Source organism: Spermophilus citellus (assembly GCF_964194105.1).
Source record: "Spermophilus citellus genome assembly, chromosome: 13".
Classification (NCBI taxonomy): domain Eukaryota; kingdom Metazoa; phylum Chordata; class Mammalia; order Rodentia; family Sciuridae; genus Spermophilus; species Spermophilus citellus.
Window position 1 is genome coordinate 77,887,384 of NC_138193.1, and position 287,035 is coordinate 78,174,418.

Consider the following 287,035-nt stretch of genomic DNA (forward strand, 5'->3'; position numbering starts at 1 on the left):
CTGCTATAGTCGGTCAAAATTTCCTTTTCTCTACTTATGTCATCTCCATCTTCCAGATCTAGCTAGCCAGTTCTAAAAGCTTGTTCCAAGGTTGCTTGGGTTGCACCTCAGAGTGAAATGTTTCACAATTTGAAGCCAGGCATCGTAAAGCAATTCTGCACTTCTGTGTTTATCCATTTCTGCCTGACTGGGGGCCAGATTGGATCTGCTTTGGATTCAGGGATCCACTGATGGCTATGGTCATGGGCTTCAGTCAGGAGCATGGGTAGATCTGAACCTGAACGCACATTGCTTTGGGCCTTTAGGGACATCTCTTGCCCTAAGAGATAATGTGAGCTTCATCTCAACGTGGGTCTGAATGCATAAGGTAAAAACAAGGACTGCTATTTTACCAGGGCATCAGCCCCACTCAGGATGAGTCACTGTCTGTCATCTGCCTTGGCCCTCTAGATTTATAACACCATCTGATTTCCAGGGATTGGGAGGGGGTGGGGATGACAGAAGAATAGATACTTTCAGTCCAACAAGCATTGCTGAGTCCCGGGCTGCTTGGGGCCATATGGTGCCTGTGACAGTCCTCATTCCCTCCCTGCTGCTTGTCAGTCACTCCCTTCCTTGTTTCTAGAACTAGAGCACCAGTCCCAGCCCAGGGTAACAGTTCAAACTCACCCTTGTTCATCAACAAAGGGCCTAAAATCATTCTCTTTCTTTCCTTTTTTTAAAGAACATCTTAATTCTTAGAGTTGTTTAATTTTTTTTTTTTTTTAAATTCTCTCCCTTCCTGAAGAAAACAATGTTTGCATTTGAAATATAATTTGAGCCAGTGGTGCATGCCTGTAATCTCAGCAGCTTGGGAGGCTGAGGCAGGAAGATTGTGAGTTCAAAGTCAGCAAATAGCGAGGTACTAATTAGTACCAAGTACTAAGTATTAGCAGTGAGACGCTGTCTCTAAATAAAATACAAAATAAGGCTGGGAAGTGGCTCAGTGGTAAAGTACCCCTGAGTTCAAGCCCCAGTACCCTAGTCCCCCCCGCAAAAAAATATAATTTGAAACATAAGAGCATTTGTCCACCTTAACTTTGCTTCAGGGATCCAGGGCAGCTGATTCCTGAGGCAAAGATTGCTTTTCTAGATCGGGGCAGGCAAGGGTCACTTCTCTTAGGTATTCTAAATGTCATATTCTTGATAATAAAGACTAAACCTATGGAGCACTAACTATTTGGCAGACATTAGGTCTTAATTATGGTGCCAGATACTTTCCATAATTATTTTCAGTTGCTCCTTGCCCATTTTACACATGAGGACATTGAAGGTCAGGGCACTTAAAGCTCACACAGCTCGTAAATGGAGGTGCCAGAATGCAAGCCTATCCTGACTGCTGCAAACTGTGATTTTCACCTCTATAATTTCTAAAAATGATGTCCTTTTGTGAAAGTACTGTCTTTAAATCCCAATAACAGGGCCTTCTCTGATTCTGAAAACCAAGGCCTCTATGATTATTGGGGCTATAAATATGAGGGATAGTTTTATGCACTTAATAGTCACTTGAAAACTCATTGTCTCTAGGCTGATAGACAACAGCATTTTGTTCACTGGGATTCTGGATAGCGTTCTGGATGTAAAGAGATGAGGTCAGTATAGCCTCCTGAGGGCTTCTTACAGGTGCCCTCCTCAGCCACACCTGGGCCCTGGCATCACTTACTCCAAGCCTACTCTAAAAAGCTTCCTTATTTCAGAGACCTAATATAAAAGTAATGGAGTAATGTCTCACTAAGCTGAGGACAGCCAAGGCTTTGGAAGGAAAAGATAGCAATTTCAGAAAATGAATCCAGTGGTTTAGAATAAAGTCAGCTGAACTTATGATCTGAGCTCATTTTGTTCTGTTCTATTAAAAAAAAAAGAAAGGAAGGAAGAGAAAAAAAGATGTTACGGACACACACACACACACACACACACACACACACACACCAATCTCCTTAGGCTTGGACAATTAGAGTCTATTTATGGAGCCTGCAACTTTCAGAGATCCCTAAACTTTTAGAACCCAACAGGGCCATTTAAAGGTAGCTTTTTCATTCTAAATTTTATGGAAGGAAAACTGAGGCTCTGAGAGAGCCAGGGATCACAAGACTAGTTAGTGGAACCTGACTCCCAGGCTGCCTACTGCTCCTTTCTATGCCCCCGGCCCTTATTGTTTTGCTTTTGCTTTGTGAATGGCAGGGCATCCACAGGCCACTGGAGGAAAAAAAAAATAAGGTAATTTCTGCTTCTTCAAGAAAGAACAGCGAGAGCTCCAGAATGTCTAGAAAGAGGAGAGTCAAATTATTTAATCTGATTTCATTAGCTGAGGGACTAAATGAGGAGGCAAAGGCCCCACAAAGAAAAATTTATTGCTGCTCTCCATGAAAGACGATGGAAAATGAATATTGGCTTAATGGGGATTTGGGCTTATAATTTAATTCTTTATCTCATTTTAGAGAAGCAACCCACAGACAAAAAGGTCAATGGATCCTAGCAGTGATCTTCTGAGATAGTGAGGAAAACTCACCTGCCATTTTCTCCAAGGACTCCTAGGATTCAAAGTCACCGCTGGTATGGAACTCTAGAAAGGACCCTGTCCCCTGGAATCTCATTAGTGTGGAAAGTGGGTTGAAAAAAATGTTGTTGCTTCACCAGACCAGGTAAACAAATTTAGAGGAAAATCCCCAGCAAAGATGTGGCCAGAGATACTAATATTAATTCTTGGGGGAAGAATTAGCAGTGAAAATGGAGAAAAGGGAGGAAGACTGGAGCCATACCAATTTAATAAGCATTTATTGACTACTAACTACATAGTAAACACCAAGAGATACATAAAAACTGCCCCATCCCTGAAAATGCCTGCTGATGAGTAGGGACTAGCAACCAGAGGAACTTGTTTCCAGGATTCAGACAGCAGTGTGCAAAACCTCCCAGCATCCCCAGAAGCTCATTTCCATTCCTAGACTCTTGTTCTGCTACATTGATTGGGCAGCACAGATCACTCCTATGGGCCACAAAACTCCCCAACTAATTAGCAGCTCACAGATGTTAACTGAGCAGCTGGGTGTTGGTTGAGGCATACACATCCAGCCAAAGTCTGGTGAGGTTTAAAAGAAGAAAGAGAAATTCAGAGACAAGTGAAGGATCCAGGCTTCTTGCCTAGATGCCATCAGTGCAAACAGGCAGCAGGCCCTGTTCTGGCCACACTAGGAAATCCAGCTCTGGAAGCCTGCTACACTCTATCAAACCTTACCCAGGAAAGGAACTGTTTGCTGGTGTTAAAACAAAAACAAATAGCATTATCCATCATGGGATCTGATCCAGGCCAGTGCCCGTCGGATCAATCAACCTTTTAAAAATCTTTTTAAGATAAATATTCAGCTACAGTCATGAATTAAAGATGCGAGGAAGGGAAAAATAGTACATAGCTTCCAGTGGTTAACACTGGGTTTAAAACCAAAATGTGACACTGCATTAATCTTCCTGTTGAGGCCTAATAGAAATTGAATAAAATTTGTTTTAACTGTTTCTGTTCTGACAAATGTTAAATGGTCTTGAGTTTTGTGGAAGATAAAAAAAGAAATGATATCAGTGGGGAGAGGGGAGGCAAGTCATGGCTAAATCAAACTTTTAAAAAAACAGAAAACCAAAGTCCAGAATTTTTCACCTAAGTTGTTTATGGGATTGCTAAATGTTCAAAAAGTGCCTTGCTGGCCCATTTTACTCGTTTCCTTAGAAGACATATTTGCAAGTCATGGGTTTTATGTACATACCAAACAGCAGATAAGGTAAGGGGTAGTATCCATAGCTATTAGGGTAACTCTGTAATTCCATAAATGAAATGCTCATTGTTTCCCTGTATTTTTACACATTAGTTATGACAGAGATTTCAGGGTTGGCAGCAGGGCTGGTCTCATGGGCCTGCGACCCTGTAGCCACCCAGGGTTCTATACTCATCAGGTCCTCACAGAGGGCAACAGATGAACACAGACCTCACACCTCCAATGTGACACCTGGGGTTTAGGGCTCTAAGGTTGCCGTCTTGAAACTCTCATTAATTTCATCTTTGCATTTGTGTTCTGTGAATGAAGTCTAAGGGGACAATGGAACAAGAGCCTGCGGTTTATGGCCTGGACTCTCCTGCATCCTTGACTTCTTATGCCTTCTCGCCTCTCCAGTGTGAATTCCCGACTGTCTGTTCCCTGTCCCCTGGCCTCCTGTACTCCACCAAGCGTCCTCTTCCCTACTCCCATCTGTGATTGCTATCACCCTATCACCTGGGAAGGCCACCCGGTTGAATCAGCAAGGGGATGCCTGTGTTCATTATGTTGCTTTGTGTTCCTGACAGGGTCAGAGTACAGGCATGAGGAGGGTTGGGTTGGATGTACACCTCATGGCATCTCAGGTTAGGGCAAAGTGGAGGCAGTGCCTCTGCACATTTGGCTGGTGATTTGATAACAGTTTCTTGCCCATCCCTTATCCAGGTGCAGAGTTGCATTTCCTTGGGGAATTACGTATTGACCCATGGGTAGAGGCATTGGGCCAACCAATGGGAATGGGGAGGTTGAGTTCTGGCTTAGGCTCTACATTTTCTTTCTTTTCTTTTCTTTTTCTTTTTGTTTTTGCATGTTCATTCTTGTCAAGTGGCCAACTTCAAAGACTGGGGATAAGGAGGGGTGGGGAGAAACCTACTTTGTGCTTGTGTATGTGTGTGGTAGTTGAGATTGAACCCAGGGATGCTCTACTATTGATCTACGTCTGCAGCCTTTTTAATTTTATTTTAAGACAATGTCTTGCTAAGTTATCCAGGCTGGTCTTAAACTTGGGATCCTCCTGTTGAAGGCTCCTGATTTGTTGGGATTACAGGAATGCACCATGATGTCTGCTATCTATTTATTAATTAAATTTGTCAATTTTAAAATGTCATCTACAAGCTACTAAATACATTAGAAGAAGAAAAAATAAATTTGTGCCCTTAAAGAGCTTATAATCTACTTGGAAATAGATGAAATTGAAATAGACAAAATAATGAGAAGCTTTCTCAAAAGAGGTGACATTGGAAAGGGAACCTGAATATAGGATTTAGATATGGAGGGTAGAGGGAGGAAGAAACCTGGAAAATGTGCTCCAAAATGTAGGGCTGGGTGTGCAGGTGGCCTCATCACACAGCGAAGTAGAGGCTAGTGCCACTGCACAACGTAGGCTGACTTGATGATCCTGGTATATTTTTGGCTCCAGGTCACTCAGAGCACCTGGGGTGAAGGGCTATTCTGGTGAGGGGGGAAGATGTGAGAACACACACAGCTGACATGGACCATGAGGGGAGCAGCTGGCAGAATAACTGGGGTGGGCTTAAGGTTGCAATAAGCTGCTTGGAATTGCCTGAATTTCTGAGGACAGAGAAGAGAACATGGGTTCAGAGCCTCTTGGATGTGCATACCGAGGCACAGCAGGCTGCTTCTCTGGGCTACTCAAAGTTCTTCCTAGACTGGAAATGAAGGAACCCAGGGAACTGACCTTGCACTTAAGCAAAGGATGGAACCAAGTCAAGTTTCACAGTGAGCTCAATGATGAGGGGGGAAAGCAAATATTCTCTGGTGAAGGTTGACTTAATTAGCCATTTTAATAATTCATGAGTCTTTAAAATGTTTGCCAGAAGATTCAGAGCTCAGATTCTGCTTCTGGGGTTTAACTCTGGGGTTTCTCTATCACAAATGGTAGTGCTTCATAGAACAACCAGCAGGAGCAAGCCTGGGGATGTGAGGCCTGGCTTTGGCCAAAACTTGTACAGTTTTTAACCCTTTACAGCTTAAAATCTCTTTGAGAATCTGATGAAAATTTTGGATCCTTGCCTTAGGAAAATGCAGGAATATACAAATTTGGGGCACTATAGGCTCCGGAGAGGACCCTTGATTTAGATTATCTCTCTGGTTCTTAATTAACTTACAAGCCAGCCTGGTAATGTCACCTGAAAATGCTGTGACTCTGGGCATGCAGGCAAGCAGCCTCACATGGATTTTGCAAAGTGAGAAATGCATAATGCAGTATTTTTTTTTTTTTTCATTAGGCTGGGGCAATGTTAAGGCAGAAAAGAGAACTGAATGAATCAAAAGCCATGAGTCAGCTCCCTCCCGCCACCTGCTAGGGAGGCAGTGCTGAAACTGAGGGGGTGGGCCCAAGGCCCTCCAATCGCAGCCAAAGTACTTTCTGGCTGTGATTTGGGGGAGAGATTTAACCTCTCTTAGTCTTGGTTTCCTCATTTGTAAAAGAGGACTAATTAATAAGATCTAGCCTATAGCCCCAATTCTGAGAATAGGTTGAGTTCATCTCTGTAAATCATCACACCTAGTGCCAAGGGTAGTGTTTAGCAAAGGTTGTTAATTCCCCTAATCTCACCCAGAGGGAGGAGAAGTGCTATGAATTTGGGAACACGGTGTTGATTCAATTCTGGGGGAGGGACAGACCGAGGAGTAACTGGAACTGTCTGTCAGAACTCCTGGCAACACAGCCTCATCCTTCTTCTCCCCCTTATCTTCATCCCCTAAGAGAATATGGGCTGGGCCTGGCTGGCTCCGGGGGCTGCAGAAACACTCCTTGTAACAACAGCCTTGGCCTTCTCCCTCCGCTCTGGAGTGTGGGGAGGCAGGAAACAATGGCAGGAGAGTCTGGGTTTTTTTCTGGCTGCAGGCCTGATGGCTGCAGAGAAAGCAACAGAAAGAGAAAGAGGGAGAAGACAGAGAGAGCAGGATTCTCCATTTCCCAAGCAAGCAGCTTACTATTGCAAGAACACATGGGAAGCTGCTGCTATAGGTCCTGGGGGCGATGCAGGGCTGGGCAAACTGCAGCTCCTGTACTTCAGGCCTCACATGGGGAAATAGGACCAGCTGGAGAAAGGAGTAAGAAAGGCTGCAGTGCTGAATGGATGCAGAGCCTCCTATCTGGTGCAGGATCTCACACACTGAGGTCAAGATGGAGAGAAGAGGGTTGACTCAGTGCCAGGCCCAGAGCTACACATGCCACATGCACTAACTCCTCAGTTACATTCCAAGACAGACGCTCTCATCCCGTGCTGTGCAAATGAGGAGACTAAAGCACAGAGAGGCTGACTCACTCAAAGAGCTATTAAGTGCTGCTAAGGATTCCAACCAGGTCAGCCTGCCTTCCCCCTTCCCCACACTCTGGGTGTTAACAGGAAGTCTCTACAATCTTAACAGGTCTGAGAAGCCATCACCCAGCTGCCTACAACACGGTGTGGAGTCCCAGCTTAGCAAATATTTGCACCATGACTGTTAAGGAGGGAAAGCTCCTTTCTTTGTTCTGGACAGCTCTTGGCAGTTCCCATGCCATGTTTACCTTTCCTTCCTAGTCTTCCCCCCCCCCCCCAGCCTCCCATCAGGAATCACCATCCCTCCCTTCCTGTAACTGAAAACAAAGGCATAAAAGAATGAAGTACCTGATGAATACAAAGCCAATCTCAAATCTGCCCTGTGTGACACTCCTTGCAAATGGCAACTTCTGTCAGAGAATTCTAGTGAAGGAAAATACCTCAAGTCATTCAATAAGGCAGGCTTATGAGAAAAGGATGCCTTAAGGCCCTCCCTGTCCCACCACTGAGGATGAGAGTGGAAGGAGAACATTATGCATTTCCTGGGAAGGCTGGCAGCCCAGAGACTGACAGATCAGCCAGAAGAAGGTCTGTAGCAGGCTGCGGCAGGGATGCTGCCACCCAGCTTGGGCCTCTGCCGAGGAGGAACTCTGTTGTCCTAGGAAATTTGCTGAGCAGAGTCTCTAGCCTTATTCGTGACTGGTGCCAAGCAGAGAGTGAGAGAAAACCCCCTTTTCCATTCATTTATGGCCTTTGCCTTGATGATGTTGATAAACTGGGATTGTTAAATGGAAAGGGTTTGTCACCATGATTTTTTCCATGAAATTCTAGCCCTAGGCATCCTTTTTAACAGGTTGGGTAAGACAGGTTCCCCAGGGTCAGCTTTTTATTTTGTTGTCATTTTAAGAGTATCGGAGTTTGTGGTTAGAGTTTACATCTAAATAATAGATTTCTGAGTAGTGAAAGTCTATATTATTACTTACATTTAGTAAAATCCCTTTGGATAGTAAGAACCAGTGTAATATTAATTTTTCTTGCTGTCACTTGACAATATGAATTGGTTTTGTATAAGATTCAAAAGCTCATTGGATTGAATTTAGGAAATGGGTAAAACAAATTTGACTTCAGTGGGTTTGAATGATTACAGTGTAATAAACATTAGCCGGGAAGCTAATTTATCATTGCTTTTCGGTTTTATTTATGTGAGACTCCTTCATCATTGGTATAAACAGGCTTTATTAAAGATTATGAATCCAATTTCCAAATGAGCTGTAAATGGCTTTCTATAGTGAGATTACTTGATTTGTTGTTTTCCTGAATAAAACATGGTTTTGCCCAGTGGGGTTTTGCCCAGTGGGGTTATATAGTCCATATATTAATATTGGAAGATTATTCTGTTGTGCTTGGCATCTGTGATGTGCAACGTCTGATTTGTTCTCTGATCTGTTTGTCTTCACTCTCTTTAATAAACACTGAGAATGTATAACCTCTTAAGACCTGCACTTCAATGAATCATAAAAGAATGTCTGTCTGTGTGGCAGTTTATCATTTGAATGATAATTCGGGTTCCCTTTAGAAATGCTAAAGTGTCTGCTCTTCAAAACAGGATGCAGTGAAAGGCATGAGAGATGCCCTGGGTCACTGCTGGGGTATCATAATCGACCTCAGCTTTTGTCGCATGGTAACAGACTGTCAGGGTATTAGATCATCACATACCACGGAACTACCAATATACTGCCCTGAAAGTCAGGGTTGGGGGGAGGATTTTGCATTTTCAATTTAGAAAATTACATAGAGCAGACCTTGGAGAGAGAGAAGCCTGTCGGCAGAGCTGGAGCCTCTGGGAGGAGAGCCCTCCAGAAGCCTGCCATATTGTAAAAACCTGTTCACTTTTAATCCTTTTGCCAAAGGATTGTAATTTTCATAGCCCAGTGCTTACTGGATGGATGCACTGCAGAAATGCAAACACTGCCAAAGGAATTAGTGTCTAGGTGAAGTAGCTCAGAATGCTGGGGATGGGAAGGTCTCCGGAAGGCCGTTTATTTTAATTCCCTCCCCACCAGTTGGCATATTTTAATTTATTAAAACCATTGTCTAAAGAGCTAGAAAAGTAAATTGTCTCAAGAGGTGAGATTCTACCTCTCCCCAGGAAACCCTATTTGAAGCTGTTATTGTTACTTTACTGCATCATAAAACTCCTGAACAAAGGATGCAAAGTTCTAGTGCAGGGGAAGTCAGTACCAATGACAGTTTTGGGAGAAATGAGTCCATACTGTAAATGATAGCAATGTGTGTTCACTCTATAGTTCAACCAGTTTCCAGTGAAGGGACTTGGGCATCTCAGATCAAAGGAAATTGTACCACAGGTCAAACTTGTTTTAAATTTATTGTCTTTAAGATTTTAAATTGACTCAATTATTCTGAAATTTAGCAAAGAAATACAAATAGCTAAACTATGTACTCGGAAGTGTGTACCAACCTCAGGAATGAGACAGTCTAGACTAATTCAGGGACGTGAGCCCAACTGCCATTTAAGGGAGCCTGTCTCTGAGGTAGAGGGTGACAGGAAGGTTGGGGGTACTGCTTGGCCTACTTTTAAGTTCCCACTTCAAAACTCACAGTTCCTCTTCTCTTCTTAAATGCTCCAAATATCCAAGTTTGTCATTTTCTTCTTTCCATCAGAAGGTAATTCTCTTTTTATTCCAAGATACTTCCAATAACCCTGTAGCTCAACCTCTTTTTTTTTTTAAGTACCAGGGATTGAACTCAGGGACACTTAACCACTGAGCCACATTCCCAGCTCTTTTTTGTATTTTATTTAGAGACAGGGTCTTACTGAGTTGCTTGGGGCCTCACTAAGTTGCTGAAGCTGGCTTTGGACTCATAATCCTCCTGCCTCCGTTTCTCAAGCTGCTGGGATTAGAGACGGGCACCACTGCGCCTGGCTCAGTCACCCTTATCACATCAACAATAAGGTATTTCATATACCCCAATCTGTCTTCACCTCTGACTGACTGACTGTCTTGTTATCCTCCTTTTCTCCTTATCATCTAGCTGTATGTCGTAATCTAGTATAGATACCCAAATTTTCTTATTGTTAAAACTCTGTTAATACAATTTTAGTGGGATCTGAAAATCTGTATGGATTTATTCAGTTTGACTCTCAGCAGTAAATCTCCTTTTACAAACACAACTATTTTCTGTCTGATGAGATTATTTCTGGCTATTGTCTGACTGGAGCCTCTCATTATTCTGGAAACCATGAATTTAAACCTTCCCTTCAGACATTTTTTTGTTTTGTTTTTAAAAATTTTGCAGTTGTAGATGGACAGCATGCCTTTATTTTTATATGTTTATTTTTATGTGGTGCTAAGGTTTGAACCCAGTGCCTCATTCATGCTAAACAAGCACTCTGCCACTGAGCTATAGCCCCAGCCCCCAGAAAGTTTTTAGCTAAATAAATTTTGACTTAGTAAGAACTACTATGCTTGGAATTTTCACATGGCACATGTTGCCTTAAATTGTATTTGTGTTGTTTCATGTTTATAAATTTTTACATCTTGAGTTAAAATAGGAACTTCTCTTTCCATTTTCTGTTTTTCTCTCCCCCCTTAGTGCCAGTGTTGGGCACTTGTGGGTACAATGAATGGGTGAATGACTGAACACAAGTACTCACAAGCAGAAAAGTGCAGTGGTTAAGTCTGGAAGTCAGACAGAAATGAGTCAGAAATCTGAAGCCTACTAGCTGTGTAACTTTGGGCAAATTATGTAAATCCTTTAAGCCCTAGCTACTCCATCTGTAAACTTGGATGGTTTAGAAGTGACCCTATAAGTTTGTCATGAGGATTAAATGTAATACTAAATGTAAAATACTTAGAACAGTACTTAGACACAGTGGATCATATAACGTTTGAAAATGTTAGTATAAAAAGAAGTGATAAAGCACATGCGAAGAGGAGATGGGGCTGCTGGAGTTAGTAGTCTGGGTTAAGAGATTAGCAGAATTTTAAGCAGGTGGAGATGGGAGTCAGCCATGCACAGTACAAAGGGACTAGATTGGAGCCAGAATTTCTAGACCTGACTTTTTCTCCAACTAAATGCAGCACCTTTGATAAATCACCTCACCTTTGGGTTCTTAATTAGAAGGCTACATTAAACAACCTCTGAAATCTCTTCCCATGCAAATAATCTATAATTTGTGAGAAGAAAAAACATAAAATCTCTTTGTCTTCCTCAAAGGGACTGTAAAATCATGAGGTTATGTGATAGATTTGCGATGGAAGCCCAGAGAAGCTACAAGATTTACCCCAGAAGACAGAACTAATTAGTGATGACAAATGCAAATCCCTACCCCCTGGGTCCCTGTACAGTGGTGGGTTCTGTATGTACTATCAAATGATTTGGAAACAGAATAGAATGGAGCCTGTTAGGTCCTTTGGGGGGGGGGGGTGAGGGGATACATAATGCAGGGCTTACTGGGAGAAAACACGCTGAACACAGAAGGACACAGCCGAAGGAGACCCTTAGTCTCCAAAAATCTTAATTTGATAAAGATAATTAGGGTTTTCTGGTAAATAAATTTATTCCTATTTTATTGATTACTAAAAAATATAGTAAATCCAGACAGAATATATTCAAAGACAGAAACTTCAACATGAATACAAGAAGAAAATTAACAGATATTTCCTACATAGTCAAAATAACAGTTTATTAGCTCATATGAATTTAGTAATGATCTTTGAGGACCTAGGGCAGTATCTACTGCCCCTTTTCACTCCTAATCTTGGGGTTTTGCTTTCTCAAGCATAAACTCTTAAAAATAAAGCAAAGATCCTGTTCTTCCCCAGTCATGTCTGTCTTCCAGGAAGGTTGCACAGAGCAGCTGCAGTTGGAGTGTGACCATGAGAGTGGGGGCTGTAGGATGGTGGGGCCTCTCTGCTGGGGGTATTCTGACTGTGTCCTGCCAGCAAATGTCCGAAAATGTCTGGGCCTTTCTCTTCTCCAGGCTCTGCCCATCTGGGACTTCCATCTGCAGCTTCCCAGTTGGCTTTGTGAGGTGATTCATCTTCCAGTTTGGCCCAGTGCTTGCTTTTTATATCCCCAAATGGGACACTCTGGGGAAAGGGCTGAAAGAGATCCGAAGATCTACCCAGAGATGGCACAAGAACAGAATGCTGAGAGCAAGTCCCAGGATAATGGCTGCATTGAGAAGGAAAATTTCTGAGAACCAAGTCAGTGAAGCATTTATGGATAGACTGAGTACAATAAATGCAGAATGATGACTTTCAATAAGTTCAAAATGAAAGAGAGGAGGGGGAGAGATAGAGATAGAGTGAGAGAGAGAGAGAGAGATGCATTTAAAATCTCTGAGGATTCTGAACAAAATGGGTGATTCTAGGTCTTGGCAGAGAAAGAACAAGTTGAGTCTGGAATATTTTGTGCCAGCGTGGAAGAAAGTACCCCAAAACCGATGGAGACATGTCAAAAGGACAGAGGAGCTGGCCTGAACATCTCACACTGGCCAAATCTGAGACAACTTGAGCACCAAAAACTAAGATAAATGTAATTGACTGTAATATATTGAATTGAAAAAAAAATTTCACTAGTCAATAGTAAGGGAAAGGAAAGTACTTTTTTTTACAAAAAGAATGCTAGCTAATACATATAGAATGGATTATAGAACAGAAAAAAATTATAATTTCATAACCCAGAAGATAATTATTGAGTTAGACAAGGGTCATCAATAGATGATAAAAATCACTAGATGAGGAGTTATTGAGAAACAGGATGTTTGTTTACACAGTGACATACTATTGCTCCACAGATTACTTATTAAAGTGGTAAATGTACCTATACAATGGTAAGGTCTAGTAGGTAGCATCTGATGTAAGTAACCGAATATTCATCTCTAATATTCAGTGTGAAAAATACAAATATTATCTGTGAAATACTTTGCCAAAAGTTTTTGACTTGAATCTTGCAAAACCTTGAGACATGAATTTTAGTTTATAGGCATTGTGGGATATGCAGGGAAAAGTTAAATAACACTATTAGGAAACAATCAGAAAATCTAGACTGCAGACATTTTAAAAGAAATCTGGATTCTTAAAAATTATCAATGTCAGGAATAAATAAAGAAAGAAAGGTGGGAAAACTGATCTAGAGTAAAAGAATTAGAAGGATCTAAAGACACATAACCTTGAAAAAAATATGACCCTCATTGGATCCTAGTTAGAAACTAAAATAACACAAAAATTATTTTGGGAACAATTGGAGAAATGTAAATATAGATTGGATCTAAGATGATATGGAATTTTTAAAAAGTATAATAATAGAATTGTGTTTTTTGTAGGAGAATATCTATTCTTAGGAGACATATGCTAGAATTTAAAGCTGACATGTATCTGCAAACTCTCAAATTATTCAGACAAAAAATACACATCTGTATTAAATATGTGTTGTGTGTGTATGTAGAAACAAGGAAAGCGAATGTGGTAAACATGGGCCATTAATGAAGCTAAGTGGATAGTGTATTGGTGGTGTTATCATTTGTATCTTATGTATCTCTCAAAAGCCCATATGCTAAAGGCTTGGTTGCCAGCCTGTGACATTACTAGGAGGTGGTGTAAGATTTGGGAGGTGGAGGGCCTAGTGGAAGGAAGTTAGGTTATTGGAGGCACAACCTTCCTTGGCTCTTTCCTTTCTCTTTCTTGGCTTTCTTACAGCCATGAGGCAAACAGATCTCTCTGCCACATGTGCCTCACCACAGGCTCAAAAGCAACCAGGGACTTTAGTCTCTGAAACCATGAACCAAAATACATTTTTCCTTCTTATAACATGATTGTCTCATGTTACAGCAACAAAACTGACTTATAAGTTGTTTATTGTACTATTCTTTCAACTTTTCTGAAATTTTTAAAATTACTCGGAGATCTAAATTGTTAAGGAAACATTTGGCCATTACAAAGCATCTACCTGAGAAAATAGAAGCTCTTTCACTCCTAGTGACTCCTGTTACTGTAATGTTTGTACATCTATGTCTTCCCACCTGAGTGACAAGGATTGTGATGTCTCTTAGAGGTTATTTCACCATAGGCCCATTATAGGTGAGAAGGTGGCTGTAAGATATGGATATCTTCCCTGAGTGACTCTCATTTCCTCATATAGAGGAGAAATTGGGATCTTACCTTCCAGGATTCCCCAGAAATTGTACTTTCTTGTATTGACATGATTTCAGAACGTTAAAAACAAAAATCAGGGCTGGATGTGGTGGCGCATGCCTGTAATCCCAGTGACTTGGGAGGCTGAGGCAGGAGGATCTCAAGTTCAAAGCCAGCCTTAGCAACAGGGAGACACTATGCAACTAAGTGAGACCCTGTCTCTAAATAAAATACAAAATAGGGCTGGGGATGTGGCTCAGTAGTCCAGTGCACCTAATTTCAATCCCTGGTACCTCCAAAAAAATTAAAAATTAAAATTAAATAAATAAATAAAAATCCAGCTGGGCGTGGTGGCACACACCTGTAGTCTCAGGGACTCAGGAGAGTAAGGCAGGAGGATTGCAAGTTCAAAGCCAGCTTTAGCAACTTAGAAAGACCTTGTCTAAAAATGAAAAAATAAAAAGGGATCAGGACATAGTTCACTGGATTCATAGTGCCCCTAGATTCAATCAATCCATGGTTCCAAAACAAACAAACAAACACACAAACCATGGAATAACATGGAGGATTTCACAAATGTAGACATTCATCCCTACCATTCCACTCCAGCCCTAACAGGATATATCTAATCTCGTGGGCTCATCAAACCAAGAGCTGCCTTCTCTGACTACCTACTGACTGGTCCCTGGCTTCTGGCTTTCCTTCAAAAGAGAGGTTAGTGCATCTCAACCAGAGAGAAAAATAGCAGGTGAGCATCCAAAATGACATTGTGACCAAGACTTCTCTAGAGAGTATAGTAGACAATGTGATCCTGAGCACAGTATAAAGAAAATTGAAATATGGAAAATGGAGGAGAAAAGGAAAGTGAATAGGTAGCTGAGTTAGACAATGATCCAAAGCAGACAATGATCTGCTCCAACTTCCATAAGCAAAAGTAGTAATATTGGCCAGATAGTTAGATGGAAATGGAAAACAATAAGAGGGAGGAAAGAGAGCTCCCCAACAATGCCAACTTCCCAGATATTGGAATGGATATTCAAAGTTTTACCTGTCAAACCATCCATAAGATATTATAAAAAAACATTTGAAAGAAAGAAAATAAAGTTAAAATTTGAGGGACCCTTGCAAAAATTTATATCTTCATGTAGGTCTCTCATACTGCCAACAATGTACGAATATATCAATCACCTCTCTTTGGGGAGACCATTCAAAGAGTAAAGGCATGATTTTTATAGCTTAATTATCTGGTGGTTAGATGCTTTAATTCTTAATTTCATGAAGCTAATACAGTCTGAACTATAAATTCTCTAAATGAGAACAAAAGTACAACTCAAAAGTAGTATAAACAATTATTGCTCAATAGTATAAACAATTATTTTTCTCAACAGCATAAGAAAATCTAAGCTGTAAGCACATATTTAGCATGCTCAAACTGATTTAAATAATAACTTACTTAAGAAGATTAGAAAGGTCCTACTGGCCACTTTCTCTGATAAAACAGATTTTCATTATTTTTAAGACAACTTATACTGTGTAAAAGTCTTCTGAGTAGTTATTAAAAGCCACACAGAAAAGTCATGTACACAAATGACATCTTTATTCATTCATCCACATATCATTCAACAAAATTTATTGAGCATCAACTATATCTTAGCATCACACAGAGTGTTGAGAGATAAAGACATGAGGCCCCCAGAAGGAACTCAAGTTTAGTTGGAGCAAACAACCTATAAAGAAATAGTACCATAAGACATTTTGTTTTTAGGTACTATGTATTGAACCGAAGGCCTCACTCATTCTAGGCAAACACTGAACTATATCCCAATCCCGTTTTATATTATCTTGAGGTAAGGTTTAACTAAGTTGTCCAGGCTGGCCTCAAACTTGAGATCTTCCTACCTCAGCTTCCCTAGTAGCTAGAATTATAGGTGCACACCACCATGCCCGGCCCATACAGCATTTTAAGTTTTTTTTTAAATTTTACTTATTTATTTATTTTAGTTGTAGAAAGACACAAAACACTTATTTTATTTATTTATTTTTGTGGTGCTGGGAATTGAACCCAGTGCCTCATGCATGCTAGGCAAGCGCTCTACCACTGAGCCATACCCCCCCACACACCTCTTTAAGATAGTGATTATTATTCTTTAGGCCAGGGGAAAAGGGGCCAGTAGAGTTAGGAGACATCATAGCGGATATGATGCTTGGGCAAGGTATGAGCAGATGTCCAGCGGGCAATAGAAAAGGAAGAGGGAGAATCACAAAGACAGGGAAGCAGGAAAGAGCACAACACATTCAGATACCTGGGACCACTTCAGAGCAGCCTGGGTGACAGGGTAAGGAGGTGCTTTTCAGCAAAACCAGAACAAAGAGAGATCAGGGTGAAAGATGATGGGTTCAGTTTTGGATGTGATGTTTTAGGGCCCCCAGGAGGAGTTGCCAGTAGTATTTTTCAGGACTCTCGGCAGTCTTGTGCAAGAGAGGGCCTGCCATAGGCTTCCTTAAGAGGACATTGCTGGCACAGCAATGTTTATAGCCAACTTATGGAACCAGCCAGGTGCCTGTCAACAGATGAATGAATTAAGAAATGTGGTACATATACACAATGGAATTTTACTCAGCCGTAAAAAAGAATGAAATTATGGCATTTACTGGTAAATGGATGGAACTGGAAAACATCATGCTAAGTGAAATAAGCCAGACTCAGAAAGTCAAGGGTCAAATGTTTTCTCTCAGATGTGGAAACTAGAGCAAAGTAAAGACAAAAAAGGGGGGGATCCCACAAAAAATAGAAGGAAGACAGTGGAATAGAGGAAGGATATTGAGGGGGAGAGAGAGTGGCTGGGAAAAGGGAGGTAATACAAAATGAAATTGTCAAAATTACACTGTGTACATATGTGAGCATACCACTGTGGATTCCACCTTTGTGTGAAACTATAAATCACTAATTAATAATACATATATAAATAAATAAATAGATGGAAAACCAGTAGAGGAGAGGAAAGGGAATAGAAAGAGGGAGAGAGGGTGAGGGGGAAAGAGGAAGTACAGGAAATCTAAATGGAGCAAATTGTATGTTATGCATGTATGACTGTCAAAATGAATCCTACTAGTATGTATAACTATAAGGCACTAATTAAAAAAAACAGTTAAAAAGAAAAAAAAGGACACTAGTCTGGACTTCCTGTAGACATGCCCCTCCAAACAGGGCCAACGGCGTTTCCACACCCAGAGCACACATCCCTTTCTAGACTACTTCAGTTTCCTAGGGTCACGGAAGCTTTTGCTCAAATGGCTCAGAACCTCTGGGTGTGGTAGCATATACCTGTAATCCCAGCGGCTGGGGAGGTTGAGACAGGAGGATCACGAATTCAAAGCCAGCCTCAGCAACAGTGAGGCGCTAAGTGACTCAGTGAGACCCTGTCTCTAAATAAAATACAAAGTAGGGCTGAGAATGTGGCTCAAGGGTTGAGTGCCCCTGAGTTCGATCCCCTGTACCAAAAAAAAAAAAAAAAAAAAAAGGCCCAGAACCTGCTTCCAGGGCCTGTATATGCTTTTTCATCAGTCTACTCTCCAAGGGATGTGTACCCAGAAGTGCAGTCTCTCTCTCTCTCTGGAGTGGCCCTGCAGTTGATATTGATGATGGAGGTGGTAATGATTATATCTTTGTTCCTTGGTGCTTTTTCACTCTGCCTCAGATGTCTCTTTCCTCTTTTTTCACCTCAACCCAAACACCTATGTGTTCTGGTCTGTATGTGTCTACCAAAAGTTCAGGTGTAGAAATTTATCACCCAAATTCATATGTTACTTGTATTGGAACAGGGGCCTTTGGTGGTAATCAGAATTGGATCAGATCATGAAGGTGGAGCCCCATGATGGCATTAGTGGCATTATAAGAGAAAGAGACCTGAGCTAGCAGCTTACTGTGTCTCACCATGTGATGCCCTCTGCCATGTCATGATGCAGCAAGAATGCCCTCACCAGATGCCAAGCAGATGCCAGAGCTATGTTCTTGGACTTTCCAGACTCCAGAACCTTGAGCAAAAGAAGCTTCTATTCCTTATAAATTACTTAAGTCTTAGATATCTGTTATATGAACAGAAAATAGACTAAGACACAGGAAGCCTTCCCCTTGCCCATTGAGTTGCCCTCCATGTGCTTCCATGGTCTCCTGTTCTCACTTTACCACAGTGCATTTATAGCATACAGTAGACTACCCGTATTTCCTGGATGTGTGGTCATGGTTTCTAGTATCAACAAGCACCCTGATTTGTCTGGAACTGTCTGGCTTTAGCACTGAAAGTCTAGCATATCAGGAAGCTCTTCAATCTTAGGCAACCCAGGTCTTGGTCACTCTAAACTCACATCTCAGTTTTTTTGTTTATTTTTGTTTTTGATGAACAAATAAATGAATAGCAACATGTCAATATTAAAGTTGAAGGCACTCAACTTTTCTTAGGTATATGTGAGCACAAGCCCCTTCGAGAGGTCTGGAGGATTCCGTTTTTTTCCTACACTCTTCAACCTTCATCGATCCAACAAAACATTACGTGCCTGGATTCCTGCCCCAGCTCTGTTTCCCCTGCAATCCTGAAGGCCTGGAATCTGGTTTCTTCATCAGTGTTCCTTATCTGTACTACAGAACAAAATGATTTCAGTTCCATTTTCTCAATCCTCTCAAGGTTGGTACATAGCTAGTACCCCTTCTAGACACACAGGATAAAAGCTAATATCATTACAAATGACTGATGCCTTTTAGGGCTTCATTCTTTCACCTACTGAGAAATCCATAGGCTGTAAGATCAAGAATGTTAACTGGCTCAGTGTTAGTGTGCTCACCTAGAACCAGCAAGGTGCTGGGTTTGGTCCTCACACCACATTAAAAATAAATAAATAAATTTAAAAAAAAAAAGAGTGCTACTATGATTGTCCCTCTGCCCTTGTTCATTAGCATAGCTGACTGGAGGAGGGAAGCTCTGGGGAGGAAGTGTCAGAGGATAGCACTTGTGTTATCTCTATTCTGCAAATGAGGAAGAGGTCTAGAGAGGAAGTGCATTCTCATTTACCAAGATGGGCAAAGGTAGAGAATTGTAAGATCTCATCATTTGTGTGTGCATATGGGGTGAAGAGAAAGATACTTCCAGGCCTTCATGTGGCGGTCAACACCAACTTTACTTCTTAGCTGGCAATTGCCAAAGTCAGGCAGCATTGTATGTCATGCTGTGGAAGACAAATGCTCTATAAATAAATTGATTTGGAATACTCTCAAATACGCATAAACCACAATGGCTTTAATGTAACTCTTGACTTTTCTCTCATTTTCTTTCTCTTCTTGAGAGGTCAGCAAGAAAGATTTTCTAAGAGTCTTATCAAAATTCAATCTAAGAAACCTACAAGAATTTTTTCTGTATCCCTCTTTAAAAAAACTACATTTTATTTCAAAATATTTGCTGAAAGCTCCTGGATACAAAATATACCTCTTTGAGCACCTACCTGTATATTAAACTTAAACTCACACTTGTTATATGTTATGCATTAATTCTTTAAAAAATTCATTTTCTAGAGATGATTATTCATTTTGTCATTCAATTTCCCATCATTACAATTTTCATATGTAAAATCTCTGCATGCTAATAGGGTACTGTGTAAAGAGATTATTTTTAGTGACTCAGCTGAAAAGATCATTGATGGATCTTCCAGCTGAGTATATGAAGAGGAAACAGGGACAAATGTCTGAGGCATACCTTGAAAAGACTTGGAAGCTACCAGAAGAGAGTTATAGAATGGTGACCTCAGATTTTGAAGCAGAGGAATCCACTTTTAAGGAAAATTCTGCCTTAATGACATTTATTTCATCTGTAGGACAAAGTTAATTAAATCTCCTTCCCACCCACTAGCATTACATCACTACATTATCAAGGGCAATAGAAACACAAGGTTCTGATTTTCATTGAACGGGTCATTCATCTGAAAGGGTCACAGGGTTGCCAATGCTAATTAGAAGAGCACTTAATGCCTGGTTTGCACAGTTAAAAGAAGACCCATCTCCAACTAGTGAAGAGATTAATATCCTCCTCCTCCTCCTCCCCTCCTCATATTTTTATTTTTTGATTCTGGGGCTACTTTGCCTTATTTTTAAAAAATTTTCAGACAGGGTTCTAAGTTGCCAAGGGTCTCACTAGTTGGGATCCTCCTGACAGCCTCCTGAGTCCCTGGGATTACAGTAGTGCCCAACCCCGACTGGCTAATAGTTTCTTTTTCTTTCTTTCTTTTTTTTTTTTTTTTAGTTGTTGATACCATTATTTGATTTATTCATTTTTTTTTTAATGTGGTGCTGGGAATCGAACCCAGTGCCTCACATGCTAGGCAAACACTCAGCCACTGAGCCACAACCCCAGCCCAAGAAAATACTTTTGATGGTGTGAGAAAACGCCCAGTTTGGCTAAAAGTGGTTAAATGCCACTGATGTTTTCCAAGTAGGTACAGATTTCTGTTAGTGAAAATCAAATGGTCTTGCTGGACAGGAAACATTCGTTTAAAGCCACCTTCTGGGTAGGTTAGATGTTTAACTCAGCTTACTGAAAATGCTGCTCACTAGGTTTCAAGGGTCCACATAACGGTGCTTTTTACGGGGAGGGCTTGATATGGCTAATATGATTTTTTTTTCCTGGGCTCAGATTCTACCATCAACCTTCTTAAATAACTGCATTTTGAACATTAATCCCCAGTTCCTCTTTAACTTCTCAGCATCCGCTCCACCGGCTGTCTACTTTGGGCTCCCAGAATCGAGAGGCCATTTGGAAAAACCAATCCCACAGCATCTTGGGATATGGGTTTTGAGTGACTTTTTTTCCCCCTCTGATAAATTACTGCTGGCAAAGGAAAGTGAAGGGGAAGTATAAACGGAAGACCTTTTCAGATTAGTCTGTCAGCTGAGCAGCTGCATTTGCCCTTATCCAGATTTCCATGGGTTTTGTAAGGAAGTGAAACGATAAATGGCCTCTATGAGGCCCAGAAAACTAGGCTGAAAAACTGAGAGTGGGGTATGTGTTTATTGGGGGTCTTTCGGCTTCACAATAGCTTAAGGAGTTTTCATCGACCCTTCAATAAAGGACAGGAAAGTGTTTGTGTGAATGTGGCAGGGAAAGAGAGATGGAGCTGGAAGGTTCTCCGGACAAGCGCAAAAAAAGCGACTCTCCTCCTGGCGCAGTTGCTAGGACAGCGCGACCCGTGCAGCAACAGGCAGAAGCCGCACCGCGTCTCGGCGGCGGCTGCGAGTCCCAGTGACGCATTGCAGGTACGAATCAGCCAATCAGAGGCCGTTTCAACGACTATCGTAGTGCGCGTCGCCCCTGAGATGCTCCTCCGCGCCGCAAAATAGCGCTCCACAGGCGCGACTCCACCGGCCTTTTAACGGCTCACTGTTGAACGAAACCCACTTACGTCATCCGTTCCCCATTTCCCTTTATCTCTTGCCTCGTCGATCAAGTAACTGTGGATAAAGGGGTCTCGAGGAGAGTTTGAGGGGAGGGGGCTGGCCGGGACTCGTTTGCGATGTTCCGTTATCTGGCGTACGGCGGAGGGATCTAGCGGAGGGAGGTGTTTATGAGGCACTGGGGGCGGAGGAGGAGAATTAGTCCGAGTGGAGCAAGTGAGCCGAGTGGTTGTGTGGTCGTGTCTCGGAAACCGGTAGCGCTTGCAGCATGGTGAGTGCGTCGCTGAGCTGCTGGCGCTTGACCTGTGGCGGGGAAAGGCTGAAACAGAAAAGCTAAAGAAAGGGATTTCGCCTCATTTCCACCCTCAAGGAGTAGCTTTCCCCAGAGGGATGGCGCAAAAGAGGCCGGGGGCGCCCGTGACGGTAGTGTCGCAGGTTCTCCCCCATCCCCCCTACTCCACAGGGGGGCTTCCTCTAGTCAGTTGGAGGGCCGGGCTCACAGCCCCTGAGGCTGGGAAGCTTCTGCGGGAGCTCGGCTAGGGAAGGATGGGTCTGGGGTGCGGGGCAGTCTGGCACATGGGGGAGAGGAGGAGAAAAGGGGGCGAGGGAGCGTAGAGTTCTTTCTGTCGGACGTCTTGAAAGGTCAACCCAGTGGCCAGATTCAAACACCCAACGGACGGTTAGAGCGGGCGCCAGGAAGCGCCTTTGTCCGCTGGCGGCCGCCATGCGCCTGGTGGGGGGAGGAGCGCGCGGGGCCCCGGGGCGAGCCCTGGCGCCGCCGTTAGCCCCCGCGTGCCGGGGTCCGGGGGGCGCGCGAGCGGGCGGCGCGCTGTGTGGGCCGAGCCCGCGCGGCGCAGGGAGCGGCCAGTGGGGGCGGGGCGGGCGGGTGCCGCGCGGGGCCGGGAGCCGCCGCCCGCTCTGCTTCGCTCGCGCTCCAGCTGCTGCGTTGGCACCTGCAGGACTGCGGAGGTTTCAGCGGCCCGCTGCTCTGCGGGGCCGGCTGGCGGAGGAGGGAGCCTCGGCACTTTCCCACCCAGCTGGCCACCCTGTTATTTCTATTCCATCCGAACTTTAGGGCCGTCTTCCAACAACCAGGCTGGATTAAGAAAAAAAACGTTTTAAGTGGCTTTACCTTTGAAGGAAATGGATTTTATGCCTTTAATCAACACCTCTCGAAAGACCTATCCTATTAGGAAGAGCGTTCGGCTCTGGCTGCGGTCTGAAAGGTGTTTTATATTCACTGAGCCGGGGTGATTGCCATTCTGTTGTGAAAGTCGGTCTTCATGTAATCGATCTTATCTTCATATAATAATTGCACGGGTCCCTTTGAAAGGGGCCACTGTCCTGTTGTTGAGTACTCGTGCACTCCTAATGGTAAAAAACCACGACCACACAACATGCCTTGAAAATGACTCTTATTTCCGTGTAGAAGTTGCCAGCTGATCTTAACGTACAATTCATTTATACAATAAGGGCTGTCAAACAAATACTGTACTGGTAGAAGAGTGTACGGGGAGGACAGGGGATTTTAGAAAGCATTTTTCTGTTACCCAGGACTCTTGGACCTCCCATTCCTTCCTGTTTAAAAAAAAAAAATTGCGGGTGATAATTTGCAATACTTATTTTGTGGTTCGTTCTGCCAAGTGGTTAATGGCGATGGGTGTGTCCAAGCGGCAAGGTGACGTCTTAAACAGGAGTTTGGAATCCTTGCCAAGTGAAACCTACAGCCTGTATGGGTGTGGGGAGAGTTCACCATGGTAAAAACTAGCGTTCATATAAGTTTGATGGATTCTTCCCATCTTGATATTTTACATTATTTTTAATTCAAATATGCTGGCCGAATTTATTCTTTAAGCAAAAGAGGATTACATTATAGGTATGTAATAATAATTTCAAAATATGCAGTATATATAAATTTTTAATTAAGGATAGGTATTTTCTAATCCAGTCTCATAATCTATTTAAATAGATTTTCTTGGGGAAGTATAGTTTGTGTCTAAATCACACTGTGGTCCTTTGCCAATGATAAGCTTTTGTAGTTAGTGTTTGCGTCATTGCTGTATTGGGTTTTTTTTGTTGTTGTTGTTAAATTGGCAGAGATTTTTTTCAAAATTAGGACTCCCATCAAGAATTAAAAAAATTATTCCATGTGTATTTTTTAAAAGTATAAGATCGCTTATAGATATTGTAGTCAGTACATGTTTATTGAGAGAGGATTGATTCAAGAAGAATTGAGCAGTGTGATAAGTTGAAAAAGTGAAAAGCCAGAAAATTTTGTCACTTCAGTTTAAATAATTGTTATTCAATCATACTGTAAGGTCTGTTTCTGTTAGACCAGAAAATCAAATAATTTGCTTTGGCTGTATTACAGAAAATTCTAGCTTTGGCTCGAAATTAGACCTTTTACTAAAAGATCCTAATTTTTATGAAGTGATTTTGTTCCAGTAGTTTCTGTTTTGGTTCAAGATGCTATATAATAATTGCTGATCTGTCAGAATTAAAGTATCTACTGAAATAATTTAGACTGATTTTGATAAGGGCAAAAAAATAGCCTGGCTTATTTATAGGAAAAAATGTTAGCTATTGAAGCCTTTATATCTAAGTAACAGTTGGGTGGAATGAACAGATAGAAATGGACAGAGGGTAGCAATTTGTATTTCCTTTTGAGCCTGTGAACTCAGATTAAGACTTACTTCAGATTTTCTAAACCACTTTTCCCCACAGAAACTTCACACATTATGGGTACCTACTTTTGAGTGCCATTTCATTTAATAGGTACATAATGTATTCGCTTCAGGGCAAGCAGTAGTGCAGGTTAGTGGTTCTTTAAAATGCACATTGGGTTCAGTAGGTTGGGGTGGAACCTGAGAGTATACTAATGTCTGAAAGTCTGCTTTGGATTGACAAAAGCAGTATGAAGAATTATGTCAGCAGTTGAAAAAAATAAGAGAGTAAGAACTAGTCATCTCTAGTGAATTAGTCTTCACTTTACTGAGATAAACACATGTTAATGAGCTTGTGTTTTCCCAGAAGTATAATTCTTATTCTTCAAAATAAGAAAATGGCACTCTCCATGGACAGAATGAAGAATAAAATTTATTTGGAAAAGTTAGAGTGTTAGGAAGTCTGATTGATAGTCTTGCTTTCAAGAGGCTACAACCTGAATGTTGCTGGCAAAGTTTATTTTAAAATTTTTAACTTAGGTAAATAGTATATACAAAAAAAAACTTATTGAAACCTTCTGAGCAAAATTGAAAGGTTTCATGTTATATAATTTAGTCTCTATTGTGCTTAGTTATTTCCATCAGTTCATTTTTTTTTTTTTTTGATCAGTTCTAAGGTTGCAGTTTGCATGGAGATCTAGAGCTAGAGAATGTTAAAATTTTGACATTGCAAGCAAATTTGGCGATTTCAAAATTTCTTTTTATAGCTAGCATCTTCAGGCCTTCTCATCTTTCATATTTGTGAGCCCGCCCCCAGCATGTGGTATGAGAGAACATACCCATGCCTCCCGGTATATAGCACTAATTCCTTTAGCTTTCACCTATAATGCAGTGCCTGCCAGACATTTAGCTTAACATTTTTAGTGTTCAGCTGATTTCATCTGCCACATCTGTTGAACCTTGTGATTTTTAGTTTTCTACTCTTAAACAAAATTGACACAGAAAATGGTACCTTTGCTGAAAAGGGCTTTATAATGCCATGCATATTTACCACCTTTGTGAAAATTGGGCTAGTCAGGTTTATATTTAACATTGTAGGTTAATTAATTTATGTAAATTAATAGTTACCATTAACTTGACCTTTAGACTATCTCCTTATAGTTTTGCTCTGTACAACAACCCTCACAAGGGTATTGTGTTGCAGATGGAGTTGACTCTGAGAGGTTGAGTAACCTGTGCAGGGTCACACAGCTAATTAAGTGGCAGATTTGGGAACCAGCTCCAATATGATTCCAAACACTGTACTTATTTCTATACTGTCCCTGTGGCTCTTCCTTCAAGAGACCTGCAAAATGCAATCTGGCTAGAAGTAAATTTTCTGTAGCTTCTGTTATAAATAAATAAACATTCTCAGTGGATTCCCTGGATTTTAAGTTTACTGCTAGGTAAAACTGCTTGACCTAATATTACACCAAATATTTGTTAGTGGAGGATTGGGACTTGTTGGAGAAAGAGTTTATCTTGGGAAACTTTTGCATTGGAACTTAATTGCTAATTTCTTTTGGGTTTTTTTCTTTCTTTTCTCTAATAGAAACATTCATTTCTTATCATGGTCAGATTAGAATTATTGAGCAGGGAAAGAAACTTCTTACTGGGTTCATTTTAAAATTTTCTCATATGTACCATTGAGAAATTTAGAGGCCAATTCCACATTAAGGTTAGCCTTCTTCAGGGTGTGTTCATTTGTAAAGAGTGAAACCAGGCAGTGTTTATTTTTCTTCTCCCAACAAGTAAGTGAATGGATTAATCAGGGTACACTTTCACACTGGTAGGCATTTTAGATAGTCTCTCTTGGCAGCACTCCTCAATACCATGCTGTTGTTTTATGGATGTATGTACTAATAAGCAGTGAAAGATGAAAAATGAATGCCACAAAAAAAGTGTATATTTTGCAAATGTTATTATGGTGCTCTGAAATTCAAGGTACAAGGTATGTGTGACACTTTTTGAGTCTTAATTGTGGCTCTGTTATTAATTTTGTTTTACCTTAACCCACCTAAATTAAACCTGACCCTGAAAGTAAAGAACAACAACACAAAGCCTCCAGGAACTCTTCTATATATGCTGTAAAAACATCACAAACCAGCTGGGTGCAGTGGCACATCTACTTGGGAGACTGAGGCAGAAGGATCCGAAGTTCATGACCAGCTTCAGGCAACTTAGTAGTGAGACCCTGTGTCAAAATAAAAAGGGCTGGGGGTATTGTGCAGTGGTAAAGTTCCCAGTCCTTCCCCATATCCTTCCTCTCCCCCATCCCCATGCCCATTACAAACTTTAGGCTGGCTTTGGGATTTCAAAAAGAAAAGAAAATAGATGGCAGGACTTAGATTTGGTAAATATTGTAGTTCAGATGGTCAGAACCCTGGATTTTTTGCATTTGCCTGCCAGATGAGAAGTACTAGAAACTGGCAGTGCTTCTTTTTATTTTTGGGAAATCACTTTTTCATGTCAGAATGGCGTTTCAAATCATTCATGGTAATAACTTTCAATTTGGGATTCTTAAATATTTGCTCTCAGTGGCAATTTCTAGTAGTAATGGCTTGTATCTGCCATGGGTCAGCTTAAATTTTGGTATTCTCACCTTGAAAAAGAAAACACCATTTTTATTGGGTTCTGTGCTTTAGAAGAACAATTCCTGATGAAATTGTATAACAGATTTTCAGTTGTGGATAATAAACTCTCAAAAGTATTCTGAAATATGTATATCCTAAACATTGAGTCAAGACTTTATATCTGAAGGTAAACCAGATCTGTGTTTTCCTGATACTAAGAAATGTTGAACTAATTGAAGTTCATGATATAAAATTTCTGCAACTGTTAATTTACATAACTTCTAAATCACTCATCTACCTTTTTGATTTCTTTGTAGGCTGACCAACTGACTGAAGAGCAGATTGCAGGTGAGAAATTGCTAGATTATGCCCATTGGATTTTTATTTTTATTTTTATTTTTTTTACAAATTAACTGAATAGACAACCTCAAAATGTACTTATATGAAATAATTGGCTTTGTTGTATGTCAGAGATGGTAACAACTGGATGGAATGTTAATATAGTAATTCAGCCTGCTTGGACAAGTGAGGAAGTAAACATTTCCTGTGAAAGATGCTTGGGGCTGTTGCTTAAAGCAATGTATTTTAGTCTGTGTGGATATGCTTAAGAGCTCAGTGGTGGTCTTTGTATTTTGAAGATTACCTTACCATAAAACATGAATTCTGGGCTAGTAAACATTGAAGCTCCAAATCAGTGTCCACAAGAAAACGAGCCAAGTAGTGACTTAAGATAATTTGAAATGTAGAATTAGGAAATGAATACTGAGTGGTGAGATGGTGTACCCCTGTAATCCCAGCAACTCAGAGGCTAAGGCAGGAGGATCAAAAGTAAAGGTCAGCCTTGGCGACCTAGTGGGGACCCTAAAAACTGGCTGGGGGCATAGCTAAGTGGTAGAGCACTGCTGGGTTAAGTCTCCAGTACTATGAGCTGGGCTCCAGAGGTTGAGGCAGGAGGATTGAATATTCAAAAGTTAGCACCAGCAACTTAGACCCTGTTTCAAAATAAAAAAAAATAAATAAGGGGTCTGGGGATTTGGCTAAGTGGTGTTAGGTGCCTCTGAGTTCAATCCCTGGTACAAAATAAAATTAAAAAATCCCCAGGACCATGAAAGAAAGAGGAGAAGGAAGGAAGAAATTAATTCTAAGGAAGAAACACTGAATTTACTCTGGCTTAAATTAGTATTTTAAATTTAGAATTGCATATATAGGTTGGACCTCCTTAATGTGAAAATCTGAAATGCCCCAAAATCAGAAACTTAATGAGGGCTGACATGACATCATCAGTGGAAAATTACATACCCAGCTTCATTTGATGGATTGAAGTCAAAACGCTCAGATACTAAAGATAAAATTACCTTGTGAGGTTGGGTATATTAAGGTGAATAGGAAACAAATGAATTTTGTGTTTAGACTTGGGATTCATTTACAGGGTAGGTTATAAATTCATAAATACTTTAAAATCTGAAACATTTCTGGTACCAAGCATTTTATATAAGGAATACTCAATCTGTGAATTCTCTATTGGTGAATAATTATTTTCTCTAGAAAAGAAGTTTATAAATGTCACTGAATTTTGACTTAAAAGTAGTGACAGCTATTGAAGTTTTTAAAATATGTGGTTTGCTACGGAAATATGTGAAATTATTACATAAAACCCAATATCCTGTTTTAATTTCAAACTTCTCAGTAAGTCAGGAAGGGTTCAATAAGTGCTTAGAAGCACCTGAACATAGAACCCACATGGAACTCAACTATGGATCTCTCAAAAGCTTAAAGCAAAGGCTGGGATTGTAGCTCAGTGGTAGTGTGCTTTTCTAGCATGTGTGAGGCACTGGGTTTGATCTTTAGCACCACATAATAAGTAAATAAAGGTATTGTGTCCATCTACAACAAAAAATAGTTTGTTTTTTTTAAACAAGTCTTCCACCCCATGAGTTTACAGAAAGAGTTAAGTCTCCTCAAACAATTAATAAAATATTATATGAAATCTACTTACATTTATATATTGGTACTGGGGATTTAACCCAGGGATACTTTACCACTGAGCTATATCCCCAGACCTTTTATATTTTAAGACAGGGTCTCCCTGTTGCTTAGGGCCTTGCCAAGATGCTGAGGCTATCTTCAAACTTGTAGTCCTCCTGCATCTGTCTCCTGAGACGGTAGGATTACAGGCATGCACTAGCATGCCTGGTGTGAAATTGTTTTTATATAATGTTTCGTTCAGGAGATAGACAATTTAATGTTTCCAAATCTCTTTTTCTTTGCAGAGATACACATGAGAGTTTATTTCTCAAAGCTGGTAAATAAAGACCATCTCTCTATAGGAGAGATGGCCTTTAGTATTTCCAGTCTTAAACTCTGACCTGTAAATATATTTGTTTTTCATTTAACATTTCCAGTCAGGTAATTGTGTCTCTTTGTATATCTAATATATAACATTCACTTCAGTATGGAAAATGTTACCCCAGGTGAAAGTCACCTGGTTGATATTCATTACTGTTCTCTTAACCACGAAACTCTTAAAGCTTATCTTTTGAATATAAGAGAATCCAATTTTCAATGACTGGATTTTTGAGCTTTAAGATAAATTTAGACTTTAAGGTTTCCAGTGAGAGTAAGAAAAAGTCTGTTTTTAGGTTTTCTCCCTATCCTGTTTTTTCTATACCACAGATTTCTTTAAAGCCATTCTTTAACTTCAGGTTATAGTAAACCTTTAAGGTAGAGGAACTAAAACTTTTATGCTATTAAAATAAAAATAAAAGCTGTGTGCAGTCAGGGATCTTGTACTTGTAGCCCCAGTACCAGCCACATAGTAAGCACTGAATAAGAACTTTATTTTTTCCTTTGGCAATACTGAGCATAGAATTCAGGCTTCTCCCATGCTAAGCAATGCTCTATCACTGAGCTATATCCCTACCCTGAATAAGTATTTCTTAAGTAGATTCTCAGAGATGTGTGTCACAAAAAAAGTCAGTATTGGGGCGGGGAGGGGGGGCTGGGGTTGTGGCTCAGTGGCAGAGCACTTGCCTAGCATGTGTGAGGCACTGGGTTCAATCCTCTGCATCACGTATAATAGATAAAAAATAAAAGTACATCAACAACTAAAAAATATTTTTTTAAAAAGTCAGTATACTATCATCCTATTGTATGCCCACGTCCTTTGTCCCAGATTTTTGTTTATTTCAATGTTTACCTTTGAGGTAAAGATGGGTTTTTTTTTTTTCATTTAACTGGTAAATTACTGGTGATCAATAACATCTTAAAAGAGTCTTGGGCTGGAGTTATGGCTCAGTAAGAGTGCTTGCCTAGCATGCTCAAGGCCCTGGGTTCGATCCCCAGCACCACATAAAAATATTGTCCAACTTAAAAAGTCTATCATCTACTTGTTCTCAGAACAGATGTTAGCAAGCCCGATAAGTACTGTAACATAGAGTATGCCAACATACTTTGAAACTATTTTTATTGACATGTAATGATCATTACTAAATCTTTGTTCAGAAATTCTAATAAGCCAGGGTTAGGGTTGTACTTCAGTGGTAGAATGCTTGCCTTGCATGCATGAGGCACTGGGTTCCATCCTTAGCACTACATAAATAAGTAAAGGTATTGTGTCAATCTACAACTAAAAAAATATTTAGAAAGAAAGAAATTCTAATAAGCCAGGTGTGGTAGTGCATATCTATAATCCCAGCACTGGGGAGGCTGGGGCAAGAGGATTATAAGTCAAAGCCAGCCTCAGCAACTGAGCAAGATCCTGACTCAAAAAAGGGCTGGGGATGTGACTTAGTGGTTTTGTAGCCCTGGGTTCAATCGCTGTTACCAAAGAAAGAAAAAAATTCCACTAACAGCAAATAACTTAATCTTATTGAGGTAAGGTTACTAAACTTGTTATATTACTAGGTCTTAAAGAACACTCCAGCCTGTTGTGGTATCATTAACAAGTTAATTTTGTTTGTGTCATGATATCTTCAGTTGTTGCATTTTAGACACTCAAAGGACAAGATACACAAGAAATTTCCTTCCCTCACTTCCATGAGACTTTATTAAATGTTGAAGGCCCACATTTGAAAAAACATTAACCTTATATAGTTTTTAGCAACAATTACATATGACAATGTAGTTTCCATACAATAGACCTTTAAAAGGGATATTACAACCTATTTTAACAGAATTATAGATATGTGTAATTAACTAATTAATTAGGAAAGGGCCCTGAGGTTGCTAATGAAGAAGTAGTAAAACTTGGTGACTTTTCTGAAAATTTCAACTTAGGCATAGCTCAAATGAATTTTGGGAAGTTCCTTAAAACTATCAGTTATGTAGAAGATAGCTGTTCTGACATTCAGGACCTGTTCTTTATTGTGTATTTAGGTTTTAACTCCTGGATATATTAGGTCATTTTAGGGATTTCCCTTGTGCAGAGTTAAATGCTTCTGTACATAAAGGTTATGCTAGTTCTGAAAAGACAAGTGAATTTAAATTGTACTTTGGAGTTTTATTATTTTATTCTCATTTCAAGCAGAACTTTGGAATAAAACTTGGTTTACTCCCCTTCCTTTGTTTGCTTTTGGTACTGGAGCTTGAACCCAGGGGTGCTTTGCCATCGTGCTACGCCCTCACCCTTTATTTATTTTTTAATTTTTTGAGATGGGGTCACACTAAGTTACTGAGGCTGGCCTCATACTTGTAATCATCCTGCCTTGGCCTCCTAAATTACTGGGATTATAGGTGTGATCTAGCTCTAAAAATCTGACTTTTTTTCAATGCTGAGGATTGAACCCAGGGCCTGTGCATACTAGGCAAATTAGGCAAATGCTCTATCACTGAGCTGTAACCCAGCCCTATCATCATTTTCTTGCATTCATAAAGTAAATAGTAGGTATAGCATTGTGTTTAATTCTCATTTATTTTAGCAACATTTAAAGGCTCATTGGATTTTTTAACTTCTTGAAATTTAAAGCACAAATATATAAACTTAAACCATTCCTCTTTCATAATTTAGTTAATAGTTAAATCATTTAATTATTGCTACTTTAACATTGGGAAAGTATGTGCTTAATGATGGCATTAAGTAATGCCCATAGTTAGATGTTCCATAGCAGAGAAAGCAATGTAAACAAATATGCATCTCTAAATACTTTTGTTTTTTGTAACCTAAGTTATTAGGTGATAGATTGTGAGTGTATGAATTATAATGGTTTATATGTTTCTAGGTAATGAGTATGGCTTTTTTTTTTTTAAGCCTTTAATAAAGTGGAATACCTTTATCAAATCTTTTTCTTTATAGGTAGGGAATTCCAAATCTATTTTTGTCATTAGATTGATGTAGTTTAGTGCTATAGTATTGTCATAAAAGCTGTTATTAGTGTGGCACTAAGCTTCTGATTTGAAATGAGTTCCTCTGGAAACAAGTGATATATAAATGAATGGAACTATTATAATACTACTGAATGTGGCAAGCTACTACAACTAGTCAATGATATCTAAATAAAGCTAAGCAGTTAAAATAATTTTAAGCAGAAAAAAGTAACATGGTGTTGTGATCCAAAGAGATAATAGATCCAGGCTGATGTGTGGGTGATTGTAAAGAATCCCATGGGTGGGGGGAGGTGTTATGTCACATACCTGTAATCCCAATGTCTTCTGGAGGCTGAGGCAGGAGGATTGCAATGGTAATAGTCCTAGCAAAAGACAATGACACTTAAAACCAAAATATTGGTTGTAGAGGTAGAAAAAGAATCAAGTAATATTAAAATGGTAGATTTCAACAAAACTTGTTAATTAAGAAGTTTTTGTTTTAAGTAGTATAGATAAAATGGCCAGAGAGAGAAAGTGATAAAATTGGTCACTCTACAGATTGAGATAAGAGCCAAGGACGTTTTGTTTGGTGCAGTGTAAAGTGGGAGGTAAACCAAGAGAATTTTGAGTTTTTCAGTGCAGTAGTTCTAAGTGTTTACATAAATTAAACTTGGGAAGGTAGGTACAGTTAGTCCTCCTACCCCCCCCCTTTTTTTTTTTACATAAAAAAGTCCCTTAAAACTATCAGTTATGTAGAAGATAGCTGTCCATTTACAACATATTTTTAGTTGTAAATGGACACAATACCTTTATTTTATGTGGTGCTGAAGATCAGACTTGGTTCCTCACACATGCAAGGCAAGTGCTCTACCACTGAGTTACAACCCCAGGCACCCCCCCCCCTTTTTTTTTAAAAAAGAAAAATGATAGTGAAGCAGATTGAGTTTCTTGCCCTTTTTACTTTGCTGGTAAGTAGCAAAGCTGAGATGTTCTACTCAGGAAGTCAGGTTCAACCCTCCTGTTAGCTTCTGTGCCATATGGCCTCTGCATATCAAAACATGTCCTGGCTAATCAGGCAGCTAAGGGCTTATTGATTAACTTATTTCACACACCCCCGCCCAAGGTTGGAGCTGAAAGTGGTTTTTAATAATGGATTGGTTGAAGTAGTGGTGCCTTCCAAAATTTGGGAAGGGATAAGTACAAGCACTTAAAAAGAAAACATAACATAACTTAGGTGTGACTTTAGTTTTAGGCTGAGAGACTTGAAGATGTTTATGTGTCAATGGGCGAAATCAGTAAAGTAGTAGTTGAGTTCAAAGAAGAGATGGAAGAACACAATTTCACAGGATCTTGAGAGATAATTTATTTTATTCCTTATAAGCTTGGAGTTTTATGTGTGAAAGAAAAGTCTAAATTGTCTTTGTTCTCAATGATTGAGCACTTGGTTAAAATTTGACATAATCTTTCAGCCCCTTTTTGCCATCATTATAAATTATTTGGTGATAGTTTTGTATACTTTCCTATAAAAGAAAACTAGCCTATTGTATATACTGAAGTTTAAAATTATTTGGTTTTGAATATGGTAGGCAATTGATTTAGACAGTTTTCACCTTTGAAGCAAATTCTTAATGCATTAATAAACAGTATAATTACTCTGGAAATATTTATTTGGTACCAGTAATTTTATTTTTGTATTGTCAGTGTAGGTTAGATCTGTAATGTTGAATTATGTTCCATGAAACAGTTTCAGTGGCAAATTCATTTGGTTGGGGCTTTGGTTCTTTTCCTCTTTTAGCCTGGAATACATGTATTTTTTTAATCTGGTCTAGATAACTAATTTCCCTGTGAGATTTTAAATGTAAAACTCCCCAGTAGCTCAGTGTGAAGCCTATACTGGGGTGTGATTGGCCAAAAAATATTTGAAATGTTATGTTTTCCCACCTATTGTTAGAAATCCATTTTAGATGCTATCTTTAAATATATCTTTGCTTTATTAAGAATGAGTGAGTACATTTTTAACATTTTTTGGTGAATTGGTTTTTGTTGTTGTTAACCTGTATATTTGGATTGTGGTCTTTCAAACAGAATTCAAAGAAGCTTTTTCACTATTTGACAAGGATGGTGATGGAACTATAACAACAAAGGAATTGGGAACTGTAATGAGGTCTCTTGGGCAGAATCCCACAGAAGCAGAGTTACAGGACATGATTAATGAAGTAGATGCTGATGGTAAGTCTTTTTAATTTGGAGGGAATAGGATCAAAGAAGAGGTATTTATATTCTATTTAATATTTTAACTAAACAAACTATTTTAGGTAATGGCACAATTGACTTCCCTGAATTTCTGACAATGATGGCAAGAAAAATGAAAGACACAGACAGCGAAGAAGAAATTAGAGAAGCATTCCGTGTGTTTGATAAGGTGGGTATTCAAGGACTGGATAAAGTCAAATTTTAATTTGAGGATGAAATGAAGATGCCAAGACCTAAGTTTTTGAAGACATGCTTCTGATGATTTACCAACATAATTTAAATGTCAATAAAAGCTTTTTAAATCCAATGTGCTGGTCCGTGCCTATAATCCCATCTAATAGGAGGCTAGGCAGGAGAAAAGCAAATTTGAGGTCAGCCTCAGCCTTGTAGTGAAAACCATGTCTCAAAATAGAAAATAAAAAGGACTGGGGATGTGGCTCAGTGGTTGCCAGTACAGAAGGAAAGTTGTTTTGTATAAACTTAGATTTCCTGATAACATGTATTTCATTGATCTTCTGGAACAGAAGATAATCACATGACTTTGGAATGTGGGAATCATGGTTCTATTGTTTTTTGTGGAGGGGAATGGGTGTTAGTAACCGGGGATTGAACTTGGGAGCACTCTACCACTGAGCCACATCCCCAGCCCTCTTTTGTATTTTATTTAGAGACAGGTTCTCACCAAGTTGCTTAAGGCCTCACTTTTGTTGAGGCTGGCTTTGAACTTCTCTTGCCTCAGCTTCCTGAACCACTGGGATTATAGGCATGTACCACTGCATCCAGTGGAATAGTGGCTTTAAACATAGGACATCCTGCTTAGTGACATTCCAAAGGTGATAGATCAGCTCAGTTATTTGTAGATTCTGTAGTTTGTATGGATTTCTAATTTTAATTTAACTAACTAAATTTCCATTATAATTCTAATTTACTCATACATTATGCTAAATTTTTCGCTAGGATGGCAATGGCTATATTAGTGCAGCAGAACTTCGCCATGTGATGACAAACCTTGGAGAGAAGTTAACAGATGAAGAGGTTGATGAAATGATCAGGGAAGCAGATATTGATGGTGATGGTCAAGTAAACTATGAAGGTAAATCATGGTCTCATGCTGTGCTTTTATTTTTTTAAATTAAAAGTAAGTTGGTTATCTCAGGTCAAAACTAGCAATACAGATTTTTTTCCCCTCAAAATATTAGGATGCTAAAATAGTAAATATTTACTAACCAAATGTTATCTTCAGTCTAGGCAATGTCACTGTCACTTAAGAACTTAGAATTTGCATTTATGGATGATTATGTGATTCATAGTACATTAAAGTTTGAGAAGCACTGTACAGTTTATTGTATTAAGGATTGTGTGAGACAATTCAGAAAGCTTTCAATTCCCTATGTGAAATTACGGAACTTTATTTCTTTTATTGCCTTTTCTTTATTCCCTCTAATTGACTTTAAATCTAAAGCTGTTTACATATGCTTGAATTTAAAATCAGATGCATCTTTAAGCTTCAGGATGGCCATTGTAGAAAGCAAGGCCTTCAGAAATTTAAAATTTTCCACAAACATTTGCCTTATATTTTCTCACTTGTATTTTGACGTAACTACTCAACCTAGAAAACAGCATAAAATTAATTCTAAAGATTAAATCTGGTTCATTGCTCTGAAGTGTTATTCACTCGTAACCCAGTCTAAATTAAAAAACCAAATTGCTGCCTTTTTTTTTTTTTTTAAAGTTGTAGTTGAATACCTTTGTTTTTTGTCAAACCCACGTCCTCACACATGCTAGGAGAGCGGTTCTACTGCTGAGCCACAACCCCCCCCCCCCAATGCTGCTTTTTTAAAAATATAGCTAATATAAAACATTAGTCTTATACATTAATAATCTTGAATAATTGCAGTTTATGAAGTTATAGCCTTGGCAGTAAACTAACTTTCATCTATACTTTGTGGTAATTTCAAGGAAAGAAGGGAAATAGAGACTACTACTTTATGACTGAGTGTATGTGACTGAACCTGTTATGTTTTTTCTTTTCAGAGTTTGTACAAATGATGACAGCAAAGTGAAGACATTGTACAGAATGTGTTAAATTTCTTGTACAAAATTGTTTATTTGCCTTTTCTTTGTTTGTAACTTATCTGTAAAAGGTTTCCCCCTACTGTCAAAAAAATATGCATGTATAGTAATTAGGACTTCATTCCTCCATGTTTTCTTCCCTTATCTTACTGTCATTGTCCTGATACCTTATTTTAGAAAATTGATCAAGTAACATGTTGCATGTGGCTTACTCTGGATATATCTAAGCCCTTCTGCACATCCAAACTTTAGATGGAGTTGGTCAAATGAGGGAACATCTGGGTTATGCCTTTTTTAAAAGTAGTTTTCTTTAGGACTTGTCAGCATGTTGTTGTTGAAGTGTGGAGTTGTAACTCTGCGTGGACTATGGACAGTCAACAATATGTACTTAAAAGTTGCACTATTGCAAAACGGGTGTATTATCCAGGTACTCGTACACTATTTTTTTGTACTGCTGGTCTTGTACCAGAAACATTTTCTTTTATTGTTACTTGCTTTTTAAACTTTGTTTAGCCACTTAAAGAAAATCTGCTTATGGCACAATTTGCCTCAAATCCATTCCAAGTTGTATATTTGTTTTCCAATAAAAAAATTACAATTTACCCAACTGTTGCTCTGAATCTGAGTCATTTAACTGGTGAAGTTTAATTTAAAGAATAAAATACAGAATTGGTTTATCCTTGTTATAATTCAGATGTTTTTGCTTTTCACTCAAGATTGTACCTCATAAATTAGGATAAAACATCTTAAAAAGGTTTAAATGAAACATTAACAAATCTTTCTAAAGCATATGTATCATGGGAATCAGCATAAAGTTGATGCTTGCTGTTTCATACCTTTTAATTGTACTTTTAAACTGCAATCCATTTGTCCATTTTGACTTGAACCATAAAATGAATTTTTAAATGTTTGCTTAGTTATCTTTTTTTAAACTACCTTTTAAATACTTTTTAAAAATTACAAATACAAGCCTAAAATATTAAATATATTGTAGCCCTCAATGTTTTGAATTGGCAGATTTGACAAGTCATGCCTATCTATTTAAAAAGGGAAGTTATAGGCCTTGATAATCCTAGTGGGAATGTTACTTTATTGCAGTTGACAGTTAAATAGGAAGAATTAAGATGGGATGTCTACTATACCAGTGTTTTCTGTATTAGATGTGACAGTTTTAGTTAAAAATCTTACAAGGTAGTGGAATAAAAGCTTGCTTTTCTGTTTCCCAATGAGGTAATTTTCTCTAGGGTATTTTGGACTTTTTAAATTTTATTGCAGTGCAGTGTTCAGATCATCACCGTGTAACACTGAAGAGGTCTATTCAAGTTTCAGTTATCTTACCTAAAACGGGTATAGTTTCCTAAACTGATTCCTAACAATGTAATTGTTTCTGAACCAAGAACTATGACTTTAAAAAGTAATTTTCGGGCTTGGGCTGGGGCTGAGTGATAGAGCACTGGCCTAACATGCGCGAGGCCCTGGGTTGGATCCTCAGCACCCCCCAAAAAAATAAATCAACAAAATAAAGATATTGTGTCCAACTACAACTAAGAAATAAAAAATAATGTATCACTTTCACATCTTAACCATGTTGTTGTGTGTTAGCATAGTTGGTAGTATTTCCCACAATACTCTCCATAGCATTTTGGCTCTCAGATGTTTCTTCCAGTAAACCTTTGCTATTGGAGTTGAAGTTAATCCTCAGGTATAATATGTTTTCCTTGGAGTTTCTAGGAAAGGGTAAAAAAAAAAATTAAGTCTGACAGCAGAAATAATGTGGGGCTCTAATATTGCAGTCTTGTTTTTTTTAAAGGAAATTCCTCCTTAACTCTTACCCTGAAAATAAGGCTTAGTGATAACTATACAAAGACATTGTTTTCTTAAAGAGAACATTTTGTTTATCCTACATGCTTAATCTGGTTTATGGATAAAGTCCTTGAAATCATTGACCCATCCTATCCTGTTTCTATTTTTGAGATACATAAAACTATTTTCTCATCAAGATGTTCCTTCTGTTCAATTTCACACCTTGTATGGGTTTCTGGACTTCTCTGTACCCTTCATATTCTTTTAGTCTCTAGGGTCCCAGTCCCTCGTCTGCTGAGCCAGTTTTATAGACTCAGCCAAAATAAGAAAATGAAATGAGGCAAAGGGATGAACCTGATTAATCTATTAAATTTATAAGTTCTGTTTACTTCCTTCTTGGCCCTAATTTGATTTTAAACCTAGTGCCTGGTTCTTTTTTAAAAGTGAATTTAGGATTCCAGTATTTTAAAGGAATTGAAGTCCCATTGTCTTCTCAAAAGCTCACAGAATTGTGTTAGAATTACTAGAAATATAAAATCTGGGCTGGTGATGTAGCTTAATGGTAGAGTGCTTGTCTAGTATGTATAAACACCTGGGCACTACAAAAAAGTACATATATATGAGGCCCTGTTCTGGGACTGGGCTCAGTCTTCATTTTAACACTATGGCCAGATGTTTTATGTGAACATCAGTGTTTCAAAGGCACAGCTGTAATCTATAGTTTTGTTTAGAGGGGAAAACTGGCACTTTATTCAACAAAATATTAACTTTCCTGTGTTCCAAAGGTTCAAAATAAAGAAACCATGTTATAAATTAGCAATTTACTGAGGCTGTGGTTTTTTTGTTTTGTTTTAATATTTTAGTTGTAGTTGGACCCAATACCTTTATTTTTATATGGTGCTGAGGATGGAACCCAAGACCTGGCATGTGCTAGGCAAGTGCATTACTGTTGAGCCACAACCCCAGCCCCTGAGGCTGGTTTTGAACTTGTGATTCTGTTTCAACCTCCCAAGCCACTGGGATTACAGGCATGCTATGTTACAAATTTTAAAGTTAGAAGACAAATGATTTTTCAATTATTCCTTCAATAAAGATAAACAGTCCTTTGGGACATGGCAGGTTACATCTAGGAATTGACTCTGAGTTTTCTAGGTGTCAAAGAAGGGAATAGTATTTCATACAGGAGGGTTAGCATATATTGAGACTATAGATGTGAAGATCCCACATTTGGGGTTTATAGAGAGCATGAAGTTGTAATGAGGGAGAAAAGAGGTGAGAGCTTGGATTGTAAACTTTGTTTTTGTCCACACTTTGTGAATAGTGTGTCACAGACATGGCTCCAAACAGTAGCCAATGTAGCAGGTATTACTTTATTATCCTCTATAGAGGATAGGAAAGAAGCACAGAAGCAAATGCAAGTCTGTTCAAATCCTGGTAGTCAAGGGAGGAGAGGGATTCAAGAATGAGGGAGTAATTGATGCATTAATGAAAAATTAAGGCTTCCTTAGATAAGAGCTGAAAATCCCCACTGGATTTATCAGATCACTGGCAAGTTTAGCAATTTCAATTTTAAGTTAAAAGGTGTGTGTGTATGTTACATTAAAATGGTTAGGAAAGTACCCAAAAAAGGAAAGGATCAGGTAGTAGGTCCACATTAGAGAAGCAGAAATTTCATGGTATGAAGGGCAGTGGAGTCAAATCTGTATTTGGATGGCTCTGCCACTTCTGTGATGCTGAGTCAAATGGTAAATTGTCCAAGGAAGCCTCAAATTAGGACTTAAGATTTTTCATAAAATCTTTCATAAAGCCGTTGCAGGGTGGTTTTGAGGATTAAATGAGATTAATGTATGTGAAGTTCCTGGAACATGGTAGGTACTCTGTAAAATGAAATTAAGGTTGAGGGATGGTTGGTTTGTAAAAAGAATTTTTCTAGATTGAGAAACCCAAAATGAATTTAGTTGAATTCTAGATTGAGGCCCAAAATGAAGAGTCTATAGGGAGAGGGAAGGGATTGATCTGTGGTTTCACAACTGGTGAAACCTGCTGTCTGGTGCTCCCTTCTCAAAGGAGAAGTGACGCCAGAATGTCGACTTGGATGAATACACACAGTGTATGCTCAAGCAAAGTATTCCTTTAGCGCTAAGTATGCCTCCCAAGAGATCTGGAAGGGGCTGGTGGAGACTGCGGAGTTACTTCCCGGTAACACTCCTTTGACGCAGATACTCACCCAGGACACTCTGGCGACTCCAGAGCCGGCTAGATTTTCTTATCACAAGCGCATGATGGTCTGGAGGGATTTCCTCTGCTTTGGCTTCGCTGGGCGCCTCGCTGTGAGCGCCCGCATCCCTTCCCCCACCACTGGAGACAAACCTGGTGGTGCTCTGCGCACGCTCCAGAGCCGCAGCCGCTCGGCGCCTCCTAGCAACCCGACGCCTAGGGAGAGGAATGGCCTCAATGGACCAAGCAGTTGTCACCGAAGCCTCCAGCGCAGCATTAGAAGATCTCGGGCGCGGAGAACCCATAGTGTTTGTCAAGCCCCCGGTACGGTGGTACTCCTCTGGCCGCCCCACCACCGTACCCCTCTCTGGACCCCTGTCCTTTTCCCAGTCTACTCGCAGGCTCTGGCGCCCCTAGGCGCTCCCTCTCCCTGTGATTCTCTTCCTGCCTTCACGCCTACACTGCAGTCCTTTCTTCCTGTCATTATTTGATCTTTACTTCGTATTTCCTTTTCCCTTACTGCCTCTCTTATTCTCCCCTTTATCCTTTGTTTTCCATATTTCCCTCATTGCCCCTTACTAATTGCTCTGGGAAAATACATCAGTAGAGTGATTCCTTCCCCTTTTCAGAGACTGGATTCCCTGCCCCGCCCGTCCCTGTAGTGGTGCTGGGGATTGAGAGAATGGAAAAATTTCCTTCCTTAGTCCATCACTTTTTCTCCTGTCTCTTACTTTAGTACCTACAAAAATGTTTGAAATTGCCTTTGTTTAGTTTTTAAATAAATTTGAGTGAGGGGAGTTTTATCTTTTCCCTTTGAACGTGAATTTAAAACAGTAGATGGGTGGAATTTAGATTACCTGCCTGGGGCCAAACAAAACATCAGCTTCTGTTAGCTTCCTTTGGATTTATCATGCTTACCTCTCTAATCTTTCTACTTCATTTCTCTGCTTTTGGGTGGAGATGGGAGACCTGCCTTGATCTTCCTGAGAAAGTTTTCCTTCTGTAACTATTAAATGTGCTACAGGAGATTCAACACACATATTTAACAAAGGAATGTTTAAAAAGTTCAGGCTTCATATTGTGTATGAAACTTTTGTTTGTTTTGCTTTTGTTTGTTTTTAGAGAAATGCACATATTTCATAGTAAAACTAAAGCTCTGTGATATTCATAAGTAGAGTGGATTTCAGTTATAAGACAAAAAGAATTAGGTTCTTTTTACTGATTACATTATTTTTTTAAAAAAAAAATCTTTATTTTAATGTGGTGCTGAGGATTGAGCCCAGTGCCTCACACATGCCAGGCGAGCACCGCTGCCACTTGAGCCACATCCCCAGCCCCTGATTAAATTATTTTTAATGCATTCTTGCTTGAGATAACCCATATTTCACAGTAATAACAAATATATTATAAAATGAAATGAGCTGGATGTGGTGGCACATGCCTATAATCCCAAGTACTCAGAGGCTAAGGCAGAAGGATCAAGAGTTTAAGACCTGCCTGGGCAACTTAGCAAGACCCCCTATCAAAATAAAAAATTATTTAAAAGTGCTGGGGATATAGTAGAGAGCCCTAGAGTTCAATCCCCAGTACTGGGGGGTGGGGAGTACAACTCAATATTTTAACTATTTTTACCTACTAGAAATAATACAAAAGAGTAAAACTAAACAATTGTGGGCAGTGAGGCTAAAACAAATGTGGAGTAATAATCAATAAGAGCACTTAACTATGGAAGACACTTTTTTTGAAAATTGAGGATACCAAAATAACCTGCTTCCTAGTTTGGCAGAGGAAGTGTTAAAACTGAAAGCTATCCAGGTGCAGTGGCACACACCTGTAATCCCAGCTTCTCAGGAGGCTGAGGCAGGAGGATCAAGTTCAAAGCCAGCCTCAGTAACAGCAAAGTGCTAAGCAACTCAGTGAGACCTGTCTCTAAATAAAACACAAAATAGGGCTGGGGATGTGGCTCAGTGGTTGAGTGCCCCGAGTTTAATCCCTAGTACCCACCCTCTGAAAATGAAAGCTATCATTTATTGAACACTGGTTGTAGGTGCAAGTCTTTATATGTACTATACCATATTCTCATGCCATGTCAGCAGTATCTCAGTTTTATACTCAAGTGAGAAAGTGAGAAAGCAGTGCACGCGAGGATTGAGTAACTTGCCCAGTGTACTTAGCTGTTACATGAGGGAGCCGCAGTTCAAGCCCCACCCTATTCCTCAAAAGAACATCAAATTTTGTTACATCTAATATCCTTCCAGCACCTCAGTGAGTTGAAAATATTTATTACTCTAATTTTATCAAAAGGAATTTAGATATTTAAAAGCATTTAAAATCATAAAAGAGCAATTTAAGGAAATGTCATGGGCAAAATTTATCATTCTCTAGCTTTTATTTTAATGACAGTTTGATGCAGGTATTAATTTCTTCAAGTAATGTTTTATAAATTTAATTTCAGGGGAATTACCTCTCAAATGAATAAGCATATTTTGTATTTGTTAATAGAAACCAAGCCAGAAGAGTTCCTGTTTTCAAAGAGAAAGCTGGTGGAGAATAGCATTAACAGTGTGTATATTTTTGGTCTTTCCTCTTCAAATTATTTTTGTTCCCATTAAAATTTTAATCATTCTTACCCTTTAAATCAGTAACACTTAATTGTAAAAAAAAAAAAAAAAAAAAAAACCAGTTATCATGTAGGTCTACATGGGCCTCATTTCATGCTTATAATTTTAATATTAGCATACAAATGAGAAATTCACTTTAAATTTTGAATGTAATGGAAACTTATGAAGTAAAACAACTCTAGGAATCCATGTGCTTTACAAAATATCTAAATAAAGTGAACTTTTGATCTTCTGATCTTGGTGACACTGGACAAGAAAGAAAAAGCATCTATTCCAGAAAGGCGACTTGGCTTCAGATTTTCTCATAGATGGTACAGAACCTATGATAACACTTAACATGATCAGTGTATACAAAATGTTTAAGAACAAGATGGTAATATATGAAAGAAAAATGACCAAAAGATCACTTGTAATGAAGATCATTTGTAATGAAGCTCCATGGGTCAAAGCCTTCTTGGAATTGATCTAATTTTAATGGCTCAGCTCATTGGAAAAAGTGGCTGCAGAACAGCAGTTCCAATCTGGCCATTGAGCCACACTGTGGTTGTGATTTGAAGGTACCAAACCTCTTTTGGAACTAAGTAGACCATATGCTCTGCCAGTTCATCCTCAGGCTCATGTTATTATGTGGTAGCTTCCCACCTGAGGCTAGTTGAAACATAAAAGTAGGATAAGCAAAAAAGAAAAAAAAAAAAAAAGAAAGAAAGTAGGATAGCTTTTAGTTGACCAAGAAGCTCTCTTGAGTAATCTCACTAGAGGCCTGAAATATATACTCAAAATTCAATTGGCAAATATAAGTATATGCCTGAAGTTACCTTTTTAAAAAATTAAATTTTAACTATTACCCATTTGTGTTAATTCAGGATTTGTTTCGGAAAAGAAATAATCACGATTCTCTTGAAATACTGTTCTGTCAAGGGTGTTATATGTACCGGCACAGTGGTGCACGCCTGTAATCCCAATGGCTTGGGAGACTGAGACAGAAGGATTGTGAGTTCAAAGGCAGCCTCAGCAATGGCAAGGCACTAAGCAACTCAGTGAGACCCTGTCTCTAAATAAAATACAAAATAGGCCTGAGGATGTGGCTCAGTGGTTGAGTGCCCCTGAGTTCAATCCCAATACCAAAAAAAAAAAAAAAAAAAAAAGAAAAGAAAAAAAAAGAGTATTATATGTGATAGAACTTCATTAAATTTAAAAATAAAGTAGAATGCTACTTAGGAATGATTCTTCTAGGAATGGTGCTTTGGGGAAAGTTAAAGGTTTACAGTGATCTTAAAACTGCTGTCAATTTTCCACAGAATACTCCTATACCTGGCACTTATCACTTGAAAACTTTTATTGAAGAATCCCTATTAAATCCAGTGGCAGCAACCTACAATTTTAAAAATGAAGGAAGGAAAAAGCCACCTCTTGTGCAAAGAAACAATCCAGTCTTAAATGATCTTCCACTGTACATGCCTCCTGACTTCCTGAACCTGTTAAAGAAGCAATCGGCCAGTTACTCCTTCAAAGACAAGCCCCGGCCCAGCCCCAGCACACTAGTTTACAAAGATAAGGTAAAGTTCTACTAGCAGATTGGGTTTTGTGGGAAAGCTACTAAAAGCTCCAGAGGAAGAGATTCTGTATTATGTACCCCGCTCCACACACAAGGGAAAAATGGCAAACCTCTAGGTTGTCTCACTTCTTATAGTGAGACAGCCAGAACTGCCTGGCTTGCAAATGAATCCAGAAAGATTTTTCCTCATGAGGTATTCTAAACCTAAGGATAGAACTTTGGGGGGAAATTTTCTCTTATCAGGGTTCCCCTCTGGGATCTTATCTATGTTTGAGCCATGTTCTAGCTTTTTCAAGCAGTTGATATGGTGAACCCTCTTCGTTCAAAGAGAAAACCCTGGATCTGGGTGAGTATTCCTATTAGAACATGCATAGAACTATCTACTGCAAGAAGATTTTAAAATATTTTCTTGGCTGAGGTATAGCTCAGTGGTAGAACATGCATGAGGTCCTGGGTTCAATCCCGGCACCAATAAATAAATAGATAGATAGATAGATAAATGTTTTTCATGTAGGAATGAGCCTGTGGTTACAGAAAGGTCAGATTCTACTCAGCTCCACCCGTTCATTCATAGCATTGATAATATAAGCACTGCTTTACTTACAGCCTTGTAATATGACCTTGGGGGGAACAAGTTCCTGAATTAGAAATATTTAAGTAACAATATAAGACAAAATATATCAAGTGCTGAGATGAATAGTGCTGCAGGAAATGCCAAGGGAAAGCTCAAGGTAGGCTGGACTGAAAGGCTGGAAAGCTCCCTGGATTAAGTAGGATTTAGCTGGACCTTGACCCTTCCATGCATATTCTCTTAGTTGCTTCTTCATCTTCTGAAGTAGCTTGAACAGATATCATCTCCTCTACTTGCAACAAAGCTGTGCAAATAGAGACTTAGTAACTTGTTCTAAGACACAGAATTTGATAAATAAGAGGTAAGGACCACTCACTGAGGGCTTTTTAACCCAGATTCAGTCTTCTTTCCAATCTACCACCTGTCCCCCACCTTGAATGAGGGGCAAGGTTTTGACAGGTGGAATCCCAAGGAGGCCCCTGCCCTCACCTTGTTGAAGGCATCCAAGTGGCAGCAGCAGGCCCTGTTCCAGGGACAGAGCTGTGACTTGGACTCTGGGCACTTGTCTCAGTTCTCTGTGCCCTAATGTCCATTGACTGGAAAGGAGACACTAATAGTATAAATCTTCACTTTATTAGAATATTATTATCATAATCTAAGAAGTCCACGGCAACAATGTCTGACTTAAAAACAAGGAAGTGCGATTGCCAAGTGGACTAGAATTTTCAGCAGGATGAGCACATGTGTCCAACATGTAGACCCTTCTTACCGCTGTATGAATTATAACCGTAAAACAGAACAGAATGATAAATGTTCATTGGGTAAATCTTATTCTATTTGCTTCAGTGGATAAATATAAACACTAAGTTATCTTTGGACTTTTATGACTTGTTATCAGGTAACCAAGCCACATGTGACCGTGCTCTGAGTACTCCAAACACAAAGGCATCCTATTGTTCTCTCTCCTGCCATTTCTCTCCTTTCTGTTCCATTTTTTCTTGCTCCTATGGGTCTTTAAGCATTGGCTCAAAGGCCCATCGTGGAAAGGAGAAAACAGAGAAGTTTATTATTAGGTAAAACTTATAAGACCAAATGAATTCAGCTTACCTAGAAGGATGAACAAACTTTCTGAAAACACTTCTTCTGTTTTTTTTTCTCTTGTCTTTCCTCCCCACCTCTCACAAAAGATTAAGCTCCAAGAACTAGAAATATTCAATGTTTTTCCTAATTTTCTATTTCAAAGGTATTTGAGAATATATTCACAAAGGGAGTGATATTTATATATAACTTTGTATACCCACCTATAAAAGTAAAAAGTCTGGTGTTTTAATAGCAGAATTCAGAATAATTTGGGTTTGGGGTAGATATTGTAGAAATTAGTGTTGTTACTAAGACAGGACAACATTCTTATGTTCTATCCTTTTTAATAGAAATATTCACTTTATACCTCATCAAGGCTACATTTTTATTCCTAAGAAAGTTTTTCCTGGCTCAGTGGTGCATGCCTATAATCCCAGTTCTCTGAGAGACTGGGGCAGGAAGATCACAAGTTCAGCCTGAGTCACTTAGCAAGACTTTGTTTTGTAAAAAGGGCTGGTAGAGTGCTTGCCTAGCATGCTCCAGGCCCTGAGTTCTTTCCTGCTTGCCCCAATACACATGAAAAGAAAGATGTGGGTTTTTTTTTTTTACTATTTTTGTACCTTTGTTCTGAAGTATGTATGTAACTCAACTGGACAATCTCTATCAAGTCTTTTTTTTTTAATATTTATTTTTTAGGTGTAGTTGGACACAATACCTTTATTTAATTTATTTACTTTTATTTATTTTTGTTAAATATTTTTTTAGTTGTAGTTGGACACAATATCTTTATTTATTTTTATGTGGTGCTGAGGATCGAACCCAGTGCCTCACACGTGCTAGGCAAGCGCTCTACCACTGAGCTGTAGCCCCAGCCCTCGAGGAGTCTTATTAAGTGTGAGTGTGTGAGGGTGTGTGTGTGTTTGCATATGCATGCATATGCTTATCTATATCTAGCTCTTTCCAAAGAGGAGTTGAAGTGGTCTCACAATGTTTACAATAGCTTTTTTTTTTTATGTCAGAGAAATAATATGTTTTCATTGTAGAGAATATACACAGTTTGTGGCTTCCTTTTTCTTGGTGTCACAATTATCCACTGGCCTCAGAGTTACCTAATCCCTTTGCTTTTTGATGATTTTTAGCTCCCTTACCTCATGGACACACCTTTCCCTACACCTGTCATGATTTCAATACACAAGTGGAGGATCTTCCAACAACCTGGTTTCTTGACCTCTCCTCCACCTCTGCTGCTTACTTCTTATATATATATATTTTTTCCTTTTTAGGTACTGGGGATTGAATTCAGGGGCACTCAACCATTGAGCCACATCTCCAGCCCTATTTTGTATTTTATTTAGAGACAGGGTCTCACTGAGTTGCGTAGTGCCTTGCTATTGCTGAGGCTGGCTTTGAATTAGTGGTCCTCCTGCCTAAGTCTCCCACACCACTGGGATTACAGTCTTGCACCACTGTGCCCAGCTACTTCTTAGATTTTAAAAAAAATATTTAATTAGTTGTTGATGGACCTTTATTTATTTATATGTGAGAATCATACCCAGTGCCTCCTACATGCTAAGCAAGCACTCTACCACTGAGCCACAATCCAAGCCCCTTAGATTTTTTGTAAGAGCTGTAATTTCACTCCTCCATAATCTCAGTTACATGAAGGCAGTTCTCTGGTGCTAACCTAGTATACCAACCCCAACAATTTCTTCATCCCCCTGTATAGCCCATTGATTTTCCTATCTTTTCACTTCCCCGAAAACCCTGATGTTCTCTCTTCCTCACAAAGCTTGAATTTCCTAATTAATCATCATAGTTGCTTCCCATGATATTTAATTGACAGTGCACTGTAGTTCCCTTGGCCCTGACTATTCCTCTCTCCCTCATTTGGCAAAGCCGCACCCTGGTTAAATTTCATTGCACACATTACACCTGAATTTCTGTGGCTAAATGCCTAGTATCATCTTAAACCCTTCACCTCCATTGGGCACTGAAAGGACTTCCTTAGTTTGTTAACTTTCCCACTTTCCTGGGTGGCCTGTGTCTTTTCAAACCTCTAACATCTCCTTGATCTTGACTTTTTGACCTTTGCTGTCTTTGTTATTTCCCCCCAAAAACTGTTGACCTGGGAGTGCCCCCAGGTTTTCAGACCTCTTCTCCATCTGCATTGTCCCCTGGGATGCTGATTTTGTCCAATCTTAAGGCTATGAACACCATCTATTTTGGTGATTACCAAATACTTATCTCCTGTCTAGACTTTTCCTTTGAAGTCCCTCTGCCTTTTCAATATCTCTACTTGCAAGTCTAATCCAGGGTTTTTCAGCCTCAGCACTATTGATATTTTGATAGGATAAATCTTCATGTGGGGGAGCTGTTCTGTGCTTTGTAGGATATGTAACAGTATTCCTGGCCTTTACTCACTAGATACCAGTCTCCCTTCCAATTGTAATACCCCAAAATATTACGAGACGTTGCCAAATGTCCACTGATGTGAAAATGCTCCTAGGTGACAACACTGAGTTAAGGCAGTATTGTGGTGGATGTGATCTCTAAGTGGTTTTTCTCAGGGTCAACAGGCCTATGGTGAATGGGATTTCTTTCTCAGCAAATTCATCTATTGGTGTATAAAAATGCTACTTTTTTGGGGGGGTATGTTGATTTTGTATCCTGCATCTTGACTGAATTTATTTTCCTATTCTAACAATTATTTAGTGGAGTCTTTAAATTTTTTCCATATATAAGTCAAGTCATGTTGTCTGCATGTGAGTATCTCTTACTGGGTGTCACTTATCGTTCTTGAAATTTTATTTTTCAAGAACATTCCCCAAGGCCTGGAACTTGTAATCTTCCTGCTTTAGCCTCCTGAGTCACTGGGATTTCAGGTGTGTGCCACCACACCCAGCAAGCGAATGATAAAATTAACAACAATATGATTGCTATAATGAGGCATGCTACTTTTTATTTTTTATTTTTTTTAAGAGAGAGTGAGAGAGGAGAGAGAGAGAGAGAGATTTTTTTTAATATTTATTTATTTTTTTAGTTCTTGGCAGACACAACATCTTTGTTGGTATGTGGTGCTGAGGATCCAACCCGGGCCGCACGCATGCCAGGCGAGCGCGCTACCGCTTGAGCCACATCCCCAGCCCGCATGCTACTTTTTAAAGAAGTCCTATGTGTCTGTTTCTCAGACCTTAAAACATCTGAGCAGTGAGTCACTGATGTTTCCACATGGATGAAGAAAGCCCAAGAGACTTCTCCAAGAAAAGAGAATGAAATTTCTACCACTAGCACCTGGAAATGCTGCACCTGCTGGCTCTTTGGCTCTGTTCACCTTATAATGATTCTGATGGTGGCTTCTCAAGTCTGAGTTCCCTAAACAGGGTCACAATGATTTCTGGTTTCTAGTCCTGTGTGTAAGTAGCTTAGAAGTTGCAGTCCCACCCTAACAGCAAGTTTAAAACTAAACAAACTGAAAAATCAACTCCTGTTAGATGAGTAAGAGAAGTGAGATCACAGGGCTAACTGCCACCCCCAGAGCTGGAGAGACGACAGGTCACAGAGAATCATAACTTGCCAGAGCAGAAGTCCACAGATTGCAACCTCCTCAGGTTCTGTGGCCAGGGCAGGAACCTCTGAACTGTAACTGATGAACTGCTGGAGGCTTGTTGTGGGCAAGCCTGAGAGTTAAAAGCACTGGGAGGACCCATCAGGCCATAGGTTTCCCATGCTTAACGCCAGGAGCTCAACCAAATTCTCACAGTACATGTAAAATTAAAAAAAAAATTATCCACATTCCTGCCTGGGTGATGGGAAAAGAAACTGTTTGAAACCCATCAAAAGACTCTGTTCTCAACAGGTGTGCCTTAGGAACTATCAACCTTGCCTGGATTGCTAGGTTGATAGCAACCTAGCAATGGGGAAGGGAAATGCCCAGCTCCAGCCAGCTCTGGTCTAAGAGGACAGTCGTTGAGAAGAGCTTGCAAAAGCCATCCAGAGAGAGGCACAGGTTCACTAAAAGACTGGACCTAACCCCCATCCCACCTCTGACCACCGCATTGCTGTCTATTTATAGCAGCTCTTTTCACCCAGTAGTCTTGCCTAGCTATCAAGAAAAAAAAATGACATGGCACACTGAGAGGCAAAAACAGTTTGAAGAGACAGAGCAAGCATCACAATCAGGCATGGCAAGGCTGTTGGAATCATCAGAGTAGTGATTTGAAGCAACTATACTGACTATGCTAGGGACTCTAGCAATAAAGTAGACAACAGGGAACAACAGATGGGAAGGAGCTGGGGGTGTAGCTTGCTCAGTGGAGTACCTGTCCAGCATGGACAAGGCCCTGGATTCCATTTCCAGTACTGCCAAAAAATAAAAAATTAAAAAAAAATAATAATAATAGAAGAAGAAGCAAAAAGAGAAGATGAGCAATGTAGGCAGAGATATGGAAATCCTAAGAAAGAATCAAAAAGAAATGCTAGAGATCAACAACACTGCAACAGAAATGAAGGATGTATTTGAGAGTCTTAAAGTACACTAGACATGACTGAGGAGAGAATCTCTGAGCCTGAGATAGTTCAGTATCAGCCTCCACAACAGAAAAATAAAGAGAACGAAGACTGAAAAAACCATAATATTCAATAACTGTGGGACAACTGCACAGTGTGTTTTATATATATATATCATATTTATATGCTATATATAAATATATATCATATATTATATATATGTATATAATATTTATATAAATACAAAAGCAGGGGAGAAAGGAAGAGAAATATTTGAAAAAATATTGACTGAGAATTTCCCAAATTAAATGTCAGATACCGAACCATAGATCTGGGAAGCTCAGTGAACACCAAGCAGGATAAAGGCCAGAACAAAACACAGCCATAATTAAATATATCACTTTCAAACCCCAGAAAATTAGAGACAGAAAAAAAAATTCTGAGTGGGTGAAGAGACACCTGTAGAGGGACGGAGATAAGCATTGCCTCCAACTTCTCTTCCAAAATCTCACAAACAGAAAGAGCCTGAAATGAAGTATTTAAAATATTGAAAGGAAAATCACACCAGCTTAGAAATCTGTACCCTGTGAAACTCTTTCAAAAGTGAAGCAGAAGCCAGGTGTGGTGTTGTACACCTGTAATCCCAGCGGCTGGGGAGGCTGAGGCAGGAGGATCGCTAGTTCAAAGCCAGCCTCAGCAAATGGTGCTAAGCAACTCAGTGAGACCCTGTTTCTAAAGAAAATACAAAATAGGACTGGGGATGTGGCTCAGTGGTTGAGTTCCCCTGAGTTCAATCCCCAGTACCCCGCCCCCTCCAAAAAAAAAGTGAAGCAGAAATAGAGACTTTCTTGGACAAACAAAAGTTGAGGAAATTTGTTACCAGTAGATCAGCTTTGCAAGAAATCTTCAAAGAACTTCATTAAAGAAAAAGAAGTTAATACAGGTCAGAAATGAAGAGCCTTTGAAGAAGGAATAAGTGAAGGTAAAAAATCGAACTTTCATTTTTTTTTTAATTTTATTTTGAAGTGCTGAGATTGGACCCAGAGGCACCCTAACACTGAGCTATACCCCAAAGCCCTTTTAATTTTTTCTTTTGAGACAGAGTCTAAGTTGCCCAAGCTGGTCTTAGACTTGTGATTCTTCTGCATAAGGCCTTGGGTTTGTCCCCACCACCACCACCAAACAGCCCCCCCCCAAAAAAAAGAAAGGAGGAAAAGAAAAAGAGAAAGAAAGCAGGACAAGCTATATTGATTTAAAAGAGCAAGGAAACGTATCAGAGATAGAGGGCATTATATAAATAAAGGGTTCAATACTCCAAGAAGATATAAAAATATGTTAGGCAATATGTGTGTGCCTAGCAACAGACCATTAAAACATGTGAGGCAAAGCAGATGGGATTACAAAGATAAACAGATGAATCCTTATTATAGTTGGAGACTTACACAACCCTTTATCAAAAGCACAGAAAATCAGCAAGGATATAGTTACTCAATAACACCATCAATCAACTGCAATAATTGATATCTATAGATTACTTCATCTAGGAACAGCAGAAAAAAATCTTCTCAGGTTCACATGGAATATTCACTATAAGATAGATCATATAGGGGCTAGGGTTATGGCTCAGTGGTAGAGCACTTGCCTAGCATGCATGAGGCACTGGGTTCAATCCCCAGCACCACATAAAAAACCTAAATAAACAAAATAAAGGTACTGTGTCCATCTACAACAAAAAATAATAATAATTTAAAAAAAGATAGACCATATTCTGGACCATTAAACACTCCTTAAGAAATTTAAGAAAAATCATAAAAAGTGGGCTCTCATGCCACAGTGTCATTAAATTAAAAATCAATAATAGAAAGATAATTGAAAATCCCCAAATATGCAGATACTAAGCAACATGCTTCTAAATAACACATGGATCAATTACATGATACTTTGAACTAAATAAAAATGAGAACACATTTCAACAAAATATGTGGGATATTGTGAAGTCAGAGCATAGAGGGAAACTGGTAATGTTGAATGCTTATATTAGAAAAGAAGATTGACAATCAAGCACCTAAGTTTCCTCCTTAGGAAAATAGAAAAAGAAAAATTAAGTAAATCCAAAGTAAGCAGAAGAAATAAAAATTAGAGCATAAATCAATGAAATTAAAAATGGCAGTAGAGAAAATCAATTAAATAAATGTTTTATTCAATAAATTGATAAAATTGACCTAGATTAACTAAGGAAAAAAAAGAGGATACAAATGACTAATATTAGAACAGAGGGGATATCACTAAATCTCATACACACTAAAAGGATGATAAAGGAATGTTATGAACAATACTATGACCACAAATTTAATAACCTAAATGAAATGGACCAACGAATTCCTTGAAAGACACAGTCTGCCAAAACTCATACAAGAAGAAATAGACATTCTGAATAGGTCTATAGCTATTAAATAAATTGAAATAATAGCAACCTTCCCAAACAGAAAATGTCAGGCCCACATGGGTTTATAGATGAATTCTACCAATCATTTAAGGAAGATATCATATTAATTCTTTATAATCCCTTCCAGAAGATAGAAATAGAGCACAACCTGTCTAACTCATTCTATGAGGCTTGCATCACCCTTATACCAAAAACAGATAAAAACATCATGAGAAAAGAAAATAACAAACCACTCCCATGTCTTTCATGAACATAATTACAAAAATCCTCAACAAAATACAAAAGTAACTACATATCACAACCAGGTGGAATTTATTCCAAGTATGAAAAGCTGGTTCAATATTCAAAAATAAAGAAATCTAATCTATCTGATCAATTACTAAAGAAGAAAAGTCACGAAAGCATATCAGTAGATGTGGAAAAAGCATTTGTCAAAATCGACAACACCCATTCATGATAAAAAATTCTTAGTAAACTAGGATTATAAGGGAACTTCCTCAACCTCATAAAGAATATCTATTTTTAAAAACCCTACAGCTAATATCATAGGTAACAATAAGGGTAGGAAACTAGAGGGTTTTCTACCTAGATGAGGGACAAGGCAAGGATGTCCCTCTAATGCAATACGTCAAGAAAAGGAATAAAAATATAAAATAAAATAAAAATATTGTCCCTATTCATAAATGACATGATTGACTATGTAAATAATCCAAAATAATACACCCCCCCCAAAAAAACTCCTACAAAAGTCAATTATTCACCTATATACCAGCAATGAACAAGTGGAATTTGAAGTTTAAAACAGAATACCATTAAAAAAAAAATCCCTCAGGAGCCAGGAGTGGTGGTAATTTTCTATAATACCAGCTATTTAGGAGGCTGAGGCAGGAGGATCACTCATTCAAGTTCATCCAGCGGAACTAGCGAGACCCTGTCTCAAAATATTCTGGAGGTGTAGCTCAGTGGTAGAGTGTTTGCCTAGCATGCACCAAGCCCTGGGGTCCCTGCATTCAATCCCCAGTATGTGTGTGGGGGGGGCAAGTGGAGTAAATACTGTCAGCCCTTTTCACCTTATTCTACTTTTGTGACATTGATGATGTTGGTGCAACATATCTGAATATATAGTCACACTAATATTATCCTGCCACATTTTATGATCTTCAACAATTAAAAGATCTTCAAGTGTCTAATCAGTATGAATTGAAACATAAATTAGCTAGAATCAGATATTTTGGGGGGCACATTGTCTAGATTCAATGAGCTTCACATTATACATTATAAAATGAAGAACTGAGAAGCATACGTGTGAATTAGAAAATCATGTGTGTGTGTGCACGTGTGTGTTCCATTAGACCCATGAACAATGGAACCACTCAAAGTGTGTAACGAATTGAGAAATGCAGAGAGTTAGTCTCTTAAATCAATCCTTTTAGTTCTGTTCAACTGCAAAGGGTAGACAAGGCCAAGTAGAGCAGGACAAATAAGAACCCTACAGGTGACCAATATTCTTTTCCAGACTGAGTCTTTCCATATGCACCTTGTTTTTTTTTTTTTTTTTTTTGGTACTGGGGATTGAACTCAAGAGTACTCAACCACTGAGCCATATCCACAGCCCTATTTTATATTTTATTTAGAGACAGGGATCTCATTGAGTTGCTTAGCACCTTGCCATTGTTGAGACTGGCTTTGAACTTGTGATCCTCCTGCCTCAGCCTTCCAAGTTGCTGGGATTACAAGTATGCAGCACCACGTCCTGCAAGCACCTTGCTTTTTTTTGTTCTTTTTAATTAATTTATTTATTCTAATTTGTTATACATGGCAGCCAAATGCATTATAATTCATGGTACACAAATGGAGCACAATTTTTTATTTCTCTGGTTGTATACAAAGTAGAGTCACACCATTCGTGTCTTCATACTTGTACCTAGGGTAATGATGTCCATCTGTCCATCTCATTCCACCATCTTTCCTACCCCATTCCGCCTCCCCTTTGCCCTATCCAAAGTTCCTCCATTCCTCCCATGCTCCCCCCGCCACCCAACCTCCATTAAGGATCAGCATCCACTTATCAGAGAAAACATTCAGCCTTTGGTTTTGGGGGATTGACTTACTTCACTTAGCATGATATTCTTCAAATACATCCATTTACCTGCAAATGCCATGATTTATTCTCTTTTAATGCTGAGTAATATTCCATTGTGTATATATACCAAAGAAAAAAGATAGCCTCTTCAACAAATGGTGCTAGGAAAATCCATATATAGCAAAATGAAATTAAACCCCTATCTCTCACTATGCATACGACTCAACTCAAAGTGGATCAAGGACCTAAGAATTAGACCAGAGACCCTGAGCCTAATAGAAGAAAAAGTAGGCCTAAATATTCATTACATTGGATTAGGCCCCTTCTTCCTTAACAAGACTCCTAAAGCACAAGAAATAAAATCAAGAATCAATAATGGGGGCTGGGGATGTGGCTCAAGCGGTAGCAGGCTCGCCTGGCATGCGTGTGGCCCGGGTTCGATCCTCAGCACCACATACAAACAACGATGTTGTGTCTGCCAAAAAATGAAAAATAAATATTAAAATTCTCTCTCTCTCTCTCTCTCTCAAAAAAAAAAAAAGAATCAATAATGGGATAGTTTCAAACTGAAAAGCTTCTTCTCAGCAAAAGAAATAATCAGTGAGGTGAATAGAGAGCCTACAGAATGGGAGCAAATTTTTACCACATGCACATTAGATAGAGCACTAATCTCCAGGATATATAAAGAAATAAAAAACTTAACACTAAAAAAACAAATAACCCAATTAATAAATGGGCCAAGGAACTGAACAGATACTTCTCAGAAGAAGATACACAATCAATCAACAAATATATGAAAAAATGTACAACATCTCTAGCAATTAGAGAAATGCAAATCAAAACTACTCTAAGATTTCATCTCACTCCAGTCAGAATGACAGTTATTAAGAATACAAGCAACAATAAGTGTTGACGAGGATGTGGGGAAAAAGGCACACTCTTAAATTGCTGCAAATTGGTGCAGCCAATCTGGAAAGCAGTATGGAGATTCTTTAGAAAACTTGGAATGGAACCACCATTTCACCCAGCTATCCCATTCCTCATTTTATACCCAAGGGACTTAAAAACAGCATACTACAGTGATGCAGCCACATCAATGTTTATAGGAGCTCAGTTCACAATAGCTAAATTGTGGAACCAACCTAGATGCCTTTCAATAGATGAATGGACCACCTTGCTTTTTAAGGGTCCTTCCCTTTCAATTCTCTTTCTTCTTTCTCCGTGTGTGTGTGTGTGTGTGTGTGTGTGTGTGTGGAGAGAGAGAGAGAGAGAGAGAGAGAGAGAGCGAGCACATGCGCATGTAAACACAGTTTAAGGTAAATAGAAAACATGCATGAACCACATCCAAAATCAAGAAATAGGACATTGTTGGCCCCCAAGAAAGCCTTTTGCTTAAAATTTGTTTCTCTGCTTCTGTAGTATGATGCAATCCCTTTGTTTCCTCTGTATTTATTATGTCAAGTGGGCAATTAGTAAAGCACGGGTGTGTCGGGACAGCATGTGTATTTCATCATAAATTCATATATACTGTTATCACTGTATCACAAAAAGCTGCCCCTGCAATCAAAATTGTGTGCTATCATGGGAAAAACAGCTGCAGGGTGAAATATAATAGCTGAACTTCCAGGTGACAGCTAGGCCAGGATGAGGATGCTTCATTTTCAACAAAGGCAACATCATTTTTCAAAATTCTATGTAAAAATACCAGGAGATGGAGGGAGATGGTTCTCCTCAGCCTCCCGAGGAGTTTCTGATCCAGCTCCTGCCTGGCGGCTCCTGCAACAGGGTCTGGAGCTCCAGCCCTTGTTCCCTCCTGTTCCTCATTCTCCTTCCTCTCTGCCTTCCTCTCTTCACACATCCTCTTCTCCCTCATGAACTCCCTTGCTCCTCATCCTCTGGGCATCCACAGATAAAGGGACAACGGAGCCACCTAGATAGTCTGCAGCTATTTTGACATAGGGCAGAAAGACAGTTTCACATGGAAGGCTCTTCTTGAAATCCCTCCTGGCTCCACTTGAGGAAGTCCTCCCTTTCTTAAATGCCCCCCTCAAATCTCCTCTTCTTTGCCGTCTTTAGATCACCCCATTGGGTTTACTCTCCGCCCCCATTCCTGCCCTGGTTGTCAATCTATTTCAGCATTGACTACAGTGTTAGAATCATTCCTGAAGGTGCCTCTCACCCCTGCTGTCAGGGGCCATGTCTCTCTCTCACCACTGTATTTCCCCCCACCAGCCCTGTAATAAATGGTCCAAGTGATTTTTTGACTCTAGCAATTCAAAATGTGATTAATGAGGCAGCATTTTCCCATGCAACACCTCAGGCAGATTGTCTATAGAATTCACCATGGAAAATGAATACATAATGAATGTTTGGGAGCTCAACCTTTGGAGAGGTACACCTTTCCTACTATTAAAGAGGAGAATAAATGATGAAATGTTGAGTGGTCATAAAATAAAGGATTATTGAATAAGAGATAATCAAGTGAGTTTATAACCTCTATTAATCTATTATTGTGTCCTTGTTCCTTCCATGTAGTCACTCCACCTTTACCCAGGGCAATACGAGATTCTTCCTACACCAGTTCCCAAGTACGCTTCCAGGTAATCAATGAAGTTACTTTTAATCATCTCATTCATGCCTATTTACATACCAATACTTATGATTTAAACTTCATTTATGTACCTCATATTCAGATTAGCATTTTTAAATATTAAATGATACATAGGGAGTAAGTTACAAAGACCTTCACTTTAGAAATAAATTTAGAAGCTGGTGAGTTGGAGCATACCTGTAATTCCCAGCAACTTGGGAGGCTGAAGCAGGAGAATCACAAGTTTGAGGCCAACCTCAGCAACTCAGTGAAACCCTGTCTCAAAACAAAAACAACAACAACAAAAAGATTGGGTGTGTGGCTTAGTGGTTGAGCACCCTGGGTCCAATACCCAGTACCAAAAAAAAAGAAAATAGATTTAGAAACCATTTTTTTTTTCTTTTTTCTTTTTTTAAATACAGGAGCTTTGTATTCCGTTCTACAGTTCAAAGATTCCCAACAATCTACTTTACTCCTGTAAGTATAATGCAGACAATTAATTCATGATGAATTTGACGTTTAAATTTACAGTGATTCCTCTTAATATATCAACATTTTGCTCATTGTCATAAGACATGAATGATTAATACAATTAATTTAAGCTATATTTTAAGTACATCTGAAGATACACTGGGAATTTCAATGTGAATAACCCATTCATGGCAAATTACAGAAGAAAATGTCCAGTCCCTTAACTTTCTGAAGTTTAAGATACATACTGTACAACATGGTGACTACTGTTACTAAAATATATTTACTGTTGAAAATCCTCCATAAAGTAGGCTTTAAGTTTTTTCATACAAAAAATGGTATGTGAGATAATGCATATGTTAATTAACTTTATTTAGCCACTCCAGAATATATACATGATACACAGATTATAATTTTTATTTCTCAATTTAAATAATTTGCTCCTTGTGTAGCATCAGTGCCTCAGTAACCATCAGACTGAAAAAAAACAAACAAAAAAGGATCAAACATGATTTCTTAATTTTTTAAATCTATTTTTGGGGTGGTAGGATTGAACCCAAGGCCTTGCACATGCTAGGTAAGTGTTCTACCACTGAGCTATATATCCCCAGACCCTTAAAACATTTTTTGCTATCACCAACACAATACCAGTACATGGTTAAATGTCAGTTGGTACTGTAGATATCACACATGGCAGTCCTCCGCTCTGCCTCCCACCACCCAGTCCACCTTTTGAGGGCAGCCACCTTCAACAATTAGCCATTACTCCTGGTATTTTCATCCATATTTTCAAATGACAGCCTTATACAACTACTACTTTATTCTCTTGAAATTGAGGCTTTATTTCTTAATTCTCTGCATGGAATATAAGCCAACTGCTCTCAAATCTTTCCCACAAAAGCCCTTCCTTACAATAATTATCACAATTTTTATATCTGATACATTTTAATTTTATTTCCTATGGACCCACATAGTATATTAAATTGAATTTCTTGAACTTTTTATTTTCTTGGAGTTCATGGCTTTATTTACTTGGTCTAGAGATGTAGCTCAGTGGTATAGTACTTGCCTAGCATGCAAGAGGCCCTGGATTCAATTCCAAGAACTGTGTACACACACACACACACACACACACACACACACACACACTTTACTTTGGTTTGCTTAGTTTGTTAAAGACCCAGGTTCTCAAGAGAACTATAAATTCTCAGGAATGATGATGTGCATCAGATAATTTATCAGTTGCTTTTCTTTTTTTTTCCTTTGGAGATATCCCTCCTGGAACATTCTGTCATCATCCTGCAATCTGAGCTGGTTGCTTTTAAAATATACTGGGGTTTGTACCAAGGGGTAATTACCAACTGAAATACATCCCCAGTCCTTTTTTATATTGTATTTTTAACAGGTGGTCTCACTGAATTGCTAAGGCTGGCCTTGAACTTGTGATGCTTCCTTTTCAGTCTCCCCAGCTGCTAGTTTACAGGCCTGCTCCACCATGCCCCAATGGAACCGAATACTTTCTAGTTTGATGCACAGTGCCCTTGGGACATGCCTTCACTATTCTCTTGAAAAGTTCTTGGTATAGGCCACCATTTTGGTAGGACATGTTCTCCAGTGGTCCCTCCTTCAGACTTGGTGTTGGCTCCTTCTTTGATGCAGGGGTTCCTTGGGGAGAAAATAAAAGCAGGAACCTAGGTCAGAGGCATAGAGCAGACCCTCCAGGGATCTACCCAAAAGGAGGTTTTGGGGACACGTGACCAGGCAACTAGCTTCAACTCCCCCAGGGTCTGCAGGATCATTATGAGGATCAGCAGTGTCTTTATAAAGAAGCAGCCCAGCCTCATGTCTGGCGTAGAATAGGAGCTCAGCCCCTGGTGGCTGCTGTTGCTAATGTTGTTTTTATATTAAAATTTCTATCAGAAGCTCAGAGGATGAGGGCAGCCATGGTCAAGAAGGCCCCCCAGAGATCAGCTCCTCTGCTTTCTTTAGGTCTTGACTCAAATCATCTTCACCGGGAGGTCTTCCCTAGTCACCTATTCAGGATTCCCACCACCCCTTCCTAGGTTTCTTGTTTCCCCAAAGCATTCTTCACTGTCTGACACACTGCCTTTTAAAATTAACCTATCCTGTTTGTATGTGTCTTCTGGACAAGGATAGCAAGCTTCACAAAGGCAGGGATTTCTATCTGCTCTTGTCCTGTATTCTTAGCTCCCAGAAAGTGACTGCCTCTATTTTTTGTTGACTTAAGTAATTAAAAAATCATCAGAGCTGTTCAGTTCATCATTGTATTAACAATAGAGAGGAAGAATATCTAGTCTCTTTTCTTTGAAAATATGAAATAACCTGTTTTAAAATATTTCCAAGCTGGGTGAGGTGGCGCACGCCTGTAATCCCAGCAGCTCGGGAAGCTGAGGCAGGAGGATGGCAAGTTCAAAGCCAGCCTCAGCAACTTAGTGAGGCTCTAAGCAACTCAGCAAAACCCTGTCTCTAATAATATATAAAAAAGGGGATAAGGATGTGGCTCAGTGATTAAGCGTCCCTGGTCCCTCCCCCCCAAAAAATTTCCAAATGCAAGTACATGAGTTATGAGATTTTTTAAGATAAGGAATTAATCAATAGGATATCAAAAATGAATAGTGATATAAGCAATCTGAAAGTGAAAAATAAAACATTATTTTAAGGTAGTTTGATGGACTATAGTTATATTACAAACTTGGGATCCAAAAAGACCAGAAAGTAAACATTTCACAAAGAAATTGAGGTAACTGAACAGAGCTCAGAAACAAACCCTAGAATATTCAAGATTTTTATGCTTGGTTGATATGACAAGTCAGCAGAAAAAGGGAAAAATGTTTTATGCTAAAAAGCTGATTAAGCTCAGTGGTAAAGCTCTTGCCTAGCACATGTGAAGCACTAGGTTTGATCATCAGCACCACATTAAAAAAATAAATAAATAAAATAAAGATAAGGTGTCCATCTACAACTAAAAAAATATTTTGAAAAACTGATTAAGTAGAAAAAAATAAGTTATACTCTTCATACCATATATTAAGATAAGCTTCATACTGATTAAAGAATCAGATACTTTTGAAAATCATAAACCAGGAGAAAATATGTGAATATATATCTAAGGGTAAGTCAGACTTTCTGAGATAGTAGCAATGAAAGAAATTTCAAAGGAAAGTAAATATCACATTTGACTTCAGAACATTTAAAATTTCTTCTATATCAGGAAACAAACTGTAAGCAAAGTAAATAGGCGGATGCAAATTAGGAAATGTATTTTCACTTGGCAGATAGCAGGTGGAGTGACTCAGTGGTACAGCGTAGGCCCAAGCATCACACACACACAAAAAAAAAACAAAACAGGAAAGAAAAAAAAAAAAGGTAGATAAAGGGTGAATGGCTTTATCTATAAAACTCCCTTAACAATCTGTAGGAAAAACATCAATGGAAGAGTATAACAGATAAAAAGGCCAGGAGTAGAGAATTCATATTAAGAAATTCAGATATCCAATAAAGGTGGGGAAAAAACCTTTTGATTTCAATATTTCAGAGTGAAAAACTAAAAAGCTTAGTGGAAATTGTATGCAGGTGGTGTGGTAGGCTAGGTAATGGCCCCCAAATATGTACCCATGGCCTAATTCCTAGGTCCTATGAGTGTTACCTCAGATGGCAAAGATTTTGCAGATGTCATTCAGTTAAAGATTCTGAGATGGAGAGATTATCCTGGATTATCTGGGTGGGGTCTAAATGCAATCACAAGGGTCTTTTTAAGAGAGATGGGGAGATGTCACACACTCGCGTGCACAGCAGGCAGTACAAATATAGAATCAGAGATTGCCATGGTGTAGCTACAAGCCAAGAAATGCTGGCAGCTACAGAAGCTGGAAGAGGCATGAGATAGAGTCTTCCAGAGTCTCCTGAGTGACCATGGCCCTGCTGATGTCTTGACTTTAGCCCAGTGAAACTGACTTCAGACATCATCCTCCAGAACTATGACAGGTTTTGAGGCTGTGGTTTTAAGCCATCAAGTGGATAGTCATTAGTTACAACAGCCATAAGAAATAAATACAGGTGGGGATTATCGGCAAGTGAGTTTCAGGGGAATGGATGGGATGACCATGTGGCTTTTCCTTTGGTGGTCCATGGACATCTGAACCTGTAGGTCTCTAGGACACTTCAGTTTCTTCAGAAGGACCCGTGGGTCTCCCCTGGGATGTAAACCAGTCACCAGTGATCTGGGAGCCTGGGAGCTCACCATTCATGTGCAGAAGTTTACTGTGTTGCAAGGCCCCTGTACTCACAGTGCCGGTGTCTCCGAGTCCAGCTCTCTGGTGAAGTCTTCTGAGCTTTTCCTGGATTCTGTGGAACACCAGCCTGCTGATGAAAAAACTGAGGAATCTGAGGCACTGGGCACCTGTAGGTGGTAGGGAGCTGGCGGCAGGAGGTCTGGCTGACCAGTTTCACTGCAGGTCCTAACCTCACCTTGGCCCCAGCTGCTAGGCAACTTCCCTTCCCACCTCCCTATGGGAGACAGAGGTTTGGTTTCTGGAGAAACCAGAGATCTGGATTTTGGAGACCCAGGTACTGGAAAACACAATTAAGAATAATTTTATTTATTTATCTACTTTGAGCTGGGCATGGTGGCACAGGCCTGTAGTCCCAGCTACCCAAAAAGTTAGGACAGGAGAATTGCTTGAGTCCAAGAATTCAAAACCAGCCTGGGAAGCATCATGAGACCCCTGTCTCAAAAGCAAAACAAAACAAAAAAAAACAATAATAATTTTCTTTTAGTTCAGGTTGGTGTCCTGTAGGGCGAGCATTCTGGCGTGTAAAACAGCACAAGGTGGTAGATTCTGATGTGTTTTGCTAGTGTTCTTGTACTTTTATAGAGAAGATTTGGCGGGTTTCTTACTCTATCATTTTCTCTGTTATCACCCCATCCATTCCATTTTATATATAAAAGTGATTCACTGATTTGGAATATCCTGACCTTCAAGAAAGAGGAAAAAAAAATGCTTTCATGGAAAATGTTTCAACACAAAGAACGAGCCCCGGGCTGTTCTTTGTGACTGTCCTACTCAGGCACAGGGAAACCAGAGCAGACTTGTGGTTTTGGTTTAGATCCATAAACTTGTAAACTGCAGAGAGCAAGCCCTCTTGATCCCAGCAGTGGGAGATGGTGGACTGCTGTGTTAACATGGTAAAGCTTACTAGAAGAAGGTCTTCAACCTTCTGGCCATAACATTCATTAATGCTCATTATACTGTGCCAAGCAGCTTTTATCTGAAAAAGTTATTTGGTTGATTTTATCATTCAGTTTAATTGTTCTAGAAATTAACATCACAGTCATGGAACTGTTAGGGACTCTTAGAACAGGAAGGAACTACATAAATCTGTTATTCTCTTGGGGTCAACTTTGATAATGATTTTGACTACCATTTATTGAGTGTCCTCTGGTGCTAGGCATAATGCTCAGTGAGTGACACAGACCGTCTTGTTTAATTGCCTGAGATCACATGGTTATTAAGAGGCAGAGTTAGGACTTATGCCCAGTCCATAGTGACCTTGAAACCTGGGCTCCATGCAGTCCTGCCTAGGGGGTGGGCATCAAAAACCACTTGCTTGGGCTGGGGATGTGGCTCAAGCGGTAGCGCGCTCGCCTGGCATGCGTGCGGCCCGGGTTCGATCCTCAGCACCACATACCAACAAAGATGTTGTGTCCGCTGAGAACTAAAAAATAAATATTAAAAATATTCTCTCTCTCTCTCTCTCTCTCTCTCTCTCTCTCTCTTTCTCTTAAAAAAAAAAAACCACTTGCTTAATGTCTGTGTCTGTAGGTGGTAAGAAGTTGATGTGGCGCCAAAGTAACTGCTTGAGGCTGCCCATTTGTCCCTTACGACTACAGCAATACTGGGGGCTTGGAGGGAAGGTAAAGTGAGGCATACAGCTCAAAACCAGGGATTTAATTAAAGCTGTATACAGAATGATAGGGTCTGGAGGCCCCCACCCCATTCTCCTCATGTGGAATGCTGGCCATCTAGTATTTGCCCCTTGGGCAAAAGATTGGTAGAGTTGGCCACAGTGGAAGGCTGAATCAGAAGGATTGCTTGAGCCCAGGTGTTTAAGGCCAACGTGGGCGACATAGTAAGACTCATCCCCCCAAAATGTATATGTTGGGAGCTGGGGATATAGCTCAGTGGTAGAGTGCTTACCTAGCATGTGAGATACCCTGGGCTCAATCTCTAGTGAAGTCTGCGCGGGCGCGGGCGCGCGCGCGCGCGCACACACACACACACACACACACACGAGTGGAGTTTATCCTCTGGAAGATCTCAGTGATTCAGAGAAAAGAGTACCACATCTTGACACTTAGAATACCCCAAGGGAATCAAACAAACAAACAAACTGGATTTCCATTCAGTTGCCTGATCTCAACATATACAGCTATAAAAACTTAACATGAACTAGAATTGGAGATAGACAGAATGGACACCTAGTTGAAAATAGAATTCAGTGAGAAGAAGGAGAAGTTATGGAAGGGGAAGTTGTTGGTGTTGTTTTAATACAGTTAGAATCCACAGAGAAATGAGAAAGGAAAAATAATTTTCAATTTAGGATTCTATGTTCAGCCAAACCATCATTAATTGTAAAAACAAAACAGAAACATTTTCAACATAGAATACATAAAAATTACCTGCTAAGTTTTTTTTTAAAGATGCTCCAAGTTATTTTTTAAAAATACAGCAAAACAAGGGAACAAATCCAGAAATAGGAAGGTATGGGATCCAGGAGAGAGTGGATCCATCTGAGCGAATAATGGAGAGCTCACCCAGTTGGAGCACTGGATAGCAGATTGAGACAAAACCAAATCCATATTGAGAAAGAAAGTAGAGAATTCCAGAAGGAATGATTCTAAGGAAAAGGGGCTCAAGAACCACTGGTATCATGGGGAGAAACTGAGAAAATAAGTAGAGCAAAATGTGCAAGTAATAGGCACTAACTCCAGGCAAGACAGAAGGCTAGAGACAAAAAACATTATAGATACATCATGGCTCGGCAAGAAGTGATATTTATTTAGTCAACAATTGATTAGTGACTGAAAGTTCTATTTTGAGTAAATGAGGTGAGAGGAGTGGTAGGTAGAGCAAGAGAGCCAGATTCTCATTTATTCCAGGAAGCAGTCAATAGATGATTTCTAAAATATAAATTAGGAAATAGCGATAGGAACATAGTAATAAGATAACCGCCAGAAGAACACCTAAGAGCTGAAAAGAGTTGTTTGGGATTCTCTAAAGAGACACATGCAAAAAAGTGTTTCAAAGAGTGCTGGTTGCATGAATGGAGCTGTCAAGTGTTATTTCAGTGAGATGCTGTGTTCACTGTTCTGTACAGCATGCTACAGGCTCTTAGGGAAAAAAGTATCGTCTTGGGGAATGAAATTGGGGAGGGGTGGGACCAGATTTCTAGGTTTTTTTCTTCCTTTCTTTTGGAATTGTGGGTTGAACCCAGGAGCGCTTCACCACTGAGCCACATCCCCAACCCTTTTTTTTTTTTTTGTATTTTATTAAAGACAGGGTCTCACTGAGTTGCTTAGGGCCTCACTAAATTGCTGAGGCTGATTTTGAACTTGTGATCCTCCTGCCTCAGCCTCCCAAGCCACTGGGATTATAGATATATAATCCCATGCCTGGTTTGTTGAACAATCATTTTAAAATGAGGGAGAGCCCGATGTGATGGTGCATGCCTGTAATCCCAGCTCCTCAGGACACTGAGGCAAGAGGATCATAAATTCAAGGCTAGTCTAGGCGATTTGGAGAGAACCTGTTTCAAAATAACAAAAATAGAAAGGGCTGGGGATGTAACTTAGTGGTAGAGTGTCCCTGGGTTCAATCCCTAGTACTGAATGAAAAAAAAAAAATGGAGGAAGAAAACTGACTGAAAGAGTCCAATCTGTCAGTGATGGTGGATGCCAGTGTTAAGCAGGGTAGATATTTGAATAGGGTGTGGCTTTCATATTGTGATTGTTCATTGAAGAACTCTTTCATGTTATGACAACTTTTTCTTATATGTACAACTTTGTTATGCAAGAACATTGTTACTGAATACTTAGATAAAAAGCCTAATGCTGTTGTTCAGAGACTCAATGCCCAGTCTTTTCTAAATTCATGAATCATTTTTTTATGGATTGTCACAAACAGGATTTACTAGATAGAGCCTATATATAAGTTCTTTTTTTTTATTGGTTGTTCAAAACATTACAAAGCTCATGACATATCATCTTCCATACATTTGATTCATGTGGGTTATGAACTCCCCTTTTTTACCCCAAATACAAGTTGCAGAATCACATCGGTTACACATCCACATTTTTACATAATACCATATTAATGACTGTTGTATTCTGCTACCTTTCCTATCCCTTAATATCCCCCCTCCCCTTCCCTCTCATTTTTATATATAAGTTCTTGATACAGATTGCATCAGCAAAGAAGAGAGTGTGATTTCTCTAAGCCTGTGTAAATCTTGTTTATTGTTATTTTTAAAAGTATTTCAAAAATATTAATTTGATAGTAAAAAAATATTTTGCTATTTTAATTTAATATGCCTGACTGATCTGAAGCTCCACATTCTAATTATTTCTTAACCACTTCCCTGTGAGTCTTCTCTAATACTCTGGTCACAGTCTTTGCTCAGTTGTTTATTGGGTCGAGTTTAGGTAATCTTTTGCTGTTGCTGTTGATTTGTATAAACTCTATAGTCAAAGAATATTGCCCAGTGCAGTGACACATACCTATGATCCCAGCAACTCGGGAGGCTGAGGCAGGAGAATCAAGAGTTCAAAGCCAGCCTCAGCAAAAGCTAGGCACTAAGCAACTCAACAAGACCCTGTCTCTAAATGAAATACAAAATAAAGTTGGGGATGTGGCTTCAGTGGTGGAGTGTCCCTGAGTTCAATCATAAAAAAAAAGAATATTAACATTTGTGTTTGCTGAAGTTTTACAGGATCTTTGACTTTTATACTTTTGGTTTTATTGATAAAGTTAAAAAGTAAAATATCTATGTCATCATATTAGGTCACCTTCTGGAATAAGTCCTCTGAAAGAAGTTAAGGCATATGACTTATTCATCAACAACCAGCACTTCACACAATGCCCCCAAAATGTGTTGAATGAATGAATGAAATTTATGAATCCTTTTATTTTTTATTTCCTCCACTGCTTAGAATATTTCCTCTAGCTTTTAATCTTGATTTTTAAAAAAACCTTAACTCTAATTCTTCTGAAGTGTGTTTTGTATTTGGTTGCATGGTGCGGTCACAGTGTCATCTGAGCCTGTTGACTCAGGACAGGTTGCTTCTTTGTTGGTATACATGAAACCTGCAATCATTGGAAACCTGACCTGCAGGTCTGATGCAATGGAGTCCAGACCCACAGACAGTTGCCAGGTCCCTCTTACCCCTTTTGAGAACAAGTCTAGTTATAAAAGATAAATACAGGTAACCATTTCTCCTCCTTTCTTTGTGTGACCTATGAGAAGAAGCTCATTGACATTTGTTAATCAGTAATGCACTACAATCTCTATTAAAAAATCATTAGTGACTGTATGAGGGCAGAGTAGATTACTGTGTGTTTTTTTTTTTTTTGTGTGTGTGTGTGTGTGTGTGTTTAGTTATAAAAAATACACAAAGGGGCTGAGGACTAGCTCAGCACTAGAGCACTTGCAAAGCATGGGAGTGCTTTGGGTTCCACCCTGCTCAATGCAAGAAAACCAAAACACACACACACACACACACACACACACACACACACAAAACAAAACAACAACAAAAAACCCCAACAACTTTGAAAATCCTCTCCATCTCACGTGCCCAAAGTCCTCTCAAGTGTGGAGGAACCACTCTTACTTGTTTTAAAACAAACAAAACTTTGCAGACTTCTGGTTCCCAGTGTCAGAGATTCAATCGGTGAGTTACATTTTATCCCCAAAGTGTTAGTGGCCCACAGGAGAAGTAAGGAGTTTGCCTGACTGGAAAATGATTTTTAACTTTCAAATGATCAACATAAAGTTCTATACTTATTGGCTCTTTTAGTCATTGTTGACTTAATGATTGATAGTGGATAGTTTTTGTCCAGTAAAGACAGTGACAGAGTATGTGTCATTTTTAGGTAGATGCCAGAGGACATGTTCTACCATAAGGTGCCTTTTTTCACCCACAGAAAAATATTGTATTGAAAACTTCTACCAGCCACTGAATGCTTTTAGCACTTAATAAGACCAGGCCTTACATATCCCAAGCCCAAAAGATGCAAGTCATTTGTACCAAGATGCTTTTAAAGAAGAATAAAAAATAAATAGACTGCAACAAATCCTAGTCATTTTCATCCAATGGACTTGAACAAGGCAAAATTTATCATTTGTAGTTTCTTCTCCTCTCATCCCTCCCAGTACTGTTTTTCTTGTTGTTATAAATGACTTAAATAAGTCTCTTGATGTTCAGAAATATTGCATGGTTTATTTCCTCCTGAATTGTGTTTCAAAATATGGGCATAAAGAATATCAGTTATGGCTGGGATTGTGGCTCAGTGGTAGAGCGCTTGCCTAGCATGCGTGAGGCACTGGGTTCGATTCTCAGCACCACATATAAATAAATGAATAAAACAAAGGTCCATCAACAACTTAAAAAAAAAAGAATATCAGTTATGGGGCTGGGGTTGTGGCTCAGTGGTAGAGCACTTGCCTCACACGTGTGAGGCACTGGGTTCGATCTTCAGCACCACATAAAGATAAGTAAACAAAATAAAGGTATTGTGTCCATCTACAACTAAAAAAATATATTTAAAAAAAGAATATCAGTTATTCCGCCCAGCTTTTGTGAACACATGGGGGCTATTGATGGCTTTATTTAGTCCTCCTGTTAAGGTGACATGAAGTCAGGAAGATTTTATTTTTCTGAATCTTCTCCCTGCCCCAATATCTGCTTGGCATGTGAACTAGAGACTCAGTGCTTTTCTTATTTATTGCTGGTGGGAGTACACATCAATCCAACCCCTTGAAAAGCAGTTTAACAATATATATTAAGCTATAAATTTTGCTTATACCTTTTAATTCACTAATTCTACTTTGAGAATCCTCCTCCAAAGTAATCATCTTAAGCACAGAAATATTCATCTATACAAAAGTGTCATCAAGAAATTGTTTGTAATTGCACGATAATAATTGTAACACTTTACTATCTGGTTGAGGGAAATAATCTTTAAAGAATCTTTAAAGAATATTACATATCCACCCAAAGAAATATTTTGCAGTCATTTAAACAATTATTATAAAAAGTATAAAATAGCATCCCAAACTTTTATAATCTAATATGTAGTGGAAAAAGCAGGAAAAAAATGATATGTCTGCAGGGTTGGGGCTGTGGCTCAGTGGCAGAGCGTTTGCCTGGCATTTATGAGGCACTGGGTCCCATTCTCAGCACCATGTAAACATAAAAATAAAGGTTTTAAAAAAAGAAATCTTAAAAACAAAACAAAACAAAACAAAAAAACCCAATGCATCTATAACCTGGAGGGGCATGTCCAACTAAGCTGCTTGTGACTGGGTGATTTTGTTTTTTGTTTATATTATTATTTTTCCTATAACGCACATATTAACTTTTAAAAAATGAGGGGGCAGAGGGGCTAAGGCAGGAGGATCAAGAGTTCAAAGCGAGCCTCAGCAAAATTGAGGGCGCTAAGCAACTCAGTGAGACCCTGTCTCTAAGTAAAATCAAAATAGGGCTGGGGATGTGGCTCATTGGAGTGCCCCTGATTTCAATCCCCAGTAACCTCCCCCCAGATTGATGCATATGTTATGATTAAAATAAGGTAAGAAAGATCATACATACAAAATAGGAAATGAACCAGAAATCTTGTACTGGCTATGCTGAGGTGCTGTGACTAAGAGTGGTTGTTTATTTCCTTTCTCTTCCTCTGCCTTCATTATTTTTCTAAATATAATTTTTGAAAGCAAAAAATAAACAGCGTTTGGGGAAAAGTGCCGTTAAAATTGTCAACGGGAAAATGTTCTGTTTCTTAAATAAAAATAGTCTCACTTACTACTACGTAATTAGGACCCAGTCATTCATCCTGATGTTTGTGAAGAAGATTCTTTACAATTACAATTTCTCATAGTTTATATAAAATAAAGGGCAAGATGCACTCATCTTTCCTGACAAATCTTACAATGTCAAATGAAAACTGGTTTCTTTTGTTTGATGTCAGAAATATTTCAAGGCGCTTCTGTGTTTCTTAAAACCTGACAGGTCTATGAAGAATAAGAAAGAGATTAGAAAAACAGGAGTCTGTACAGACACAAATGACGGTTATGTGATTTGTCTATTTTGGTTCACATTTAATAGAAGGAGTGCTCAAAGTGGGTATCAGACCTGTGGCATATACTGTGCATTACGACCAGCATTAGAAGAGATTGCAGGATCATTCCAGCTGTTTTTGCATTTAAGAAATTAGTTCAATTAAAAACTAAGCAGAGGGCTGGGGATATAGCTCAGTTGGTAGAGTGCTTGCCTGGCATTCATAAGGCCCTGGGTTCAATCCCCAGCATCACAAAAACAAACAACAACATCAAAAACTAAGCAGACAGTCTGAAATTCCACGGGGAGCAGAAAAATAACTAATAAACACGGTCACACTGAATAAAGCAGAAAATTGGTTTCTGCTTGAATGGAATCTGGAAGTCAAGATGATTACAACAGTTTCCAGTATCAATCTTCTTAAAGATGAATTTCACTTGTAGGTAGTATTTTTAGAAAAATATAGCATTTCAAATAAAGCTACAGATATGCTAGAGTTTTCAGGAAAAGATATCTATCCTGGAAAATTTTCTTCTTAAAAAAAATCTGTGCAACATTTGCAATGGCATTAACATCAGCAGAATGATGTTTTGCTGTCCAGATGTGAGTGAAACATCTCCTGAACTTCTTTCTTATAATAGTATCTTTTTTAAAAAAAGATATTTTAGTTGTAGATGGACACAATACCTTTATTTTATTTGTTTTATTTTTATGTGGGGCCAGGGGTCGAACCCAATGCCTCACACATGCTAGGCAAGTGCTGTATCACTGAGCCACAACCCCGGCCCTTATAATAGTATCTTGACTGGAATTTTTAAAAAATGAAATAGGACTTTTTCCCCCCTTCATGGCAAATGACATAAACCTATTCAAAATTAGCTTAAGCAAAAAATCAAAAACATAAAGGTGGGGGTGGTATCTTAGTCTGTTATCAGTTGCTGTAACTGAACACCTCAGACTTAGAAAGTTATACAGAAAAGAGGTCTATTCTGCTCATGGTGGTGAAGGCTGGGAAGTTTGAGGTTGGGTGGCACATATGATGGGATCCTTGCTGGCAATGGACTGTGTCGTACTCAGGTGGCACAGGCATCATATGGTAAAAGCCTCCTATCTCAGTAGTCTCTTCCTCTTCTTGAAAAGCCACAGTCCCATTGGATTTTGGACCCCACCTTTATGGCCTCTATTAACCTTAATTACCTCCCAGAGCTCCCACCTCTAAGTACCATAGTCAGATCAAGTTTCCACCGTCTTAATACCTCCCAATAGGGCAGAAATCTCAACATGAGTTTCATAGCATTTATTGGTGCTGTGGTGCAGCCCTTGGGTGTGTTTTATCTTCCACCATCCTTTGGACCTGACCTCTCCATGAGCTGGTAAGAGGGGATTCTGGCCTCCTTGCTCGGACACCTTTTTCCTTTCTGGGCAGGATGTTCCTGCTTATCACACACACCAAATTTGGGGGATATCATTTTTTTTTACCACCTCATAGAATAAATTCAGTTCTGCTGCTTCTTGTGCTTTAGACATATTATTTATGAATATTTTGGACCATAAATGTATTTCCAACCCTTTCTTTAGTGCAATCAGCCGAAAGCTATGCCCAGGATAAATGGGAATGGACTCTGTGGTCTTTCTAGGTTCCCGTTAACATTAGGATTTTAAAGAAACAAAACTTAGAATGAGGACTGTTACTTGCAGCACTGAGCAGGAAGGCCAGTGACTGGCTAAGGTGATAAGTCACTGGTTCTAATCTTGCTGAGCCTCCAAGGCCTCCCACACCAGGCTGTCATGAGGAAGAGATGAGAGCAGGTGACTGGGGGACTCTGCCAGCTAGAGATGGCTGCAGCCATGGACAGCCAGGAGCCTGTCTGCTGGAGCAGGCTGGAGAGGAGCCCGGAAGACAAGCACTTGCCTGCAGATGCCTCACTATGACAAGGACTTGCAAAGACTGGAAATGCATAGGGACATTGAAAAGTTTAACTCTGCAATGAAATTGTGGAAATCCTTTCTAAATTTACTACACATGTAAAAAGCAACTAAGTAACTGTTGAGAAAGTTGAATGTCAAGTCCCTCACTGCATTTTTTTCTGAGAGGAGCCTATGCAAACATCTGTTGACATATATCTGTGAATTGGTGCAAAGAGATTCTTCACCTGAGATATGGAATGCGTGTATTTTCTGGAGAAAGATGATGTTATAAAAATAGATTTAGCAGTTCAAGTTGGTTACTGTGAAGTAACATTTAGGTCATATATCTTAGGATAAAAGTTTTGCTGTGTGACTTTTTTCTCCATGTGTTTATATAAGCTCAAATGTTGCAGTATAATACAGTTATACCTCATTATCCATTAAGGATTGATTCCAGGAACCCTTTGAATACCAAAAGCCATGGATGCTCATGTCCCTTATATGTAACAGCAGAGTTTGCATATAACCTATGTTCCTTCACATGTATACTGCATATAATTTCTAGATTCTTTATAATATCTAATACAATATAAATGCTGTATAGATACTTATTATGCTATCTTGTTTAGGGAATCATAATAAGAAAAAAATCTAGAAAAAAACCACTTTAAAAAAAAACTGGGGATTTGAACCCAGGGGTGCTCTACCACTGAGCTACATCCCCAGCCTCTTTAGATTTCACCTTTTATTGGGGAGGGGGGGTACTAGAGATTGAACTCAGGAGCACTCAACCACTAAGCCACATCCCCAACCTATTTTGTATTTTTTAAATTTAGAAACAGGATCTCACTGAGTTGCTTAGAGCCTCACCTTTGAACTCACGGTCCTATTATCTCAACCTCCTGAGCCGCTGGGATTTCAGGTGTTCACTACCACGCCTGGCTAGATTTCACTTTGAGACAGGCAGTTTGTTAAATTGTTGAGGCTGTCCTTGAACTTGTAATCCTCCTGCCTCAGCTTCAGTAGCTTCAGTGTACCGTCTTGCATGTAGCTGAGATCACATGTCTGTGCTACCGTGCCTGGCTTCCAGATACATTAAACAACAACAACAACAACAACAAAAAGAAACATATTTTTGGTCCTTGGTTGGTTGAGTGCATGAATGAGGAACCTGTGGAAATAGGGCTAACTGGTGCCGCAGTCTTTGGGATGATTAGAAGTCCCTTCTATTTTTTGATACTAGGGATTGATCTCAGGGGCACTCGACCACTGAGCCACATCCCCCAGCCCTATTTTGTATTTTTTTTAGAGATAGGGTCTCACTGAGTTGCTTAGTGCCTCGCATTTCTGAGAGTTGGCCTTGAACTAGCGATCCTCCTGCCTCAGCCTCTCCAGCCCAGGGGATTACAGGTGTGCACCACCACACCAGGCAGAAGTCCCTTCTTGAGTAGCCAGGAATATGGCTTAGTGGCAGAGTGCTTGCCCAGCATGTGATCCTCAGCATTGAATAAAAGTTTCTTCTTGAATATTGACAAGGGTGTACCACATCCCATCCCGTGACACTGGTCTCTGCCTGACTGACCTGTGGCCTTGCCCTCAGCTATCCTACCCTCCCTGTCCATCAGCCTCATGCCTTTCTTCAAGGGGCAGCTCTCCAGCCCTTTCTACCAAGCCTTCTCCCTCTGTGGCCTCTTCTCACTGCAAACTCATCCTAAGTCCTAGCTCATACCTCTCATTTAACATTTAGTTCTGTTCCACCAGCATTTGTTTTATTGTTGTTCTTTAATTCTTGTTCCTTTTACTGAAAATTTTGTTCTTGTGTTCACAACTAGATTTCAGGCACCCCGAAGGCAATGATCTTAGACCAAATGTTTTTCACCTCTGCCAGAAACCCTGGCATACATACCTGGCACACAGCAGGTTTCAGTGAATGTTTGTGGGCTTGAGGATCAGGCTTTGTTGGACTGGGATTTGACATATTCAACCCAGCAGCAGTCCCTAACCCCCTGGGACACTCAGGGTTCAGAAGGTTGAATGGAGGAGAAGTCCCACTGTTAGCTTGCATACATATTAAGCTATCCCTGGACCACTAATCACTTGCTTTTTTTGGTCTTTCTGCTAATTAAATCAGAACAGGCCAGTGAGCACTTACTATTTGACTTTTGTAATGCAGCACATTTGTCCAGCAGGGTTCGAATGAATAATGTCCCTCTCTTTAGGCTTGTTCTCAAGACCTTGTCCATTTTGTCCCCTGCTAACTTCCCTACCGCGGCTTCCTACACCAACCCTTCCTCCAGTCTTCTTGCCCTACAAAGTCTTTCTCATTTTTCTTTTAGTCTCAGCTCAGATGCAGTTCTCGAGGGGATTCTTGAGGACCAGGGATCATATCAGTGTACCCTTTTGCATCCTACCATCCCTTTGTGTGACACTCCACATGCTTGTGATTATATATATATATATATATATATTTGTAACTATAAACCCATGAAAATAGGGAATGCATGCTCATCTTGTCCATTAGTTCTGCTGCTAGGAACAGAGGACCTTGGTAATAACATTATCCATAATGTAGGAATTTATTTATCTTCTGTAAACCCCCCTGTAGTGGGCTGGTGTGGCGAGGCCATAGCACCCTTCTCCTCCATGCTGCTGTGCTGAGCATAGCTTTTGTTCCTATGGTTGCAGAGAGTGGAGGACGCAGGGCCAGCTGGCAGGAAGGAGGGTGAGGAAGGGGCACCGTGCATCTCCTTAAGGATGCTCCTTGGAATTGCACACACCTCTTCCACCTCCCTCCTATTGGTCTGAAATGAGTTGTGTGGCCACACCTGGATGCCAGGGAGGCTGGGAGATTGAAACTATTCTGGGAAGACATGGGCCCAGTTAAAAATTGTTCTGACACTAAGAAAAGGGCAGACTGATATCAGGAGACAATCATATGCCCAGCTTCCAGCCTACTACCCGGAACATCGTATGTCAGTTGGATGAAGAAATGAGCTGAACACTCATGTATTTGTTTGGCTGCTGTAACAGAGTCCCACAAATTGGGTATTCACACAAGTACAACAGAAATTTGTTGTCTCACAGTTCTGAAGGTCAGAAGTCCTAGATCAGTCCCCGTTCGTTTCTTCTGGGTACAATGAGAGACAATTTGCTCCATGTGTCTCTCCTAGCTGGTGGTCCTTTGCTGGAACATTTGTCATTCCTCAGTTTGTAGAACTCTCCTTTTGCTTTCATATGGCTTTGTGTGTGTGTGTGTGTGTGTGTGTGTGTGTGTGTGTGTCTGTCTGTCTAAATTTTCTCTTTTAAAAAATGGGCACCAGTGGGGCTGCAGTTGTGGCTCAGTGGTAGAGCACTTGCCTTGCAAGTGTGAAGCACTGGGTTCAATCCTCAGCACCACATAAAAATAAAATAAAGGTATTAAAAAAAATGGGCACCAGCTGGGTACGGTGGTGCACTCCTGTAATCCCAGTGCCTCACAAAGCTGAGGCAGGAGGATGGCAAGTTCAAAGCCAGCCTCAGCAACTTAGCAAGACCCTGTCTCAAAATAAAATATAAAAAGGGCTGGGGATGTGGTTTACTGGTTAAGCACCTCTGGATTCAATCCCTGGCACAAAAAAAAGAAAAAGAGAAAGAAAGAAAGAAAAAGAAAGAAGAAAGAAAGAAAGAAAGAAAGAAAGAGAAAAAGAAAGAAGAAAGAAAGAAAGAAAGAAAGAAAGAAAGAAAGAAAGAAAGAAAGAAAGAAAGAAAGAAAGAAAGAAACTAGTAGTCAAATAGGACTTCCTCAAAGGGAAGACGATGACACTACCAGGTAGCAGTAGGGTTGAGCTGGAATTAGGCCCCCAAAGCAGAGGGAGGGTCCCATGAAAACCTTTCCTGAAGTTTCCCTTGGCATCAAGTCCTGGGACTTTAATTGGTGGCTATTCTGTTCTCTTCTGAGAGGTTTGGCTTTGGAAAACTCCGAGTTGCCACAGCAAAGTGCTGACAAAAGCAAGGTGTAGGGAACGGGCCATGGGATTGTGTGAGAGGTGCCGAGGGCTTAGCTGAACCCGGAGGCCTCCCTTCCCGTGCACAACACACGGTGTGGGACTAAAGCCCGGATCACGCTCAGTGATCCCTGGTACACCAGGGAGCAGAGTGCTCAACTTCCAAACAGACCTACTATAAATGTCCTCCTTGTTTTAAACACCCTCCCATTGAACTGGGTCCAGAAAAGATACGTCCCAAGCCTCTGCCCAGTTACAACGCCCTCAGGTGGGGTTGCAGGCAGGACTCTGCCAGAGCTGCTTCCTGGCTATTGCAGGACCCTCGAGTGACCAGTCTCAGAGCCATCAAGGTTCTGCTGCAGCATTCCTGTGGCTTTTGAAATATGTACTTGGGTCTGGACCCATTTCCCTAATGTTTCCCTCTTAAGGATTCCATCTGCCACAAGTGGCAGTAATTTCTTTCTGTTCCATGACCCAGTTCCTTTGAATCAGGTGACCCAGCCCATGCAGGGCAGCTGCTGGATGGCATGGGACCTCATCAGTGCTTCATTGCACTTGACACTCAGACTTCTAAGGGACCCGTGATCTGGAAGCTCAGAAAGAAAGCCACCTTAGGCTTGGGAGCAGGGGCAAGGCAGTCGTAGGTGTGGAACTGATGATGCACACAGAGGCATCTTTGGCCAGCTACCCATCCAGCTCAGAGCTGCGCTATTACAGTCAGAGGTTTCACAACTGGATTCCCGGGGCTTGTGCTTCCTCGTGTTTATGATTTCTTCAATGTTGGTGCAGAGTGCACACCAGAGACCCTCACCCCGATAGGGACCTTTGTCACATGTATGCATAGTTTGAAAACGTTACCCCTTTCATCTCTCTGTCATGAGGTATAAAACAAGGAGGTGCATCTGTCCCTTGATTTATTAGGCTTGTGCATGTCTGTTAATAACATATTCCATTCATGGTAAAATAATTGAGAGTGGCAGTCCTAATTACATTTCTGTACCACCAGCTAGAGCAAACAGGAAATCCTGGCTCTTAAATCTTGCAGGAGGTCTACAGTCCAGTGTTTGTTCTGCTACCCCCTGGCCCCCAGGGCTCATCTGTGACCAGCCTCAGTTACCAGAAGGATGGTACCCAATATATGGCTCTGTTCTAACCTTAATGTTGGCTTTATCTTTGTTTTTTATTTAATTCCTTATTTTTATTTACCCAATTTCCATAGTCCCTTTTTTTACCTTAAATATTTTTTTCATTTTTCAAGAACACTCATATTCATTGCAGAAAAATTTTTAAATGTAGCTAGATAAGAAAGCTGGGCGTGTTGATGCACGCATGTAATCCCAGCAGCTTGAGGCTGAGAAAGGAGGATCGTGAGTTCAAAGTCAGCCTCAGCAAAAGTGAGGCACTAAGTAACTCAGTGAGACCCTGTCTCTAAATAAAATACAAAATAGGGCTGGGGATGTGGCTCAGTGGTTGAGTGCCCCTGAGTTCAATCCCGGTATCTATCCCTCACCCCCTGCCCCAAAAGGCAGATAAGCAGAAAAAAATATATATTTTTTTCCTTTTTAACTTAACATGCCATCACCTGAAGAAAGCTACCATCCATGTATAAGTCATTTGAAAAATTTTAAAAATATTTTTTAGTTATACATGGACACAATATCTTTATTTTGTTTATTTATATTTATGTGGTACTAAGGATTGAACCCAGTGCCTCACATGTGTGAGGCAAGCACTCTGCCACTGAGCCACAACCCAAGCCATGGAATTTTTAAAAAATATTTATTTTTTAGGTGTAGTTGGACACAATGCCTTTATTTTATTTATTTATTTTTATATGGTGCTGAAGATCGAACCCAGGGCCTCGCACTTGCTAGGCAAGCGCTCTACCACTAAGCTACAACCCCAGCCCCTGAAATTTCTTTATAAACACATTTTAAGGTTACATTTTTCACTTAATGATATTTGGGAATCTTTTTATGCCTATAAAGTTTCATCAACACTGGACAGCTGGATGGAAGAATCAATCTGTTTAACCAGGCACCCATCACTGGTCATTTAGTTTATTTCTAAAGTTTTTTAACTTTTAAAGTAATGTTACACTGAATGTCTTGGTGGGTGCATATTTGTAAACATTTCTCAATTATTTCTTAGGATGAATGTCTAAAAGTGGAATAGCTGGGTCAAAATAATAAATATACATTGTTTTAAACTTTGTATTGTGAAAACTTTAAAAACACATACATAGCTGGGCAAGGTGGCGCAGGCCTGTAATCCCAGCAGCTTGGGAGGCTGAGGCAGGAGGATGGCAAGTTCAAAGCCAGCCTCAGCAACTTAGAAAGACCCTAAGCAACTTAGCAAGACCCTGTCTCAAAATTAAAAATAAAAATAGGCTGGAGATGTGGCTCAGTGGTTAGGTGCTCCTGTGTTCAATCCCTGCTACCATAAACAAACAAATAAATAAATATATAATAGTATAGAACACTATGTTACAGCTTCATGTGCCTGTTCCACAATGGTCAACCCCTGGCCATTTTTTACCCCATCCGTTCTCCCACCTGTTCCCCCCAATTCCTGCATTATTTAGAAACAGATCCAAGACATCATGCCAGAAGGGCTCATTTCTGGGTTTTGCGGGGTCCCACCCCTGAGACAGTGAACTCTGGCTACTTGAAAATGGGAGAGGAAAAAGTGAATTACTGGGGAAAAGGAAAAGGCTGTCACCACATCAGCATCATGCAGTGTGGTGTTTGGGGGGTCCCTCTCCTCTTCCCTCCCCTGTCCTCTCCCTGCCTTCTCCAGTCCCTACCCTCCTTTATCTAGGCTCAGGACTCATAATTTTTCTCCGGGACCCTGCAGCACCCTGGTGATCGCGCCTTCCTTCTTTGCCTCCCTCCCTCTGCATGGGCAAGTTCATTTTTAAACCATTTCACATCTTTCCAGATTGCACTACAGAAAAGGTTGATTGGATTTATACTCAGCCAGCATCTGTAGCCCAGCCTGAGCTTGTTGTTAAATCTTTGGGTTCCTTCCTCCCCTGCTTCCTTCTCTCTCCCTCCCTCCCCTGCGTCTCTTCCTTCCTTTATCTTTCTCTCCTTTCTTCCTTAGCCTTTGTTCATGTTCTAGATGCTGTCTTACAAAAAGAGAATGTCACTGTCCTAATTAGACCTTACTTGGTGATTAATGTGGTGGAAGCCCTCTTCCCCGCAGCGCGCTCATTGAACATCTGTGTTTTGTCTCTGTGAGTTGCCTTACGCTGATTTTTCTATTGGAGTGTTTGTCTTTTTAGTTGTGTTCATTCGTTTATGTTAATCTCACAGCTTATTTCAGTGAATTGCTGTGAATACTTTTTAGGACTCATAAAACAGATATTGCATTTATATGAAGGAATAAGTGTGCTTTATGAAGCAAACGGCTCAGAGCAGCAAGCGTGGCGGGAGGCGCGTGGATGGGAACAGGGGCCTGTGTGTGGGAAGGTGGTTCCCCTGACAGGGCCAAAGGGATAAGGTCACTTTGTCTTCTCCAGCCTCACATTATGCATGAGGCAGCTGAGGAGGGTCTCTCAGGTGTTATTCCCACTTCCCATTTTCCAGGTTATACCTCAGTGTGATCTCTTAAGCCCAAATCTGGGAATTTTTTTTAAAACCATATCATATGAACTCATGTATTTATTTGTAAAAGGCTTGAGATTTTATATAAGATATATAATATATATATATAACATAAGATATATATTATATATATTTTTATTTATTACATATATATATAAAATATATCAAGCATTAGTAATAGTGAAACTTTCTTATTTTTTATTTTTATTTTTTTATGTCCTCCAGCGTGAAGGCCCAGGACCAGGTCACTATAATGTAAAAATACCTTCACCAAGTTCCATTACTTCTTGTTTTCAATCCAGAGTACCCCGGTTCAAGCCCAGCTATTCAGTGAGTATTCTAAAAGACAGACACCCCAGAGGTGTGGCTGGGGGGGGTGTCTTAAGACTCCCTGGGTGTGGAAGATGGGGGACAGGGACTACAGTCACCTACAGTCCTCGAGTGTGGCCCGTCAAGCAGGAAGGAGCGTGGAGCTCCAGCATCTGCAAGCCTCAGCCAGCCTCAGACCCAGGGTGACTCTAGGCCTGAAGACTGTAGCTGAATTTTGGGTTGGTTGAAAATAGCCAGCATGGTCGTCAGCCACTGGTGCTGTGACCTGGATGCTTTGAGAGGGCACTGTTAATGGACTGCAGTGAGCAGTGTGCGTGGCCACCTCCAGCCATCCAGAACTAATGTTCTTTGTGGGTGGCTTCCTGGAGCTCAAGGAAGCAAAACGTTGAAGCAGAAACATTGCCAAACCAAAGGGGACCTTTAAGACATGAGCCATCACCCTGCTCCAAGGACTCACAGATGACAGAAAGGAAGAGGCTGGATTCTGTGGAGAAAGCAGGTTCTGGGGGTGTGCAGGGTCTCCAAGGCCCCGAGAAGACCAAGAATGATTACAAAAGCATTATCAACTGTGGCTTTTAAAAATATTTTTTGATGCCAAAAGACCATTTTAATTCCCATGGTCTTATTGCCGCCCAGCCTGAGCCCCAGTTTGAAAGTTTGTAGACTCATTTGAGATGACTGGGGGGACAGAAATATAAATTCTGCTTATAAGAGAAGGGCTTCTCTAAAGGTTCAAGGGGATGGGGAGAAGCTGGGACATTGGGCAGGATGGGCTAGACTGTAGCTGGCTGGACTGCAGTGTGACCTTTCTTTGGAGGTGTACTGGGGAGGCTCAACCAGTAAAATCACAGGCAGACCCACAACAGGGGTCTAGAGGATCACCTAGTGACATCACCATGATCCCCAAACAGATATTTGTCAGGACCTATAGGACTGAGCATTCTCAGGAAGACTTGAGTCATGCTAACCAGACTCCCAGGATACTGAGCAACACACCATCATGTGTAGCATTAATTTAGAAGCATCCACCCAGGGGGGCCTCCTGTGCTCTCTTACAGGAAATATTCTTGGAAGCCAAGGACCACAGAAGGTCACTTGGTAACAGTGAAATCAGGGCACGGGGCGGCGAGCTGGGTGTTTTCAGGGTGGATGAGCCACAACTGGCAGCCTCCTGCAGGGTGGCCCTGCTGGCACAGGGCTGCTGAACCTCCGGTTCTGTGGCCTGGCCGCCCAGGACTCCACGCACATGTTGCATCCTCATTAATCGCACTAATAAAGGCTTCCGCTTCCTTTGACGTGTGGCCAAGACTTGATTAGATTTCCAGGCTGCTGCTCTGCTCTTGGCAAGGAAACACGCTGTCATTGAGAGCGGCTTCTGTAGGCAGCTGATCTCATCCTCTGGGGCTGACCAGGCTGACCGCTCCATTCCCCTCTCAGGCAAACACTGTCTGTACCCTCACTGGTCTCCTGGAGAGACAGCCAACTGTGAGGAAGGATGGAAATGACCAGTAGGTGGTAATAGAGAATGGGGGGCGGTGAGTGTGGGAGGCTTGTTAGGGGCCCTGCCAAGTACGGACTGTTTTGAAGGGACTCCAGTGAGCCCTATCCCCTCCTATCGGCAAGCACTATGCCCTGATTGATGGCCCAGGGTCACACTGAGCCAGTGGAGGTGGGACTGGGACTCAAACCCAGGCCTGTTGGACTCTGAAACGCTTGTCCTCAGTCATTATGCCGTTTCTTCAAAATGGGAACCTGATGGTTACAAACAAGAGCTCGTGGATCCTTTGGGAACACTTTGGGCCCTGGGGCCACAGACCCCACTTGACAAACACCTAGCGTTTTCACACTGGGTTAGTGATAAAAACTCAGCCATATCTTGGAGGTAGTCTGGGCTCTGGAATTAGACCATCCAGATTCAGAATCAGGTCTCTCCAGCCACTTGTTTCTAGTGGAGCAGGGCAGGTGGCATTCCCTGGGACGGGAGCTGTGCAGGTGGAGGGCCTTGAGGTATGGTGGGGTGTGACCCTGTTTCCCTAGCAGGTTCCCGTGGGCCCTGGATGGGTCTGCCCTTGTCTCCGCCCCTCTCCAGCCACGCTGTGATGCTGACAGGAGCCGCCTCAGCTCCCAGGGCATCTACGCTCCAATTCAAAGACCCCGCAGGCTGGTATGGTCCTGTGTCCCTGCACAGGGGACTCCTCCACCATCCACATCCAACCCAGCAGCCACGTTTCGGTGTCACTGCCTCATCAGTCCTTATTTTCTTTTCTGGTTTCAGAAAACCCCAGGCCCAGGAGCCTATGTATCTTCCAGACAGTTCCCTAAGCAGAACCCAACCATAGCCAAGATGGGCCGAGAACACAGCCTTTTCTTCAATAACACAATTGGTTATTAAAATAAAGTGATATTGGTGCCAACCACTTTGAGTTTCGTTGTGTTTTGTTTTTTTTTAGCAAGTTCTTGGTGTTTAGGGAAGCGTGCTTTGCCTGTTAGGTAGAGGGCCTTGGCCTCAGGACAATCGCCATCTTTCCTGTTTGTCTTTGATAGTTGCAGCTTAATTATTAACTCACTTCTCAAAAGGGGCCTGGTGTGAAAAATCCATCCTGTGCTGCTCTACCTATTACCCAAGAGTGTGTCCTCAGAGACTGGGCACCAGGGTGCTCTTGCAGTCACACAAATGCCCCACATATCCAGGCTGTGTGGCCTTGGTCCTTCTACCTTAACAGCATTAATGTTGAAAGACCTCCAGGTCCCCTTGATGACTTCCCTGGATCATTGGCATTCAACCAAGGCCACAGGACCCCAAAAGGTGGCACTTTCTCTTTGTCAACTCCCTGAAAAGAACAATATTGATTCCACTTGATGAGTATAGTCAGGCGTCAACTAACAGTCTGGTTAATGATGGGCTCCACTTGTAACTGTGAACCCTGCAACATGGAGCAGAAAAATTCCTATTGCCTAATAACCTTGTAGTATAAAACGTCACTCATGTGTTCGTGGTGACACTGGTGTAAGCAAACCTAAGGCACATACAACTATGCACAGTATGTAACGCTTGATAACAAAAATAAACAACGTGTGATACTGGTTAATATATTTACTGTACATTTGTTTTCTCTCCCCTACCATTACCTGGGATATTTATTAGCTTTTTTTTTTTTTTTTTGGTTCTGGGAACCAAACCGAGGACCTTGGACATGCTAAACATACACTCTACCACTGAGCTATACCCCAGCCCATTTTTATTGTTATTTTAGAGTGCTTCTTCTCTGCTACAGTTATTTTGTGTTGTTTCCATATGAAGTTTCCTCTCCATTAAGTCAGAGCATGTCAGAAGTCACCGGGGACAGCTTGTCCTCCTCCTCCTCCCTTCCTCTGCTTTCCTTCCTTCCCCACTCCCACCTCCTCACTCTCTCTGGGCCTAGAGGTGACACCTTCCAGTCCTGGAGAGAGGCAGGCATAGGCTTTGAGGCTGAGGACCTCGGGTTGCTTAGGTGACCTGCCCCGCGTCTAGCATCACCTCTAATGTGCTTGATGTCCCCTAAGGCACGGAGCTGCCTGGTCTCCCGGCCTAGGACTACTTTGAAAACCCTATTATTTTGAAAGAAAAGAAAAAAAAAAGTTCCAAACCTACAAGTTCAGAATCAGTGGTTCCTTTTTCTTACTTTTTTATTGTGATAAAATACACATACTGTGAGTGTGCAGTTGTGGAAGTATACAGTCCAGTGGTGTTAGATGCAACGATCACAGCTCTTTTCCTCTTGCAAAACTGAAACTCTGCACCCATTAAACAACAGCTCCTCACCCCCTCCTCCATCTCTGGCAAGTATCATCCTGCTCCCCGTCTCCATGATTTGGACTCCTCTAAGTACCCGGTGTAAGTGGAAGCAGACAGTATTTGTCTTTTGGTGAGTGGTGTATTTCATTTAGCACTGTCCTCGAGATCTGCCCGTGTTGCAGCATGCATTCAAACTTCCTTCCTTTTTGAGGGTGAATAAATATCCCATTGCATGTTTCCGATGCATTTGGCTTCATCCAAGGATCTCACGATGGAGACGTTGGGTGGCTTCTGTGTTTTAGCTACTGTGAACAATACTGCTGTGGCTGTATGTGTCCAGATGTCTCTCTAGGACCCTGCTTTCAGTTCTTTTGGACATATAGCCCATAGAATTGCAGGAACATGGGGTGGCTCTGTTTTTCATTTTTAAAAAATTATTTGTTCTTTTTAGAAATACATGATAGTAGAGTCATTTTGACATATTGTACATACATGGAGTACAGCTTCCCATTCTTGTGGTTGTACACGATGTAGAATTACATTGGTGGTGTATTCATATATGAACCCAGGAAAGTTATGTCCAGTTCATTCTACTGTCTTTCCTATTCTCAACCCCTCTCCCTTCCCTTCATTCCCCTTTGTCTAATCCAATGAAATTCTGTTCTTGCCTCCCCTCTTCTTATTGTATGCTAGCATCCATCCGCATATCAGAGAGAACATTCGGCCTTTGAGTTTTGGGGATTGGTTTATTTCACTTAACATGATAGTCTCCAGTTCCATTCCTTTACTGGCAAATGCCATAATTTTATTCTTTTTTAATGCTGAGTAATATTCCACGGTGTATACATACCACATTTTCTTTATCCATTCATCTGTTGAAAGGCAACTAGGTTGGTTCCATAGCTTAGCTATTGTGAATTGAGCTGCTATAAACATTGATGTGGTCGCATCACTATAGTATCCTGATTTTAAGTCCTATGGGTATAAACCAAGGTTTGTGGGATAGCTGAGTAAAATGGTGGTTCCATTCCAAGTTTTCAGAGGAATCTGTAGACTGCTTTCCAGAGTGGTCTGGTTTTGATTTTTTTGAGAAACCACCACACTGTTTTCCACAGGTGCTGAGCCATTTTACATTCCCACCAATGGCACCCAGGGGCTCCAGTCTCTCCACTGCTTGCCAACACCACTTCTGTTTTCTGGGCAGTAGCTTTCCTAATGGGTATAAGGTGGTGCCTTATAGTTTGGATTGTTTGATGCTGAGAACCTTTTCATGCACTTTTTGGCCCAATGAAACAGACTGTGAGGGCGAAACAAACACTGTGAAGAGTTTTTTAATCCAGTGGTATTTATTGTTGTTGTTGATCTCTAGTTCTCAATATATTCTGGATATTAATTTCTCATCAGACATATGGTTTGTGTATTTTCTCCGATTCTGTGTGCTGCCTTTTTTAGAGAAAAAATTTTTTTTTAGTTGTCAATGGGCTTTTGTTTTATTTATTTATATGTGGTGCCGAGAATGGAACCCAGTGCCTCATACATGCTAGGTAAGCACCCACCACTGAACCTCAACCCCAGCCCCTGGGCTGGCTTCTTGTACTGTGGACAGCATCTTCTGCTGCATACAATTTTAAAATATTCATGAAGTCCAGTTTCTTTATTTTTCTTTTGTTGCTGGTGCCTTTGTTATCACACCCAAGAAATCACTGCCAACTCAAATGTCCTAAAGCTTCGGGCCTATGTTTCTTCTAAGGGTTTTATTATTTTAGGGCATACATTGAAGTATTTGACCCACATTGAGTTGATTTTGTTTATACTAGGAATTGAACCCACTTGCTAAGTTGCTGAGGCTGCCCTTGAACTTGCATCCTCCTGCCTCAGCCTTCTTAGTCATTGGGATTAAGTTAGGATTAAGTAGTTGAACCCCCAGCAGGCTGCTGGAGTTGGAGAGGTCATCAGGACAGAATGGAGCTCTAGAGCGCCTGTCACCTTACTGCCCTTGAAAGTGGGCAGTCGGTTCTCTGGATTTGGAAGCTCTGCCTTGCTGAGATTCACCTGTTCTTCACTCTCTCTTTCTATTATTTTTGTGGTACTGGGGAATGAACCTAGAGACTCACGTGTGCTAGGCTAGCCACTACCAGGCCCATGGTGGTACCAGGTTCCCCCTGCTACTCCCACCTTTTCTGAAATAGGGTCTTGCTATCTTGCTCAGGCTGATCTTAAACTTTTTTTTTATTGGTTGTTCACAACATTACAAAGCTCTTGACATATCATATTTCATACATTAGAATCAAGTGGGTTATGAACTCCCATTTTTACCCCAAATACAGATTGCAGAATCACATCGGTTACACATCACATTTTTACATACTGCCATATTAGTGCTTGTTGTATTCTGCTACTTTTCCTATCCTCTACTATCCCCCCTCCCCTCCCCTCCCATCTTCTCTCTCTACCCCATCTACTGTAATTCATTTCCCTCCTTGTTTATTTTCCCATTCCCCTCACAACCTCTTATATGTAATTTTGTATAACAATGAGGGTCTCCCTCCATTTCCATGCAATTTCCCTTCTTTTCTCCCTTTCCCTCCCACCTCATGTCTCTGTTTAAATGTTAATCTTTTTTTCCTGCTCTTCCTCCCTGTTCTGTTCTTAGTTGCTCTCATTATATCAAAGAAGACATTTGGTATTTGTTTTTTAGGGATTGGCTAGCTTCACTAAGCATAATCTGCTCTAGTGCCATCCATTTCCCTGCAAATTCCGTGATTTTGTCATTTTTTAGTGCTGCGTAATACTCCATGGTGTATAAATGCCACTTTTTTTATCCATTCATCTATTGAAGGGCATCTGGGTTGATTCCACAGTCTAGCAATTGTGAATTGTGCTGCTATGAACATCGATGTGGCAGTATCCCTGTAGTGTGCTCTTTTAAGGTGATCTTAAACTTTTAATCCTCCAGCCTCAGCCTCTGGAATAGCTGGGATTATAGGCATGTGCCAGACTGGCCATTTCTTTTTTTATTTTTGGTAGTGGGGATTGAGCACAGAAGTGCTTTATCACTGAGCCACATCCCCAGCCCTTTTTACTTTTTGAGACAGGGACTCATTAAGTTGCTTAGATCCCTGTTAAATTGCTAAGACTAGCCTTCCACTCAGGATAAGTGGAAGATCATCTGAGAGCATTGTGTCAAGGTTACAGTCCCCATCTGCTGACAGGGCTGTGGTTGGGAAAGAGAAGAACTTTAGTTCTTGGTGAAAACCTACTGAAGGCCAGGCGCGGCGGCACGCACCTACAATCCCAGCTCTCCGGGGGGCTGAGGCAGGAGGATCATAAGTTTGAGGCCAACCTTGGCAACTTAGCTAAAATAAAAAGGACTCGGATGGCAGCTCAGTGGTAGAATGTGTGAGATCCTGAATTAGATCCCCAGCACTCCAGAGAAAAAAAGGAAGAAATCCATAATGACTTACTTAACTTCTTGCCAAATTCCAAAGTCATAGTTAAGAGAGGAAGAGAGGGAGACGGAGACTGAGCTAGAACAATAGCAAACAAGGACAGTCCCCTCAACCCTTGTAAGGATGATGTCCCTGCATAGGGTACTGCACTGTCCCTAGGCTATAAGCCAGAGCATGGAGGACACAGCTGGTTCTGGGGGTCATCCTGGGCCAGTCAGCAGGTGGTCGAGGCCCTGGAGCACTGCAACCCAACTCAGCTCCATGCTTCCTGTCTGGGCTTCTGGCTGCTGAGCATCTCCTGAAAACCACTGCTATCTGGGGACTCTCAGGGTCTTGAGTGGCCTCTGCTTAAGGAACCTCCACTGCAGCTGCAGAAAGGCTGGGTGCCGGGCAGCACGGAGCGCCATCCCCTCCCCTTCACCCCAGCTGGTGGCCGAAGGCGCCTAAGCAAGAGGCCTCTGGCTCCGGGTGACCTCCCCCAGGAAGCTCTCCAGCTGGTGAAAGTTCATGGAGCCCAGTGGGGTCCCTAGGTTGTAATGATGAGAAGCATCTCAACTGTCCCCAGAGCTGGGGAGCTGGCACTGTGCAGTGTCCTCAGAGGGTGGCAGTAGATAGGTCCTGTAGGCAAGGCCCTGTGTTCCCAGGTCCTGCCATGTTCTTAGTAATGGTGAGTAAGTGGCCCTATTTCATGTTCTGAGGTCCCTGCCTTCTGGTCACAGCTGACCAGATGGGGCAGGGCACCACCCCAAGGAGAGGCAGTCTACAGGCTGCCCAAGGGCCCCTGCAAAAAATCAGAGAGACCAAGCAGATCCTTTTGTTCAACAATCAGTTGTTCAGAGGGGAGTGGCCACAGCTCTGTAGGTGGTAAGTCAAACGGAGGTGATGCTGAAGGGCCAGGGTAGTGTCAACCAGAGTCCCAGGACAGCAACACCTTTGAGTGAGCAAGGAAAACCAGAAGGGAGAGGAAAATGGGACAGGCAGAAAGAGAAAAGAATTGTGCACACATGTAGAGCATTTACCACAGGCCAGGCGCTGTTCTAGGCTCTCGACATCTTTTTTTTTTTTTTTTTCACATAACTATCATGGTCCATAAAGCAGACACTATTCTACTATTATTTTAAAAACGAGGAAACAGGAACAGAGAGGTTAAGCACCTTGCTTAAGGCCACACCTCCAGTCAATAATAAAGCTGTGTCTTCCAGCTTGGGTGGCAACTGCACTGTCACCCTGCTATCTCCATCAGGACAGGTCAATGGCTGTGTGGCTTCTTTGGCCCCAGGCCTGTGTGGTACAGTTCCTACCCTAGGGCTCCAAGGGACTCTCTTATTTCTTGTGTCACCTTTAGAGGGTTTCTGATAAAAATTCGAAGGGATCTCTGGCAGGGGACAGTGGGTACTTCCCAGGCTAGCCCTTTCCGGCCAATAGGGTCCTTGGCTCCCTGGCTCCCTGCCATGGGGTTGGTTCCACTGGCTGCTCACATGGGAGGCGCCCTGATTGGAGGCTGTCATCGTGAACTGGCAGCATGTCCTGGGAAAATGGGGAGGCTTGTTTAGCTGGAGGCTTCTCAAAGCTAAGGAATATTTGCACAGTGACGACATCTGAGCCTCCAGTTGGGGGGCCAGCGCAACATTGAGCACTGTGCTACCAGCAAGGAGTCCGGGTGGTGGTGGCTGAAATTCCCTTCATATTTGTGCCTGCAGATAAACCCTATTAATACCAGTGTGCACAAGGCTGGGGGGCTAGGTCCTGGACAGTGGTGGATGGGCTGGAGGTCCGTGGGGATGACCGGGCAGCCGCAGGTCTTGTCCCCAGGCTCAAACCCTTGTTCTGGCATGGTTGGTTTAAACATGGTTTCCTTGCTCTCTGACGAGGGTCCATGTGTGAACACAAGATCTGCCACTGGAATGGGTGTCGGGAGGTTCTTGGGCCCAGCGGGTATCCTCCACCCAGCTTTCCACCATCTGACCAGCTCAAGGGCAGCCTGGCAACACCCTCAACGTGAACAGAGAGGCTGGGCCTCCACAGTCATTCCATCCTCTTCCCTGGAGAATGAGCTTTCTTTCTCTCTCAGGCTGGCAGACACCATAACACTACCTGTGGCTTGAGGTGGCCTTTAACTCCCCCCAGGAGCCATGAGCTAAGGGCCAGAGCCAGCAGAGTTTGACACCAGTCATCAGTCACTAAAGTGTGTGTGACCTGAAAAAAGGATCATAGCGAAAGAGAAGCAGAGTGCGACTGGCTTCGAGTGAAGCCCTGCCCCTCTGTGCCAGCAATGGCCAGTACTAGATGACCATGGGGATGGAGGCCGCCCAGCCACAGGGAAACACAGGAAGCACAAGGCTCCATCTAGATGGACCCTGAGTTCCAGGGGGAGACTCAGGGTGGCTCTTTGTACAGTGGGGTGGCTATAGCTGGGGGTACAGCAGGTGACCCTTTGGGGTTCATGGCTGGGTGTGGTGGCTCACATACATAATCCCAGTGAATCAGGAAGCTGAGGCAGGAGGATCACAAGTTCAAGGCTGGCCTGAGCAACTTAGTGAGACCCCGTCTCAAAATTAAAAGGGCAGGGGATAAAGCTCAGTGACAGAGCTTGTGTCTAGCATGTGTGAGGCCCAATCCCTGCTATCCCCTCTACCCCAAGAGTAGAACTTCTGTGTAAGTTTATATCATTCTTTAAAATACGTGGTGCATGTCTTCTATTAGGCAATGCACTGGTATGGGCTTCTCAGCAGAGGTGGCTAATCGGAATGTGGCCTGGGTCAACCCCCATCCTGATGCTCCTCCTCCACAGCTGAAGGTGCTTCATCTGCAATGCTGGGGCCAGTGTCTCCTGCTCAATTGTAACTGTGCCCTGGAGGCAGCACAGGGTTCACTGAAAGGACAGGTCAGAGGCCAGAGCCCATCTGATGGACTCTTCTGCCTCTTACCTGCCTCAGCTCCGTCTGCGCATACTCCCCAAGCCTCTCCTCTCGCTCACTCCCACCTGGCAACATTCTCCAGATGATACCCCGACCTTCTCAGTGCCCTCCCCTCCATCTGCCTCCCTTCTCTCCAGGGCTCGGCTCATGGGGGAATGAACACACTAAATGAGCACAAGGCAATCCGGCTTCCCCTTCAAGAGTCTCTTTATTCAATTTCCAAAGTCACTGTCAGCAACTTGGCCCAGCTCTCTGTGGCTTCCAGAGGGGGCACGCTTGTCAGAATGCATTTGATGCCATTTCCTACTACCAAAAGGTGACTACCAATATCCTTGCACACCCCAAGGCACATCAGTGGCATTTGCTTATTTTTTTCTAATAGAATTCCAGAAAAAAATAGATCTCTATCATATATATATATATCTCAATATTTATATACATACATACACATACAGAGAGATCCTTCAACCAAGAGGCAAAGGATCACTTGTCCTTTGAGGTGCCCCTTGGTCTGGTGCAGGTGACCAGGAGGCCCCCACTCTCTGCAGTGCTGAGCTGTCCCCCTTGGGGAAAGTTGCAGCTATGATACGCCAGGGTGGCCCTCACCAACCTTCCCATGAATCTCAAAATGGGAGCTGTGCCCAGGGGACGTTTACTACTGGAACCTGTGGCAGATCAGGGAGGAACTCTGCCTGCCCCGGCCCTGGGAATGACTTCCTGGGGAAGGGTTCTGAGGGTGGAAGTAGCAGACCACGGAGCCAACAGGGAGGAGACATCTGCCCAGCAGCTCCCGACCCTGCAGACAGGATGTGTCCTGGACATGGAGGCCTGCTTCATCATGGAAAGGAGGGGCAGGCTTGGTCTCCTCCATCTCCTACCATAGCACCTGGAGTCCCAGGCAAGGGGACCCACATGGTCAGGGTGGGGTTTGGGTCACCCATGAAAGCCCGAGGGCTGTAGGAGATGAGACATACTGGGGACAGTCCTACAGGCTGTCTCCCTCTGTATTAGTAGCCCTGGAGGGACCTGCATCCCAGGGAAAGGCTTGCAGGAATGTGTTGACTCAGGGTATTAGAAACAGCTGGGTCCAGAGCCATATATTTGTCCCTAAGGTCCGCTCTAGGGGCCACTTAGGCTAGGGCACGTTTCCAGAGAGATGGGTAGAAATGGAAGGGTTAGTTAGGGCCGCTGTTCAGGGCCATACACCAGAGGCCCAAAGGCACTTGGTGGCAGAGAGGAAGAGCACAAAGGGCCCATTTGACCCCCCTGGACAAAGGAGGACAATGCCAGGCATCCTCTGCTAACGTCTGAGAGAGGAACCCAGAAGTGCTGTCATGCTCACCCAGCCCACAGTGTCAAGCTGGGACGACCAGGGCAAGACCTGCCCTGTCCTGAGACGGGGGAGCAAGATTCAGTGAGTGGGGACCCCAGACCCCAAGGCAGACGCATGGGTGGGGGTAAGGCACAGCTGTGAGGCTCCCCACTCTGAGTTGTCAGGTCACCACACTCTGCAAAGTCACTTAAAGTTCAAGCCAGTCTGTCTCCCAAGGCACTGAGAAAGGAATCCAGGACAGCCTGGTCCAGCCAGAGGCAGCTCCGGGGGCTCCTCTCTGGTGGTGCAGAGGCTTGAGACTAAAGTTTGTCCAAAGCCCCAAAATACAGCTGTCAGGAATTTCTAAGGATGGAGGCTTGACACCCTTCGGGCATCTTCAGATGATGCACAGGCACAGAGGGAGGGGCGACCTGTGGAGATGCCACCCAGCTCCCTGCTCATAACATGTCCCAGTCCCAGGGAGCAAGGGATTTGCTTCCAATGCAAATCCTGTCCACCCGGCTCCAGCCCCCGCTGGCCCCGGAAGGGAGCGGGGAGGCGTGGGCCAGAACTGGGGCTGCAGCCTACGGAAATGTTCACTAGCGATGTATTCCCTAAGCCCCACACTTGAATGCCACCGTCCCTCCCTGACCCCAGCTCCCTGCCTGTCCCTGCCTGACCCCGCCTCCCTGGGCCTGTGCTGGCAGCCCCCCACTACTGCAGTGCCGCTCAGAGTTCCCTGGGGATGACGGAGAAGGGCAACACGGGGCTGCTGGCCTCCAACTCCAGGGCGGTGAGGAAGCAGTCCACGGCAGCCTCGTTCTGGCCCTGGGCCTGCAGCACCTCGCCCAGGCCCTGCCACGCCTCGTGGCAGGTGCTCTGCCTCTCCACGGCGTCCCGCAGTACCTTCTGGGCCAGGCTCTTGTGGCCCAGCCGACTCAGCATCAGACCCTGGAGACCAAGCAGAGGGGACAGTGAGTGAGGGCACCTGGGGGAGGGGCATCTTGGCAACCGGGACAAAAGGCAGGAGCAGCTCACTTGTCGGTCACCAGTCAGAGAAGACTCTATGCCTGGGTTGGGCACCATCAGGTGACCCTGCCCTTGATGCCTGAAAACCTACCTGTCCCCACCCAAGTCCTCCCTGCTTCAACCTCAGGTCCTGGACCAGCAGGAGCTCTGTCCCTTTTAGTCCCCAGGGTCAGGCCTGCAAATCCAGACCCAGCTCGGAGTTGCCCCATCTGGGGGTCCTGGGTGAGTCCTCCAGCCCTGTTTCCTCCTCTGCAAACGGTAAATCACAGCAACCTCCCCTAGGGTTGCCCAGAAGGTGAAATGAGTCAGCAAATGTGACTCAGGCGAGGAGTTCCTGGCACAAGTGAGCCCCTGCTAAAGGGGACTCATTTTCTAGTCCTTGCTGCCTGCAGCATCAAGATGGAGGGGGGATGTCCATTGTCCATTACAGGAACTGCATCCGGAAAAACTCACGCTTGTAAGAGGGAGGAAGGGTCGGAGGGTGCCACTCCTTTGCCTGTGTCTAGCAGCTTGGTGCTCTGGGGTCCGCTGCTGACCCAGCCTGGCAAGTGAGGGTCATGGGAGACAGTCAGACGGCAGGGAAAGGACCAGGCAGGGGTGGTCCAGGGGAAAGGCTGGATGGGCTCAGGGAGGCAAGGCCCTGGGGTGTCTGCCAGGAGCAGGCAGGAAATGTCCCTGCAGTTTGGCTGAAACACTCTTGCCAGACAGCTAGAGGAAGTGACGGGAATTGTCCCAGAAAAAAGGGGCTGGGAAGTGAAATTGGCATGGTATACCCTCCACATCCTCTTCCACCCACACTTGGAAGGAAGCAGGGGGACAAGGTGGAAAGGAGGAGAGACCCAGGTCTCAGAAAGGCTGCTTCGCACCGTCCCACCATTGTGTGTTTCAGCCCTAGAAGATACCACGAGAAGGCGGTGGGTGTCAGGGGGTCTTTTTCTTGTTCTAAGATAGGAGGGAAAGCTCTAATATCAACTCCCTAGGTATTGCTGGGGTGTGTGTGTGTGTGTGTGTGTTTGCGCGCGCACACACTGCCGTCTGTGCCTGGAGCCCCCTCTCCACCCACTGACAGCCACGTACATTTTTAGCTGGATCATTTTCCTTCTCCATGAATTCCCCAGAGTTAGGCCTTCTGTTGCTATGGAGACACTGGGAAAGATGCATATGCCTGATTTCATAAAGTCCTCCAAGAGCCTGGAACACGACCAATTAGGCAAGAGAGATAGACGGGTGCTCAGGAAGCCCAGGAAAAGCCCCCCTCCCCGGAAGCACTTGCTTGAGGCCCCGTGGCAGGGGGTGGGGGAGAGGAACTGTACTCACAGTGCCCCAGATCGACCTAGGGCACAGCCACACTCAAGCAACCACACGTGGCTGAGGCTGTGGAGCTTGGGGCAGGGCAGGTTGCTGTGGGCAGGGTGGAGTCTCGGGCAGGGCCCCAGCTCTGGCCAGATGCAAGTTCTGCTGACTCAGGGCTGCCTGGGACTAGGGCAGTGTCCATCTGGCCAGTAGGGCTCCAGGCCAAGCTGTCCTGCCCACAGGGCTGGGACGCCAGTCCCCAAGCAGCTCACAGTGGAACCGGGCCCTCAGGGAGGAGGGAAGGAAGGCGAGCCGCCAGCCGCCAGACACCAAAATTAAGCACCAAAAATGGAAGGTTTGAGGGCCGTGAGCCTGCCCAAGGGAGCAACAGAGGACAGAGTGGCCGGCAGGGCCTCCCAGGGAGGGTGGCCCAGGGTGCCTCTTCTGCACTCTAAGTCTTCCTTATGGAGCTTCCTTCCACAGAGATTTTGTTGGAAAGAAGGGCTCCAAGTCTGCGAAGGGGTCTGAAAACCCCTGATCTCCTGGAGTGTGGGGGTGTCTGGGAAGGGGCCAGAGGTGCCTACAGGCCGAACAGTGTGTGTGTGAGTCCTGCTGTCAGTCTGGGCTCCTCCGCACGCCTGGATAGAGAAAAAAGGTCAGCCAGAAGCTCTGGTTGGGTTGGAATCCCAGCTCTGGCACTGACAAGGACCGTGACCACGGGCAAGTAGCGGACCTCCTCTGAGGTTTCCTTATCTGTAAACCAGGGGACGGGAGAGTCCATCCTTGTCAGGATTCTGAAAAAGTACATCCATGGCACTAGGTGGCAAATGCAGCATCCCCAAGATGAGCTGAGGGTCTTTCAGGGTAGGGACAGGTGGCATCACTGATTTTTCTAGAAGCTGGAGAGGGTTCAGTTCAATAGTTCTATGCCAGAGGAGGACTATGGGCTGTGGTGGGGTTGGCTCACATTCCCACACCCTGGGGCGCTGACCTTAGAGCCTGAAAGGAGACACCAAGGCCCGGGTCAGGCTGGGGCCCAGAAGCCCAGGGCCTGTAACAGAATCCGCTGCCACCTGCCCCTGACACCAGCCGCATTAGTGTTTGGTAGCAACTTGGAGTTGTTTGCTGCCTGACAACTGGGTGGGTCCCAGCCTGGACCCAGCCCCAGGGAGATGGGAGGTCTCATCTGCTCTGCCCCCAGCCCATCGCTAGCCCAGGGTTCACTGACACCCTCCTGGAATGCCACCTGCCCGGAGAAGAGGTCTTCAGGGAAAGGGTGGGAATACAGAACTGGAATCTTGGTTTCACCTAAATGTCCCCTCTGAACCCTCCCTGTTCCTCATCCACTCAGGAGACCAAATCTGCAGAGGCTCCCAGCTGCTGAGCCTCCCCTGGGAGATGCCAGAGCCAGGCTGCCCACCCTCAGGGATTAGATGGCCATGTGCAAGCTGTTTGTGGTGACTGAGCATTGTACCTCCAAAGGGACACATGGCCTGGCTATAGCCACCAACATGGTTTCAGGGTAGGACAAAACCTTGAGGTAGTCCCCAGACATTCCCACGTCCCTCCATGTCTTCTTCCCTCCCTTCCTGGATTTTAGGGAAGAGGGGTCTGGCCCATCTCATCTGCAGGGGCCTGGACTCCCAGGAAGCTTTCCCTGAGGACACAGTCCCTTGCCCACACAACCACCTCAAGGGTGCCCTTATTTACCAAGGGGCTCTTGTATGCCAACCCTGTCCTGCCTCCCAGGCTGAGAGGGTAAGGGCCTCTGTCTCCTGCCTTCTCGTCTGTACCCCACAGGGCAACAGATCAATGGGGCTGGGGTGCAAGAGTCCTGGACACAAAGCTAGGGACACCAGAGGTGTCCTAGCACCAAATCTGTGCTTCCTGACTTGGATTTGCTGGCAGGCATGCTGTCCCTGGCGGTTCAGCAAGCCCTGTGTCTCACAGCGACAAAGGCAGGCAGTTGGAGGGGCCCGGATCCTGTTGGGATTTGATCCCCAAGACTGTGTGGAGACTCTGAGTGGGAAACCTCCCTGTCAGGAGCCAGGCTCTCTGTGGAGGTGCAGGGTGGGATCAGGGACTACAAGCCAGGATGGGGGAGAAGAAAAAGGGTCTTGCCACTGAACACTACTATCCCAGTAATTTAGTGCCTGGTGAGGTTCCCCAGAGAGGGGGGACAGCAGGAAGGTCTGGGGGTATGTGTGCCTTTTCCCTCTTTTGGGGGGAGCAGCCCTAGAGCTAGGCCAGCTGCAGGCCAGGCTGAGCTCTCCTCCCCACCCGCCCTCAAGTATTTATAGAAGTTATTTTGGGAATTTTCTTTCTGAGCTCAAGGCACATTCCTGGGATTCTGTAACAGCCTTTCCAGCTGGGAAGCTGGGAATCAGCTGGAGACCTCTGCAGCCTTCTGGTCCCTCGAGCCCTGCCCTTCCCAACCTTTGGGGACTCTGGGGCTGGGAAGAGAAGCCCCTCTGCAGCAAGGTTGCCTCCCCCACACCCTGGAGCACTGCAGAGACCAGGCTCTCTCCATTCTCTGAGGTGTGTCAACCTGTCCAACCAGCCTGGGGACCTCCTTCCCCACCCCCATCACACATCCCTCCCAGCAGGTCACAGGCTGGTCCTACTTCCTGGTTGGGGGAAGGGGCACTAATCCATCTAGTCCTGACCAACATGAGTACCCCTAAGTTCACCAGGCTCCCAAAGAGGCCTCTGCTGAGAAGGCCCCAGACTCACTGGGAGCCCAGCCTGGGAGTCTCCTGGGACAGGGGGCTATGCTGTCTATGCTGCTGTGCCCATGCCTGTCCCTTTCTTATCCTGGGTCCTAGAGAGGTGAGATGGCCAAGGATACCAGCTGGCCTCTCTGCTGGGGCGTCTAAGGGCCAGGAGCTGGGCTGAGAGGCTGAAGTACCGGCTTGACCAGAGGACAGTCACATCCTCGGGATCTGCAGAGCCTGCGGACCCACCAGGAAGGGGGCTCCTTTGCCAGCCCACTTTCAGGCAGGGCTGGGCTTTTACCCCTTGGGCTTGGGTCTGGTTTGGGTGGAGCTGGCTTTGGACCCTTGAGGTTAGCTGGGCCTCAGGATTCTGGGTTCTAGAAGGGAACCTCCCGTGCTGGGGAGTGACGAGGTGGCCCTGGTCCTGAAGTTCCCCTCTCTGGGCAGGAGGCTGAGTCTAGAGGGTAGTGATGAAAGTTTGGGGGTTGGGTGGCCTACTCAACAAGGGGCTGAATGGCCACACTATACAGCACCTTCTGTATACCGTGAGCTGACCTCAGAAAGAGGTCAAACGGCCAAGACGCTCTACATACAGAGATCCCACTACTTTGGTGACAAAGTGGATTCTGGAGCTAAATTAAGCCACAGTGCTCAACTATCATTCTGATCTGAACCTATGACAGGCTTACAAACAGCACCCCCTCCACTTCCTCAGCAGAGCAGATGGACGTCACAAGCTCACACAGCAGGCTGAGGTTTCCCAGGAGACAGGAGCCAGGGCCAGGGCCAGGGCCAGGGCTCTGGGTGCACACTGGGGGTAGTGCCAGCCCAGCGGTAAGGTGAGTTAGGGAGGGGCCTTTGGACTCAGCCAGACCAATACTGGATACTGGGGGACAAGTCTCAGCCCCCACCTCCAGCCTATAGAACCCTCCACCTCCTCCTGTATCTCCAGGTGGCATTGGGACTGTGGCCTGAGGCAGGATTACCTTAGGCAGTGTTGGAAGAAAGCTGACCTCAGTACGAGGTCACGACACTACTATTGAACTAGCTGCCAAACAGAAGCAATATCCCAGGTCTGCTGGAGCAGGTGCTCAGGAACACCTCTCTCTCTCTCTCTCTCTCTGTCTCTCTCTCTCTCTCTCTCTCTCTCTCACACACACACACACACACACACACACACACAGACGGCAAGGCTTCTGGGTCCTCCTACTCCCTCAGGCTGCCTGGACCCCTCTAAGCAACCTGCTATAGCTCAGCAAATGAACAGAGTGGGAGCAGCCTAGAGGTGGAGCAGCCACTGGCCCCTGAGACATGGGGGAGGGTCATGTCACAGCCTTTGGGCCCAGGAACCAGAGACCTTTTGCTCAGTACTGAGCCCCATCCAGCATCGGGAAGCCTCAGAATGCCAGGCACTGAGTTTCACTTCTCAGATGCTCAGGATGCCTTTCCTCCTGACAGGCAGGAAGCAGACGGTGAAGCAGCTTGGCGTGACCACAGGCCAGCAGAACACGGCCCCTGAGCCTGCCACCACAACCTCCCTGGCTGCCCCGGATTAACCAACACAAGAGATGCAAGACAAGTCTCAGATCCCTCCTCCATCCACTCAGACCCCTGCTCCCCTCACCACCTGCCTAGCAGGCTGCCCTCCCCTCCCCCATGCTAAGGTCAGCCTGGCCCTGTGCAGTGTACACTCCAGACCCGTCCACCAGGCAGCTGGGGTGTGCATCCTGCACGTCTGGTCTGGCTGACTCGGGGAGGCCTGGGCGGCTTTGCCGCAGTGAGCCTCTGGGGCTTGGCTTCCACTTCCCTCTATAAACCAAGAGCCTCTGACTTGGCCTGGGAGCCACACTTCAAAGTGAAGAAGGCAAAATAACCTCTACTACTAGCCGATTATCTCACAAAATTATTTAACCTAATTCTAATAGTAGTCCTAGCCACCTGGCATAGCAATCCCCATTTTATAGACAGAACACTGAGCCTCTGAGAGCCTAGGGAACTTGGCCAAGGTTAAACAGGGAGTAAAGGCAACATGGGACTCAAGTGCCAGCTCTCATACCTGGGTCTTAAAAATCACCATGGACAGCACACCCTAAGGCAGCCCTCAGGTCCCTGTCCCTGCCCAGCATCTCCTCCCTGCCCCTCAGCACCTACTATTGAATGCACTGGCCACCCTGAAAGCACAAGGCAGGATGGGCTGAAGATCCTCACCTCAGAGTATGGCTCAAGGAAGCCCACCTGGTCAAAGGTAGAACTCGGGTTCAGGCCACTTGTCACCATGCTTTCTGCGTAAAAGGCAACAAAATTGCCCAACAGTGACTTTTCCTTTTATAGCTTTCAGCTCATCTAAGCCCTAAAACTTTTCTTTGAGGCCACAAGGGCCTAAATGATCCCACATGAAAGAAGAAAAAACAAGCCCAGTAAGAGATGTAATGCCCAAGAGCCCCTATAACTTGAGGGCAAGCAGGGCTGACAGAGGTTTGTCACCCTTTGTCCCTCCCTCTAGGACTGGTGAGGGCTGGGTGGGATGCAGGACAAGGCACTGCGGCTAGGCTCCACCTTGTTAGCCTTAGGGACCAGGGCTGTCCTGGTAGGTCCCCAGAGCACCTGACAGGCCCAGTCCAGGACCCTGTGGAGCAGCAGGGTACGGTGGCACAGGAGCTTCAGGGAACACGCTGGGAGGTTCTAGGGCCGTAGCCATACTCTGGTCCCCTAGACCCACTTCAAGAACAAGGCAGCCATTTCAGGCTGGGAAGGAGAAGGAGATGATGAAGGGGAATGGTTCATCACCACACTGTCATCAAGAGGAGAAAATAACTAAAGCTGACTCCCTGCCCTTCCAGGCATGTGGGAGGAGCACTAAGCTTCAGAAATGGCCTTCTCAGGAATTATATTACAAGAGGCAAAGCTCTCGCAGAGTAGTCCCCTGCTGCAGCCAGGGATGCCAGAGAAGAGGCTCTGAGAGAGTCTGCAGCTCTGTCTTCAAGAAGAAAGCACAAAACTGTCCCTCTGGAACCTGCTACTGGAAGGAGGGCAGGTGCCACCCGCAAACCCTCTCCTGCCCACTCCTGGTCTCATGGGGAGGGTTCCAGGCCATCTCCTGCAGTGCAGACCAGCCACCCCGACGCAGCCACGTGCTCTGGCCAAGCCGAGGGCAGCAGGGGTGGGCCTGTCTGCAGCCAGGACTCAGGCTTCCTTCTGTGGAGCTAAAGGGTAGCAGACACCGTCACCCCGAAACACACCACTGTGTTGAGGCAAAGGAAACTGAAATAAAGCAGGTACAAGAAAAGCTCTCTGCCTGCCCCAATCTGCCCCAAAGTAGGAAATAAATTCACAAAGGTGTCCTTCCTCTCTCCCCCACCAAGGAAGACAAAGGTGGCCCACAGAGGACAACATTCGACGCTTAGACCTTAGCAGCCCAGGGACAGCACCAGAGGAATCAATCTATACAGCTGGCCTCACCACCTGGCCTTTGTCCATGAGGCTGCCACACAGAAACACTTGATTTCCTCTTGTTTATCTACCTTTTGTTACAGGGGTCCTGGTCAAGGACACAGAAAAGTAGAGGGAGAAGTATTTTTTCTTTCCCTACACTAGGAAACTGAGTCAAGCCAGCGATCCCATGGGGTTCTCTCATCCCAGCCTGTGACACCCCTGTGACACCTGTGACACCCCTCCACCGTGTTCAGGTGACCTCATAGGAACACCCTACCTCTCAGCAACCTGTTCAGTGCGTAGTCCTTGTCGAGTTCCCTGACTGGCCACTTGGAGGTGGCTGGTATTAAAGGGGTCCTGGCCTCTGAGGCAGAAAGCCTCAGACAGAGGCGTGTGGGCTGCCTGGGGTCCCTTTTTGAACAAGCCCCCGGAGCCTTCTCTGAAGAGCAGTTATCAGGGAGACACCACTGCTCACCTTGGGAAGGACCCTGATTCCCCTTCTTAACTAGATTCTTCTGCTGGGGAGCTGAGACCCGGGTACCCCGGCTGAGGGGGACTTCCTGGTGCCTGGAGTGAGGGCCAGGCATGACTGGCAGAGACTGTCCGGACCTCCTCCTGTGATTGGCCTTCTCTGCAGAGACCACGCCTGCTTCTACTCCAGTCTCCAGAAGGTCCCCAGCCATTGAGCCTCAATGGACAACCTTCTCTGGACACTACTGTGGGCACAGTGGACAGTCTTCCCTGGCGGGGAACCGCCAAGGAGATGACTCCTCCTCGCCTGGTCTGGTGGAAAAGCCTAAGCTGCACCCAGGGAGGAGCCAGGAGCCAGAACTTGGAAAACATCTCTCCCATTGTATCCGGGGCCAGGGAGGGCAGTAGGGCAGAGAACCCGCTCCTGGGCCAAAGTTTATATTCTTAGAAATGTCTGAAGCTTGGCTCCTGAAAGCCAAGCTTCCACTCCCAGTGGGCTTTCCTCAGCATCTGGGTGTTTGCCACTCCACCCTATGGACTATAGGGTCAAACCTGGTATCCACGCAGCATGGCAGGAATCTCTCACCCTCTTCTTTCCAGATCCCAGGGAGCGGGACTCACCCATGAGCTCAGAGGGCTAGTGAGAGGGGAGCTCTTCCAGCCCAGGGTTTTGAGTGGCCAGGCTCCCAGGGGAGATGGGGTTCTCTTTCCCCTTAAACCTATCAGAGGTCAATGTCCTCAAAAAGCCTCAATGGTATGGGAAGGCCAAGATGTCCTACCTGAGACACTGCCTTGGCAAAGATTCCATGAGGGGGATACCCATTCTCCACTATGTGCCTCTCCCTGGATAAGTCTCCAAGGATGGACCAACCTTCAGTTTCACGAAGGACTGACAACAGATGTGTCTCTCTTCTTCTCTACTGACTATTTTACGATGACTGCCTTACGTAAATGTCAGGCTGACTTAGATTGACCGTTTATCATGTTGGAAAAGACTGCAAGGCCCCATGCTTAGTGGGGAAAAAGTACCGTCTTACTGGAAAAAAGTACTGTGATTGATTAGCCATGTCTGTCACTGGGGAGGGAAGGGAGGATAGTATATGCTGTGTGTCTTCCTTGAGACTTGCACTGGAGATTTTTATGGGCACACCTCATTGGATTAGAACAACACGGCATGGTCTAGGAACAATGAAGATTATTATCTACTTACATCAGGAGGATGAAAGTTAAGACTTTTCCCAAGTGGCCCAGGTGAATCAGAGCCACAGTCAGGATTGGATCCCAGATGTCCTGAGTGCCAATGACATCAGTCCCCCAATATGGGGAAGGCACTGAGACTGGGGAACACTTTGAGATCAACATGCCAAAGGGTTCCCATGTCTTTAGGCAAATATGCTTGGTAAATCTTCTCCAGGCTTGCAATTTGCTATTCTTTATGCATATGTGTGGGAAGCTGGCACGAACAGAGTGTGTGGAAAGGGGAATGGGCTGCCCACACAGAAGTCGACTGCCCCTCTGGTTGCTGGGAACTTTAAAAGGGGGCAGGTCTAGCTCTCTGACTTGCTCCAATTTCATCAAATCAGCGAGGCACCCCAGGAAGAGAAAAAGGACCATTTTCGTCACATCTGCAGGGAGCCACTCTGGACAGCTATTCGGTTTCCATGGAAACCGACCCTTGGAAACTGCTTCAATTTCGGGAAAATAGCTACAAACAATAATAAGCATAAATGAAAAATGGTACACCGTTACTTCAAAATTGTACTTGTTATTGGATTTTGTCGGGTCTTAGGGGCTGTGACTGCAGGCTCGGATCCACAAACGCAGTGGAAGGCAGATGTCTCTGCCTGGCTGCAGGCCTAATGCCTGCCCACATCCTCCCTCCTGACTCTCTAATCAGATTTCTGGATGTGACCTCCGGTGAGGCATTTATCAGAGACGCTAATGTCTGAATTTTGAAAGGAAGGAGGATGCGCTTTGCAAAAAAAAAAAAAAAAGTAAATAAATAAATAAAAATAAACAGAACAAACATTTGCTGATGACTGGAAGGTGACAGGAATCCATTTGAAAGAGCACAGTGAGGAGTGATTTGGTGGCACAGGGCTGAATACTCACACAGGCTAAGCTAGAAATCTTCGAGACGTCAGGCAGCAGGAATAGGAGCTGAGCTGGGAATATCTGTTCTATTCCATTTTTAAGGACTCTAGGGGTCGGAAAGGACCTTGTAAAGATGGCTCTGTCCAGCCACTGCTCCCCCAACCCCCAGTAAGGTTTCTGTTCTCTCAGCAACATCCTCATGAGATGATTCCGGAGTACGCACCCAGACTACTCTAAGTGATAACTTGCAATCCAATTCCTTGCAGCTTGGGCTCATGGGCCAGCCACACCCATTCTGGCAATGAGAACCCTTCAGCCATCTGGAGCCTTTCTCCTGATCCTTCTGTGATCTTCACGTGGCAGATGTCAGGGATATCCTAATGGCCATTCTCGGAGTGCTCTCACAGGGGGACATCCAAGGCGGAGCCCAGACCCCCACCGGGAAAGACTGTTGCTAACTGTGGTTCCTAAATGATCCTTCACAGACACCAGGGCATCTTCTGCAGGCTCATTCACTTTCAGAACGCTATATTTGTCCTGAAAACTGCTCTCTGGAAGGAGCTAAGGAAGGCAGGGGAAAAATGGCCACCTCCAGGACCTACTATACCATCTGTCAGAGCAGCTACTCAATAAATGTTTCCTGGATGAGAAGCCCCACTGGATGAATGAGTAAAATCGCTGTTCAGAGAAGGCAGTTCACTTGCCCATCGTCACCCAAGGAGGAGACCAAGAGCACCTGGGTTCTGTTTCCCAGTCTTCAAACCTTCCCACCAGGAGGCCCAGGTACCTGGGCACCTGAGTCCCAAGTCTGTGCCCTGGGAAGGGGGCTGCTGAACCCTCTTACTACCTCAGGCCATTCTAAATGTGTGTTCCCATCAGGCCCAACATAGCAGCCCACCCCAGGGAGCCCACTGTATCTCACCCAGGAGACATAGAGACATGGAGAAGGAAGCCCAATGACTGGGGAAGGTCTGGAGTCCCACAGAGGGAAGAGCATTCTGGGAACTGCCTAGAGTCTGGACTGGCCTCCAGGACAAGGATCCAGTCAACAACAACAAAAGCTCTTTGGGGTTAGATCACCTGATGGCAATAAGGAAGACACCAAAAAATACCAACCAGCCCTTCTAGCTTTTTTTCATGAATGCAGACCCTGACGGGAGCAGAGCCCCTACCTACAAGAAACACACTGCTGCTGCTCCCATCAGGGAGGAAGCCCCTCTCCCAGACGCCAGGGACCAGCAGCAGCAAGGCGCTGGCACACAGTGGGGGGGGGGCGGGTAGGAGGGACAGTGGGGAGAAGGTCTGGGGCCTCCGGAGGGAGGTGGCAGGAGGGGGCGCTGGCTCACCAGGCTGTGCATGATGTCCACGCCATCGGGGTTCACCGTGAGCGCCTCTTGGTACAGCTGCTTGGCCTCCTCCAGGTCGCCCTTCGCCTCGGCCAAGCGACCCCGCATGTAGAGCACCGAGTGCGAGGTGGGAAAGAGGCTGGCCGCCTCCTGGATGCAGAAACCTGCTTCCTTGAGGTGTCTCTGCTCCATGAACAGCTCGGCTGTGAAACCAGAGGGGCCGTGAGAGGTGTGAGTGGTGGGAAGACACACAAGATGCAGGTGGCACCCGCATCCCCAGAGCAGGGGAGCCGGACGCTGCCCACCAAGTCACAGCACGGGGAGAACTTACTGTGGGATGCAGGGGTAATGCTAGGTGCTCCACAGATCATCTCAGTCAATGCTCACAAAACCCCGGGGACCAGTGCTTCGTCACCCCACTTTAGAGATGAGGAACCTGGGCACAGAGAGGTTAAGGCATTGCCCAAGGCCATGGGACGAAGCCAGGCTTTTGGTTGGGTTGTGTGATTGCACAGCTGAATGCTTGCCCGGGTAGCTCTGCTTCCGTTTCAGGGTCCCTTCACTTCATGGATGCATTGTGCAGCTGGACAGACAGGACGGAAGCAGCTCCTGGAGGCCGCACCTGGGGGCTGGCTGAAGTTAACTCCCCCACTATGCTCAGGACTTGGTGGGCACGGGCTCAGAGCCCAAGGGGGAGCCAAGAGTTCCACTAAGGATGGGGGTGGGAGAAATAAGAAGTGGTGGTGACAACAGTGACAAAAGCCACCACCTGAACTTCTGGGAGCTGACTGTGGGCCAAGCTGCATCTTCACAAAACATTCTTTCTCCATAATTCTCACAGCCAGTCTTGGAGGGAGGTGGGTAGCATCAGGATCTCCACCATGATCCTGCCCCACTGTGTGAAAGGGCAGAGCTAGGGCCAGCCTCCCCAGTAGCCCCTGGGCCTCCCTCTAGAGCAGACTTTGGCAGCAGGCAGGACCAGATCTGCCCCAGAAGCAGATCAGTGGGAAAAGGGGCCACTGCTCCAATCCTGGGCCTGCCACAGAAATGCGCATTTCGGTCCCACACAGCAGAGGCCCAGGCCCACGCCCACCGCGGGCACTTTTAGAAACGCTGCCTGTCGGCGGGCCCCACAGCCCACTCTACCTTCCTTTCAAAGCAGCCCCCAGACTCCGCTGCCCCCTCCTAGGGCTGGTGCCCATGTGGAAGTCACAGAAGGATGGCAACACAGATGGGGAGCGCGGGAGGCCAGCAGAGTCTGGCTTGTGACTCTGCCAAGAGCTTTTCCTAGCAAGGGCTGGGAGCTGAGGTTACGCAGGTTTAGAGCATGTCTAGGGTGGGGGACTCCCAGAAAGAGGTTGATAAACTGGGATCAGGCTCCCCACCTGCCTGACCCCATAAGCAGCAGGAAGGAGACCTAACTAAGGCCTTAACTGCAACACACAGCACTGGGGTCCTCAGCATGAACATTGTGTAAAGCTCATTGTGCAATCCAAGCAGCTGCACATCTGAAATGTTACAGAGGGCTCTGGAGCAAGGGGACTCTTTCTGGATTAGAGAAGAGAGAACTGGGAGAATGAGAGAAGTGAACACAAAGAAGCCAGGTTCTCATGATAGAATAAAAGGGAGAGATGCAGGCTCCTGTCCCCAGAGACGTCTGAGATTCCCAAGGCATAGCATAGGAAGGTGAGGCCGGGAGACGGGGCTTTGAGCCCAGGGCCTTGCAGAGAGGGATGCCCAGTGGTTGGGGATTTGACTCTCAGTGTCAGCTTTCCTTCTCCACTCTGCTATTGAGCCACTGCCAGGGCCTTTGAACTGGTTACCTTTATAACTGAGTTTCTAATATACAACTATTGAGCACTGACTGTATACCCAGTCCTCCCATGAGAAGGAGAAAAAGCAGGGGTGGGGTGGGGAAACTGAGCCACTTAAGAACTTGAGAGACCCAGGGCAGTGAAGTGATAAGTGCCAATTCTGGGTATCACAGACACTCAGGATGGATCAAGTCAGCACTGTGGTCAGGGAGGTCTTTCTAGAGGAAGTAATATTTGAGTTGGGGCCTGAAGCTCAGTTTAGCTGGGGGCCCAGGGGTCTGGCCTTCCATGCCCAGACTGTTCCCCAGCAGTCCCACTCCAGGTTGGGCCCACTTGGCCCCAGCATAACTCATTAAGCTGTTTACAACTTGAGGTCCTGTCTCCCAAGCCCTCAGGAGGCTGTCCCCAGTACCCACTTGGGAACTCTTCCTAGTGCGTTCACATCAACAGATTTCACTTAGAGGGAGTGCTGGGGCCCTGGGGCTTTCTAGGCCTCAGGCCTGGTTGTGGGCCACACATCAGGGAACATGCCCTGAAAATGGGTCGGGCTGCTTCACTCCGATGGGCTTCATCACCACTTAGGCAGGAAAGCAGATGACACAAAACAGGGCCAGGGAGGCGAGGTCTCCCGAGGGCTTCAGGCCACACTGCAGACAGCCTCATAGGCCGGGCCTCCAGGACAGGGCTTCTGACTGGCAGGCGGGCCCACAGGTCTGGGGGCTGCAGTGCCCCCCTCTTCCTAGCCTCAGTGTCCCTAGGCAGATGCCCATGGCTCCTGCTCACAGTTTTACCAAACATGGTGCTCCCAGCCAGCCGGCCTGCCAGCCAGCCAGCCAGAAGAGGCTGCACCAGGAGACCCATGGCACTGTGCCCACCACAGCCTGGCTCCTCCCGCTCCCAGCCTGGCTGCCAGGCCTGCGGTGCCCACACCCATCCTGGCCTCCCCTGGATGGGGCTGGATGAGCACTCACTGTTACGGCTTTTCCTTGTTGATGTGTCACCCCAGTGGCAGGGCCTTGCTGCTCTCTGAGTGCCAAAGGGCGCCCTGGACCTCCTCAACGACTTGACTTTCTTCCTTCCTGTCCCTTCCGTCTCATCATCCTCCCTGTCTACCTCTTGACCTCCTCTCCTGCCCATCTGTCTCTGGTTGGTTTTTTTCCTCTTTGCTCCCTCTCTCCCCACCCCCTCTTCTTTGCTTTCTCTCCGCAGGCTACAAATGGAAAACATCTGTTCCCTGGAGCTTTGCAAGAGTCCCTTTTATTATTTTTTTTCAGAGGCATCCTGGTCTAACCCTGCACCTAGAGCTGGCTCCCATCTTCTTGCTGAAGCCCAGGCTCTCTGCCGCAGGCCCATTTCCACACCCTCGGGTTGACGCTGTGCTGAGAAGCGGGGTGCTGAGAGCCCTCACCTGGAGAGGTGAGCTGGGCTTCCTACAGAGAATCTGCCCCAAGACCTCAGAAAAGGGAGGGAGAAAAAAGAGAAAGAAAAGGAGGACACCATGTTGGCTTGGAGGTGGGAAAGAAACAGATTAGACCCTAAAAGGAACCCACCTTGGCTAGCCTAGCCCCCCGCCATGGGGACAGTTTGGTGACCCCAAAGGAAATAAGCATCATTCCCCATGAAGCAGAGTCCCTTGCATTTGGGCTAGACAAATCATGGAGTTTAGGCTAATGGGTCATGAGGAACGTGATGTGAACCAGTTCCAGGTGTGTCCTTATGGGGACGGGATGTCTTCTTTCTCTCTTCCGCATTTATCTTATGCCTTGGAATGTCAATTGTAGCAGAGAACCATCCTGGACCACATAGTTGAGAGCCACACCCTAGGGACAGCAAAGCTGCCATCCCAGTTGAAGCTGTCATCTCCAAATTGTTACATGAGAAAGAAAAAAGAAATAAACATCTAGCTTTTGTGAGAGCGATACGGCGCTCCATGTCTCAGAATAGGACAGGAGGATCTTTGCTCAGGAGGAAGCCTGGGTATTATTCCTCTGCATTCTTGAACATTCCTCTTCCTACTTAAGACCTAACAGCTGTGGAACACACCTCCCACATCCCTAGCATCCGAAGGACCCTGAGATGCTAACTAGGGCAATATTTGCATTATTAAAATGCTCCCATCTCTTAGCCTTTCTGTGAATCCTGGTCCAATTCTTTTTTCATAGTCAGAACCTATGATAGGGAGAGCGGAGGCGTGCTGCATGCTAATGCGTCCATATGTGGAAAACACGCCACAGGAAACCCTAGATTCTCAGCTAACAAGCACGTTCTAAGGATGACTTGCCAAAGCTGCATGTCCTGGTAACTGATCATCTACTTTTGGTTGATTTCTTTTCCATGTCTCCTTGGGGGCTGCAGCCCCATCCCTGTAGTGGGTCAGAGCAGAGAGGAGGGTAGGCAGAACAAGGGTGAGGAGGCATCCTGCACCCACAGTGTCCCTCGGGCAGTTTTGGACTGAGGCCATGCTGGGCCTGGGCAGGTTCAGGATTCCACTCGTCTCTCATCTTCCTCTATTCTTCTGCGCTGCCATTGTATTCTATTCAGACACTTGTCCTCTCTGGCCTCGATTCCCTGTCTCTTCACTCTAATCCACCTCTTGCACCACAGTCAGGTCAAGTTGTCAAACACTTTCCTTGGAGTCCCTCCTCAGCATTCCCAAGCACAAGGACACTCAGTCTGTGGCACCACGTGGCTTCTGGCTCCGTCACAACTGTAACTGGCACAACAGAAGCCAAACACCATTTGCTGAGCACCTACTATGTGCTGCAGTAACTTCTTCACACATAAGCTCATTTGAGATCAGGGCTGGCTAGTTTTGTGAGCTGGCATCAGAACCCAGGTCTGTGTGACTGAAGCTGGGCCTCCCTGAAGGCTGCCTCCCCAGCACTCACTGGTCTGCAGACTCTTCAGGGGCAGTGGTGCTGCCTGGTGACCCAGAGGGACTGCCAACTGGACAGCAGTTTCCACCTTACCAGCCCTCTGGCCTATCCATTTGTGTGGCCTCTCCTGACCTCAGAACCTCTCTCATTTGGATCTGCCATAGAGAACCTCTCCCAGGTAGGGAGGCGGGCACCCTTCCTATTGGGCAAAGAGGAAACCCATAGCCAGACAGATTAAGTGACTTGCTTGAGGCAAGCGAGGAGGAAACAGCTGGAACTAGACCAGGTTCCTGAACTCTGTAGCCCATTTGAGCCTCATCAAGAGCCTCCACCTCCCCGCTCCAGGACAGGGCAGGGCTCTGAACATCTGGGTGGCTTCAGCCAGGTATGGGAGTATCCCTGAGCCCCAGTTCCCAGGCTGGGATTGGGGATACTCACCAGCCTGGAGCCAGATCTGTTCCAGTGTGGTCCACAGCCGCATGGGACCCTGCTTCAGGACCGAGGTGGACATGGTCAGCTCTGACATGGCCTCCTCAAGCCTCGAGGCTGCAATGGATGATGCCCGCCGAGAGCCTGCAGAGAAGGAGGGCACAAGGCTGAGCAGCAGAGTCAGGGTGCCCCGTGCTGCAGGTCCCCGGGGCAGTCAGAGCCCAGCTCCAACGGGCAGATAGGGCGCCTGGGTCAGGGCAGGGTGGCACAGCCTGGCAGCCAGAAATCTGACAAGCTCTCAGATCCACTAGGGAGGGCCCACCACCTACTCTCAGCCACATATGGAAAGAGGAGGTTTTTAAGGGACAATCAGGCATAAATCCCATTGGGAATCTTTCCCTGAGGAGAACAATCATAAATGTTAGCAAAGATGCGCATTCGACTCCTGCCTGTTATATGAAAACAACAGAAACTACTCAAATGTTCAATAATAGGGATAATTAAAAACAAGTGAGGGTATAATCACCAAAGCCTGCAGTCATTAAATAATAATGTATACATGTGGATACGGATGCCAAAAGAGGTTCACATTAATTACACAGGTGCAAAAAAAGCAAGGAACAGAAGAAAATAATCATATTTTTTGAAAAATAAATATGGACATGCATGGAGAAAACTCTGAAGGGCCATTTACTTATTGAGGTCTGGGTGGTGAAATGAGAAATGACTTTTCTCTTTCTCCTTTGGCTATTTTTACAAGTGCACATTATCATTTCATATGTGTAAAGGTCCCATTCATGGCTGAGACCTGAGGGATAATTGGGGAGCAGCTTGAGTCAGACCTGTGCCCTCGGAGAACCTCTCCCGTGTCAGTTCTGGGTGGTGCGGGCCCTGCTCAGGATATATAAGCTGTTGACATTTATAATTCCCATGCAGGTGAAATGCGAGCACTTTCTCCCTCTCGGAGAGGCAATAAAGGCTCCAATAAACTCAGGAGACCTCAGGCACACCACAGATGATGTCAGTTTATGGGACAAGTGTACACGGAGTCCTAATAACTCTGAGCATGGTTCTTACCTCTTTAATTGCATGGGAGTTGCCCCACCCCCTTAACCAGTCCCTCCACAAGCAGCCAAGCACCCCTGGGATGGGCCCTAAATTCGGGTGCAACGTTAGGCTGCCGAAATCAACCCCCATCACTTGCACCTTGGCTCCAGTTCGCAGAAGTGAAAAAAAATGAGCAGTTCCACTAAATACAATTCCACTCACACTTTCATTCCCATGACTAACTCTTCTTGTGTTTTTGAGGAAGGTGTTTTGCTTTAATCAGGTCCTCAGCTTAAACATGGTAGGTTTGTAGTTCCCAATTCATTTGAATATCACAAGCCCTGGGTTTCAGGATGAGTTTTTCCAGGAAAAGAGTCAGCTTTGAGCGTAGAATTGAAGAGCTCTGCTCATTCCTTTCTATTTGACTCATCTACTGGGGCATGAGGCAGCCGCTGGCGGCTGGCATTGGCCTTAGGGGAAGTCGTCTCTGCTCCGGGCTGTCTTTCCAATCGAGTCTTCTCTCTCTTTAACTACCCCAGAGGTAGGGCCTGACCCCTGCCCACTCAGCTGCCCACCACCCACCCAGGGCCAGCAGTCAGTCCTACCCCAAGTCAAGATCAGCCTGAAAGGTGTCTGGGGGCCACCCCTGAGCATCCAGACCATTGGGAAGCAGCAGCAAGGAGCAGCGATGGGTTTGGCCAGGCTGCGCAGATGCCCCCCTCCCTTGGTCCTCTCAGGCTGGGACAGTGAGCTTTGGTTCCACGTGAAGAGCTGCCCAGAGGGCACATTCTTACCAGAATCTGCATCGTGGGCATCGGGCAGGGTCAGGTGCATGCCACTCTGCTTCTTTATCGTGTGGCCCTCACCTAAGCTGCCATCCTTTTCCAGGCCTCTGGAAAGCAAGGGAGGGCAGGACCTGGTGAGGCAGAGGCTGGTGTACCCCAGGGATAGCTGGGAGCACAGGGAGGGGGAGGGGCCTCACTTCAGACAGACTCTGGGACTGAGAACTCATGTCCCAGAAACAGAGCCCAAGTCCCTGAAAAGACAAGGAAGGACCAAGACAACCGGAGACGTAGCGGGTCAGGCATGGGTCCCACATCACACAGGCCGAGGACTGGAAACCTCCCACACTGCCTACGCCCTCCTCTGAGGCAGGGGGGCTAGAAGTCCCCTAGGTCACTTGAGGCCTTTTCTACCCTTCCTCTTTCAGTGCAGGGAACCCGGACTGGCTTCTTAGGAAAGCCTGCATGGTCTTCACAGGCACCAGAAGTGCCCTGGCCTGCCCTGGGGAAGGAGGGCCCAGTTGATCCTGTGAATCCTGCCATAGGATCCCTACCTCCAGCTGCCAGGGTGGTCCCAGGGGAGCCATGGGGGCCCCTGGGGGGGATATAAAGAAGCATGGTGACCCTTTCTTGCCCCCCACTCAATTCCCCAGGTCCCTACAGCTCCTGTACAGTTTTCTCAGTTGGGGAAGCCAGGAAGGAGCCGCCAGCTCAGAAAGGCATATGAGCCTGGTGGGCCCTTCCCACTGCTGAGGAAGCCCATGACCCTGGAACCTGTGGGCTGGGGAGACTTAGAGGAGGGCTGCATCAGAAAGGGTCGGAGAGAAGCAGCCCAGCCTGGGCCAGAAGGTATTTTCCCCTCTAAGGGATGCATAGACGATGGTCCTGCAAAATGCCAGGATCCAAGGCGTCTCTGCCATCCAAACTCAGGCTCATGCTGGCCCCAACCTGGGCCTGTGGATGCAATCATCTTATTGGGTATTAGAGGACCCCACCCCTCACAGCACAGTGAGCGGTTCAGGTCTGGTGGTCTTCTCCCACCCTCTTCCCGTTCCCTGGGGGCATCCAAGTGCACGCCAGAAACACTAGGTTAAAACCATTGGGGCCACCCCTTCTTGGCTGTGTGACCCTCATCGAAGTTACTTGACCTTTCTCATGAAATTTCTCTCTTGGAACCGAGCATAACGACATCCACTTCACGGGGCTTTTGTGAGGGGAAGTCAGACAGTCCCGGCAGGCGCCTTGCATATTTCTGGCTTCCTGTCCAGGTACCTGATCTGCAGGAACAGTTTCCTGTCTCCTGTTTCTTCCATCCCAAGGGGCCTCTCCTAGGGCTGCAGATCACTCCATATTTGGGAACTACTTGCCGTGTGTATCATGCTCCCTAACTTGAAGAACTCCACACCCAGATTGGGAGAGCCAAGCAGGTACTGGATTCAAGCCCCTGGTCCAGGCAAATGGCCTAGGTAAGCCATGCCCTATCCTTGGTGGGGGTCTGGGGGAGGTTCCCTAGGGGTTTCCTGTTGTGACAAGTTCCACTGTGGGTGGAAACTTGAAGTGACCTCAGGCAAACCCTACTACCCCTGGCCCCTGTGAGAGCACTTAGCAATCCTGTATGCCTTTAAGGAAGTACAGGCCTTAAATTCAAGGTTGAGCCTTAAATAAGACAAGGCTGCCAACCAGAAGTGCCCCAAGGAGACTGGCCACCTGAATGAGCAGGGAAGCAGTCATCTAGATAAGGACTCAGATAAGGCAAAGGAGCTCCTCTGCAGAAAAGGAGCCATGCTGTGCACCCGCCCCAGCTGCCACAGCGCCCAAGGGAGGAAGCCCTGAATGCCAGGTCCCCGGCACAGGAGACTGGCCCTTGTCCTTACATCACCCAGCTTCCAGGTGGCTTCCCAACCCTTTCCTTAAGTCCCTCACTCCACAGTCTCCTTCTGGCAGCTTCTATGCATTGGTCTTGCTCTGCTCTGGCATCTCCTAGGCTACAAGGCCTGTGGAGGGAAGACTGGCCCTGCCCGAGGTTTTACACTCCACCTGGTCACCTCCGTAAATGTCACCTGGGGAGTTTGGAGGCCTTGTGGGGCCCAGAATTCCTGTGAAAATGCAAATACCCTCCAGAGTAGGGTCCCTTGAGTCCTTAGGGGAATGACACAGGGAACCATTCCAGAGAAGGGGAAGGATGGGGTCCAGTGGAACAGGAAGAGGCAGTGCACCTGCCCTACAGGAAGTCCTTTGGGCTGCACAGGCTGGACAGAGGATTTGAGCAGACTTTCACAGATTCAACCAGGTCAAGAGAGCCTTATGTGGCCCTGGAAAACCTCAGAGCCTAGGCTGGGGCCTACTGCAGGAGACAGGGTACATGGAGACTGTTGGTGACTGGGGAGGTGTGAGTGGCTCTCCGGCCTTAGCTTCCTCCTCCTCCTCTTCTTCCAACTACCAAAAAGACCCAGGAAAGAAGTGACAGACTCCATGGGCTGGGACTCAGGAGGCTCAGGTTCAAGTTCCATCCCTACCACTAGCCAGGTGAGTGGCCCTTATTACACAGGGTCTCTGAGTCAGTTTCCTTGCTGGGCTGAAGATAAAATCAAATAATGTGGTAGGATAGAAGCAGCTGAGGTGTCAGATGAAGTGGCAAGCCCAGCACCTGGCTCAGGTGTTCAATACTCGTTTCTCTATTTTCTTACCACTCTCAGCTTTGATTTCAAAATCTGGGTCTTTATGCAGGTCACCGAGGACTACCAGGAGGTTGAAGCTGGACCATAGATGTACAAAGTCCCGTGAGTACTAAGTTCCATACTTTCATCCAGGCACTGCAGACACTCAGCTGAGGACCATTGTCCTGGCAACCACTGCCTGTCAACTGGGCCCTCCACCTTCTGACAACCCAAGGGATGACGACAGCCACTCACCCCAGCTGGGAGAAGCTGTATAGTGTCTGCCATAGCTGCAGCATTTGTCTGCAGGTCACGAGGGCTTCCTCTGGGCCTTTTAGTACCTGCTCCAGCTTCACCTTGGTGAACATCAGGCTGCAGGGAGAGAAAGAGCGGCAGTCAGAGGGCCCCCCCCGCAAGGCTTTCCCACAAGAGTGGGACCCCATGGGTTTCTGCCCCACCAGGGCAGCCCCCGTCTGCCCACCTCCCAGCCACAAGAGGCAGAGTGCCTGTGAGAGTGGCAGCCTCTACTGTACCCCTGGGCCTCTTTCTTTCTGTGACTGTTTCTTCCCATGTGTGTGGTCAAAGCATGAGACTCTTCTGCATCTGTCAGTGCCCATTGTGCTCTTTCTGCCTGTCCCCTGATCACAAGCCATCTTGCCCACGCTCTAAAGTGCTGTTAGGTATGAGTCCCAGCCTGGCAGTCTGCTCTGCCTCCCCAGATCCTCAGCTGAGCGGTTCCCAGCATGCCACTGACACATGTTTTAGACTTTTGTGCCCTACGGGGCCCCGGATAGGGCCTTAGATAAGGGAAAGCAGCTATGACTCAGTGAGGCTAAGCAAGAAACTAGTGGAACAAAGGTCACCTTAGGGCACAGTTCTGCCTTCTACCTTGCCAGCACACAATAGCTGCCCAATTAACATCTTCTAAGTGGAACTGGGAACTGATTCCCGATCCTGGATATGCTGGGAAGGTCCTGGGACTCTGCATCACAAAATTCTTCCTTGGATTTCCTAAGATAGCTAGACCCTCTTACATATTTAGGGACAGTTGCTGCATCATGGAAGCAGCTTTCAGACTTTCTCCCTGAAAAGCTGAAGTCCTCTGAGGCAAGATGAGCGAAGGATATACCCCTTAGAATGGCGAGAGGGCAGGAGGGGTGGACAGCTTCCCCTCTGCCCTGGGCACAGCAGGGAAAGCAAGAACACTGAACCCAAATTGGTCAGACTCCTTCCTCACCAAGAGCTGGAAGGAGCCCTGGAGGCCCTGCCTTGGCAGGTGTCGGCCTTTCCGTTGTTGAGGAGTCTGAGGGTGCTGGAGGAGGTACCCAGACAGGAAGTCCAGCAATACTTCTACCACCGGCAGAGCCAGCAGTACTGATGCATTCCCACTGTCTGGGCAGCCTGCGGAGAGTCTGGCTAAGCCACTGAGGCCCAGACAAGGCTGTCACTCCTGGTTCTCAGAGGTCAGCAGGGAGGCCCCGTTATGCACAGCATGGTCGCTGAGTGAAGCACATGACTGAGACCTGGAATCTGATCACACCCATGCAGAAGCACAGCCCAACTCCGGCAGTGCATGGAGGGCCCGCGCCCCAGAGCTCCCAGGCTGCAAAAGGGGCAGCCCTACCAGGGAAGGCTGGCCTCCGTCTGGGTGCTGGCCCTCCCACCTACCCCCTCAATTGGGGTCTTGGCCTCCTCTTCCTCTGCAATGAGGCCAGGGCTCCATGGCTCATTCTGAGCCTTTCTTCTCACCCCATCTTAGACTGTGAGTTGTTGATAGAGAAGGAGGGGGGTGAAAATTTTCCCCATTGTCCTTTTGGAAGAAGAGTTTGGGGTTCTGGCATGTATTATTTTTTTCCTCACTTTTCCTCAAAGATGCTTTTCCTGTCCCTGGACACAGGTCCCCGACATGGCCTCTCCTCTCCATTTTCATCCACCTCCCAAGCCTGACTTTGAAACTTTTCCCAATCTTTGGTACCCTTTTTGAACATTAACTCATGACCAGCCACTGGCCTCTGGGGTCCTGAGGGCAGAACCTGGGGTTTTCATGTTGTAGCCTCCCTATGGGCACATCCCCAAAGAACAGCTCTTGGCATCCTGTGGGCAGCTGTTGGGGAGAACTGACCCTGCTGCCCCATTCTTCTTTCCCAGACTTTCAAGGGGCCCAGCTCTAGGTGCCTTTGTTTTGGGAAATATGAAGTAGAAGACACAAATTCTGTCTTCAAGGTAATAATTACAGTGCTAAAAATGTCAAACTGTCCAGAGAACCAGATGCTGTATTTTTGGCTCAGACTCAGCACAGAAAAAAAAAAAAAAAAGAGAGAGAAGGGGTCTTGCTGGAGCTGGTGTTGGATGAAAAGGAGGGTGGGGTGGGATGTGGCTGGAGTCGGGGAGAGAGGTTTGGAGTGAGGAGGAAGAAGGGGAAGGTTGGAGCAGACTTCCGTGCCCTACAGGCTGAGGAGGGAAAGCCCCTCCCTGGCTCAGGCCCAGGCCCAGACCACACCTCCCCTTGGGCAGCCACAGCAACTTCCCTGGGCAGGTGACTTCAACAGGACCTGGGCTAGGCTGGGACAGTTCCTGAGCAGACAGGCCATGCAGCATTCCCGCACTCTCCGCCACCCACAAATCTCCCTAGAAGCTTCTTTTTTCCAGAGCCCTCTTCCCACGCCTGCTCCTGCAACCGAGGGAAAGATGGGTCCCTGGCAGACCTGTCTGCACCACGTGCCTGGCACAGAAGGGGTGGAAAGCTGAGCTGTCAGCGCGGCAGCTTCTATCAACACAGGCTGCACCCCCAATCGCCGCTGACATTCCATTAGCATGAGTGACCCCGAGTGGAATTTCTCAACCCAACCACATCCTCTCCAGGCCAGGCACGGGCTCCAACAGCCACCCTCTCGTCTGGTTTTCACTCCCGCATACTGAGGCTCCAGATTAGCTCCAAGGAGACTTCCTTGGTCTGGTAGCTGAGATGCCAAAGGGACCTATTTCACCAAGCCCTGCCACTGTCTGTGCCACCAGCCTAAGCTTCTCTGAGGGTACATCGAGGCCTTCCAGCTTGGCTCCACCTTCCATTCCCTTTGGCTCCTCCCCCCACAATGACCTTGGACTCCTCACATGGGAGTCAGCAGCTCCCTGAGCCTCAGCACAGGCTCTGGGACTTGTGTGTGCTATGCTCCACGTTGTGGCCTCTGCTGGGAGTCACCCTTCCCCCTCAGACATCCAGCCAGCTCCTATCCAGATGGTACCCTCTGACTTTCTTTGTGTATCCCCTTGGGGGCTGTAGACCCCGCCTCCAGGACAGCCTTCACTATGGGCGTGGCTTGGATGTGTGCACACCTGCTGGCTTGCTTCCAATTCACTGCTGAGCTCTTGTCCCGTAGGGGACAGGGACCAGCAATCCATTCCACTCTGGCTCTAAGACAACCAAACCCAGCCTTGGGACACAAGTTCCCTTCCCCTCCCGTCCACTGGGATGGGTGGCTGCCATCCACGTACATATTCTGGGCCCAGTTTTCCAGAGAGGACCCTGGAGTGCCATGATGTTTGGTAGGTGACACTTTTGGGTGTCACCCAATAAACAGTCATCCACCAGGCAGTTAGAGCCATGGCCAGGAGATAGGGGCAGAGTGGGCAAGTCAGGCTCTCTACCCTCTTCAAGCAGCAGCTCCTGCTTATCTGTCTTAATACAGAAGGAGCCTAAGACAACCCTGAACAAGGGACTCTGAGATTTAAAAACCAAAACCAAAACACTATTTTAATCCTAAGTCCTCTTAGAAGGCCTCAAATGACCATCTTCCCTTTCTCTAAGTGTCTGGGACTGCATTCAGTTAGCATTTAATTTTTCTCTCTCATTGTCTTCCAGGCATGCCCACCTGGAGGGTGCGTACCTGTGGGACAGGGATCTGTGGTGCTCTGCAGTGCCCAGCCCCTGTGCTGAGCTCCCAGTGTCTGCCTAGAGCTGGAGTCTGGTCACTTGACTCCTCACATTTTAGTGTGGGCTGGACTCACACAGCTGACGCAGAGCACCACCAATTTCAATCCAAACAGTCCACAAGCCAAGTTTCACTACATACAAGACAGGGCCTATGATGAATAGCACGCTCCCGAGATGGTGTGCAGGGGTCTGTCTCCTCCTACTTGGAAGAAAGATCTTTATCCCAAGAGACAGTCATAGAGTGAGGCTAAAAGTATAACTAAGGAGGGTCTCTAAGATAGGAATTCTGTAATCTAGCGACCTTCCAATATTCGGGCACTCAGACAAGAGTCATTCTGGGAGAAATTTTAGAAGCAAAGTCTACAACAGAGAAGTAAAAAGCCTCCAAGCAGCCCACAGTAATAGATCCAAAGTTACATTATTGTCCTCAAACCCTGCACTGCAATGTCACTCAGAGTGAAGAGACACCGACTGAGGAGTCAGAAACCCATGCCAAAGTCCTGGCTCTGAGGCCACCCAGATGGGCAGGTCACACGTTCCACATCTGTAAAACAGGAGTGAAGGCAGCTGACTACAGGCTCCCATGAGGCTGAACCTTGGTCACCTATGAGCAGCAGTGGAGAAACCCCACAGCAGCCCTCAACTCTCCAACATGGGCCTGCCCGATGCTTGGGAAGGGATGCCGCTTTGAACTGCAGGCCTCCCACATTGGCAGACCAGGGTTCCAGGCCGGGTGCCTCGGAAAGCTTAAGAAAGCCCTTGAGGACTGGGGTTATGGCTCAGCGGTAGAGCGCTGGCCTAGCACATGTGAGGCCCTGGGTTCAATCCTCAGCACCACATAAAAATAAATAAAATAAAGATATTGTGTCCAACTACAACTAAAAAAATGAATATTAAAAAAAAATCTTAAAAAAAAAAAGAAAAAAGAAAGCCCCCGAGCTTCCCACCTGGTCAGTAGGGCAGGAGGTCCTCCCCATGGCTCCAGGACCAAGTCCTGGGCAAAGTGCTCTCGGCTGTGATGCTCTCTTGCAAGCACTTTCCTGTTTATGAAAGTGGAGAAGACCATGTGGAAGGGACACTGAGGTCTTTTAAGGCTCAGGCCCTTGCCACGCCCTCGGCCTCTGAAGGCTGATGTGAAAGTGAGTGTTCTCTCTGGGGAGGGAAGGAGCAGGGGCCAGTGTAAACACACTGTCCCGCTGCTGGGTCCTGAGTCTCCTCATTCCCGCCACTCCACTCTGTGGCCCTGTCCAAATCTTGTGGCAAGTGCGCCCTGATCTCACCAGGGAGGCTGAGTGCAGAGGGAAGCCTGCTCACTGTCAAGGAGCTCTGTTCTCCTGAGTGCCTGCCAGAGCCCTCAGCGGTCCACTCCAGATCTCCCAAGTGGGGGGCTCAGACTCCCTCTGACACTAGCTGAACTGCCACCCTCAGCTACCACTGTGATTTGCTTGAGGACAGGGACCTGCCACATCACCCACACTCTTCAGCTCCTGGGTGGGGGTCACAGACAGGTGCTCAGCTGACCTGAGCAGAGCCAGCCCCTGCTGAACTGTGAAACGGCTCCGCCCCACAGGCGACTCAGTCTCCGCAGTCTTCCTCCAGGGGAGAAGTCAGTGTCTCTGCTCCCTGGTATAAACTGGCTATTATCACCGCTCACCAGCTTTGCCCATCTTTCCAACTGCTCTGGCCAGGGGCTGAGGATGTTGGCATTCGCCTCCTATCCTCCTCTCTCCCTGGCCCTCCCTGGCCTGCACTCCTGGGGCAGGATCAAGCTGCTAATTATTTGTCAAAAGGATTAAGGCTTGGAGCTCTTCCCATTTGAGGCAAAGGCAAACAATTTCCTTCACTGCCATAAAGAGAAAAGAGTTTTGGATGAGCATGGTTAGTCCAAAAGCTTTAAAAAGTTCTTTTACAAAGAGGGGATATCTTTGTGACATTTCTGGTTTAGCAAGCACTGTCTTAGGGTCAGAGGTCAATCTCTCCATCTCCTGACCTGGGGTTCCAATCCTCTGACCCTCCCTGTGTCCCCTTTCCAGCTGCTCATCTTGGCTGTCCACTCTTGTGGGTGGGGGATCCTGAAAGCAGCTCCCTAGGATTACTCAGCACCTGCAATAAACTCTGGAACTTGGTAACTGTGGCAGACACCAAGGGTCCCTAGCTCACGCCCTGCTAAACAGGAGGGCGTATGTTGAGATCCTGTATATTTCCAGGCTCTGCCACTTGCTAAAAGTGCCTCAATCTCTCTGAACATAATTTTCATGTGCAAAGCAGGGAGGGCAACGAAATAGCCCAGGAGAATGGGAGGAAGGAGAGCCCATGAGGCCATTGTCCGGGATATAGTTACCCCTTGAGAAAAAGTAGCTGTCATTCTCAGACCTGTCTTCCTAGCAGGTCCTGTGTTTGTCTGGGCAGGGACCAAGTCATTCTTATCTTTATATCCCCACTGCCTTTCCTTCACACCACTCCACCAGTGCTGAAGCACGGAAGCAGGAAGCTGAGTCACGAGGACTTCTGCAGGCCTGGAAAGCTGTGGGTGTTCCCAGGTCCAGAGCAACTATGAGCAAGTGTGCTTCGGAGCAGCCTGGGGGATGCTCCCTTCTCCCCAGCCCCACCGGCCCCAGCTGTGCTCTCAGGGACCTGGGTGCCTCTTCCTGCTGCCCCTGGCTCCTGGCCATCTTGGGAGCCCTCTGAGATGAGGCCAAGGGTGGTGGCAGGTGTGGTGAATGCACAAAAGGGGGTATTATCTCTTTAAAGGACAGTAATTAGTAATTCCAACTGATGGCTTAGCCGGGCTGTTTTAATGAAGAGTTCTATTTTTATAGAAAACACATAATTGAGTGAAAAAGCAGGCTATTCTCTGAGTCAGGTGGCCACGCCTCTGCAAATAACTCTTTGGCCAGGAGGCCAGAATCTGTGCACAGCAAGGGGCCCCCATCTGGTGATGCACGTGTCCCTTCTTCTAACCATGTTACCTGGGACAAGTCACTTGAACTTTTTTTTTCCCCTTTTTGTTACAGGGGCTTGAACCCAGGGGTGCTTCACCACTGAGCCACATCCCCAGTCCTTTTTTGTATTTTATTTAGAGACAGGGTCTCACTGAGTTGCTCAGGGCCTCGCTAAATTGATGTGATCCTCCTGCCTCAGTCTCCTAAACTGCTGGGATTATAGGCATACGCCATCACGCCTGGCTCACTTAACTACTTCTTTTTTTGGGGGAGGTGGTGGGGGTGGTGTAGGGCACCAGGGATTGAATTCAGGGACACTGAACCACTGAACCACATCCCTAGCCCTATTTTGTATATTATTTAGAGACAGAGTCTCACTGAGTGGCTTAGCACCTCGCTCACTTAAACTTATTAAAGTCTGTTTCTTGTTTGTAAAACGGGAAGGACAGATTCTATTTGCCTGAAGGTCGCTGTGTGAAAATAACAAACATAAAAGGCCCAGCCAAGAGGCTGGCACTTCATGAAGGGTCCGACTCCTGTCTGTCCTGTCACTCTCATTTACTCAGCTCCTATTACACACAGTTGCTAACTTAGCCCTTCTGCACCTGTTTCCTCATCTGTAAAATGGGAATAACAATAGCTCCTACCCCTCCAAGGGTTGCTGAGAGGATCATGTGAATCCATATGGGAACTCACATGAACTCACAGTGAGTTTTTGTTTAGCAAGCATGGGGTGTCCTGCTGTAGTCGGGTGCTCAGGGTTCACGATGGTGGCTGTCCAGCCATCAGCTCCTTGGGTTCTAGTCTCTACTCTGCCACTCACCAGCCATTTGATTTTGAGATATCACCCAGCTCTTCCATTAGCTTCTCACCTTTATAACAGGAGTATTGTACAGACCAACCAACAGACATCAAACCAAACCACAACAAACAGGGGGAGGCCTTCGAGATGCCAAAATCCTCATTTGTTCTCCTCTTTCCTTCCAAAAAAAACCCAACACAACTCTCCTAGTCTACCAGTCTGAGGGCCTCCAGAGGTGTGCAGGGTGCCCATCCCTGGGTTCCCAGTGGTGGGGGTAGTCGACAGAGGAGAGGTCACAGTCCCTGCCTAAAAGGGGCTTTCAAACTCATCAGAAGCAATTAGGAAACAACAACAAAAAACCAAAACACATCGGTCACTCCATTGAGTGGCTCAGCTTTGGAGCACGCAGGTTCCGAGAACAAAGTGGGGCCTGGGAGAGTCCCTGACAACCATCGAGATCTGGATGCAGGGGGGTGACGAGGGCACCTGGGCAGGATCAGGGGGACTGGGAGGGCAAGGATAAAGGCATGGAGTGGGGACATGCTGTCTCCTGGCCAGGCACAGTGGCCCCACCCATGTGACAGGATGGTGGGAGGAGGAGAGGAGCAAGTCCTCCCCAGCCTGCCCCTGGCCCCCTTCAGCTTCTGATCACCTGGATCTCAGGGGGTGGGTTGAGCCACACAGGTCTCCCAGATTCCTCCAAATTCCCTGGCTCTGGGAAAAACTCCACCAGGGTGGGAGCCTAATTTAACTCACACAGCTCTTTCAAGGGTGTGGTTTTTACAGGGACTCTCAACAGGACCCGGGGCCTCCCTGAAAGGAGGAAGGTCATTCCAGCTAAATTACCTTCCCGAGACTGATTCCCAACACCAGAGGGACCCCTTTTAGCAGCTCTGAACCCTAAAGCAGAGATTTTTTTCCCTTGGGAATTGGAGGATTCCACAGATCCATGTCTCCTAATTTTTTTTTGGGGGGGGGGTACTGGGGAGTGAACCAATAGCTCTCTACCACTGAGTTACATCCCAGATCTTTTTATTTTTTAGTTTGAGGCAGGGTCTTATCAAGTTGCCTCGGCTGGCCTTGAACTTGTGATCCTTCTACTTCAGCTTCTCATATAGATGGGATGACAGACGTGGCACTGGGCCCCGCTGACTCATGTCCCTCAGTCTTTGAAGGCTCCTGATGATTCTTCACTTCTTAGTTGATTCATTTAACATGATCTGACTGAGACACTTTAAAAAGCAAGGGTCTGAAAAAACATCTACTTTCTGAAGTAGCTCTTCCTTCCTTCAAAGGCCTCCTCTACCTGGTGAGCAAGCAGGTTGCCCTGAGGGTGGCCCCCAGCCCAGGCTCACCATTCTCAGCTGTGTTCTGTGCTGACTGATGGCTGATCCCATTGGCCTCTGGGCTCAGCTTCCTTCTGCTGTGGACCACCTCCAGTTACTTCCAGATGCTCCCTAGACATAAATTCACGACCTTTGGCAGGACTGAATGTAAACCACACCGAGCCTTTTCATAACCATGCTGGGCAGAAGACCTTCCAGAAAGGCCCTCATGTAGAACAAAGGTAGGTTCCCAGCAGGTATGGCCTTGCTCTCCGTCTGTCACTTCTACTCAGTGAGACCTTCAGGTACTTGAAGACCTCCCCCTGCTGAGGGAGATCAGCCCTGCTTTGTGGGCAGGGCCCTCTTCCAGGGGCAGACAGGCTTTGTCTCTGCTATAGAGAACCATGTGTCCTAGGCCCAGGCTATAACAGGGAGATCAACGAGCATCAGAAGCCACGGGCTAGAACCCCCTTTGAAGACAAATGTAGAATTCCTTTGAGAAAAACCTGCAAATATCTGTCTTCCTTCCTCTCTTCCTGAGACAAACAAAACAACCCGTGTCATCTATCTTCTAAGGTCAAATGTAAGCTGCCCACTACCTGGAGACCGAGGGCTGTACCTTACAATTCATAGGCGGGACACAAAGTGAGATCAGAGGTGCTCAGGGGACAACCGATGAGGGGAAATGCTGAATGTCAACCTAGCTTAGCTGAGGAGGAACTGACCTTTGGGAAGGATCCCATGCTGCCAGTGATTACGCCTGGTTTAACACTTCCCTCGGCCCCCCGGCCGGCTGGCAAGTTCATCCCGTGGCTGGTGTCCTCCTCAGGCGCTGGGGCAGCCAAACAGGTTTCATGAACCCAGCAAAAGTGATAAACTGTTTGTACTAATACCTTTGATTTCAACCCTCTCGCTGAAGTGTTGGTATTTTAAGCATCCTTTTGATGTACTACAAGTCCTTAATAAGGACAATCAAACACACTGGGTTTAAAGGCAGAAAACAGAAGCCCCAGGACTCTGATCCCTTCTGCTCCGTGGAATGCGCCACGAGAAATTTGTCACCGGCAATCTGAGAAAATAGGTGAGGCAGGTCAGGTGGATGAGAGAAGTGCCCTAGAGGCTCAGCTCAGCTTCAGCCTGAACTGGATCCAGGCGAGGTCCGCCTTGGCTCATGCCTAGTTATCAGCTCAAACATTTTCCAAAACAATCTAGGTTTCCTGGGGCAGATGGCTTGGGCGGTTCATTTGTTTACCCCAGGCGAGCTCAGGCTTGTGGAGAGGGCCATATTGTTCCCCTGATGGGAAGGGCCTTCTGGGGCTATGACATACCTTCCCCCAGGATTTTCCAACTCCCTTAGGGACCGGGTCTGGGCCAGCAGGAACTCCTCGGAGGACCTACTCTGACCAATTGAGGTTTGGAGGGTGGGAGGATGCGGTCTTACCCCTTGTGGAGCGGGAAGAAAAACCATTTGCTCCACTGCTGATCTAGGTATGGCTTGGGCCTTCGTAGCCGGCCTGGCAGGCTTCCAGGGCTGGGTGGGAACAGTGACTGACAGGCTGGTTATTGGAAAGCTCCCATCATTAGTCCGGGAACTTTGTTTGGTTGCTATGGTGACCTTCACTACAAGGGTCTGACTAAAGCGCAAAGAATCTGTTACCTAAAACCATTGCCTGACAGTGCCATGGCTTTAGGAAGGACGCTTATCAGTGACCTGTTCCCCTTGACCCCATATCCGTGCCCCTCCCTGGTCAGGCGCCCAGCTGCCTCCCCCACCCCAAATTAGAAGAAAGGCATCTCCAGGGATGGCAGGAGCTTCTCACATACCAAACAGGGACACTGCTGCCCCCTGAAGGCCTGGGCCTCCTGGCTGGTGGTCAGGGACAGCCTGGCCAGCACATGTGTCCAGGGCTTAGTCGGAAGCCCACAGGATTTCAGGAAGCCACCCCGGGTGTCTGGTTCCCATCGTGCCAGGTTCACACTGTCCCTGAGGGGCCATCAGTCTCTGCCTCGTCACGTTCCTGCCTTTTTAAACCTGAGCTCTACTAACTAAAGGTCATCCCGCAGCATGGAAATAAAGATCCTCTCTGCTTCGCTTTCTAATCCCTGAATTCTGAAGGATTTTCTAAAGTTCGACTCTACGAAAGCTAGGTGTTGCTCTGGGAGCTTGACACTGGCTACATGGGGGTGGTGACATTATAACACTCTTCCCAGAGCTGGCCTCCTGGGAAGGACCCACAGGGCACCACCTCCTTACTCCAACTCCTGGTCCCTGCATCCACAGCTGCCTTCAGGTCCCAGACACCAGTGTGACTCTGTGGGCAGCCCCTCAATCCTCCACACTGCCACCTCAGACATGGCTGTCCATCAGCTACGTGACCTCCTTTAGTCTGAGTCTCAAAGCAGACCCCAGGAAGCCAGGACTGATGTTGACTGACTTTTCAAAAAGCAAGTTGCTGCAGGTGGCATGGGCAAGTGTCAGAGCTAACAACTCAAGGGCAGGGACCTCACTCGAGTGGACTGGGGGTCCATCTACCCACTGGCTTCCTCCCCTGCACCAGGCTTCTCTCAAACAATGACAGGCAAAGCGCCCATGCCAACACTGGCCTGCCACTTCTCCCCTCCCTGGGACAGGCTCTGGCACCCGCTGCTCTGATGGTTGCTGCAGGAAAGACAAGTTCCAGGAGGCATCAACCCCCAGACAGCTGTGCCTGTGTTTGGTAGAAGAGAGACCACCATAGGCCTGTGGCTGTCCCCTGAAAACAGAGTTTGTTGGCGACAGTGAGGTTAGGGCTGAGGAGGTTTGGTTCATGTTGTTTTGCCGAGTGATATTTTACTGGACCAGTTGTTTAATTAACTATCTTGGCAACAGCTGGAGCCACTGTGCTTGTTCCCAGTGCAGGGAGCAGCTGGAGGAGCAGGACGCGGTGTCAATCCAGGAGCAATGACATTTTGCAGAGATCCCTGACCCGTAATGGACTCAATGACATTTCCTGCTAATCCCTGGGTTTCTGTACTCTGGGGTTTCTGCTGTGAGGAACAGAATGACTTATTTGCAAAATGACTTGGTCATTACTTTATGGTCACTCAACAGAGGTGGAAGGAAGGCAGCTTCTCCAGCCACATATATATGCACGTGTACATATATTTAAAAAAAAAATATATATATATATATATTTTTTTTAAATAGAAGAAGTTTATTCTCTCACAGTTCTGGAGGCCAGAAAGCCCTATTTTTTTTTTTCAGTTAGAGTTTTTTTCTCCAGTGCTGGGGATGGAACCCAGGGCCTCACACATGACAAAGCAAGTGCTTACTCTACCACTGAGCTACACCCAGCCAATTTATTTTGTACCCTTTAAGGACTGGCTCACATGAAAACAGAGCTCCTCCAGGTCTGGCAGGGGAGGGGCTCAGAGTGGCTCAAGATAAAAACTGCTTCTCCTCTCCTGCTGACCCCTGAGCAGATGGGCAGAGGCCGGGTGCTACTCAGGGCGGCCCTGCAGCACGCTGCTCTGCACACTACAGGGAACGAAAGGGGATGCAGGGTCTGGGCCCCCTGAGTTCCTGATGCCCGAGTCAGTCACTGTGTGTCCTCTGTATGGGTGAGTTGTTCCCACGGCAGAGGCTGCCCCCTGAAGGCTCCCGCCTGCACAAGCGGGGACACTGCTGGGGGTGCGGGGAAGCCCAGGACTTAGGCTGCACACTGACAGCAGCCATCTGTCTGCACCAGAGCTCCTCCACCTTTCTGTGGCAAGGCCCCTCTAAGAATCTGATGAAAGCCATCTCCCCACATGCACACAAGCACAGTCCCCACTCATGTCCCCAGGAAGCAGCAAGCTCAAGGCCAGGACCCTCTGCCCATGAAGGAAGACACACTCAGAGTGAGGGGGCGTGTCCTGGTGGGGTGGGAGGAAGGTGGTGAAGAGTGCAGCTGGGGAAGGGCAGCAGCGGGGGCTCACACCCTGCTGTGAGGAAGCCTTCCCAGCCCAACCCAGAGCCCAGGAAAGTGGAGGAGGTGGTGCCTGTAGGAGGCACCTGCCCAAGGTGGGCCAGGGAAGCTGAGGGGGGCCAAGGGATGGTCCCCACACTGAGAGACCCCATGCACTGCTGCACCTCACACAGCTTGGACTTCAGACTTTCAACTCGGGGAGGTGGTCACGGGGAGCGGGTGCCTGCTGGAGCACTCAGCTCAGAAGTTAGGAAGACACACTGAGCCACCTGCCCACCTGTGGCTGGAATGGAAAGGCCTCCTTTGCTGGAACTAGGGGTGCAAGGCAGGCCTCCTGGGCCAGCTCTGAGTCTTCCTGAAGCCCTGTCAGAGCAGCTGTCTGCTTCATATTCTCAGTTTCCGTGTGAGATTCACTTGGAAAAGGACTTGCTGGTAAAATACTGTTTGCCTTAAGCCTTGCCTGGCATCCGTGGTGCACACGGCCCAGCCCCAGGGGTAGCTGAGGAGTCTCTTCCCCTTTCTCACCCTAAGATTCTGTTTTTTTGTTTTGTTTTGGTTTTGTTTTTATATACTGGGGATTGAATCCAGGGCCTTGAACAAGCTAGGCAAGCAAGCACTCTGCCCTGAGCTATGCCCTCAGCTCTTTTAATTTTATTTTGAGACAGAGTCTTGTTAAGTTGCCAAGGCTGGCCTTGAACTTGTGATCCTCCTGCCCCAGCCTCCTGAGCTGCTGGGATTACAGGTGTGTGCCACCACGCTGCCTCCACTCCCACCCCCCAAGAGGATTCTAGATCTTCTTAGCCATTTCTGTCTCCACTGAGGCCTAACTGACAAGAGTGAATGCACACACAGACATACACATGCTCGTGCAGGTACACACAGGCACAGGCACAGGCACACGGATCACATGCACACCAGCCCCAGTGAGTCAGGGCCTGGTAGATGGGTGTGAGGATGGAGTTGGAAAGAGAAAGGTAGCAGCACTAGGATTGGAGAAACTTTGTCTTTGTGTATTTTCATTATAAATAAATTTTAAAAAAACCATAAATGTTATCAGCCTGTATTGCTGTATAATATTTGCCATTAACTGAGATAAGGTATCTAATCCCTTGTCCAAACGGATTTATCTGTGTTTTAGAATCCCCTAAGTGACCTGCCTTATAAAGTGACGTGATCAGAATTTTAACAGTTTCTCAAAAGCTGGGTTCAAGGCTCAGAATCAGGGCCATCCCTTAAACACAAGGATGGGCCTTTGTTGAGATGGCCACATGCTCTACTCACACCTGAGAGCAGCTGGGACCCACCTGGGTCCTGCAGGTGGGGGTCCATCTGGATGAGGGTAGGCAGAGCAAGACTCCAGGGTCCCGGGACTGCAGAGCAAGCTAACTGGCAAGGCACTGACAGCCCTGGGCCTCATTCATGGTGGGCCCCTCTTCGCAAGGCCCACTGTGATGCTTGGTTTAGGAAACCCCACCATGCCTGGGGCACCCCTCTTTAGCCTTGGTGAGGAGGACCCCATCCACAGCAGTCCTCAGCTCCCTAGCAGAGGCCACAAGTGAAATCACCTGCAGCATTCTCTGAAGGAGGCCAAGGATACTGGGAAGGCCAAGCATGACCCCTGTGGTCAGTCCTGTTTCTGATGGGACAGAGGTGGAAGCCCAGGTCTCCCTGTGAGGAGAACCTCCCAGGCTGGGACACTGCGGCTTCCCTTATCACCCATCACCACTGAAGTACCCACTGATTTTCCCTAATTCTCCGTAACATTGACAATTCATGAGTCCCAGTGATCAGGGTGACCAGGACCCCAGGTTCCTCCTGGCTGTCTACAGTGGGACAGCTTCAGGTTGGTTCTAAATGGCCTTCCTTCAGTCCCCAAGGTGGAAACGAGTGGGAGTCAGGGAGCTCAGGGGCCCCTCATTCTGGGATTATAGGATTCAGAAAAACAAAGACTATTGTACCCAGTGTCACCTGTCCCTGAGGGGAAGAAGGCAGAAATCAAAAGATGTCTTCCCCCGGTTTCCTCCCACAGAGCAGCCAGGCTCCTGCCTCAGCTGTGTGGCTCTTGTTCCCATGTTCTGGTTTGGTGGCAGTAGTTCCTGTGTTATAGGTGAGGGTAGGAAGAGCTAGTCCTGCCCCACCCACCACTACCTGGGCCAAGTGAAGCGTGAACTCTGCTTCAACAAGAAGGGCATCTGGCTGGGGCAGTAAACAGAGGAGCAGAAAGGACCACCCTAGAGAAAGATAACTACTCCCTCCCAAGGGCCAGCGAGAGGACGTAAGTAGAATGGCTGCTTGGAGGCAGGGGAATGGCTCCTTTGGCCTCTGCCAGCTCAGCCAGTGATAGAATCCCATCCTTGGCTGGTTGTATGAGGGTCATGATTAAGTCACATGCCCCGAGGATGCTCATGCAGAGTGGGGCGGGCGGAAGCACCTGAGCGGTACACCTGCAGCCCAACGCACCACACCCTCTTCTGCATGTCCACGGTCCCTGCCCCCCAAAGTTGAGCAGCAGCACAGGCTCACTAGTCCCTGTGTGGCACCCCAGTACAGAGCCCTGGGGCCACTGACTGCCCCTCACCCTGTCTCCACCTGGGAGCATGCATGCAATAGGAGCTTACTCCATGTGCGTGGCTGGCAATAAGGATGTGTGTGTGCACAGGTGCCTTTGCCAGTGGCCAGTCACCCCCCACCAGACAGGGTCCCCAGGAAACTCACTTGAAGTTCTCAGGGTACTCGGTGATGGCCATGTTGATGACATCCAGGGCGTGCTGATAGTGCTTCTGGGCAGAGAAGAGCAGTGCCAGCAGGTGGAGTGCGTTGGCATCGTCCCTGCACACCAGCAGTGCCTCCTGCAGCTGCTCCATGGCACTAGAGATCTGCCAAAGCAAATGGCCAGCTTAGGGACCTTCCCCAGGGCTCTGGGGGCCAGGTGTCAGCCAAGAAGTGAGCAAGCCCTGGGCCTGGGGGGCTGGGGATTGTACAACAAGAAAACACATCCCCCAGATAGCCCAGCAAGGAGGGACCTGCTGTCCCTGTGGGGAGTAGAGGGCAGCAGGTTCATGGTGCAGCATGAAGGATTTGGGTAGACACTGGGAAGCACTTCCTAAATGGAAGTGTGGAAGTTCTAGGAAGAGGCAGCCTGATCAGGTGCAGAAGCCCTTTCCTAGAGCTCTGTCAACAGGGGTCAGCAGATGGAAACGGGGTTCTCAGCATAAGGTGATAGAAGGGGTGTTCCAGGCAGGATAAAAGCTGACCAAAGGCAAGGACGCAGCAGAGGTTAGTGTGAGAAGAGGGGAAGACTGCTTTCTAATGCAGGCATTCGGGGGGCCTAGCCAGATTCTAGTCTTGTGTTTTGTTTTACGACTCAATAAGTGATTATCAAGCCTGGTTCTATACAGAAGTAAGACTGGACAGGTAGGAGGAGGCCAGATCATGCAGGGTGAAGAAAGTCACGTGGAGGGTCTGGGAAGCCCCTTGCGGATGCCCCCAGGAATGCTGTGAACTCGGCCCATGGTCTTCTGGAAGACAGTGGAGACACCCAGGGCCACATGATTCCTAGCTGATGAACCCTGATTTGCTTCTCTTCTTGGAGCTCTGTGTAAAAGAGGCCAGGCCCTGGTGGCTCTGGGAGGCCTATTGGTGAGGAGAGGCAGGTACAGCAGGGAAGGGCAACTTCTACTGTCCCATCTGAGTGGGACCCTAACACCCTACCAGATCTAGCTGCTGAGGGACTCATGATTTGCAGCTGTGGTCATGCCCCATCTGCAAGTAGCAACAGGGTCGTGGGGTTAACTTCCTAGCACACCCAAAGGGAGACTGTGCAGGGCTAAGACCATATGCCTGCCTGCCACCACCTTGCCAGGATGGCTCTCTGCGTCTAGCTGGCCTTGGGGAGGATATGGGTGGTTCCGGGAACTCCCCTCTCCTGAAGAAATCATTCTCAGCACAACACTCCCCAGGATCGGTTCCAAGGTTCATCTGCAGGCTCATCTCCTGCATCCCATTCCACCTCTTAGTATCTGCACCATCTGCTGCTCAGTCAGGGAGCAAAGCTCCTCCCAACCCCCACCCACGTGGCCAGGCCTGTACACCCTTGACAGGGGCTGGGCAAAGTTTCCACAAACATCCAGGAGTAAAAAGAATTCTGGCAGTCACCAATGTAAACAGTCTTCTTCAAAAGATGCCCATCATCCTGGTGCCTGCGGCAGCTCTCTAACAATTTCATGTGACCTGCGCCCCTTACACCATCTCCTCCTTCTTAGCAAACACATGCGAGCCTATTGCTCCAGTCCTGGCTGGAGCAGTGCCATCTGAATCCACTGATCATGCTCTTCTGGGCTTGTTGGCGTGTTGCAGAAAGAGCAGTGAATTTGGGGGGGAAAATGGTTCTAGCCATATCCTGGAGCTCCAGTCTCTCTGAATTCAGTTTCCTTATCTGCAAGTTAGACACATGCCTTACTTCAGAAGGGTTAAATGAACTAACTCTGCAAATGAAAATGCATGTTTATCTTCCATCCCTTGATCTTTTCAAATGTCCTCACCCTAAGAGGTCCAGCCCTGTGGAGCTATTTAGCAACAGAGCTGGGCCTCCCACAAGCTGCTAAGCCCCTGCTGGGTGAGCCAAAGGCCCACACTCAGCTCTTCCCAGGTCCAGGCCAGCCAGGATGGACCAGGGTTGTGGCAGGCGTCCAGCTAACTACTATGTCCTCCTCACCTCCCAAATGTTGGTACCTCCATCCTGGCCCAGTTCCCCAGGACACACAAACCTCCTCTACCCCACCCTCCAACTGTTGCTTCATCCAGTTGCAACTCTTAGCATGAGGCTCTGTTACCCTCTTGATCACTGTGGCTACCACGTTGGCTTGTCTGTGCCTCCCCAAGGCTGTTCCTGCCAAGGTAATTCTGCCACGACACACTCCATTACCCTGGGCTAGGCACCCATGGCCCTAACCATCACTGTTGGAGCAGGAAGACATGCTCTGGGCAGGATGGGATGGCTCCAAGCCTCAGAGAATGAGGCAGGTGAGGGCTCTGGCTTAGAGTCCACTCAGAGGCCCTCAAACCCCTGAGGCTGATGAGACCCGGTGTCCCCAGGGAAACTAGGCACCAGGCTGCAATGGCCTGGATGGCCATCTCTCTTGAAGGATGGGCCCTGTTCATCTGAGATGGGTGAATAATTAAAGAGATTAAAAAATGCATCACCAAAGGTTTATCATTAACTTGATTGGCAAGAAAAGCACCAGGTTCTTTTACAGAAGGCTAAAAATAAAGCAGTCTCAGGTATCTTTCCATCTGTGTTCCTAGGAGGAGAGTGATGCTCTTGGAGAGAGAGACAGAAGGACCCAGTGCCTGGTTCAAGGCCTGGAAGTCAGGAGCGTGGGCACAGCATGGAGGTGGGTGGAGGTGGAGGAGGGACGGGGTGAGTCACGGGGGAGGGGATAAAAGAGGAAGCGAGAAAAGCAGTGGAGGACAGCAGGAATGACGGCAGGGCCGAGGGGAGAAAATGGTTGAGACAGAAGGACAGAGAGAGGGAGACAGAAGGACTCAGAGTGACAGTGACAGGTCACTGGACCCAAGAAAAGGGTCCAGGCATGGGGTGAGAAGGAAGAGATCCAATAATGAGAACCACCATGCAGTGACAAGAGGAGCCAGGCCAACACATGTTCCAGGGGAGGGTGATGGAGGCAGAGAGTACAGAACCCCACCAGCCTGGAGTCAGAAGAAAAAGTCCACTCAACTACCAATGTCCAGGCACGACAGCAAGACCAGCCTCCTGGCCAGGAATGAGGTGCCATGCCCATCCCTGGATGGACCACGGGTTTTCTTAACTGGGGCAGGGAGGGCTTTGTACTGGAGACCGAGTCCAGCGCTCCAGCAGTCTGGAGCTCAGCCTGCTTCCCGGAGGCACAGGAGACGAGAGCTGCTGGAAAACGGGCTTGTCTGCGGTGCCTGAGCAGTCAGTGGGTGTCACGGTCCATATGCAGTAAGCCAAGGCCACCAGAGAGGTCCTGCTTTGGAGGCAGCATGTGTGCCCAGAGCACCAGTCTGTAGTGTGTGTGAAGCAAGGGAGATTCTCAAGGGCTTGGGGTGGGGAGGTGCCTAGATAGCTAGTGTCCTCTTGACAGTTCACACCTCAGCTGCTCAGCTTGGGGAAAGGTAGGTCCACCTGGAGAGCTGCAGATGGTGGCAGTGGTCTCAGCATGGTGAAGGCAGTTGGCTGACAGGAGGCCCCTAAGGGTCCCAGAAGCCAAGGCCGAGGCTCAGGGAAAGGCTTTGGGTAACATAGAAAGCCCACCCGGAAACTGCTCCAGGTGCCACATTCCCCCAGACTCTCAGGGAAAGGTTGGCGGGAGGCAGGACACAAGCAACTGCTGTTGTGATCACTCATCACCTCAGAAGACTGAAATGTTGTAGGGTAAGTGAGGGCAAGAGATGCTCCCTTCCTCTCTGCCCCCCATGGGCCAGGGCTGCACCCCATTAACTGACTTCATCCTCACTAGGACTCTCCAAGGAGGGGCACAAAGGTGCTCACAACAGATAAGGACGCAGAGGCTTAGAGAGGCCCAGTCACTTGCAGAGGGTCACACAGCTAGTAAGCAGAATGGCCAGGAAGGGATCAGCACCCCCCAGGGATCTGGGGCCTAGGAACTGTGACAACCCACCTGTCGGACGAGGGCCAGCTGGAGGGAGACATAAAGGATGACCTGGGGGTCACCAGGTGCCAGCTCCAGGGCTCTGTATGGGGAGAGGAAGTGACAAGTCAGTCATCAATGATTGAGCAATAGCCTATGAGCTGGACCCCAGCTTGCCAGCCCTAAGCCGGGCGCTGTGGGGCCACACAGTGGGGATGGGGGATTCGGCCAGGCCCTGTCTTGGAGGCACATCCAGTTGGAAGATGATGGCTTAGGCAGAAGTCCCCAAGGCAGGGGACAGCTGCTCTGGAGGGCTGGCACTAGCTGAGGTAGGGACCATCAGCAATGTGGCCCTGAGGTGACAGACCTGAGTGAACAGGGGGAGGGGAGAGAGTGTATATATCCATACCCAGCAGCCTGGCCTTCGCCTCTGAGCATCTGTCAGCTGGTCAGAGCCTCCACCTCCCCGCAGAAGGACAGAGGCTCCCTGAGGCTGGAGGACCTAGAATAGCCTCTCTGGCAAGAATGAAGAGCTGGTGGGGAAGAGTCTCCCATTCCTGGAGCTCCAGAACCCCCTGGAGCTGCATCCCTGGATAGGGGTACAATCTGCCCAGAGAGGGGCAGATGTTCCAACAAAGCTGGCAAGTGGAGGCCTAGCAGGGCCCTAGCCAACAACACAGCCACCTCAGTGCTCGGGAGGGAGGCTCAGAGGGAGAAGATGCAGGGGAGGGCCAAGGGAGGAGAGAGGAGGGAGACAGGTGGGTGGGGCTGTGGTGCAGAGGAGAGGCTGGGCAAGGGTGGGCCTGAGGCAGCAGAGCTCCTGGGAGAGGGTCCTCTCTGTCCCCTGACCCCAGGCTGCTAGGAAATCTCTGCGAGGGCTGTGGGAAGGTGGGAGGTCCTCACAGCCATGAGGTGGCTGGGAGAGCCTGAAAGGAGACGATCACCATTCCTGACTCCCTGATAAAGGTAGGACATGGCAACCAGATGCGCTTCCTGCTTCATCTCGTGTAACTGTCACCCAGCAGTGTGCTGGTACACAGGGCTCGCTGTGTACCCGACCCCCTGGCCTGACCCTGCTTGCTGTGTTACCTCCCAGAGTTTTAGTTTCTTCATCCATAAAGTGGAAATAGAAACCTCCATTTCATAAGGGTGAACACCTCGGAGGTAAACATGGAGGGGAAGAATACCCCAAAGGGCCCCTGGGGCCAGCGGCATCTCCTCACCTCTCCAGCGTCTGCAGTGCCTTCCGGTGCAATTCATCTTTCTTGGACTTCAGGGTGGCTGCAGGAGACAGATGGATTCTGAGACATCAGGGGTCTCGAGGGCCAGCAGCCCTGATGATGCTTTCTGCTGCCCTGGCCTCCTAGCACATTTCTTGGCACACAGGTTCCTTCTACTCCATTGGCTTCTCTGCCCCCTGGACCAACTTGACACTCAAAGGCCCAAGCCTTGAGAAAGGTCACTGCCTGTGGTGGGCTTCCACACTGCTGTCGGAACCCCAAGCTGAGCACCTTTCTGGTGAACTGCATCCAACTTTACACACAGCAGGGCAGGTGTCCTGAGCCTTGGTGTGGTGTGAGCATGACTGTGCAGGCCCCACCCCAGGGTCTGTACTGAGAGCCAGCAGAGCTCCTCACCTTGAAAGCTTCAGGAACAGTCCCTACCAGGGCAGGGTCGAAGGCTAGGAGGCTCTTTTGATCAAAGCCTACTGTGACCAAGGGACTGAGGACTCCCTCTAGACCATGTGGAGGGCACAGAGGCCTGAAGACATTGCAGCCACATACATTGAGCAGTAGGAGGTGGCTCTGCACTAGGCTCTTGTAGGCAGCTTCTTCTCTTCTTTGGACAAGCCAGGCTGCACAGGGCCTCTGAGACCAGGTGTGCACAGCCCTGTTCCCACAGCCTGGCACTAGGGAGAAGTGGGTGAAGGTAGATCCCAGTCCAGGTTAGGCCTGGGGAGGGGGTCTGTTACTCCCTTCCCTTCATGCCGCAAGAACAGGAGGGTAGCTGCCTGATCAAGGCGGGAAAGTTGGCACTAGGGAGAGAGCACCAGGCCTGGGCAGGAAGGAGTGGAACCTATCAACTAAGCACGAGTACTTATGAAGCACCTGTTGTATGCCCAGCACCATGCCATATGTGATGGGGGATTTAAAAGACCTCAGAAGATCACAGCAGTCTGTGAGAACCAGAATGAAGGCACCGTGGGGTAGAGGGCTGATACTGGGCACCACAGATAGAAAGTACCAAAAGCTCCACGGAGATCAGACTGGGCTTTGTTGGAGCTGGGGCAGTGCCTAGAAGGTGGGAAGAACTGGAGTGTGGGAAAAGCTGGGTGTGAAGGCGGTCTGAACCAAAGAGTGGAAATGGAACTGAGAGGTGTGTATCTGTGCACGTGTGTGTGTGTGTGTGTGTGTGTGTGCGCGTGTGCATGTGCCTTGCAGAAGAATGTGAATAGTGTCTGTGGGGAGTGGTGCAGTGGGGGTACTGGTGGGACAAGACACCTTGGAGGCAGTTAGGAAGCCTGAGATGTCCTCTCACAGGGCCTGGCACTCACCGTCAGTGGCCTGCAGGCTGTAGGTGAGACCCAGGGCCAGGTAGCCCTTGGGGAGGAAATCCCCAGCTTCCTCACCGAGGCTGACCACCACCTTGGCAAAGTGCTCGGCCTCCTCCAGCTGTAGAGAGGAGAGGTAGAGTCACGGGAGGGCTCTGGACATGACAGGCAACACACAGTCACAAGCCTGGGACGCTGCTGTGCAGACGAGAACAGCGATTCCTCACATATGGGCCCCATGACTAGAGATCAGGGGGCTTGTCCAGGCCACACAAGCATTGAGCAGAAGAACTGGCTGTTTCCTTTACTGGAGACTCTCTGGACCTGTTCCCCCTCCAAGGGGGCGTCTGCTCAAGGTCACAGGATGCCATCTCTCCCAGGGAGAAGCTTCCCTTGCCCCAGAGATCTAGCTCCCCAAAGCTTGCTTCCAGGAGCAGGAACCCAAGGTAGGCCCGTCGGTGCTCTTCCTTGCCTGTGTGGCCTCTGCGCCTGCCCTGCTCTGCAGACACAGGGGAGCCAGGGCTAGGCATGTTGGACATGAAGCCCCACAGGGCAGGCAGGCTGCCACTCTGGCTAAGTCCAGGGCCTGCTCCATCCCTGAGCAGTGGAAAAAGGCCTAGGGCTGTTTTTGTCCCTCACACAGCAGGGGGACTGTTCAAGTTGGAAAAGGACCAACTAGCAGGGGTCACACATGCACAGACCATCACATACCCATAGATGAAGAGAGAGTCCATGAGACAGGCCTCATGGACACCCTGGGGCACCCACCACAGAGGCTGAGGTGGCAGGGCACATCACAGCCCGGGGCTACTGCATGCCCACTCTTGCCCACACGCGTCCAAAAAACATTTCCTCCCTCTCACAGCGGCATGTCTGTGTTCCCATCTCTGAGAAAATGAGCTTCCAGAGAGGGCAGAGATGCTCTCTCCGTTCCTGAGATTCATGCCAGCCCACAGCAAGGGGCAGAACATATCACACCCAAGCCCTCTAGTGCCACCCACGTCAACATCCCCTAACCTCAGGTGTCTCCCCCAGCCAGGGGCTCGCAAAGTCAGTCAACTGGGAGACCAGACTCACACTTAAGCTGCTTTTGGCACCACAGCCAGAGCTGCCCCTGCCCTGTCCCTGCTTAGGTCCAGCCCCAGCAGAAGAGGGGCAGCAATGTGTCCGTGCTTAACCACTGGCTACATCTAGTGGACTCTCTCTCCCTAGAGTTTGGAATTAGGATCCTGAGACAGAGACCATTAGCCACGGAGAGATGAGTTGGGCACAGTTTTGGTAAGCTCTGCGCAAAACTGAAAATCAAAACCAAAGTAAAACAAACACCCCTTAAGGAGCAGAGGAACCATTGTGCAGAAAGGAAGGAGATAAAATTCACAAGGCTGCCATGTACCATGTTCCTACACGGCTGATGCTATTGTGATTTCTACTGCCACCCCACAAAACAGGCTTTCTGCATGCGCAGTCACTGCAGTGCTTATAAAGGAAAATATTATTAATTCTATTAAAACAAACAATACACAATTCAACAGCACACCGCATCTGTAGGTGCTCTAACTAGCTAGCCAAAGAGTAGAATGCTGTCGCAGCAAGAACTAAAAACGAAATGCTTTATAACACTTAAGTCCCTTCAACTAGCAAGAGTGGGGTCCTGAATCCCTGGACGCTGACTCTGCCAACCTTCGCTCTGTCCTGCTAGAATTACGCTCAACCTCAACCCCAAGCCAGCTCACTCGCCAATTAGCTTTCTGCAAAGAGGCAGGGCAGCCCAGTGACAAGGACAAAACAGTGGGGCCATGCTGTCAGGACTCAAGTCGTGGTTTGGTCACTTGCTCTTGCGGTGCCTCAGTTCCCCGCTTCTGTATAATGAAGATAACAGCAGTGTCACTCAGGGGGCTGCTGGGAGTACCGAATGGGTCACATGGTAATGCTCAGGGCAGTGTGTGACCAGATAGCAAATACAATTTTGTAGTAAGCATTCATTTGCCTATCTATCTATCTATCTATCTACTGATTGTGTGTATGTGTGATATTGAACCCAGCGCCTCATACATACTAGGCTGCTCTACTATGGACTACATTCCCAAACCAGTATTATTTACACACACACGCAATATGAATACAACTATGCATTCATGTATATATGTATTTATGTGTATATGTGTGTGTGTGCGTGTGTGTGTGTGTGTGTGTGTGTATATATAGTACATACACATGATCTCACTGACAAATTAGGAAGTGGCATCAAAGGCCCTCTAGAATCCAGAGAGGGGACATTACAGTCTTTTGCCTGACCCTTAGTTAGTAGGAGTGACCACACAAGGATAAGCTGGTGACTCTGCAGCCCTGCTCAGTCTGCTCTGCCAGGTTGTTCAAGTTCTCTGACCCCACCCTGGTCCAGGACACACATTCCCATAATCAGTAGACCCAGTCATTGTCACAAGACTCACCCCCTCCGTGGGTTATGCACTGGAATATTTCCCATCCTATCCTGAGAGTCTATTTTAATTTTTTAAGTGTTCTAGCCCACAGTCCACGAACGGGTCTCCACCTGTGGTCTGCAAATGCTGTTCTAACCCGACAGTGTGAGCTGCCAGGTGCCTGAGCTTCTGCCACCTGCCCTGGTCTTCTCTGCTTGGTGCCTCAGGTGTACTTTCCCAACTCCAGACACTTCCTCCCCCTGCCTCCAAAGTTAACAACTGTCAGCTCTGTGGGGAACACTGCTTCTGTGAAGGTGTGGCTCTGGGTCCTGCCTGCTGGTCATGATACTTCCTGATGAGGAGTCTCCAGTGTTCCTGCCAATCTTGCTCCCCCATGATGCAATGCTCTTGTACCCAGGGCAGACACAAAACCTTGTCAAAAAAAACAACCCTGAGAAAGTCCTCAGTCCTCCTGTGGTTGGAGACCGAACCCTCAACCCCCACCCCGCAATGTCACAGCACCATGGCCACCTGGTGGAACAGCTGGAGGTTCTGAGGCACAGGGAGCTTGCATGACCTAGGCTCGGAAAGAGCGAGCAAAACTGAGTTTCCAGCCCAGAACCCCTGACCTCGGGCTGCCCTCTGTAGCTTTTTATTTTTCTCCTGACACTTTAGAAAAAGAATGAACTGAAGGGCATAATGCTTTGATACTCTGCTTTCATGAGTAAAGGAAAGGTTCCTTCGATCTTGCAAGTTCTCCTCTCCCCAGCGCTCCTTGCTGACCACCTTGCTCTTCCTGGACTGACTTCTCTCTGCAACAGGCCAAAGAGGTTTCACCCTGGGAGTCTCCCCTCTTCCTGGGGACTAGACAAAGCCCATTTCTCAGCCTAGACCTCCAGTTTCTCCTTATTTCCTTCCCATAGGACCCGGAGCCTACTGGTCACTGCTCTGTGGAAAAGCTACTTTTTCCTTCCTGGGAGGAGAAGACACTTTCTCATTTCTATAAGGTGGTGGCAGGAGAGCTCGTGCTTGCTTCTTCCTGCCTCGTCAACACTTAATCCGTCTTCCTGGCTCTGCCCACCCCTAAATTTGAAAAATGAAGGCAAAAATGTAAAGGTGCATCCTTTCTGAGTGCCTGCTCTTGAAGGGGCTAGAACAGCCATGCTGAGCATTTACCAGGGACCAGCAGGGCAAGGCAGGGACAGGCTCCATCTCCACTCATGTTCACAGCCTCCCCGTCACAGCAGATGTGACAGTTCTCAGATTACAGATGAGGAAACTGAGGCCCTGGGAAGTAAATGACTGCTTCAAAGCCACAAGCTCGCTTTCTGCCACACCCACGGCCCCTCAGGGGATGGGTGTCCCCTGTGGGAGACACATCACATATCTTCCTGAGGTGAACACACCCGCATTTCCACTCCACAGCCTCCTCTGCTGTCTGTGTGACACATACTACTCACGCACACCCTGTCCTCTTTGCCTCCTACAAATGTTTCAACTTTTAAAATTACATGGATTTTAAATACTTGTGTTTGGAGGGATACTAAAAAATATCTACATCTCCCTTTCTCCTCCTTTTCTAAAAGTAGGGTCCCTGGCAAGAGGCTGGCCATGCCCAGGCAGAGGCTATCATGCAGGCCTCTCTGGTTTTGTGCCGGGAAAGTCCTCACCCACCTCAGGAGCCTCAGGCTCAGGCGGGTGGGTGGGGTCCTCCCTGCCAACTCCTACCCCGTCACAAAGTCCCCTGCTAGCCAGCAACCAGCACAGGACCATGCAAGTCCCTCTGCCGGCCCCCACCTGAGGGCAGCCTTGCTCTCAGACCCAGACTTGGCCTGGGGCATCCTACACTGGCTCTGGACATGAGGACAGGATGCGGGGACAGCAGGTGCTCCGCCCTTTGGGCATGTGGCCACCCAGGCTGGTTCTGCCTAGCACAACTTGTTTTCCTAATGTCCCAGTTTCAGCCTCCTTTCCTGCAACCCAGGCCAAATGATCCACCCCCAGATTTCTGTCCCCTGCTCTTGAGGCTTGGCTGGAAGATGGCTGGGCCTGCTGGGGGCTGACGTGAGCCAGAAGACTGTGAAGGCAGGAGACGGAGGGGCGTCAGTCGCGTCTCAGGATGCATGCTGTCTCATGCAACAAGGTAGGCCCTGCCGCCGTCAGACCATCCTCCATTGCGGCAGCCTCGGGAACAGAGAGCACAAGGCTGCCCATCTCCTGGCTTCCTCAGAGAACAGGCTGCCCTTGGCTACCCCCCAGCCTGCTCCCTGCCCTGTGCCAACCAGGCAGCAAGAACTAGCCAAAGGGCAGGAGAAACCACTGAGCCAAGTGCAGAACACTTGGGCCCCTCCTGGCTAGCTGGGCCATGCTTAGTCTGATATAAATTAGAAGTAACGCCCACCATTTGTACAATTTTCTGCAGGGAGAGGGGTTCAGAGTGCAAAACATCGTGAGCAAAGAAGATCCCTATCTAATTGGGAAGACAAGGGCCATCCAAGGCAGAATTCCTTGTGAAGAGACAGCTGTGCTCATGAGCAAGGAGGGTCCACCCACAAGCACCACCCACTGAACTGTGGGTGGCGTTTCAGAAGTGAGAGAGGCAGTCCTGCCCCAAGAAACACCAGATCACAATGCAGTGCAATCCATGTCCAAGGCAGGGGCAAGCAAGGTTTTGGGGGATACAGGAGTTGGCTTCCAGACTAGGGAGGCTGCCAGTGGCCCACCCCTGGCCCACCAGGGTCTTGTTCTGGCTGGGCCTGATTTAAACCCCGCTTCCAACCCGCCCCAACGCTCAACATGCTCAGCCCAGGTTCAACAGCTCGCCCTTCTTTCTCCCTGATCCAATGACAAGTCTGCGTGTTTAAGCTTCCTTCTGGGCTTTTCTATTTATGTTGTCATTGATTACTTTGCTCCTAACTCATCTGATTTCAATTTGGACTGATTTGATCCTAATTTTATTACCATGTAATCTGAATGCACATAATTACTGTAATTATGCTGTAGAGGGAAACAGCTCCTCTGTGGTGGGAAGACCTAAATTTAGGGCTTCCTGGCAAGGGTGCCGTTGGCTGGGTGGACCACAGCTCCCTTGGAGCTGGCAGCCTTCGGGAGCACAGATGCCCTCCCCCGCCCCACCCTCAGAGACATGGGTATTCTGGGCTTCATTGCAGGGACGTTTGAGGCCCCTCTCAGAAGCCCTGGAACAAACAGGGGTCTGAACTGACGGTCAGGAGCCCACTCGCTCTGCACCCTTCAGCTCCTGCTAAATCTCTGCCTCCCATATCCAAGTGCCTGCTCATCAGGGCACCCTAACTCTAGGGAATAAGATGTCAACAGCCTTCCCCAAAAGATCTGGGGAGCATGAGGGTTCCCTGATAATCACAAGGCCAGGGAAAGCAAATTGTAGTGGAAGGCCTTGCTGCTGGCCCACCTGGATCCTCCCTACCCTCCAAGTCCTATTCAAGGCCTCCTCCTCCATGAAGCCTCCCTAGCCCATCCAGCCCTTGCCAGACTTTATATCATTTATGTCAATGCCCAAGGAAGAGACTGTTATTGTTTCCATTTTATGGATGAGAAAATGGAGGCATAGCAAGGTTACGTGCCTTATTCAAGAGCACCTAATGGGTGGGCAGCAAAACTCTTGACCACCTCACCATTCTGTGCCTTCTAAAAGCCTAAAACCCATTACAGGGTGGTTCTGACGTCATTCTCCCCACAGTTCGGCCCAGCATCAGCATTTCAGACACAAGGATCTGAGCACCGGAAAGTAAAGGGGCAAGGGCTACCTTGTCCCCTCACCCCTGCTGTCCACCCTTCTTGCAGTAGAGAGAAAGCAGAGCTCATGGGGATGGTGAGGTGGGGACCCGAGGGAGGGCCAGGGCCTGTTTCCTGTACTGGAACAGTGTTAGGATGTGGAATTCACAGGGAGCTTATCACCTCCTTTTGCAAGGCCAGTGATTTGACTGCTGGATGCTCAAGGAGGGGAGAGTGGCAGGAGGAGGCAGTTGTCCAGGGTGCTAATTATTGGCACCTGCGGGAGGCCCATGGCGGCTGGCCCCGGCTGTCTTTGAACAAACTGGACCCATGACGGTGAGGGGGTGGGTTGGGGGTGTTAGGACTACCAGAAGTCAGGGATGGCCGTGCCCAGGCAGAGCACCCATTTTGGCAGACCCTGGGCCCGGAGAACAGATGAAGGAACTGGGGACACTTATTCTGAAAGGGAGGAGAGGTGGGACTGCAGCCAGCATGTGGGAGGAATGAGACACTTGCTCTGTCACTCAGAGGGTAGAAACAGGACCACCCCTGACATCAGGAGGCTAAATGGGACTTACGAATGCCAAGAGCGTCTGGAAGTGAGCTCCCAGAGAGCAGACATCCTCGCAGAGGCACTTCATCCAAGGGCCAGCGGCCCTGGCCCTAGAGACAAGCAGCCCTGGACTGGGGCTCCGGGCTCCTGGCCCTGTACTCTCCCACTGCTCCAAGCTGCTGATGCCCTGGTTTCCAGGAGCCTGTGGTAAAGGCCACCAGCTGGGGAGAGGGCACCCCTTGAGCTGCAGCCTCCTAGCAGCTGAGCTGCTTCAGCAGAGGGCAGAGAGCAGGCTGCAGAGCCCCGGCCGGGCCCAAGGGCTGCAGCCGAGGAAGGAGAGCAGCTGCAGAGGAGCTGCCCTCCCCTCTGCCAAGGGCTAGGACTGACTCTGACCCTCAGCATCACATACGCCCTTTCATGCTGGATATGAGGTCATGCAAGGCTTCTAAACTGACAAGTGGATCCAGGCAACTCCAGGGTCTCGCCCAGCACCCCCACTGCTGGACAGGTTGGGGGGCACCTCTTCTTTCCCTCCACTGGACTCTTGACCACACTTCAAGGCTCAACTGCAAACGGAACCCCATCCTGAGGGGACTGCTGTCGAAGCCTGAAGCTCATGGGTCCTCATGCGTCTTCCTCCAGCTCCACACCCTCCCTTCCATGCCAAGGGACCTGGGCCTTGCCAGGCTCACTTACCCAGTGAAGGGGCCCGATGCAGACCTTGGCAGCCATCAGGGGCACAGTGGGGTCTGAGGGCCGCAGCTTCATACACTCCCGTAGCAGGGACACGGCGTAGGCTGACTGCAGGAGCAAGAGCAGGGGACATCATCACTAGCCACATGGGTCTCCACAGATAGGGTGTCTCCCACCCCAGACAACCAGTCCCTGCTCCTTTCCTCCCAAGAGCCAGGCAGAGGGTCCAGAGGGGGGCCTGGTGATGCTGCCAGGCAAGTCCCTCCCTGGGCCTTAGTTTCCTCATCTGAAAAATGGAGGTGAGGACGACCTTGCCCTTGGGGGTCAAGACAAGAGCTAACATGGCAACAGATGGAAGCACAGCAAAAGGAATTCAAATCTGAACCCCAGAAATTTCAGAGGTAGAAAAGGGCTCCCTAAACGGGCAGTTGGAGGCAGGGTGGGTGGCAGGATTAGGGAGACCCAGAGGCTAGCAGGAAGAAGGGGAGAAGCCAAGCCAACAGGGCTGGAGACAACCTTCAGGCAGGAATCTGGGATTCCCCAGGGATCCAGGGATGCAGCCTGGACCTGCTGACGGTGGCCACATGTGGAGGGAGGGCCAGGAGGGGAGAGCAGGATGTTACCGATAGCAACAGCAGCTAATACTTCTCCAGATCTTACTCTGGGCCAGGCATTGTTCTGAGTCAGGGCTCAGAAGTCACAGCCCACAGGCCAATTCGGGCCCTCTGCCTATTTTTGTAAATAAAGTTGAATTGGAACTCAGTCATGCCTGTGCCTTATGTACTGTGTGTGTGGCTATTTGCATGATACAATGGCAGAATGAGATACTTGAGAGAGATTGGCCTGCAAAGTCAAAAATGGCCCTACCTGACCCTTTACAGAAAAAGTTTGCTGACACCCTTTTTTATGTGCTTTAGACATATGAAGCCATTTAATTTTCACAATAGTCCTATGAGGCAAGAACTATGACCAATTGTCAAAAGTGAAATGCTGAGACGGTAAAGAGCTTGATTCAAGCCACACAGCCTGTGACTGAGCCGGGGTTTACACACAGTCTTGCTCCAAAATTTTTTTTTTGGGGGGGTACTGGGGATTGTACTCAGGAGCACTCAATCATTGAGCCACATCCCCAGCCCTATTTTGTATTTTGTTTAGACACAGGGTCTCACCGAGTTACCCAGCACCTTGCCATTGCTGAGGCTGACTTTGAACTTGCAATCCTCCTGCCTCAGCCTCCTAAGCTGCTGGGATTACAGGTGTGCACTACTGCACCTGGCAAGAAGATTGGCTCTAAATTCTCTTAACCACTACCTCATGCAGGTTCTATGGTGATGACCTCAGATGACTCAGATGGCCACTATAGACCAGAGAGGAAGCCTGTTTCCCTAACATACAATCTCTCTCTCCCCCCCCCTTCAGAGCTGGAACTTTCTAACTGAGTCCAACACTTCTCCAGGGAGCTCAGCAGTTACCCTCCTGGTGTGTACACGCCTGTACATATGTGACCTCAGGTAGGTGGTGCCTGTGTGGGTGACAAGGACAATTCCCATATGCTGGGGCCAAGTACGACTGTGGCCAAGCTATCCACTGTTACTTAGCTTCTCTTCATTCCAAGCAACTCTGGAGATGCCGCTGAAGAAAGTGCTCTGGGAGACTGACCTGCTCAGAGCACAGTGTGGCCGACTAGCAGATGCCCAGCTGGGACCAAACTGGCCTTGCTCACCCCAGACCCCCCACCTCCCACCACTTAACAAAGGAAGAGCTTTTCTCCGCTCAGCTGTCACAGATTTCCCTGGGCTCTGGTTTAAGTGCTAGGGCTTGGATATGGCTGGAGTGTGTCCCCGAAGGGCTTATGTGCTGGAGGGATTGGGTCCTTCAGGTGGCAGCACTGAGATGGTGGGACCTTTAAGAGGTGGGAATGAGTAGGAATGGCTAGGGCCTTGGGGCCACGCCCTCAGAAGGATGGAGGTAGTTTTCATAGAACCCTAGTTAGTTCTCAGGAGAAGGTAGTTATAAAAAGAGCAAGGCTGGTCCCTCCCCTCTGTCAAGCTTCCTGCCTTGCCATGTGATTTTCCCCACATACACACATTCCTGCCATGATGATAATCTACTATGAGGTCCTTACCAGAGCTGAGCCTATGCTGGCTTCATGTCCTTGAGCTCCAAAATGAAGAGCTAAAGAAACCTCTTTTGTTTTCATTTTTACCAGCCTCAGGTATTTCATTACAGTAACAGAAAACAGACTCATACACTCAGACTTTTAGGATCAACTGCAGTGCCTTTGTTGAGGGCCTACCTTGGGTCCAGTGCTGGGCTAGGGGTTGTGGAGTCACTGTGAGAAGGGACACAAATGGCTCTTGCCTCTAATGAGCTCACAAAAAGGCAGAGGGAGGGCAAGAAGAAAAATGCTACCTCTCAGAGACAAGAGTGTAGGAGGCCAAGCTCAAGAAGGTACTGACAAATGACTGGCTCCAGCAGACTGGGAACCAGTGTGGGCTGCAGCAAGGGAGGCTGTGGGAGGGGCTTGAAGGAGCTGTCAAGCCCCACCTCCTCTGCAAGACCCTCTCCTAGGAATGCCACTTCAAGCCCCTCCCCAAGGTCCCTTCTGCCTCCAGCCTCACCCCGTGGGCCAGGCCAGCCTCAGGCTGCTGCTCAGCCTCCTCTGGGCGGCTGACCTTTGGGTCTTTGAAATGGAGGCCTCTCTAACACTGACCCTCCACATTCCACCCCACCCCCACGCAGACCAGAAAACGCTGCTATTTAAGGAGCCATCCGAGGACTCGGCTGCAGCCGGCTCTTGGCTCTTTTTCTTTCTTTCTTTTTTTTTTGTCATGCTGGTTACCTAGCAACGCAGCCAATGCAATTGCCGCATGGAGACCAAGAGAAGGAACGACCTAAATCATGCCACGCAACTCATCTGTTATTCCTGCGGGTTCAAATGCCAGGTATATTTATATCTGCCCAGTCTCACCTTCTGGAAGGTACAGAACCTGATTTGGTATCCAGGATTCCCAAGGGGGTTGAGAATGCCTTCCAGAACAATCTCCTACTGCCCTGAGTGATGGGTGGGGACAGCTTCGTGTCTCTAGCCAGTGGAGTCTCCCTCATGAGGAATTAACTGGTCACTCCAAGTCCCTGCCTGTAAGCTCATTCCTTCCTGTGCCCACCTGCTGGTTCATGAAGGGGCCGGGCTGGGAAAACGGCTCTGGGTGCTGGGAGGGTGCCAGGCTGTGTCTGGACCTCCCTGTGCCCAGCTGCTTCTCCAGAGGAAGGTAGGAAGCCCCTTACCTCCAAGGCCATCATGAAACTTTCCCTGAGCCTGGGGGACCTCCAGAGCCCCCCAGGCACAGGGCTCATCTTGCCAGTCCCCCTACCTCGACTCCTGTGGCTGTGACTTGTCTGTGCTCTGAATACTTCCTGCTAAGCCACAGCCAAGAGATCACGTGACTTCAAGATGCTCTGGCCCCTGTGGGGAGGGCGGGCTAGGAGGATGACATCCAGCACTGACCTGGGCTGTGCCATGGCGCCCGGTCTCCTTCCCCCTCCCTGCCAGGTCCTGGCGGCCTCTCTCCTGAGGCCCAGAGATGCCTGGCACCCCTCCATTGGTGGAGGCGGTGCTGGCACACTGGGAGGGCCCTCCTCGGAGACAGCCATGGGGCTAGAAATGGAACACGGCACAGATGGGCTGGGGGGCGAGGGATTCCCTCAGCCCCATGAAAGGGCTCTGGGTATTTAGAGCTCCTGGAACCATCTGCGACTCATGCCACCTTACTTCCTGCATTTGTAGCATCCTCAGCCCCAACACCCTCAACACCCATCTCCGGAAAGGTTTTCCTTTCATGTCACTGCTTAAAATAGAAGCTTATGTAAGTGTAATTCTGATTGCAGGAAAAATGAGGAGTGCTGGCACAGGGGCTAGGTGCACGGGGGCCGAGTGTCCGCCCCAGTGCCCCTTGATCCGGGCAGCCTCTCCCCGCCCACCAGCTCTCCTGGCCACATGGACCACACACTTCTACCTTGGGGCTCCCTATGGGGGGGCCCTGCTCTACTCACCCTCCCATCTTTTCTCCTAGGCAAGTCCCAACTCGCAGGCAGGCCCTTTCCTGATGCCTCGCCCAGTGGGCTGGAACGGTTCCCCTCACCTGGAGCCACACCCCACGCCCATGCCACACAGTCATGCCCAAGTCACCAGCACAAGTGCCTCGATGCCACCACACACCACACTCAGAAAAGCACCCGACTCACACCTGCATGCAGGGCAGGCACACTGTGACTTGCAGGTGGATGTGGGAGTCACTCAGGGCCCTTATCTGTCCTCCCCACCCACACTCCTGGAGATTCAGACAGTTGCTGGAGAACAGTTCCCAACCACCCACCTTCTCCCTGTGCACCTGGCTCCAGAGAAGCTCCCCAGCTCTCCACCTCTGGCAGGGACCAGAGGAACACAGAGCTCCTGTGCAGTGCCCAGCATCCCTGGGCCTTACCTTCCCACAAGCCACCATGGAGAGGGCCACTTGGTACCAAAGGTGAAATTCTCCAAACGCAAACTTCATGGCTCGTTCCAGGCACTGGGGAGGGGGAGATGGTCAGCATTTCTCCATCACTGTCCTCTCCCCTTTCCACCCACTTTCAGAGTAACCACTACTCAAGGTCACTGCCTTTGGGAGGCTGCAGGAGGCCTGTACTTGGTTCCTGTAGGAAAACCAGGGGAAACTGGCATGCTATGTGACCCTACAAAGTAACTCAACCTCTCTGGTCCTTAGTTCCCATTTCCATTACCTGTGAATGATTTCACAGGGCCATGATGAAGAGCAAATAAAATAAAGTTTGCAAAAAATGTTTTCAAAATGTATACATTCAATAAAAATAACAGCTGTTTTTATTATGTATGACAGTATTCATATCTTTTTACATGCAGGAACTCATTTATTCTCCTCAACAACCACCATTTCACAGATGAGGAAGCTGGGGTTGATAGGACTTGCCAAGGTCACAGGGCTAAAAAAGGCCCAGCAGCCTGGCAGGAGAGTGACAAGTGGAGGTGGGGTGGGGATAAACGGTGGCATCATCAGATTTCCTGATGTACTGACTCCGGGAGTGCAGTGGGCTGCATGGGCAGCCGTACCTCAGAAAGCATGTCGTACTGCCCCCTCCTGCCCAGCGTGATGCTCAGGAGGTCATAGATGGCCGCAGCATTCCGTAGGCTCACCATCCGGTCCTCTGCTTGCTCAGGGGCCCGGCTCAGCACCACGTCCCGAGTTGCCTGTGGATGGAATGTGGTTTGGGAATGAGTGAGGACAGAAGATAAGCAGGTGCTTGTCCCCACAGGGTCCCCACCTTGCAGGCCCAAGCACTATCACCTTTTGTCACCACCCCAGGCCAAGCAAATAGCCATACTCCCAGAAGCAACCTTGTCCCACTCCCATGAAGGGGTCCAAAGATAGAGAAATGCCACCTTAGTCCCAGGTGGGACTGGGATGCAATCTGCAGTTCTGTAAAAATTCAAACCTATAGCCGGTGCGATGGCACGTGGCACATGCCTGTAATCCCGCAGCTCAGGAGGCTGAGGCAGAGGGATCGCAAGTTCAAAGCCAGCTTCAGTAAATTAGCAAGAAAAACCAATGTGGCAAGACCCTGTCTCTGAATAAAAAGTAAAATGGGTTGGGGATATATCAGTGGTTAAGCGCCCCTGGGTTCAATCCCCAGTATAAAAAAAAAAAAAAGTGCCACAACCATACAGCTGTCATCTCAATGCACCCATTGTTACACTTAGCCACTGTCCTTTGTACAAGTTTACTTCTTCTCAATTCAGGATCCAATCTTGGACCATGCCCAAGTGCCATGCCCATTAGCCTTCTTTCATCTGGAAGAGCCCCCTCAGCCTCTCTTTCACAGCACTGGCGTTGATGAGTATGGAGCCGTTTCTAGAATTTGCAATTCTCCTCAATCATAACATGAGCTTCAGATAACATGGGGACCACCCAGTTTGGGCGTGGGGGCTCTGCTGCTCCCCCTCCTGGGAGGAGAGCTAGGGGCTGTGGCCTCTCAATATCATCTTCTCCCCTCTCCAACCCCATCTCTTCCTATCTCTCCTGTGTCTAGTCCAGAAGACCCCTGGCTCCTCTCGTCCCACCCCAGAGTGGGCTTCCCCACACCAAGGGCTCTGCTGCTGGCCTCCAGCCTGCAGATTTCAGCGGCTCCTGGCATTGCCAGATGGCTGCCCAGGAGGGGAGGAGGGAAAGTGTGTTTTGAATCCGTGGTTCAGTGAATTCAGAAGGCATTCCTTGTCACCAGGCCTGAAACCCCATCAAGGAGGGGGGATTCTTCTTCTGTGGTCTCGGGCATGTGGTCCCACATCCTGCCCACCTCCATACCCAGGGGCAGAAGAGAGGGTGGAAAGGGAGCAGCTAAACAGCCACAGTCATTGGGGGCTCTGAGCAGCAACAGGGCAGGGACTAGGCTGAGGACATTCTGGGGTCTGAAAAGACATCTACCCCACGTGTCCCCCACCAAAAACACATGCATGCAAAGCTGAGCTCTGGCCAGAAGCTCCTGCAGGCTGCTCCCAGCCTCCTTCGTTGGCCCTCTCCTCTATGCCAAAGGGATCTCTGTCCTGTCCAACATCTCCCTCCCTTTGTCTGCCCCCCCCTCCACCTCAAGACCAAGGATTCACCTTCCTGACAGAACACGAAGGAGCTCCAGGCCCCGAAACCCCTGGGCCTCCATCATCAGATCCACAGGACTCTCCCATCCATCCCCAGGTGGTCCTGCCTCTCACTCCTACAGATCCAGGGCCGAGGCTCCCAGGAGCAAGTGGCTGGGGAGACAGAAACCCCATGGCCTGCTGGTTCCGGCCATGACTGGCATGCTGGGCTGAAGCGTGCTCTCCTGGAGGCCCCTGGAAGCCAACACAAGTCCCAGCCCCAAGGAGGCAGCTCATTTATGGGGGCATTTCCAGCAGGGGGACAGACAAGTGCCTAGGGGTGCTGACAACTGCCCCTCAAGCCAAATTCAGTGAGAGTTGTGCATTTCCCCAGGGACATGGGGCCCAGCAGAGAATGCCTAGGAGAGTATGGAATGCCAGGAATTCCCCAGAAAGGCTGGTCACTGGAGCCAGCCTGGTTAATAAGAACTGATCAGGAGACAGGGTGGGGAAGGAAAGGGCCAAGAAACCCCCTCCCTCCCAGTGATGCCACAACGCAGCCACCTACAAGGATTCTGGGGAGAGGTTTTCCAGGAGCTGAGAAGAAACACAGCCCTCCTCTCACCCCCAGCAATGGACCTCCAGCTCCTCCTCCAGCAGCTCCTCTCGCAGCTGGAGCAGAGCCCAGGGAGGGGGCCTCTACCAGGGGGGAGGCAATGAGAAGATGGGGAACAGAGACTGCGCCCTAGGGAGACCCAGGGAGGGGGCTACCGCGTGCACATGCTGAGTGCAACCTGACCAGAATTTTGGTGGGATGGAGAAATCAGGATGGAAGAGGAGAGGCTGGGTGGCTTTTTGCTTTTCTTTCTCTTTTTTTAGTACAGGGGATTGAATCCAGGGGCGCTCAGCCACCACTCAACCACCGAGCCACATCCCCAGTCCTCTTTTGTACTTTTTATTTAGAGACAGGATCTCATTAAGTTACTGAGAGCCTCGCTAAGTTGCTGAGGCTGGCTTGGAACTTGTGTTCCTCCTGCCTCACCCTCCAGAGCTGCTGGGATTACAGGGGTGTGCCACTGTGCCTGGCTTTGCTTTTCTTGTTTTGTTTTTTCGTTTTATCCCAGCACTAGGGGTTGAACCTGAGGCCTGGTACATGCCAGGTAAGTACTCTACCACTGAGCTACATCCCCAGCCCTACCCCCTATTTTTCATTTTCTTTTGAGACGGGGTCTTACTAAGTTGCTGAAGCTGGTCTTGAACTTGTGACCCTCCTGCCTCAGTGTCTTGAGGAGCTGGGATTATAGGCACCGCCACTGTGTCTGATTAGGGGTGGCTTTTTGTGGGGGTGGGGGTGTGAAGTCTGTCTGGGAACATCCAGGGCCTATGCATCCGCCTCTGTAGATCTGCCATGTCCAGGGGACTGTGAGCAGCCAGCTGCCACTACTGCCCTTCCGTGACTGCTCACCCAGCAGCTCCTCTTCAGCCACAGGAAGCTCCTTGAAGTTCCCTGTTGTCACTAAGGCCCTAATTTAGTCACGCTGCAGTTCCCTGTCAACTGGAACGCCTTCTGGTTCCTCACAGTGCCATCAAGGTGGCCCCTTCCTACAGTCAATGCATCTCGCCGTGGAAGCCAGGGCTCCCACCCTCACCAGCACAGGGGTGAGCCCTGTGCATCCCTGACTGGTTCATCAGTCCTTGTGACATGGCTGTCTAGAGTCTGAGCCCCTAGCACAGCCTCTGACACAGAACCTCACTAATATACCTTCGTAGAGTGAGCAACTCCCCAGCGAGGAAGATTCAAACCCCACCCACCCTAGACCTTGGCCTAGAGGAGAACAGGCCGCTGAGGGCACGCTGCTGGAGGGAGGGTTGGATTTGCAGAACTGGGCATTAATTAGGTCAGACTAATAGGAACAGAAAAGAGGAGTACAGCAGAGCAAATCCTCCTCCTGGTTTCTGGGGCCAGTAGGGAAGGCAGGCTCTTGGGCGTCCTCAGATCTTACGCAAACCAGCACCTGTGCCAAGAGGGAAGCGTGCCTCCCCGGGGGACAGCCAGAAGCAGAGGTTTGCCAGGAGGTTACTATGGCTTTGGGGCAGGGCTGCCTTGAAACACTGTGGTTGCCAGGCAGCGCCTGTGTATGTAACCATGGTAACAGGGTGGGGTGGGGGAAACAGGCAGAAAGGAGGAAGTTGTGGGGGCTGGTGGGTGAAGCCACCAAGGAGTAGGAATTCATGTGCAGCTCAGCAGCCTGGAGCAAGACTCAGCTGCCAGGGCCTCAGAGTCCCCAGTTGTCCCACTTCCTCCTCCCTCAGCTCACTGCCCTTAAGCCACACAGACCCCAGGCTTCAGCAACAGCCTGCACAGAATGCGTGCCGGCCTCCTCCTGCGTTCTTCCCTTCCACCATTTATTCACAAGGCCTCAGATTCCGGCTTGCACTGGGAGATCCTCCAGATCAAAGGCAGTCACGCATGAGTGCCCCTGGCACCCTTAAAGTAATACATGGCCACTCAACTGCCTTCCCACCACCTTCCTCCATTCGGCTCTCGGGGTTTCTTCCTGCCTCCTCCCCTACCTGGCACTGACTGCCTCGACCTCGGGGCCCAGACCCAGGCTCCCTGTCTCTGGGAATGCTCTACTTTAATCTGTGCAGTTAACCCCAAGCAGGGCTTCCACGGTTGTCCCTGCCCCTAGCCTTTGTCCCTTTGACAGGTCTCCCAGGGAAGAACTCTCTCCTACAGCTTCTGGTGGCCCCAGGAGGGAAAGCCAATGCTCCTCCCCACAAACCCCTTGATCCAATAGCTTACACTGCCACCTGGATGCACATCTGCTCTTTGGACAAGTATCCATGGGACAAATATGGGAATCTCCATTTCCCCAGGTCAGCCCACCTGAAACCTAAGGCATACACCACTCAAGTTCAAACAGGCTTGTGTTAGATGTTACTCTATTAGAAGCTGAATTCTCATGCCCATCATCGTATCTGGCCTCACAGTAATTCCATGAAAGGGTTAGCAATAAAGCCACAGGTCCCCTATTCCCAGATGAGGACGCTGAGTTCCAATCTCTGATGGCCAGTCCAAGACCTGCTACTTACCTGAGCCCTAGCTGCCCCTTGCTCTTCCATCTGTTCCTTCTGACCTGGCAAGGTGTAAGCTCAGTTCCTAGCCTCTGCTGGCTGCAGGGCTCAGACGACACTGACCTTTGCCTCTGCCCAGCCCTGTTTCTCCTCTCTAATCCTAGACTGAGACAGGGCTCCAGTCTAAGAGAAGGACAGGGGAAAACCTTCTAAATGTTATCCCATCATTCTCAAAACAACCAATGCACACAGATAGGTAGTGGTGACCCAGATTAGAACTCAGACATTCCCTGCCACCAGGTGTCTCTGGGACAGTGTCCAATAGCTTCCCTCATGTCACCAGGTTGGTTCTGCTTAAGAAAGAACAAAAGCAAGGCTGAGAAGGTAGCTCCGGGTAGCACGCTTGCCTGGCCTGTGCAAGGCCCCAGATTCTTCACCAGTATTCGGGGGCCGTGGGGAGAAAGAATGAAAGCAAAACAGGCGGACAAGGCGCCAGTCAGGCCTCAGGTGCTGCTTCTCTGAAAAGATGCTCCTGGGGCAGTGTGTGGAAGGCCCTGCTCAACCCTATTCTCAGCTCTCCACAGGCAAGGAGCGAGCCTCAGGACCTCCTGCTGACATGCCCAACAATCACCCTAGATAGAAGCCTCCCAGCAGCATCCCTGCCCAGTGCCTCCCCCTCCTTAGAGGTTGCTGTCATGTTCCGCTCCTGCTATTGTCCCCCACCAGCAGACATAATAACCACCGGCTTTCACAGGGCCAAGAAATAACATGCTCTGTGACGTGTTCCATCTACCCAGCGACCTGGGCCAGGCCCATGGCAGCCCCCATGTGCCTGCCGCAGCGGGCTCCCATGGCAGAAATCATAGCTCTTCCTGGCAGTCAATGAGAGACTCTCCCATTGCTATGGAATCAAGGCTCTCCCACTGCTACCCAATCAGCCCCTTCACCATCGCAGCCTTCAGCAGAGCAAGGCCTGTGTTCCGGCAGACCAGACGCCAACACTTGGAACAATCTGTCTCATCTTCTGAGTCCCAAATGGAACCAAGCCCAGGAAGTCCTTAAACACACCCCCACACACACAGGCTGGGGGTATAGCTCAGTTGTAGTGCACTTGGCTAGATGTGCAAGATCCTGGGTTTGATCCCAAACAACACACATACACACACACTACACACACACACACATACACACACACCACACACACACAAAAGAAAATCCCCCCAAATAAAGAAAATCCCACAAAATAAAGAAAATTCCACAAATTGAATGGAATCCTCAGTATTTCAACCATATCAGAACATACATGTTCTAAAAAAATAACTAAATTGGAACCAAGTACTTTTCAGGACAAATACACATATCAAACAATGTGTGTACGTATGTATGGACAAGGCACCTTTGTGTTCATTTTCTAACTTGATCCGACCAAACTCCTGATAGAGAGGCTGGTTAGCTCCCTTTATCAATGAGATAACTGAAATTCAGGGAGGTAAGGAACTTTCCCAGGCTGCATAGGATATGAATGGCAAATTCAAGATCAAACAGACAGACAGACACCCAGCAATGGGTATGGCATAAAGCCTGGCAGAGTCCCAGTCCCCAGGGCTGTATCTATCTACCCACTCTCGCTCCATGCCACCAAGCCTCTGTGCCCTTTCTGTTTCGGAGAGAGCAAACAAGCAGTGACTTCTTCCCCAGCTGAATGAAAACAAGGGACCAAGGATTCAGTTTGCTTCAGCACATATTTTTAAGCTCTGAATCAGTATTTTGGAAAAGACAAAGGTTGCCCTATCTCCTGGTTCTCCAACTGTCCAAGAAAATCAGACTGGTTTGGGGCTGGGGTTGTGGCTCAGCAGTAGAGCACTCGCCTCACATGTGTGAGAGACCCTGGGTTCGATCCTCAGCAGCACATAAAAATAAATTAACAAAATAAAGATATTGTGTCCACGTATAACTAAAAAAATTATTAAAAGAAAATCAGACTGGTTTGATATATAGTTCTTGCAAAAACTGGGCATGGTGGTGCATGTCTATAATCCTAGTTACTCAGGAGGCTGAGGCAGAAGGATTGAAAGTTAGGGCCAGCCTGAGCAACTTAGCGAGACCCTGTCCAAATAAAACAAAAATAAAAAGGGTTGGGGATGTAATTCAGTGGAACAACACTTGCCTACCATGAGTGAGGCCCTGTGTTCAATCCCCAGTATTACAAAAATAAACAAAAAACCACCATCATTTGCATTTGGGGTTTAGCTGATGGGGTAATTCTAGTCTGCACTAGATGGGAAGATCCTGGGGACAGGACCGAGAATGGATCATCATTGTTATCTATAGTGCTGAGCATGGTTCAGGTTGTTATAGCTGCTTAAAGATGGATAAATGGCGAATGGGTGGGTGGGTAGATGGATAGATGAATGGTGGGTGGGTATATGTATGTACATATGTGTGTACATATGTATGTATGTATGTATAGAAGAGTGGGTAGAACGGTAGATGAATGAATAGTGGGTAAATGAATTTTAAAATGTTCTTCTGGCCCCCAAATCACAAAACTAAGTCCAAAACACAAACCTTGAATCAGTTATAACTCATATCCCTGCACTTCTGTGAAAGCATTTGCAGTTTCTTTCTTTTTTTTATTTATTTTTGGTACTAGTTATTGAACCCAGGAGCACTCAACCACTAAACCACATCCCCAGCCCCTTTAAAAAATATATTTTATTTAGGAATAGGGTCTGGCTAAGTTGCTTAGGGCCTTGGTAAGTTGCTGAGGCTGGCTTTGAGCTTGTTCTCCCCTGCCTCAGTTTCCCAAGCTGCTGGGATTACTGCCACTACATTTGTAGTTTCTATTTATTTTGTCTCTCAAGAGCTTCCTCATTCATTCTGATCACATATTTATGCGTAACAAAAACCATATCCAAGGCACCAGACCTACGTCCATATCCCACACAGTTACTCCTCTGAGTCCCAAACCACAAACTAGGGTGCTTGCCCAAGAAGCCTGCAAACACCCTCCCCTGGAGCAGCTGCTCTGGTCATCCTGGAAGTGGGGAAGTGATGACAATTATGAGCTGGCTCTGCGGGAACAGCTTTCACTGCAGTGAAAGGAATTCTGCATCATTGGCAGAACCCAAGTAGCAGCCAAGGATGCCAACTGCTTTTCTAGAGGTTTCTCCCCAAGCCTGTCATCTGCAACCAAACCCAGCCAGCATCAAAGAGAGATGAGGAAAATCCCACAGGCACATGAGGCCAGACTGAAGGTGCACGGAGCACAGGTGGGGGGGTGGTCAGCGCAGGAGCCTGGGGAGGGGGCTGTTGGAGTGGAACCCACACCTAGCTCTCTGGCTGATCAAGAAGAAGACTGGAGGGAAGGATGATGTTAAACAAAGGCAGAAGGGAAGGCAAGTCTGGTCTCTGAGAAACAGCTCTGGGCCACAGATGCTAGATTTAGAACAAAAGAAAGGCTTTTGTAGGCGAGATACTAAAGCTAAGTCCATTGACGATGCTCTGCCCCCAAATTCCACATGCCTGACAGGCTGGGTGTGGGCCAGAGGAAACAAACCAGACAACCCTGTGGCAGTGCCTCCTCCCATCACCCTGCAAACTGCTGCAGCCATTTCCCAGGACAGCACCAGCTGTGACCCCTGAGTCTCCTGGCCACCTCGGCCAGACATGTTCCCTATTGCAACACTGGAAAAGAACTGCTTGGAGGGAAGCAGCTATTCAGAAGCATTCACCTGGCTTCAAGCGTGGGCCATATTTTACCAAGAAGGCCGATCTACACTTGGGAAAATTGAGGCAGCTTTAGGTCAGGGGGCAAAATAACCTTAAGGGATCTGGTCCCGGGAGCCCTGATCAAGTCAAATCTACAGAAAGTGGGTGGTTGTGACAGAGCCTTGCCTTGGAGAAATGATAGCCATGGTTACACTGACAATAGCATGTCCCTGTTACAAAGCCCTCACTAAAGACTCGATGCATTCAATCTCCAAAATTACCTCTCTGGACCTTTTATAGATGAAAAAAAAAAAACAAAAAAAAAAACAAGGATCAGAGCAGGTAGCAAGAGACAGAATCAAGATTGAAATCCAGGAGCTCACTCAGGACCTGCACTTTTATAAGGCATTTAGGGAGATGGATGTGGTTTGGATCATGACCACAAGCTTATTAATATGTGACCATGACCAAGAAATATACCTGCCCAGGCACTTAATTTCCTCATCTGTAAAATGGGAACATCTTGGTATTAAACTGAATGTTTCCTGTGAAGGACACACTGCTCTCTTGTGAACATGAGACTTGGCACTTGGCAACTCCATCCCCACATATCTGGCTAACCAGCTAGGTTCCCTCCCCTAAGTAGCACCTACCCACCTCACAAGCACACCTCCAGCATACCCTACAGGATGGCTGGCCAGCTGACACTCCACATCAAATACCCAAAAAATGCCCCTGCATGAGGACTTCTATACCCAAAGTGGACCAGCCTGGTAGAGGAAGGAGTGTCTTTGCCCCATGGTCCATCAACCCTCCTGCCACCTACCTGCCAGGAGAGCTGTGGAACCAGACACAACTCATCATCCAAGTTTCCTAAACAAGCCCTGGCATCGCCCCTCCCGGATGTCCAAAGGAACATTAATTTCTGGTTGTTCGGGGACCCAGATCAAGGGGTCTTGGTTTCTTAACCTCCACCTCTCTTTTTTTGGTACCAGGGATTGAACCCAGGGATGCCCACTGAGCCACATCCCCAGCTCTTTTTATTTTTTATTTTGAGACAGGGTCTCACTAAGTTGCTTAGGGCCTGGCTAAGTTGCTGAGGCTGGCTTTGAACTCGTGAGCCTCCTATCTCAGCCTCCAAAGCTGCTGGGATTACAGGTGTGTGCCACTGAGCCCGACTTAACTTCCATTTCTGCACACTGCTTTCAGATGCATTGTCTTAGAAGACCTATTCCTCAATCTGGTGGTCCTGCCTCACCAGCTCTGATAGACCCAGTTGGAGGACTTGACTCCAGCCAGCCATGGGGACATACATCTCTATATTTGGCTTTTGGGATCCCTGTTTCACCCTTTCCAATTCTCCTTAGACCTGTCCAGTCCATCCTTCATCTCACCACTTCCTAATCATCCAACTATGATGCACTCTCCTTTGTGAAGCCCTGCAAGCACTGACTTATTTTTCCAGAGCATGCATACACAGATACCCTGGATGCTAGAATTATTAACTTCTGTCCTCTCCCTGTCATTAAAACGTAAGCTCCCACAGGGGCACTGACTTTTCTCTCTTTTGGTTGTTGCAACTACTCTGGTATCTAGGCACAAGGCAAGTAGTCAAGAATTGTTGCATGAACACATGAGTTAAGGCCACACTTACCTCTGAGTTACTGTCATCTATCTTATAGGGAAGAGGCTGAGAAAGAGAGAGATTTGCCCCTGGCCCTCAGTTAACAAGGACAGAGCTGTAACCTGAACCCAGGCTTCCTGCCTCCAAGGCACATGCTCCTCCTGCTCCCACCTACAGCGCTCCTGTGTCTGTCACAGCACTCAGCGTCCTGCTGAGTGTAATAATCACCTTTTGCAACCCCAGAGGAGGGGAAGTGCATTTAGTCCCTACCCCTTTGGGGACAGGCCTCCCAATGCAGCCTGTGCAGCCAAACATAAGCCTAAGAAGCTAGACTCACATTCCTTACGAGGAGCAGGGCCAAGATGCTCCCTCATAGGTGCATCCCTGGGAGGCAGAGTTTGGCCAGGTCATGGGTGACCTGTGCCTAAGCTCCACGAGGCCCACCCCAGGATCAGAGGCCCCAAGAGGTGCCCGGAGCTTACCATGGACTCACTGATGAGCAGCAACAGGAGGGCCTCCTCGATGTTATCCTTGGGGCAGTAGAGGCTGAAAGATAAACAGCAGTCCTGGCTCCAGCCCAGCCCTCACCAATGGTCTGACCCACCATGCAACCTTCTGCCCTGAGTGAGCACCAGCCTGGTAAGGTGACCCTCTCCTGCATAATTCACAGGAACCAGATACCACGTGCAGCTCTTTAACGTGCCCCAGTTATGGATCTGAAAGACCACAGGAGACCTGGCCCTTCCAGCCCCCCGCACTGCACTGCCTGAAGCAGCTGGGCGAGGAAGAAGCTCTTCCTATTGGCCCCAGACCCCATCTATATTGGCACAAATAAGAAAGGCATGTGTCAAAAGCAAGAGTATCAGGAAGGCAGATCATGTGTTTGGCTTCTGGGCCTTCTAGATTCTCCCTGCATCCACCCATGTCTCTAAAGAGCCTGCCTGGCCCTGTGCAGGGGAGAGGCTGGGAGGGAGCAGGGCAGAGTGAAGAGCTGCCAGTGCAAACAGACCCTGTGCACAGTGGGAGAGTGGTGTGGTCCAGCAGAGGAGTTGAACTCACTTGTCCCCTTCATAGAGGTGAGGTTTCCGCAGGGTCTGTGTGACGAAGGAATTCTCCTCCTTGCTCATGAACTCAGGCAGAGGGTGGGACAGGGGGCTCCAGTAGCACTCCTCACTCAGGGAGTGCAGCAAGACCCCCGCCAGGTGCTTGGCAGCCATCTGGCAGAAAGGAAGGAACTCAGACCTGGGCACATGGGCTCTCCCTTGGCTCACCTCGATGGCCCTCCGCCCACCGTCCAGCCAATCTGCCCGACTTGCAGTGCGCTGCCCCTCCACTCCTCAGGGGCCCCCTGGCTTGGGTCAGTCCCTCCAGCACTGAGGCTGTCTCCACCCCTTCCTTTGGCTTTGGGTAGCTCTCCTGCATCTTTTCTCTCCTCTCCTAGACTAGGTGTTCGTTTTCTCCTTCTCCTGACCCCAGGGAGCCCAGCGCAGCTCTGAGCACCCTGGAAGCCCTTATAAGAGGTGGAGAAGGATAGGAGGCCACAGGTTCAGGCAGCCTCTCTACTAGAAGCCAGGCTGTGATTCTGACAGGTGATCAAACATTTTAGTGGAGCAGCTGTGGTTATGACTTTAGAGGAATTAAGGCCAAAGAAGGCAGGCCTGAGTCAGGGCAAGAAAGCAAAGTCAAGGACATTTGTTAGAACACAAATTCCTAAGAATTACTAATATGGCCTTGCTAGGACAGTTTTGCGGGGGGTAGCATGGCACTAGATTTTAACTCTCATTCAGTGCTCGGGCTATTACCCGGCTCTGGTGAGAGGATAGGAAGGTGCTTCTCGGGATCAGTGGGAAGAGGATGAGATTGATTAATAATATCTGCCATGAGCAGGAGCAGGTAGGCACCTTGCACATGACACACTGCCATCCCTGGTTCAGGGGCTGCCTGCTAGCACTTCTGTTGTCTCCCACTGAAACTGACCCCTGGAAAAAACAGCCAGAGCCAGCAGCCACGTTACCACTTTGAAGTTCTGTGTTGCTTTGGTCTCCACAGTCCGCAGAACCTCCCGGAGTTCCCTCATGCCCTTCACAATGTTCCTGGAGAGAGGGAGACAGAAGCAGGGTCATTACCAGCCTCAGTCCCTCGGATATTCTCATCAAGCCTATAGATCCAGGGAGGAGCCTACCTGCTTGAGTTCCCTTTGAGTACCTCCAGTTACTGGCACGAAAGGTCAGAGTTGGAACTCTAGGCCCCTGGAGGCCTTGGACATCAACGAGCAAAGAGGAAAGAGGTTCCTTCTCTCCCGAAGCCCCCAGAAACTTGGGGTTCTGGTTCACCACCAAAAGGATTCCAAGGCTGAGTACTACAAACAAGGTGTCACCTTGGCCCAGGTGCCTTTGGATTGTCAGACTCAATTCTGCATCTCTACCTGCTGTATCTTGTCCACGCTACAACCTGTCTTCACTTCTGCATCTGCATCACCAGGCCCGGGCTAGCCCATCTCACCTTGGGCCTGATAGCCACGCCAGCCAGGACACTCCCTCTGTTCAGCCCTCTGTGCCCTGACATGGTTTTTAGAGTTTAACAGTGTGACCCACAGTGAGAAGGACACCTCTCATCACAGTCTTGTGTTCCCACAGGCTTTCTTCGCTTGACACTGAAGTTCCTCGGCACCATACCTATCTCCTCTATGCGCAGTCGACTGTGATATCTTCTATTTTACCCCCATCCCCACTCTGCTTTTTAAACTGTTGGCTGCATTCCACACCTATCCACCTTGCAAACCACCAATGTGTTGTGTCCTGCAGTTTGAAAACGCCTCCCAGCACCCCTGGAGTATCTGGATGGCACATAGAGGCCATCTGCCTCCTCCTCTGGCTAGCCTCCCCTGCAGTCCCCAGTCTAGGCCTTCAACACAGCCTCCTGGGACTGTCATGGCACCCCTCCCATCTTCCCCACCTCAGCTCCCACCGCAGTTCTCAGCGTCAAGTGTTGGCAATGGCTTCTCCACAGCCTTTCCCTATACGAGCCTTCAGAAACTAGTTCCAGAATCACTTCCTCCCACCAAGGCCTCCCAGGTTGCTCCCCAAGCCTGCATCACCTGGCTGTTAACTCCTCTTCTGAAGTAACTACAGAACCTTGAGGTCATTGCAGGTCTGACCCTAGCACACTGTGGCCTCCTGAGGGTGGTGTCCAGGTCCCATGAGGTACTGAAGTCCAGCTCTGTCAGAACTCCTGCTCGCAGCCTGTGCTCAGGTGGGAGAAGCATGACCCTGCTCACCTGCTCAGAGGGTTCCCTGATCACACCACAAAGGGAAAGCAGGGGCTGCCAGTCCAGCAAACACAGGATTATTTCCCATTATCTGTTCATCACTAGTATCATTTATGTAAAAGTTAGATATCACTGTGTCGACTGTGATATCTTCTATTTTACTCCTACACAAAAGAGCCAAAGCTGGTCAAAGTTGGGGCGAGCCCCTCAACTCTCTCAGATTCCTGAGGGGCTTGGGGTCTAAGAACTATAGAAGGGTAAGTTTGCAGATCCAAGCCCTTTGCCTTCAGGGAAGCGCTGGCTTCAGACAAGAAAAAAATATGCAAACGACTAACATGATAAATGGCTCTATTCTCAGCCTTATTTTTAGGACTGAGAATGGATATGATGATCCCTGGGGTAGGGGCAGGGGCAGGGACAGGGTCATGATCTTACCCAAACTGCCTGTGCTCCGAAGAACCAGGAGAGGTGAGCAGGAAAGGGGACATTAACCTTAGAAACAGCTCACGACCATGTGCTGCTACAGACAGCCGTGTGGCCCAAGGAGCGGGTTGGCGTCTGGGGGCTTCAGTCTCCCTGTCTAGAAAACAAGGACTTCTTCTGTCTGCATGCCTCCGCAGTCACAATTTTCCCATTATCTGTTCATCACTAGTATCATTTATGTAATACTTTATACCTTCTTTCTTTTTACTTCAGAATATATATTTCACCTTAACCAAAAATACCTGAAATCATGACTTTGTTGTACGGGTTTTTATTTATTTATGAGGCCCTGGGTTCAATCCCCAATAGATATTAAAGTACAGAAATTACTGGGGATCGAACCCAGGGCCTCATGCATTCTAAGCAAGGGCTCTACCACTAACTTACATCACCGACCCTACAGAGTTGTTTTTTAAAAGTTAGTGTCTATCACTTAAAATCATCAGAGGTACCTGTCCCACACTCTGAGAAAATTTACATAAGAGGTTCTCAAAGTGTGGTCCCTGGACTAACAACATTAGTAATGTCCCAGGAACTTGTTGGAAAAGCAACTTGGGGTCTATCAAGTCTCCAGGGGGTTCTGATGGGACACTCAAGCTTGAGAACCACTGGCTTAGATGATTCCCAGCGTCCTCTAGTTCTCCTTGTCTAAGAAGCCAGTTTTCAGAAGGGACAATCTGACGGGAAACCCGAGCTTTGCAGCCAGATGCCACATCTACACTCTTAGAGACATGAGGTGGCTTCTCTGAGTCCTAGATCCTGTCTGTAGGAGGATTCCCCATTTCCTCATAGAAAAATGTCAGGAAGATGATGAATGCAAAGCCCCAGCACCCCCAAGCATGTGGGAGGGGCTCACTAAATATTATTTTCCTTTCTCCTAATTTGTATTTTAAAGATTATATTATGGATGTTTTAACTTTTATTATTTTTCCAGGAAGCTCAGGAGCTAATGACTGCCATGTGGGTGGGGAAGTGCCTGGTTCCTGAGGGAATCCCCCAGCTGTGTGTCCATCTGTCTCCTACTAGTCCTGGCCCCATAGGGGACCATAAGAGGATTCCCTGGTAGATGAACCAAGAGCAGGGACAGGCCTGGGGGCCCCCACAAGCCTGAAGAGGACAAGTTGGCAGTAGAGGTCCTTCAACCCCATGGAGGCCATCAGTCCCAGAAGCCAGAGATGGACAGTAGGCCACAGGCCAGGCCTAGTCAGCTGTAGGGACAGGGTGGCACTAGCCACCACAAGGGGAAAGAATAAAGACAGACTGCAGAAGCTCCCAGCCAAGAGGGAAAAAGGCTGGTCATGGGAACCCAGTCCACGGGATAGCAACGCCAGGCAACTGGGTCAAATAGCCACGGGCTGAGGCAGACTGTCCCTGAGGCTGCCCAGGGCCCTGTGGTCCAGAAGACGCCAGCAGTTCCCTGGCCCTCGGGTGATTTTCCACTCTGTGGGCTACCTGCCAGCCTCCTCCTTGGCAGCCTGGCCCAGGCTGCTACCGGAGGCTGGAGCCAAGGGTGACTACAGCCTCTTCTTCCCGCTCTACTGCAAGGACCAGCTTCTCTCAGCCACTACCAGGAGATCCCAGCCTTAGTCCTTACACTAGCCTCACCCCTGAACCAGCAGACTGGCACCACCTGGGGGCTGAGGGAGGGGATGCTGACTCCCTTTCAAAATGCACAAGATCCTGTTTCCCAAAAGTTGTGTCTCATTATTTTTAAACTTACAAGGGATTTTGGCATCTAAATAAGCTCCCGAGAATTCTACAGCAAAGCAAACCATCACCCTGGGGCATGTTTTGAGCAAATCCCAGTTTTTGTTGAATAGCCTTAAAGAGAAAACACACACACACACACACACACACACACACACACACACACACAGACACACACACACACACAGGTTCCAATGGCCAGGGTCGCATGGGGGAGATGCGAGATCCCAGCCCACACCGCCCTGTTCTGCAACACTGGGAATGCGCCCTGCCTCAGCTTACCCCTCTGAGAAACAAGAAACCAGAAGGGGCTTCTCAAGCACCCCAGATGGCCACCAGCCTGAGCAATCCCAGCCCAGGCCTAAAGCTGCCTGTGCCAGGTGGAGCCGGGGCTTTTCCGAGCATTTCTGGCTGCCTTGTGAGAGGGCAGCTTGAAAGATCTCTTTGTTCTTGTCTCTCCCGCTGACCTTTCTGAGCCAAGCTGCCCACTTTTAACAATATCCAAACAGGGCCTCAAACAAATCCTGGCCCAGAAACAGGCTGCGTGGGGAGAAGCCAGGAAGCCGTTTATTCCAACTAAAGTAAAGCCTGACTGCTCAGAGCAGAGAGAGAGAGAGAGAGAGAGAGAGAGAGAGAGAGAGAGAGATAGGTATATGCGTGATGGATCGAGGACAACAGTTCAGGGAGACTTCCAAGTGGGACTGCAAGGGGGTGGCCCACTCCTCTAGTCCTGTGGCCAGCAGCAGGTGGTGGTGTGCATTTTCCAAAGCCCTTCCCCTTGTTTAGTCTTTGTGGTTTCTTTTGAAGTGAGAGAGGCCAGCAGGCCCCATTATTCCAGCACAAGTGCAAAAGGTTTTGGTATAAAGAAGGCCTCCAAGAAATTGTGGCTGAATAAACAAATCCCCTCTCCCAGTGGGGAAAGTCAAGCCTGGACAGTGCCTCCTTCACAGGTCATCACCTTTGGCAATGGCAGTGGTGGGCTTACAGCAGCCACCAAGGGCTCAGATTTTCCTTCTTTTTAACCTGGAAACCCCTGAAATGTGTTTCCACCTGGAACACTTCCACTCTCCCTTCCTGGCCATTGAACTCCAGAACTTCTGGGACTTAACTTAATCTGCAAAGTCTTTAAAAAGTGCCCACTGCATACCTAGGTACCTGGTCATCAGCCCCATTGGCAAGAGGCAGTCAGTAAATACTTGTGGAATAAATTAAGAGTGAACAAGTGGATGAATATCTTGTGTGTGGCCTTGCATGCCAGCAGCCCACAGTCTTGTTAAGTTGGCCGTGCTCCTGATTTACCTGGAGCTCAGCAAAAGGTTTTGCACACAGTGAGTGCCTGATGAAGTTTTGCTGAAGGGGATTGCTTTGATTTGAAACAGAGGAGAAATGACATGGAATTAATCACTGAAAGGGATCTAAACAGATGCTGGTGTACATGACCCCAACCAGAAGCCCCTACCAGAAGTTAGCATTTCAGGACTGGATCATGTGTAAGAGGTTTTTGGTCAAAGACCCAGAAGAGTGAGCATAGCCAGTTGGCAGATCCCAAAAGCTGGAGGGTTGAACTTCGAGACAAGGTTAGGTGAAGTTCAATGGTTAGCAAGTTGTACACTTCTGCCAGAGATCTAAATCACTTTTTTCAAAAACTAAAATTCTTCAGCTCTAGCCTTAGAATAAGGCTGTGCTCAGGATGAGCCCAGGACTGAGGATGCCCAGGACTGAGGAGGCCTAGGCAATGGGCTCTTCCTTCCCAGTGAGGTAGAGGATGGGCAGCAGTTAGGGTCAGGTGAGTGCAAACCATAAGTAAAGAGTGTGCATTAAGAGAGGCTGGGATGGGCCCTGGAGGTCTCCCTACGACCCTAAGCATGGTACAGAACACAGGGACTCAGCACAGGTTTCACTGTTGGGTGATTCTTGTCCTTAACTCCCCTGAGAACAATCCATCTCCTGCCCTCCCTTGGCCCTGCATGCACTGGTGGCTGCTGAGAATAAGACAAAATTACTGCTTATTGAACACACTCTCACAGGGGTCCACCAAACAGCAGGCTGGGTTTCCAAACACACTTCCCCACTTTCCCACTCATTGCCAAGTGCAGAAGGTGCAAGCTCATGCACGCGTGTGCACGTGCGCGTGCGCGCGCGCGCGCGCACACACACACACACACACACACACACACACACACACACCAGGGAAAAGAAGAATGTACAACTGCTAGTCCCAGGAAGCTGCCTTAGAAAACACATTCACTCCCTTCTCTGTTGTTTGGTTTGGGTACAGTGAGCACATGTTGCTTTACTAATTAAAAAAAAAAAAAAGTTTTTTTTTAAAGAACAAGCATAAAACATATTGCCTACCTGGTTCAAGGCACACGGCCCACGCACACCACAACCCTGCAGAGAATGGGTGTAGGCAGAAGGGAGGGGAAAAAAATGGAGAAAGGGCCCTTTGCCTAGGATGGGTGAAGGAGCAGAGTCAGCTCACGGCCCTGTTCTTGGCAGATGCCCAGGCATTCAGTCCTAGTGAGGTCAGAGTCACTGACAGGACAAACTACCTCCCTGGCATTTCACTATGGCACATCCCTCCTTCCCCTCCCAGCCCCCTGCTGCCCCACCCCTGGAGCTGTTTCATGCAGGTGAACCAAGATGGGTCCAGCTGCCATTACCCCCGTGTCCCCCTGCCTGGTGACACAACAGAAGGGTGCTCCCTCCTGTCAGTCCTGCCCACAGAACTGCCTGGAGTGAGGTTCCAACCAGAGTCCATGGCTGCCCCCTAGTGGCAGCAAGGGAAAGTGAACCCTCCAGGTTTCCCAACCCCCACCCTTTGCATGAGGGCCTCCCAATTCCTGACTGTTCCTTCAGGTCAGCCCTTTGAGATTTAACTCAGTTAGGAACCTTGTCATCACCCACAGAGTAGTGGGTAGGAGTCATCTGCAGAAATTAACTGCTGGATCGATAGCGCAAGGCCCCTGGAAGAAGTTAATAGCCCTCAGTCACACTGACTGAGCCACGGGGCAGCAGCCCCTGACTTAGCCAGCGTGAGGGGAGCTCAGACTACAAGGGAAGCTGTGTGGCTCAGGCACATGCCAGTCACTCTGCACGAGGGACAAGACCATGCTCTTGAAATTCTGTCAAATCCTCCACAGGAGGGCCATGGCTGGATGCTGGGGCAGACACTGCTGGTGGCCTGCAGGCCCCATCCTGGACCCACCAGACACCTGGGGAATGAGCTGAGGCTCCACCATCTCCCTTCCCTTAGCAGCACCTTAGCCCCATCTCCACCTTGTCTGGCTCCTCAGGTGAATCCAAGTCACCTCTGGGGCCCACCCAGTCCCAGGTACACCTCCCCCTCCCTGCCTTCTTTTCTTCCCCTGTCTGAACTTCTTTGCTGTAGGTCCCCCTGGGACCTATCCTGTTCACAGCTCCACCACAAGGGCACAAATCGGGCACTTGGGGCTGCTGGGGAGCGAACTGCTCAGCTGTCCTCTGGCCTTTCTCCCTTCAGTCCTCATCTCCCACGGGCTGTAAGCTCCCGCTGCAGGAGGGCTTTCTTTCACCTTCTCAAATACCCCAAGAGCCCAGATGGGCAGGGGTGCAATTAAACCAGCAGGAAGTGACACCACAGTCTTTAAAAGTCTTGCCAGGGCTGCCCTGGAGAGGTCAGGTGTCTGGGACCCAGCCTATCCCTCAATGTCTGCTTCTAGAAGCTGAGACAGTGCAGTCCCTCTGATGCCAGGACATTTGTCAGTGTCTGGAGACATTTTTGGTTATCATGCTTGGAGATCAGGGTACTCTGGCATCTGACAGATGAGGGTCAGAGATGTTGACAGAACCTACAGTGGCTAGGACAGCCCTGCATGAAGAGTTCTCAGGCTCGAAATACCAACAGTGCTGAGGCTGAGAAGCTCCGGTCTAAGGAGACTTTATATTTAACTTCCTAGTAACAACAAATGTGGAAGAAAAATACCAGAACTGGTGATTCCACTGGGAAGATATAACTTTCACCACAGGACAATAACATGCCATTACAAGAGCTCACTGATGTAGCCCTACTGGGAGCAGGTAGTAGGCTGGGCCAGGTCTATGTAGTGAGCAAGGCCTTGGGTCACAGGGCTGGACAGACCCAAATCCAGTGCCTGGCTGCCTGGCTCCCTGGCTCTGCGATTTTGAGTAAATTACTCCATTTCTCCTTTCCTCGGTCAAATAGGGACTGTATCAGATCCTGCCTCATAGAATTACCTAGAAAAGCACTGCAGAAAGTACTCCACAAACATTAGCTACTATTATGAGGAAAGGGTTCAGAGAAGCTATTTACAGCCTAGCCAGGCAGCACAGGGCATTGTAACCCCTGTTTTATATATCCGTCACATTCTGGGCCCACCTGTGGGCTGGATAGGACCACAGGAAACAGACAGAAGGGCTGAATAACTGCCACGTGTCCTGGGGACTGCCACTCACATTCAGAGACTTTAAATGTTTGGGCTGTTTACTTGGAAAGAAATGATGATTAATTTCCATTCCTCTGTATGTGCTGCGGTTGTGGTGGGTGGGGTGGAGCCAGTTTCTTGGCTTTCAAGACTGAAATGTGTGCTTGAGGAAGAAAAAGGATGAAGGGAACAGAAAAGCAACTGAAATTACTTAGGCTTTTATAGGGGCATGGGTTAATGCCCCTGCCCACGGCTGGCACCTCAAGTGTGTGTGTGTGTGTGTGTGTGTGTGACACACACACACACACACACACACACACACACACACAGACTCCCAGCTCTCCCACACAGCCTGAGTGTACAGAATGAATCAAGAGGAAACAGGCGGTGTCTAGGAGGGAGGGCTGGCAGAGGAGCCGTCCTTTGAAAATGGTGACTCAGGGTCACAGAGGCAAAGAGAGAATGGAGCCTGTGTCCCAAAGATCCATTCATAGGCCCCAGCCACCACCAGGGCCCTGTCTCTCCCCACACACCCCTCAGGATGGCCAAACTTCTCTTCCACACCCAAAACGTTGGAAAGGATTTCCAGGCTGTCTAGACCTACAGCTGGAGCCAGGGTAGGTGAGCTTGGGCCAGTGACAACTCTTCAAACTTCTCTGGCCCCTTGTGAGTGAAGCAGGACCACACGACCTTCTTCACAGAGCACTGTGCACCGGGCACTGGTTCAGCCTGGCGCCCAGCAGGTACCTGATAACCCACCATGCCACTCCTTCCTTCCCTCCTGGCTGACCTTGATGTTCACCTTAACCTCACTACACCTGCAGAACATGGAACAGGTGGAAGGGGGGACACCTTCAGCAGAGGGGGTGGTTAACAGAAGTACCTTCCCAGGCTGACTTCCATCCCTTTCCTCTCACTGGACCCATACCGCACCATGCAGGACCCCCACCATGCAGGACTGGTACAGGATAGGGCTAGTGTTGTAGAGGAGGAATTTGTTCAGGGTCACAGAGTAGCCTCCAACTCCAAGGCCCTGCCCTCTCTTCCTCTAGCTGTGAAGGGGCAACCATCCAATTTTTCACACCAGAAGCTAGGAGCACCTACCAAGCACTTACCAAGCACAAGCACATTTGAGGAAGCTGGCCTAAGCTGGGTGCACCTCAAGGGTAGATCAAGATCTTGTAAGAGGACTTCTGCTGTGGGCAGTGCTGCCCAGTGTTTAGCACCACCTCCAAAAGCCAACCAGGCCCTGCATGCATCATCCTGGCTCCACCCAGGCCAGTTCACAGTTGTTCTCTATGCCTCAGTTTTCCACCTACCTCACAGGGAGGACTAACACACGCAAACACTTCACAAGTGTCTTGTATTTAGTATTTAATAATACTTCATTTAGCATGAATTATTATATGAAATAGTCATCAGATGCATGGACAGAGCATTGAAATTAGAACGGTCCCCTCCCCACGAACACTCCTCCACAAGGTTCCCATATACATGGTCACCCCCTAGTGCTTTCTGGGGAGGGAGGACTTCTAAGCTCTATAGTGCAGGGGTCAGCAAATTGTTTTCCATAAAGGGAAAATAAAGAGACCAAATATTATAGCTTTTGCCATAAGATCCCAATTGCAACCACTCAACTCTACCATAAGACAATCTGTGAGTAAATGGGCGTGACTGTGTTCTAATAAAGGTTTATTTACAAAAACAAGGGCAGCCAAGCCTACTGCTCAAGTTCAGCTTGTACAGGTCACAGTGGGTTTCCAAGGGCACTGACAGCCTCACAGGGTCCAGCCTGGTTCTTCCTCCAAACCTCTGCAGAGCGGGAGCTGAGGGCCACATCTGTGTTCCCCAGATTCATCCCTGGGAGCTCACAACTGGCAGACAGAGGGGTTCCCGCCTGGACACATCAAGATGCGGGCAATGACAGTTCCAGCTAGAGCTGCCTGGGCAGTAAAAATAGGAATCCTGTTTTTGCTGGGCCACTGTGTCTGAAATGGGGGCTCAGTAACTAAACAAGGATCACCTGCTTTGTTGGATGTGGGCAGGGCTCCTTGGGCCCCATGTCCTTCCATAGCTGTAGGTGGTCTGAGGAGCCCAGGGCTGTGGCCAATCCCATCCACCTTGGCTACCTGGGCCCCTGAATCCATTGGTTGGTCCTAAACAAGGACACCAATGCTCGCCAGCATCACACTTGAAAACTTTTTTTAAAAAAGCAAAAGGTATAAAGTTCGTGTCTGGGCCTGTAGCCTGCCCAGTCATGGACTGCATGAGAATAATAAAAACAAATGACAGTACCACTGGTTCTGATGTTCTCAGCAGTTATGACATATCAGGTGCTCTGGTGGGTGTTCACATGTGATTCAATCCAAGTAGGCCTTGCCCCACTTCACAGTTGAGGGTACTGGGTTCAGGGTTCAAGGGACTTGCCCACAGTGACTTGGGCTCCAGCAGCAGAACTGGGATTCACCCTCAGAGGTGGCTCCAGAGCTGCACTTCTCCCTTTCTTCATTGGCCAGGTAGGAGGGGAGTGCAAAGGCAGCCTGCTTCAGGGTTGGACCCTCTCACACTATTATTATTATTATTATTATTATTATACCAGGGATTGGACCCAGGGGTGCTTAACCACTGAGCCACATCCCCAGCCCTTTTTATTTTTTTGAGACAGGGTCTCCCTAACTTGCTGAGGGCCTCCCTAAGTTGCTGAGGCTGGCTTTGAACTCACAATCCTCCTGCCTCAGCCTCCCAAGCCCCTGGCATTACAGGGGTGTGCCACCATGCCTGGCCTCCCATCTGGAAGATCCCAGCTGGTGCCATGCCCCACACCTTCCAGCCCTCCTCTAATAAGGGCTGTTAGAGAAATAGAGAGATGAATAGGGCACAGGCCCACCAAGGCCTGCGGCCACCTGCCTGCCCACAGCACTGCAGCCTCCTCTGCCTCCCAGAGTGGCCTCACCACAGTTTGCTCCAAATTCTGGGCAAGACACTCCACTTCCTTCTCTTCCAGGGAGCTGAAGGCTTAAACTCTGTGTCCCCCAACAGCTCAAAAGGGATGCAGCTCTGATGGGTAGGCTGCTGGGTGGGTCAGGGTGCCCACTGGATGGAAATGCTCACCCCTGGTTCTAGTCAGACTGCTGTGCTCGGAGCACCTGCCCATCTAGAAACACCCCCAAAGGAGGTCAAAGTCTAGTAAACGCCAAGCCCCTGCTCCTCCCGGAGATCTGCTACCTTCCCTCACTCCCAGGTTACTGTTCTCAAGAGTCAGGCATCAACCCCCTGCTTCCCAAGCTTCTTTAGCTAGGGTCCCTCCCCTCCTGCAGATCCCAGCCCACATAGATGCCTCAGCCTTACCCACTCCTCTGCCCCTCCCTGATTCCTGTGGCTCACCACACCAGGGCCCAGCTCAAACTTGACCACCTATGGTGTGTCTGGGCCTAGCCAGCCCTATGATGGCTTTCAGGAGTGAGCTCAGGCCCTCCTGCTGCCAGCGGACAACTTCAGGGGAAATGGAGTAGGCAGGGTCACCAGAGGCTCACAGCACGCCCCAGAGGAGAGGGCAGGCCACAGCAACATGTCCTATTTTTTATTGTTGTTCTTTTTTTGAAAAAATATAAACTAGACAAGAAGAAATATGAAAGATAAACATCAAAGTGGTTATAATGATTATCCAGAGGAGAGAGCCGGAGAGGGGCTGAAGGCTGAGCTGGTCACTGTTGGCCAAAGGTTCAATCAACCAAGCCTACCTAACGGAGCCTCCATAAAAACTGCACAGCATGAGGTCTGGAGAGCTTCCGGCTTCTCGCTGAACTTGGGGAGGGTGGCTAGGAAGCTCCGCGCCCCTTCCTCCATGCTATGTGTGCCTTCCACCTGGCTGTTCCTGAGCTGTGACCATCTATAAGAACCCAGTAACCTCAGAAGGGAACTGTTTTCCTCGTTCTGTAAACTGGTCTAGCAAATTAGGGAGTCTGAGAAGGAGTTGTGGAAACCTCTAATTTGTAGCCAAGTCAAACAGAAGTCATGGGTTGTAACCTGCTCCTGGCAACTGGCATCGGAAGTAGGGGGCAGTCTGGTGGGACAGCCTGTGGGACCTGAGCTAATGCTGGTTGGTGTAGGAACTAAACTGAATTGTAGGGACCCCTCCTAGCTGGTGCTGGAGAACAAGTTGTGGGTGAGAGGGAACCCACAGGCCACAGAGGGGTCTGTTGGGAATACAGAGTAGGAGAAAATAGTAAGTTTCTTTTTTCCAACTACACAGATAACCCTGTATAAGAATCATCTACTCAAAAGCAGGTTCAATAAGAATGGATCAAGTGAAATTTAACAAAATGACCACCAGGTTTCTAAGACCTCCAAGCAGTCAGTGAAAAGGACATTGCAGATGTCCTGGGTCATCCTACCTCCTGGTCACCCTGCCTCCCTGCGAATGAGGGCTGAATGATGAGAGCTCAGGCCTATGACAAGTTTATCCTCCCAGGGAGACAGGCACGTTCAGCATGTCTCCCCCTCTCGATAGTGACACCCTCCAGCAGTGACTGTGGAGGATGCAAATCCCTGCAGCAGGGACAGACAGGAGCCCCTGGCCTGCCTGGAGAGAGAACTTGCAGCAGGCAGGGTGGCCTCAGAGATATGCCTGCCTACAAAGCACCCTCCTGATTCTGGAGCTTCTCCCTCCCTCGCCACTGCCACCCCACACACACCACACACCACCACTCCCAGCCTGGCACCCGACTCCAGCCACCCCCTCGCTATTCACTGAGGGGTTCCTGCTTCACCCAGCAGCAAACTACCAAGGCAGGCATCCCAGGCACCATGGAATTGGGGCCGGGAAGAACGAGGGGCCCTTACTACACCACACAGGCAGCGAGCTTCCTGCTCCCTCACCCACAGTGGCACCCCAAAATGATGCCAGGCTTGTATTTTCACCATGATTCCCCTTGCTGTTCTCTGGAAGCTAGAATGAGCAAGAATCAGCCTTCCCAATTGGTTTCTGGGGAACTTGAGATCAGAGAAGTAAAATGGCTTTGCCTATACCTCGGTGACAAGGGATGATAGCAGGCCAGTGCCAAGCTACTCCCTCCCTCTGTGCCCTCAACACCACCTTCTAGGCCTGGCTCCCCTCCCCCTTCTGAAGACAGTCACTCCTGCCCTCCTTCTCAGTGGTGTCCCCCGAGGCGTGCAGCCTTCTGAAGCTCGGCCCTTCTGCACAGCCTTGTCTGACAAGATGTGACATGTGCCAGCCCGGCTCCATCCTCTCTGGAGAGTGTGCATGCATACACACACACACACACACACACACACACACACACACACACAGGCCAGACCAGAGGCAGCATCAAAAGCACTGGCCAAGGAGAGAGGTCCAGGTTCTGCTCAGCCGCAGCAACGACCTACCCCTTCTTCAGGTTTTTCACGTAGGCGCTCTGGAGGGCAGCTTCCAGAAAGTAGGTGAGCTCATAGTCAACCGGGTGAGAGCCTTTCAGATGCCGTGACGTGCTGTTGTTTGTGGTCTAAGAAGAGAACAGAGAGGGAGAGCCGCTGTCTCACAGTTCAGAGGCAAAGGGGTCTGGGGAATGACAGCCCAGCTGGAGGAAGTGGCCCTACCCCAGTCCCAGCTGCCTATAGGGCATATTATGCAATGCTCAGATAAAACTCAACCCAACTCACTTAGATTGAAAGTGCGTCTAAGGGTGGGAACGCAGCTCAGTGGTGGAGCACTTGCTGAGCACGTGCAAGGCCCTGGGTTTAATCCCCGACACCACAAAAATACAAAACCAACATGTCTAAAGTTTCCTCCCCTCATCCATATGCTGGAAGCCCACAAGCCCCATGTCTAACATGATTTGTTCAACAGTCACAGAGCTTTAAATTCATTAACTCGTTTCATCTTCAGAGCCATGCTCAAGGGTTGGAACTGTCTCAGTCCCATTTCAAAGGTGAGAACATTGAGGCATGATGTGATGCTCCTCCTGCCCAGTCACTCGGCCTGTGGGTGGCAGAGCCAGGCAGTCAGGCTCAGACCCCACACTTTCCCTCTCACTACTCGCAGATACCCCTATCTGTTCCTGGCTGTGTAGAGACGTCCCCCTTCCACAGTGAGCAAGCACTACTGCCTGAGCAGAGGTAGAGAGGTCGCTTCACCTGGGTCCGTGCTCTTCAGGGGTTGTCTCCTGAACCTCAAGTAAAAAAAGAGGGGGAAAGGAAACTAGGGGAACAGCCACCACAAGCCTCACTTAAGCCTTATGATAGTCCTCCATGTATGGGTCTGTGTTCTTCACTAGATGAGGAAACCCAGGCCGTGAAAATGCCCATGGTCACACAGCTGTGTGAGCCTGGACTTCAAACTCAAATTTGGCCAGCTATAGAGTTCAGGCCACTTACTTCTTATTGGTTAATTCATCCCACATGGGAGTGCCAGCCACCTGCCTGGCACTGCACTGTCCCTGCTATACACCATGGCATGCCAGCACATCCCAGGGCTGAGACCCTGGTTCAGGATTAATGACATTATTAACTGAGTGTCACTCAAGACTCAGCTCTGACAGGGTCACCCAGTCCTGCCGAGACAGGCCTTCAGTATGCCACCTTTCTTGATCTATAACTTAAAAAAAGAAAACAAGCCCTTCTTCAACTTAGCTCTCAGAAATCAAAGTAGATTTAAGAGCGTTCCTTAATATCTCAGAAGTCAGGACTGGGTCTCGGGAAGACAGGAGGCATTTCTGAGAAGCACAGTTCTATGGCCCTCTGTGAACTTGAGATACCAATTATTGGGGCCTGCTTGTCCATTTGCTGTCACCAGGTGGTGACTTCAGCCCTAGACAGCTGCATAGCTCACCAACTTTAAAAAGAACAAAGCCTGGGCTTCCAGCTGAGGGCAATACATCTTTTTCATGAAAGTGTCCTTGGAAACACATGCAAATATAAAGAGCCCCTAAAACACTGCTGTCTAGTGGTGACCCGATGACCTTAAGGAGTTCACGTGGAGGCCCAGTCTTCAAGAGGCCTCTGCTGATGCAGGGGCCTGTATGTGCAGCCACCTCTCTTTTCCTCCTGAAGTCCAATCAGGCAGGGAACCAGGCCAGTGGCTCTCAACAGAGGGTGATCTGACCCTCGGAGGACATTTAGCAGTCTTCAGAGACATTCCGGTTGTCACAATTGGGGGTGTGTGCTGCTGACACCTGGTGGTAGAGGCCAGGGATGCTGCCAGAACCTACAACACACAGGGCAGCCCCCATAGCAAGGGATGGGCTTTGCAGTGCTATGGGGAAGTCTGGCCTGAGGTGGACTCCTCCAAGGACCATCACCAAAACCCCTGGGCTGACCTCCTGCCATTCATCACAGCAGGGGAGGCTCAGGTGTCTCTCGGCTCAGGACCACCTCCTCCTCGGGGGCACCAATCCTAACCTACCCTGCAGAGCATCTGCCATCTACCATCTAAGTCTCCGGGAGGCAGAGTGCCCAGCACACCCCACCCCTCTCCCACAGGTGTCAGGGCCACGTGCCTCAGTGTTCCTGCCAATGCCACTTACTCACTGCCATGAACTTTCAGAAGCTGTTTAACTCCTCTCTAAGATTTATTTTCCTGATCTTAAAATGGAAATAACAGCAGCACCTACTTCATCCAGTCAGTATGAGGGTCAAAGTAAGGAATGCGTGTTAGGTCCTCAGGAGTGGTGGTTTATGTTAGCAGGGTCTCTCTTCCCTGCCTGCCTCCCCTCTCCTCCACCAACCAAAACCAGAGCCCCTCAGCAGGGGAAGGGTTGGATGCTCCATCAGCTGGAATGTACCACCTGCAGACAGTCAAGACAGGCCCACCACAGGGGAGCTGGGAACCCAGGGCCTGTGCACTGCCAGCACCCTGCTGGTCAGCTCTTTGCCCACCTCTGAAAGCCTTGGGGATGGGCAAGGTGATTCTCAGCACCCGAGAGCAGGGAAGGACATCTAACTGCAAGATCCAACCTGACACTGCTCCTTCCAAGGGGACAGTGGCAAGCAACTGATTTATCTCTAAACCTCATCCACTAAACAGGGATCAATAGAAGACCTCTTCATAGGGGTGAACCAGATAAAGTAGATTTGCTCCTAAAAGTTGAGTTTGCCAGAGTTCTCTTACAGATGACAGAGACCCATTTATTTATTCAACCTACTTTACGGCAGTCAAGAGTCTCATTCTAATAGAAGTTTGATGCTACATTTTCCAACTGAGGTGGCTGACTGTCCTGAGGGGCAGGGAGATACTTTGTTCTCATTCGCACAGGGTGACCTCTGGGCTTAGCGTGGGCCTGCAGATACAGGGGCTCCACAGAGAGCAGCTACTGCCTGGTGCTGTGACCCCCAGCTCACCTTGTCCAGTTCCTGCAGGAACACCTGAGCCACCCGGGAGGCCCTCTCGAAACAGGCGACCACTTCCTCCTCCCGCTCGGTCAGGCGGTAGTGGGAGGCGATGGAGTTGGGCAGGCGTTCCAGGGAGAGGCCTGCGGGAGGAAGAGAGCCCCTGAGACCTGCCCCTTCCACGGGCCCAGGCTGGGCTCGCCCGGGGGGACATATGCTCTGGAGCAGCCAGTGGGAGGTGGAGGTCTGCGGAGGGGAGAGAAGCTAAAGCCATGGTGGTATTAGCAGCAGCAGGGAGCAAGCAACAGGCCGAGAAGGCCCCCAGGCCCAGCATGGGGACTCACACTGTCACCCTCAGTCCAACTCCTGTCCATCCTTGCAGGTCGACTCCCCAGGAAGCCACTCCTGTGCCTCCTTCCAGCGAACAGAAGAAAACCACCACCCTGCAGATGCTCTGAACTTTCTACGCTGTACAGTGGTCACCGTGGCCAGCTCTGTCCTCCCCCACTGGCTGAAAGCCCTGTGTGGGCAAACTGAAGTCTTCCTAGACCACCACGATCCCCAGCCTGCACCCACGAGCAGGTGCTCAGGTCACACAGCCCTCTGCATGTGCCCTTCCCATGTCTCTACCCTGCACAGGTTCCCTGTGTCCAGCTCCTATCTGCTTGTAGTGACGCCTGCTCTTTTTGTACCTCACAGTCATTGATGACACTTGCTTTCCCTCTGACCACCCCTCCTGTGGTCTAAGCCAAAGATGAGGGACACAATGACTAGCTAAGAGTAAGCACATGGCCCAATCGGGACCAATAAGAACTCATCGTGGAACTGCTACTCTTTTCCACTGGGGTTGTTGAGCTGGTACCAGAGGTCAGCTTGGAAGTGTTAGAGAAAGCCTGCTGAACGTTCCGGTATATGAGGCAATACTGCCCCCCCCCACACACACACTTTTTTTGTTTTCCTTTTGTTAATTTGAACTGTTTCTGTTGCTTGAAGTTAATGGAGGCCTGACTAGAAAATGCTGCTTCCAGGACTATCACTTTCCAATGGGCAGAACCCATGTCTTCCTCATCTCTGTGCCCCACACATTACCTTACACGTAACAGATATTCGAGATAATTTAATAAAGGAATGCTAAAAATGCAATCCTCCATTATTTCCTGCCCTACCAGCCCCAAGCGCCAACTGTCAATCCAAGTCATTAACATTTTCAATCTCCCCTCCCCTTTATTCTACTTCCTCTTTTTAGGCAGTATCTCTAGAGTGGATGACCATACTGGCCTCCTAACTGACCTCCCTGACTCCAGTCTCACTCCAGTCTAACCCATCCTGCACACTGCTCCCCAGGGGCTTTTTGTAGAAGTCTTCATACTGCTGTCTGTGAGGTCCAAACTCCTGATGCTCCATTCCAGGCCTTCCAAGACCAATCCCTGTCACCTCTCGATCCTAATTTCCCACCCTGCCGGCCACATCCAACTTCCTGCTCCCGACTGCTGGGTTGAGAGATGGCTTCCTGACTTGCTCCAGTTGCTCCTTCTGCCTAAAATGCACTATCCACCAAGTTCACCCAAAAGTACTGTTCACCTTCTAACCCACTGAATGATACCTCCTCTATGAAGCCCTTCCTGATTCACCCTGGTACAACCAACGATTCCCTCCTGTGATCCCTGGTCTGTACATATTCCTGTCTCACTAGTTCTTACACTTATTATTCACATGTCTCCTCAACCAGACTGCAGGCTCCTTCAAGGCATCGGTCTTATGGTGTTTACCCTTCTCCCACCAGGCACATAGTGGGCACTGGACAATATTGACTTATATTGTCATTTAAAAAAAAAAACAAGCTTGATCATGTCTGACAAAGTACAAAGTGCTCTGCAAACACAGGGAAGGAATTATCACTGCTTTTCTTGGCTCCATTTCAACTCATACAGATTCAGTGACCTTGCCCTTGGCCAGGCTGGGGTATGACTAAGTCCAAAGGTCAGGACACCTTGGCCTGGGCAAAGGGAGGCACAAAATATAAAGGCCACTGCTCAACGCAAGGACTCAGCTACCTGGGTCACTGAGTGTCCATGTGCCCGCTGCCAAGTGACTCACAACCAGGAGGGAAAAGCTCCTCACTCCAGAGGACTCAATAGGAAGGAGGAACAGAGAAGGCAAGGAGGAGGTCAGTCCCCTCTTGCTCTCTTCTAGGGCTGTCCCAGTGCCTCTCCTCCAGACATGAGGCCTGTACAGCCTGTAGGGAGGCCTGGCCTGGACCAATTGCAGGTGGCAGGACACAACTGATTCCAAGAGGTGTTGTGGCTAGGTTCCTTCCTGCCCCACCTCTGGGCCCAGCATGGGGATGGATGATGCAGGCAACCCGCAGGTTCCAGCAGCTGGCCCAGCCTCCCCAGATGTGAAGTGGTGAGGAACACCTGCCTGTGGGCCCTGCCTTCTTGTACTTCAACTGCTCCTTCCACTCTGCTGGGGATTATTACTAAGATGCATCTCCAAGAATTCTAAGCTCGCTCTTTTGGAAAGCTCAGAGCAAAACTACCTCCTCTCTGAAGCCCTCCCCGGTCAAGTTTCCCAGCCTCTGATGAAGCAGAACACATTAGCTACATCTCCTACATGCCCATTTTTCTTTTTCGTAGTGCTGCCGATTGAACCCAGGGCCTGGTGCCCACCAGGCAAGTGCTCTACCACTGGATATTCAGGAAGGGCAGGGATAAAGACCCAGATGAATGGGCAGATTTGGGCATGCTTGAGTGTAGAACCCAGTGGAGTTCCTCCCTCTCCTTAAAAAGCAGTTCTTAGAGAAGTCACACAGCGGGGTGTATTTACACAATAGAATTATACTCAGATTTATTTATTTATTTATTTTTGGTACCAGGAATTTTATCTCAGGGGCCCTCGACCATTGAGCCACATCCCCAGCCCTATTTTGTATTTTATTTAGAGACAGGGTCTCACTGAGTTGCTCAGTACCTCACCATTGCTGAGGCTGGCTTTGAACTTGTGATCCTCCTGTCTCAGCCTCCCGAGTCGTTGGGATTACAGGTGTGTGCCACTGTGCCCGGCTATATACTCATAGTTTTTTTTAAAAGGCAGCATATAAGTGTGTCTTATACACACATAAAATGGATGGATTCCTGAGAAATTGTGCAAAAGAAGCGAGATGTAAAAAGTACATGCTATGTAATTTCATTTTTATGACATTCAAAAAAGGCAAATTAACATATATTAATGGAAAATAATCAGTGATTGGGGTGGGGGTGGAAGTAGGGAAAAGGGGCCTCAGAGAACTTTCTAGGGTGACAGAAATGTCCTACATCCTTATTAGACTGTGAATTCTGGGTTTCTACACTAGTCCAACTCATCAAATTATATACTTAAGATTTGCACACATCTCACTGTATGAAAACTCATCTGAAAACAATGAAAATTATGCTTTTATTTATTTATTTATTTATTTATTTATTTTTATGATACTGGGGCATTGAACCCAGGAGCACTCTACCTGAGCTACGTCCCCAGTCCTTTTTTCTTCTTGAGACAAAGTTTGGCACAGTTGCCAAGGCTGGTCTTGAACTCACAATCCTTCTGCCTCAGCTCTAGAGTAGCTGGGAGATTACAGGCGTGTATCACTGTGCCTGGCAGATAACGCCTTTTTTAAAGGAAGCATTTGTGATCCAGAGAAACAAAAGATCAATGTCAAGAGGATATATCCATTGAATGGTCCTCTGCAAAATAAATTCCAACATACCCAAGACCAAAAGGGTTCCCAAAGATGGCAAGGGCTTTTCCTCAGTAGGATCACCACCAATCACCCAGTTCTGCCCATAGAGAGAGGCATTTTTACCTGAGACTTGTTCTCTGACTGCTATGAAGGCTCATCCTCTTGCCCACAAATGTTTGATTGGACACATACCCAGGGTTTCTATGCCTCTGCCCCGTGAGCACTCCTGCACTGGAGGCCGTATTGCAACATCACCAGGTCCACAGTGGAGACTCCCTCCTGAGCCTGGCTCACAAGGATCCCAGCAATTGTGGCACAGTCCTGTGGGGTGGGCAATAAGCCTGGGCTGCCAGGAAGTTCCCACATTGCCTACTGATTCCCACCTGTGAAAGAGGCCTTTTTGTGTGGTCACCCAGATTAACAAGCCTACGAGATACGAGAGGCCCTTTCAAGAGGAGGCCCCTCTTTTTCATGAACTCTGCACTTTCGGTTTGGAGGCAATCTGATCCTGGCACTGTCGGGGCCCAGCACCAGGCTGGTCCCAGCTTCTTCAGACAGAGATGACTCATCCCATCCCGGCAGCTGCCTTCCAAGAAGGCCTGCCCTGGGAGCCTCGGAGTCTGGAGCCACACATCTTCCTGTGCTGTAGGAACTGCACTTTCCACATGGGGGACACACTCCCCCGCCCTGCCCCAGCCAGCTCCCAAGAGAGAATTAAACCCAGAGCTGGGCCCCCCAAGTGAAGGGAAGAAGGAAAGAAATACAATTCGTTCTTCAGCCCTCAAGGAGGGAGCCTTAAGGCCAGGGAGGGAGGAACCCTCACAGATCATGTTCAAAAGTGGGCAATATGGCGGCTCCTCAGAACAGGAAAAAAAAGAGTTACATGACCCAGCAACCCCCATCTCCATTACAGATTCAAAAGGATGGAGAGGAGGGTCTTGGAGAGATAGTTGAGTATCCATATTCACAGTGGCATCATCCAAACAGCCAAAAAGTAGAACAGGCCAGAGGCTCCCAGACAGGTGTATGGACAAATCAAATGGTATACACATCCAATGTGGTGTTCTTCACCTTTAAAAAGGAAGGAAATTCTAACACACGCTACAATCCAGATAAACTTTGAGAATATTATGCTTAGTGAAATAAGCCAGACACTGGAAAGGCAAACACTGTATGATTCTACTTATATGAAGCCAGATTCACAGAATCAGAATATAAAAGGGTGGTTGCCAAAATAAAAGAGGATGGGGGAGGAGGGAATAAGGAGTTGTTATTTCATGGGGACACACTTTCCATTTTGCAAGACAAGAAGGGTTCTGGAGATTGGTTGCATAACAATGTGAACATTAAAGAGTTCTAGAGGTTGGTTGCATAATAATGTTCTTCGTGAACTGTACACTTAACATTTACACACAAACACACAAATTCCTGGTCTGGCATATGCTAAGTATGGCTCCCTACCTCTAAACTACACCCTCAGCCCTGATATCTATATTTTAACACAATTTCTTAAATAAAAACAAAAAAAGGCATACAATTTGGCTTCTGTATTCAAGTTTCCCAAAAGTGTTACTCTTTGATCCAGTAATTCTATTTCTTGGATGAATGCAAAAATTTAGCTTCAAGGAGAGCCACTGCAGCATCCTTTATGATGGTAAAAAAAGAGATTAAACTGGGCCCACACCTGTAATCCCAGCTGCCGCTCCTCCAGAGGCTGAGATAAGAGGATCACGAATTAAAAGCCAGCCTCAGCAATGGCGAAGCAACTCAGTGAGACCCTGTCTCTAAATAAAATACAAAATAGGGCTGGGGATGTGACTTAGTGGTTGAGTGCCTCTGAGTGCAATTCCTGGTACCAAAAAAAAAAAAAAAAAAAAAAAAGGAGAAAGAGAGAGATATAGTATATAGATCCAAAGACAGGACAAGTTTGCAAAACCATGATGAATCCTTACAATGAAATGCTCTGAAGTTGCTTACACTGATACAGACATGAAAATTGAGTCATAAAATATTAACTTTAAAAAGCAAATGGTAGGGGCTGGGGATGTGGCTCAAGCAGTAGTGTGCTCGCCTGGCATGCGTGCGGCCCGGGTTCGATCCTCAGCACCACATACCAACAAAGATGTTGTGTCCACCGATAACTGAAAAATAAATATTGAAATTCTCTCTCTCTCCTCTCTCTCTCTCCCTCTCTCACTCTCTCTTTAAAAAAAAAAAAAAAAAGCAAATGGTAACGGGCTGAGGTCATAGCTCAGTGGTAACATGCTTACCAAGCATGCGTGAGGCACAGGGTTCGATTCTCAGCACCACATACAAATAAATAAATGTTCACCAACAATTAAAAAAATTTTTTTTAAAAAGCAAATGGCAAAACATGAACTTATGAACTATTGTGATTATAATTATTATTTGCAATGCTGGGGATTAAAACAGGGCCTTACACATGCTAAGCCAGTGCTCTACCACTGAATTACATCCCCAGACCTTTTTATTTTTTTTCTTTTAATTTTATTTTGAGAAAGGATCTCACTAAAATGTCCAGGTTGCCTCAAACTTGTGATCCTCCTGCCTCAGCCTCATGAGTAGCTGAGATTACAGGTGTGCACCACTATGCCTGGCTATGAACTTATTTTTATTTTAAAAAGCCCATATAAACCTATAGAAAAAAAAAAGACTGGAAAGAAACACTTCAGAATGTTTACAGAGAACTAAGTCTCAGTGTGCCCAAACAAAAATGAGATCACTAACAATGCCTAGCTTGTACTGCAGCCATGAAAATTAGATCAAATGAAATATTACAAAGATAATACATGATTTTAGAAAACAATTCTGCTGATGTTCATGATGCACCACAATGCTTAGGTAGGGGCTGAACCTTCCCCAGGGCTCTGGATGAGAACACTATCTCAGGGAGAACAGATTCATTCTTGGAATGAATGAATGACCCATTAGCTAAGAGTGCCAGAGGGAAGATGGGATTCAGGTCCTCTGGCTTTGACACAAAGCCCAGACTCCCAGGTATCTTCCTTTATCCTTAGAGACCCACAGGGCTCCCCAAAAGTCAGGCTTTTTACTCTCATGTAAGCATCCAAGGCTGAGTCAGAGGTATCTACCCCACCAGGCGATGGGTGGTCTTGATGCTGGCTTCTCTGATGTGCTCCTCAAAACCCTGTGCACCCTTCACTTCCCCTGACCACTTTCGTGTAGCCTCCAACAACAGAGGTGAGGGTTGCCAGCACAAGAAGCAGGGAGACCATATGCCCTCTGCCTGTCTAGCCCCATGGCCTCCCTCCTGTGGCTCTGTTTACCACCTTGCCTCCAGTGCCCGGCTGGTAGAAGATGCATCTTGTCCTGTTTGGTAACCCTCAGCCCAAGAAGACACCCAGTGAAGGCTGGTGAGCACACACGAACACACCCAGCCTCCTCCTGAGCTGCCCCAACTTTGACCCACTCCTTTCTCCAGCTGCAGGCCAGCGCCTCTGGGGCCAGGGCAGCAACACCAAGGCTGCACCCTTTCACTACAAGGCAGACAGTCTGTACCCCTTGAGAAGGAGGCCAAAATCAACAGCTCATTCCTGTCATACCAGGGCTTAAAAACAAAACAAAATAAAATGGAAACCAAATACACCACCCTCCTGCCCTGGGAGCAGCCTGGTGTTCTTATTTTTAAAAATCTCAATAAGCCATAAAATCCCAGGTGAGAACAGAATACCTTAGGGTTGCACTGACCAAGAGAGAACAGAGTAACAACAAAAACAGCAAAAAAGCCTTGATGGGTGGGGAGAAAAGAATTTGCACATGACAATCTCCACTGCGGCTGAGCACTTGGCTTTTATCACCATCACCCGTGCATAGCAGTTCCACCACCCAGCATTCCTTGCGGTACTTTTTGTGACCTGGGGTTGTGTTTCTTCACAGCTATTCAGCAAGTCTGCCCAGAGCATGGGCTGTGGCCTCCCTGGCACTGAGTGTGAGAGGGCTGGCTAAGGCTGAATCGGGGCATGGCTGCTTCCCAAGGAACCCACAGCCCATTTGTGGAGCCACAGTAAGCCCCAAACTAGGCATCGATGTCTAAGGCCTGAAAGGCTCACAGCGGAACTTGTGGGGAGAAGTGGAGGTCATTCTCCGGATTGTCAGCATACTAAGCAAGTGTCAGAGAAGCAGAAGGGACACAGGCATGAGGGGAGGGGAAGGAAGCCGTTTGCCATGGAACAGCCCTCTGAGGTGGACGGTGGCGCCATGGCTTTCTGGGACTGAACCAGTTAAGGTTCGCCATGTTGAAAGAGCAGGCCTTGCAGCATCCTGGATGCCTGTCAAAGCTGGGATATCCCCTGGTGCTTTCACCAAAACAAAGAGGATAATTTGTTGCTTAGCCTTGGTCTAGGGCCCAGATCCTAAGACATGTTGACAACAGGTGAGCCCTATTTGAGCAAGAAACAGGTTGTGCAACACTTCATGGGGAAGCAAATGGGGACCAAACTTTTAGGACATCAGTCAAGGGACACCTGAGAGCCAGGTGAGGTGGCACATGCCTGTGATCCCAGAGGCTTAGGAAGCAGAGGTAGGAGGATCGCAGTTCAAAGCTAGCTTCAGCAACTTAGCAAGACCCTAAGCAACTTAGGGAGATCCTGTCTCAAAATAAAAAAAATTAAAAAGCCTGGTGATGTGGATTAGGAGCCCTTTTGCCCAGGTGCAACAATCCAAGACGGTTGAAGGTCAAGTCAGATCTTTGGAACTGGAAATCCCCTGCCCCTGCTAGAGGTAGTGCCAGAAAGACAGAGAGACAGGACCCTAATAGGAGATAGGCTGGGCCTGGGGAAGGCCTGACCAACTCCCCAGGACCTCATAAGGACCTCCTGCTGTGGCTCTCACTGTGTGGCAGGAACAAAATGCAGCTCTCAGGGAAAGGGCATGTGCTCCCAGCCCCGCCAGCCCAGCCAGTGGCCTACCCATTAAATGGGGGGCTGGAGACAGAGAGGAGGCAAGAGGCCTCCCACTGAGGGCAGAATGCTCAGGTCTGGATCTAGAGCCAAGGACTTTGAGTAATAGTCTTCAGTTCCCAAAGGCCTACAGCTAGGAGTTCTTGGGAGCTACAAATAGGGCCTTGAACTGTTCAACTCCAAAGTCATCTCCAGTGGTCTACTTCCACTAAGAGGTGGGCTGCCCAGGAGCAGCAGCCCACAGGGAACGCTTCACAAATGCCCCTGTCAGGTGGACAAAATGCTGAGAGCCTGCAATGGAGCAAACTGGGGGCAGCCAGCAGGCCAACACAGCACAGCTACATCCTGCCCAGCAGGCCACAGTAATATGCTACAAAGCAACACACTCAGGTGTTTCATTTTCCAGCTTTTTCCAAACAACAGACCTCACTGATGCTAAGACCTGTCCATCGATGCAAGGGCTGGATTGGAAAGAGTGGCACCAGAAAGTTTGTGTGCCACACAAGTTCTGCCCACAGTTACTACATGCTTAGCTCCTCCACCCAAAGAGCTGCTTCTCCAGGAGCAACTCCACAAAGCATTTCCACAAAGCGACAGGTTTTGGTCACCTACCTGCTGTTCCTTCAAGGGAAGGGACCCTAATTGTTCATCTTGGCATCCCGGCAGGTGCTTGCTGAATTGACTATATGTGAGCTGTACTCTCTCCATGGGAACTGGGCCAGGGACCTCGTGGGAAAGAACACAAGAAGCCAGACCTCTGGAAGAGGAAGCCCGCTGACCCCTGACTGCGAATCGGGATGCGCATACCGTACCCAGTCCAAGTGAGCTTGGAGGAGGGAGAGATGCTATGGTACGAGTAAGGGGAGCTGCTGGTGCAGAGGGGTCTGAACTGGAAGTTGGGACATCATGATTCACGTGCAGAGCAAAATAAAAAAGGATAGGCTCATCAAGGACAATGGCTCAAGACAAAAAGAAGGGCCAAGACCCCACAGATTATGTTGGGAACCAGGAGCAGATCTCGTCTGGAGGACATGTGGGGCTCTAGGAGGGGAGAAAGGAGAGAGGAGATTGGTTGAGGGTGCAGAAATGACTAGCTGTCCTCAAGGAATTCAGAGGAATTCAGGGCTGACAGTCATGGGCACTTGCAACTGAGAACCTAGGGCTCAGTCAAGGGCTTCACAAGAACTAGGTGCACTGCCAACAGGCTCTCCTGAAAGGGCCCTGAACCCCAAGTATTTCAGAGTAAATGAAAGATGTTCCCTGTCCCCAAACATACCAGGACCACAGTAGGGCTGCTCCATCCAAAATATGTTCCTGTAACCCATTCCTGGAATTAGCCCAGAGATACTTTCTTTCCCAGGGCCTTCTCCTGGTCTGACATATTTGGTGAGGGGACAATGGAGTGGCAGAAGTAACAATGGGGCCACAGTTGGGTCTGAGGAATGGGGCAGGAGGCAGGAAGCTTCAACACTGGCCCAAGATGGCAAGAGTTACATTGGAACAGAAAAGGAGATTTTCTGAACAACTCACCCACCAGCACACGCCTCTCAGGAAAGCAGACCCTGGGGAAGTGGTACAGAGCTTCAACCCTTCAGTTTCTGCTCCCCCCAGGGCTGAAGAAGGTGCAGGGGAGAAGGCCTTCATTTGCACAAGCCTATTTAGGAGGAAACTGCAATCTTCTCCCATCACCTGCTGGTAGGCTCCTGGGTTACACACAGCACCCAGCTCTGGAGACATCCATCTGGCCACCAATACTACTTACAGGCAAGCTTCAGTGTCTTCGTCCATAAAGGGCACAACAACCTCCTCTCGTCTCACAGTGGGGATGAAGGTTAGTCAACAAGCATTCATTAAACCTGTCTCGGGTGGTGTTTCCCAGCCATATGTGCATGCACATCACGCAGGATGGTGTGAAGGTACAGGTTCTCATTTGGCATGTCTGAGTGGGGCTGACAGTCTACATTTCTAACATGCTCCTTGGTGGAGCACATGTACTAATCCTGTCCCTGGCAACCCACCCCCAGGCACATCCCCGAGGATCCTTCCAGTGGGAAGAGTCTGCAACTCGTGTTGCTGGAAATGCCACCAAAGATCAGATATACCCAAGGGACTTGGGAAACTGGTACTTGGGGAGTGAAGGATTGAACATGGGATGGTGACAGGCAGTAGAGGGGCCTCTGTTCTGTCCCAGGCCTGCAGATGACTTAGGAACCACTGGCCACAGGATGGACCCATTATTAAGTGACAGACAATTTAGCAGCTGGGAAGTGCAAGAGGCAGGACCTAGAAAAGAGCCAGGTTTCCTCCAAAGACAAAGCCTCTGACAGGGCCCACCTCCAGGGGCCATAGAGAGGCCCTAACCTAGTCTTCTACTCCTGGCAAGAACTGGTCATTCTGAGCCCAGGTGTGACTAAAATCTTGGGGACAGGGAATGGGGGTGGGTGCTAAACACAGACCACTCAGATGTGGAAATGACAGGTCTTCCCACAAAGGCATTTTATTTTTTCTGTCTTACTGGGGGAAACGTGGTTTTCTGTTGTTTCTGAACAAACGTGATGTGGACACTAACTCCTTTCACCGGGTGGACTCAACCTACCCACTGTGTGCTCTCCAGCCCACAGACCTACACATGTACATCTCAAGACTGCTGCAGTGCTCAAGCTCCCTGGTTGGCATCCGAAGCCTCCCAGAGAGTCAGAGAGCTCCTTGGATCTAACAAGGATGCGCATCACTCCCCACTGCCCAACAAGACTGAGTCCTTATCAGTGATGCTTAGAGGGTCACACTGCCAAGTCTGTCTGCTCTAAAGGGGAAAAAGTGTGAGGGTGTCTTTTGAAGGTGGGGCAGGTATGCAGAGCCTGATCCTGATTTCCTGGAACAAGAACAACAACTCCAAGTTGGAGACGCCCATATTTGGGCCCCACAGAGCCTCCCCACCTGGCCCGCTCACGGTCTCCCAGGGCACATGGGCCCTGTCTTCTCCCTCCATCCAGGTGGGTCCCAAACTCAAGCTCTTCACCCCTCTGGGTGGCATCAAATGGAACCATGAACAGAACCCAACACAAAATGGTCTCAAAGCCATGTTATAATGGCCAGACCAGGAGCGCTGGGAGGCCAGGGAGGCTCCTGTGGAGGCCATCCAGAGCCATCACTAAGAGGCTGCCTGGACCTGGAGGATTCCAGTCCAAAAGCAAGCCAATCCATCTCCCAGGTAAGTCGCACTTCACCGGGTTTCTTCCTCTGTACCCTGAGGGGGGCCTACATCACTTCTGAATCCCTTCAGCCTAGAATTCTGAGCAGCACCACCACAGGATGTCTATGAGCTCTGGCTGCCTAGATTTAAATATGGGCTCTGCCACTTCCGGTGTTCCCATGAGATGTCACAGAAGCCACCTATCCCTACTGTGGAATGGAATGCAGGGGACACCGACTATGGGGATTCAGTGGGGGCACACCTGGCCTGGAGTGAGGGCCTGATGGATATTATTCCTGAGCTTAGGAACCTCCTGCTGTCACTGCTCTCAAACAAAGCCAGTCCGATGACCAGTTCTCCTCATCCCCTTTTGCATGTGGCCTTTTACTCTCTTCATGGAGACATCTATCAGACCCTCCCAAACCCAGGAAAGTCAACGTCATGCACACCCTGGTGGCCTGGTGCATGGTCTCAGGCACACGCAGGGTCAGGTGAGCCTTAGCATGCCAAGCAGCAGGTGCAGTCACTGCAACAGGACAGGGAGGACAGGCAGAGAGGAGGCAGGCAAGGGGGCCACGTGCAGTCACTGAGGGATGGAAGTCAGCACAGCCCGCCATCCAGCAGCCCCTGCCAGCAGCGCCGGCTCCTTACCTCCCCGGCAGGACCTCTGACCACCAGGACTGTGTTCCCCCAAGAAGCTGGAGGCATGCTAGAAAGAGTAGAGAGCAGGAGACAGGGAGCCGTATGTACTGAGCCAGGTTGACAGGAGGAAGGACCAAAGGGACACCCAAGGGAGGGTTTCGCTGCAGGGTGTCCATGGCAGAAGTGGTTTCCAAGAGACCAAAGGACCCAATGCCAACAGAAGACCATCCCCAAGACTGGCCTGTGCCAGAGGCACAGCGAGGGGGATGGGTGAACAAAGGGAGAAGACCCCCACAGGCTGGGCCCTCCCGGAAGGGCCCCTTCCCTCCCACAAGCTGGTGCTGGGTCTGCCCACAGGACTGACTCAACAGGTTTCCTGGGACAGTGTGGACTCAGGGGGGAAGGGACAGAGGCACCCAGGGTGGACAAACAACCTTCAGGAAAGCCCCTCCAGGAGGATGTGTCCTCCACAGATGTCACTGTCACACCTACTGGGACCCAAAGGAGACAAGTGTGTTGGGGCAGGGACAGGGTGCACATATTCCAAAGCCAGCATCAGAGAATGCAGGTTCCAGTCCTGGCTCCACCATAAAACGGGGTGTACCTCTGGGCAAAGTACATATCCTCTCTGGGCCTCAGTTTTCCTCTGTAAGATAGAAAACATGTTTCTACCTACTATAGAAAGAGGGTAAACCATGCTCTACCAATGCCAGGTCCCAAATCCCCACAGGACCACTGGTGGGTTTTTTAGACTTTTCTCCGGGGATTGGTTTGTGCTGAAATAGGGGGATGATCAAACCTCCAAGATTCCTGACAACAGTCTAGGCAGTGAGGTTCCCAAGACCTCACTGTCACCAAGGCCCACCTTCACGCCCAACCCAGGGCTTATGGATCTGGGGAAGAAGGAGGCTAGAAGTTGAAGGTAGGCAAGTTTTAGCACATTCAAGCCAGTTCAACGGCATGGCTTCCCTGACTGGGCTGTCCACAGTCCCTCTCATGAAATTCCTGTATCACCGACCTGGTGTCCCTAAGTTCCCTCCAGGCTGCCCTTTGCCCTGGGAAAACTATGAGCACCTCCAGAGCAGGAACTGTTTATCACGGGATCCCAGCAACCCCTCCCTGGGCGGCTCCTAACAGATGTCCAATACCTGAAGAACGAGACTCCTCTACACTCTTGAGCACCCATGTATAGCCAGTGTCAGTCACTAAAGCCAGCCTGGTACACGATGGCACACTTTTTAGCCTTTCTGAACCTGGTTGCACAACTCAGTTGATTCTTCCTGGTCACAGGAACCCTGGGAGGCAGGTATCAACAACCTGTCTTACAGACACATAAACTGAGGCCAAGAAAGGTCAAGAGGCGGTTTGCCCAAGGGCACACAACTGGGTAACTGGTTGTCAATGGACGCAGGACGAGAACCTGAGTCCTCTGATGTCCCACTTGGACAGCAGCTGCCATCAGCAGTGCCCAGCCTGGACAGCAGTGTCTGGGCATTACCCAGGGGTCAGTACCTGGAAAGTGCCCCGCAGGCCCACCCTCGAGACTGTAGCCACTGCCCTAGAGCTGCCACCTGCTCCAGACACCTGGGGGTCAGAGTGGAATGGGCTGGGCATGGTGGTGGGGAGCCCAAGCCAGTGCTCAGAGCTACCTTTGATGACAAATGCCTCTGACAGCAGTCGCATCTGATACAGGGGCTTGTTCTCCACAGACATGTCATCGATCCCAGCCCGAGCATACATGCTGATGGCATCTCGGTAGGAGCCCTCCACATAATGCAGCTTGCCCAGGATCAGCATGGCCTCACTCATGTACTGTGGCTGTAAGGACAAGGACATGTTAGCAGGCTCTGCCCCCAAACTTCCACCCCTCCCCCACCAGGTATCCTAGGATGAAGATTCTCCATTGAGCTATAGCCTCACGCCCTGCTCAGAACTCCCCACCTCCTCCAGGGAGCCTTCCCTGATGACCACAGTCCCCTCCCTCCAGACTGTGAGCCACTGTGCACAATGTGGCTTTTAAGGAAATGATTATGATTCCCTAATGCTTCACGTGTGTGTCTAGACTCCAGGCAACTATAGACAGGGCCCTGTCCTCTCTCTCCTGAAGCACCCAAAGGTTCTAGCCCAGATCTGGCACTTAGGAATCCAGGCACTTATCCTGAATACAAGTGGGGGAGGGAAGGGCGCACAGAGACTTAGACAAGTTTTGTGGGGCCTGAAGCTTATAATTTTGGGGGTCCTCTTTATATACATATACAAATACATATGCAAGTATATAATTGGGTGAAAAGGCCTCAGAAAGAGCCACCGAGGACCCTTGAAGCTGACACCTACATCCACAGCAGCAGGACCTTCTAGGGGAGGAACAGCCATATCAGCAGTGTGGGACAGAAGACAGGAGAGGGCCTGCCAGGTTGCTGTCCTCATGTTATCAGAAGTGGAACAAAGTGCAGAGCCCAGGAGGCCAAAAGTACCTGAATTCAAACCTGCTTTCTTTCTCAAACTTTCTCAAGAGGGGCCTGCACCCAAACCTCCACCCTACAGGACTCTCAGCACCCCAAAGGGCCTCAGGAGGTCTGGTCTGCCTCGACCACACCTTCCCTCGTGCAGGCTGTGTTCACAGCCAGAGAGCGCCCAGTGCTGCTGGCTGAGGGAGGCTGAGCCAGCCTGGAACTGGACCACTTCTGGCTCTGGGTTCTGGCTTTGGCCATGGGCCCAGTCCCACTCCGAGGTCCCCCACCTCGTGAGGCCATCTGCTGCAGCCCCTCCCTCTATCCCTCTGCTCAGCCAATCCATAATCCCTTTGGGTTAGGCTCTGGCCAGTATCCCTGCCACAAGGGCACCAATCTGTCCACAAAGCTCCCTGGAGATACAGCTCTGGCCCCAACCGCTGGCCTCTGTCACTGTAGGAAGGTACGTCCCTTGTTTCCCTATGAGGAGTTATGAGTTGGGGTACCTGTGGCCCCAGGGGGAGTCTCGAGCACTTCCCATCATCTACTGCCTCCAAGAACCAACTAAGAGAAGGAAAACGGAGGCAGAGCCAGGCCCCGGGGAGGCCGAAGTCTCCTTCCCTTATTGGTTTCTGGTTTTTGTAAACATATTCCTCTGTTGCTTTTGCTCACTCAGGGCTCCTTCCTCTCAGCCTGCCCAGATCCTCTTCCATCTTTGGGCCTTCCTCAGGCCCACCCCCTCTGGGGAAGCTTACATAAACACCAGGGGACACCCTTCTGCTGAACCCCTACTACACTTCTACAGGTTAGGCTCGATCAGCCCCTGCTCACCTGGTCTGCCCTGACTCCTGGCTAACTCTCAAAGGCTGAATTTTTCAAGGGCATTTGACATAGAATTTATTTCCCAAAGAGGCCACCCACTTCCTGGGCCAGGGCCACAGATGACACATCCCCAGAAGGGTGCAGCCTACAGCACTTCTGAGCCAGGCGATGACTCTGCCATTCTGTGTACTGGTCTCCAGCCACGGGCTCATTTCCTCCTTGCTCAGTCCTAACTGTCCTCACTGGTGAGGGAGAGGCAAGGGCACCCACTCCCCACACCCCATGGCAGCCATGCTAAAAGCATTAATAGGGCAAAGTCCAGAAGACTTTGAACTGTTCCTGAGAAAGGAGCTAGATAAATACAGGGTATGAGTAATTATTATGATTACCCACTTCTGTTGAACATGGGGAAGGGACAGCGAGGCTCACAAGGACACATTTCAGGGCATGATGACGGGGTGTGCCTAGTGGTGGCTCCTAGTGGACCAATGACAGTTTACAATAGAGCTTCCACCAAGCTGGGGGAAAATTAGGAGCGATGCAGTGACTGTTTCATAAAGCTGAACGTGTGCTACTTAAAAAGCTACACTTAGCTGGGCACAGTGGCGCATGCCTGTAATCCCAGCGGCGCGGGAAGCTGAGGCAGGAGGATCAAGAGTTCAAAGCCAGCCTCAGCAACAGCAAGGCGCTAAGCAAATAAAATACAAAATAGGGCTGGGACACTGGCTTTAGTGGTCGAGCGCCTCCGAGTTCAATCTCCTTACTACTCCCCCCATCCCCCCACAAAAAAAGCTACTCAACCATAAACCTGGTCCAGTGGAAGGAGGCTAGGCAGCCATCAGCAAGTGCTCAGCTTGCGGGAGGGGGGGGTGTCCCTTGCTGTGTGATGGATCATCAGTCACCTATTCTATTTGTGCCTCATCCTCCCTGTCCATATGAAAGGAAGAATGACTTCATGGAGACAGCAACACAGGGGGAAAGAACAGATGAGGAAATACTTCCTAACATGGGACCTATTAAAGCAGGAGGGCTATCATCATCCTTAAATTAATCCAAGTTCCTCAGTAATTATTTTATTTCTATTCCAATACTTTGGGAGGCAGCACCAAGGAGGCACAGAGAGCACTGGAGCTTGGGAGGCAGAGACAGAACAGATGGGCCTCGGTTCCAGTCCTGTACCTACTAGGCTAGCGTGGTCCTTGGTGTAGGGATCACCTTTCCTGGGGCTCAGAACTGGGGCAAAAGTAAATAACATTGCAGAAGGTGATCAGGAAGCCTCAATAGGATGCCACAATGCCTGGAGCTCAGTGGGCAACAGAAATCTAGCAAGTGGCATGTTTTCACCTACTTGGATACAAATGAGCTGAACAGGATCTTTTTTGGGGGCACGCAGAGCGAGGGGAGTGGGGTAACTGAGGATTGAACTCAGGGGCACTCATCCACTAAGCCACATCCCCAGGCCTGTTTTGTATTTTATTTAGAGACAGAGTCTCACTGAATTGCTTAGCTCCTCGCTATTGCTGAGGCTGGCTTTGAATTCGAAATCCTCCTGCCTCTGCCTCCCGAGCTGCTGAGATTACAGGTGCGCACCACGGTGCCTGCTGGACAGGATCTTAAAGATGATCCAAAGTGGAGGTGCCTCAGGACCACCCCCCTTCTCATTCATCACAGCTATTTGGGGTGCAAGGAAATCCACATGGAGAAATCACCTTATCTTTGGGAATAAGACAGAGATTCCCAGATTGTTTTTTTAAAAATTAATTTAAAAAAAATTTTTTTAGTTGTAGATGGACATGATACCTTTATTTTACTTATTTTTTTTTTAATGTGGTTCTGAGGCTTGAACCCAGTGCCTCACGTTTGCTAGTTAAGTACTCTACCACTGAGCTACAACTCCAGCCCAATTTTTCGAAAAAAAAAAAATTTTTACACAAATGGAACACAACTTTTCATTTCTCTGGCTGTACATGATATAGAGTCACACCATTCGTGCAATCATACTCATACACAGAGATAATAATGTCTATCTCATTCCACCATCTTCCTCCTCTCTCCCCACAGACCGCTTTTAATATTTTAATTTACTTAAATCAATATCAAGTTTTTGACCTGGAAAACAGAAAATTCCTCCATGTTACTGGTGCCTATGTATGTCTTTGTTAAATAAAACATAGTTAGATTTGCATTTAATAAATGGGATGTTGTGTATGTAAATGCATGACCTAGAGGGGCATGTCCAACTAGGCTGCTTGACTGGATGACTTTGTTCTTCGCTTGTGTTCTTATTTTTCCTGTAATGCACATATTAACTTTTTTAAAAAATTAAAAAGCTATTTTTAAGGGCTAGGGATGTGGCTCAAGCGGTGGCGCGCTCGCCTGGCATGCGTGCGGCCCGGGTTCGATCCTCAGCACCACATACAAACGGGAATGTTGTTTCCGCCAAAGACTGAAAAATAAATATTGGAAGGTTCTCTCTCTCTCCCCCCGCCCTCACTCTCTCTTTAAAAAAAAAAAAAAAAAGCTATTTTTAAAAGAGTAACAACAACAAAAGTAGAATTTAGATGAAACCATTTGTACAAAAATTAAGCTCAGGATCAAGAAATTATATTAACCTAGTGCAAACCTCCCACTGCCTAGAAGCAGAAACTGGGAACTTGCAACAGTCTCCCCTCTCCCTCCACCTCTAGCCCTCTACTACTTACAAAATAAGCCCCACATGTCTTAGTTGGTGCTCTAGTAACCTCTCCATCCTGGATATGCCCTTACAATCTAATTACCCACCATGCCTCTTCATTTTTGCTAAACTCACAACTTTGATGAGATTCTTTATAATAGGAACCCTTCAATTACAAATTGTTTCCTTAGGCTAAAATGCTCAGCCCTATCTATTTATCCATACCCCAGACTCCTATTCCAGATCAGCTTCTAGGAAGGTCCAATTCTAGTACCACCATCATCTGAAGTCTGCTCTCTACCTCATACCAGGGAAGAGTCCCCCTTATACTTGTCTCTTCATGTATAACACTCCTGTAGCATATATCACAATCCACCTAGGAGAAAGGCTACTTATTTACCCATAAAACTTATTTTCCCCGTAGACCTGAAACCTTCTTGAAGGTCCATGCTAGATTCTTCTGGATTGCCCTCAGCATGCATAACACATTGTACATAGCACATCGCAATAAATGCTAAAGAAAGTAAATATATTACTTTGGAATATCTCTTGAAAAATCACTTCTTCTTTAAGTCTAATGACATACGCATACCCCTATTATAACTTAGGATACATATTAATCTAGAACAGTCTCAAACTTCGATGTATACGTGAATCATTGAGAACTCTTATTAACACAGATTCTAATTCACATCTTACATTTCCACCCATTTCCCCAGTGATACCCACATTGCTGGTGGGTGGATCACACTTTGAAAAGCAAAGGTCTATACAAAGTTATGACCCCTCCGCCACCTTTCTTCAGTGCCTTACATATAATAGGCACTCATAAATGCACATAGACTTAATCTGGCTTGCTCTACTCTGAAGCCTTCTCTTGCTAGTCAGCTCTGCCTATTTGCTGTTTCTAAGTAGATCACAGGCTGAGATATTTTTTCCCCAAGAACCCTTTAAGAAGCCCAAACAGCCAGGCACATATTAGATCAACCAAGTACTGTCCAATTGAAATATAACTTAAGTCACAAGTGTGAGCTGTATGTGTAATTCAAAAATTTCTAGTAAAATTTTCATTCACATGTTAAACAAGTAAAATTAATTTTAATGTTTTCTTTAACCTAATATGTCTAAGATTCTCATTTGAACATGTAAGCAATTAATTAATATAAAAAGTGAGTGACCTCTTTTATGTTCCTTGTTTAGTACTATATAATGGACATCCAGTAAGTGTTCTACACTCACACACATCTCAGTCTGGACAAGTCACATCGAAAGTGCTCAAGATCACATGTGGCTTGTGACCCTTGTACTGAAACCTCAAGAGAGACTTGCTATTCAGGTGACCCAATGACTCAGGGAGTCTGGACAGCAGATGGGAGACAAGAAAGAACAGGCCAGGCAAGGAGGCCCAAGCTTGTGGTTGACAACTCACCGGCAGCTTCCCGTGGTTAAGGATGCTGCTCAGGTAATCTTTGGCTTCATTCATTCTGCTATCAGTCTTTTCTAACAAAGGGATGGAGTCTTTTATTTTGGCGTGATTGTCCTTCAAACATTGCTCCAGGAGGGCCTCTGCCAGCAGCAATTTCCCAAAGTCATCTGAAAAACAAGCCAGGGATCAGAGTGGGTAGTGAGGGCCGCACCCCTTAAACAAAGCAGATGTGGATATGGTACATACTCCTGGACCCCCCCCCCCCCCGCCCCCACCCAAGGACACCACCCAGGACAGGAACAGCTCAGGTCTGAGAAAATAAAGACACACTTGCCATAAACTTAAACAGACTTTAAGACGGCGGCGGTGGTGGTGGGTTGCATACTACCATGATCACAACACAAATCTTCCCTTTGAGTTTATTTCCTGCCAGGTTTAAGCAGTTGAGAAGGCAGCAGAGTTCTCAAGACTTGCAGACAAATTTTCAGAATTTCAGAATTTAAAATGAAGGCTAAAATCACACCCTGATGTGGTACTAAGTTCTTAAATCAAGTAGGAATCATCTCAAAGGACTGAAGAAGAAAAGTATGTGAGGTGGTTTAATAACTCATTTTCACATGCTTTTAATTTCTGTGTAATCATAATTGGTTTTCTCCATTTTAAGGTATTTTAATGTGGCCTAGGGATAACCTAGCAGTCAAGGCAGAGTTCAAGTGGGAAGCACATTTACTTGTGTAGCAAGGCAAATCCTTATGCTTAATACTTGCATTTTCAGGAGTTGTCACTCATAGGGTAGCTCATTTGCATACCTGACCACTAGGCAGGTGGCTCACACTGCTTGGTTGAATTTGCTGACTCTCCCTACCACACTGGAAACTCCAGTCTTATGACCACCATATCCCCACTACCTGCAGCAGAGATGACTTGGGCAGGAAAGCCAGGTGTATATATACATTCACCCTGTGTAGAGTTTGAGTTTCACTGCAACCTAAAGTAGCTAAGCTCAGTGTCCCTCTCCCAGAGATAGGACTAGACCTGCCACTCAATGTCAGTGCCTAATAAATCTTGTCAATCGCATTCTCTCAACTTCCCAGAGAAGAAGCCATCAGGCTCTGGGAGTTAAGTGCCAACCCAACAAATGTCTTTAGAAATGCATGCTCTCAGTCCCATGTTTTTGGAGTCCTCTTTCTGTTGCCATGATGCTGTCCTTGGACCTACCCAGGGGACCCACTCCCTCCTCACTCTCAGGATCACTCCTGTTGTTTGCTCAGTCTCAAAGCCAGAAGTCCACAATTACAGGCTCTAGAGAGGAGTCTCCCTTCCTAAGGACAACTCCTTGTAGAGAGCAGTCTCAGACCCAAAATCCTGGGAGGCTTTTGCTCTGGGAACACCTGCTACTGGATCCTTTGCTACTTACCTCATGATTTATTAAAAAATTACTATTTGAGGAAATGGTCAAAAAGGTATTTGAGTAAAACAGTCATCCAGGGCTGGGGATGTGGCTCAAGCGGTAGCGCGCTCGCCTGGCATGCGTGAGGCCCGGGTTCGATCCTCAGCACCACATACCAACAAAGATGTTGTGTCCGCCAAGAACTAAAAAATAATAAATATTAAAAAATTCTCTCTCTCTCTCCTCTTTCACTCTCTCTTTAAAACAAACAAACAAACAAACAAAAAACAAAAAAAAACAGTCATCCACATGAGGGGGCCCAGGTTGGTGGAACCTCTATAAAGAACCATTTTGGTAATGTATATCAAAATCATTTTTGTATAACCCCATTGCACCAGCAATTCCACTCTTAGAGACACCCTTGCACACGTGTAAAATGAACTGTGCATAAGATAATTCCTGCAGCATTACTTATACTAGCAGAAAAGTAGAGACAGCTTTTATGTCCAAACAGGAGGCTAAAGTATGATTATGTCCACAAGGGACAACATACAGCCAAAGACACGAGGATGCTCTGTATGCTGTTACGGAATGAACTGCAAGATAAACTGGTAAGAAAACAGTGTACAGGAGTGCCTGTGGTATGCTACTATGTTTTACGCATACAAATTGGTGACAGGGCGCACACACACCACACACACACACACACACACACACACACACACACTAAAAACCTTACTGGCTGACGACAGGGTGCAAAGACGCGGCGAAGTTTTTCTGTTCTTCGCTTGCTGGTACTTTGGGCATGTTGTAGCATATGAATATATTACACAGTCAAAAGTAAATTTTCAGTCAACCCAAGACTAAAAGCCAATCTTCATTCCCAAATCTCAGCCAGGAGGAGGGCGGGCTACCCATCAGTGTGTGGCAAGTGCCAGTCTCCAGTGGCATCCTGAGCTGAGGGCCTCTGGGCAAGTGGCTCGCCCCATCCAATAGGCTTCGCTTTGGCAAAACTGGAGAGAAATGCGCTCCTCCCCAGGCTCCACCCCTGGGCGTGTCCACGCCCCTCTGCCCGGAGGAGCCTCTGCACAGGCTCAGCAACCAGGCCACCCTGCCCGCCACTCACCTGTCAGACCCAGCACTCCCAGAGCCCCTTAGCTCAGTGCTTTCAAGTCAAAAGAAACCTGCTCCCCTCCCAGCACACCCATTTTCCCAAAATAATGGGGAGTGCCTTCTGAACCAGTGCTGCCCAGTAAGGCCCTGGGCTGGTACAGGCCTATTGCTAGTAATACAACCCCGGTGGCATCAGACAGGTGCAAAACATAGAGTGCATGTGGGAAATCTGACAGTCATTTTGAGTTTGTTGAATCTAATGCTAAAAAAAATTGAGGGGGGTACTTTATGTATTTTTCTTCTTGTATTTTTATTTATATTGTATTTTATGAAAAGTATCAGAGCACAGCAGATTGGAGATTTAAACAATATTAATTGCTCACCACAACCATTTGAGAAGCACTGCTCTAAACCATAAGAGTGTCTTTTACTGCAAAAGAGGAACTAATATTTGATGAAGACTTACTAAGTGCCAGGCACTTTATTATAGTTTTATTTAACCTGTACAACCCTAAGAGGTAGATATTATTTCCACTTTGTAGATGATGATAAAGATAACAATATCCTTAGGGTCACTATCGATAATAATATAACACAAGCAAAATATCATCTGTCCTGCATCCCAACCAGAGCAGAGCTTCCGGTAATTTAAAAATAAATAACAGTCTCCAAGCTGCAAAGAGTTGATTAAAAACTAATAGTAAATTCTAGGGCAGGGATAAGAATTGTTCTCACTTTCATGCACCTGTGAGTGTCGGAATATTTGTTTATGAACACTTCAGGTCCTTCTCTGGGAGTCTGTACCCTCTCTGCAATCTCCCCTCTCAGTCTTGTTTTTTGTTTAGCAGACTCTCAGTGGGTATCAGAAATTCACTTTTGTCCCCTTGCTCATTTCTCCTTCTCCCAGCCCCACCCCTTGATCCCTTTCCCCTCTTCTTTCCATTGCATTTGCCCCTCGGTGGAACAAAAAGATATTTTGGAATTAAACATTCTAAATTTCAGTTGTTAAAATAAGAATCCAGATAGATAAAGGAATCCTTGTCTCCCCAAAGCTGAGGGAATTGCTTTGGAACATCCTTTCAGTCTGAGACCTACTCCCTGCTGGGTGTGGGTCAAGGGCTCCAGCAGAAGCCTAGAGGGGGTCTGACTTCACGGCCACCCATTTCCTCACTCTCCTTTTGAAGCTTCTGGCAGCTACTTTCCTTAAGTCCTCTCAGCTCCCAGCCCCTTGCAGCCTCTCTCAGGGTGCCAGGTCATAGGACCAACCTGGAGACCACCTGTCTCCTGCTCAGACCTCATTTAAAACACACTGTCTCCCCCACAAAGCCTGCCAATCTGTAGTTAGGAAATGTGGGTCCATCCAGGAAGGAGGGTTCAGATCAGGCCCTTCCCCTTCAGTTAAACAGAGCATGGTGGTTTCGGCAGCTGCTCCCCACACAGGGCTGGGGCCTTCCAACCACAACTAGGGGAGGAAAAGGCAGAAACTCAAGAGAGGCCACCTGCCCCCAACACCTCTCCCAACTTCAACTGCAGAAATGTTCAGAACAATCTCCAGTTTAAGAAGAAGGAGGAGGAGGAGGAGAGAAAGAAATCATCCAACTAAAAAACGAAACAAAAATATGGGGTGACTACAGATGAGGTAACAAGAGGAGCAGACACGACAAAGCAAGCTGTGAAAGGTGAATGACAGAATGGGGGGGGGGGTGCGGTTGCAAGTGTTCCCTGCAAAATTTTGACCTTTGCTGTATGTTTCAAATTTTCTTGTAAAATTCTGCGAGGAAGGGACAATCCAACAGCCACACACAATGTGTGGCCTTCCTTGGACCCTAACAGACTGGGAAATGTCATTGCTAGAGTTTTTGGAAAGGTAGCAATGGCACGGTGGATTTTTTAAAAAGAGTTCTTATTTAATAAATACATACTGAAATACTGACGTGTGGGAGAGAAATGGGCTGAGGTTTTGCTCAAACAAGATTGTGTCTGAGTTCATGATCACTAAAGCTGGTTGATGATTCGTGGGGTTCAGTCTTCTTTAAAATGTTTTGGCAATTGTTTATAATAATAAAGTTTAAAAAAAAAACACTTAGATGGGCTCTTTGTTTTTATGTGAACAAACCCCAGAACCACCGGTCACATTTTGGGGGTTCCCCTGCCCCAACCGAACCAAATCTAAATGGGATGTGAGTTTGAAGACACTGCAAAAGAGTAGTAACTCCCCTTTCCCAGGGTGATGGTGAGGACCTGCTCCTCAGATAGGAAAAGAATGGGGGGGGGGGGGTGGCCTGTTCTGTTTCATTGTCTCCTCATATTTTTTATACCAATCGACAGGGCCCCCCAGGCTCCATTCTCTCCTCTTCCCTGGAGCGGGATCTATGTTCTGAAAGCTACTTTTAGTTTCTGTAGAAACCTCTAACAGGACCTGGGCTCCATGGGAGTCAGCTCTCCCCCTCTGGGCCTTCTGCCCCTCCCACACTGTTGAAGCTTCAGGCCACTGACAGAGTCCAACAGGTCAGGAAGGACTTTAAGAATCTCCCTTCTGGACAGTGCCAACACCCCCCCCCCAAAAAAAAAAAAAAAAAAAAAAAAAGAATAGGCTCACATTATCTTGAGTGGCCAAGAAACCCTAAGAGAGAGAAGCAAATACCTGTCAACCTAAAAATGCGCTGTGCGTGGGCTTTGGGAGTCATTTGTTTTCATTCCTCACATTCACGTGTGTGTGGACCTGCATGTGTGCGCATGTGTACGTGCGTGTGTGCTGGGGATTGTGCATCTGGGTTGAACAGTGCGAGAAAAGTCACTCAGAACCAAACCCAGAAGTTGGGAGGAGAAACCCCACTGCCCCTCCGTTTCCCTCCTTAAACTGGTCCGTTCTCACAGTGACACCAGCCCAGGTTCGTCTGCTGGCAGAAACTCAGGTGTGGGCACAGTCTTTACCACATAGACACGCTGTGACCTCTCTGGGCCTTGTTGTTCCTACATCTAAGACAGAGACAAATCTTAGCCCCCCTCATAGGGCTGTTTCCAAGAATTTTATTTTGTTTTGTTTTGGAAGCAAGGATTGAACCCTGAGGTGATTAACCATTGAGCCACATCCCGGCCCTTTTTATTTATTTTGAGACAGACTAAATTGCTTAAGCTGGCTTTGCACTTGCAAACCTTCTGTCTCAGCCTCCGGAGCACTAGGAGTACAGGTATGCGCCACCATGCCCAGTGGTTTACAAGAATTTTAAAAATAGAGACAGCTCTTTATACCATATTATCTACTGCTTATGTTGTACCAATGTTTCCCAATGATGATCCATAGAATATGGTCAACTGAAGATTGAGAAATGTGTTTATCCTCTAGCCTTGTCTTTCACATCACATGCAGGTGGACACATTAAGGTTCTGCAGTTGTTGCTGGGTTTTTGTTTGTTTTTTTTTTTTTTTTGTCTGTTTAACATCATTGAATTCTCTTTTTTTTTAATATTTATTTTTTAGGTGTAGATGGACACAACACAATGTCTTTATTTTTATGTGGTGCTGAGGATCGAACCCAGGTCCCGCCCGTGTTAGGCGAACGCTCTACTGCTGAGCCACAATCCCAGCCCCATCATTGAATTATTTTCTTCCAATTTCTCAGCTTGTTGGCTCCCTAAACCCTTTTCTTGTGGGACACCAATTAATGAACTATGCAACCTCATTGAGACCTCTAAGGAACAGCTTAGAAATACTGGCCCATGTAAATGCAAGGAGGCCCCAGTTCCTGTCTTGGACCTTACACATTTCTCTGGGGTGCCACCCTCACTCAGATTCACACACCTCACCCAGGAGTCAAGGCCCCATTCTCATCTTCCCCCCCACAGAGGGGACAGAGGCCCCTGAAACTTATCCACTTTGCCCTGGAGGGGGGAGCTTACCAGCTTCTCCCAAAGCACATCTGCAGCTCTGCCCACCACCCCTCAGTTTCATGGTTTAAACCAACTTCAAAGCCTCAAACAGATTGTCACTAAGCTCCTCAGGACCCTCCCATCCTTCCTCCTTGGGTAAACACACCCTTCCCTTCCCAAACACAGGGGCCAGTACAAGTCCTGCTGCTTGCTTCCATAAAACCATCTACCCTCCTCTGAGCTCTACAATCCTACACACAATCACCCTCCAATCACTTCCTTGATTCCCATCCACTTTGGAAGTTCTTTAAGGGTAGGAATTCTGCATTATGTATTTTTAAGAGGTGATAATGCAAATGATTAGGTTGTACTTTGAACCTGGGTTCAAATCTTGTTCCCTTAACTTACTGGCTGGATGATCGAGTTATTTAACTTCTCTGGGCCTCAGTTTCTTCATCTGTAAAGTGGGGCAAACAGGAGTAACGTCTCCTGGGGTTGCCTTGAAAAGTAATGATTTGACTGAAAAGTCTTTAGGTCAGCGGCTGGCACACAGCATCACATCAATGTTAACCATTATTATTATCATCCTGTCTCCTCCACAGAAACTTCTCCAGGCTGGGCAATCTTTAAAAACTCTTTATATCTGTATTTACTCTGTCTCCTTCAACAAAAGCTCCCAGGTGGCTGCACACACGAAGGGGACTCAGGGAGAGCTCTCGGCCTGAGAGGGAACAGGATCTAGGGTTAGATACTGGGCGGGGTGTTCCCGCCACCCCATCAGGGTGCTTTCCCGCCCCAGCACGAGAGCCCAGCCCAGTCAAACCAGCCCTACTGCTAAAGCCACCAACTGCCTAGGCTGGATAGGGTCCGAGTTCACCACAGATGAGGAAACTGAGGTTCGCCAGCCTCTTCCTCACTTCACAAAACTACTGGTGCTCAATAAGCCTCTACTCCTGTCTGCGGTGGAGCGAGCTGTGTTTAAAGGGGAGGGCAAAGAGGGGCACACACAGCCTTCACCAGATAAGAGTTTGGGGAGACTAGAGTCCTGTCCACGCACTGACAGGATGTGTGCAGCTACCACCATTTCATTGTAGATAGAACTACTCGCCGATCCTAAAGGGCAGAGAGCAAAACCCGTTTATCTCCCTTCTCTCCAAACACCTAATATGCATGTAGTTTTTCTCCTGGGGTACCAGAACCTTCCTAACTGCCAGGCTGCTTGCCGGGACAGTCAAGGAGCTCTTCCTGGAGGAGGCGGTGCTTTTCGCGCGCGTGCTGCTGGTTCTAACCAGTCCTTTCCCTCACTCACCCGTGTCCAGAGAGCCGATCCTGGAGCTCGGGCTGGATCGTCGGTTGGTTCCGCTGCCGCCAGGCATGCCCAGCGTCTGCAGCTGCCGGACCAGCTCAGGCATGCGGTCCCAGTGGCCCTCGGCGCGGCAGCGCTCCAGTTCGCTCTCCACCTTCAGGTGGGTGCCGTATGCGCCCTTCGCAGCCATCTTCGCGCGGGCGCTGTCATGGAAGGTGCGGCTGAGAAGTGGAGACCCGGCCGGGGGCGGCGTCCCGGCTGGGGCGCACACGACGGCGGGGTCGACGGAGGCTCTGAAGGCAGCCGGGGCCCTGGTGGCAGCGGGGGACCTGGTGGCTGCGGGAGAGCAGGGATAGCAGCAGCACCGAGTGCACCGCCCGGCGCCTCCGGGCTGGGGCTCCGGCTGCGCGGTCCGGACGCGTCCTGGAGAAGCCTCCGCCTCCGCTGCAGCAACTCCCGGCGCCGCTCTCGCCTCCGATGCTGCAGCTGCTGCCACAACCCCCGCCCCGGGCCCGGGCGCCGCCAGCTGCGGACCCGCCCCTGGCCAAGGCTCCACCCCCGAGGGGGCGTGGTGCGGCCCCGGAGAGCCGGGCGCGCGGACGGCCAGCGCGGCCACAGCAGCCAGGCGCGCGACGGGCGCTCCCGGCCTCCCCGGCGCCCGCCCCCCGCCGCCGCGGAGTCGGAGCTCACTTTAATGCTGCGCGGAGCCCGGGCGCCGGGGGGCGCCTCGCTCCCCGCCCCCTCCCCCTCCCGTCGGGGCTCTTGGTCTGGGAGAGTGCCGGCTTTGTGTGGTGGCCCCGTCACCGCTGCTGCCCGCGGCACGTCACAAATCCTGGGAGAGGCCGGTTGGCCGGCCCCAACCCAGAGAGCGAGCCTCCCCGGGAGCAGGCCTGGCGCACGCCCGCCGGGCCCTGTGGAACGCGCGGGCCTGTCGCGCAGCCCGGGTGGTGCTCGGTTCTGACCCCCGAGAGAGTTTTTTTTATTTTTTAACTGCGGAGTTCCTCTTTTCCGATTGAACACACTAGCAGACTGCCTTGAATCTCTGTTGCCCTGGATTTCTCCAACCTGATATTTACTTAATTCTTCATGGTGGTGTCGAAAGACAGTGGTCAAAGCTGCGTGGAACCCTTAGCAGGGCTTAGCCCGGCGACCAGGAGAGCCCGGAAATTCAAAGGATTACTAAAGAACACTGGTTACCTTGCGCCCAGGGCTCACAGTCCAGCGCAGGGATGGAGGACATCAATCAAGTAACCTCAGCAGGAACCAAAGAACCCAAACACCTATACTTAAATCACATGTTGTAGGGCCCATTCTGAAGTGTCCACAAGACAAGTCACGGCAAGCTTTTAAGCTCAGCCTCCAAGAACTTAGAAAGTGACCGTTTCCTACCCCACTCGGAAATCTTCACCATGCCTCTCTTGGGAGTACATTCCAACACCAGAAAACTTTCGCTGCTTCGTGTTTCCCGACAACTGTTAACAGTGGGAAGGTGGTTCTATCAAGAGGAGCCCAGACTCCTGGTATCTAGCACCACAGGGCCCTTTGCTTCTAGAGAGTTGTCAGTTGGTGACAGTCTTCCTGTCCCTACCTATAGCCCCAGCTCCCCTATAGATACCCTATAGGAACCCTTGTTCTCAGGGTTCCAAGTACAGCTCCATTCCTTGCTTGGGGAGCAGAATTTCCTAATCCTGGGCCCTGCCCTCAACCCCTAGGAGCCAGGAGATAGATGGAAGAAAATTGGGACAGCTCTGGCAGTTGGAATTTAGAGACAATTTACTCAATCAGCTCTTGGCCTACTCCTGTCAAGCTGTTTTTTTGTTACCCTTTGGCTGCCCCTGATGGTCACCAGAACTGAATTTCACTTGGAGAGAGGTTGGATTAGAGTAGCCTGAGAACACACTGTGATTTGCCCCTGGCCTGGCATTCCTGGGAGTCAGTCCTGGAGCAGGAATGAATCACAGGTTTGATAAAAGAGAGTCAACTTTAAACCTCTTCTCTTTTCTCCCCACTCCTTTGCCAGACCCTTCCTATATTGCAGAACACCAGGGAACTGACTACAGAGGAAATCACTGCCTGTTTCTTTGACCACATCACCCAGCCTTTCTGCTTTAGATTTATAACAAGCTGTTCCTCAACATACTTGACCCCTTCTCAGCTTTTTTTCCAGGAGGGACAAGACCCTGGATCTATAGGGACCAACATTTTTCAGGGGAGTGAGAGATTTTAGGAAAAGGACAAACAGCAGCTGTGATTGCATCCATAACATTTGCTAATATAAAAAGGCAAATAGAACTGGCACAGGAACACTAGCCTGTAATCCCAGCTACTGGAGAGGCTGAGGCAGGAGGATGATAAATTCCAGGCCAGCCTGGGCAATTCAGCAAGACCCTGTCTCCAAATAAGATGTAAAAAGAGCTGAGGATTGGGGCTGGGGTTGTGGCTCAGTGGTAGCGTGCTCGCCTGGCATGCGTGAGGCACTGGGTTCGATCCTCAGCACCACATAAATGAAAAATAAAGATATTGTGTCCACCTAAAACTGAAAAATAAATATTTAAAAAAAAGGGCTGAGGATATAGCCCAGTAGTAGACCTCCCTGGGTTCAATCTTAGTTGTGGGGGGTGGGTACAAATAAAAAGTATGGTTGTTATTGTTTAATAATCTGAAGTCTTCTCAGATGAGTGCTTAGGACGAATTCTGATGAAGATTGCTACTACCAGATCACTGAAGGTGCTACCAAAGCTGTGTGGTGAGAAACCAAACTCAATTTATTGCTTACAACAGAGATGAAGGATCTTGGCCATGATAGGTTTTTTTTAATGTCTCCGAGAACATAATGAAATTCACAGAAGACAAGTGCAGTTGCTGAGAAATGTGTATTTTTAGCAAGCAACAACCACTGTACGGCATGACACACCATCTGGTTTAAAGCAGACCCTAAAAATCAAGTCAGCAGAAGACAAGTTGGAGAGGTTTTTGCCATAGGACCATGAGAAAGGATATGGTAAGCTATTGATCTTGATGATTCTCATGTTAAGGGCTTGGTGAGCTCTCAAATATATTTACAGGTTGAAAAGTTTATAATATGTAGGTAGGCCCAGAAAAACACAGTATTGAAGAGCAAATTTTAGCTCAAGATTAGCCTATTCACATTTCAGGGATAAGGTTACCAAGGTCTCGGTTAAATCAAGCAATGACATGGAAATTTCAGAAAAGTTGGGGGCACAGTGCTTACAGTGGCCAATGAGACCCAGAAATCCTCATACTTGTCTTTATTGCTGGGAACATTTTGCACATGTGGTTGTCTAGAGTAAGGGACATACCTCCATGGGATAATTTTTTTTTCCTTTGACAAGTTGATAACTTGTCCATGGAATTTTTAGGCCCCCTCTGAGCTAAAAGAGTAAGCAGGTGGATGTATCAGTCTTGGAGTTCACCGCACTGTGGGAACTTTTTCTGTGGGACACAAGAAAAAGTCATCCAGATGTTGAATAAGAATAAGGCACTTAACGGCCTTTGGGGTCCTGGTTGAGTACTTGTAGAAAGTAGGAAGGCTGAGGCAGGAGGATTGCAAGTTCAAAACCAGCCTTAGCAACTTAGGGAGGCCCTCATAAACTTAGAAAAATGTTGTCTCAAAATTTAAAACAAACAAAAAAAAGGGGGGGATGAGGATGTGGCTCAGTGGTTAAGTGCCCCTGGGTTCAGTCCCTAGTACCAAAAAAAAAGAAAAGTAGGACTACACCTCAGTCCTTACTGAACTCCAAAGCACAGCAGCCATGTAGATTGTTGACTTCCTTAGAGAAGTCAAATAAGTGTATTGATTAGTTTGATCTAAAAAGACACCAAAGAAAGTGCCTCACAGATTTATTGTTAAACACTGAGACCCCAAGCATACATTAGTATTTAAGTTTGGTACTCAGGAGAAGGAGAAAGAATTACTATTGATATTATTATTATTATTATTATTACTGTTGATATTATTGATAATATTGATATTATTGTACCCATATCAATCAGAAATTTGTAAGGTTGTCCTTTAATTTCTAGAGAAATATTCCCTTGTGGGTTTTTTTTTTTTAGTTGGACACAATATCTTTATTTATTTATTTTTATGTGGTGCTGAGGATCAAACCCAAGGCCTCGAATGTGCTAGGCGAGCGCTCTACTGCTGAGCCACACCTCAACCCCCCTTGTGGGTTTGTGGGTAGAATGGGAAATTGAACATGATTTCACTGGGGACTTGCTTTTCACTTATTTTTTTTTCTTTAGTTTCTTAGTTCTAGGGCTCTTTCAAAATATTTGGCCAGGTTTTAGAATTCTAGCTATTATTATTTAGAACTCTATCTAGTATTAAATCCCCTGTTTCTAGCTTAAAGCCATTCACAAAAAGAGAAGAGAGCCTGGCACATCTGCTTCAGGATCAAATACTACTGAACACTGTCACTAGGTACTAAACTGCCTAGTACCAAAGTGTGGGTCCGACTATGCAGTGGCCAGGAGGTCTTAATTGGATGTCAATAATTGCTCCTCAGTAATTGAATGTTGGCTCCCTGAAAATACCATCAAGACAACTTTGTAATAATAATTCAAAGCTGAGTTTGCTGAGACAGTCAGCAGCTTCTAGAAAGGGGAGGCAAAACTGGGATATTTACAATGTATTGGGACTCTTTTAAGGCAGCTCTTCCAAAGAGGGGGTTGATTAGGATTGAGCAAGAATCATGATACAATAGTTTAGGATTGTCGGACAGGGTAAGGCAAGGGCTTTGAGAGGAGGCTTCCAAAGAATAAGCCATGGTTGGATGCTATCTATTGAAAACTTGCGAAGTTCATTTAAATGGTTTCATTTTGAAACTTGTACAGAAAACAATAAAATTTACAACTTTCATCATTCTGGGCAAGAGTTTCCTGTAATAGTAAAACTATGTCAATGTCAACAGTAAGCTGTTTGGGTGTAGACAGTTTCTGTTCTTCTCGTGTAGCAACCTAAAGATTAGATTTTTTTATGTATGAGTATTACAACATTTTCCTTGCCTGCATCAAAACACTTTTGGGGGGAGGAGGGGTACTGGGGATTGAACCCAGGGGCACTTAACCATTGAGCTACACCCCCAGGCCTTTTATTTTACTTTTTAATTTTGAGACAGGATCTCACTAAGTTGCTGACGGTCTCCCTAAATTGTTGAGGCTGGCCTTGAACTTGTGATCCTCCTGCCTCTGCCTCCTGAGTCTCTGAGATTAGAGACATGAGCCACTGTACCAGATGCAAACCACTCTTACATTAGAGGTCATGGTGGCTGTGAGTAGTTAGGCTGAAGGCCACCAGATGTTCCCAACCACTCAGAAAAAGAACAATAACACTGAGGAGTTGTCTTCCCTACCTTCTACTCTGGCCTCTTCTTTCCTACTTGTCATTTGGAGCCATCATATTTGTCATTTGGGATCCTGTAGAAATCTGTGTTTTCAGCACACACTAGATTTCTGACCACTACTCTGCTTTTCATGATAGATACCCTGCCTTGCTGTCACCCTAAAAATTCCAAATTTGTATGTGATTTTCACCTTTCTTCATGGTTGGGTTAGATTAACTTTTCATCACTCTGATCAAAATACCTGACAAGAACGACTGAGAGGTGGAAAACTTTATTTGGGGCCCATGGTCTCAGAGGTTCAGTCCATGGTTAGCTGGATCCATTGCTCTGGGCTTGAGGTGAGCAGAACATCATGGCAGAAGAGCGTGGCAGAGGAAAGCTGCTCACTCATCGAAGCTGGAAATCAGAGATTTAGGGCAGGGGCCAAGGTCAGCAATGACCTACTTGCTCCAGCCATACCCCATCTGCCTAAAGTTACCACCTAGTGGGCCATTCAAATATTAATCCACCAAATGGATTAATCCACTGATGAGGTTACAGCTCTCATAATACAATCATTTCACCTTTAAACATTGCTACATAGGACATCATGTTTCCAACACATGAATTTTTCAGGGATGCTTCATATCCAAACAGTAACTAGGGTCAACAGTCATTTCATCCACTCAGATAGATCATCAGTACATGTGATATAACACAGAATGACAAACTGCCTTTCCAATCTAGATGCATGGTCTGCAATGCTTACATTTGGAAAGCAACTCTTATGGATTACCATGATTAGTGACTATAGTATTTCTTACCTGTGGTGTTTCATAGTTTTTCCTTACTTATTAGTACTGAATCAGCCTTTTCAAATGTTGACATTAAAACTCTACCAGGGTCTGGTTGGATGGTCAGCCTTTTGCTTTGACAAGTGCCAGGAAAACTGTGTATAATCATTTGACTGAGTGATAAAGTCCTATACAGAAAAGCTTCAAAATCGTGGATTATTTGTGTTTGTGCAGAGGGGGCACTCAGTAAGTTATTTGTTATGTTACTTTTAGAATCTGAGAATTTTGTAGGTTTTCTCAAGCCTGGGAGATAAGAGCTCTGGAGTCTTTTTTTAAAAAAAATAAAAAAGACTCTCTCTCTTTAAAAAAATAATAAAGAGTGTGTGTGTGTGTGTGAGAGAGAGAGAGAGAGAGAGAGAGAGACTTTTTTAATATTTTATTTTTTAGTTTTCAGCAGACACAACATCTTTGTTTGTACGTGGTGCTGAGGATCGAACCTGGGCCGCATGCATGCCAGGTGAGCACGCTACCACTTGAGCCACATCCCCAACCCCTCATGCTAGCTTTTTAAATAGAAAGTATACCCCCCCCCATTCTTTGAAGAGTTTGTATGTGGTAAGCATTATTTTCCCTTTACGGAATTTTTTTTAATTTTAAACTTTTAAAATATTTATTAAATTTCTTTAAGAATTATAGAACTTCAAATTTTTATTTCTTCCTTGGTCGGTTTTTTTTTTTTTTTTGGTAAGTTGTATATTTTTTAGGCATAGATCCATTGCATCTGCTTTTCACATTTTAGATGTGAAGTTAATACTATCCTCTTATTATTTTTTTTAATGCTTATAGAATTGGTAGTTCTATCTGAATTTTCATTTCTGATGTTATTTTGCTTTTCTCTTTAAATTTTTCATGATAACTTACCAGGGATTTATCAATTTTATTGGTCTTTCCAAAGAACCATTTCTTTTTTTTTTTTTTTTTTTTTTTTTTTGGTACTGGGAATTGAATCCAGAGGCACTTACTGAGCCACATCCCCAGCCCTTTTTTTGTATTTTATTTAGAGACAGGGTCTTATTGAGTTGCTTAGGGTCTTGTTAAGTTGCAGAGGCTGGCTTTGAACTTGTAATCCTTCTGCCTCAGCCTCTTGAGCCACTGGGATTACAGGTGTGCACCAATGCACCTGGCCAAATTTTGTTTTTGTTGATCTTCTCTAGCATGTGTTATTTTCCATTTCATTATTTTTTCTGATATCTTTATTTTGTTTATTTTATTGTGTTTGACTTTCTTCTGTGTTTCTGTAACAGGAAAGGATAGGTTATGCTGCAGTAACAAACAATCCCCCCATGTCTCAGGTTTTCAACAATATAGTTTATTTCTCACCCTTGCTACCTGTGGTACCCAGTTTGGCTGGTTCTCCAAATTTTCTTCACTCTAGGGCTCAAACTCATAATAAAGTGGCCATTGTCTAGAACATGGATATTCATTATGACAGAGGGAAAAGAGATGGTATGGTTTAATATATTTTGACTCTTAAAATTTCTGCCTAGTGACCCAGCACTTCTGTGCATAGTCCATTGACCACAACCAAGAAATATGACTAAGTCTAATTCCAATACTCAGAGATTGGCAGTGAATCTTTGTGACTAATAAAATAATAACCCATACCTTTTTCTAATTCTTTGAAATTGTATCTTAGCTCATTAATTTTCAAACTTTCTCTTTTTTTTAAGAGAGAAAGAGAGAGAGAGAGAAGAAATTTTAATATTTATTTTTAGTTTTCAGCGGACACAACATCTTTGTTTGTATGTGGTGCTGAGGATCAAACCCAAGCCGCATGCATGCCAGGCAAGCACGCTACCGCTTGAGCCACATCCCCAGCCCCAATTTTCAGACTTTATTTTTAAAATATATTTATTTAAGCCTCTAAATTTCTTACTAGTTATATCCCATAATTATTAATACATATAAATTTTTTGCTAACATGCAATTCAAAATGTTTTTTTTTTAAAATTTTCACAGTACTGGGGATTGAATCTAGGGCCTTGAATATGCTACCACTGAATTATGTCCTCAAACTTTTTTGGGGGCAGGAGGTACTGGGGATTGAATTCAGGGTCATTCTACCCTGAGCCACATTCCCAGCCCTATTTTTTGTATTTTATTTAGAGACAGGTTATATACTGAGTTGTTTAGCGCCTTGCTTTTTGCTGAGGCTGGCTTTGAACTCATGATTCTCCTGCCTCCTCCTCCTGAGCCGCTGGGATTACAGGTTATGCGCCACTATGGCCAGCCCTCAAACTTTTTAGTTTTTCTTTTGAGACAAGGTCTCAAAGCCTGGCCTTAAACTTGTGATCTGCCTGCCTCAGCCTCCTGAGTAGCTGGTATTATAGATGTATGTCACCATGCCTGGCTCAGGAAAGTTAAATTTCCCTTTGTGATATATTATTTGATGTGTTATTTAGAGTGTTTCTTAATTTCATAATAAATTCACAGGTTTTTAGTTTTTTTTTTTTCCTAGTGTAGTTGCGTTGTACAGAAAATATACTTTGTCTGGTTTCAAACCTTAACTATTTTTTAGATACTTATTCAACCACATGATCTTGGAAGGGGACATTGAGCCTCAGATGAGACACCAACCCCAGTTAGCACCTTGATTTCAACTTGTGATACACTGCGCAGAGAACCTAGTTGATCCCTACCTGTAATTCCGATCTATAGAACCATCAGATAATAAATGAGTGTTGGCTTAAACCATTTACTTTGTAGTAATTTATTATGCAGAAACAGAAAATTAATCAAGTGTTTCTGGTGGTAGACAAATCTCTCAAATTTAGTTTATCTAATGATATCTCATGGCCCAGCATGGTGGCATATTCTTATAATCCCAACTACTCAAGAGATTGAGCAGGAGGATTACAAGTTCAAGGTCAATCTCAGCAATCTTGTGAGACCTTGTCTCAAAATAAGAAATGAAAACTCTGGAAATGAAGCTCAATGATGGAGCCCATGGGTTTTACCAAAAAAACAAAAAAAAACAAAAGACAAAAAAACCCAAAACAAAAGACAAACAAAACAAAAACAAACAAAACAAAATAAAAACTCATGTTTATTCTTGAAATATATTTTAGCAGGACATAGTTTGTTAAGCCAGCAGTTTTCTTTTATACTTTGACCATATTACACTGTTTTCTGACTTCCATTGTTACTATGAAGAAGTCAGCTATTATTACGTCTTTGAAAATTCTCCCTCCCATTTTTAATAGTTTTCTTTTTCTTTGATTCTCTACAGATTTATTTTAATGTGCCTAGCGAAGATTTCTTTTTTAAAAATATTTTTTTTTAGTTGTTAATGGACCTTTATTTTATTCATTTACTTATATGAGGTGCTGAGAATCGAACCCAGGGCCTCACACATGTGAGGAAAGCGCTCCATTACTGAGCCACAATCCCAGCCAAGAGATTTATTTTAATTAACTTTGCTTAGTATTTGTCACTCTTCTTGATTGGGGGCTTATTCTTAGCCAGTATCTCTTCAAATACTGTCTATTCCTTCTTTCCTGTCCTCGAAAGACTCCAACATTAGTGGGGCCTTCTCACTCTATTCTCTGTGACTCTCTTTCTCACTTTCTACATCTCTCTTTACTTCATTCTAGATAGGGTTTTTTGGTCATATTTTCAAATTCACTGATTCTCACCTTTTATATGCCTAAATTGTTGTTAAATCCATCCCTTGAGTTTTTAACATCTTATTATATTTTTCTGTTCACAAATTTCAACTTGACTCCTTTTTTTAATATACTATGTTACCTTTTATAATTTTTAGCTACTTGTCAAAATTTTCAAACCTGGCTTTTTTTTTGAAGATAATAAGCAGAATTTGTTTTCATAAACTGTCTGATAATTGTTTCTCAAGCTGCAATCTATTAATTGTTCTTTCTTCTAGTTTTTTCCATGCTCTCTCCTTTCCTTTTGTCTAGTTGTCTTTGATTGCACAGGACATTGCATTTCAAAAATTATTTTAGAAATCATTTGAAGCCAGGCTCGGTGACACACACCTAGAATCCCAGCGGATCTAGGCAGGAGGATCAGAGTTCAAAGCCAGCCTCAGCAACGGTGAGGCACTAAGCAACTCAGTGAGACCCTGTCTCTAAATAAAATACAAAATGGGGCTGGTGATGTGTCTCAGTGGTCGAGTCCCTGGTACCCCCCCCCCCCGCAAAAATAATTTGAAACTTAGGATGATTTTATCTTTCTCTGTGAGGATTTCAACTACTGCTTTTTGTAGGTGCTTAGGAACTCTAGCAATCATATATCACCTTATTCTAAAAATCAGGGCTTGAGGTTTTCTGTGCAACCCAGGCAAATTGAAACTGGACCATTGTTCAGGAGAAAACTCATCTATGCACTCCTCTAGTTTATCACAGAGGGGAAGTCTTCTTTGACCCCTTCATTCTCACCACAGGTTCAATGTCCTGTGTGTTCCCATGGCACCCTGGTATTTTTCTTTTTTAATATTTGTTTTAGTTGTCGGTGGACACAATAACCTTTATTTTATTTTATTTTTTTATGTGGTGCTGAGAATCTAACCCAGTGCCTCCTACGTGCTAGGCAAGCTCTCTACCACTGAGCCACAACCCCAGCACCCCCACACACAACCTGGTCTTTAACAAGCATTTACCTGTTATATTACATTCTCTTCCCAATTACACTATAAGAACCTTGAGGATTTTAGATGGCATTTACTCTATCTCCATTGCTTTCTGTAGGTGCTTGGGAACCTACAAAAGAGTTTAACACAGTACCTGGGCAAAAGCAGGTACACAGTAAATGTTGCAGAGCTACACTGGCCATCTAGCACTGCCCCAGTCTGAGATGATAAATCTTCAGTGAAGTCTCTATTGCTCACATATGCTCAGTGGGAGATGAGTCTTCTGTGAGCATGAGTCTTCTGTGAGTAGAATGCTAAGAGATGTTATGTTGATTGGGGGGTAGGGTACTGGGGATTGAACCCAGGGATGCTTTGTCACTGAGCTACCTCTTTAGCCCTTTCGTTTTTTTAATTTTGAAACAGGCTCTCACTAAATTGCTAAGGCTGACCTTGAACTTGTGATCCTCCTGCATCAGCCTCTGGAGTCATAGGGATTATAGGCGTGTGGCACTGTGCCTAGCTGGAGATGTTGATTTTTTTTATCCAGGTTGATGAGTGGAAGAGTGATTAATTACTGGGAATGAGCAGAAATTATGGGACAAGCTTAGACTTCCAGGCTGTGGAATTGGCTAGGTCTGATCCTATCATACCTGAACTTCCAGGTAATGAGGGGCTCTTTGATGACATCTGGGTATTACTTTTGTACAGTATCTAGGAACTTGACAGAATGGTTTCTTTCTGTTTTCTTTCTTAAGTATTGGGGATTGAACCCAGGACCTGGCATATGAGCATATGGTCGGCCAGGTGCTCTAACACTGAACCACATCCCCAGCCCAAGGCAGAATGGTTTCTAAGAAAGAAATTTCGTATAACTGGTATGCTGAACATAGGACTTGGGAGTTGTATCCACAAAAGCCATGTTGTGTCTTCCATTGACATTTTTTTTTTTTTTTTGATACCAGGGATTGAACCCAGGGGTGCTAGGTTCAATTGAACCACTGAGCCACATCCCCAGCCCTATTTTTTTTTTTTTATTTTGAGACAGGATCTCACTAAGTTGCTTAGGGCCTTGCTAAATGGCTGAGGCTGGCTTTAAACTCACTGTCCTCCTGCATCAATCTCCTGAGTCCAACCGCTAGGATTACAGGCATGCGCCACTGTGCCCGGTTGCCATTGATTTTTAATCCCTTTCAGTGTGAATATGGATGATGGGTCCTTTCTCTGGCCATGGATACAAAATCCTTTCGAGCACATCTGCACTTGGTGGGGGGCACCTGTAGGTAAACTTTAAGTTCCAAATGCAAGCTTAATTAAGAGTCCAGTATAATATATTAATCAATATTTAAATCGCCATTCAAAGATAAGGTTGCCATGTGGGACTCTGTTCAGCCTCTTTCTACTTCCTCCTCATCCTGCTTCTTCTACAACGTTGACATATGGGGCAAGGAGGAGAGGGAAGAGAGATAGAAAGATTCCTAGTAAAATAGTTTTTATGTTCCTACACCTGAAGACCTCTAGTTCCCCAGGATGATGCATAGAGGGTCTTGTAGGGTCCTAAAACACACACACACACCTCTCTTTTGGAACTCCTCTGACTCAGCTCCCTCTCCTTCATTGTACTCCTCTTTCCCCAGCAGGAGCCAGTGCTCACCACCCAGCCTCTATCCCTGGATCATCTTGTCCTCATAGCCCACCATCTTGATCAGGCCACAGGTGGTGCATGTTGGCCCCCTCTTCATCTGGTCCCCAGGATATGTCTCTCACTTGGCCTGCACTTGGAAAGTCAAGTAGTTCATGCCCAGGGTCTCTTTCTTCCAAGGCTGCTCACTTTTCTCAGATCCAGACTAGTGTGTGTGCCTAGCAACAGAGACCATATGGTCGGTCAGGTGTGTGTGTGTGTGTGTGTGTGTGTGTGTGTGTGTGTGTGTGTGTGTCTTATTTCCTCTGTCTGGGTGGGAGATTTCCTGATGAGATGAAGAGACAGGTATTCAGGTTTCTAAACTTTCCTTTGAAAAAATCTACCTTTTTTGTGGTCTGCTTCATACCTTACTTTCATAACTCAGTAACTATCCTATCTCAGCATTTTCATCAAAATTTCAAATTTAACATCTTGTTGTACTTGGTAATATTTATGTCAGGATGAAACATTATTTTCCTGATTATAAAGTCAATGCAGGCTCTCTACATAAACTGCTCTCTCAGCCCCCTCTCTCACCCTATGACCTCAGATTCATAGGTTAAATTCATGTTAGAGTCCACATCTTTCTTGTCCTCTGTGTCACTTAGGAATGCTTTGGAGTGCAAGTAACTGTTTTAGAGTGGCTTAAACAAATAGGAAGGAGTTCTCCCCACATGACAAGAGGTAAGCAGCTGCTCTTGCTAGCTTGGCAGCTCCATGGCAGTGAGACAACCTTTATGAAATTCTCTAAACTTTCCTTCATGGTTGGAGGTTGACTGTTATTACATCTCCATTCAGAAGGGAAAAGTCTGCACCAGTCACTAACCCTTTTATCAGAAAAGCAAAAAAAATTTCTCAAATTCTCCTATGTCTCATGCCTAGAACTGTATCTCATGGCTATTTAGGTGCACACACAAAATAAGTTGGGATAGTGAGGGCTTCATTTTTTCAGCTTCTATTTATTTTTGGGGATGGAAAGGAGAGAAGGGGCTTGAAAATGGAAACTGGGGTACCACCCAATATAATGACCAGCATGATTTATATAGCTCTTTAGTTCCTGAAATTCAGGTATATCTTTATTTTATATGTACACATTTTGCATGAAATGTACTAACTCACCCACAAAGGAGATAACCCTAAAATCTCAGAAATTCCTATATACGTTTAGGAGTCTTAGTACTTTGTGTGGTGTGCAGGCCTCTTGTTTGTGAGGCAGAATACAGGGAGCTCCTGGGGTGTTGGTAGTCCATTTTCTGTTACTATAACAAAATACTCCAGATGATAATTTATAAAGGAAAGAGACTTATTTTGGTTTGATCCTGGAGCCTATATGTAAAGTCCAAGAGTCTGTTATCACTAAGGGCCTCATATTGCTTCTACTCATGGCAGAAAGCAGAGGACAAGCAGGCACATATGAAAGAAGTATAACATGAGAGGTGACCTTTATAATACCAGCTTTTGTGTTAATGAATCCAGCCCAGGCACGGTGGCCCACACCTGTAATCCCAGCAGCTTGGGAAGCTGAAGATAGTGAGTTCAAAGCCAGCCTGAGCAAAAACGAGGTGTTAAGCAACTCAGTGAGACCCTGTCTCTAAATAAATACAAAATAGGGCTGGGGATGTGGCTCAGTGGTCTAGTGCCTCTGAGTTCAATCCCCAGTACCCCTCCAAAAAAACTTAACCTGTTCTCCTGAGAAAGACATTGCTCTGTGGTATCAGGATGATAGATACCTTTGGGGGAGAGATGATGTTTGTGAGGCAGAATACGGGGAGCTCCTGGGGCGTTGGTAATGTTTCAGTTCTTGATCTGGGTGCTGGTTAAATGGTCATGTTCAATTCTGAAAATTTATTGAGTTGTATACTTTTCTACATATACACTTTTCTTTATAAGTATTATACATTAACAAAATATGGGTGTGTGTAAGCTACAAGGAAACACATTTTATATGTAAAATGTGAAGAAAAATAAGAACTTCCATTCAGGGAACAACAACAACAAAAACCTGCTATATCCTGGTCAGCAAACCATATCCAAAGTTGGAGCATTTGGAAGCCCCACTCTTTTTCTGTCCTTCAGTTTTGCAAAATGCACACCTTTTGCATTCCAGTGCCTATTAGAGGGAATTTGGGGTCCAGGGATTTTCATAGGTTGAAGAGCAACAGACTGTTGGTGACACAGGATTTCCTCAATCATTTGTTAACTGTCTAGTCAATTCCATGTATGAGGAATTGCAATCAAATAATTTATCTAAAGAGTCTTTTAAGTTGTTTTTATTAAGTTATTTCCAACTTATTTTTTCCAAATAAGTAATATATTATCATATAATCAAAGCAATACTAAAACGTATAAATTTTCAGTCTTGTCAGAAACCCCTGTTCTGATTCACACTGGAATCTTCTATATAGGCAAAACATTGTTTTGAAGCAATTCAAATAATAGCTGAAGAAAAAAGATGTCACCTACAATCCAAATTGCTACCTGTGGCTTCTGTCCTATTTCCTGATACAGCTGCTGCTTCTCTCTCCACTTGCTCTGGTTTCAGCTTGGGTACGCAAAGTAAATTGGTCATTTCAAACCAACAAGGCCACGAGTCGTGGGACTCTTGGACAATCTGGATTGTAGGCTGCAGATAAAGAGAACCCTTTTATCAAGTCTTTTACTTTCTTTAATCAGTGCTTTCAAATCATTTTTATAATGTAGATTTCCCATGCTTTTGAAGGAGTTTGCTGAAAGCTACTAAAAAAAAAAAAAAGCCAACAATCACTCATGTTCTATATAGTTCCTGAAATTTCGCCTAGAGTACAACTTTGGTTGGCATATGGTCTGTATCCAAGGTCCAACAGGTGACAGCCATTTGATAGTTTCACTACTGATTTTGCAGTTTGGAATAGAGTATTGCCATTGGCTACCTTATCCTCCCATTAGCCAATTCCACATTTTAGTTGCTATTTTTAGCACCGTATTTCTGGTACCAAATTATTTGCTTATTAGGAATGGGTTCAGCTATAAGTTATAGAGCACCCCCCTTAAGTGACTTAAAGGTGGCTTCTCACTTCCAGACCAGATTTGGGCAGGAATGGAAGCAGAGAGATTGGGAAGTTCTATCTCAAGTAGTTCTATATCAGATGGTAGGTGGTTCCTTGGATAGAACAGTAGTAGGATAGTAGAGGTTGAAAGAAGTAAAGGACTTAGGATGTATTTTGGTAGCATCAAGACAATTTGCTGAAAGATTAATTATAAAGGTAAGGGGATTTAAAAAAACAAGAAGAGCTCCTAGAATTTTAAACAACTGGGTGAATAGTAGTGACATTTACTAAAATGGACGAGACTGACAGCGGTACAGGTTCAAGGGTGAAAACTCAGATTTGGGGAGGGGACTATGTTAAGTCTAAGATGCCAGTTTTCGATGTCAGGTAGGCAAGTTATTTAAAAGAGTTAGCACTTACAGGGAGGAGTTGTCCCTAGAGAGATATATATTGGAGTCACCTGTATTTAAATGGTATATAAAGCTTAGGAATAGATGTTACATAGGGAGAGTGGGTAGATACAGAAAGGTAAAGAACCCTGTGTGTGTGTGTGTGTGTGTGTGCGCGTGCGTGTTTATTTATTTATTCATTTATTTATATGTTGAGCAGGGGAAGCCAGCAAACTCTAGTCTGAGAATAACCAGTGAGACAAGAGGAAGACCAAGAGAGTATGGTGTCAGAAAAAAAGAGAATTTTTCAGAGTAGGAGTGGCTGCCTGATCAATAGCATTGAAACAGAAAGAAAAATAAAAACAGAGATCAAAGAAGAGACCACTAGATTTGCATGGAGACTGCAATTTCAATGACTGGTAGGAAGAAACCAGAGAACAAGCTTTTATTAGGATGGCAATGATCTGGTAGGGACCATTTGTTGAATCAAAAGAGCAGTGACAGGATAATAATACCCACAGAAAAAGTGGAAGCATCGGTTAAATGGAATGAGGACATTATACATCTATTAGATAATGAATTTCTTCTTTTTTACTTTCACATTTTTATTGGTGCATTATAATTGTATATAATGATGGGATTTGTTACATATTCACATATGCACACAATATAACAATATAATTTGGCTACCATCAGTTCCCTTTCCTCTCTCCTCCAGATACTGAACTTCTTAAAGGAAAATGTCGTGTCTTATTTGTATCTCTGGTAGCTCCTAGTACAGTGCCTTGTGCTTAGAAGATACTCAGACCTGTTATTGAATTAATCAATAAATGAGTAAATGGAGGGGTGGATGAATGATAGATATATGGATGACTGGTGTGTACAGGGTACCTGGAATAAACTAGATCAAACTAACTCAAACTTCAGAGTAAGGAAAAGGGGCACTAAAAGGTCTCTTTAGGATCCTGGAATTTTTCTCTGGGATAAGGTTGACAGATTTGGATCTCAGATAAAAGTGTGAGAATGAGGCATTCGCTGACAGTTGGCGTTGGCCAACTTTCAAGGAATTGATCTATTAAAGCAGGCTGCAGGGGGGTTGTGGGATCTTCCACCTATCTAATTTGTTTTTGTCTCTCCTATTTTGGATCCAGGCTCCTATGAAAAACCGATTATGTATCTTTCTGGGCACAAGTGGGACAAGGGTTTTAAAAAGCGAGAGTCTATATTCTTTTATCCATCTGGCCTATAGATATTCGCTGAAGACAATCTTGTATGGGAGCAAAAATGTTAAGGGCAGGATTGCACATGAATACCTATTCATTTGTCCAAGTATTTTGTCTTCTGTACAATTATAAAAGCAGCATTTGATCTGGGTCGGAAATAAAGTCTTGGTGGGACATGTGAGTTGGTGTTGAGGCTGTCGCGGCTTGTGGGATAGCAAGCAGAACCTGAAAGTAGGCCAATCTGGGAAACGCTGGACTCAAGGCCAGCACTAGCGTCTTCTCGCCGATTCTGAGGAAAGGAATTAGGTTTCCTATTATTTTTCTTTTCAACTTGTAGTCGGAGGAACCCGGGCACTCCAAAGATGAGGTGTTGGCGTTGGGAGCCAGCTGTAGAGTGCGCCGCGCCCAGATCCGCTAGCCTAGTTCCCACGCCGAACCAGGTTCCTGGGGGCTCTCGGGGTTAATTTGCAACTTGCCCGGCACCTGGAGCTCCCATAGGCCTCAATCGGGCTGGAGCTGGGTGTCGCCGTCAGAAAGACGAGAGCTCTGCGTCCGCTGTTCGTTACACGTGGACTCACGTAAGCAGTGCGCGCGGCCATCCGTGGGCAGGGGGTGTGACCCGACGCATGGGCGTGGCCCGTGGCGCAATAGACGGGTGGGAGGGAGCGCGCGTGCGCAAACTGGTCGGGGGCGGGCCGAAAGAGAGCGTTCTCGGGACGGGGGCTGGCGAGGCTCACGCAGGAGGGGTTCGCGTCTGCGGCGGGCACAGTGAGGGTGAGTGAACCCGGAGGGTCGGAGGCCTGACCCCTTGGTCGGAGGTCAGTGGGAGACGCTCAGGCGTTAGCAGCGGGGCGGGATCGGGACCTGGGACCTAGGCTCAAGGTAGGAGTAGCTGAGTGGGGGGCTTGGCTCGGGTGCCATCTCTGGACGCTTTGCAGGGCCTGTCTCCCGTTGCGGAAACCTGTGTTTCTGTCCCGGGCTTTGAAGCTTTGGTCTGGTCGATTTCCGCGCTCTTGCCTGACCCCTGAGGGCCCGAGGACCTGACTGTGGGGCCACCTGTGACGGATAGATGTTGTCTCTGGCCAGCCCGAAAGCAGGAGGACAGGAGGTGTTACTCTGACTGCCCTGGTTCCCGCACAGGTGCTGGTGGGCCCAGGGGTTGGCTAGGCTGAGCCGAGGCGGAGTGGGAAAGCTGGGGAAACTGATTTTCCTTGTTTTAGTTCTCTGGCATTGCTTTCCACGCAGATGTCCCGACCAGAAACTTGGGCGCAGTTCTCACCACCACCCCTTGACCCACCCACATAGAATTCATCCAAAGTTCTCTTTGGATACGTCACTTTTCCAGTCCATCCTGCTGCCCTAGCTGGTTCAGGCCGCCATCGCTGCTCTGGACTACCTCATCCTTCCAACTGATCCCTTGCATCCCTCCTTGATACTCTGCAGGTTGTTCAATACAAGGGACCTAAAGCTGTGGTTTTAGAACAGAAATCTCACATATCAACTGATTCTTTCCCCCCATTCCCTTACCCTTCTTAGAATTTCCATTGCTCTTCCAAGTTCTTATTACAGGTTTACAGGCACCTCTGTGACCTGTCCTCTTGGTACTTTACTCAAGACTCAACCATTTCCTTAACACTGTGTCTTCAACTGTATTGAATCTTAGTTCCTAGATTGGACCAAATTCTTTCTGGGTTTAAGTGTTCATTACAGCTTGTTCCTTCTGCTTGAGGCACTATCCTTTGATTGAAATAATCCTTTTCATGATTCCTGTTTTATTACAGGTGAGAGTTGGGACTCCTGTGGAACCCAATGGGTCTATTTACTGGCTTCTCCTTCCCAGCTGGCTGTGATCTGTGTAAAGAGTCTGTCTGGGTCACTGTCCTCAGTCCTGTTCATATGTTACCAGGCTGTTAGTATGTTAGTTAAATGTACAAATGAAGCATGGTTGCTCCTTGGACTCTCCAAATGAACAAACAGATCAAACTATTAAATGCCAATTTTTTCAGAACCAATTCTCAACCCTCAGCCCATACAAAGCCTTCTTTAGCCTAGGAAATTGGTTATTTTCTAAGACCATGGCAGTGATAATGGGGAAAATACTGGTCAGAATTTTTTTTGGCATTGACTCTGTGCACAGGATGTCTGGATGTTGGTAAGAGTGACTGCTTTGAGGGTGAATTCTTAGCTGAATGCCCTCCATCCCCCCATCATGAAAGTAAAGCTGCCAACAGCTGCTAGGAGGAAGTCTGGCTTCAGACTCTCATGTGCTGATAGGACTAATGACACAATGAGAAGGAAGGGTGGACCAGGCACAAACCAGAGGTGGGAGGGCTAAATAGAGAAGTTCCTGCGTAGATGAGAGCTTTGCAGTGAGGAATCACATGCCTAGGTGCAAAATGTATTGCCCTGATTGAGATATGCCACCCCCATATCAGTTCAGCAGGATAAACAAGAGACAAAGAAGATAGGGTCCTGACCCTTAGAGAAGGAGGAAAAGAAAAAAAAAATGGAAATAAGAACAATATGTGACTATATGCTAAGGTTAAGTGGGTGGAGAGGCTGCAGATTGTTGTGAGAGGAGGTAGCAAATGTTGTTGGCTGGAAGAATCCCCAGGTGACGTTTGAACAAGACCTGGATAGAAGGAAGAAGGAATGGACAGATGGAACCACTGGAACAAAGCCAGTGGGGCAGGAAGAGGCTGCTAGAACAGTGAGGGACCTTGGTTCAAGTCACAGCACCACTGATAATTGTCCGGCACCTCCCTCCCAGCACTGAGGCTGCTCCTCTTGTGGAATGTCAGGCATGGGTTTTGTTCTGCAGTCTCTTCAGAACTCTCTCCTCTTTTTGGATTTTTTTCCAGCCTGGGCATTATCTTTCAGGCTGTTTGCCCATAGCCTTGAGCTAAGTAGTTGGAGTATAGATGATGCAATATGTTCTTTGGGCAGAACAGAATAGTTTGTTTCCTTTTGACAGTGAGCCATTTAATTTGTTTAGGTGGCAGCCAGATTCCCTGTTCTTATTGTAGCACTTGAAGATTGTTCTTTTATAAGTTAATAGATTTGGGTTTGTTTTGTGTTCTGATGGTTTGAAACAGCAAACCAAAATAAGACAAGTTCAAAATAAATGGTTCTTGGCTTTTATGCTTCCTTGAAGAAGGGATAATTTGGACCTCTAGTTTCTGTATTATGAATCCCTTTGTTGCTTTTTGGTGTTGCCTAAATAGAAAACACCACCACCACCACACATGCATACACATACTGCAATGTTACATACTAAGTATCCAACCATGTAGTTAGAAGAAAGTGTGCCACGGGTTCAGTGATTACTCAGCTTAACTGTCTGATAGGTAACTCCAAAGTCTTATCCTCAATTACATTGACATCAAAACTTGGCATTGTGTCTGTAAAGGTGGGATCACAGTCTCTCAAGGACCATGGCACACAGGCTAAGAACCACCAGTTTGTGCCAGGCTGTGCCCAGTGTCAAGAATGACCTCTCACAGCCAGTCCAGGAAGGGGCACTGACAAGTAATCAGGCAGTTTCCAAGAATGTGTTCATAGCTGTCATCAGCAAAGGACAGGTGCCTTTGAAGGGAGCTTGTGGGAAGAAAACCTAAGCCAGACTAGAGGTGAAGAGGGCTTGCTGGGAAAAAAAGATGTTGGTCATAAATAAGTCTGAAAGACTCTGGAGGAACTGAATCCCAAGTTGTTCTACTGTGACCAGTAGTGGCTAGTGGCTAGAAGTAACTTGAGACCTTGTTTTCTGGTACCAGGTACTATGGTAGTGGCCTTGTCAGGGTTTGGGCTCTTGTAGTAGGTAAAGTTGGAAGAATGGTTTCTAGTTGCTTCTGGATTATTTTATGGAGATAGGAATTAACTGGAAGTTGGGAGTGATGGCACATGCCTATAATTCCTACAATTTGGGAGTCTGAGGCAGGAGGATTGCAAGTTCGAGACCAGCCTTGGCAATTTAGTGAGACTGTCTCAAAAAAGTTTTTAAAAAGGGCTGGAGATGTAGTTTACTGGTAGAATACCCATGTTCAATCCTTAGTAGCGTGTGTGCACGCACACACACACACACACACATTCACACACTAAAGTATTAACTGGAAACTCTCCTATCCATTTAATATTAGAACAAAATTATGGGAGCAATTACATTAAGGACATTTTTGTAAAGAAAAGGATGTTTATAGTATCATTTCAAAGCAATAGAAAGTAAAAAGAAAATCACAATCACTTCTAATCTCATGAATTAAATAATCTCCCTCCCTCCCTTCTTTCTTTCTTTTTATCTTTCTTTCTAGTACTGGGGTTGAATCCAGGGGCACTCTACCACTGAGCTGAGTATCTAGCCCTTTTTAGTTTGTGTTTATTTTGAGATGAGGTCTTGCTAAGTTACTGAGGCTGGTTGCCTCAGTCTCCTGAGTAGGTGGGATTATATGCGTACACCACCACACCCAGCCAAGAGTGTCTTTATTAACACTTTTTAGTCATTTTTTAGTGTGTGTATATATACATACATATTTTTATTTGACAGAAGAGAATTATTCTTTATAAACTTGCAGCCTGTTCTTTCATGTAGTCTGTATTGAGCATCTTATTATATAGCACGAGAGATTGCATTATAATGTCGATGAGCAATAAGCCTGCCTAGATGCTGCTTTTTAGTACCCTGTGAGTTGCACATCCTAGCGACGGTTGTCCCCCTTAGGGGAAGGATCTTGGCGGATGATGCGCAGAATGGTTTGGGGAAATTTTGCTAATTATCATAGGGGCATACTTTCAGGGTCCTATCCCAAGAATCTTTTAAGATGAATGAAGGGCTATGACACCTCCCCTTCCCAGCCCCAGGCTCAGAGAGGAGACAGTGACAGCTTCTGAGCTGTAGGCTGAGTGTGCTGTGTATAAGGGTGGGACCAGAATCTTCTGTTTTATCTTCCCTGCTGTAGATCTGGAGCTGTGATGCATTTGTCCTCTTCGGAATCACTGGCCTTTGTTATCCAGCAGAATTGGCTCTGCCTTTTGGTAACTGACTGTTACATCAGGTCTTTTCTTCATTTTTATAGGTTGGCTCCTGGCTGACCTTTACCTTCCTCTTTAAGGGCAGCATCTAACCCCAGGAAGGACGGGTTCTTCCAGTTGCAACAGTTATCTAAGGCCTCTCGTAGCCTTGGTGGGAAATAATGATTCAAATAAAGTACTCCCTGCCCTCAGGGCTGACTGAGTTGTCTAGTTGACCACAATCCCAACTGTAGTGAGACTGGGGAGAATGTGACAGAATCCTAACTACTCTCTCACTTTCCTTTTCAATGCTCTCTCATAGTAGTTAAGTCATTTGCTTCAGTCACAGCCCTGGGAGGTGGATGAGACTGGAGTTGACATCCTCTTCCTCATGTCCACTGCTGCAGAGGGGACCTTCCTCCTCGTTGCCCTCAGTGTTCCTGTCTCTGGTCTGCCCCACTTTATACCTTCTCCATGCAGCTGCCAGATGAGTCAGTCTGAAGGCTAACTCTCATCTCATCTCTCCGTCATGAATCATTAGTTCTTCCCTATTTGTTGCTCAGAAAATGTCGACCCCCCATGGCCTGGTGTGTGAAGCCTCCTCCAGTGTGGCCTGTTGAGCCTTTGCCCCCATCTGCAGTGCTGTCTTCCCGAAAGGGGAAGCTGCTTGTGTTTCTTTTTCACTTGTCTGCCCCTGTTCCCACCGTTCCCCTTCCTTCCCTGTACCTCCCAGGCCCAGCTGAAGTGTCGCCATGTCTGTCAGCCTTATCTCGCTTTCCTTCATCTAAGGAAACTTCATGCCCTGTACTCCCAGGGGGTTTTCTTTCTTGAATACACTGCACTCTCTGCCTTTCTTAGTTCTACTTCCAGTTGCAAGTGTTTCTCTTGGAGGACTGGAAGGCTGTAGACAGGACTTATCTCTGTATCCCCCTGAGCACTTATGGAGCTGCTTAGCCCTCTGAAAGTGTATCAGGAATCTTGGCAGATTCCCCTCCCCATTTGAGTGATGGGAACCTGGAGAGCCCAAGGTCATCTCCTAGTCTAATGACAGAGCTGGTGTGGCCCAGTTTAACATGCTCTCTTTCCCAGCCTGGCTGCCTCACCAGGTTTCCCAGAAGTGTATTATGTCAAGTCTCGAGAAAAATCGTGGCTCTGTACTCTGCCTTCATCTCCTATGTTCCCCACCTCCTAGGTACCGGTGACCATGAGATCCCTGCAGCTGCTCAGAGGCCCCTTCCTGTATGGCCTGCTCTGGGCTTTTTGTGCTCCAGGTGCCAGGGCTGAGGAGCCCGGGGCCAATGTCCCCCATCCCAGCAGCGTGGGCCTCGATAAGAACACAGTGCACGACCAAGAGTACGTATTTGGCCAGGACTGGGGTCCAGGGCTTTCAACATCTGCAGCTGCAGCCAGCTGCAAGGGCACACCTCTTTCCTTTCTCCTATTTATGTGTCTCCTTAAAATTTGTCAAGGATGCTGTTTATTCTCTAGAGCCACCTGTTAGGTGTTCTATTTCCATCCTCATTTGTAAGTGGAAGCTTTTGAGGCCAAATAGGATAAATGACTTGCCTGAATTCTATCTTTCTCTTTCACAACAGACAGGCAGGCAGACAGACATGCATAGATAGACACAATAGTAGTGGCGGAATCCAGAATATAATTGTTTCTTGACTCTGGCAAGGCTTTTTCTTACTGACACATTCAGATGTTGAGTCATTTGTCCCAGCTTTTGTCTTGGACTGGTGGGCCTCACACATTACACTGGGTTATCCTTGAATTGTTTTTAAAAAATGTTTTTAAATTGATGGGCCAAAAGTGTTCTAACAAAATTCTAATGATAAAGAGGAAAACAAACGCATAATCTTGCAGGCATAACAGACAAGTTGTCCCTGCCCCTTGCCAGGCTCTGTCTGTGTGGATCAGCCTTGAGTGTGGTCTGCCACTGTTTTTCTGAGCTGGATGAGATTTCAGGTCTTGAACTTTTCAGAGCCCTTAAGGTTTCAGCATGATCTGATTTGTTGGTTTTTAGGCATATCATGGAGCATCTGGAAGGTGTCATCAACAAACCAGAGGCGGAGATGTCCCCACAAGAACTGCAGCTCCATTATTTCAAAATGCACGATTATGATGGAAATAATTTACTTGATGGCTTAGAGCTCTCTACAGCCATCACTCATGTCCATAAGGAGGTAGGTCAGGTAGTGGCTCAGTGGGTGTGTCCTGGAAAGCCTCCCTCTGGTAGTTCAGTCCCCAGTCTTGGTGCCCTGTGCTATCTTTGTGCCTCCATAGTGCTGCTTCTCCTTTCTGTTTGCTGCTCTGTTGTGCCTCTCCCTGTTCCACAGTCCTTCCCTTGGTGACCTGCTGAATCAGAGGCCCCAGAGCTGGGTATTCATATCTTAAGCCAGTATCTGAAAAGATAGGCCACATTCATAGTGCAGAGCAGGGGGTGGAAGAGGTTTTTCATTTGAGAAGAAGGGTGAGTGGGAACCATGGGATGGAGGGCTGCGGCAGAGGTCAGGTGTCCTGTGATACAGTACAGTGCCCCGAAGCACTTTCAAGCAGATTAGAGAGCTAGTTGGCTCTTTACCATAGGTGGAGTAGGCAGGGCCAGGCACTGGCATTACTTCCTTCTTCTAGATGAGCAAATGGAAATCAAAATCTTGTGTCTCCAGACTTAATTTTGTCCCTTCTGGCCCCCAGGCCACTAGAGGGGAGGCAAAGTTGGTGATGTAGGCATGATGATAGGAATGAGCTTGTGTTAGCCCTCAAGGAGCACTAGCAGTTTTTTGCACAGGAGAAGAGCATCATTTTGAGATGATCCTGTGCCATGGGACACAGACTGGTGGATGGAAGCAGAGAAGAAAGGGCAGGTATGGGACATATGGCAAAGGGAGAACCAGCCATGGGTGTGAATGACCTTAGCTTCGCACCTAGCAGTGAGCCTTGTGGCACTTGCTTCTGGAGTAGGGTCATACTTTCTCCTAAAGGTTATAACAGGTTCTGCTGGTTGACAGTGCTTCTTCCTCTTGTTCTGGTCCTGAGGTATTATTCAATATGTCACTGTTTCCATTTTAACAGGCAGATTGTGCACAAAGCTAGCTCATTTGGGCTGTGAGCTTTTCTTTTGGATGGGTGTGTAGGTCGTGGAATCTATGACTCTCATAGTTCTTTGTAAGCTAGACCCAGGTTTCTTCTAAGAACATGCATTGCTTTGGTAATTAGAAAAGGGCAAACGGTAATCTTTAAGAGGGAATACGCAAGGGCCTGCTTTGACTGCATCTTTCTTTTAATTGGCATATATAATACCTGAATTGGATTATGATAAACTGACTGAATATTGATACATGAGTTTGTGGATTCCTAGAAGTAGCCATGTATTATGATGTTGAAAGAGTCTGTAGACGTGTGTGAGCATGGACGATAGATAACTAGGCACTTCTTCCAGTAAATGTGTAACTCTTTACTGTCTAATTTATGTCTCGTAGGAAGAGAGTGAACAGGCCCCACTAATGAGTGAAGAAGAACTGATTAACATAATAGATGGTGTCTTGAGAGATGATGACAAGAACAATGATGGATACATTGACTATGCTGAATTTGCAAAATCACTGCAATAAACATTATTTGGCTATCTCCTAGTTATATGCAAATGTGACCCGTGATAATGTGATTGAATACTTTTGGTAATGTAAAATAACTCATTTTTAACTACTGCTGTGGCATTTTGGTAAAAACCTGTAGCAATTTGTTACACTGGGGTGAAAAAGAGAAATCAAGAGAAATAAAGGAGAAGAGAAATGGACATTTTGTGGTCCCTCAGTGCTGTTAGATCTCTCAATGGACAAGGGCTTGATGAAAGAATCCTCTTAAGTATATGGAATAATTGGAGCTGAGCACTCAGGAACTTAACTGTAGGATATTGCTCATTCTTGATCTTAATTCATGCTACCTGAAAAGACAATAAGCTTTGCCAAGGTGACACACTTTTCAGTGACAGTGAAGGGATGGAGTGAATGCCACATGTTTCCCCTGGTGGGTCCCATCTCTTCGGATAAATAAGGTCAGTATTCTCTAAAGTTCCCCTGGCCTACAGGATGACTTGCTCTGGGTAAGTGGCTATTTGTTAGGCTGTATCAAAGCCACAACATAAGAAGAATGTCAGATATTGAGTTCAGCTGGCTACAGAGGCAAGGATTCTGTATCCTCTCACATTTTGGAAATGATAGAACTGGCCTAAGCAATTAACCTTTTCAGATTTTCAATATTTTATACAAGTACTGCCACACCTTTATACTTTCCTTTCTGTCATCTTCAACTTGGGAGGAACCTTAATTTAAAGGTGCTCTCTAATCAATAGCAAATATTTTAGCTTTCTTAATATTTGTATTTCACTCTTGTTGCCAGGGTTTCCTTTTTGCAATTTTGGGACTATTTGGAATGTAAGGACTTGGTACAGCAGGTTTAAACCATTGGCTGGCCTTAAGCCTAGGTGGGAAGTGAAAAGATCATTCATCAAACCCAGTGATTAACCTGATCCAAGTTCTATTTCAAAGGAATGTTGTTTAAATTACCTCTTCTAGCCTGAATGGATGAATTCTTAAATTTCAGGAAAGATTAGAAAAGGAAGCTGAAAAATTCCTCAACAGTGTGAGAAATCTCAGTATTTGAAAGTGAGAAGAAGCTGCAGACTGTAATTTGGTTTGTTGGATGTGGTAGACATGCTGTGATAGAAAACCCAAAATGATGGTTGAATGGGGGAAAGAAAATGCATAAAATTTGCTGTAAGATGTATAGAGACTTATTTTCTTTATTAAAGTATTCTTGTAAGAAAACTTATGTATTTGTAAAAATGATTTCCTGTGTCAAGTATTTGTGCAATCAGAGCTGACTTGTAAACTATTCTTGTAATATCTCATTATTTTGAAAGATTTATATAATGAATTCTGAATATATGGCCAATAAAACCGATGGGACAAAATAATGTGCAGTTGATTTTTATTTATAGACCATATAGGCCTGGTCCAGACCATGGTCATCTGTCCTGTCTTTGAACTTCCAGAGCAGTGGTCTTAAATCTTTTGAATCTCATGGAACCCTTACAGAATAGTTTTCATAAGCACAAGATAAAAAACAAAGGACATCAAAGGGATGAATCATTGAAATACAGGTGTCAAAATATTTTTTTTAAGTGAGTTATTTAGAAATATATGTGCTTCTTAATTAGCATGGTAAGATCCTGCAGTGAGCATAATAATCCCTGTAATTCCAAAGTAGTGATGACTAAATGATCTGAGAATCTGTAATAACTATACTATGTTCTGAAAATATAATTTCTACAAATGATGAAGTCAGGTTCCACTCATGGCTTTTTACCTCATTCATAATTCAAGAATACACTAAATTTGTTGAAGTTCATGAAAATAAAGATGTAATTATTTTTTTAACTCACCCATGTTCATGGGTCCCAAACAGTATCTAGAAAATGTTGTGGACCTGAAGTTCAGAACCCTTGCCCCAGAGGGCACATGGTCAGTAACATACAATTCACTCATCACTGAAATAAATAAATGTTTATAAAAATGTAAGCCAAATAGATGTGTACTATAGCAAATTCCAGTCTCTGTGATTCTTCCCTCTGCACTCTTACTGCTCTGGGATGGTGAGTTTCTATACTAGACTCTCTTCTTGTTCCTGGGACCTCTACCACTCCTCCTCCAGAGCATCGAGAGGGATAAACCCAGGAGGAGTACTCATTTAGTATGTGTTGTCAATGCTTATGATTGTCAATCATTTGTGACACTGCCAACATTTTAAGATTCTGAGATTTTTATTTTAGACCCTGATGCCTGAAACCCCTTCATAAGGACTCTTAATATCTAGCTTGTCATTTGAAGATAAACCACTAGATGGCAGCAGTGGCCCACAAAATGGCCCTTTCCTGTCCTTGGTATATCCTATTCAGGAGCTGTCAATTTTTTTTAGAAGTGTCACTTCTATTTCACTCCTGGAAAATCCAAGCTCATTTCCCCTCTCCATCTGTCCACCCACCATGAAATACAAGGATTTCATGACTTCATTTGTTTTTTCCTCCAATAGAGAGGCTGTGCATAATTTCGGAAGAGTGTGGGTAGATAGATGGACAGTCCAAGGTCACATTCAAAATGTCCAGATTTGTCTGCATGGAGAATTAATTTCCTTCCCTAAATTTACTGAGTACTTACTATGTGTTCAATCTCATAAGATGCTTCAGGTAAAAGAATATACGTCAATGTCCCAGATATGTAGCCATCTACCAAAAATGAAGGCAAAGAAAGTAGGCCGTGGTCTTTGACTGGAGATCCTGTAACAGACACGAGAACTGCAATGAAGCTGCAGTACGTATTGGGTGAAATCTCAAAGGTAGCATGCAACAGGAAATCAGCAGCTTCCATGAGAGTAAAGAATGATGGTCTAAGGCCAGGCCTGGTGGCACAAGCCTGTAATCCCAGTGGCTGGGGAGGCTGAGGCAGGAGGATAGTGAGTTCCAACCCAGCCTCAGCAACTTAGCGAGGCCCTAAGCAACTTAGTGAGATCCTGCCTCTGAATCAAATACAAAAAAGGGTTCAGGATGTGGCTCAGTGGTTGAGTGCCCCTGGGTTCAATCCCCAGTTAAGAATGATGATCTATTCAAAATATTCTTTGTTTTACAAAGGGGGCCATCAAACTGTCATTATTTAATTTTGAAAACAAAAATATGTAATTCATGATTCCAGTAAGAAATGAACCTCAAGCTAGCCCTCAAATTTGTTATGCATGCTATTCTTAGATAAATCAGGTTTGGTGAGAGACCATGTTATAGGTAGTGTTCAGGTCACTGAAATTGGCAGGAACACAATACTTTATGTGGGATTGTCTGTCTTATTTTTTTTTTAAACAATGATCTTTATTTGTTTTTTTTTTTAAAGAGAGAGAGAGAATTTTAATATTTATTTTTTAGTTATCGGCAGACACAACATCTTTGTTTGTATGTGGTGCTGAGGATCGAACCCGGGCCGCACGCATGCCAGGCGAGCTTGAGCCACATCCCCAGCCCTGTCTGTCTTATTTACTTCAAGATAAAAATCAAAGCTGTTTAACCTTTACATCCAAGAGACAGACTGGCTGACATCTCAACTCCCATGTATCTCAGAGCAGCAGAGTCCAATCACAAACTCAGTTTTCACTGGCTGCCACTCTACCCTTCATCTGGGCAAAAAGATGGCTGCCTTCTCTTCACATTTTCCTATGTCAAACGACCCCCTGAAAAATTCCTTACCACGAACACACACACACTCTTTTATCTACATAAGTACTCAAAAAGGCATTAGAATGTGAAAAGAATAAAAACACTGAGATTGTACCAGTTTCTGGGAAGTAGTCCTTTCTCCAAGCCTTGGAAGCCACCACAAGAATGGGAAGGTGATAGTGGTTCTGTGACCCTGAACCCTGAGCTTGCCAAAGCATCCAGTGGAGACATAGAGATGTATAGAGGGAAGCCTTGCCTTGCCCCCCCCCCCCAATCTGTGCTCCTGTGCTTTCTTTTATCCATTCAGTTTCCTCCCCAAATCCCAACCTGGCTACAGCTGATTCCAGAAGAAGGATTTCCCCAACCTTTCTTTAGGATGCCTCTCCAGGGCGCAGAGGTTTCAGTGAGTGCAGGTACAGGCAGAGGAGAGGCACAGGATTCCATGGATTGGGAAAGCCAGGGAGGTTAAGAAAGCCAGGAGAGAGGCAGGGAGAGCTTGTCAGGGCTCAGCACCCTGTGTGTCCATTGGAACACGGATCCTTAAGGTTTGATTCTAGCAAGCCCTCCAGAGGTCACCAATGGGAGGAAGCTGAAACCCCAGCAGATATGAGAAAATAAGGTAACTTTGCTTTTTAAAACGTTATTAGTCTTTTTGCAACATGAGTGCCATAAAGAAACCAAACAGGTGTGTTTATCATTGAGCCCTGAGGTAGTTGTGCTGGAGAATTGGATTTGGCCACCATGTTTGAACGTCTCCAAGGAGGGACTTTGTGAATGGAGTCAGTCCTGAGGTTCAAGTTCCAGAAAGGGTTCTTAACTAGTTTCATGTCTTTTGGGAGCCTCAGTTACCTCCCATGCAAGATGGGTATAATCTGGTACCCACTTTATAGGATTGTTGGGAAAATTATATGTGAAGTGCTTAGGGCAAAGCCTGAGGCATTTATTGATGACTAATCAATATATAGTCTATTTTGCTATGCCTGTGGGTGTGTCCTCAGCCAACCAAATCTTCTGGATCTCTGAAGACATAAATAAAGATGAGTGAGACAACCTCAGCCCTCATGGAATGCTTAATGAGCTATTGTGAAACTGGGAGTATCAGGAATGTATATACACCCAGCCCATATCATATTTTGTGGGTTCTAAAATGAACTTTTCTATTTTAACATCTTTGAATTTGGCAATACTTTTTTGTTGGTGGTTAATAAAATCATGATGTGGTTTACAATCAGTGAAAATATTGAATTCAGTGAAAAACAGTATGGTCATGAAGATAGTGCAATCACAGAGACAGTCGTCACTCGCCATCACAATCGAGTCCTGCAAAGATGCTCAAAACCAGAAGCTTGGTACCAGCGACCTAAGATGCTATCATTTCTTCCTGGGATACATCTGCTCCTCCACTGCCTTTGGGGACAGCAGTGGGAAGGGCCTCGGTTTGGACAAAACACTTCTGTGGCCAAGGGTTGTGCTGTATCCAAATTCCAGTGCACATCCAGGTCCATGTCTAGAATGCAAGTCCTTAGAGCTCATCTGTCTTGGGGGATCTAGTTGGGTAGGTCTGGAGGTAACCTTAGGTAATTTAGCCAGTCCTAGGCCCGAGTAAGAGGGGATTTGGGCTTAAGAGATGATCTGGACCCCAAACCAGGAAACCTGCATTTATATCCTGAGGCTGCTCCTCCAGTTATGTGCTGAAGTTGGCTTGTGCTGGTTGGCCAACAGGGGTGGTACTGGTTGTATTTACACCACAGCAATTGGCAAATCCTGCAAATCAAGGCTCCTCCTCCCTCATTGCCCCCTCCCTCCCTCCCTTCCCTCCTTCCTTGCCTCCATTGTATCTGCATACAACCATGAATTTTCCTTAGTTGAATGATCTTGAGGATATCACTGAAAACCACTCAGAGCTGATTTTTCCACATGAAGGGGAATAATTATATTTCTCATCTCATGGAATTACAAAATAAATAAGTCTTCACATATGAGAAACCATTCACGGTGGTGCATGACTATAATCTCCACCACTCAGGAGGCTGAGACAGGAAGATCACAAGTTCAAAGCCAGCCTCAGCAACTTAGTGAGGCCCTAAGCAACTCAGTGAGACCCTGTCTCTAAATAAAACATAAAAAAGGCTGGGGATGTGGCTCAGTGGCTAAGCACTGGGTTCAATCCCTGTACCAAAAAAAAAAAAAAAAAAAAAAAAAAAAAGTATGAGTAAGCATCAAGTTCAGTGCTAAGACTATCAATTTGCAGTTTATTCTTTTTCTTTGCTCCTGAAGTTCCCTGTAATGTTAATTCCTTGGGGACTTACCAGGGAGAGAATGAAATGAAATGATTGTGTTTCTTTTTCTTTTCTTTCTTCCTATTTATTTATGGTGCCGGGGATTGAACCCAGGGCCTTAGGCATACTAGGTAAGTGCTCTGTCATCAAGCTATCCTCAGCCCATGAATATGGTTCTGGATGTAATTCAAATCTCAATGTGGATACTTAGCATTTAGCAGAAGGATAACAATAACCTTTCAGAGTCTTGTAAGCTGTATTTAATATGGCTTAGCCTTACATTGCATACTTCACTCCCCATTTTTCAGATGAGGAAACCAGGACTTATAGAAGCAATTGACTTGCTGGGAGTCAGATGTCTTTTACGTGAGGCAGGAACAAAGACTTTTGTTGCCCCCTGCTGCCCCCATCTCATTCCATCTTTGACAGCAGAGCATGAGGGTCAGCCCTGGAGTGGTGGGTGGTGTTAAAACACACCAAATCCCCAAACCCAACAAGGTTTTTCAGCCAAAACCTAAAATTTAGTTGGAAAACTTAAACACACCCAAGGGAGTCACTGGAGAATGAAAATAGACGTCGCAGATGGGTTGGTGAACTCCTTGCACAACCAATGGGAGATCATCTTAAGAACTGCAAACAAGAAGGGCCATGTAGATGTCCCCTGCCTGTACCCCTAGACTGCACAATGTCCCACTCTCCTGCTGCAGCTGCGTGGGGAGAGCAGCACCCAGGGCTGAACAGCATTTCTTTCTCATTCCTGAGGCTGCACTTGGCCTCTCGGTTTTCTCCAAGACAAATACCAAATTCTTGAAAGCTGAGACTGTCCACCCTGGGTGTGAATGCAGATGGTGATTTAGCCTTTGGTTTCTCAAAGTATGAACTTTATTGCCCAAGCTGCTTATTGACTTATGAGCTAATTAAAAGGGAGAGGAAAAATCCTCTTCCAACTCAAACCATGCACCAGTCCTTTCCAAAGTTTAAATGAAGTTGAAATTCAGCAGCAGCTTGGCTGCCTCGAGGAAAGTGAGTTGAAGCCAGAATCAGCCTTCACATGAAGAAGGTGTTCAAGGTTCCAGCCTGAGCTCCGCCAGGGACAACACTGCCCCTTAAAAACGAAAGAGGATTCTCTCAACCTTGGGCTTTTATGAAAAGGTAGAAGCGGCCATTCCCATCCCTTCCCTCCCCCAGATGTGGGTACCACGATAGCTACCTCTCTGCAATTCAAGTTCCCATATTCCCCCCAATTTTTTACCCACTTACACACCGACAGGATAGGAGCTGGGTAAGGACTTTCTCAGTCTTTGACATTACACAATTATGATTATTTATGGTCCCTCCACATTTTTTATAGTAGATGGACACAATACCTTTATTTTATTTTTATGTGGTGCTGAGGATCAAACTCAGTGCCTCACACGTGCTAGGCAAGTGCTCTACTGAGCTATAACCCCAGCTCTGATCCCTCCACATTTTGAAATACTAAAATCATTTTGTTAAAAATATTTGTTGATATAGGAGAATGTTCACAATGTAAAGCTATATAGTGATAATACTGGGAAGTTGTATACTAAAATGTGAACCCTGGTCATTTCTGGGCTGAAAGATTATTGGTGACATGTTTCTCTTATCTTTCTGAATCACATCATAGTTATTAGTTTCTCTATGATACTCAGGTGACCTAAAGCAGAATACAGGGTCTGTGGCTAATGTACTTCTTGATGTATTAATAGCGTTAAGATCCACTTTAAGTACACAGAAGGTATTTGAAACATCTACTAAATGAAAAAATGAAAGCTTTTCTAAGTTTTATAAATTGTTGTACAAGGAGCACATAATGGTCTGCCTTTATCTGTGGTTCTGATTTCAGTAGTTTTGGTTACCCAAAAATATTAAATGGGGAATTCCAGAAGCAAACAATTCTTAAGTTTGAGATTTGGTGCCACTCTGAGTAGTGCAGTGAAATCTCATGCAGTCCTGTTTTCAAGAGACAAATCATCCATCTGTCCAGTGTATTCACTCTGTGTATGCTACTCACTCATTAGTCACTTAGAAGCTGTGACAGTATTGCAGTTTTGGTGGGAAGAGTCCTGTCCTTGAGGGCATGGGCTGAGCCTTGTTTGCTTCTATGTCCCTAGTTACTGGGCACATTGCCCTGCACCAGCAGCTGCTCATCCTCAGGTGATCTACACATGTCTATAAATGGAATGACTGGGATCCTCAGGCAGGTGGTCTGTTGTCTTTGGAACCAGTGGTGCACAACAGAGAAACAAACCGAGAGGACATGTGTACCTGTGATGACAACATCGAGCAACAGCGTGGGCAACAGTGGGAGCTCCCAATCACATTTAACTTCTGTGAAAAACATTAGAATTAGTGAACACAGCCCAGCAAGGGAACAAGTGATTGAGAAATGAACAAAGAGGGGCAAGGTCAAAAACGGATTGGTGGCCAGGTGCCGTGATGCGCTCTGTAATCCCAGTGGCTCTAGAGGCTGAGGTAGGAGGATCACGAATTCAAAGCCAGCCTTAGCAAAAGCTAGGTGCTAAGCAACTCAGTGAGACCCTGTCTCTAAAAAAAATACAAAATAGGGCTGGGGATGTGGCTCAGTGGCCAAGTGCCCCTGAGTTCAATCCCCAGTACACCCAAAAAACAAAAAATGAATTAGTGAGCCAACAGGTGTCATCTCAATGGAATCAAACCAAGGGCAGTGAGCAGAAAACAAGATCCCCAGGATGGATCCTGGGTGCCTCAGGGTCTCTGGGCTTGGATCAGGTATGGCTGCCTCTCCAGGATACCATACCCGCATCCTGACTTCCTCCTAGGATCTCTGTTGCCCTTGGGGACTTGGGTCAGCCACCAGGCTCCCTGTAAATTAGCCACATTATCAGCTCCTCCTAGCAGAAGCTGTGTCTTATTTCTGTTTCTCCCATCAGTTTCCACTTGCTAAAAGCATGCTGTCTGATAGATTGGCAAGCAGGGCAAGGTCTTTTAGCTTTCCATCTTAGCTGTGGGTTGGAATCACATGATGCAGACTAATTACATCAGACTCTCTAGGGTTGGAGCCCAGACCACTGCACTTTCTAAGGCCTCTCTGCAGTCCCTGGCCCTAGTTGCTCCCTGTGAGCAGCCCAGGCTGAGAGCCAGGATCTACCTGATCATGGACCCTTCCAGCTCTGGCCAAGCCCTGAGCCCTGGCACCCGAACACTTCCCTGGAGCTTCACGGGCAGGTGTGAGCAGGAGTGACCCTCACAGACTGTCAAGAAGGCTGTTTCTGGCTGCAGAAGATGTAACCATGGTCATCAGCCAGCGCCTGCTGCTTTCTCACAAGTATAATTTATGAGGCAAAAATTTCTCTCTTCATAAAAATGTCCCATGCTCCTGTCACGAAGGGTAATTGAGGCTTTTAGCTTCTGCATCAGTCATTATCCATTTCCTCATGTGCTTAGTGGCTTTGGCCCATGGGGATTTAAGTCATATTCTTGGTCAGTGAGTAAAGGAGGATATGAGATGGACATCCAGGCCAGGTGACTCAGCTGGACCCTGTGTCCCTGGTGCATGGCTCCTCCTCCCAGACCCAGCCCTTTGTTCACGGTGCTATGTCCAGGGGAACAGAAGGAAGAGTCTGGAAAGGGCTTCTGTGTCCTGTCTGTAAAAGGGGGTGCCCCTGTTTATGTCTTGGGTTATCATGAGGGTCAGACGAGGTGATAGATGGGAAGTGGCTGGTGCAGAGTGGGTCACCTGACTGCTGCCTCCTGTTTCCATCACTTCCTCCTTCCCCACGGGGAACCAAACCCACTCACAATTTTATCTGCAGCAGGAGATGAGTAAATACTTGGGAACTGAATTCCAAGCAGCGTGAATTATGGCCTGAGATCACGACTGTTGTGGGATGTAGGCCCATCTCCTTTACCTGCCCGGAAACCCTTGGTCACTCATCAGCACCCACCAGAGCAAGCGTGGCCCCCTCCTCCCACCTGAGGGTGCATCCCTGCATGTGGCAGGCTGAATGGCATTTGTAATTCACCAGGCTGCCTTCCCGTCTCCTCTGCAGTAGTTAGACCCAGTAATGAAACATCTATTCTTCTTACTGACAGATAAAGAAACCTGGATCAGAGAAGGCAAGCTATTTTTCAAGGTCACAGAGCCAGTTGTTCTTTCTAAGCATTTATCCCAGGCTCAGTGTTTAGTGCTCCACAAATGATCCTGGCTCCCAGGCCCTCTGCACTGGAGGATGAGGACGCCTCCTGGAGAGGTCATCTGGGAGTGGAATTTGCGGGAGTGGTGGGGGTGGGGGTGCAGAAGTGGTATGCTACCAACTTCTCCAGGGTCAGATAATATACTAGGAAGCTCTTTTTCAGGGTACAGAGCTCTGATGTCCCCGCTGGGGATGGGGGAGCTGTGTGCCTGGGGAGAGAGAGGACAGGACACAAGGACTTGGAGTCAGTCTAGGCCTGGTCCACTGCTTCAGTGTAGTAAGGACACCTACTCACCAAGAATAAGTGGCTGAATGCTAACAAAAAAGTAGCTTTTGTCCATTGGAAAGAGCCCTGGAGAGAAGGCAGAGACGCCTGCGTTGTGATTGCTGGAGGCTGGTGATCTCAGGATACTGAAGTAGACATGTCAGGCAAAGAGGTGAGGAGCACCCACCACAGTGGGAGGTTGGACCAGGCACAGGTGATAGGGTTCCTAAGCCTACCAGTTACCAAATGTGTGATCTTGGGCCTCAGTGCTTCCCATTTGTAAAATGTGGATAGCAGTTTTTATCTCAGTGGGTTGATGACGATTGAGTTAATCCATAAAAATTATTTGTGAAGTTCCTGGCAAAACCTGTGTGTCTGCTACCATCCTAACATCCACGAACGGGCTGGCAAATGGAAGGTACTCATTCTCAGTGAACTTTGAATTTATTGGTCCTTTTTCACAGAGCAGGGGACCTCTGCCTCCAGATGACCTCTCCCTGTCCCATGGTCCATGTCCACACTGAGCTCTGCCTGATCAAGGTAGATGGCATCAGTCAGGTGGCCTAAGCCAGGGTCCTGGCTTAATTCAGTCAGGCACTGAGGATATTCTGTGTGTGCTCTTTGTTTATTTTGTGTGGTTTGGTCTCTCTGATACGGATGAAATATTTCTGTTTTAATCCTAATTTCTCTGAATGCCAGTTCTAACACTTCCCCCTTTATTTTTCTGACTTTCCTTCTAATCTCAACCCAGAGCTACCTAATTTGATTTGTGTGGGACTTTACAGTTTACCAAGCATCGTAGCCCATAAGGGCTAACCAGTCCTCCAAGCCTGGAGATGGAGGTAGCCGATTGTCCCTGTCCCAGGGATGTGGAAGGTGAGGCTAACACTAAAACAACCTCTCCACGATGCAAGAGAAGACAAATCTTTTACATTCAAGCCTGCAGTGCTCTTTCCACCAGAATACTTTTAACTCGATTTTTAAATATACCTCTACAGACATAGGTTTTTTTTTTTTAAGTTCTTTTCTAACTTAATATTATTTCAGAAATGTGGCTACTTTTTTCTATTCTGCCACACTGGCCATCACTTGAATAGCCATGTAATATAAAATGTTACCCTAATTTATTCAGCAGCTCAGGTCATGGCTCATTTAAACTGCTCTGATTTCACTGTACTGGAAGCAAAGCCACTGGAACTTTCTAGAACCAGAAGTTTTCTTTCTTTGGATTATCTCCTTGAACAAATGAACAAGAATGGGGTGAATGACCCAATGAGCATGAATTTATGACTTTTGATTTGCCTTGGTATTATTGACCTAAAAGAAACCCAGGCATGTTTACTCATTACCCATCAGCATATGCTTGTCTATCCATCCATCCACCCACCCTCCCATCCATCCACCCATTTACCCACCCACACATCCATCCACCCATTTGCCCACTCATCCACCCATCCATCCCTCCAAAATAGTTTGCATTTCCTCTAAACCTTAAGTATACTGCAGAAGTTCCAAAAGAGTGTGTGCCTTTGTACATGTGTGGAATGCCCTTTCCTCCATTCATCTCCCAGTGTCCACCCTTTTGCCAAAGGACTTCTCTTAGACCAGCCCCTACTGCTGGCCTGGCAAGCAACGTGTTCCCAGGCTCTGCTCCCATCTCACTGCCCTCAGCTGACTCCCTGATTGATTCTGGCCGTCCTGGATCCCTCAGCTTTCCTTTGTTTATTTTGGAAGGCCAGTAGCCACTGGTTGGTTCCAGCTATTTCCCCAGAGCCTGGTTGGTGGAGGGTCTATGCACAGGGAGACAGCTGACTTGAGTGGGGGGCGGTCAGGACTGTGGTGGGGGGAGAGAACAGTAGCAGCTCTGGGACAACCTCAAAAGTGAGCATCCTTTGAGGGCCAAGCTTGGCCTTGGCTTCCCCTTCTGGCCTCAGAAGGTCATGAGTTGTTCCTGAGGTCCTCTGCTTCTTCTTTCTTATAACCTGTGGCTCACCAGCCTTCATTTGTCACAGCCCCAATGCATCTATGTGAGGGGACTTGGGAAACTCTCCAGAGGATTTTTCTCCTGAGAGAATCTTGGCAATGAGGTTTCATTTTTTTTAAAATATACCCTCTATTTAAAAAATAAAAAATGCTATAGTAGAAAATATAAATAAGCATCAACAACAAAATCCTCTGACTGCACCATCTAGCAATGCCCATGCTAATACAGGGTGTAACCCCTAAAGGGATTGGTGTGGGTGAGGAGTAGGGACTTGGTTGGGTCAAGGAATGAATGAGGAGGGAAGACATGGGTTAGGGCCACATTATTCTGTCTCCAGAAGCCATATGGAAAAAGTCTATGAGCCCCCACCTGGGGTCAGAAGCTGACTGACCACTTCCTACCTGTGTGACCTTTGACAAGTCACCCAATTTCTCTGAATGCTTTCTTGCGCATCTGTAAAATGGGAATAATAACTCTGCCTCATAGGATTAAGTGCGAGTGAGCATGACTCCTGCTGTTCAGTGGGTGTCGGTGCCTCTAAGCACTTTATCTTGTGAAGCCATATTTTAAGCAGCAGAATAAACATGCATGTCTTCTGACTGATGAATTGACTCTGACTGGCACGATCATAGAACCCAATGAAGGTGTGGAGGAGTGTGCATGTTCCTGAGCCACTGGAGAGGGGGTTTCCTGGGCACCGTCTCTTCCTGGAGATATTATATACCAAAAAAAAATTAAAAGCAACAGCAAAGCCTACTCTTTAACTCAGAGATACTATTGCAAATAACTCACCTGACAGCGGGAAATGTGTGCAGCAGCCCTCACTCGCGGCCTTACTTACCATATAAAAGGGACAAGCTAAATGTCCACCACAGGCCCCTGCATCTAACTCTGACATGACCTTCCCTCAGAATCACAACCAGGAGCAAAGTGGTAATAGACCTAGATTTTTATTACTGATGTGTGCTGCTACCAGCGATGACCAGCACACATCATAATGGAAATCTTGGTCTATTACCATGAAAAATGTGTGCATGTATTGTTGAGTGAAAGTCCCACTGCCAAATGAGGGAACATACAGTGTGACTTCAAATTCACACACACCCACATTTGTACAGAAAATGTTCTGGAAGTTTCTGAGGCCCTCATCCCTGGTTTAAGACACTCCCTCGATTCCTGACCCTAAGTCCCCTCACACCAGCTGCAGGGACATTAGTTACTGGTGTTCAAACACATGCCAACCAATGGAGGGAGAAAAGGCCTCTGCTTGCAGCATCCACGCTCCTCAGAGTGCTGCCCCGGCTACCACCACGTCACTGGGGCAGAACACTGATCCCTCCTGCCTCCCTCTGACCAGCTTCCTCACTCCCCGAGGCCAGGGGAATTCAGGCTTCCACAGAGGAAGGAGAGACCGAGGTGAACCCCGGCTCCTTCCTCCCGTCTGTGCAGGAAGTAGAAAGGGGAAAGGTCAACCCTGGCAGTGGGACCCTGCTGTAGTGAGTCATCAGCCCCTGGGGACATAGAGCACAGCTCTGGGCAACGCCACCTGCTGAGTACAAGAAAAGGAGCTCAGTCTAGGAGGACAGCAAACAAAACGAACCTCCATAAGAACAGAGGAAGGGACCCAGGGGGGAGGAGGTGGCTGCCTGGGGGAGTAGAGGAAGGCCTCCTCCAGGAGCTTCCCCACCTCCCCCACTGAACTTGACTGGGAAGCAGGGTGAGCTGCAGGGAGGGAGGAGGAGGAAGAGATCCTCCGTGGGCTCCTCTGGGAGGAGGTTTTGCTCCCTCTCACATAGTTGCCTCTGCTTTCCAGTCCACAGGGTGAGGGGGAAATGGCCCCCCCTCATACAGTGTCTGGTCAGGAGGACAACTGGGAAAAGGCTGAATCGTAGTCCCATTCCCATTGTCTATGCTTTGTCCCCACTCCTGACCTTGTGAACCACGTCCAGTTGAGGAGCAGGGCGCACTGTATGGACAAAACCCTCAGGTCCCCAGGGCTGTAATCAGGTGAGTTAGTGGCAGAGGGTGGTTCTCAGGGAACAGGGGTAAGGGGAGCTGCTGAGTGGACAGCCCCTAAGTCCTCATGGCAACCACCAAGGGATGGTTCCAGCTGCAGCTGACGCCCTTACACGGCCCCTGGTCCTGGTGTCTTTGGGACACAAGCTACTGATTGAATTATTTTTGCACCAACTGTGTTAAGAAATAGCGAATTCCAGATATATGCTGCCTCATGCACACTTGGGACACCGGCACCCAAGCACAGGCATGTGCGTAAGTGTGTGCACACTTGCATACCCAGGGTGAGAGGAGAAAGTCATCTCCTGCAGTCCCCCTGCTTCCACTGAAGAGCACCATCACCGGGTGCTGGTGACTCATAGCCTGTGACTCACAGGCCTGCAGGCCCTAAGGTGCTGCTGCTGAAGGGCAAGTGTCTCATTGTCCCTTTACATCCTTGGATGGAGCGTCTCCTGGCCTGGCCTGCACCTTCGACCCAGGTTAGAGAAGCTCATTCACCTAGGAGGAGAGATGTGGGAGGGTCCTAGAGGAACTCACCGGGTCCGGGAAATGGGGGTGGCAGCATCTAGGTTGTCAGCTCAGGAAAGACATTTCAACAAGCACTCCATGCTGGGCACGCAGAATGGAGGATGATTTTCCAAATCCAAGCTCCCGGCATCTTTTCCGGAATCTATGGAGAATGAGGTTGGAGTTTGGGAGGGAGGATACCCTGCAGGGAGCAGAAATTTCCAATTTAAATGTCACAAAAGGTCCTAGACATCTGAGGCCACTGTGCACCACCATCTCTGGCACGGTGGCATTGCCAGTCTTATGGACACCAACCTTTGTCCCCTCTGGGTCTCTCCCACCTTCTTCTTTGCCTTGCCTTGGGCTCAGCCTGGAGACTGCAGAAAGAGGGTGCTGTGGACCTTGAATCCTCGTGGGAAGCTGCTTCTCAGCAGTTGTGTGAGAAAACTGGGAATTCCTTCTCTGCCATGAGGGCTCATCCAGTATTCCCAGGAACCCTAGGCTAATCTAGGGGTCACATCTACATCAAATGGGTAGGAAATCACCCTTTAAATGCCTAGGAGGAGAGAGGGTTAGAGTTTTTGTGGACTGCCCTAATGTCCACTCTCAACCAGGGGACATGGCTTGTGGCAGGTTTCTAGTACGTTCTATTGACCTCAGGAATTCTAAGAAGGGAAACAGCACTGTAGCTGGCTTCAGGGACATCTTCCTAGAGGAGGTGGGGTCCAAGGTCACCCTTAAAGGACAGCCTAGCTTCAGACCTATGAGTGTGGACAGAGGAGGATGAGATTGGAGGGACCCACTGGAGACAGTATATTTTTTAAGGAGCCCAGGTCTGGTGGCAGTGATGGTTCTGCACTTACTTCTCCTGACCCCAGTCTCTTCCAAGCTCCAGGAATCATGGTGGGCAGGGAACAAAGGCAGGGCTGGACTGGGGTCAAGCTCGGATCAAAATTCTCGTGGTTGCCTTCCAGTAAAGGAGACACGGCAGGGATCCCTTGACCTTTGTCTTGTATCCGGGCTGTCTGACCCTCAATAACTTTCTCTTCCAGCAGAGAGGCTCCGGGGCTCCAATGTCAGTCCATTCTCAGAACCAAATAAAAGAATTTATCTGGGAGAAAGAGACAGATGGGGGGAAATGAGTCCTACGTGGCTCTCCTGGTCATTCATCCAGAAAAATTACCAACTGAGGCTCTTTCCTTCAGATTCTCTGGACTGAGTACTGAGGGGGTTCAGGGGAGAAGGGAAGTCAAGGCCCAGTGTCAAAGAGATATAGTCCTCACCTTTGGAAACAGGAGCTGAGATGGGCAGAGGCCAGGGAGCAGGAGTCAGGAGGACTTCACACTCCTCCCAACAGGGTCACTCCAGAGGAACCTCATCCCCATCTAAAGGCCAGGTTGTTGCAAGGAATAAAATGAGTCCTTTGATGAGAAAGTGCTAAATTAACAAAAGCAGCATTAACAATAGATGATTCAAAAACCTGGCCTACAGATTCATTGGCTTGATGTCAAGGACCCAAGGGTGGCCTAAAGACTGGACTGCCCCTTCCCCTGGAGCCAGTGGGCACTAGAGTCAATGCCCTGACAGCAGGTAGTCTCTTGCAAGGGAACTTCCGGGAGAAAACAGGAGCCACAGAGTGGAGGCAAGGAAGAGAAGCAAGAAGAAGATTGCTGTGCTAGGGGTTTGAGAGGGCAGGCAGGGAAGGAAGGAAGCCCAGGAGCAGGGGTCAAACTGATGGAAGGTAGGGGAGAGATCACAGTTCTGGTGTCAGGGGGCAGAAGCCCTGTGTCTGCCAGTGAAGATTTGTGTCAAGAGACTGAGAAGTGAGTTTCAGACACACAGCACAGTCAGAGGAGAAGGTAAGGACAGCCACAACCCAGGCCTAGCCTCTGCCCCAGAGTCAGGCTCCGGAGGCTGGTGGAAAGCTGTGAGTGCTTCTGAGGCACAAGTGGGGCTGGGGTGTGATGCTGCTGAGGAGGGGAAGGGGACCAGGGACTGGGCAGAGAGCTCCATGGTTTCCCTGTGGACCAGTCACAAGGGCCAGATTTATCACCCCTGTAGAGCTAGCTGTGTGCTTGGGAGCAAAGGACTGTGACTTTTCCTCAGAGCAGAGCATGGGCTGGGGGAGAGGAGGCAAGCTTTGGCCAGCAAAGCTGTCCCCTACTTCTCTCCTCCCTTGGGCATAAAAAAACACCTTGGGTGGGGTTGCTGGCCTGAGATCCAGTCAGGAAGGGGCTGCCCTGAGCAGAACCCAGGTGGGCCAAAGATCAGGACTCGCATTCTCAGGTTCAAAAGCACCCAATAGCAAGGGCCACTGCGTCTTACCCAGTGCTTGGCCCTGCTGCGAGCACTTCACAGCTGATTCCTCAGGCGAACCTATGGTTACCACCTCATTTACAGAATGGGCAGCGGGCACAGAGAGGGAAGGAGCTCAACAAAGGTCACAGGGCAGGGAGGACCCACTGGATTGTAGCCGAGACAGCCCAGAGTGCACCACGGTGCTCTGACTGGGACTGAGCCAACCATGGTAAGTTTCTATAAGAGCCACGGAGTCCCTAATTCACAGAAGAGTGCCAAACTGGGGGTTGGGTGCTGAGGGGGTTCTGGGCCCTGGGCTCTGGATCCCCGGGATCAGGAAGTCTGGGGAGAAGGAGGAGGAGCTGGGCAGGCAGAGAGAGACTCATGGGGTCTGAGGTTGGGAGGCCACCTGAGCAGGGCTCCTGAGTGTGAGGGATGGCAGGACATGGGCCTCGGGAAAGAATGAGTGGGAAGGAGGAGAGAAAGAGAGAGGGAAGGAGGCCTCTCTAGACAGTGGAGGGAGGGAGCCGGGAGGGAGGCAGGGGTGGAAAATGACAACAAATGCAGGCCCCGTTGATCTATAAACAAATAACAGCAGAGCCCCAGGGGGACTAGAACACCCTGAGTGAGGCCAGAGGAGGGTGAGCTCCTGGCTGCCTCTGACAGAGGCTGCCTCACTGGGCCTCACTGCCACAGTGCAGGGGCCTCTGAACAGGCTGGACATTCCTAAGAAGAAAAATATCACCTGGTCCATTGGCCCCCTGGAGCGGGGGACACTGGGAGGTCACAGCTTCTCTTTTTGAGCGGTGGCACAGGCACACGTTTCTCAGTCTTGGCACTACTGACATTTTGGGCTGGGGAATTCTCTGGAGTAGCGGGGGCTGTTCTGTAGATGCACTGCAGACCCTCCCCACACACCCTGCCCCTGGCTTCTACCCATCCGATGCCAGAGGTCCCCTGTCACAGGTACCAAAACACCTCAAGAGTTTACCAGAACTGCCTTCCATGGAGAACCACAGGTCTAAAGGGAGGCCCAGGCCAAGGAAAGCACCGGGCTGGGAGTTGCTGTATTGGCCCATCTTTGGTGGGAACGTCGTCTCTCCCAGCCCAACACCCTGACTCTTAGAGGGGAAAGAGGACCCTGGACCTGTAAGAGAAGAAAGGGGGAGAGTCTGGGGGACCTAGAAGCTGTTCTAAATCAGGTTGGGTGGGTTGGGGTCACAGACTCTCCCACCAGGAAAGTGCTCGGAGGAAGGGCCAGTGCTCAGGGAAGTCTTGATGCTTTTCCCGACTCAGCTCAGCCACCTCCCTGTCTTCCTCCCCACTTCATGTCATCCCGTTTCGTACCCTGTGATTTCTCCCCAGGCCACACTTGGAACATTCTATTTGTGTCTTTGCACATTCTATTCCCACTTCCTAGAGAATTTGTGTGCCTTGCTGGTGCATTTAGCTCCTGTTCATCTTTCAAAACTCAATTTAGGAATCATCTCCTTTGTTTAACTTTCTTTGACTCCTCTGATAGGTGATTTGTCCCCTTCCCTGACCTATTTTCCGTGGGGCTTTATTATCTCCTCTACTAGACCAGGAATTCCTAGAGGGCCTACCACAGCGACCCCACACAGAGCCAGGCTCCCGGGATGGCCTGGTCAATGTCAGTTGAGTCGGAGGCAGAAGGAGATTCCACCATAGGAAGGCAGAGGCTCTGCTCAGGTAGGTCCTGATTTACAGAGAACCGCTGGTCTTTCTGACCAGGGGTGCACGCAGAAGACCCAAATAGAAACCCAAAAGGGGAATTCTAGAACCCTGAAGTCAAAAGGAGCCTCTGCAATCCAACATCCTCGTTTTCAGGCAAGGAAATTGAGAATCTCCCCTGCTCCCACCCCCCACCCCCAAAAATGACAGGCCCTGCTGTAGCACACCCAGGAAATTAGTGACTCTACTGGTACAAGATGGCAGGTCCCTGCTATTGCAGTTCCGGACTCTGCTGCCCACTGTGGGTGGCAGCCCTGAGCTGAGGCGCTCTGAGGGGAGTCTCAGCCTCTGCTCTCACCTTCTCATGTACGAGGGGACAAGAGCTTCTGCTCCCAGGGGGGTCAGGGTGGTGCTGCACAGCGTGGTGCCAACACACAGTAGGCTTCCACACAGGTGGCACCCCCCACCCACTCCCCACACTCTGCTCAAGGAGAGCGCAGCACTGACAGCCCTACCATTGAGAGTCAGGAAGTCTGTCAGAGGCAAGAAGCCAGCACTCAGAACAGGAAGTGCTGTTTCCTGAGCACACCGTGTTCCCGGAGGCCAACGTGCCCTCCCTTCTCCCCTTAGAGCCCGGTCCACCCCTCCGCCCGCCAGTCAGCCATCGCTGGCTGATTAGTCTGTGCTTCCACCTTTGCATCCCCAGTATCCCACATTTCCACAGGCCAGCTGGACCTTGGCCTTGGCTAACCCAGCCTCACCTTAAAGACCAGAGGTCTGAAGCCAGGTTCTGGTCTTCTGTGTGACACACAGGCAGCCTGTCAGGAGCTTCCCTGGTATTGTCAGAGCCTGCGTGACAGGACGTGAGAGGTCTAAGTCCTGTGCTGTTAGGTCCATCAGCACAAGACACAGCCTTTCTCCTGCCCTGTTCCCCTCTCTATCATCTGTCCTCCAACCCCCAGTGGCTCCATTGTTCTTGATCTTGTCTTCTTTACTAATTAACTGCTTTGGGGTCAATGGCTGCCCATCATGGAAACCCCAAGGTGGTCCCCTTCTTCCCTGCCCTGCCTTACCCTTCTCTTCAGTGTAGCTGCCCCCATGTACTCTCAGTGTTGGGGGTGACACTAAGATGGCCTTAGGATGGCCCTTAGGCAAGATGTCCAGAACTACTCAAATCTTTCCTACCCTCAATCAATCATAAGAAGAGATTAACGAAGGCAAGCTTGCAGGAGACCCAAATACAAACCAGAGTAGCTTGTCTCTCACTGGGGCTTGGCCCCCAAGCCTAGGAAGCAGCTCCAGGCCACATTTCTCCTCAGCTACTCAGGCCCCAGAGCCTTGGACTAAAGAGCCTCTTCCTCCTGAGGACACACCTGGGCCTCAGGTGAGCAAAGAGAAGCACCAGAAAGCAGAGGTGTTCCAATGTGTGGGCCTGCTCTCCTCCTGAGCCAAACTGCAGATGTCACGTGGGTCCCTGTGCTAGTGGGCAGGATCACAGTGCCTATTTAAAACCCAGTGCCCTTGGGCATGACCACTCTCCAAACATGCCAAAGCCAGGCGGAGTGTGGGACTGGCTCCTCAGCCTCGCCTGCTTTGCCAGGTCCAGAGGGGAAAAGCCCAGGGAGCCTCTGCCTCAGAGCAGGTATTTTGCTATGGGAGTCCCTCTCCCTTGGTCTGCAGGTAGCCCTAGTCATCTCTTTCTTGTACCACCTTCTTCCCGCACCAAGCCCACCTGGGTTCAGACAAGGTAAAACCGAGTCTGTTCCCTGGCAGGCCGCTCTCAGGCAGAGGCTCCCTGGGCCTTTCCCCTCTGGACCTGGCAAAGCAGGCGAGGCTGAGGAGTCAGTCCCATGTTCTGCCTGGCTTTGGCATATTCGGAAAACGGTCATGCCTAAGTGCACTGGGTTTTACATAGGTAAGTGACCCTGCCCAGCAGCACAGGGACCCACTTGACATCGGCAGTTTGGCCCCGGAGGAGAGCAGGAAGAGGCAGGACTGTTTTCCTTGTGAGGCCTACTGGCACCTCCTCACCCTGGTGTGCCTAGCTGCTTTTTTCCTTTCCTGAAGCGTGCTTTTGTGTGTGGCCCTGTGGTCCTTTCTCTTTTTGTGGGGTTTCCTAGGGTGACTATAGATAACCAGGCAGAAGACAGCACAGGCCATAGCTGAGGGAGGTGGTGAGGGTTCTGCAGTCCCCACCCTCTGTGGTAGTCAGCTTTCCATCACTGGGGACAAAATACGTGAGAGAAGGAACTGAGGGGGGAAAGGTTTATTTTGGCTCATGGGTTCAGTCCATGATCACGTGGCTGCATTGATTCTGGGCCTGTGGTGAGGCAGGACAGGAGGACAGGAAGGATGTCGTACAGAAAGGCTGCTCATCTCATGGCATCCAGAAAGGAGAGAGAGAAAGCTGGGGGGAGTGAGGACATTCTAGGAGGGCTGAGGACAAAACATTACCTTCAAAGGTGCATGCACCCCAGTGACCTACCTTTTCCAAATAGGGCCCACTTCCTAATGTCTCCACCACCTCACAATCGCCCACTCAATTATGAAGCCCTTAATGAATTAATCCACTGGTGAAGTCAGAGCCCTAATGGTCCACTTACTTCCCAAAGCCCTACCTCTGAACATTGCTGCTCTAGGGACCAAGCCTTCAGCATATGAGCCTTTGGGGGACCTTCCAGATCCAACCACAACAGTTTTCCTTCTTGGGGGAGGCCCCAGATGCCTGGTGAGCTCTGGAATCATAGCACTGTGTCCCCGTTGGTGGTGCCCCTTTCTCACATCGGAGAGTACCCCTAATTTCTACATAGAATTTGCCAGGCAGTTGGTATGGTGAAGAACGTGCACTCCATATCTAGCTCTGGCTTGCAATGTCCCTTTTATGCTTCCTCATGTGAGACCTTGGACATAGCTCTGGATCCCTGAGCCTGAATTGTGAGGATCACTGAGCTACTGGGTGAAGACAATCTGCGCGGTGACGGGTGGGCATTATATGCTCAGTGTGAGGCAATGAGAAAAGAAATGCTAGGAATAATAAAAACGGGCATGGAGAGAGTACAAACTACATGCCAGATTTTAAGCTAAGGCATTAATCTCATCCAAAACTCAGAAGAGGGCTGGGATAGTGGCTCAGCGGTAGAGCACTTGCCTAGCATGCACGGGGCCCTGGGTTCGATCCTCAGCACCACATAAAAGTAAATGAATGGAATAAAGGTATTGTGCCCAACTACAACTAAATAAAATAAATATTTTTAAAAAACAAAACAAAACTCAGAAGAGCCTCATGGGGTAGGTACTATCTGTAATGGACTTAAAGTCTGGGTTTCCCAGAATTTACATGTGGAAATCCTAACTCCTGGTATTGGGTGGGGGAGGGGCTTTGGGATTAGGTGATTAGGTCCTGGAGGTAGAATCCTCACAAATGGAATTAGTGCCCTTATAAGAAGAGACCAGAGCTCTAGCTAGCTCTCTTTCTGTCAACTGGGGATACCATGTCAGGTTAGCTAGCTGTCTGCAACTGGAAGGAGGGCCCTCACCAGTACCCAATCATGCTGGCACTCTGAACTCGGACTTTCTGCCTCCAGAACTGTGAGAAATTGACATTTTTTGAATACCAGACTATGGTATTCTATTACAGCAGTCCAAACCAAGGTACAATCATCATCTCTATTTTACAAAATGAACTTGGGACACTGAGAATTAACTTTTTCAAGGAGTAGAGCCAGGATTTGAACACAGAGCTGTTGACCCTCTAGTGGTTCTTTTAGAACAGAGTAGTAAAAACAGGCAGAAGTAAAACTGGGGTAATAATCAAATGTGGCCCAAGGTTGGTCTTTCTTAAGGGATGGGAATCTCTACTGAAACATGGCAAATATCTCATTCGAGAGGAAGCCCTGGGAGGGCAAGTCACTTTCCAATTGCAATGGTGCTGTTAGAGTCATCCAGATGGGTTTTGAGTGGAGGGAGTGGTCTCTCCTGTCTTTCAGGGCCTCTGTTGAGACAGAGCATTAACCTCTTGCCCACTCTGATACACCCCAGGCAGTCCTGGCCCAGCCAAGTTGTAGGACAGGGGGCCAGGCCTGGCATCTCTGAGAGTGTGGAGAGAAGCGTCCTCCATAGTAAACATGCTGGGGATTTGAGTGAGCAGCTGGGATGGCGCACTGCTGACTTGTAAAAGACATCTGCTGGCACGCAGACTGTGTGAAGGCAAGCTTGTAATTGCAGTCATAAATCAAATGTGGACAGAGGAAAAACTGTCAAACTTGGGGGAGTTATTTTGTACGGAGAGGTGGAGAAATGCAGCTGTGATGTGATCGCCAGGCTGACTGGATGTTGGCAGAGGCAAGATTCCTTGGGGTCACAACAAAGTGTGTGGGGTCTCCGACTCAGAAAGCTGTTGCTGTGTCCCTTCACTTTCAGGATGACAGAATAGCTAGTTCCCCAGAAGAAGAGATCCCTCCATCAAGGGGGCTCACATAACAACTGTGTTGTCCCTAATTTATGTTTAGCATCTTTGTTCTCTTCCTGGATTTGTGTTCCAGCTCTGTACTTAAAGCTCTGTACCTTTTAGGAAATGACTAGTGGATCTGGTGCCTGGTATAAGCCAACACCAGGGTTGGCCTGCTCAGCCAGAGTTTACCATCTTCTCACTAACAGAGCCTGATTTTGTTCAGGCATCCACCTTCTCCCAGTCATCTCTGGGCTTCAGCACAGCTGGAGCCATCCCTAGCCCTTCAAGGTAGATGCTGATTGGCTCAAGCTAATCACAGTGGTCCCATTTTTCTTGCCTGTGATTGGCATGGTCACATGACCCCACTCTGGCCTGTGAGATATAACAGGAAGTTTATAAGGGGTGTGTGTTAGTCTGTTTTCTGTTGCTATAACAAGTTACCAGAGGTTAAATACTTTGTTTTTTTATTGAAAATTTATTTTATTTTATTTCTTAAATGATTTTTTAAAAAAATAAATGATAGCGTAATGCATTACAATTCTTATGTATTATATAATTCTTATATATTACACATATATACCACACTTTTTCATATCTCTGGTTGTATATAAAGTATGTTGACACCAATTCGTGTCTTCATACATGTACTTTCCACCCTCCTTGATAATCCCCTGCCCCTCCCTTACCCTCCCACCCCTCTGCCCTATCTAGAATTTGTCTATTCCTCCCATGCTCTCCGTCCCTACCCTACTATGAATTAGCCTCCTTATATCAGGGAAAACATTTGGCATTTGTTTTTTGGGGATTGGCTAACTTCACTTAGCATTATCTTCTTCAAAGCCATCCATTTACCTGCAAATGCCATGATTTTATTCTCTTTTATTGCTAAGTAAAATTCCATTGTATGTATATGCCACATTTTTTAATCCATTCATCCACTGAAGGGGATACTTTGTTTTAAAAAAGAGATTTTTTTAGCTCATACTTTGGAGGCTGAAAGTCCAAAACTGGGCAGCCCCATCAGTTTGGCCTTTGATGAAGGCCTCAGAGCAGATGGCATCTCACTGGTGAGAATATATATGGAATAAATCACATGGTGAAGGCAGCAAACCAGAAAATGGAGAGAGGCCAGACTTGCTATTTGTATGACAACTCAGTCTCACATGAATTCGCTGAGTCCCATGAGAACTACTTTAATCCCTCCTGAAAGCAGCACCTCCAGTGGCTTACCTACCTTCCAGTAGCCCCACCTCTTAACGTTTCCAGGACCCCAACACAGCCATGCTGCAGATCAGCAGGGTGCTCAGGTGAGGCTTTCTCTCTCTGGAGGAAATGGCCCTTTAAACCTCTGGGTACGGTGCATGGAACCACTGTAGGCAGCCAACTGCTGGCCTGAGGTTGGCAACAGCACCAAGGACAGCGGAGCAGAGTAGTGGGAAGAACCTGTGTCCCTGGTGATGTCACCGAGCTGCCAAATTAACCTTAAGCTAAATCGCTGGAGCTGGTCTGCCTTGCGTTTCTTGTTGTGTGAGATAATGACTGTCTTGCTGTTTAGGCCACATGGAATCTGTTTTTTCTATTGGTGGCAGCTTAAAGTGTCCCTACTCTTTCTTGTTCACTGAAAAAAGGGCAGGAAAAGCATGTTCTGTCTTCCATCTAAGAGGGTCCCCATAGCTGCTGGCTGGGTCTCTGAGGTGTCATTCTCTCTTAACTGTCCAAGTAGCAAGACTTTCCTTCCCCCGTGCAATACGTCCCTGGGATGGCCAGGCAAGGGGGCTCACATAACGACCACTTGGCCTTTCTGACCAAGACTCACGCTGTTTTCTCCTTATGGTATGTATGTTTGTTCTTGTCTCAGGCCGACAGAAAAAGATCTTAGGCAAACTGAACCCCATTATAATGTATAACAATAATGCATAGGAGAGGGGGAGTAGGGAAGAATGAAGGGACTTTGGATTGTGCAGTGGGGAGTGAGGGGAGGAGAGGGGATGTGGGGATGGGAAAGACGGCAGCATGAGACAGACATTATTACCCCATATACATGTATGATTACACTACCAGTGTGACTCTGCACCATGTTCAGCCAGAGGAAGAAGTTGTGCTCCATTTGTGTACACTGTGTCAAAATGCATTCTACTGCCATGTATAACTAAATAGAATAAATTAAAAAGATAATGCATAGGAAAAGATTAAAAAACAAAAAAAGAATCTTAGGAAGTGCCTATTAGATAAATGTCCCTTGCTGCTTGTTTTATGGGTGCCTCACATCATTATATGCTATTAATTGGAATTATGAGTTCTTTTTCAGGCAAGCCCATGTTGGTCAACATTAGTGAGGCATTAAGTACCCACTGTCCTGTTTGCCTGGGAATGTCCTGTGCTCCCTGGATGTATATAAGATGAGGACTGAGAACTCCTGGCTGGAGTCCTTTGGCTTCCTAAGGAGGGACAATGGATTCTCATAGCTCAGCTCTTTGACTGGGGGATGAGCTGCATAATGTGGGACTGATTAACATAGGGAACTTTCTGGTGCTAAGAAGAGGAAGCTTGCACCTTCCTCCACTTTGTTCCCAAGTCAGACAGCAGGGACCATTGAGAAGCCATTCCTTTTCCATGTAGGATGCTGGGGAAGGGGTGCAGCACTGGTCAGGGAGGGGTGCCTGTCTGCCCCAGAGGACTCCCACCTTGTGCCTTGTGTTTGACCAATGCACCCTGGACAGGTGGGCTTCTGTTCGGATCCTGCAGGTCAAAAAAGCTCAATTCAAACAGCTCCTGTGGAGGTCAGAAATGTACGGTCTCTATGTTACCCACAATTAATTCCTTCTAGGGAGCTCAGGCTAAATTTGCAAGTGGGATACTCTGAGGCAGATAGGGCTGCAGGAGCACTGAGACCAGCTGGGTCCCAGTGAGGTGAGAAAGACCTGCTCTCTCCATCAGCTTGTGGATAGAGGTGGAACTCATCAGGAGAGGGCAGAGAGCTCTTGAACTTCACATGACCTGTCCTGTGGGTCTCATGAGAGCTTCATCTTGTTCATGGTAACAGATCGTGTTTTGCTACAGGCAATAAAGCACATTTCCACTAGTTATAAAACAGAGACTCCCCTGGGAGCCACTAGGTCCAGCACCATTATTATTTGTGTGGCTGGAGGTTAGCTATGTGACCCCTCTGTGGACCAGTTTCCTCATCTACACAGTGGAGAGAATCACAGTGTCTCAGAGTGGCCAGGAGTGTTAGAGGAGGGGACACAGGGAGAGCATTCAGACCAGACATGTGTCGTTGCACACAATGATCAGACCTCCCAGGGGTCTCTGTAATCTGGTTGTGTTGAGGGCTACACATCTCTCCTCATTCATCAGCTCTGCCTGCCTGCCATGACTTCTGACCCCAGGCCTCATTCTCATTCTTCACTCTCAATGGCCTTGTGAGGTGGATGGTATTGTGCTAAAGTTTCCATTTGATGGATTCCTAGAGGTTGGGGAGGTTTGGGGAGCAACTGAACATGTGTCTCCACAGAGATTTGTATTTTTAGAACCTCCCCATCTTGCCCTGCCTGAGGTCCCCATGAGAACAGATGGGGACAACCAGCATCTCCTAGGCTGGAAGACCAAGGCTGGGAGAGCCTGGGGCTGAGCAGCTGTGTCTGAGGGCAGGCTGGCTGGCCATGGTGGGGCACTCAGACAAGGGCTCCAGCTGTGCAGAGGGAGGATGGCCAGGGCAGACGGCCTCCCTTGTCTCACCCAGTAGGTAGGAAATCCATGGGGCCTGGGGACCTAAGGCAGGAACACTGAGAAAAGCCATGGAGGGCAGGTCCCAGGATTCTAGGGAAGAAGTGAGGGCTCAGGGGCACTTAGGGCAGCTCCCAAGCTTTTTTTTTTTTTTTTTTTTAAACTCACTGAACTGTGCTCTGGGCACTGCCCCCTGTTGAGATGGGGTCCAGGGTTAGGGGTATTGAAAAACCAGCCTCTATCTCAGAGCAAAGCCTGTCCAAGGAAGGGACATGGCCTTTGTCCTTGGAAAGACCCACAGAGCACTCCTAAGCACATTCCCACCCTGCTAAGTTGTTTATCTACAAATAACAGGAGAGATCTGCTGCGCCAGGTGTCCCTGACTCAGTCAGGCTAGGTGGGGACCCATAGCAGCCCCTTAGCAGCCACCAATCAGCATGAGACAGGGAAATACCTGGGATGCCAGATAACCCTCCCAGTAGTTTATGGTGGTTGATAACAAGTTGGGAAACCATGTAGTTCAGCACGTACACCCCTCTTGGCTTAAACCAATCAGTTCAAATGAATACCCCTTTTGTACTGACCAATCACCCCTACCCAACTTGTTCCCACCTGTGAATGTGCTAATCATGTTTTAGAGTTGTTATTTGATTTTCCCGCGGTGTGTGATGATTTGCTATGATGTATGTGAAGTCCCTGCCCTCTCCAAAGAATGTATAAAACTGCTGCAAACCCTGGGCTCGGGGCCTCTCAGCGTCACCAGTTGCTGTGTGTGTGCGCGGAGGACCGAGCTAGCTCGAAATAAACACCTCTTTGCTGCTTACATCGATCTTGGGTCTCTGGTGGTCTTTGGGGGTCCCGAATTCGAGCATAACAGTTTCACCCATCACACCCAAGAGGTCACATTTGATTTACCCTTTATGAGAGAACCCAGTGGCCAGTGTGCATAGAAGGCTTGGGTACCTCTCTTCTGCTGGGCTGAAAATATCCCTGGGAAGCCACCTGCCCTCATCACCACCCTTCTGCCCCTGTAGCTTGCCTGCCCCCAGAGCTGTTGCCCAAGCTGGATTAAGCTGTAGAAAAGTCTGCTGCTGATGGCCTCTTCCGCTCTAAAAACAATATCACCATATTGGTAAAGAAAAGTGTGTGTGTGTGTGTGTGTGTGTGTGTGTGTGTGTGGTGGCGGGATCGGCCACAATCCTACTAGCCATTGTCATTGTTCCTATTTTCTTCCAGTCTTGGACTGAGTGATGGCCTGCTTTCACCAAGCAGTCCTGTGTCCTATTTGTAAACCTGGTGTCAAAAGCCTCCGTTGTCCCTCCTGTGCTGCATTAAATTGTCTCAAAGCCCCTCCCAGGTGTGCAGACAGGTCCCATCTGGTCCTCTCTACCTTCTGCCTGCTCTGGACCTCAGAGGCTGACCCTTATGGATTGTACCTACTCACTCCCATGCCCTCTGGCTTGTGATGGGGTTTAGCCAATGTGGGCAGACAAGGGCAATGAGGGGGGGAGGGGGAGATTGGATACTCATGTCTGTCAGCTAGTGCCGCCATAACAGAGGGCCACAGACTGGGGGCTTGTGTGATAGTCACTATCTTACACAGTTCTGGAGGCTGGAAGCCCAAGATCGAGATGTCAGTGGGATTGGTTTCTTCTGAGATTTCTCCTTGGCTTGCAGATGGCTGACTTCTTACATCACCTTTGTGTGTGTGTGTGTGTGTGTGTGTGTGTGTGTGTGTGTGTCTGTGTGTGTGTACACGTGCATATGAAAGAGAGAGAGACCGAGAGAGGGAGAGAGAAAGGGAGAGAGGGAGACTGACATTGGTGTCTCTGTGTGTGTCTGGGTCACATTGTAAAGTGCTGGGGATTAAGGCTTCACCGTATGGATCTGGGGAACTAACTCAGCCCCCACAACTATGGCCAGCAGCTAGCAACCTGTTCTCTTCCCATATGCCCCAGTGGAGGTTCTAGTGGGGATCTGTCCCCAGCCTCTGGGTTCCATGGACCTCTGTGGTTTCCTCCACAGCTTTCCCAAGCCTTTGTAAATAGTTTCCTTATTCAACTCACAGTTCACAGGGTCCATTTTGAGAGAATGGTTTTCTACTGGTGAAAGATCCAACCGTTGTGAGGATTTCTGCAAGGTGGGGGTGGAGCCACTCCTGGTTGGCTCCCTGCAAGGGAAAACTTTGCCCTGGTCACTTACTAAAGGCATGAGGCTGGAGAAGGGGATGACTCATGTGACAATGTAGCACAGGATTAGACAGAATATTCCTCACCTCTAAGGTCCTCTGCTGGGGCATCCTCCAAGGCAATTCCTGAACACAGATATCAGTGAAACACCTGGAGGCCCCACTTCGCAGCTCCACGCAGCCCCAATGTGCACATTCCTGCTAGTTCTTTTGTATTGTGCAACTCTGTAGGACCCCCTCCCATGTTTTGTCTTTACTTTCAGTCCACCCAAGGCCATCCCTTGGGGGCTTCACATTTCACATCCAAAGAAGGCCCCGTGGTCTCTTTGTAATCCCAGGGGCTCAGAAGGCTGAGGAAGGAGGATTGTAAGTTCAAAGCCAGCCTCAGCCACTGAGCGAGGCCTGTCACTTAAAAAAAAAGGGGGGACTGGGGATGTGGTTCAGTGGTTAAGCACCCCTGGGTTCAATCCCTGGTACCAAAAGATAAAAAACTGAAGAGGTTTCATGGTACTAGGCCAGATGGAGGCTCTCTCTGGGATACTCCACCACCATCTTGTAAAATAACAATGGCCCTTTTTTTGCGATGTGGCCTCTTTTCTCCTATTATGTCATGATGATGTTTCCATGTGTCGAGTAGTCTCGTGGTATTTGGAAGCAGTGTGCCTTTTTTTTTTAATTTGATCATGTTCCTGTTGTTGGATATTCATGGCATTTATGGTTCATTAGAGAAATCTTTCGACTCAATTCCTTTCTCCTTCACCTCGCAGATCTCAGTTGTTGTGTATGGTTAGAAAAAGGAGCCAATGAAGGGAGATTTTTGCAAATCCCAAGCAAAGACGAGTTTTCCTTAGTTTCCCTCAATAGACAAGGTACATTAGTCACATTCATCAGTGAGTTCCAAAACTATTAGTTGCTCAGTTAGGATGGAAGCAGGCCTCTGTGGAAATCAAAGTCTAATTAAAGCTTGAGCTGTTCTTTTATATGAGCAGCTCTTGGCAGAAACAGTATCCAACAGGGGGGAACTCGATGAGGACTCGTGAAGTCCCCTCATGCTGAAGCATGGTTCCTGTGCTGGAGGGTGAGACTTCAATGTTCAGAGATAAGAGTGTGCAGACCTGTTGAAGCCTGAGCTTCAGGGAGGCTGTGGAGTGCAGCCCTGACGTGGCCCAAGCTCTCAAAGTGGCTGTCAGTTTCTAGGTATCTGCATATTCTGAAGTCCAGTGGTTGAGGCCAGGTGCTCACTGATGGGCCTGATGAAGTGGGATGTCACAGTTTCCAGACGGCGATCACTCCAAGTCTCACACCTGGGGTCTGATACAAAGGTGCAGTTTTGTGGGGATGCGGGGGGATATATTTCATGTTCTTGTGACATCAAAACAAATCACTCCTGTTGTATTTATGTGTTAGGAATCATTTAAAAGCTACATGATGTTATAATGCTGAGATGATTTAAGTACTGTTTTTGACCACCTTTCACATGGAAAGCTTTGACTTTCCTGATTTATTTTGAGTGGCACTTGCCCAAGGGCTACAGCGTCATCATTCAGAGGGACTTCTGAAGACCAGGAAAGCTCTCTTAAGACCTTGGCGCTCACCTGAAAAGTACAACCAGCTGGCTTGCCGAATGTGGAATCCATGGTAAGGAATCACCATCAGAAGAGCCTTGTCTTCAAGCATGACATCAGCTGCTGTTTGCTTTACAGACCTTTCTGTCTAACAACCCCGGTAACAGGATGGTGAGAACCTCTGTTAGGCTGAGCCTAACAAAGGCAGAATTTTCTAAAGTCTGGGCCCTGATATACACTTGGTATCCTCCAGAAGAGTCTTAGAATCATGTAACAAAAAGGCATGTTCATCTTTAAAATCTAGTATTTCCCCTGAGTAGACTTCTTTTTTAAAAAAATGCACAACACTGATTAATATATCGTGAAACTTTGAGATTCATGGAATAGACTTTAGGAAACAACACTCTAAAAACTACAGAGCTCTTCTGAACAGAAAGAGAAGAAAGGATAATCAAAGGTGGTTCTTGCTTTATCATCCTTGGAAAATCGCTGATAAAAATGTGAGCATCAACTAGAGGGTTGGGCTAATGAGGTATAGTGGTTGAGGGCACTTGCCTTTCACCCTCTGAAAATGAGATAATGGAGTCTGCTGAAACAAGTCAACAAGAGACAGATAAACAGGGGACAAGCACACAAATTTATTAACATGCAAGGATGCCAGAAGTGTGAAACTCAAAGAAAGGCCAGATGGTTGAACCTGAAATACCCTTTTCACAGGGGGGATGGAAGTGGGGGCTCTAGGATATTTTAGAGGAAGAGTAAATGATTCTTAGGGGAGATGACTGGGCCGAAGAACAGACAACAGCCAGCGACAAGGTTTGCCTGGGCTTTGGGTGTGGGGTCAACTCTGGTCTTGCTGGATGCTCAGTCGAAGTTTCTAAGGCATGACTTGACAGGCCCTGCCCTCAGCCTCTTCCCCTGTCCTACTCATTCTAAATATTCTTTCCTGCTCTGATGCAGTATCTTCACCCCAATCTGCTTCCCAGACCAATTTTTTTTGACAACCATTAAAGATAAATTTTTTAAAAAATCATCTAAGAAAACATGTGTAACCCACTGGAAATTTCAAGGCAATGAGTCATCTCGCTCTTGGTCCCCCTCTGATTCCCATCCCTTATGTAAGGCTGAGTCATTTTTTTGTGAGGTCCATGCAGAGGAAAAAATAAAAAATTGGAAGGCTCTCAAGATGGGAGAGGGAGAGATGCAGAGAGAGAGAGAGAGATTGATTCATGTCATTTGCAGCTTTAAGGAACTGGCGGTAGCTCTGGACGAACATCAGACACTCCTCGTCCCCCGTGCTCCTTCTTTCTCCCTACTTCATTTTCCATCCAGTGACTTCTTGATCCAGAGTGCAAGCCTAATCTGTCATCCTGCTGCCCTGGCTCAGGAACACTGTCTTCAGGCCTGAGGACAGGCAGGCGGGTGGAGATGCTTCTGTCCCTCTCCCAGAATGCATCTCCCGTTTGGGGGCTACACCTCTCTTGCATGCAGGTCCCAGAGCCTGAGGGCTGGCTAAGACATGTCTGGGGCCCAGCTGCCAGGGTTGGGTTCTGGTTATTTCTGGTTTTCTCAGAAAAACACAGAAGATGTCCAGCAGGGTCCAGGAGAATAAAGACTTGCGGGCATTCCTCCAGAAGCCCATTCCCTGGAGGAACGAGGCTGTTCTTTGGAGTTCAATCATGAAACTGACACACTGAAATCAAAGCAGACAGAGGCAAAGTCATCCCCAAAAGGGACAGAATGGGCCTCAGGCTGGCTGTACCTGAAGGGAAAAGATGTCAGTGTAAAGTGACCAGGTCTGCGAGGGAGGTGTAGAAAAGAGCTGGTCCCCAGGCGGGTGGCCACACACACACATCCCACACTGCAGACAGTGAGGCTGGCTGTCGCCTCCAGCAAGGGGTCTCTGTCTGCTGGGGAGGCAGGTGCCTTACAGTTGCTGCCTGAGATTGTCACTCTTTCTCAGGACAAGCCCTTTCTCTGAGTCCGACTGCCTAGGACTGGCTCTCTGAGGCCTGCGCCTCAACGCAGGGGGCCTACAGGTACAGATGAGAGAGGAGCCACCTGCTTAGCATCTTTCTTTTTTCTTTCTTTTTTTTTTTTTAAAGAAAGAGTGAGAGAGAGAGAGAGAGAGAGAGAGAGAGAGAGAAATTTTTAATGTTTATTTTTTAGTTTTCGGCGGACACAACATCTTTGTTGGTATGTGGTGCTGAGGATCGAACCCGGGCCGCACGCATGCCAGGCGAGCGCGCTACCGCTTGAGTCACATCCCCAGCCCCAGCATCTTTCTTATGTGTGAACAAAACCACCTTCTGGTTTGATACAGCAGTCCTGTGGGCGTGACTCTCGTGAATCCCTCCCTCTACTCCATAGGACAACCATCTGTCCCAGATGACAAATAATACAGAGGGGCCCTGGAGGTGGTGTGGTGAAACTGTTGGTTAAAGCCACCCCCTGGGGCCCACTGGCCTCCCCAGGAGTGTCCCCAACATCATCAGAAAACTTGCCCCACTTTTTTCTAACTTAGTGAGCAGTGCTGTCCAGTAAGGTAGCCACTAGCCACATGTGGCTGCTGAGCATTTCAAATTTGGCCATTCTGAATTGGGATGGGCTCTAAGGGTCAAAAAATAAGGGACTTTGAAGGCTTAGTATGGAAAAGAGTGTAAAAGTACATCATTCATAATTTTCTATAGTGGTTAAATGTTGATATGATAATTTTTGAGTTATATTGGGGCTAAATAAAATATATGTTATTAAAATTAATCTCACTTCTTTTTACATTGGTCCCACCCTGAAGCCCACAAAATGGAAGTAAAGGGACAAAGGCAATAGGAAAACAAATGACAGAGGGTCTTGGAGCCAAGAATCAGATGTGTGAGAGGTCACTGGCTTCACCCCAGATCAAAACTGGTTCTAACAGTGTACCTGGTTGAGCTAAGCCCCTCTGGAACCTCAGAACACTTTCCAAATAAGGTCACACCTTATTTGGAAAAAGGGTCTTTGCAGGTATAATTGGTTGGGATGGGATTTTACTGGACTGGATTGGGTTATCAATCCAGCGACTAGTGTCCTTGTAAGAAGGCCATGTGAAGGTAGAAGCTCAGGAGGAAAGCCATGGGATGATAGAAGCAGACACTGGGGGGACCGAGTGACAACCAGAAGAATGACATGGATTGTAACAGCAAGCAGAAGCTAGGAGGAGGCCTGAGGCTGCTTCTGCTGAGACTTCAGAGGAGCACAACCCTGCTCACACCTTGATTTCTAACTTCCAGCCTTCAGAACAACGAGATAGTCACTTTTGTAACTCACCTAGGGTTTGGTCATTTGTTACAGCAGTCTTCAGAGACTCATACACTCACTCTAAAAAAATAAATGAAAAATATCTCATTAATTTTTATATGAATTAAGAGTTAAAACAATAATATTTATTTGCATTAATATAAACATATTGGGTTGAGTGAAATATTACTAAAACTAAATGCACATTTTTCTTTATATTTTTTACAAGATGTGGCTGCTAGGAAATATTAATCTGCATAGGTAAAACACTTAAGCTATACCATACTAGAATGATCAAAACCATGAGCTCCTGGGCCCCTGGGTGGGGGACTTCATGCTGTTCATCTGGAGGAGAGTGGAGAAGCATTTGAGCCAGAGAATGCAGAATTTTCAATATGGTCCAGGAGCAATGGCAGGAGCAGCTTTTAATATTAACATTTTAGTTTGGGGCTAAACTGGTGGGATATTAGAAGGCCCTGGCTGGGTGGCAAGAGATCAGGAAATGTCTTCCTTTATGCATGGGGTAGGGATCCAGTGCTGTTCCTGCACCATCACTGTCCCTAAAGGTATCATGCCCAGGGAAGAACTGGGCAGGTGGGAGGCAGGAGGGCCGTGGTGAGTGTTGTATCCCTCCCTAGTTGGGCTGAGCAGAGCATCCCATCCTGCACTTTCAAAGGCAGGGACCCAAGGCCAGAGCAAGGCTCTAGAGCCCTGTTGGCATGCCTTTGCTGGCTGTAGGCTGTGAGGGAGTGGGGTCTTGGGGTTACCCAAACAATTCATTGGCTCCAGAGTTGGGGAAGTGGGGGTGGAAGGTGGGGAGAGAAAAGCCACCTGGCTTAGCCTGACTTGGCTCATGTTTTTCTTGGCTGGAGCTGGGATTCTTTTCAAGGTTTCTGCCCCAAGATAGCAGCATGGCTGAGCTGGGTGGTGGCTGGATGCTGTATTTCACTCTGTCCAGGCTGAGAGAGGAACCAGAGATCATCCTGGAATGTGCGAGGTAGAAGGGTCTCCTGGAAGCCCATCATCCTGGCACCAGCTATTTGCCTACATAAGTGGACATTCAAGAGGGGTCAGATGTACTTTTCAAGGGCTTTGGGATGCAGAGACTCACACCAGGCTAGTCTGATAATTTTTTTGGAGATCCAAGGAACCCCAAAAGTGACCTTGAAAGCCACTCTCCAGAGCCCCTGACAGAAGAGCCTCCCCTTCCTCTGCGAACTGGTGGCACCTCTGTTATGGCTATTGTGATCATGAGGTGACATTCCTGACAGCATCCCAGACAGGTAGAGCTCAGCTTCTCCACATTGGTCCATGTAAGTTGCCTGCACCTAACCAAGTCCCTCTGTGTTTACTTTGAGGGACAACTGGTTGTCCTTGCTGCCTCTGAAATTCCATCCCTGGGCACCTGGTCCCAGCTACTCAGTTCACTTCCAGAGGAGTTGTACAGAGCTTAGTTCTTTCTGCAGATAATCATTGCAGAAAGTGCCCAAAGGCCTGTGCCAGCCAGGTCTAGGTGTGGTGCTTTATTCAATCTGGCAATAGGGTCAGCTCTGCCACACTCCCTCTCTGGACCATGTGGAGTTAAAATCCAGTTGTCAGGGGCCTGAAGGAACCTGCAATGGACCACTCAGGGGTGTGCATGTTCTGACCAGTGGGCCAAAGGGTCAGGCTCTAGCCACTGTGTTGAGCCCCCAGCTCTGTGCAGTGTAAAGCAGGGAGACAGCTGTCCTTCCTGGGCCCAGCTCCTTTCCCAGGCTTTCCAGCCTTCTCCCTCCCCATCTGTTCCTTATCTCTGGCTCCAGTGTTTAGAAAATGTCATCTTGAGCAGTCAGGGCTGTGAGTACCTAGGGAAGTGAGAAGAGGTTTTCAATAGGAGACAGGGTCCCCCCACGCCCTGCCTTCACAACTCATAGCTGGCCAGAGCTGGAGGGGCTCTTGGAGGCCAGCATTCCTGCCAGAAGTTTTGCTCCCTGCCCACCACCCAGCCACCTCTGCCTCACCCTGGGGAACAGGAGATTTGTAGTTTTGATAGGTGGAGGAGGGAGCAGAGGCTTCTTCCAGTCCCCAACTTCCCCCAACTGGCACTTACTTGAAACAGAACATGGAGGGACACTCACTCTGTTTTACTTGGTTAGAGCAAGAAAACTGACAGGCAGCTTAGGAAGACACCCCGAACCCCCAGCACCCTGCTGAGTCAGCACGACTGGGTGCTCTTGGGCGAGAGACCTTCGTTCATCCTGCTTCCTCTAAGATTCCAGAAGGACCCAACTCACTGGCTCTTCTAGTCTCTTGGCCACTTAGTAGTTCCCAAGAAGGCTAAATGGAAGAACTGGATTTTAACTCAGGCAATGGGGAAGTAACTAGGCTGGGGCTGGCGGGGGGGTCTTGAGAAGGCTGGGCTGCTGACAGTCTCCCACAGGCATTATTCACCAGAGGATGCCTGCCCATGGGCTCAGGTGTCCATTTATATTAGAAGCAGAGCCAGGAGATATTTTCTCCATATCTTTCCAGCCTATGGCTTTTGTAATTAGACCTGGGGAAAAAAAATATATCTTTTCCTTTCTTCGGTCCTTTGAAAAAGCAGGATTGGCTTCAACACAAAGTGATCATTTGGGTCTTTTGAAGGCAGAAAGAGAGAGATGACCTTTTGAGAATAATGCTTCATTTCCGCATTCTGACTCCCACCCCCATGGTTCCCAGCTCCCCTCGGTTAGGAAAATGCTCTCTTTGGCTTTGGCTCTAGAGGAGATGGGAGATGAGATAACACCCCTGTGTTTCAAAGGCATTTTCCCCAAGGACCCAACTGCTTGCAAAGCCTCTGAGAAAACCTTGGCCAATCTCCTGGCTCCAGCTGCTGGCCTCGAAACCGAGGCTGCTCAGCCTGTCCAGGAAGCTTGTAAATCCCCAAGTCGGCAAGAAGCTGCACTCTGGAACTCACCCCCGTTGCTCAGATGCCTGGCTGCAGACCATGGGCGGGCCTCAGCCAGGCTAGAAGCTGGTGTAAATAAGCACATTTATCTCAGACAGACCTCTTTTTCTGAGGAACTGTATCCCCCCAGGGGCATCAACCATCAGCTCTTTCCCCACCTGAGATTGGATATGTAATTGATGGCTGCTGTCCTCCACAGAACTCTTAGCACATCACATGGTGTTGGAATTCCAGCAAAAAAAAAAAAAAAAAGTTAACTCTCTTGCCCCCAAGGCAGACAGCAGCGGCTGTCCTCATACCTATCCAGGCTGCTATGAAGCCCCAAAGTTGCACATGCTCATTGCAAGCACAGCCTGTCCCTGGAGTTCCTGGAAGCTCAGCAAGCTCAAAAGGTGCATTACTCAGGAACGTTTTGAGTTTGGGAGAAGAGAAGGAACCTTAATCTGTGGGCCCAGGGGAGAGAGTGAAGAGGAAGGACGCTCCACTAGTCTGGTAGCCTTTAGGATGTCAGAGGTTGACAGCACAGGGCACAAGTTGGTAGCCTGGGTGGAATCTGGAATCCTACCAGGGCCTTGCAGTGTGCTCTGTAGGGCAGAGGTAGTTTGTCGGTTCATCAGACCAGGCACAGCGGTGGGAGGAGGAAGCAGGAGGGTTCAGGCAAAGCTCCAGAAGCTCCATGGAACCAAAAATCATCAGGAGAGCGGCCGTGTGCCAGGTTGGAAGGCCTGTGTTCTAGCCCATCTCTGCTCCCTAATGGCCACCTGACCCCAGGCCAGTCCCTTCATTTCTAGGTCTCAATTCCCTTCTCTGTGGAAGAAGATGGTGATGCTGAAGTAAAGAACAAAACACAGGATTATAAAAAATAAAATAAAATAAATAGCACTAGGCTGGAGCCGACTGAGGAGGTGACAGTTTCCGGGACCACCAGCCAACTCTCACAACCGAGTATGAACTTGGGCCCTGGAGGGGGCAGGGGTTACTACCACAAAACAGCCTACTCCCTGACCTCCCAGGGGCATTCTACCTCCTGCATGGGTCTGGAGGTGGACTGCAGCAGCCCTCAGAGATCATTGCTGTCCCCTCCCTCTCACCCCACTTCTTCCCACGGGTGTGTTTGGGATTAACATGTATCCCTTGAACCTTTTCATTTCTCTATCAAGATGGAAACTTGGCAGGCAACCAAGCATGGATGGGCTCTGGATGTGCTTGTAGCATGGCTGGGCTCAGGCCAAGCCCACGGTAATTGTAATCATATGTGAGGTGCTGGCTCGCTGGGTGCCAGGGCCAGGAGATGCAGCGCTGCCAGGCAGGCAGAGGCTGGGGGAGAGCTGCTGGCTGGGTGTGGGGCTCTGGGCCGATGTGCACACTGTGGCCTTGAGCTCCTGCCCTCACCTCTTTGACCCTTGGTTTCCTTGTTAGTAGAGTAAAGGGATTGGACAGGACTCTGAGGATTCTGTCCCTGCTCTGGGAATCCAAGATGTCATGAGATAGGGACTAGTTCCCATGGGTACCCCTGGGTCCTCCCAACTCTGGCCTGGCCTTCCATGTACACAGAGAGGGACATGACCAGGGTGAGGTAGGAGGTTCCAGATTCCTGTCCCTGCCCTACCTCATCAACCTAAATGCTTTTTCACAGGACACAAGGAGGGGCACTGAGGCAGTGGGGGTGACCCAGGGGTCACTGGAGGGAATAGGATGCCAGAGTGGGGTGGGGATGCTTAGGAGGGTCAGGAAGGGAGAGGCAGCAAAGTAACCAAGACGACCTTCAGCAAGGGCAAACTACTTCCTGCTCTCCACGATCTGGGGCTGGGGCCACTGCTCTGCTTGATTTCATCCATCCTCCAGGGTAACAGTACTCTGCACAGGCCACTTTAGAGAAGGGCTTCTCCTTGTCTCCAGTCTTCCATACCCTGTGCAAAGCTTCCTATTGCCAGAATCTAACTTAGAACTATGTAGGAAGAAGAACGCAGGAAAACCAAGACCCCAGGGCTCCCCTCTGGAGGCAGAGGGATGCACAGAGGCGAAGAGGGGATGTTGCCAGTCCTGCTGTCTTCGGGCCAGTGTGCCTTTTGGTGCACTGTTTCCAAGGCCGCTTAGCACAATGGCCTTTTCTCTGCCCTCAGCTGCATTTGGCAAGAACAAGGAGCTCAAAAGCCACTGCGTTTAGAGAAGAAGGGTAAGGGCCCAGGGACAGAGAGTGGAAGAGGTGGTTTATAACATGTCCAGACAAAATAGAGGCCATTAAAAAATTGTTAATTTTATGTAGGGCACACATATATTAAATCAAGACCTCAAACAGAAATGTATTCTCTTACAGTTCTGATAAAGGCCTGAAATCAAGGTCTGGCTGGGCTGTTTCCCTCTGAAATCTCTAGGGGAGAATCCTCCTTCCAGCTTCTGGTGGCTCCAGATATTCATAGTCCTCACCTTGGCCTCTATTTATACATGGCCTTCTCTGTCTCTCTCTGCCTGTCTCCCACTAGGGACTCTAATTATCCAAAAGATCCCATTTCAATATCCTTAATTATATCTGCAAAGACCCTTTTTCTACATGAGGGCACAATGTCAGATTCTAGGGATCGGGATATGGATATATCTTTTTAGAGGTCACTCTTTGATCTCCTACAGTGGCCTCCTCACACACACCTTCCCAGGTCGCTGGATGGGATGTGGGCACCTGAGCTCAGGACAGCCACCTATAGGCTGGCCCACCAACTGCAGTGTGGCCCAGACTGATCATATAAGCTGGTCTTGTCAGGGTTGTTTCCTGGAACCCGGATCGGGAAACAGAAAGAACCCGAGCCAGTTAGCAACAGGGCCAGGAGGCAAAAGTTTTTGTCCGTTGGTGCTCAGGGCCAGCAGAAATTGTGAGCAAGCAGGCTTTTGAAGCCAATTGGTAGAAGGAAATACATGACATGATAAGGCCCTGTAGAGAGAGTGCTTGGTCCCAGGTACTGCTTCATTCCTGGCAGCCTGTTTGGTACAGCGTATGGCATACATACCCTGAAAAAGGAAGACCCCATTCCCTGAGGCACTTTTAAAGTCTTTTTTGGGGAGTCACAAGATCTTTGACCAAAACAAGGACATACATTCCTTGTTTTACATGTGCCTCAGCCTGAGGTCACCAGGGAAGACCTTCTGTGAAGATGGCCTGAATGGTTTCTCCTGCACAAAGTGTCCCTTTGCCATGTCCCTTTGCTGCTCTTTCCATCAAGAAGTGAAGTTATTTCTCCTCCCTTGAACTGTGCCACCATGCCTGGCTCATTCCTAATTGTGAAGACTAACATGTTCAGGACTGAGTGGCCTCACTCTGGTGAGGTCCTTTTTTCTGGTATCGCATGGTGAAATAGCCTGAAGGGGTCTTTCTTGCTCACCTTATAAAGTCACTGATAGTATCATGCAGCCCCACCCTTCTCTAAACCCACTTACCTCCCAGAGCCCCAACTCCAAATACCATACCATTGGGAGTTAGGGCCTCAACATACAAATTTGGGAGAGACACAAACATTCAGTCCTGAACAGAAACTATTTTTTTCCTGCATTTTTTAAATTGCTGTATTATAGTTGTACATAATGATGGGACTCACGGCTACATATTCATAGATGCACACCTGAACAGCGATCACTGGTATGACTGGATTCATACCTACCATTTTGCCACGATTTTGACATGTCTGGCGTCTACTTTGTTCCTTTGTTGTTTCTTTATTGCCTTCTTCCTTCGGGACAGATACTTTTCTAGCAAACCATTGTAACTTCTTTGTTTCTTTTTAAACTATATTTGTTATTTTCCTAATGGTTGTTCTAGGGGTTACAATATGCATCTTATCATAAGGTAAGAGGATAAAGGATTTTATTTGACAGTAGGTTAGCTTGAATTATTACTTTGTAATATTTAAGCACTTGGCACATGGTCTCTGTTTGTACCCTATGAGTGTCCAGGGACAGGCCTGCCTCTCACGTATTTATATGCATGTATTTTTTTGCATAGCTATATTATACTAAGAGTTATAGGTCATGGAACCTACAACTGTATATCCTGCTTTTTAAAAGTTAACATTTTGTCACAGGCATTTTTATTTGCCATTAAGTCTTTATAAACTTTTTAAAAGGCTGCTTATATTGCATTGGGTGGATAGGGCAAACTTTAGTTAACCATCTCCCTAGTTTAGGACATTTATATTGTTTTTTAATTTTCACAGCCTTCCCCTGTTTTTTAAATGTAGCAAGGAGGATTTTTGTGCACATCTCTTTCCACAGTTTTAAATATTTGACAAAATTTCTCAGGGCAAAATTACTCTGTTATTAAGAACAAATATTTTTGTAATTCTCAATATCTATTGCCATATTGCGTTCCTTGAGATTTGTAACAATTTTATAACACCTGCATGAGCACTGTGTGTCAGTTGAAATGCTTCTACTCAACTTTGCATTATTTTGGTGATTAACAAGGTAAGACATTTTTCTGTAAATCTGTTTACTAGTTATAATCTGTTTTATGTAAATTGCTTTATAATGCCCTTTTCCTATTATAAACAAGGCTTTTTGCTTATAATTATCAGTTTATATGAGTTCCTGATATAATATTCTGCCCTCAAAAATTCTTAGGAAGGAGACAGAAGGCAAATTAATAAAAAGAGATAGTAACTTTTGATCAATCTTAAATGATGCAGATATTTATTCACCTCACTTGCCCTCTTTTCAGTCAATTTTTTTTTTTTTAATACAGAAAAATTGCATCTCCCTTTGGTCAGGTCTGCTAATCTTCCTTTTGTGATTTCATCAATCATTTCTAAGTTTAATAGAAGGCATTCTCCCTCCAGAGACCTGATGAATGCTCAGTTCTATGTCTTAGTTTTGCCTTGGTTTTTTAAAAGTATGTAATGCTTTAATCCATATAAATTTCTCCAAGAAAACTGTCCCTGGTCTGAGGAAGGGGATGATTTCAAAGCTGGAGTTTCCCAAATTCTGCAGTTTCTGTTTGTTCATTTCCTTGCCTGTCCCAGTGACTGGGGCTGGAGCCTGAAGGTGTCTCACTGGCATCTGAAGGAGGAGATAATGCAGAATCACAACTTGCCTCTTAATCCTCCAGGGTTAACCCCACACCCAAGGAGGCAGCAGAGAGTGATGGGAGGGGAGGGACTGGTGTGAGCCTGACTTTGGGCCCTGACTGTAGGTGAACTCTCAGCCTCCAGCTTATCCTCTGCAAATGGGGCAGAATGTTGTGAGCTTATACAGAATGTTCCAGAACAGTGCCTGGCCCATCATGGATCTCTCAAGGCCCTGCCTCCGAATTGACACGGCCCTTGGATCCCACCTTGTGCCTGAAGGCGTCCCTGAACCTCTCCATGGAACATGGACTGGCCTCCCCGATTGAAATATCAAGTGCAATATCTACTCTTTAAGGTGAGAAACTGAGGCTGAGCATCAGGGTAACAAATACTCCACCCCCTCCCACCCCAGCTCCTCATCCGCCTCCTGTGTAAAATGGAACTAACTGTCCTTGTTTGTTTCTGCTGCTGAGGGGATAATTTGATGATCAAATGAAAGGCTCTGAAAAAGCCATGGAAAAATCCAGAGGCAAGGTAGAGTCCCCACAGGGTGGTTAGTCCACTTCTCCCTCAGCCTCAGACACAGAAGAAGCCTCTGTTAGCTTAGCTGGCTCCTCCCACCCCTGCTCCTTAGGAAAACCAAGCAGAGGCTCTGTGAAGGCCCCTTGTGCCCAGGCTCGCCCAGCAGGAAGCCTGGAACTGGGCTGAGGCCCCAGGAAGCAGGGTCTTGGAGGTGAGCCCCACCTCAGGCCCAGCTGTGTTCAGCTTGGAACAGCTTCTAACGTCTCAGAGAGCCAGGGAGAAGGGGAACCCCAGAGGTTACCTAGCCTGCCCCAATTTCACAGATGTGGAAGTTAAGGCACAGAGTGGGGAGCCAGTGTGTGGCAGCAGCAACACTTGGGTGGGGGATCCTAGCTCCAAGTCCAGCACTGCTGCTGCAGTGGCCTTTTGGGAAGGCCTCTTCTGACCCTTCTGGAAAATTCTTTGCAACCTGATGACATTTGAGCAAAATTGCTTAGTGTTGGAGGATCAGAACATTTTGACACTCAGGGCAGAGCACTAAGAACAGAATGCCCCTGCAGTCAGAAGGGTGCTTCCTGGGAACAGAACTCTCCAGGGAGGGGGCAGAAGTGTGTGGAACTAGAGCTTGAATAGCTGGAAGAATGTGGGAGCAGCGGCTGGAGGTGGGCAAATTTGGTGTTGGGGGGGATCTGATGCCACCAAGCTGCTGACAAGTTAGTGTTTAAAAATAAAGTTGCTCTCTCTTTTAGGTGATTTTTTTTTTAAGAGGCCATACTGCTCCTGCTGAGATCTGAGAGGTGAAAATGGTCTCAACCCTGAGAACCATTGGAATCTCTTGGGCTGCTTTTCCAAACCCTAAACCAATGACTTGGGAGTTCTTGGGACGGCCCCAGGCATCAGTCTTCCTCCCTCCCTCCCTTCCTTTCTTCCTCCCTCCCTTCCTTCCTCCCTCCCTTCCTTCCTTCATTCCTTACATCCCTCCTTCCTTCCTTCTTTTCATTCTTTCTTGGTGGTGCTGGAAATCTAACTCAGGGCCTTGCATGGTAGGCAAGTACTCTACCACTGAGCTACATCCCAAGCCCTATTAGTATTTCTTAAAGCTCTCCCAAGTGATTGAATTGAGAAGCCCAGGCTGAGAATCTCCAAAATCTATCGAATGTGTGAGTCTGTCCACCACGCACACGGGTCCAGGCCTTCTTCACTGTGATACTGGTCTTAGAAATCAGGATCGGGTCCTCGTTCCCCAGCTGTCGAAGATTAAACACCCAAGAAACACCCAGGCAAAGCACAGAAAGCAAGTTTTATTTAAGGGACAGAACAGAGATAGACTTCTTCAGAGACAAAGGGACCCAGAGCTGGTGCTCATGCTAGTGGCTCTGTCTTGTTCCTTAAAAATCCCAGGTTTCCTTTCCTTACACCTTCTTCCTATCTTGCTTAGTGACCAAAAGGCAGGAAAAGAGCCACCCAGGGGTACTCATCAGAATTCCCTGGGTTGAGAGGGTCAATTCCCTGGAGGTGTTGGTAACCTTGGTAACTAGTAGAAGGGTGGTGGGGGAGAGTACTCTAGAGGTGCTAACATTTTCTTTTCTTTTCTTTGAATTAGTCCCCATCATTCTGACCAATCATTTATTATCTACAAATAAATAATCTATTCTGAGTATCTGTCCTTTGCCCCTGTCTCAACAGGAGACCATGGGGAGAGATTTTGCTCTCTTTCTCCATCCCCTGTAGCCTAATCTTACTGTCCTCGGTCCCGGCCCAAGGCCCACCTCCTCTATGAAGTCACTCTGAATCAAGATTGTTCATTTCCTCCAAATCCACATGGAGGTCTGAGGAGGCCTCTGGTTTGACAAGGTGTCTATGGCCAGCCTGGAAATCTCCCCTGTGGCTGTCACGTGATAGAAGTGGCTATTTCTGTTTTGAGTCATGTGCGTGTTATCTGCCACCTAGAGGGTGAGCTCCTGAGGGCAAGACACCCACACTTTCTCTCCCCTGAAACCCTGGGTTGCCTGGGAGGCTTTAATGACACTTGTTCTCTGGAAACCAGATGAATTCATTGTATCCATTTGCATCGAAATATGAATAAAACACATTTTATTCTGATCATGGTCCTGGGAGATTGGGACTGATGCGCGCGCGCGCGCGCGCGCACACACACACACACACACACACACACACACACACATTTGAATCTCCATTTTATGGTGAGGAAAATGGAGCTCAGTGAAGTAAATGGCTTATATAAGGTCACAGAGCAAGAAAGTGACCATACACTAGGTCCATGGCTCCCTTCCTCACCACTCAGCATTATAACAGGAATGTCCCAGAGCAGGCAGGACCTGGCACCCCCAGGTGTCTCTTTTGAAGAAAAAGCCTGACTTGACCAGCTGGAGAGGTCATCTATAAAGGGCTATTTGGCCTCTGATTCCTCAGGCCTGAGGAAAGGGAATGGCAGGTGTTAACCAACTGAGATGTTAAGATGACAGATATCAGCTCCCAGAGGGTGCAGATGTGATAAGGAAATATTTAAAAGCTGGTTTTCTTCTCTTATGGCTCTTGCGGTTGTGGGTTGGTGGTGTGGAAATATGGGAGAAGGTTTAGGAAAGGATGTATTCATTGAGCACCCCATAATACACTGCTTCCTTAGAGGAGTGGAAGGTGCCCGAATCTCACAGTGAACCTACAAGGAGAGTTTCATTGGAACTTCTTTTTTTTTTTTTTTTTTTTTTTAAAGAGAGAGTGAGAGAGGGGAGAGAGAGAATTTTTAATATTTATTTTTTTAGTTCTCGGCGGACACAACGTCTTTGTTGGTATGTGGTGCTGAGGATCGAACCCGGGCCGCACGCACACCAGGCGAGCGCGCTACCGCTTGAGCCACATCCCCAGCCCTGGAACTTCTGAGATGAATACTGAATACAGGATCCCTGTACTATGAGATCCTGGGACTTGTGCCTGACTCCTACCGGAGCAATCTAAGGACTAGAGATGGCCGTCCAGCTAAAAGAGGAGTGGCTGTACTAAGATCAAGCCGAATCTTCTAGGAGGAAGGATGGCTGACTGCATCCCATGGACAGGCGAGAGCCACAGAGCAGAGCAGGTCTGTTGGGGGTTAAACAACAATCCTGAAAAAGACATGTTCAAGTCCCAATCCCCAGTATCTTTGAATGGGACCTCATCTGGAAATGGTCCTTGTGGATGCCATCAAATTAAGATGAAGTCATGCTGGATTAGGGTGGGCCCTAAATTCACGATGGGTGTCCTTTTAAGGAGAGGGGAACTGGGAGACACAGGGACACAAAGAGATGGAGGAGGAGTCCATGTGATGACAGAAGCAGAGACTGGAGCGGAAGCAGCTGCAAGCCAACCAGTGCCAAGAATCACCAGCAAAACCAGAAGTGAGGAGAGAGGGACGCTCCTTCCCTCCAGTGGTCAGAGGGAGTGTGGCCCCATGACACCTGAATTTAAGACATCTCACCTCCAGAACTGAATCAGAACTGAATCAGCTTCTGTTGTTTTGAGCACCCAGTTTGTGGTCACTTGTTACAGCCCCTCTAGGAAGCCAGACAAGGTCCAGCTTCTGTCTGATACAGCTGCCCAGAGAGTTAGCACCCTAGACCCTCAGCAGACAGAAACCAGAGTGGGCCACCGGATGCCCTGAGGCCGAGGGTGGAGGAGCGTGGTATTTAAGGCAATTTACTCAGGTCCTAGGAAGGATTTGTGGTCCCTAGTGATGGGACATCTCCAGGGGAGCCCATAAAAGCTCCCTCATGAGAAAGTCATTGGAACCATCCGCTGCACCCAGAGAGCATGAGGATAACGCCAGCAGGCCGTCCTGATCCCCCACCTGTCCTCTTTGCCCACGTTCCCATTCCCCACTGGAGTCACAAACAACAGCTAGGGAGCCGGACAGGAAGAAAGCAGGAGGGAGGAAGCCAGTGCCCCTCTTCCCAGGTGCCAAGCAGTTAGCTGGGGGCCAGGAGAGGAGCTATAATTCCCAATGAAATGGAAGCTTTGGCTATTTCATGGGACCAAAACAGTGTTTTTCAAAGCTGCATTATCCAAAAGGGAACAGAAAGGTCATGAGACAGAACTTCTATTGAACAAAGGCAAAAATTAGCTTATTTGTGATTTCTTTCTCTTTTTTTTAAACATTTATTTTTTAGGTGTAGATGGACACAACACAATGCCTTTATTTTTATGTGGTGCTGAGGATCGAACCTGGGTCCCCTGCCCGTGCTAGGCAAGCGCTCTACCGCTGAGCCACAATCCCAGCCCCCACCTTTTTTTTGGTACCTGGGATTTTATCTCAGGGGCACTTGACCACTGAGCCACATCCCCAGCCCTATTTAAAGACAGGGTCTCACTGAGTTGCTTAGCTCCTCACTTTTTGCTAAGGCTGACTTTGAACTCAGGATCCTCCTGCCTCAGCCTCCTGAGACACTGGGATATGCCACCATGCCTGGCATCCTATTTGTAATTTCACCAGAGTTGGGTTTCCTAGTACATAGCTCTATCTGGGGCAACATGGAGAGAAGGGATTCTGGGACCAACAAAGTCATGATCCCTAGGGTCATGTGTGGGCCTGAGAGACCTCACCTGATCTCCTTGACAACCAGAAAGCAGGTATAGTGTCCCCATTTTGCAGATGAGAGAACTGAGGTGCAGAGGGATCAAGTCACAAAGTCGCAAAGCAAGTGGTCAAAGGGAGATGAAGCCAGGCCTGCCTGATCCCACTGCTCAGGACCTACTGCCACACGTTCCTCTGTGCTGGTGCTGTTCCTCCTAGAGCCAGCACAGGCTCACCCTCAGCTTCAGCTGCACAGTAGCTCCCTATTTAAAACCGGAGAAGGTGAGTTGAGTCACAAAGTTCAGCTGGAAGGGACCTCAGCACTCACTTCCCCTCTGTTAGCGGCTTTCTTGGTTTTAGTTCCTGGTGCCTAAAATGCAGCAAGAAATGGTAGAAGGGGTGGGGTGGCCGGCCACTCATTCTGTGGAAGGGGAGTGTGGCTGAAGTTCTATGCAGCCAAGAGATTTTGGGATCCTCTTGTCCTCCCAATCCCAGATACTCCATCTGCTTGGGTTCCTTGAGAGTGCAGACTTGGGAGTCAACCAGGACCTGGAGGTGGTAGCTGGAGTCCCCGAATCAGGGGCAGGGCCACAGGTAATTGAAGCTGTGAGACACAGTGAGATTGAGAAACCTCTGCTGGCTCCCCACCCCTGGCTCCATCCTTTCCCTCCCTGTAGAATCCAACCTGGCACTCAGTACCTCTGGGAAGCCCTGCCTGCTCCTCTTGGTCCTTCTGGGGGACTTATCTTTGTATCACAGCATGGGACTTTCCACCCTCTTTTTGTCACTGTCTGGGAACTGACCATTTTCCCACTGCAAAGTGTACAGTGTGCAGAGTTCAGTCAACTGCAGGAAAGAGGGAGATTCGAAGGTGACCATTGCTACTGCTAAAGGCTGGCTGGGCTATTAGCTGAGCTAGAGTCTGTCCTCCACCCAGAAATCAAGTTTACCTACCTCATCCTTTTTAAGAGACAGGGTCTCATTATGCTGGCGCTAAACTCCTGGGCTCAAATAATCTTCCTGCCTCAGCCTCCCAAGAAGCTCCCAAGCACCTGCCAGTGCATCCAGCTTTACTATGTCCTGGGCAGCAGTGAGGCAAGGCCTTCCCTAAGCCTTGTGTGGTGCAGAGGAGCTGGTGGTAGGCGAGTCTGGCTTCTCACAAAGAAAGGCAAGGAGAGAATGCACTTCACCAGTCAGGAGGGCACTCTGTCCAGGGGCAAGGGACAGGGAGGCCGGGGAGCTCCCTCCACAAAGAAACAGAAGATAGGAGAACATGAGATCTTTTAAATTATGTTTGTTTGTATCTTTCCCTCTCCCTCCTCCTCCTCCTCCCCTCCTCCTCCCCCTCCTCCTCCCCTCCTCCTCCCCCTCCTCCTCCTCCCCCTCCTCCTCCCCCTCCTCCTCCCCCTCCTCCTCTTCCTCTCTGTCCCTCCCACCCTCATCACCTCCTGAATATCTGGGGCCACTTATTTCTGGCTAGATGATCCTGAGTTTATTCATTCCTTTAAGGTTAGGTTTTAGTATAAGAAAAACAGATTTAAGTGGGAAAAAAATGTGGCCTCTGGGTTCAGAGCCTGGCCTTCCCTGACTGTGTGATCTTGGGCAAGCTGCTGAACGTCCCTGTGACTGTTTCCTCCCAGTTAACTTGGAAATGGCCTCATTGTTTGAAGTCGATTCTGCTATAATGTGACACGTGCATGCCTAGAAATCACGGTGCCATGCAAAATTGCACAATAGAACCCCCAGAGCTTACAATATTTAACAAACTAGGAATACAAGGAAATTACCTCAACATCATGAAGGTCGTTTAGGAAAAGCCCACAGCTAACGGGAGAGTCGGAAGGCTTTCACCCCAAGGGACAAGGCAAGGATGCCTGCTCTCATCGCTCCTAGCCAACTCAATGAGGAAAAAAAATCAACCTGATTAAACAACAGGCAAAGAACTTAACCATGCATTTCTCCAAAGATGCTATTACAAATAGCCAAAAGCATATGAAAACATGCTCATCACTAATCATCAGAGAAATGCACATCAAAACCACAATGAAATATCATCTCATACCCATGTGGAAGGTTACTATTAAAAAATAGAAAATAGCAAGTTTTGGCAGAGATATAGAGGAATTGGACTTCTTGTGCACTAGGGACTATAAAATGGTGCAATCACTATGTAAAACAGTGGATCCTCAACTTATAATCACCTCGAGATCCAGTAGTTCCATTTCTGGGTATGAACCCCAGAGAATCCAAAGCTGGGTCTGGAAGAGATATTTATAAGTTCATGTTCATAGCAGCACCATTCCCATCAGCCCAGAGGTGAAAGCAACCCAAACATCCATCAATGGAAGGGGGATAAGAAAAATGCGGTATAAGCATATCTTAGTTTGTGTTGCTATCATGAAAATACTGGAAACCCAGTATTTACAAGAATGGAACAGCAGGCTAAGACAGTGTTGCATGTCAGTTAGCCCCTCTGTGGGGTGGCAGCCTAGACCACCAGCTGCCTCCCCATCACCAACATCTCCTATCAGAGTGGCTGTCATTATTCTCAACAGCGGACACTGACATGTGGTAACTGCCCAAAGTTAATGGTTTACCTTACGGTTCTCAGTGTTGGGTATTCTTATGGCTTTAAAAAATAAAACCTGTGTCCACCACTATATTATTAACCAGAATAGTTACACAGACCTAAAAACCCTCTGTTCTCTGCCTATGATCCCTCCTTTCCCTCTCCAAACCCAGCAACCAATGATTTTTTTTTTAGAGAAAGAGAGAATTTTAATATTTATTTTTTAGTTTTCAGCGGACATAACATCTTTGTTTGTATGTGGTGCTGAGGATTGAACCCGGGCTGCACGCATGCCAGGCGAGCACGCTACTGCTTGAGCCACATCCCCAGCCCCAACCAATGATTTTTTTTACTGTCTCTATGGCTTTGCCTTTTCCAAAATGTCATATATTTGGAATCATACAGTATATAGATTGGCTTCTTTCACTTGAAACTTAACAATTTTTAAATTAAAAACAGCCATCTTAATCATCAAATTTAAAGACAAAGAGGAATGAAGGGAAGGGAGGGGGATGGGAATGGGAAAGACAGTAGAATGAACTGGACATAACTTTCCTGTATTCATATATGAATACACCACCAATGTAACGCCACATCTGTGCAACCACAAGAACAGGAAGTCATACTCCATGCATGTATGATATGTCAAAATACACCCTACTGTCATGTGTATCTAAAAAGAACAAATAAAAAAGAGAGAGAAAACATATTTTTTAAAAATTGGGATAAAATACATATATCATCAAACGTACTATTTTAATTATTTTAAAAAGGGGTCTTTATTGCATTTACAATACCATGCGGACATTACCACGATCTAGTTCCGGAAGGTTTTCATCATCTCAAAAGGAAACCCCAGGCCCATGAAGCCGTCATTCCCCATTCCTCCCTCTCCCAGGATCGGGAGGACATTTCAAAACCACATGGTCCCCTCTCACGGCTGGAGAGGCACTCGCCCTCAAAAGCATCCTGTGATGGCATCTCTGAGGTGGCCGGCCCAGGGTGCCCTGCTTGCGGGAGCGCAGCCTCGGGGTCCCCTTCTGCTGAGCGCTGTGCCCTGGGACGCATCTCTCGTTTGGCATTAATTACCATCTGAAGTGACTTGGAGGTGCCAAGACTCAACAGAGCAATGACAAACCACTGAGTGGGAAGAAATCTGAAGACACACAGGACACGGAGTAGCAGGGCACAGATTTGACATGAGTGAAGCAACGATTTGTCATCAGAGGAGTAACCAGAATCCGTTTCTTCAAAGTGGGTTGACCCAGAGCACTTGGTGGGGGCAGGACAGGAAGAAGAAAGGGGAAGAAGCTGTGCTGGGTTTTGTTTTTGAGATATGCTTTGAAAGGTGGCCCGTCACGTCGCCAGCAAGGCAGCCGAAGAAGGCCAGAGACATTGTGAAATCCTTTGGAATAAGCCGTAAAAAAAATCTCAAACTAATGAGAGATTGGTGTGACTGGCTCATGTGTCATGGGGGGCTGTTTTTAAGGCATTATGACTCAGTTTAAAGGCAGTATTATTTTTCTTGATAGAACATAAAATAACAGTGCATTTTATAATTGATGACCCCCTTAAAATGACACAGTTAATGTTATCATCAAATTGCATTATTTCCATTGACTTGTCTGTTTCTCTTTCTGGACTGTCAATGTTGACTTATTGTTTTTGTGTTCTTTCCTTTTTTTTTTTTTTTTAACCAATTAGGATAATTAGGATAGTGCTTGGCTAAAGTGACAGAAGAGCTGATATAATAATGGCTTAAATAAGATAGAAGTTGGCTACTCCCTCAGGTAAGCAGCATGTGGAAGTAAACAGACCAATGATGGTAGGGCAGCTCTGTGATCATCAGAGTCTTGAGTTCCTTAGTCCTGTTGCTCTGCCATCCTACCCTATGGCATCCACCTTATAGCCCAAGATGGTTGCCTGAGCCATCATGTTTACATTTTAGCTGTCAGGAAATAGAGAAAGATGGAAGGAGAAAGATGTCTCTCTTCTTTGGTTACTACTTCTCAAAAGTCATAAATGACATTGTGTGTATCCCATGAGCCAGAATTTGACTATATCTAATTCACAAAACCAAGAAAATACAGGCTTTTCTGTAGATACCATGTGATCTACTACAATACAAGGGTCCTGTTAGTGAGGAATGAGTAACAGACCCTGCCACAATTATTAAACTTTGCAGTGCTGATCACAAGTGCAACATGGGCTATGAGATGGATTGTTTCCTCATGGCCCTATAGTGGGAGGCTCTTGAGTGAAGATTGGGCATGAGCAGAGCTGGGAAAGGCGGGTGAGGTTTAAGTAAGCAGAGGAACTGGGCAAGGGCATTCCAGGCAGGGAGGGAACAGAGCTTCTGAGACAGGAAGCACTGAGAGTCCACTGGGCTGTCCTGACCAAGCAGTGTTGGTCAGACAGGCTGGCTGAGTCTTAAACCTGGCAGTGGGCTCAGTCCTGTGCTGTCCATGTGGTCAGCGTGGACTCATTTAACGTCCAGTTTTGGCCTCTGCAAGATGTGCCGAGCAGTAGTCATACAGCGAGGATTCCATGAGATGAAGCAAGAGAAAGCCCTTTGTAACCTGTACCTTCCCACACACTTTAGATGCTCACCAAAAGACAAGAAGCATCTGTCATCATGACCCAGGCCAAGGCTTGGCAGGGAAGGCTGCAGAGTGCAGGGCTGGGTCAGCCGTGGTGCAGCCTGCCACCCCACAGAGGGGCCAACGTGGATGGAAGGCTGTCTTAGTCTATTCCAGATGCTATAACAAAAGACTGCAGGTCGGATGGTAAACAGCATGGAATTCATCCTCAGGGTTCTGCAACATGGGAATTCCCAGATAGTGGTTTGGCTGATTCGGTTTCTGGTGAGAGCTCTTCCTGGTTTGCAGATGGCTGCCTTCTGGCTGCGTCCTCACGTGGTATGGCAGAGAGTGCTCTGGTTTCTCCCTCCTTATAAGGGCACTAATCCCATCATGCGGGCTCCACTCTCATCTAAACCTAATTACCTCCCAAAGGCGCCTCTGCAGCTGCATTCCAAGGTCACCTGGGCTTCATTGCACTGATGAAAAACAAATGATGACTTTTCTATTCTTTTCTTTTTTCTTCTTCTCTCCTCTCTTCCCTCTGTTACCTCCTGGGAGATTGTCAAGCGGGTTTCACAGCCTGCAGGGATGAGTGCCAGGGAGATCCAGGGAGGGTAAGGAGAGACAGGGACAGGGTGGAGAGCATGGAGAGAGGCAGTGGGTGGCAAGAAGAGGGGGACACAGTGTAGACCCAGGAAAAGACGAAGCCAGAGGCAGCAAACAGGGGCCCCAAGTGAGGATCCCGAGGGAGAGACAGAGAGACCGGGGGGTCTAGAAAGTGCAGCAGAGACCCCCTGCAGCAAGGCAGCCAGGCCAGGAGCCAGGGGACAGGAGGCAGATAGAGGCCTTGCCTGTCTCAGGGGCCTCTTGCCCCATCCCAGGCCACCCCAAGGGAGGAGGAACCACAGAACCAGGGCAGAGCCACCCACTGGTGTCTGGGTCGCCCACATTCCTATCTGGCTTCCCTCTCCTCACCTCTAGGTCAGGGATTAGGGCCAAGGGAGAGTGCAGCAGGCCCCCAGGTCCTAGCTGGCAGGTCAAAGGTCCCCACAAGCTGGGGATAGGGCCCCTCAGATCCCCCAGGCTGACCAGACAGCAGTGCCACATTGCCCAACACTTAGGACGCGCCTGTCACAGTGATGTGCTGCTGTAGGGAGAGAATGGGGTCAAAACCAAGGACCACAGGGCTGAGCATAAAGGCCCAGAAATCACTCACATCGTCAGAATGTTAGAAGGTCAGCTCCAGGCACCCTCCTTTCCTGGCTCTTCCTGAGCCAGAGGTGTGGACCCTGCTTACCCACCAAGCAAGTGCTCGCTAGACGCATCCCTGAGAGCAAATCCCAGGCTGGCCCGAGGGCAGGGGGCAGCTCTTCTGGAAAGGGAGTTCTGTGTGCCTCTCCGTGCACCCAGGGGAGCCCAGCCCTGGAGGACCTGTGTCCTGGACCAGGCAGGGCAAGGGACACTGTATTTGTGTATGTGGCACAGGGTTCTGGATGTCAGGGAATCTCAGAAATGAGGACAGGAAAACCCACAGCTGGGGAGCCAGGGAAGGGGAGGAAAACAAGCAACCACTTGCAGACCTTTGGGGACGGGACAGGGCAGGCCTGGCCCCTTCACATGTGCTCAGGAAGGTCAGTGTCCAGAACAAGGTCCCCTGCACAGGCCTCGAGGTCTCCTGGGAGTGAGGTAGAGGTTCCCCCAAGAAGTGTGGAGATAATGGCGACGTTTTTTTAAGTGAAGATGGAGATGAGAGAGCAGGAGCTAGAATGGACGGGGCCCAGGACCCTCCACCTCTGCCACGATGGGACAGCTCGTTTTTCAAAGCATGGTGGCCAAGGGCCTTCCCTCCCTCCCCCAGGCAGGCCTTGCTGTTGGTGAGGAGGTCACCTCTGAGCGGAGCCCCTGCTCTGCCTCCCTGACCGGACTGACCCACCCGTGTGCGATTCTTGTCCTCTCTCTTGCTTTCCTCTGTTTAATCTACGCCCCCTCCTCCGCTCCAGCACCCTCAGCTCCCAATTCCTTAGTGTGGACAGATGTGGCAAGCACGGTCCTTCCATGCCAACAGGGACATGTGGTCTGATGTGGGGGAGAATATTTTAAATCTGAGTTGTCCTGGAACATGGGACTGCCAGAGCCACAAAAACGCTGGATCCTCGAAGAGGGGACAGGAGGTGAGGGTTGGAGAAGATGGTGGGGACGAGGACGATAACTCCACTGTCAATGTCCTAAGGCCTGGCCTTAGAAGGTTACTGCTGCCAACAACATGGGGCAGCCCCTTGTAGGTCCCAGAAGCCCCCCCTTGCCGTCTTGGGACCCCCCCCCCCCGCTTCCAAGCTCCTATCTTGGCACCAATAGCCACATGTCTCTCCTCCTCTTCCTCCTAGACAGCGCACTCCGCTGCCCCGAGTGCGCCACATGCCAAGTGCTTTTCTGGGTCAGGAGACACCCTGCGTGGGAGGGAGAGGCAGTCACAGTTTCCTCGTCTCCACACCTTGGGCTGTGGGGACAGGGAGTGGGGCAGGGGACAGGGTAGCAGGGCAATGAACTCAATAGCCATTGCTAATGTGCCAGCCTGGGCTTGGTGCCCTAAAACCTGGGCATGGCTGGCTGGGCCAGGCCCCTGACTGAGAACAGTGGCCGTTAGGGTGGCCAGTGAGTAGCCAGAGTGACAGCTTGATGGCCATCCCCACTCTGATGCAGGCCCTTTATTTGTCTAGAAGATACAGATGGAGGGCCCCTGGGTTCTCAGGCGTGGGAAGGTGGAAGGGGCTCTGCTTCCCCCCGACAGCCTGAATGAAACCCAGCGGTCTTTAGGACAGCACATCCCTTGAGGTCCCTCTTTCCAAGAAGGCTCCTGCCAGCTCCCTTGGCTGGGGCCCTGGTCCCTGCTCTGATCTGCTGGACCAGGTCCTGGAGGTGGCTCTGCTGATCTCCTGACACCAGCCACAGCAGTTTCATGCATGAAGAACTACTGGGGCCTCTGAAGGGTTCTGGGAGATTCCATAGGGTGATGCCTGGCCACCAGGACCTTGAGGCAGGGTTCCTTCATTTGCTCTGTAAACGTCCATCGAGTGTCCGCTGTGTGCCAGGCTCTTTTGAAACTGGGGATGAGGAGTCCAAACCCTCAAAGAGCTTCGTGGCTGACAGGTGGCACAGAAGCAGCCCATGATTAGTCAACCATGACTTGAGCTCTATAGGGAGAAGAGGGTCTGGGAGCTCCTGGGGGTGGTATCTGGGAAGATCCTCGTGGAACAGGACCCCCTACCACCTACCACGCTGCCTGAGGGGAAAACTGGGAGGATCCTTCCAGGTAAAGGGACAGCTGGAGAAGGGTCTAGAGGCACTTTCTAGAAAGGATTGCCTGAGCAAGTGACTGGGGATCTGGGGGTCGGGGGGTCGGATGAAGCTGCAGAGAAGAGCAAAAGCCACTCCCAAGGAACCCGTGTGTTTATACCTGTCTGGAGTCTCCAGCCAGAGTTGTTCTGGGCCCTATTCCTGCAGGAAACCCAGTGGGAAATGGTTATTTCCTGCCTGAGAGCAGAGAAAAAAAAATAGTCCCCACAAGGCCTGCCTACCTGCCTACCCCAGGGTCAGAGTCGATTCATGCTGGCTGGGTTGGCAGAGAGGAGGGCAGACTTTTCTCTTTCGAAAAAAAAATTGGCTTAGTACTTTGCTACTTAAAAAGGTAATATATGCTCTGTGTAGAAAAGTCTTAATAAGGAAAATGAAATCATATGTAATCTTCATATGGAGATGACCGATAAGACATTTCATGTTTGTTTCCTTCAGTCATTTTTTTTTAAAAACATCTACTTTTAGTTTTGTTACGTAGTTGAGATAAAACAGTACAGGTAAGGGGCTAGGAATGTAGCTCAGTGGTAGAGCACTGTCCTTGCATGCATAAAGCCCTGAGTCTAATCCCCAGCACTGCAAAACAAACAAACAAAAAAATGTGTGTGATTTTCTTACCTACCTGTTTCCTTAACATATGTATGTTTCCATGTTATAAAAATGCCCCACACTTTAAGGGCTGCGTAATATTCCATCATGTGGCTATGTCACAGATTACTTAAGTTCCCTCCTAAGTACCTTCCCATGGTGGCTTGTCCTGGGGCTCTCTGGAGTTCCCTCTTAGGCTGTAAGACTCCAGGTCTCACATCACCAGGAGAGTAATGCTCCAGTCAGTTAAGATTCAGAACTATCTGGGAAGCCTGAGAAAGGCCCAGGTTTCTGGAATCAAAATCCAGATGTGGGGTTGGAGTCTGCTTTCTTACGAAGACATTGGTGCAGACCAGTATTTGGGAGGTGCTGTTGTAAAGCCCTCAGGGCTGCTTAGCTCTTTCTAGAAACTTACAGAGTTGAGATGTCTTATTTTAAACTAGACAAACTAACCTGGCAGGATTGTTGAGAAAAATGATTAAAAAATTTCAATGGTTAAAATCTTAATGATTTTTTGGTT

The 287,035-nt window shown here is 46.9% G+C and overlaps 4 protein-coding genes and 3 long non-coding RNA genes across 17 annotated transcripts; 5 read left to right on the forward strand and 2 right to left on the reverse strand.

Annotated features, from left to right (window-relative positions):
* Positions 1-21,912: 21,912 nt before the first annotated feature.
* On the forward strand, positions 21,913-37,230 carry CALM2 (calmodulin 2). The gene is made up of 6 exons (XM_081263935.1): positions 21,913-21,992; positions 27,314-27,344; positions 34,383-34,526; positions 34,613-34,719; positions 35,508-35,643; positions 36,585-37,230. The coding sequence occupies exons 1-6, from the start codon at positions 21,990-21,992 to the stop codon at positions 36,611-36,613; spliced, it is 450 nt and encodes a 149-aa protein (XP_081120061.1). The 5' UTR covers positions 21,913-21,989; the 3' UTR covers positions 36,614-37,230.
* On the reverse strand, positions 26,388-27,244 carry LOC308632149. Its single transcript, XR_014018438.1, has 2 exons — positions 26,479-27,244; positions 26,388-26,440 (listed from the first exon to the last, which is right to left on the reverse strand). It is a non-coding gene; the product is annotated as an uncharacterized lncRNA (long non-coding RNA).
* A 3,045-nt stretch (positions 37,231-40,275) lies between the features above and the next one.
* Positions 40,276-83,142, forward strand: STPG4 (sperm-tail PG-rich repeat containing 4; the record flags this gene model as incomplete). The annotated part of the gene is made up of 6 exons (XM_081265234.1): positions 40,276-40,967; positions 44,563-44,820; positions 58,041-58,105; positions 58,518-58,572; positions 80,646-80,750; positions 83,026-83,142. Exons 1-6 carry the CDS (start codon positions 40,872-40,874, stop codon positions 83,140-83,142), a joined length of 696 nt encoding a protein of 231 aa, XP_081121360.1. The 5' UTR covers positions 40,276-40,871.
* A 9,646-nt stretch (positions 83,143-92,788) lies between these two features.
* Positions 92,789-204,872, reverse strand: TTC7A (tetratricopeptide repeat domain 7A). 7 transcript variants are annotated; one of them, XM_081264745.1, is made up of 21 exons: positions 204,550-204,872; positions 196,872-197,035; positions 191,081-191,314; positions 189,506-189,563; positions 177,013-177,143; positions 174,064-174,179; positions 160,808-160,886; positions 159,853-160,010; positions 159,276-159,339; positions 148,863-149,000; positions 148,222-148,305; positions 143,741-143,845; positions 136,322-136,439; positions 134,991-135,048; positions 133,798-133,870; positions 129,851-130,011; positions 114,444-114,560; positions 111,544-111,641; positions 109,712-109,846; positions 104,584-104,786; positions 92,789-93,155 (listed from the first exon to the last, which is right to left on the reverse strand). In XM_081264745.1, the coding sequence occupies exons 1-21, from the start codon at positions 204,734-204,736 to the stop codon at positions 92,934-92,936; spliced, it is 2,703 nt and encodes a 900-aa protein (XP_081120871.1). In that variant the 5' UTR covers positions 204,737-204,872; the 3' UTR covers positions 92,789-92,933. The 7 variants fall into 7 exon arrangements, with proteins under 7 accessions (XP_081120871.1, XP_081120865.1, XP_081120868.1 ...); XM_081264739.1 differs by lacking the exon at positions 189,506-189,563 and having other exon boundaries at positions 191,146-191,314; XM_081264742.1 differs by lacking the exon at positions 196,872-197,035 and having other exon boundaries at positions 191,146-191,314; positions 204,550-204,667.
* On the forward strand, positions 107,392-114,432 carry LOC308632554. Its single transcript, XR_014018580.1, has 4 exons — positions 107,392-107,543; positions 107,672-107,813; positions 112,800-112,997; positions 114,259-114,432. It is a non-coding gene; the product is annotated as an uncharacterized lncRNA (long non-coding RNA).
* Positions 140,713-146,724, forward strand: LOC308632555. Of its 2 annotated transcripts, none has more exons than XR_014018581.1 (3): positions 140,713-140,881; positions 145,157-145,248; positions 146,480-146,724. It is a non-coding gene; the product is annotated as an uncharacterized lncRNA (long non-coding RNA). The 2 variants fall into 2 exon arrangements; XR_014018582.1 differs by having other exon boundaries at positions 146,584-146,724.
* Positions 204,873-222,305: 17,433 nt separating the features above from the next.
* On the forward strand, positions 222,306-231,631 carry MCFD2 (multiple coagulation factor deficiency 2, ER cargo receptor complex subunit). 4 transcript variants are annotated; one of them, XM_081264747.1, is made up of 5 exons: positions 222,339-222,423; positions 222,588-222,789; positions 227,846-228,006; positions 228,680-228,839; positions 230,136-231,631. In XM_081264747.1, exons 3-5 carry the CDS (start codon positions 227,858-227,860, stop codon positions 230,265-230,267), a joined length of 441 nt encoding a protein of 146 aa, XP_081120873.1. In that variant the 5' UTR covers positions 222,339-222,423; positions 222,588-222,789; positions 227,846-227,857; the 3' UTR covers positions 230,268-231,631. The 4 variants fall into 4 exon arrangements, with proteins under 4 accessions (XP_081120872.1, XP_081120873.1, XP_081120875.1 ...); XM_081264746.1 differs by lacking the exon at positions 222,588-222,789 and having other exon boundaries at positions 222,306-222,423; XM_081264748.1 differs by lacking the exons at positions 222,339-222,423; positions 222,588-222,789 and adding an exon at positions 222,431-222,531.
* Positions 231,632-287,035: the final 55,404 nt, after the last annotated feature.

Excerpts from the sequence above, each read along its gene's own strand:
- CALM2 (XM_081263935.1), top strand. Across the intron at positions 27,345-34,382 it reads GACTGAAGAGCAGATTGCAG|AATTCAAAGAAGCTTTTTCA; the intron begins GTGAGAAATTGC and ends TCTTTCAAACAG. Across the intron at positions 34,720-35,507 it reads CATTCCGTGTGTTTGATAAG|GATGGCAATGGCTATATTAG; the intron begins GTGGGTATTCAA and ends ATTTTTCGCTAG.
- TTC7A (XM_081264745.1), bottom strand. The coding sequence starts at position 204,736 with ATGGCTGCGAAGGGCGCATACGGCACCCACCTGAAGGTGGAGAGCGAA. Across the intron at positions 191,315-196,871 it reads TTAACCACGGGAAGCTGCCG|CCACAGTACATGAGTGAGGC; the intron begins GTGAGTTGTCAA and ends TTGTCCTTACAG. Across the intron at positions 93,156-104,583 it reads TGGACATCATGCACAGCCTG|GGTCTGATGCTGAGTCGGCT; the intron begins GTGAGCCAGCGC and ends CTTGGTCTCCAG.
- MCFD2 (XM_081264746.1), top strand. The coding sequence starts at position 227,858 with ATGAGATCCCTGCAGCTGCTCAGAGGCCCCTTCCTGTATGGCCTGCTC. Across the intron at positions 228,007-228,679 it reads AACACAGTGCACGACCAAGA|GCATATCATGGAGCATCTGG; the intron begins GTACGTATTTGG and ends GTTGGTTTTTAG. Across the intron at positions 228,840-230,135 it reads TCACTCATGTCCATAAGGAG|GAAGAGAGTGAACAGGCCCC; the intron begins GTAGGTCAGGTA and ends TATGTCTCGTAG.